The sequence below is a fragment of the Paramormyrops kingsleyae genome, chromosome 9 (genome assembly GCF_048594095.1).
Source record: "Paramormyrops kingsleyae isolate MSU_618 chromosome 9, PKINGS_0.4, whole genome shotgun sequence".
NCBI classification, from domain to species: domain Eukaryota; kingdom Metazoa; phylum Chordata; class Actinopteri; order Osteoglossiformes; family Mormyridae; genus Paramormyrops; species Paramormyrops kingsleyae.
In genome coordinates this window covers 24,113,254-24,401,611 of record NC_132805.1, presented here as the reverse complement: position 1 = coordinate 24,401,611, position 288,358 = coordinate 24,113,254, and the positions used below count along the sequence as shown (strand labels likewise).

At 41.9% G+C, this 288,358-nt stretch overlaps 14 protein-coding genes, 3 long non-coding RNA genes and 1 pseudogene across 45 annotated transcripts in view; 14 read left to right on the top strand and 4 right to left on the bottom strand.

The window, feature by feature from the left end:
* The window catches only part of LOC111838323 (uncharacterized), a 12,793-nt gene extending 1,877 nt beyond the window's left edge, over nt 1–10,916 (top strand). Inside the window, exon 2 of the long non-coding RNA XR_011993056.1 lies at nt 7,734–10,916. This is a non-coding gene — a long non-coding RNA (uncharacterized lncRNA). The remainder of the gene's footprint in view (nt 1–7,733) is intronic.
* A 29,675-nt stretch (nt 10,917–40,591) lies between these two features.
* On the top strand, nt 40,592–42,909 carry LOC140592671 (uncharacterized). The gene is made up of 3 exons (XR_011993057.1): nt 40,592–41,084; nt 41,187–41,341; nt 42,108–42,909. It is a non-coding gene; the product is annotated as an uncharacterized lncRNA (long non-coding RNA).
* Nucleotides 42,910–45,175: 2,266 nt separating this feature from the next.
* LOC111854852 (uncharacterized) lies at nt 45,176–50,849 on the bottom strand. 4 transcript variants are annotated; one of them, XM_023833306.2, is made up of 2 exons: nt 50,568–50,849; nt 45,176–49,526 (listed from the first exon to the last, which is right to left on the bottom strand). In XM_023833306.2, exon 2 carries the CDS (start codon nt 49,456–49,458, stop codon nt 46,489–46,491), a length of 2,970 nt encoding a protein of 989 aa, XP_023689074.1. In that variant the 5' UTR covers nt 49,459–49,526; nt 50,568–50,849; the 3' UTR covers nt 45,176–46,488. The 4 variants fall into 4 exon arrangements, with proteins under 4 accessions (XP_023689074.1, XP_023689073.1, XP_023689076.1 ...); XM_023833305.2 differs by having other exon boundaries at nt 45,176–49,519; XM_023833308.2 differs by having other exon boundaries at nt 50,684–50,849.
* Nucleotides 50,850–51,357: 508 nt separating this feature from the next.
* LOC111854857 (uncharacterized) lies at nt 51,358–56,900 on the top strand. 4 transcript variants are annotated; one of them, XM_023833319.2, is made up of 3 exons: nt 51,358–53,178; nt 53,933–54,880; nt 54,987–55,196. In XM_023833319.2, exons 2-3 carry the CDS (start codon nt 53,981–53,983, stop codon nt 55,059–55,061), a joined length of 975 nt encoding a protein of 324 aa, XP_023689087.1. In that variant the 5' UTR covers nt 51,358–53,178; nt 53,933–53,980; the 3' UTR covers nt 55,062–55,196. The 4 variants fall into 4 exon arrangements, with proteins under 4 accessions (XP_023689087.1, XP_023689084.1, XP_023689083.1 ...); XM_023833316.2 differs by having other exon boundaries at nt 51,361–53,103; nt 53,933–56,900; XM_023833315.2 differs by having other exon boundaries at nt 51,361–53,178; nt 53,933–56,900.
* Nucleotides 56,901–68,288: 11,388 nt separating this feature from the next.
* Nucleotides 68,289–107,333, top strand: LOC111854822 (uncharacterized). 6 transcript variants are annotated; one of them, XM_023833216.2, is made up of 5 exons: nt 68,289–68,561; nt 102,054–102,228; nt 102,403–103,065; nt 105,879–106,196; nt 106,655–107,333. In XM_023833216.2, exons 2-5 carry the CDS (start codon nt 102,060–102,062, stop codon nt 106,921–106,923), a joined length of 1,419 nt encoding a protein of 472 aa, XP_023688984.2. In that variant the 5' UTR covers nt 68,289–68,561; nt 102,054–102,059; the 3' UTR covers nt 106,924–107,333. The 6 variants fall into 6 exon arrangements, with proteins under 6 accessions (XP_023688984.2, XP_072572696.1, XP_023688983.2 ...); XM_072716595.1 differs by having other exon boundaries at nt 102,042–102,228; XM_023833215.2 differs by lacking the exon at nt 68,289–68,561 and adding an exon at nt 99,655–99,994.
* LOC111854820 (uncharacterized) lies at nt 68,643–98,611 on the top strand. The gene is made up of 2 exons (XM_023833213.2): nt 68,643–68,666; nt 90,359–98,611. The coding sequence occupies exon 2, from the start codon at nt 90,433–90,435 to the stop codon at nt 97,576–97,578; it is 7,146 nt and encodes a 2,381-aa protein (XP_023688981.2). The 5' UTR covers nt 68,643–68,666; nt 90,359–90,432; the 3' UTR covers nt 97,579–98,611.
* Nucleotides 107,334–115,731: 8,398 nt separating the features above from the next.
* prss1 (serine protease 1) lies at nt 115,732–128,086 on the bottom strand. Of its 2 annotated transcripts, none has more exons than XM_023833236.2 (5): nt 127,958–128,086; nt 117,330–117,492; nt 116,709–116,962; nt 116,209–116,345; nt 115,732–116,026 (listed from the first exon to the last, which is right to left on the bottom strand). In XM_023833236.2, exons 1-5 carry the CDS (start codon nt 127,992–127,994, stop codon nt 115,877–115,879), a joined length of 741 nt encoding a protein of 246 aa, XP_023689004.1. In that variant the 5' UTR covers nt 127,995–128,086; the 3' UTR covers nt 115,732–115,876. The 2 variants fall into 2 exon arrangements, with proteins under 2 accessions (XP_023689004.1, XP_023689003.1); XM_023833235.1 differs by lacking the exon at nt 127,958–128,086 and adding an exon at nt 117,704–117,780.
* LOC111854827 (uncharacterized) lies at nt 121,595–126,992 on the top strand. Of its 3 annotated transcripts, none has more exons than XM_072716594.1 (4): nt 121,595–123,911; nt 124,607–124,999; nt 125,111–125,536; nt 125,801–126,992. In XM_072716594.1, the coding sequence occupies exons 2-4, from the start codon at nt 124,741–124,743 to the stop codon at nt 126,466–126,468; spliced, it is 1,353 nt and encodes a 450-aa protein (XP_072572695.1). In that variant the 5' UTR covers nt 121,595–123,911; nt 124,607–124,740; the 3' UTR covers nt 126,469–126,992. The 3 variants fall into 3 exon arrangements, with proteins under 3 accessions (XP_072572695.1, XP_023689000.1, XP_023689002.1); XM_023833232.2 differs by having other exon boundaries at nt 121,596–123,911; nt 124,204–124,999; XM_023833234.2 differs by having other exon boundaries at nt 122,216–123,911; nt 124,204–124,999; nt 125,807–126,992.
* Nucleotides 128,087–128,212: 126 nt separating the features above from the next.
* On the top strand, nt 128,213–134,459 carry LOC111854826 (uncharacterized). Its single transcript, XM_023833228.2, has 2 exons — nt 128,213–128,685; nt 130,504–134,459. Exons 1-2 carry the CDS (start codon nt 128,289–128,291, stop codon nt 133,713–133,715), a joined length of 3,609 nt encoding a protein of 1,202 aa, XP_023688996.1. The 5' UTR covers nt 128,213–128,288; the 3' UTR covers nt 133,716–134,459.
* Nucleotides 134,460–142,392: 7,933 nt separating this feature from the next.
* LOC111854825 (uncharacterized) lies at nt 142,393–158,883 on the top strand. Of its 2 annotated transcripts, XR_002840766.2 has the most exons (3): nt 142,393–142,872; nt 150,004–155,208; nt 156,211–156,344. XR_002840766.2 is itself a non-coding variant. In XM_023833227.2 (2 exons), the coding sequence occupies exons 1-2, from the start codon at nt 142,530–142,532 to the stop codon at nt 157,356–157,358; spliced, it is 1,491 nt and encodes a 496-aa protein (XP_023688995.1). In that variant the 5' UTR covers nt 142,395–142,529; the 3' UTR covers nt 157,359–158,883. The 2 variants fall into 2 exon arrangements, 1 of the variants encoding a protein (XP_023688995.1); XM_023833227.2 differs by lacking the exon at nt 150,004–155,208 and having other exon boundaries at nt 142,395–142,872; nt 156,211–158,883.
* Nucleotides 158,884–167,000: 8,117 nt separating this feature from the next.
* Nucleotides 167,001–169,399, bottom strand: LOC140592516 (uncharacterized). The gene is made up of 3 exons (XR_011992824.1): nt 169,211–169,399; nt 167,729–167,773; nt 167,001–167,166 (listed from the first exon to the last, which is right to left on the bottom strand). It is a non-coding gene; the product is annotated as an uncharacterized lncRNA (long non-coding RNA).
* Nucleotides 169,400–171,189: 1,790 nt separating this feature from the next.
* On the top strand, nt 171,190–181,836 carry znf576.1 (zinc finger protein 576, tandem duplicate 1). 2 transcript variants are annotated; one of them, XM_023833249.2, is made up of 10 exons: nt 171,190–171,420; nt 172,478–172,628; nt 172,825–173,376; nt 173,542–177,545; nt 177,690–178,005; nt 178,157–178,462; nt 178,763–178,888; nt 179,109–179,298; nt 179,602–179,818; nt 180,005–181,836. In XM_023833249.2, exons 2-10 carry the CDS (start codon nt 172,505–172,507, stop codon nt 181,607–181,609), a joined length of 7,440 nt encoding a protein of 2,479 aa, XP_023689017.1. In that variant the 5' UTR covers nt 171,190–171,420; nt 172,478–172,504; the 3' UTR covers nt 181,610–181,836. The 2 variants fall into 2 exon arrangements, with proteins under 2 accessions (XP_023689017.1, XP_023689016.1); XM_023833248.2 differs by having other exon boundaries at nt 172,330–172,628.
* A 1,016-nt stretch (nt 181,837–182,852) lies between these two features.
* On the top strand, nt 182,853–197,910 carry znf576.2 (zinc finger protein 576, tandem duplicate 2). Of its 3 annotated transcripts, none has more exons than XM_023833265.2 (5): nt 182,853–183,176; nt 184,145–184,331; nt 192,686–192,801; nt 195,595–195,738; nt 195,908–197,910. In XM_023833265.2, the coding sequence occupies exons 2-5, from the start codon at nt 184,181–184,183 to the stop codon at nt 196,733–196,735; spliced, it is 1,239 nt and encodes a 412-aa protein (XP_023689033.1). In that variant the 5' UTR covers nt 182,853–183,176; nt 184,145–184,180; the 3' UTR covers nt 196,736–197,910. The 3 variants fall into 3 exon arrangements, with proteins under 3 accessions (XP_023689033.1, XP_023689036.1, XP_023689035.1); XM_023833268.1 differs by lacking the exon at nt 182,853–183,176 and adding an exon at nt 183,186–183,741; XM_023833267.2 differs by lacking the exon at nt 182,853–183,176 and having other exon boundaries at nt 183,186–184,331.
* An 863-nt stretch (nt 197,911–198,773) lies between these two features.
* LOC111854811 (uncharacterized) lies at nt 198,774–203,180 on the top strand. Of its 2 annotated transcripts, XM_023833194.2 has the most exons (4): nt 198,774–199,120; nt 199,536–200,138; nt 200,422–201,389; nt 201,501–203,180. In XM_023833194.2, the coding sequence occupies exons 1-4, from the start codon at nt 199,051–199,053 to the stop codon at nt 202,557–202,559; spliced, it is 2,700 nt and encodes an 899-aa protein (XP_023688962.2). In that variant the 5' UTR covers nt 198,774–199,050; the 3' UTR covers nt 202,560–203,180. The 2 variants fall into 2 exon arrangements, with proteins under 2 accessions (XP_023688962.2, XP_072572693.1); XM_072716592.1 differs by lacking the exons at nt 198,774–199,120; nt 199,536–200,138 and adding an exon at nt 200,145–200,335.
* A 7,203-nt stretch (nt 203,181–210,383) lies between these two features.
* Nucleotides 210,384–218,370, top strand: LOC111854849 (uncharacterized). Of its 8 annotated transcripts, none has more exons than XM_023833296.2 (4): nt 210,384–210,478; nt 210,604–210,698; nt 211,666–211,954; nt 214,029–218,370. In XM_023833296.2, exons 2-4 carry the CDS (start codon nt 210,657–210,659, stop codon nt 215,627–215,629), a joined length of 1,932 nt encoding a protein of 643 aa, XP_023689064.2. In that variant the 5' UTR covers nt 210,384–210,478; nt 210,604–210,656; the 3' UTR covers nt 215,630–218,370. The 8 variants fall into 8 exon arrangements, with proteins under 8 accessions (XP_023689064.2, XP_023689066.2, XP_023689065.2 ...); XM_023833298.2 differs by lacking the exon at nt 210,384–210,478 and having other exon boundaries at nt 210,485–210,698; nt 214,029–214,327; nt 214,478–218,370; XM_023833297.2 differs by lacking the exon at nt 210,384–210,478 and having other exon boundaries at nt 210,485–210,692.
* Nucleotides 218,371–220,930: 2,560 nt separating this feature from the next.
* LOC111854856 (cell surface glycoprotein MUC18) lies at nt 220,931–226,382 on the top strand. Its single transcript, XM_023833312.2, has 7 exons — nt 220,931–221,111; nt 222,169–222,287; nt 222,817–223,027; nt 223,375–223,529; nt 224,709–224,853; nt 225,201–225,342; nt 225,729–226,382. Exons 1-7 carry the CDS (start codon nt 221,054–221,056, stop codon nt 225,814–225,816), a joined length of 918 nt encoding a protein of 305 aa, XP_023689080.2. The 5' UTR covers nt 220,931–221,053; the 3' UTR covers nt 225,817–226,382.
* Nucleotides 226,383–232,989: 6,607 nt separating this feature from the next.
* cadm4 (cell adhesion molecule 4) lies at nt 232,990–285,917 on the top strand. 3 transcript variants are annotated; one of them, XM_023833238.2, is made up of 9 exons: nt 232,990–233,373; nt 273,305–273,451; nt 274,785–275,072; nt 275,686–275,847; nt 275,970–276,060; nt 277,203–277,375; nt 279,342–279,410; nt 282,296–282,424; nt 284,260–285,917. In XM_023833238.2, exons 1-9 carry the CDS (start codon nt 233,301–233,303, stop codon nt 284,367–284,369), a joined length of 1,242 nt encoding a protein of 413 aa, XP_023689006.1. In that variant the 5' UTR covers nt 232,990–233,300; the 3' UTR covers nt 284,370–285,917. The 3 variants fall into 3 exon arrangements, with proteins under 3 accessions (XP_023689006.1, XP_023689005.1, XP_023689007.1); XM_023833237.2 differs by lacking the exon at nt 232,990–233,373 and adding an exon at nt 267,694–268,503; XM_023833239.2 differs by lacking the exons at nt 232,990–233,373; nt 279,342–279,410 and adding an exon at nt 267,696–268,503.
* A 1,317-nt stretch (nt 285,918–287,234) lies between these two features.
* LOC111854842 (uncharacterized) lies at nt 287,235–287,870 on the bottom strand (annotated as a pseudogene).
* Between the last annotated feature and the right edge of the window lie 488 nt (nt 287,871–288,358).

The following is a 288,358-nucleotide window of genomic DNA, read 5'->3' as shown; positions in this document are numbered from 1 at the left end:
CCGGAGTTGGAGACCCTTGCTTTAGGCAGTGTGTGACTTAGTGGGCAAAGCCTTTGTGTTTGTGATTGGAAGGGCATTGGTTCAAGCCCAGCCTCATCATGCCTGTAGGAGCAAGGTCCTTAACCCCCAACTAAGGCTCAATTGGTTGTACACATGACCAAAAATATGTCGTAAGACAAATTTTTCTTCCTTGGTCACACTAGTGCACATAACATTTTGCAGATCTTTTTTTTTTTTATTTAATTTAAAGTCAGAGCCAATCAGTGGCAGGGATGGGGCAGTTGTTTGCCTCTGATTGGCTCTAACTCTGAGATTCTTCTACATGTATCTGTGTGTTTGATATTGTGACCTGTAGACTGCTCATACTGGAGTGACAAATGAATGCATATGCTAAGCAACACGTAACTGAAGATGACGAGAAGTATTGATAGTGACTTCATGAAGAAAAATGCTGTGCAGCCCATTTCACATATCCGTGACCCCAGCTCTGAAAGTTCCAGCCTAGACCTTACACCATCAGCATAGATAAGGCCCAATCCCATTTCTCCTCCTTTAGCCATACCACTAGATTTCGAGGGCCCTCCCTTCCGAAGTTGACTTCACAGATCGTAGCCACAAGGGGTAGGGCTTCAACTCTTTACCTAGGAATCGGGACACCACTCGCTTATGAGCTGCCTGGTTTGCTCGGGAGTCCCTGGAATAGTACAACGTGCTTATAACACGGACAAGTCACTTTAACATTACAACATGATTATACCACTGACGTGTGCCTAAAATATTACAAAATGATTATGACACTGTCGATTTGTGGATTAGCATTCCTTTGGCAATGGCACGCAGATTTAAAATTAAGCATATTGCATGCAATATTTCTATAAAACATGCACACGTTTTGCATAAACAATGTGTTTATGTTGCATAAGCAAAATGTCAGGAAAAATGTCTTTTATATATTGCACGATGTAGAATAATGCACTTAGAAGACTATTGCACGAAACACAGAAAACAATCGGGGGTGAGCTTCCCAAAAGTGTCGTAGCCAAAAAACTACATAAAAAGGACTTTGAATGCTCTCTCTCTGAATAAATACGTTCTTAATTCTTCAACGGTTTTGTGAAACTCACCCCTGCTCGGTTCTTTTTCTATAAATACTTGAGATACTGCTCTGTCTCTACGCATGTAATTAATGATTTTCAGAAAATTGTTTTTGAAAAATTCAACCTCATACTCTGTTTCACTTACATTAAACTAAGATATTCCGCTAACATTTGATTTTTTTGCAAGCGTATTTATAAAGATATGAGCTTCTTTCCCCACACTGCTAGCCATCTTTTCTTTTCTTGTTGTGTATTGCAACGTATTGTGGGAATTTTCTTCTTTCACTCGGTTTTGAGTCAGCATCTGAAAAATCTCCGTTTCGAGGGCTATCTTGAGGGCTGAACACCACTACCCCTCGCTGCTAAAAAGAAATGGGACAACACTACCCTATGCGGGTACGCGCAAAACGGAGGGGTAGGCCTAAGGGGTAGGGCTAAGTGGGGGTATTGGGATTGGGCCTAACAGTTCAACCATATGTCTCCTCTCCAGGGCCGGATTTAGCTTGTTTTGACTGGGGGAGCAGTGAAAAATATTTGGAGGACATAATGTTACAAAAAAACAAATTACATGTATTTTTTCAATTAGCTATATTTGTACCATTTGTATGTTTTAAATAAATATAAAATGGTAAATGAATTGCATTTATATAGCGCTTTTCTACTCCTACGAGCTCTCAAAGCGCTTTACAATTCATGTCTCACATTCACCCATCCACACACACATTCATAGACCGGCGGATGATGGAATGTAATTCCTGTTCATTCACCCCTTATAGTTTTCAGTATTAACTTTTGGGGTTTTATTTGGTTCTTTCATTGTGTTGAATTAATGTGTTCACTTTAGACCAGTATTTCTGAAATGTTTTGAAAAAGTATATTTTATTAATTATACATTTACATTTAGCTTTGTAGTATAATAGACATGTTTTATGAAATTATTAATGTACATTGTGCACAGCTCAATAGTGAAATGTTGTAGACGCTCCTCTACTCATGAATGAGTTACGTTCCGAATGATCGTTCGTCACTTGAAATGTTCATAAGTTGTTATTCAACATCATTTTAAGGGTATACGCAAGTACAAAGAACTAGGATGCTGGGAGTACGACGCTACGCTGCTGCGCACCGGGAGTAGTGGCCAGAAGTCGTACTAGGTGGAATTGGCGCGCAGAAAAAAAAATTGATATTGCGGACAGGAAACAGTAGCCCAAGGAACACAATTTGGACTTACAGTACTTGTTCATATGTCTGAAAGTTCGTAAGTAGAGGAGCGTCTGTATTTATTTTAACCGTATAATTAGTAGAGATGCACCGATACCGATATTCGGATCGGTATCGGCGCCGATCCAGACCTATTTGACGGATCGGGAATCGGCCATGCGTGACCGATCCACGTCCTATACTTACTTATTTAGTTTTTGGCAATCAATCGCACGACAGCTCTTTCCCATTTTACATGTGTGTTTTTGCGGAATTCAAATCGAACGCTATCACTGCCCCTAAGTCTTTTTTGCTACTCAGTGGGTGTGAGTACAGTGACTTCCGCCTGCTGTGAGGTCATGCGCATACCCTTCGCAGTACGAGGAGCGTAAGATAAGACGTGACGATCTGGGAGTATTTTAGGCTTTTAACAGAAACCGGAAGCACAGCGTTTTGCAATCTATGTAAAATAAGGTTTTGAGGTGGGAATAGCGTTTAATGGAAAATCCCAACTGCGAGACAAAACAAAGCAATGGATGATTTGGGAGTCGCTAACTTAATTGGACTGTTTTGCGAACTCGTTGCTTGAGATACAAGAGGGGCTGCCATCGCAACAAAAGTGTAACTGCGCTGATGCCAATGGGAGAAAAACTGTTAAAATTTTAAGCATTCGCCACTTGTGTATATTTGCTTTGAAGATATTCATATTGAACTGCAAATGCCTCAAAAACGCTTAAAACAAATGAGGTGGAACAGTACGTTATGTATGTTTGTAGTAGCCTAATTACATATTTTTTGTCATACATTTTTTCCATCTGTATTTACTAGCTTAAAAAAAATAATATGTAAAGTATAACAAAGTAAAAAGAGCTCTTGTATCGGAATCTGTATCGGTATCGGCAGTTGTGTATCGAAATCGGATCGGAACTGAAAAAACGTGGATCGCCCATCTCTAATAATTAGTTTGGTAGCACTATGTTTGCTTAATCTGCAGGATTATAGTTGTTATAATATTCAATGTTTCCCCTAGCTTTACAGCTTTGGGGGGGTGTCAGACGGACACCAGCAGGATACATGGTATTCATGTGTTTCTTTTAATGATAGCAGTGGCGATTCGACCCATAATACACTGCGATTATAGCGAGTGTGACGTCAGCTGACAAAGTCCGATTGCAGATGTTTGTCTTGACCTGCAAATACATTAACTGTTAGGCTTTAAAAGTGATAGCTGATAGCTTAAAATAGTGATAGTTTAAAGCAGAAATCCCACTGTGAAATGTATTTATTACCCGGCTATTCAGGTGGTTGACGTGACATATTTTCCGACACTCGCTCTCTGTCCGCTGGTGGGAGTGTGCTCACCTATGGCAAGCCGTTTTAACATTTAATCACTAGAGTGGATATGTATCGCAGATATCTCTAATTCAATTCTTCTCAGTCAAAAAGAGCATTTCAGATATCCACAATGACATTCTTCCTGTCCACAATTGTCATTTCAGATTTCCACATCGTCATTCTTCCTAGGAGAAATTACGCCACTTTTGCCATTCATGTCTATTGGGCTTTTAATTTCAAATATCCACAATTATATTTCAGATATCCAGAATGTTCATTCTGGATATCTGCAATTCAATTTTTATTAGAAAAAACTCCCATTTCAGATATATACAATCCAGTTGTTACTAGTCATAATTTTAATTTCAGATATCCGAAAGGGTACCACCATTTTAGATATTCATAATGTAATTTCGAATATCTGAAATACATTGTGACTAGCAAAAATGTCTTTACGGATATCCACAATTTATATTATGACTAGTAAAAATGCAATTTCAGGTATCTACAATTATAATTCTGACTAAGAATAATGCAATTGCAGATATCTACAAATGTATTGTGGATATCTGTTGAAGAGTAGGTAAGATGCCGTTTTCACATAAAAACGATCCATTGACTAAGTCCTGCGGTAACCCATGTACTTCTGGCTAGCTATCTGAGGCTAATGCTGCATGCACAGAAAACATGACAGGAAAAAGAAAGTCATTTTCTGTCAGTGACAAATATAGACTCATCAAAGCTTATGATAAACTGCCAAAAAATGAGCCAACGAGATGCAGCAGTGAAACTACAATGAGCTATATTTTATGTATGGTACTGTACTGTTTTATAGCATATTTGAATTATACAGTTCAGTAATTTAATTTGTACAGTACTCTCATTTGAAAAGCATTTCAAACAGTTGTAGTGTATTTTGAAAGTCAGTAAAATTTTGTAAACAGCAATGCTATCCATTTTATTACCATATATTCGTTTAATTACCATCTAATCAACATTTGTATATTTATCTGCCTGAGACATATAGAAAAAGAAAAAATTGGTTATGATGATCACTATAAGCGGTCTCCCCTGTATTAGTCTTATAATAAGGAACACCTTACCAATTTTAGGTCACACTTTAGATGCACTTCAGGTACACTTCAGGCTATTTTTATGAAGTAAAGAGTATTCTCTTCCCAATTAAGTTTTAAAAAAATTAACCCTCCCGTTCCTGAGGCTCAAAAATAGTATTGTACAATTTTAGGATGCTTATTTCTTGAAGGGGACCAAAAAACAGCTCAGTTATTTATATACAGTACTTTGCTACAGTCTTAGGCAGTCTAAGAAAATGATATTCAAATGAAATTCATGTTGATGTAAAACTGATATTATGTCTGTCAAAGTGTGTCAGCCACTTCAAAACCTCACCTAAAGTCACCCCACTATTCTCAACACCATCCAATACACACACGTTTTTTGACTAGACCAGTGTACCCCACCTTGTGTAGCTAATCAATACCTCACTGACTTTCCTATACTAATTAAATTAATGAATTAATTGAGGTTGATTTGAAATGCAACAAATACACGCAATGGGGTGTGCCTGGGAGGTTTGGGAACTGAAGCGGTATTCGGCTGTCACTACCCAATCCGTACCACCTACCCGATTTTTGAGCATGCACGCACCTCATTGCATTTCCTGGCACTGTCCGATTTATTCATCCCTCCATTTTCTACATTGTCTACATTTATAGTAGGGCTGCAACTAACGATTATTTTGATAATCGATTAATCTGTCGATTACTTTTTCGATTAATCGATTAATCGGATTGGGGGGGGGGGCAAAAAAACAATTTGATTTCCAGCAATTTTTAATAACCCAGTCTGTCTTTGTACAAAAGTTGTTTCCAGCAACTCACATAAAAAACAAATGTATGCTACATTAAGAGTATACAAAAAAAATTAATAATTTGTAGCAGCTGAATCAACGTAATGAAATACACAAAATCTTGTTTTATAAAGTGCAACCAGCATGGTGCTTTAGATAATGTATTCAGTACTCCAGTTTTTTAATGTAAAAGCACAGACTACCGCTGCTGCTACTAAGAATATTATTAAATAATTGTCTAATGTTATTTAATGTTGATACACATATATGACAGGGGGAGAGAGCACGCCAGCGAGTATGTCTGCATTTATTACGGACAAATAAAGTAAACATTTATTGCGAAGAAAAAGCCTTTTCCGCATCTTACGCTAAAAATTACTGAGCAACGCAAATAAGACGATTGGTGCCCGTGAAAGGCAGGCGGCAAATTTTGTTTTAAAACGTGTCCGGTTGTTTCAGCATACTACAGTGATGAACTGTAAATAAGATAAATAATATAAGGCTATTTAGTTTGTTTAATAAAAGGACAAGATATAAACCTGTTCTATCGGAAAGGTAGCCTTAAATGACTTCTGTTGCGATCTGGAGCTATATAGAAAATGAAATTAAATAAAATTAACTTGGGGCGCCCACCTAATAGAATGGTAGGGTAAACACGTTGTGGTATACTGTATGTAGCCGCATTTCTAGCCCCATAATAGCTGATTGTGTTGACAACCACGACTTCCCCTGCGTTCATTTAAACACATGTGCGTGTGTGAAGGGACGGGGCGGGTAACGCGGCCGGCAGTAACGCCATTGGTTGCAGTTATTAGTTATCCAATCCGACAGTAAACGGCTCATTAATAAGAATATTCTCAGAGTTATGGTCTCGAAATAAAATCCCGAGTCCTTGACAAGAACGAGTACAAATACGGCTGCTTCAAAGACAAGATCGAGACCTTCAAAAACTGGTCTTGAGTACTACAACATTTGATATTACTATAAATTTCTATCGTGAAGAAATGAAGCAGTGGTGTAGTGGTAACAAGAAATTTAAGGTGGGTAAACTATATGCACAGCAGTAAAAACGGTGGGTAACTATATCATTAACATTAGTGATCTTAAAAAAGGTGAGTAAAAGCTGTTTTGTAAATTTAAAAGGTGCGTAAATGGCGTTTATGTGCATTTACTTTTTTCTTTTATGGCGGTCGGCATCCAGCTTAATGGTACTTTACTGCCACCGCGGCTTTGGTTAGCGTACTGCTCCCAAATTAGGAGGTTGCCACTGTACTTATGTGTATAATAACGTAGACCCAACTAATCGATTATTAAATTAGTTGGCAACTATTTTAATAATCGATTTTAATCGATTAAATCGATTAGTTGTTGCAGCCCTAATTTATAGCAAACTATACTTCACTTTAGTGAGAACTGGTGTTAATGATTCGACTGAAAAAACAAGGAAAAAATGTGTTTTCTTTGCTTGTCATTTTAAGTGTTCACTCCAGTTATCTTTTTTCAGTTTTTGGAAACACTATATTACCTAAATATCCCATATCTATATTGTGACGCCCAAAAGTTAGTCTGTATAAATTCAGTGAATCCTTATGTTTATTAAATTTGGTTAGCAGAGCACGCCATAACGCTACTGTTTGGTGGTGAAGAAAGGTGCAGCTCAGCAGCCACATTATCTTTTGAAAGGGGAGATATTGATAAACAAGATAGAAAGATTTTGGCAGTACTTTTTTCAGTTTAAAGTCCAACACGTTTATTAAACATAAGGATACACTGAATTTTTAAATTTCTAACTTTTGGGTGTTTGGACAAATGTTTACAACCGTCATTTAAAGCCCTGGCAAGTATTGCACATGCGCCATATAATCACAATGTGATATTGTGCAGCTCTACTCTGAATTATCATTTTTTGCTACCTGCTGTGTCAAAAACGTGTTATATATCAGAGGCGATTAAAATAAAGCAATTAAAATATTAAAATCTGAGCTCTGGAAGGTATGTGTAATAAATGTGTCAAATTGCTTCAAAATCAAAAATGGTGATGCAAAGGACATTGGTTGAATTAAAATGGAATGGCCCTTAAAACACATGGCCAATGCTGTGCTAAAACTGGAGTGCAGTTAATGTTATGAAATGTTTTTTTCTAATTTTCAAATATTGTCTGCATGATTTTCATAGAATAAGATATGAACTAACCCAAAAGACTGTAATGTTTTTTCCCTCCTGTGTTTAAGGGTGAGTTTGAAACCAGCCACACAGAAGTTCCCCAGGATCTGTATTTCTCATCACATAAGATGCTGGGAATTCATGAAACAAGAGATAATGGCTCTCTGCCATTGAGGACCTATCGCTGTATGGCATGTTCAGCCACCTTTCCGGGACTGTCCTCTTTACTCGTGCACCAGGCAACTCATGCAAATAATACCAACTCATCAGATGGGAATCAGCCACCACTCGCACTCCAAGTTTCTTGCAACAATTGTAGAAGCACATATTCCAGCAAGGATCTTTTGGACAAGCATCATTGCAGTGCCCTGCCCATTTCTGCCTCTTCCTCCATTTACATCTGTGGGTGTGGGAATAAGTTCCAAGATTTCAGTGTCATGCTTGAACATAAACAGTTACACAAAACACAGATGGATGTACAGGAGCCCCTGGCAATAAAGGAGGAGAAAGCAGTAGGAGAGAGCATAAACAGCCCCAGCCATTCAGACCCTATGCATGCATCTTGTAGTGAGAGCTTTAATCTTACTTCTCATTCCATTCTATCCTCACATGTCCATCCACCTAGCCCCCAAATCTCACAGTCAGCCACTGAAGACTCTGAAGTAAGCAATAAGGAGATTTTTAGTCATGCTCCCTCACCTGTTGCAGAGTTAAACAACATGCCTTCTGTAAAGCAAGTTGCACGCATTCCTGTTTCCAACTCACCTGAATTACTTTTGTCACCAACCATTACAGCTCTAAAAGATGACTTTGAACACAGAAGTGTTGCGGATGTGAATTCTATCTCAGACTCAGTCAGTCCCATTCATAGCGATGCGGTTCTGCAAGATGATCAACAGGATGTAAAACCACTAAAAAAAACCTTAAAGAAAATGCTGGTGTCTGCTTTCATGGAAAGATTGCCACCAGCCCAGGCAGCCTGGAGGGCTAACAAAGAAAAAATGCCAAAACCGGTGGGAACACCATCAGTGACAGCCTCTGAATCTATAGAGGGATCATCAATTAGTCAGTTACGAAGATTACTATGTAAATCTGGGACTAAAAAGAAGCAGCAATTGGCTGGTAATACTGTTAGTTTGACTAAGGTTTTTCTACCTGTGGTGGCACTTGAGACGCGTCGAAAGTTAGTTGGGGTCAGTGAAAATGGCCAAGAAGGTAGACATCAGTGTGGACTCTGCCGGAGGATTTTCCATGACATAGATAGTCTCATATTTCATCATGCTACACACAAGAAAGAAAAAATTAGGGGCTGTCGTCATTGCAAACGACTTCTCATTAGCAAAACCTCTATACAGTTCCACCATCTGTGTTGCCCAGAGCCTGCGGGGATTCTGCAGGATCCATTCTCGGTAGGTGATTTAATGCCCCTCTCTTCAGGAAGTTTGGCAGTTCATGGCCAAAAGGGCACCCTGGATAGCAGTTCTGAGAGAGAACTGCAGAAAAGTCTTTTCTCTTGTCACATGTGCAAACATAGTTACACGCGCCTGTATAATCTAAAAAAGCACAAGTGTCATTTGTTTTCCCAACGGCATGTGGATGGCAGTCTCCCAAAGGACAAAGTCCATATGAAAGGAAATGTAAGAATAGATAATGAGATTGTGGGGGGAATGGGAGGGTCACCCATGCAAAAGAATGTTTCTGTAGGCACTGAAGCCACTAGTCTTATCAAAAGTGGGAGGAATAAGTCTAACTCCTCAAGAGGCCCAGAGGTTTCTCTCGGCATGCTAGCAAAGAACCCAGGAATAAACTTAGGTGTCTGGCCAGGCTCCCCTAAAAGTTTCATGCCTTTCACTTCAAAATCAGTTAGACGAAACTCAGCAGAACTGCAAGAAACAAAGTTGGAAGGCTGGGCTGCTTCCACACAGGAGTATTCAGCTTCAAAGCATATGAGACAAGTTGAAACAGAAGGCGAGGTGAAAAATATAGAGGCAGAGGAAGAGAAAAGACGCTGGACTATGCCAATTGATGAATCGGACAGTGATCTTCTATTTGAGGCAGAGCACAGTAATAATAAAGAGGAGTTCGTTTTCCGGAAGCCTGGTCTAGGAGATGGTCTTCCATTCACATCCAGTCAGCTGAATCATCCAATCCAGACATCTGAAGTTGACCAAAGTCATTTGCCCAGCAGAGGAATGCTGCAACATATTCAGAACCCACTGTCAATAAAAGCCAAGTCACATCTGGAAATCAAGAAAAGGTTTGAATGTCTCGGTTGTGGGAAGAGCTTCAGCCGCAGATATGTTCTCAATCTGCATAAGAAGAAATGTATTCCGATAAACAGAAGTACAGAAGATATTGACAGTCACAGTGATCAAAATACTGGAAAATCCAAGAGAATAATTTTGCCAAGACATCATCAAGGATCATTCCAGGAACCAACAAACCAGGAAAGGATGTTGATCCTCACACCATCTTTGGGGGATAAGGTCAGTAGAACAGGTGATAATCTTTCTTCGGGAGACTCTTGGGGAATTATGTCATTACCAGCAGTTTTGCCAAGAAAAGTGACTTGTGAATGTGGATCAGTTTTCACTAGCTCTCGTCAGCTGTTTGAGCACCTTCAGATACATGCCCAAGAGTCTTTCATTTGTCCTAAATGTGGGATGAACCTCCACTCTTGGATGAGTTATGAGGCCCACCTCCACACACACAAACGCTCAGTTTGTCCAAAGTGTCAGCAGTCTTTCAGCCAGCACAGCTCATTGGTCCGGCACTTGAATAAGAATCGATGCAAGGCTGATGGTATCATGGGGAATAAATTTCTATGCCCCAGGTGTGGTGTGGAATTTCTCACTTGTTCCAGGCTTAAGCTCCACATGCACTACTGTGCATCCAAGCCTTCCAGCAAACCAGTCGTCTGTCCAGTATGCACACACAGCTTCAGTAGTAACAAGGAGCTCCAGAAACATTTAATCACCCACAGTAACACCCAGGTTTTTCGGTGCCACATCTGCCAGCGCAGCTACCCTAGCCTGAAGTCTCTTAAGAATCACAAAAGAAAGGTTCACCGATTGATGTTTGCTGAAAATTCCGGAGGGGCTAATAAAATAGGTTTGTGAGTGGTTTATTTTCAAATTAGCAAAAAAGAAAAAATTAAGTTTATTCAAATTAGGAACAATTACTGTATGGTGCTGAAAAGACTGTATTGTATATAATGGTCTGAAATACAATATGTGATCATTGACATTTGACTTTTTATTGTGATTTGTACTGTTTTTTGTTTCAGTTTGGTCTCTCTGAGGTCTTGAAAAGCACTATATAAATAAAAAGTCTCATAATAATCTCGTAATAATAATAATAAGAAGAAGAATTGTGCTTGTGGTTGTTCTTTCTTGTGACTCCACAGAGTAGGACTAGGGCTAAGTGATATGGTTAAATTTCCTACAATAAATAATGCTAACTGGCTTAAGGATTCACTCAGCAGGGATAATAACATAAGAAATTTACAAACGAGAGAAGGCCATTCAGCCCCTCAAGTGTGTTTGGGGAGAACTCAACTAATAGCTCAGAGTAGAGGTGGGCGATAAATCGATTTTATCGATTAATTCGAATTTACAGTTCAGGATGATGTGTTTTTATGAAAATCGACTTTATTACTTATTTTACACGCGAGCGCCAAAAGCGGAACTAATGCGACGCACCGTTCTTCACGGGTACATTAGCGCGGCGCACCCAAACACTGTAGCGGATTCACAAACGACATGGCGATGGTTCGATTTTGCGCCGTTGGACACAGACCAAACAATTCCTCCTTGCAAATTCTATTTAAAAACTGTTGCAACCAAAGGAAGCTGCACGACAAATTTATTCCAGCACCTAAAGCAGAGGCACACTGCGGAGTGGGAGAAGTGCAGCTCCCAGCGAAATGAAAATACCCGCAACACTAGCACAACATCCAAAGTTAAGCAAGCAACCATTCCTGACACGTTTTTGAACTGTGTGCCATATGATAAGAATGGGGCACAGTGGAAGGTGATAAACGCTGTTGCGATGTATATTGCAAAAGACGTGGTGCCCATACATACTGTGGAAAAGCCAGGATTCATTAACATGCTAAAAGTTTTTAAAAGTTTCTAAAAGTGTTTACAATGGCGTGGTCTGCCATCTCACATCTTTTTTGGCTGGTCAGATTGCACTTTAACTGTAAAGTAAAAAAAACAAAATAAAGTTAAAACTTGTTTTGAACCATTGATTTGTCATCTGTAGTTTGATTTTAAGTAGAGGAAGGAAAATCGTTTAAAATTGAAAATCGGATTTATTGTGGAAAAAAAATCAGATGTTATTTTTAGGCTATATCGCCCAGCTCTAGCTCAAAGTTCTTAAAATCTTATCTAGCCCTGATTTAAAGGATCCCAGGGTTTTAGCTTGCACTAACAGATCGAGACTATTCCATACTCTAACTAGATGCGGTGTAAAGAAGTGCTTTCTCAAATGAAATTTTAAAATGTTCTCCCGCTAATTTCCACCTATGGCCACAAGTTCTGGTATTTAAACCAATATTGAAGTAGCCATTTGGCTGAACAGCATCCATTCTAACAGGTCTGGATGCTGTTCAACCGAATAGATACTTCAGTATTAGTACAAATACAAGAACTCGTGGCCATACTGTAGGTGGAAATGGATGGCAGAACACGTTAAACTGGATTTGAGAAAGCACTTCCTTACACAGCGTGTAGTTAGAGTATGAAATAGTCTTCCTGTTAGTGTAGTGCAAGCTAAAACCTTTGGGTTCCTTTAAATCGGAGCTAGATAAGATTTTATGGCCTCCTCTCATTTGTAAATTTCTTATGTTCTTATTCCAACCCTACTTATGTGCAGGGTAGATGAATTGTTGAATATAGATTTCCCTTATTGGTAATTAATGCATTCCCAATAACTCGGAACTTCCAACTTCCTACTTTAAAAAAGTACTATAGAACAGTGAATGGAATTGATTCGTAGTGTTTATCTACACAAGTGAATGCTAATTCCGCTAGTGGTCGATGCTGACATATCAGGGAAATTCTCACAGACGTGCTGGCAGAACTTAGCACATAATAAATATGTGCTATATGATGATGTACACTATGTGCACAGTAAATAAGCATCTCTTCGGGTTTACATCACTGTCACTCTGCAAACCCAGCAATGTGTTTACCAAGCTGACCCTTGGAACTGGAACTAGTCTCGGTTCGTATTTTTGATTGGATACGGCTTGGTTCCTAGTGGCAGTGGAAAATCACCATGTGATAGACTGGTAGTTTCCTGTACTAGGGATTACTGCAATCCAAATCGAAAAAGTGTTTCTTTTCCATTCTTACATTTACTATATGGTTTTTACTTAGAAATGAAAGTTGAACATCACGTGAAATTTTTACACACACACACACACACACATATATATATATTAAAAAAACACCCAGATTTCAGCTGTACGTCTAGACTTGTGTAGTGTGACAGCATTTGCCATGTCTGGTTTTGACAAAACTTCTCTGTTATGGAAGGACATTGCTGGCCATTTTACCAAGATTTAATGTTAGAAATTTAAAAAGGGAAATGCCAGTCAAAGGACTTTAGTAAATAAAACCATATCATAATTCTTTAATTGTGAATACAATGGAAACCGCTTCTAATGATCATGGTTGTAGAATCACACACACACAAGGCAATTCAGATTACAAGGCACAGGAAGGCCAGCTTGTATGGTTCAGAGATTTTGAACCCTAGGAATAACAACCTGGGCCTCGATTCAAGGTCTGGTCTAGAGCAGGCTGATACCCCTAGACTAAGGGGGGATGTGCACTTAGAGACCAATAAGGGTGAAACAAAGAGTGCACCCCCACCCCTTCCTCACACTCAGTATCTCGAAGGAGATTAGGACTTGTTTCAAGAATTCCCTGTTGTGTATTTTTTGTCTGTTTACTATTTGTTAGCATAAATATCTAAATATTATGTCTATGTTCCTTTAAATGATTTAAATAATTTTGTTACCCCTATAAAAGTGCCTCACATATTATGACCAATCATCTCCACATAATGAATTAAATATATAAATATATATAGTCATATAATAATCAATACTTTATTGATCCCCATGGAGAAATTGTCTTAAGAAAGAAAGAGAAAATGCCTCCCTCAACTTGCTCTTTTTTGTAGAGAAGGTTGTCTGTGAAGGACAGCCACTCATATATCCACATACTCTCACGTCTATCATGGAGGAATTAGGAAACATTTAAGGAAATGTAACTGTGTATCATAGTTATCACTTTGCCTCTTGTAATGCCTGTTATAGGAGCGCACTTTCTTTATTTAACCTAATTCACAGACCCCCACCTTCTCCCTACATTCCAGAGGAATGCACCATTTTGGTGCATTCCCTTTTGTTCTTACATTCATCCATCCCTTACATTGAATGAATTAATTAATATGTGTGTTGTTAAACATGGATATCAAATTATTGTAATAATCCCATGTTAAGAACAAATTGTAATCTACAAATGTTAAATTGAGACTGTTACTCTCGGAAACTATAATGACCACATAAACCAACCTGGAATTAAGATGTGCTGTTTATGATTTGGAATAGAACTTCTGTGAAACTTATCTAATGTGTCAATATCTGGTGATGTGTAACATAACCATGCGTACTATGTACCAATATGAATAATCAACATGTACAATGTATTTTAAGAATTAATTTATGCAGATCATATGATGTGTAAACCTCTGAATTGCGATGTCATGTTTGGTAGCAAATTGATGGAGAAATTGTCATAAACCCGAATTTGATCATGGATTTTGATGTATGACTTTAATCGAAATTAGCTCTAAAGTTGCTTCACTATACGGTAGTAATTCCATCGGAGTGCTATACATACCCCTAGTCCCAGATTATTGGCCTGAGAGATCAATGACTTCCTGTGCAGAACAGTATTTCCTTTAAGGGTACCCATTTAAATTAAGTTACTGCTTCCAATATTCCATCTTGCTCATTGATTTTATTGTTCTGTTAATTTGTCTTTGCGTCATGTTAAGAATAATGTCAGTCGTGTGTTAGTTGTAGTGTTAGGAATAAATACATGCCTTTTATACACTTTGAATCTCCAGCTGAATGACTGCCTCGTCATTAACTCACTTCACTGTTGCCGAATACTAAGCTTCTGAAGTCTCAAGCTTGTGCTAAAGTATTGAGAGACTCTCTCTATGGCCATGATCAGAGTTTTTCTATATAGCTGCTACAGACCTGGTGAGACTTATGAACATTGTAACCCAGGTTAAGTAGTTATATTGTAATTAATGAATTCCACTCATATCCTGGAACTAAGTCTTCCAACAACTGAACAATTTGGACTTCTGTAATATTGTTTATTGGAGAAACAAACCATTGTTTGAGTGATTGATTGACTGATAAATTAGTTAATTCTTAATTTCCCTATATATTGGTGGAGACAAATTATTTGAGCTAATTTTTCCTACACGGTTATAGTGATCACCTGCTTTGATGGATCAAAAAGCTTGGGACAGAATCATTCCTGTACAAATACTGTTGAAACAATTTGCTTATAGTAATCGAGCAGCCTGCTTACAGTGTTCATTTTGGGGGGGTTTTTTTAATCCGTGGGGAACCCACAGGGTCATATACGACCCTTCCTTTTATTTCTGCCTTACATTCAACCCACTCATCAAAGTTAAGAATTTATTTTTGCTTTACAGCCCATTGTACCATATATGACCCAGTAACTGACATTTAGTGATTACTGACTGAATTAACCAGATGTTTTTCCACAATAAATATGACCCCCAACGTGTTTTGAAGTTGTTGCTGTACATGATGCAAATATTCACCTGTCAAGCTGTGAATAGGTAAGTGGCAGAAATTTTGCATCATCAGTTATAATGTTTAGATGTTATAGAACATGTACAACTAGGTTTTGGATGTTTAGAAACTTTTCTGTCATCTGTGATGATCATGTTCCATGTGCTCAACATCAGCCTCAGACAACAACAGAGGGAATTCAGGTGGTGCACCAGACCTTACAACCCACCACAAGTAAACTTTCTGTGTGTAGTACACCTTTTTGCAGGTCTGTTCACTTGTCCTGTTTCTTGATGGGTTGGCATGTTTGAAGCATGTGTTTTATTGCCAGCACATGGTGAACGACGAAAAGGAAAACTCAATAAGTGTATTTTGAAAATAAGAATGTTGCAAAGATTTGGTTTTTCCTTCTTTTCTGTCCTTATTTCATAGGTGAAATTACGTTGGAACAGCATGAACAGTCCAGCGGGCCGTATATGGCACATTTCATAACATGGACTGGGAAAGGGTTAATTTTACAAAACACCTGTTTTTGAGTTCACTGGGTCTGTATGATCATTTTAGCCAATGGACATATTTTTCCTATAATGAAAAGGTGGTCTGGGTTCCCCAGGGTTAAACATGACAATGAGTCTGACTTACTGCTTGTAATGCAAACCAAACTCTCGCCTTCGGTATACCGGGACCTGATGGCATGTGACAACGAACCCGGCCCCAATACTCCCAAAAAACCCCCAAGGGACATGACCGTATGCCATTTCCAAGTCCACAAAACACATGTAGACTGGTTGGGCAAACTCCTATGAACCCTCCAGTATCCTTATGAGGGTGAAGAGCTGGTCCACTCTCCCATGAGCAGGACGGAAGTCCCATTGTTACCCACGATAAATTTCGTCACAATACATTTTGCCAACCAGCTACCGGACTGTTATATGGATAATATATGGATGGCATATTATTAAAATTTGACAACTAGGAAGGCTAGCAACCAAAAATCAATATAAGCTTTATTAAAGAATATTCATTTTATATATTCATTTTGCGTCCTACAGTTTTAGAGTAACTGACCTGGGGAATCTGCAAAAAGATCCACAGAATACACTTAAGGACCTATTAGGGATGGGCCAATCCACATATTTTTCAATTCCAATCAGATACCAATACACAACTGCCAATACCAATTCTGATTTAACAGGTTTTTTTCCTTATTTTAATATAATAAATGTATAAATATTATATAAATATTTATACATTATTAATATTTTTAATATTTAGTCTACTTAGACTAACCTTTACCTATTCTTCAGCAGTGTGTATAGCATGGTTGTCTAACAATTTGTCATGAACTGTGTTTTAAATTAGACTATGAGAATGAAATTTCCAGATTTGCATCCACTGATGACATTCAAATCTCCCACCAATATACTGTATATCCACTGTATTGTGCATAGATACGCTACATATATTGGCATGAAGTGGCCTATGCATGTAGACTTTCACTAGCAGTTAACTACAGCCATGGAAAAAATGAAGAGACCACTCTATAATTTTTTTTAAAATCCTGGTTTAATCATAATTCAGCTGCCAGAAGGCTATGCTTAGCAGCAGGTTGCTTTCAGGTTCAAGACTAAAGTGAAGCAGGAGACACTGGGAATGACCAGAAATCAGCCAGCTAAAAGGCGGAAGCGACATTCTAATGCCAGAGATGACTGTTATCTTTTCCAGCAGTTTCTTGGAAGATGACATCAAGTGACCTTCGAAAGGAATGGGAAATATTAAGTGCAGGTTTGAAGTGCACTGCTAGGATAGTTCATAACAGGCTTCTAGAAGCAGGACTGAAGTCCCATAAAGCAAAGAAGAGGCCCTTCATTAATAAGAAACGGAAGAGCCAGGCTGCGGTTTGCAATAAAAAATATATTATTCACAGTCACACACCCATAATTTGAGAAATGGGTGGAAAAAAAAATGTGCTGTGGTCTCATTTTTTTCCATGGCTGTACATGCATACTGTCATGCCCCGATCGTCCGCTCCTAATGTGTGCCACGCCCACCTCGTTACCTCGTGTTCATCCCTGGTTGTGATCACCTGTGTCCTGTTATATCTGGCTAGTCTTGTGTATTTAGTCCGCGTCTGAGTACGTCTCGTCAGATCCGTCATTGTATTGTCATGTGATGTTTGCTGTCGTGCTTCCCTGGTCCTGTTTAGCTGTAATAAATCCCCGTTTGACCCGACTTCCTCTCCTCTGCTTCCCTGCTCGCCTACTTGCCGATCGTGACACATACCTGTAGCTTGCAATTATATATATTAAATATACATTGACAAGGACAAAATGCTCCATGCCATTTAAAAAAGGTCCACAAATCTGAAACATTCTGATGTCGTTCATTTAGTTTTCTGACATCATTATACTGTTTTCGGCATTGTGCAGATGATCTGGTGATGCCAGAAAACGAGGACACAATTGCTGCTGCCTCATCCCACACCCACTTCACCTCCAGCCAATAACAGAGGGTCCCCAGGATTGGAATTGAAAACACTGTTTTATTATTGGCTGATTGAGCAGTCATCCAAAAGACCCGCACCCACAACAGCCCCCCAAGGAACAGGTCCCCCTCCCCTGAAATAGCAAAATTGATTTGGACACGTCCATAAAAGTTAGTTGCACCTTGTACTTTACAGTTTGCATTCCATTGTCAAAACAGGGCCTTTAGATGGCAGATATCCGTGTTCACAGGATGGCGGCTGCAGGCTTTATTCTCCCTCTCAGCTGCCCTCTGCTGTCAGTAGCCGGTCAGCAAAATGTACCGTGGGTTTCTCATGGGGGAATTTACGGTTTCTGGAGAGATGGGTAGTGTCTATAAGGTAGACTTGTAATAATATTTTCATTATAGTGTAGTATTGTCATTCAGCGAAATTCAACCTAATTGCATTAAGACAAGTTACACAAAGAGCTACATTGACACCAGATAAATAGACTGTTCTGTTCTCATCTATGTATATTTAAATTGTATATAATGTAAATAAGAATGCTCGGGTTTTTCAGTTATTTGTACATGATACAAAGGAACCTGTCAATGTAATCATGCAATTAAGTCTTTTGGGAAATGTAGGTATTATACCTGTCATGTATATTGTGCAAACGGCCTGTATTGTAGAACAACATGCTTTGTCCCATTTTCTTAATATAGGATTCACATTGTCTCGTACTTTCTGACCGCGTGATTGTGGGCACATGAAAATAAAGCATGATACACAGCTCTCTTGCAGCTCAACCGATTGAACGAACAATGCAGAGCTTGTGGGTTCTGAGATACAAATGCATTAAATGTACGTCTTGCACACAAAAAAAGAAAAATGGATGAAAAGGATGACTGCCCCTATACTGGCATCCCGGTTGTGAAACAGACCATCAGTGCTCTTTGTAGGACACTGATACAGTGGAGGCTCACACAAATGCCATGTAAATAGGAATTATTGAAGTTGTTGAAGACAGTGCTGTCCCATCAGGGCCACATCACATCAGCATTGAGTATGCTCAATGTTACTGTCATTCTAGAACATTGTTATGTATGGCTTTCCACTATCCTGCTTGGCCTGCTTAAGGCACTTCACTTTGAATACCCCAGGATTTAAGGTACACTTCTAAAGGTTATGGATTTACAATTGGATGTCATAAGAGTTCCTGTAGGTGTAATGGTCAGGTGTCCCAATACTTTTGTCCATATAGTATATATTTGGAAGATGTCTCCACTCTACATGCTGCTTTGTTTATGCTGCTTGAGCCATGCTCTACAAATTATCCATCCATCCATCCATCTATCCATTTTCTGTTGCTTATCCAGGGTTGGGTCGCTGGGGCAGTAATGAAAGCAGGGATGCCCAGACTCCCTTTTAGCTCCACCAAGAGAATACCAAGATGTGCCCAGGTCAGCTTAGATATTTAATCTCTCCAACATGCCTTGGGTCTGCGCTGGGGTCTCCTCCCAGTTGAACATGCCCTAAATACCTCCCCAGGAGGGTGTCCAAGAGGCATCCTACATAGATGCCCGAACCACTGACCAAATGACTCCTTTCGATGCAGAGGAGCAGTGGCTCTACATTGAGCTTGTCCTGAAAGTTCGAGCATAAGAACGCAAGAACATAAGAAATTTACAAATGAGTGGGGGCCATTCGGCCCATCAAGCTCGTTTGGGGAGAACTTAACTAATAGCTCAGATAAAATCTTATCTAGCCCTGATTTAAAGGAACCCAGGGTTTCAGCTTGCACTAACAGAGAGACTATTCCATATTCTAACTAGATGCTGTGTAAAGAAGTGCTTTCTCAAATGAAATTTTAAAATGTTCTCCTGCTAATTTCCACCTATGGCCACAAGTTCTGGTATTTTAATTAATATTGAAGTAGCCATTTGGCTGAACAGCATCCAGACCTGTTAATATCTTATATACCTAGATCATGTCCCCCCTTAGTCTCCTTTGCTCGAGGCTAAACAGATTCAGCTCAGCTAACCTGTCCTCATAATACATTCCTCTAAGACCAGTAATCATTCTTGTAGCCCTACGTTGCACCCTTTCCAAGGCAACAATGTCCTTTATAAGGTATGGTGACCAAATCTGCACACAATATTTTAGGTGGGGTCTTACCAAAGAATTGTACAATCGTAGCATCATCTCCCTTGACTTAAACTCCACACACCTAGAGATGTAACCCAACATCCTATTGACCTTTTTTATTGCTCCCCCCCACTGGCATCTCATGCTATCTCTAAGTCCAGACACCCTGCGAAGGAAACTCATTTCTGCCACATGTATCCTCGATCTCATTCTTTCGGTCACTAGCTGGAAGACTAACATCTTCAACCTCCCCCTGAGGCAGCATCCACCATCATTTCTGTCCCCAAGAAACCAGTTGTCACCTGTCTGAAGGACTACCGCCCTGTTGCACTGACATCAGTCATCATGAAGTGCTTCTAGTGGCTGGTCAAAAATCACTTCTGCTCCTCCCTACCTGACAGTTTAGATCTTTTCAGTTCACCTTCAGATCAAACAGGGCCAGGCGGTGACTTCCTCCTCGCTGATCCTGAACATGGGCGCACCACAGGGCTGTGTACTTGGTCCCCTCTTGTACTCCTTGTTCACTCACGTTAAAAATGACATTAAAGACCTACTTGACTTGACTTGAATGGGACAGTAGCTTCAAGTTCCTCAGTGAGAACATCACAGAGGACCTCTCCAGGACAACACATACAGACACTGTGGTCAGGAAAGCCGGTCATCCTGAGGAGGCTGAAGAAGTTTGGCATGAATGTCAAAATCATGTCAGTCTTCCACAGATGCACAGTTGAGAGCTTGCTGACAGGCTACATTACAGTATGGTATTGGAGCTCCTCTGCCTAGAACCAGAAATCACTACAGAAAGTAGTGGAGACAGCCTGGCACATCACTGGCAAAAGTCTCCCTGCCATTCATGACATCTACCTCAAGCTGCGGAAGGCATACAACATCATCAAACACCACAGCCACCCAGCACACCACCTGTTCTCTTTATTACTGTCTGGCAGGCGATATAATAGCATGGCTCCTCGGACTATCAGACTCAGGAGCAAATTTTACCACCAGACTATCAGACTCCTAAACTCTAACACTTAAAACTGTACAACCAACAACTGGTATTATATGCAATTATTCTCCAATGTGCAATTATTGATACTATGTCACTTTCCCAGTGTGCAATACTGACACATGCACTTCAGTTTTTAATTCTTAATTTTATTTCATCCTCTTATCTTCCAATTTTGAGAGACTTGTTTTCATGTTTATCCTCTTGTCCAATACATTTCCACATTTTGTTGTAATGTTGACCCTGTGTTAAGATATATATGACAAATGAATTGAAATTCAGAGCCTCTCGCAGTCAACACCCATCCTGTCCATCCTCTGGTATGAGCAGCATATATCTGAAGATGAGCTGACAAAAATTTGGCGTTTTTGCTGAGCTTGCCTCAGGAGTTATGATTTTTTTTTTTTAAGAATGGACTGTTACAGTCTAATTGCCATACAAATTCAACCAACACTCAAATATGACAGAGTTCAGGTCAGGTCAGGTCAGATTGGGGAGCATGCGCTGATGCAGCATGTTGCCACACCCACCACATAGTGAAACTCCTCAGGATCCCAGTTGGTGATCCCCCCGGCAGACACACGGTCCAGTCCCACCCTCCGGAAATGGCCATCCATCTGCTGCAACCAGGTGTTACGTGGGCATCCCCTTGGCCTGGTCCAGCCGCTTGGGTCTTCAGCAATAAGGATCCTGCAAGCTGGATCACCCTCAGGGAAATGCGCCATTTGGCCATAGTGCCATAATTGACTCTCCCTCACAATGCAGGTAATGTGCCTCAATCCTCTAGCAGCTGCTAATTCGACACAAAGTCAAACCAGCGGTACCCAAGGATTCACCGAAGAGACACAGTACCAAAGGAGTCCAGTCTTCATCTCAGCTCACTGGATAGCGTCCATGTCTCATAGCCAAACAGCAAGACACCTACTTTTCCTCCATGTAACATGCTGGGAGTCTCAAATTGTGTACTTCTGTACGTTTGAATATCTTATTGTCATTGTAATGGGTACAAAGAAATCAGGTGCAGTCCTTGCGGCATCAAAGAATTATACCAGAAATACATACATACTTAAATACACACTTACAAGAAATACATACTTTTACTTAAAACATATATACACATAAAGAACATAAAAACATATTGCACACGATTGTATCTATTGCACTATATTTTGCATTATATGAAGGTTATTAGGTGTCATTCACTGCCCTGATAGCGACAGGGTAGAAACTACTATTTAGTCTGTAGGTCCTTGTTTTGATGCTCCTGTATGTTTTGCCTGATGGCAGCAGTTGGAATAAATCATGAGTGGGGTGTGAGGGGTCTTTTAGGATGTTTTCCACTTTTCTGAGAAAGCGAGAGCTGTGCAGTTCATCCAGAGAGGGTAAAGGGCAGCCAATAATCTCCTGGGCAGTCTTTACAATCCGCTGAAGTGATTTCCTCTGCTGGAAAACCACACACACAGACAGTAACACGGGATGCTCTCAATGGAACAGCGATAGAAGGACATCAGTAGTTTTTGGGGGATGCTACTTTTCCTGAGGACTCTCAGGAAATAAAGCCTCTGCTTAGCCTTCTTTGTCAGCTCTGCTGTGTTCACACCCCAGGACAGGTCCTCTGTGATGTGAACTCCCACACTAAAAAATCAAACCTTCAAAAACTGAAATGAAGATTCTAAGTTGAAAAAGCAAATATACCTAATAAATGTGCAGGTAACATATACACATGATGATTTAGTTATTTTTCTTATTCTAATGTTCAAGGGAAATGATAAATAAAGTTGCGTTAAATCACGTTCTTCAGTTTTAGCCGACACGGTGAACACTCCGTGTACTTTGCGTCACTGCGCGTGCGCAGTTCCTCTCCCGTTTGGAAGGACAAAAGGTTCGGATGCCTGCAAGTTTTGGCGAGGATACGTTTTTCGCACGTTAGTAAAGCATAAGGTAAGTCTGACTTCTACTTCTACTTCTGTGCTATGCTCATTACTATTAAGTTTTGTTCAGACTGTTTGAAGTGAAAAGATTGGTATGTATATACCAAACGCAAGTTAAAGTTAGTCTTTCAGTAATCTCGTGGCAACATTTCTTTTTCCAATGTTAGGCAAATGATGCAACCAATATATGACAGGTTAACTACATGAAATTACAGAATAAATTTATTTTCTGGCATTATACATTGTTTTTTATACAATGTATAAAAATTTTTATAGAGGTGTTGTTGGAGTACGCCGTCTCCACCGGGTGAAGAGATTCACAGCTGACATGCGCAGTTGCAGGTCACCAGTTTATTCTCTGACAGATTGCAATCAGGGAGCGACTGTCCGACATACATTCTGTCATGATTGCGGGCGGCTCAGGCACGGGAGCGAGGCATCAGGCACAAAAGGGGCGGACGACCCACTGGCAGCTCCGAGAATTAAAAAAAAAAGGGGGTTTATTAAATAAAACAGAAAACACTACAAACACAAAACCAAAAGGACCACGAGGGGTCAAAACTAAAAGGGGATTAACAAACACTAAATAACAAAACCTAAACACAAATCTAAAACTGGGAATCTCTGACATAACAACCATCAAACGCAATCAATACCAACTAACAACAACACAATGAACCACTCAAGAACTAAACAGAAGCATGAACTGAAATACTAAAGGGGTAATGAGACTAACACAGGACAGGTGAGACTAATTAACAAAGTCCAGGGAAACAGGGCACAGGTGAAACTAATAAACTCAAAGGAACTAAAAACAGGGAAACTAAGAACTAACCAAGGACACAGGGAAACAGAAACCAACACTAGGGAATTTAAACAGGTAAAGACACAAGCAGGGGCACAAGGAACAAAACCAACTACAAAATCAGACACAAGAACTAAAGAAACTCAAATGACACACTAGGGAGCAAAATACAAAAACAGAGGAGGTGGGATTCAAACACAGTACAGAAGGGTACATAGACAACCACATGCTCAACACATTGAGCCACATGACCAGACAGGTAACAGGAGAGAACAAAGACTAACATAAAGAACGGGATGACCAACAATGCCTGCTGGCCAAACGGGGAAGGGACAGGGGCTGACCCTGACACATTCAGCATGTACAGCAAGAAGCTCAAACCATAGTTGTCGGCTCTGTCTCTTTATAGGCCCTCCGGGGTGTTCCCCCCCTTCTCGGTACTTTTCCATCTACGTGACTACAACACATTTTGGCATTTGCTCTAGTTAGTCAGTGAGTACATGTTCCCCCTTTATGTTAAGCAAAAGTTAAAATAAGTATCGCTTATAGGATGTGTTCCTGTTTTCCAGCTGTCTGAGACGAGGTCACCCTAACCTGCTCACACACTGTCAGTTCCTGTTTCTATTAGCTGTATTATTTTAGAATCAACCCCTCAATTTCATCATGCACTGCTTTAAGCTATATTCTCCTTTTCCTCTATTCATTGTATGTTCTTTATAATTCTATTGAATCCCACAATTCCCCCTTTTGATCTCCGCTAGGAGATCACCCTGATTATAGGCAATGATTTGTGGAATTTCTCTGCTTCCCCCTTTTGATCTCCGCAAGGAGATCACCTTAGCGGCGTGGAAGTACAATATCTGGAGGAGGGCCGTTGTGTCCCCCCCCTCCTGATGGGCAGGAGAGGCATCATCTGCGCATAGGTATTGTCCCGTTTCTCTATCACCGTGGTAATGAGACGAACTGACAATGCGCGCAGACAAGGAATACAGCAACACCCGCAAGTAACTAAGATTGCAGCAAAAGTAGCAATGGATAATAAAAGCGAGCTCATTAAGCCTTTCCACTGTCCAAACACCGAGGTCAGCCAAGCATCCCAGATGTTATTGATCCCGGAGTGCGCATGCATCGTTTTGGAGAGGGTCCGGAGACCCTCGAGTGCCCTGGTCACTGAGCCGTCTGGTGCTGTGTTATTAGGAATGCAAGTACAGCATACTTCCCCGAACATAGCGCACACTCCCCCCTTTAGGACTCCAAAGAGTTCCACACACAATCCTGTCCATCCCGCCTAGGAAGAAAGGCAAAAACCCTGAGCTTCAGGGAAATTCCACTCCCAGCCTGCCACAGGCGCGGCCCTTCTTCGGGGTCCATGGCTAGCATGGCTCACAAACTACTAACACTGAGAATCAACCAACAACAGCTCAGGGGGTACAGCAGGACTACAAAATCTACTACAAACTCAATATGAAAACAGTTACACTCACCTATTGGATTATTAGGAACACCTGTTCAATTTCTCATTAATGCACATGGCAGTTGCTTCAATGCATTTATGGGTGTGGTCCTGGTCAAGACAATCTCCTGAATTCCACTCTGAATGTCAGAATGGGAATGAAAGGTGATTTAAGCAATTTTGAGCGTGGCATGGTTGTTGGTGCCAGACGGGCCGGTCTGAGTATTTCACAATCTGCTCAGTTACTGGGATTTTCACGCACAACCATTTCTAGGGTTTACAAAGAATGGTGTGCAAAGGGAAAAACATCCAGTATGCTGCAGTCCTGTGGGCGAAAATGCCTTGTTGATGCTAGAGGTCAGAGGAGAATGGGCCGACTGAAGAGCAACTTTGACTGAAATAACCACTCGTTACAACCGAGGTATGCAGCAAAGCATTTGTGAAGCCACAACACGGACAACCTTGAGGCGGATGGGCTACAACAGCAGAAGACCCCACCGGGTATCACTCATCTCCACTACAAATAGGAAAAAGAGGCTACAATTTGCACGAGCTCACCAAAATTGGACAGTTCAAGACTGGAAAAATGTTGCCTGGTCTAATGAGTCTCGATTTCATTCAAATGGTAGAGTCAGAATTTGGCGTAAACAGAATGAGAACATGGATCCATCATGCCTTGTTACCACTGTGCAGGCTGGTGGTGGTGGTGTAATGGTGTGGGGGATGTTTTCTTGGCAAACTTTAGGCCCCTTAGTGCCAATTTGGCATCGTTTAAATGCCATGGCCTACCTGCATGAGCATTGTTTCTGACCATGTCCATCCCTTTATGACCACCATGTACCCATCCTCTGATGGCTACTTCCAGCAGGATGATGCAACATGTCACAAAGCTCGAATCATTTCAAATTGGTTTCTTGAACATGACAATGAGTTCACTGTACTAAAATGGCCCCCACAGTCACCAGATCTCAACCCAATAGAGCATCTTTGGGATGTGGTGGAACGGGAGCTTCGTGCCCTGGATGTGCATCCCACAAATCTCTATCAACTGCAAGATGCTATCCTATCAATATGGGCCAACATTTCTAAATAATGCTTTCAGCACCTTGTTGAATCAATGCCACGTAGAATTAAGGCAGTTCTGAAGGCGAAAGGGGGTCAAACAGCGTATTAGTATGGTGTTCCTAATAATCCTTTAGGTGAGTGTATGTACTACAACAATAACTAAAAGATTAACTAATGACATTGCAGGCTAGTATAACAAAGATTAACTAATAACATGGCACACTACTATAACAGAGACTCCGTCGTGAGCAGAAGAATCCCAGATGTCGTGGGAGGTAGCCATGCTGCAGGTCTCCCCTTTGGAGTATTCATGGGCAGTACGGCCGAACTTCAGCTATGGGCAGGACCGCATCCAAGGTGTCTGTGTCGCCTTGTTGGTCCAGGAGGATGCCGCTCCAAACGGTCCTCCCACCACCCTAGATATTGCAGCTATAGTCGTCTGCCGGGACAGTGCTCTCCCCACTAGGGAGAGAGCAACAAAAAAGACTACACAACAAAAAATTAGTAACAGAGCAGCTGCCCCACATTTTATACCACCAGTCAAACATTCCTGCATGTTGACCTGCATCTCTTGCCATCTCATCCTGTACCCCTGCAATTTACCACTTTGAAGTGTACCCTGTCTCCTGGGGAGATGAGTGGTTTGTCCTGTGTCTATGTCTTCTCTTGCCGTCTTGCTTTCCCCTCTTCCTGCTTGAAAATAACTTTGCATATTTGAGTTAGATACCCCATGTACAACTTCAACTCATAAACCTTGTTTTTTTTTTTTTTTCCCATTTCGCACTCCCCCCTTGCGCAATGGTCAAGACCCTACGCATGCATTATTAAGATGTCAACCACACGACAAAGACACAACCAAAAATCCATCCCAGTTGTGAAACAGACCATCAGTGTCCTTAGCATTCCTCTTTGTTTCCACACAGAGGCCTCATAAGGGCCCCTCCCGTGGCTTAACTCACACCCAAAGTATGCAGCCTGTTCTTATCGGTTTTCCCAGCTCAGCTTGGGCACCTTAAGCCCCCCTTTCACTAAGACCTTCAGCAACGGCAGCTTCAGTGCCTGTGTATATCACACAGAGCAGATCACCCACATACTGTAGCACCGTGCTTAACTTTCTCTAGGGTTAGTCTCTAGGGTCCTCTACCGTTACCATCTGTTTGGACAACACGTACCCTGTGACCCTCTTCACTTCCTCATCTGCGGCCTTCCCTTCGCTACCATTGTTCCTGATCCTTCATGTCCCCTGCACTTTACCACTGCCACTTTTTTGGGAAGCATCAAGGCTTCTGCCAGCCCTTTCACTTCTGCTTCATGTTTTATTGGCTTGTTTCCTACAGTCCAGAATCCTGCCCTCAGCCATTGGCTGAGTTCCACATGCACTGCGTCTACAGCATATGCTGAGTCTGAGTATATGGTAACTTCTTTTCCTTCTGCTAATTTTAGGGCCTCGATAACTGCTTTCACCTCGGCTCTCTGGGCTGACTGGGCTCCTTCCAGTCTTTCTGCCTTCAAAGTCACATAGTTCTGGCCTTGTCTGGCCACCACTGCATACCCTGCCTGCAAACCTCCTGTGTCTGTTCTAAAACAACACCCATCTGTGAACCAATCCTCTGTCCCCTCTATTTTTTCTGCTCCTAAGTCTGGTCTGACCTTCTCCTCTTTCTGAACTCGGTACTCACACTCGTGCGGTTCTCCCCCGCTCATGTGGTCTGCCATGTTGATCCCTTCGTGAGAAAAATTCAGGTTAGGTGCCTCTAGTATTATACTAAGTCTCTGCTGCCTGAGTGACGTCATGGTAAACGTCTGTGAATTCACATAAGCCACCACACTGTGCGAGGTCAGGATGTGCACTATGTGTGCTGTTTTCTGAATAATTTTGGCCACTCCCACCACGTGTCTTTTTTCTGTAGTATCGAGTTTTACACTGACGTACATCAGCACTCTCCTTTCTCCCCCTTTTTTCTGAAACAGGATGGCGTTAACAACGTCTCCTGTTTCAGAAACATCCAAATGAAACGGGAGAGAGTAATCTGGGAGGGCTAGGTCCGCGACCTGTGGTAGCCTCTGCTTTAAGGTGATAAAAGCCTCCTCTGATGCTTGATCCCAGTTAAGGGCCGCACTGAGGTTACGTAGGCCGTGTTCTCGGACAAGAGCCCTCAGGGGCTGTGTGAGCCCCGTGTAATCTGGAGTGTAGGTGCGACTGTAACCTGTGAGCCCTAGGAAAGATAACAACTTTTACCGTGATGGGCTTTGGGTAATGGAAGATAGCCGACCGATGAGCTGGGGAGAGGCCTGTTCCTGCCCCTGGCAGCACTCGTCCTAGGAAGGTCACTGCTGTCCTAGCAATCTGCAATTTGTCCTTACTGACCTTAAAACCTTTTTCTAACAGACGGATTAGACCTACATCTGTAGGGCTGGTAGACCACATGGAGACTGGCAGAGACGCCAGAAGGGCTGCCGCCCTTGGGTGGTCCATCTTTTCACGCCCATGGTCTCTGGCTATCTGCTTATGTTGCAGGAGGGCCGTGTCCTGTGCTGCGACCTGTATGCGATATGGACTGCAGGAGGGCAAGAAGGAGACCTGTGGGATCTGGGTCTGTACCCAGTCCTCAGTTTCTCTGGCCCGTTCCACCATCGGGCCCAAATCCTTGGCCTGGTGTTTGGGATGAAGGGTCAGAGAAACGTGTGGGACAGCTTCCTGTCCCATCATGTACCAGGGCAGCTGTTCTGAGGTCAGCAGCGTGGCTGAGGCTACCCCTTCGGGACCCACATATAAGTTCTCAGAGGCAACTTGCCACTGTCGGCCTTTTAGTTGCTCAACAAACAGTTCCTCATACCAATCAGTACTATCCCTTTTGTAGGAAAGGGTCACATGAGGAGGGTCAGGTGAGGGTACATAGGGCTCCAGGAGCGAGATCCAGGGCCACCATGCTGAGTAGGCCGCCAGGATGCCAGTCAGGCTGGGTTCCAGTAGACCCCAAGAGATGTTTGCCAGGGCCTGACTCTGGACTGGCTGCACCAGCCACTGTCCCGAGCCCGTAGTCCGGGCGTCACACCACAGACGAGTGCCTTCCGGCAAGATAACCACCAGTCCGTCTGCACAACACAGGATGGAGGCCCCCAGCCTCACCAGCATATCCCGTCCCAGGAGATTCACTGGAACGGAAGAAGACACCACGAAGGAGTTTCTTTTCCCCCACAAGAAGCCCACAACGGTCACTGTTGAGGTAGACAGATGGTGTTGTTCAGGGATCACGTTAAGAGTGGAACACGTGGCTCCCGTGTGTACCAGAAATGGCAGTTTTTTGTCCATAACCATGAGGGATAGCATGGGGTCTGCCTCCCCTGCGTCCTTGGCCGCTCGCGGGAACCATCACTGAGCAGAGTAGGGGTCCCAGTCCCACTCCCCTTCGCCCATCGCCGGATACGGTCCTTCCATGGGAGCCGCCTGTGGGTTGGGGTCATCACCTGGTTCCTAGGAGGGCCTCTCCTGCCGCGCCCCTTGCCCGGGACCGGTGCTGGGCAATCTCTGCTCCAGTGTCCTTCCGCCCCACACCTAAAACAGGCACCTGACGGCGGTCCCCTTTGCGGCACGCCCCTTCTCCAGCCCCGGCCCGTGTGACCCCATCCCAAACCGCCTCGGCCCCTTCTCCATCGTTGGCCCCACCTCCCCTGTTGGTAGGTGGGTGGCCCGTTCCAAGGGCCGGGCAGGTGTGTAGGTGGTCCCTCTGGGGACACCCCCGCCACCATCTGCTTTCCCTGCCCTTTCTTTTTAGCTTCATTAGCCTTTTGCCTTGCTTCGCCCACCTGCAGCTGAAGCCACTGTGTCTGCAGTGCCTTAAGGTCGCTCTCTTCCTTATTTGTTTTCTCTATTGCCCTCTGCAAATAGTGCACTACGTGCCGGTCCCACACTTGTGAGTCAGCTCCTGGGAGATCTGGGTTGCCCAGTATAGCTGCCCTCACTCCCTCTGGGACTCCCTCCATCACTGCCCGTCTAAACCATTCCCGCTGCACCCCTGCCTGCCCCAGAAGGCACCCAGTTCGACAGGTCCAATCCTCTTTACATTTATCCAGATATTCTCTAGGGTGAAGTTTAGGGTCCCATGTAAACTTTGGAACGGCTGCCCCACTAGGGGTGGGGAACATCTCCCTCATGGCGTCACCCAGGTCCATTATCACTGCCATCAGACGCACACTACCTGCACATGTAGTAACTTCTGCTCTGGCTTCTAGGTCTTGTAAGGAATGCTTAGTCATGCTCCGGGCTGCCATCGCCCGGAAATCTCCTAGGGTCAGTGTCATACCCTGAGTAAGTTGATCTAACTTATCCATCCACTGCCCCCCCCCATCTCTGCCAGGGGAGCCATTTTATCTGCCAGAGCCTGCACATCTCCTATGGAGAAAGGTTTGTATCTTTCCCTGTCACCTCCCGGTCCTGCCTTATTAGGGGCTTCCACACCGCATTTCCCGGGGGCGCCCATCCCCCGTCATCCAGCTCCCGATCAAACTCGCGGTCCATTTCCAAATTGCTCTGACTGCTTTGATCCCTCGTCTAACCACCCTTCTGCCTCCGGGTGTTGATTCACTCACCCACACTTAGTACACCTGTTTATTGTAGTGGAATGTCCTACTATCAAACACCACCAATACATAAAACCACAACTTTATAAACAAGAAGACTGCATTTAGACGTAACTTACGGTTGTTTCTCCCCTGAAAAGGGCATGTCTCACAAGCTCAATCCCAGCCAAACCGGCCCGCTCCCCGCCGACACCCCCCCTGGTCCCCAGCAATGCCAACTTGGAAGGGGGTGTTCTGATACACTGTAAGACCGCGAGCAGCGACAGCAGAGCCGCGGGCAAATTCAACCAACAGAGAGCGAATGGCGAGCACCCTGGACAGGAAGAACCCACAACCTTGCTCACACACAAATCAGCACACTCGCACACAAAGTGGTATTTTGAGACTCCTAGTCTCGGGACTCCAACCCGGTACTTTTGGGATTTTAACCCAGGGACTCCAACCCAGGATTTTGGGATTTTAACCCAGGGACTCCAACCCAGGATTTGAGGGTTCTATACCTCGGGACTCCAACCCGTTTTAGGGATTTCAACCCAGGGACTCCAACCCAGGATTTGAGGGCTCTATACCTCGGGACTCCAACCCGTTTTAGAGAGGGGGACCTTATTCCCTCTTGCCAAACTAGAATTCGGGGGTCCTGAATTCCCTGTGCCTCTAACCCAGTTCTCTACCGCTCGTCAGCAAGTAGTGGGGTTGCCACACCTAGGACAATGCGGGGGTCCCGTACCCTCCGCTCCTTAAGGTCCTATTTCCCTGCGGGGGTCCTGTACCCTCCGCTCCTTAAGGTCCTACTTCACTGCAGGGGTCCCGTACCCTCCGCTCCTTAAGGTTCTACTTCACTGCGGGGGTCCCGTGCCCTCCGCTCCTTAAGGTCCTATTTCCCTGCGGGGGTCCCGTACCCTCCGCTCCTTAAGGTTCTATTTCACTGCGGGGGTCCCGTACCCTCCGCTCCTTAAAGTTCTACTTCCTCACACACGATGCCTGAACACAATCCCTGGACACAATGCATGCACAACACATAGACACACTACATATACAACATATGAAGACGGTACATGCAACCTCTCCTTCGTGTTAATTTACTGACGGGCCACTGGACACTTCAAACTGCCCAATTTGACATAACCAATATGCAGATTTTTATATAACAGGCTCTGCTTACCTCTTCTAATTGGTGCCTCGCAGTTCTCTGTGTCCAAGTGGGTTGCGAATCTTGCGAATCTCCTGCTAATCCCGGACGAGCCCCCAAATTGTTGCAGTACGCCGTCTCCACCGGGTGAAGAGATTCACAGCTGACACGTGGAGAAGTTGCAGGTCACCAGTTTATTCTCTGACAGATTGCAATCAGGGAGCGACTGCCCAACATACATTCAGTATGTACAGCAAGAAGCTCAAACCATAGTTGTCGGCTCTGTCTCTTTATAGGCCCTCTGTTTCTATTAGCTGTATTATTTTAGAATCAACCCCTCAATTTCATCATGCCATGCATTAAGCTATATTCTCCTTTTCCTCTATTCATTGTATGTTCTTTATAATTCTATTGAATCCCACAGTGTGCAACCTTGCGAAGAAGATGTGTGTGTCAGTAACGTGCTCTGGCCCCATCCCTGCTAGACGTAGCGATGAAATGTACAGCAGATTATCGTCGCTACATCGCTGGCTGTCGGAATGGTGCCCGATAAATGGTGTGGGTTATATAGACAACTGGTGGATGTTTTGGGGTAGGCCTGGGCTTTTGAAGAGGGACGGTATTCACCCTTCGCGGGCTGGTGCTGACCTCTTGTCTAAAAGCATAGGTCATAGTCTCCAGGCAAATCGCTGACTAACTAGAGCCAAGCCCAGGCGGCAGGCAAACCGGCATAACCGACCGCTTGCTAGTCGCCTAGAGTCATCACCTAGGGTTCATTTTATTGAGACTGTGTCTGTTTAATCATGGAAGCCGATTCCACCGCAGTGTGTGCCATAATAACTTAATAAAAATTACAATGAATCCGTTACTAGAAAACAGCTGTGATGCAGGGCTTAAACTTAAACTTGGACTTCTGAATGTAAGATCACTGGCTCCTAAGGCACTATTAATAAATGAAATAATTACTGATTTTAGTCTTGGTGCCATATTCCTCACAGAGACCTGGCTTAAACCGAATGAATTTATGGCACTAAATGAATCTACTCCAGCTGAATACAGTTATAAGCATAACCCTCGACCAAATCGCAAAGGTGGTGGTGTTGCTGCAATTTTTCAATCCAGCCTAGGAGTGACTGAGAAATGTGGTCTGAGTTTCAGCACATTTGAAACTCTTGTTCTTTGTCTTGCTGGCTCATCTCTTTCTTGCTCTTCACCCCAAATCACCATTGTTATTGTTTATAGACCACCTGGGCCATACAGTAATTTTCTTAAGGAGTTTGCTGATTTTTTAACTAACCTGGTGGTCAGTACTGACAAAGCTGTTATTGTGGATGATTTTAACATTCATATGGAGAAAGATAGTGATCCTTTAAAAATAGCGTTTGCAGCTATTCTTGACTCTTTAGGTGTATGTCAGAATATAGTCGGGCCTACTCATGCCTGTAACCATACCCTTGATTTGATTATTAGTCATGGCATCTTGGTGAAACATGTATCTATTATGCCTCAGAGTCCTCTGCTCTCAGATCATTACTTGTTAACGTTTGAAATCCAGTATAGCCTCCCGTTGACCACAGCTCCAAAGTACAGAATCAGACGTTCCATTGCCTCACTAACTACAACAACATTTATGAAACAACTTCCACAGTCCTTCAGCCTTACATCTGAAGCAGCGTGTATAAATGAACTTGAACAGGTGACTGCAAACATGGATAAATCCCTTCGTAGCACACTAAATCTTGTAGCTCCACTTAAGAAGATAAAGCATAGAGATAAGAAACCTGCCCCCTGGTACTCTGATCATTCACGTGAACTCAAACAGGCATCACGCAAGCTAGAGCGCAAATGGCGCTCAACTAAACTAGAAGTTTTCAAATCTGCATGGAAAGAGAGCCTGTCTAAATACAGACAAGCACTAGTGACTGCTAGGTCTGTGTATCTCTCCAGATTAATAGACGGGAACAAAAACAATCCAAAATTCCTATTTGAATCCGTGGCTAGGTTAACACAGAATTCTCCATTAAACTCACAAGTCCCACAATCTCTTAAGAGTAATGACTTTATTACATTCTTTAATGGTAAAATAACTAAGATTAGACAGACCATCCAGTGCACGTCCTTAGCTACCTATGACTGCCAGACTCCTGCTAGTCTTATGTCTATCAATAATGAGACTTTCCTATAAAACACCCAGAACTCCTGAGCTTAATTTCCTCCTGTAAATCCTCTACAAGCCTCATAGACTCAATTCCTACAAAATTCTTCAAGGAAATTGCACCGCAGATTAGCAATACCCTGTTAAATGTGTTAAACTCATCTCTTAAGCTTGGATATGTTCCAAAACCTTATAAAATGGCTGTTATTAGACCCGTCCTAAAGAAACCAAATCTTGAACCTAGTGTTTTTTTTGGAAACTATAGACCGATCTCAAATCTTCCTTTCATTTCAAAGATCATGGAAAAGGTTGTAGTTCATCAGTTGTCTTCTTTCCTACAAAAAAATAATACTAATGAATTATATCAGTCTGGCTTTAGACCAAACCATAGCACAGAAACTGCTCTAGTCAAAGAAATGAATGATTTACTTATGGCTTCTGACCGTGGCTTTATATCACTGTTGGTATTACTAGATTTAATGGCAGCATTTGATACTGTGGACCATAATATCCTCTTGGACCGGTTAGAAGGGGTAGTTGGCATTACGGGGACAGCACTCTCTTGGTTCCGCTCATATTTAACTGATCGCTATCAGTATGCACATGTGAACACCGAATCATCCAAGGCCACCAAAGTCACATACGGTGTCCCACAGGGATCAGTACTGGGCCCACTACTGTTTACCCTATACATGCTACTGCTTGGTAACATTATTAGAAATCATGGTGTTGGGTTTCATTGTTATGCAGATGATACACAGTTATATATATATATCTGTTAAGCCTGATGATACATCACTTCTATCTCGGTTAGAAGATTGTCTGTTAGATATCCGGTGCTGGATAGCAAAAAAAACACAGAAAAAACAGAAGTACTGGTGATTGGTCCCAAGGCTGCAAGAAATAAGTTTCACCACCTCAGCATTAGTGGCCTTCCTACACAACCTAACACAGTGGTTAGAAATCTTGGTCTTCTTGTAGATTCAGATCTATGTTTTGATGCTCACATAAGAAGTATTACTAGAACTGCGTTTTATCATCTACAACACATAGCCAAGCTTCATAAGATGCTCTCACTTCGTGATGCAGAAAAATTAATACATGCTTTCTAAACTTCCAGACTGGACTACTGTAATGCCCTCCTTTCTGGTTGCCCGTCTGGTTCCTTACATAAACTTCAGCTGGTACAGAAGGCAGCAGCCAGAGTTCTCACAAACACTAAAAAATTTGATCACATCACACCAGTCTTATCCTCCCTTCATTGGTTACCAGTTAAGTCTCGGAATGACTATAAAATACTGCTATTAACCTATAAAGCACTGAATGGCCTTGCACCAGAATACCTTAGTGATCTGCTGACCACATACAATCCCCCACGCTTGCTTCGATCTCAAGGTGCGGGATATCTGTTAGTACCTAGGGTAGAAAGAGCTATGGCAGGCTGCAGAGCTTTCTCCTATTGAGCTCCTCAGCTGTGGAACGGTCTTCCACCGGATGTGCGGGTTTCAGGCTCACTCTCAATATTCAAGTCTAGACTAAAAACACACCTATTTAGTTTAGGTTATAGGGACACTAGTTCTAGCTCTAGCTAGCTTCTCACTCCCAGTTAAACCTATAGTGTGAGGTGTAGAGCTGGGTGGGGATTGGTGCCATTGGCTTTGGATAAACTGAATTGACAGTGCTGTCACTCTAGCTTCACAATTGCTTGTGGGATTGGAGTGCTGACATTTCAGGGACTCCCCATGCCTGCATTCCCACCTGCCTCTCCCTCCTACTTATGTTGCCATAGCCATATCTGCCGGAGCATTGCACTTCATATTGCACTCATTTACCTTTTAGCACTGCCTATAGTCTCCCTTACTTTGACTAATTGCATTTATTTCCCCTACTTCTCCTGGGGGGTGCTGCCTGGAAACCTCAATCTATCAAGATGTCCAGCACACACTGCTACATGTGACGTCGCCTCTAGCAATGACGTCCGTGCATCCAGCTCGCCGTTCTGCCTGTGTCATCTTCCTTGTATGACCTGCTCCCTGCCTTCTGGCTGCCTGGCGATTGGAGGGAGCGGTGGCACCGGCTTGCCATCTCCCCCCTGCTCTCCGTTTGTGTCTCAGATTTAACTGTATTTGACTTTCCCTGCTGGCCCCTGGAGGATGGGCTCCCCCTTTGAGTCTGGTCCCTCCCAAGGTTTCTTCCTTCTAGGGAGTTTTTCCTTGCCACTGTCGCCTATGGCTTACTCACTGGGGGCTTTGGATGCTGTAAAGCGCTTTGAGACAATGTAATGTTGTGATAATGCGCTATACAAAAATAAATTTGTTGTTGTTGTTGTTGTTTTTAATTAAAGTGGCCACGGTGATTTTGGCAGGAGATATGACACGGTAATGTTAGCATTAAGGTTAACTTCAGTCAATAACATTTAGCTATCGTATTTCTCAACATTTTATAACAGAAATATTCTGTTGTTAGCTGCTTGACGTGTAATAAGACAAGTATTTGAGATGTTGGGATGTACTTCTGATAAGGGATCATGATCTCAATAGCAGTATTTAACAATAATGGAAAGATAAAAAAAAGATGGCTCAGTAGCCTATTTTTACTGAAGTCGAGCATCGACATTTGCCTATTGTATATTATTTGTAATATTATTCCTCCATTGCATGTGTTGTTCTGTAGACTGACTTAAATATAAGTCCGTTACCACTAGTGAGCAATGCTACTCTGAGGATGGCGCCACAGCCACGCCTAAACATGTCCTATGGAGAGGACGTAGCAGTTGTGTTCCTTTAAAATTCATTGTTTCTATGCCTCTGATCTTGTCAGTAGAATTTTACGGGTAAGGTGTGAATACATATTCTTATGCTCCATACAATATTATTACAGCTACATACCATAGACCTAAAATATTAGACCTATAAAATAAGACCTAAAAAAAAAATATTTTTACAAAGATATGTCTTTATGATTATTGAAGCAGTGGTAGGCTATACGTTACTTTTGGACGAATTGAGTGTAAGAATTTCTCATTTTAAATGGTGTGCTTTCAGGTTTGGAATGCAATGCAAACTGTGCAAATTTGAGAATCCATCTCCTGATGTACTACTGAACCACTACAGGTTGTGTCACTATCGAGGATGCTTTTGGTCATTACCTTGTCTCTGTCCTGAGTGTGTTTGCACTTACAGAACTCCAGGTGCATTGAAGTCACATTTATCTCGCGCACATAGACAAATTTCACAACATCGCAGAAGGTTCATAAAATAACGGCTGTGTATTGGGTACTACTGAATTTGCTAGCAATGTTCCACTCCACACTTACATCAATACAACTTGCCTTGCTTGGGAAAAGCTGTGATGTGAAGAGATTTGGATATGACACATTTTTTAATCCACTGGTGAAAGACATAGGTTTTCTTGAATAGCAAGGTGTGTTTGTCAAACATCTCAATTCTAACCTCAAGGGAACTGTATATTGTGTATGTGCTGACAATCTTGGTGCCCACAGCCTTGCTGGCTTCCAAGAAAGCTTTCAGATAGAAAATATCTGTAGATTTTGTCTAGCCTGTAAAGATGAAATACAGAATAGGGATGCCGGTTCTTTTCCACTAAGAACTGTTGAACAGCACAATACCATCATAGAAGAGCTGAGAGATAATGATCAACTTGGCAGTAAGCTGGGTGTGAAAAAAGAGTGTGTCCTTGCAAAACACCTATCCTACTTCCATCCAGTAACAGGGTTTCCACCGGATCTGTTACATGACCTCTTTGAGGGAGTTGTACCTTATGAGTTGTCTGTTTGCTTGAAGGAGCCTATTAGAAAGGGATACTTCACACTTGATATTCTTAATAAGTGTATCAAGTCCTTCCCTTACAAGTACTCAGATAAGGTGAACCGACCCAAGGTCATTGCTCAGTCTAGCTTTGCAAAGAAAACCATAGGTGGAAACGGACACGAAAACTGGGCATTGCTTCGTCTTTTGCCATTAATGATTGGTAGCTATGTACCAGAGCAGAAGCCATCGTGGGAGATTTTAATGGACCTGAAAGAGATAGTTGAGCTGGTTGGTTCATCAGAGTTCTCATCTGCATCTCTAGCCTGTTTGCAGAGAAAAATTCTTGATCACAGGCAGTTAATTAAAGAAACATTCCTAGACTTCAAATTCAAACCAAAGCATCACTATATTGAGCACTATGCTTACTTGATTCAGTGCTTTGGCCCATTGATCGAACTATGGACCATGCGAGCTACTTCAAAAGGGTTGTAAGTGATGTGCACAATTTTAAAAATATTCTCCTCACCTTGGCGACTAAACACCAGCTCATGATGGCCCAAGTCTCTTTCCTCCTGTTCTATATGTGCAGAAGATAAAACACGTCACAACATGCACACTAGATGTGCAACAAAAGACTGCAGTGCTACAGAAATATCCTTACAGCGGAGTCGTGAGCCTCACTTCAGATGTGCATCTGAATGGCATTCACTATAGTGAGGGTATGATTTTATCCTCTGGAGAACTCAGTGGGTTGCCAGAGTTCTTCAGAATTCTCAGAATACATGTGAATGGTAATACAGTGTCTTTCATTTGTAGAAAGCTTGTCTCGTAGTATGTTGAACACTACAGGTGCTATGAGGTGTCTGAAATGTGCACAACTGAAATTCTTGAACCAGAGGACCTTAATGATCCTCACCCTCTGTTCTCATACACAGTTCAGGGAAAGGCTATGATCTCTTTAAAGAGGTTTCTTCTGCATTGTCTCTAATAATACTTGAACAATATTTGTTGAATATTTGGTGGAACAGTCAAGATCTAACCTAGTGCTGTTCATAGTTATTGTGATTTGTTATATTTTGGGTTAATTGTAGAGCATTGGCTTCAACATAATTGTATCTGTCATTTTGTTCTCACAGAGTATGTTGTTTTGTGTTGTGCTGGGTCCTGATAACATCAGAAGACTCAATGTCACTGAAGCCCTCAACTCAGTCAATCACTTGAAAAAGATTCTGCAGGACAGGCTCCAACTTGTGCAGGACTTTGTCATTCAGTTTGAGGATCCAGAATTTGGTAATGAATTATGTAATCTGACTGACATATCTGAGCTCCCGCCAGATAGAGCTGTATTGAAAATCATCACCAAGGTATCTGAGGAGTCAGATGATGTCTCCATATCGTCCCTGGACACTGCCAATATGGCATCCTCTTCATCATCCAGCTCAAACCCCAGTTCAGTTAGTGTTCCTCTTAGACAACATGAAAATTCAGAGCAGTGGCCTTCTCCTTTCCCTATACCTACATTTTCATATGATGTGGAATTGAGACTTCCTAAAGGGAATGAGATGTTCAGAGAACATGGGACACTGCTTGATGTTACTAGGGATATGAAAACAGACATCTTAAATTCCATTGCTCAGTCTATTTTTTCTTATAAAGCATATCCAACAAAGAAACAGTTAGAGTTTGTGGCTTCTGCATTAGTCAGTAAGCATCCCTGTCTGAAGGACTCAAGCATAGGTACGAGTTATGATAGCTGGACCACAAGCATCATGTCAGGGTCAGCCCCTGCTGTGGTCCTACCGTGTCCCTTCCCCGTTTGGCCAGCAGGCATTGTTGGTCATCCCGTTCTTTATGTTAGTCTTTGTTCTCCCCTGTTACCTGTCTGGTCATGTGGCTCAATGTGTTGAGCATGTGGTTGTCTGTGTACCCTTCTGTCCTGTGTTTGAATCCTGCCTCCTCTGTTTTTGTGTTTTGCTCCCTAGTGTTTCATTTGAGTTTCTTTAGTTCTCGTGTCTGATTTTGTAGTTGGTTTTGGTTTTGTTCCTTGTGCCCCTGCTTGTGTCTTTACCTGTTTTAATTCCCTAGTGTGGGTTTCTGTTTCCCTGTGTCCTTGGTTTGTTCTTAGTTTCCCTGTTTTTAGTTCCTTTGAGTTTATTAGTTTCACCTGTGCCCTGTTTCCCTGGTCTTTGTTAATTAGTCTCACCTGTCCTGTGTTAGTCTCGTTACCCCTTTAGTATTTTAGTTCCTGCTTCTGTGTAGTTCTTCAGTGGTTCATTGTAGTAGTAGTAGTAGTAGTAGTAGTAGTAGTAGTAGTAGTAGTAGTAGTAGTAGTAGTAGTAGTTGTTGTTGTTGTTGTTGTTGTTGTTGTTGTTGTTGTTGTTGTTGTTGTTGTTGTTGTTGTTGTTGTTCTTCTTGTTGTTCTTGTTGTTCTTGTTGTTCTTGTTCTTGTTGTTGTTCTTGTTCTTGTTGTTCTTGTTGTTGTTCTTGTTGTTGTTCTTGTTCTTGTTCTTGTTCTTGTTCTTGTTCTTGTTGTTCTTCTTGTTCTTGTTCTTGTTGTTCTTCTTCTTCTTCTTCCTTTTGGTTTTGTTGCGTTTCTAGTGTTTTCTGTTTTTTTTTTTTTAATAACCCCCTTCTGTTCCTGGAGCCGCTAGTGGGTCGTCCACCCCTTTTTGTGCCTGATGCCTCGCTCCCGTGCCCGAGCCGCCTGGAACCTTGACACATCTACTATAAAGTTGGAAATTACCGCCACAAACTAGGAGCAGCACGTTGCAGTGAAGTTTGTGTTAATCGGAAAAGAACTGGGGGAGACTGCAAGAATCGTTTGAAGAAGGTGTGAAGTGAACGTCCTCCCTGACATTCCAGCTGGGCAGACTGATGTAACTCTGCAAAATGAAAAAGCTTTTTTGCAGGAAGAAATGAAAGAGACATAACAACCTTGCACTCATTCATTCTAAAATGGAACTGACTTTTGCCTTACGAAGGAAAGAGATCGTGGAGGAAGCACCCCTAGTGGCTGACATTATGATACAGTGGCTGGCGTTATTTATGGAAGAGCAAGTAAGTGCATAGATTTGAAAAGGTTTGGCATACGTTCATTTTGAAGCATTTTACCTTCATATGATTTGAATGTGCCCAAATACTGTATGTGCTCTGTAATAGGTCAACAGTTTTATATACTCACTGGAGTTCCTCTCAAGCAGACATTCTTCTCTTCACTGGATGAGTATGCACCAAAGATCATTAAACTGTACAGATTTCAAAATAGATCATTTGGAGAGGAACTGAAGATTCTTCTGGACAAAATGGATAACAAGGTAAATATCTAACATTGGGTCTCTATTTTGACAATGTTTCTAAATGCTACTTTGCTTTATTTCTTGCTAATTATTAGTGTTACACACTTGAATTTGCTCTCCTGAGGAAAAAACTCTCAATTCAAGATGCTTTATTTGTCACATGCATGGCTATACAAGTACAGCATGCAGTGAAATGTATCCTGAATGTATACTCAATATTTTGTGTACAGCCCTAACATTACCTCACTTACAAATACAAAATCACACATGCGTAAGACTAAATCTGAATGTTCCATTCCTGAAGATATTTGTTCACTGCTTTGCTGCATGTTCCAGACAACCAATGTGATGTTGCACAGGAAAACAGCAGCCCTGCAAGGCCGACCATTGTTGTTCAGGGAGAACACAGATACCTTCTTCAAATCTTGCCTGATATGTAACACAGTTGTACTTGAATAGTTATGAAGTTAAAATATAGGCGGTATTGTGGTTTCAGTAAGCCAACCCCTTTGGTTATTGATAAACTGCTTATTCACGGATGGGTCAAATGCAGAGCTCACATTTCGTTGTGGTGCGCATTGTGCTGTGCTGTGCTGTATTCACAATGACAAATAATCACTCACTTTCTTAACTGTAATGATCATAGAGACTTTTTTTTAAACTTTGTACTCAAATTGGTTCCAGCATTGTGGTGGGAGGACATCCCTGAACATGTTGACTGTTGGAACTTGCCAAGTTTCTTTTATCCTAAGTGGTATTTGTTTGATGTGTTATTGCCCTGCAGGATACTGTGGATGTGAATGGCGGCACTACTCAGAGTCCAGATAGGGATTTTAACTGTCATTGAGGATGATGTTGCCACCATGGAGACAGACGCAAATGTACGGTGTTTTGCTTTGATTTTTGAGGATCAGATCATACTTGATGACCTGTGCTTGATGTTCCTCAGCACATGTCCAGGAATGCCATCAAAACCTGCTGCCTTCCTGGGACAGCCTGGAGCGAGCATCTTACCTCATGTTGTGGGCTGCAGATGTATATGTAACAGCTGCCTCTGGTAATTCCACCTCAAACCGTGCAAAGAAGTGGTTCAGCTCCTCTGCTATTGAGGCATCACCTTCAGCAGCTCCATGACTGGTCCTGTAGTTTATCTGATGGACTCCCTGCCTAATTATAGTTATTACTGTCCAGGTGCTCCTCAATCCTCCTCCTGTAATACCTCTTAGCCATTATGATGCCTCTCCTCAGATTAGTTCGTGCCACACTGTAGAGGGCCCTATCTCCTAACTTGAAGGCAGTGTTCCTCTCCTTTAGCAGTCGCTGAACATCTTGTCATCCAGGGCTTCTGGTTTGGATAGACTCCACTGTGAGTATCAATGCAAGTACTTGAACTTGAGTGCATAAATGAACACACACTCAAAATAGAATGTTTAAGTACTGAAGTATGCAATTTGAGACTCACGGCTTGCTTACTAGTCATAGTGATGTAGTAATGCCTTCAACAGAAAGGTGCTGTTCTGTTTTTTTTTTTAAATAAAGGTGTGATCGAGAACAACTTCATTTTTTAATTTTATTTGTTCTTTGTGTCTATCATTAATTAATCAGAAAAATGTAATTCATTATTTGATGTTACTGAAGTCACTGAAGTGTTGACACAATCAACAACACATACACACACCCCACAGTATAGACACAAGTTCTGAACTGAAGAAGCCTTTCGGATGAGAGGTGAAATGATGTTTGATTCAAACCCTTAAGATTACCATGTCCTGGACAGCTGAGAACCTACACAGACATGTCATAGGTCACAATAAAGGTGAGAGCTGTTTTGAAATTATTTATTGTGGTCTCACTTTTTTTGCATCATTTTAACAGGGGTGTACGTACACTTTTTATATGAACTATGTAAATAACCCCAAGGTTTAAAATGAAGCAAACTGATATTACAGATTACAGTGGTACCTCAGTACTCAAACTCATTAGAACTCGAATTTCTTAAAAGTCAAATCAACAAGTTCGAAAAAAAAAATACCAAGAACTCGATCTGAATCTCAGAAGTCGAACCGTGAACGCCGACCTAAGAACGCGGGGAAATGTCTCTCAGGGGGAACTAACGGTAAAAAATGTTACGCACAGCATTTGTTTTCTTACTTTACAAATCACTGTTTTGATAAATGTGCTTAGTACAGGGGTGATTCAAGAAGTTGAATCAGGTGTGTTAAACGAGCGGAAACCCAAAAATGTGCAGGGCTCCTGATACCTGTGGCTTAGTATATGCTCTTCTTGTTTTATCCTGTTCATATTGTGTTTAAATGCTAAATAAAAACCATATTTAGGTGTAATTTTTTGGGGCCAGAAACCAATTAATTGGCTTTCCATTATTTCTTATGGGGCAAATTCGATCAGGACTCGAACTTTTAAGGACTCGAACCCGAGTTCTGAATGGATTAAGTTCAAGTTCAAAGGTACCACTGTGTATAGATTTGTGTATTGTGTATATTTATATACATTTGTGTTCTATGTATATTTTGTATACATTAAGGCTTATGTATTTTTTGCTTCCCATGTGGGTGGTGGGAACTTTTGTCTTGTGAGGGACTTCCGAAATTCCAGTTATCGGAATATCGCCATCGTACAACATGCAAGCTAAGCTAAGCAGAGAACGTGTTTTTCTTTTGGCAGTTTAAGTTCATGTAAATGATTTAAGCACCCTCCGCTAAAGGGACAAGCTCTTACGTTGGTTTCGTTTTCTTGTAATTTCTTTTAAATAACCACCAATTAAGTCTTTCTGGAGGGGAATGCTACACACCATATCCTTGTGTATTATACCTTGATTCATGTATTTCAAAGCAATTAAACTGAACTTTCATGAGAATTACCTATTATAGTTAAGGTAGGTACTGTATATGGTGCTGTTAAAAAGTCAGAAAATAGAGGTATGCCATTATAAGGAAGTGAACAATGGGAGTGGGGCAGAAAAAAATTCGGTAGATAACTTTAGCTTTTGATTAAGATTCTCATATCATTATTCTGATGAGCAATGCATTAAGAATGCATGTGAAATATTTCACCAATGCAGTCAACTTGATGCTACAAATTCTTGTATAGGTCATCAATATGGTTGGGTATTGCCAAATAGCCCATGATACAATACTCATCATGATACCAGTGTCACCATTCAGTGCATCACAATATTACCATTATACCCTGATATGTAACACTCAAATAACGGAACTACTGAAATATAAAACCCAAATTTAGTTTAAGGCTGTTGAACACTTCATCTCCCAGTTGCAAAAACTATGCATTTCTTTGTAAGCACACATTACTATTCTTAAAACAGCAAATATGGGGGGAAAAAAAACATATAGAATGAACATTTAATTTATACCTTCAAAACAGTAGTAGACACTTCAGTGATTTAGTAGACTTTTTCATTGCAGTGCACTTAGCATAGGCTGCATTAAAATTGTGTTTATCAACACGTTGAAAAAATGTAAAAATAAAACATTTAATTCTATGGCTGGTGTTAAATGGTAAATTCATAAATTGATACAAAAATTGGGACAAACTGAATCTCGATTTCATGATTAATTACAGCACTTGATACAACTTTAGTCATTAACCTGTTGGTCTTCCTGATACACTGGGGATTTTACATTTTAATCAAACACAAACCACTAACACATATTTTCCTGTTTTCCATGGGAGGTTGTCTAGCATAATGGTTCTTTTAAAACTTTCAATTTCTGCTGCCCAATTACTAACGATAGTGCTCCAACGGTTGTGTTACATTCTTCCATATTTTAGGATACTTACTACTGTGAAATATGTAACACAATGTACTTAAAGGATGGTTGATTACGTTTAATTTGCAACAAGAGAGGCAAAATCACAATGACAAAGAAAATTACACTGAAATTACCCAATGAACATTTAAAATCCAGCTCAAAAAAGAAATAAAAGCACAATGTTTATTAATCTCCTATAGAGATGCCAAGTAATATGAGATGTACTTTTTCATTTATGGCTGAAGACAACAAAAAAACTGAAAAATTAAATGTATGGTAGCAAACACCTAGGCTAAAGCTATACAAACATGAGACAAATATCACATAACTATATGAATTTACAGAATTTGCATCTAGATTTAAACCCTAAATCCTAGTTAAGCAGTGGCACTATTTATGGATTAACTGGAATGAATATAAATGAAGCACTAGTAATTAATGAATTTCAGAATTTTCACATATCAGTATTCCTGAAACTGTACAATTTCCATGAGTACAAAAAAAGCACCTATATATTTTAAATTCATCATTACGATGTAAAATGTGATTGCTGAACTAGTTAAGTCAAGACATGCAATTTCAATTTCACTGAAAAATGTTAAAGAATGGTATAGGTTCACAACTACATGCTAGCTTCACAGCATTAAGGTGGCCACAAACTTCAAATTAAATTGACAGAATGAATGTCATTTTATCAATAGGCAAACATTTTTATTTGTTCTGATCTCACCCACTGTCCACGATCGGCTGACATAATGTGGGAGCGCAGGGTTAGACAACAGTTTTAATTATGCAGTTTCCAGCATGCTTTGCAGAACCATATACATAAATCATCTAAAGTAAAATTAAACCCTATAATGTTTGCAGTGGAATGCACATTTAGTTACTGTGTAACCGTGTGTTGTGTAAGTTGCTGGCTTTCCTGTCTGTGCTGGTAGTATTAGACCAATTTTTGTTAATGAAGACAGCAACTTCTATATTAAAAGAGAAATCATCTCCTTTATTAAAATGATTAATGTACTTGCCATAACACAGTTATTTGTACTCTGTATGTGGGTTTGCTGCATCAAAAACATTCTGTGCCCTCTAGGGTTATAACAAGACCAGGTGGCATTGACATTTTAAGTATTTAAGTAATAATATTGTTTTCACCAATGTTTGATTTTGTTTTGTCTGGATGTCGTTTGAACTGTGCAACCACTGCTCATGCATCATCATATTGGTAAAACAACATTGATTCTGTCGGCAGTATGCAGCCACCATTTACAAGTCACTACTGAGTCAAAAGTACAGATTCATCACAGCTTGAATGAACTTGATATTTTCTTGTTTGTAGTCTGAAACCTCCAGATGAACCACTCCTAACTTATTTTATTATACAGCCCCTCCTGAATTCTTGGTAAACATCAATCGGTGAACCTTTCTTTTGTGATTCTTAAGAGACTTCAGGCTAGGGTAGCTGCGCTGGCAGATGTGGCACCGAAAAGCCTGGGTGTGACTGTGGGTGATTAAATGTTTCTGGAGCTCCTTGTTACTACTGAAGCTGTGTGTGCATACTGGACAGACGACTGGTTTGCTGGAAGGCTTGGATGCACAGTAGTGCATGTGGAGCTTAAGCCTGGAACAAGTGAGAAATTCCACACCACAGCTGGGGCATAGAAATTTATTCCCCATGATACCATCAGCCTTGCATCGATTCTTATTCAGGTGCCGGACCAATGAGCTGTGCTGGCTGAAAGACTGCTGACACTTTGGACAAACTGAGCGTTTGTGTGTGTGGAGGTGGGCCTCATAACTCATCCAAGAGTGGAGGTTCTTCCCGCATGTAGGACAAATGTAAGACTCTTGGGCATGCATCTGAAGGTGCTCAAACAGCTGACGAGAGCTAGTGAAAACTGATCCACATTCACAAGTCACTTTTCTTGGCAAAACTGCTGGTAATGACATAATTCCCCAAGAGTCTCCCGAAGAAAGATTATCACCTGTTCTATTGACCTGAACCCCCAAAGATGGTGTGAGGATCAACATCCTTTCCTGGTTTGTTGGTTCCTGGAATGATCCTTGATGATGACTTGGCAAAATTATTCTCTTGGATTTTCCAGTATTTTGATCACTGTGACTGTCAATATCTTCTGTACTTCTGTTTATCGGAATACATTTCTTCTTATGTAGATTGAGAACATATCTGCGGCTGAAGCTCTTCCCACAACCGAGACATTCAAACCTTTTCTTGATTTCCAGATGTGACTTGGCTTTTATTGACAGTGGGTTCTGAATATGTTGCAGCATTCCTCTGCTGGGCAAATGACTTTGGTCAACTTCAGATGTCTGGATTGGATGATTCAGCTGACTGGATGTGAATGGAAGACCATCTCCTAGACCAGGCTTCCGGAAAACAAACTCCTCTTTATTATTACTGTGTTCTGCCTCAACTAGAACATCAATGTCCGATTCATCAATTGGCATAGTCCAGCGTCTTTTCTCTTCCTCTGCCTCTATATTTTTCACCTCGCCTTCTGTTTCAACTTGTCTCATATGCTTTGAAACTGAATACTCCTGTGTGGAAGCAGCCCAGCCTTCCAACTTTGTTTCTTGCAGTTCTGCTGAGTTGTGTCTAACTGATTTTGAAGTAAACGGCATGAAACTTTTAGGTGAGCCTGGCCAGATATCTAAGTTTATTCCTGGGTTCTTTGCAAGCATGCCGAGAGAAACCTCTGGGCCTCTTGAAGAGTTAGACTCAGTCATCTCCGTTTTGATTAGACTAGTGGCTTCAGTGCCTACAGAAACATTCTTTTGCATGGGCGACTCTCCTATTCCAACCACATTTTCAATGTCTATTCTTACATTTCCTTTCGCCATATGGACTTTGTCCTTTGGGAGACTGTTATCCACATGCTGATGGGAAAACAAATGACATTTGTGCTTTTTTAGATTATACAGGCGTGTGTAACTATGTTGGCACATGTGACATGAAAAAAGCCTTTTCTGCAGCTGTTTCTCAGAATTGCTCTCCATGGTGCCTTTTTGGCCATGAACTGCCACATTTCCTGAAGAGAGGGGCATTACATCACCTACAGAGAATGGATCCTGCAGAATCCCTGTAGGCTCCGGTTCACATAGATGGTGGATCTGCATACAGGTTTTGCTAATGAGAAGTCGTTTGCAATGACGACAGCCCCTAATTTTTTCTTTCTTGTGTGTAGCATGATGAAATATGAGACTATCTATGTCATGGAAAATCCTCCGGCAGAGTCCACACTGATGTCTACCTTCTTGGCCATTTTCACTGACCCCAACTAACTTTCGACGCGTCTCAAGTGCCACCACAGGTAGAAAAACCTTAGTCAAACTAACAGTATTACCAGCCAATTGCTGCTTCTTTTTAGTCCCAGATTTACATAGTAATCTTCGTAACTGACTAATTGATGATCCCTCTATAGATTCAGAGGCTGTCACTGATGGTGTTCCCACTGGTTTTGGTATTTCTTCTTTGTTAGCACTCAAGGCTGCCTGGGCTGGTGGCAATCTTTCCATGAAAGCAGACACCAGCATTTTCTTTAGTGGTTTTACATCCTGTTGATCATTTTGCAGCACCGCATCACTATGAATGGGACTGACTGAGTCTGAGACAGAAGTCACATCTGCAACACTTCTGTGTGTTAAGTCATCTTTTAGAGCTGTAATGGTTGGTGCCAAAAGTAATTCAGGTGAGTTGGAAACAGGAATGCGTGCAACTTGCTTTACAGAAGGCATGTTGTTTAACTCTGCAACAGGTGAGGGAGCATGACTAAAAATCTCCTTATTGCTTACTTCAGAGTCTTCAGTGGCTGACTGTGAGATTTGGGGGCTAGGTGGATGGACATGTGAGGATAGAATGGAATGAGAAGTAAGATTAAAGCTCTCACTACAAGATGCATGCATAGGGTCTGAATGGCTGGGGCTGTTTACGCTCTCTCCTACTGCTTTCTCCTCCTTTATTGCCAGGGGCTCCTGTACATCCATCTGTGTTTTGTGTAACTGTTTATGTTCAAGCATGACATTGAAATCTTGGAACTTATTCCCACACCCACAGATGTAAATGGAGGAAGAGGCAGAGATAGGCGGGGCACTGCAATGATGCTTGTCCAAAAGATCCTTGTTGGAAAACATGCTTCTACAATTGTTGCAGGAAACTTGGAGAGCAGGTGGTGCTTGATTCCCATCAGGTGAGTTGGTGTTATTTGCATGAGATGCCTGGTGCACGAGTAAAGAGGACAGTCCCGGAAAGGTGGCTGAACATGCCATACAGCGATATGTCCTTGACGGCAGAGAGCCATTATCTCCAGTTTCATGAATTCCCAGCATCTGAAGAGATCAGAAATACAGACTCTGGGGAACCTGATGTGCGGTGGGATTCAATCTCTCCCTATAAACTCCACAATTAAAGATCAACAGAGAAAAACATTAACATGTTAGCTTTAACCAGGAAGTATTAAAAACTAGTTACATAGATCTCAACACAATTTTTTTATATATTGTTCACCAACACATTTAACTTAACAGAGCAATATGTCAAGCTTGTTATATAAACCATCTAATACTTTGTTATTCAACAGAATTTAATATGGTCAGTTTATATTTTATCACGTCCATCTTCAATAACCACTTATCTTGCAAAGGATCAAAGTGAGTATATAGCCTATCCTAGGATGCACAGGGCAAAAAGAATATAAAACATCCTGGACAGAGTGCCAGTCCATCACAGGACACTTGGAGAAAAACAGGCTCTGAACAATTCATGCACATTTTTTTCACCTAGCTACATGTTATTGTACTGGAAATCTTACTCATTGTGGAACCAAAATATTACCGATTTAGGCAATGCACTGCTTTATGATCATTTTCTTAATATTATTGCATTAATGTATAGCATGATACAAGCTAGAAGCAGAATCGGGAATCACGTGAGTGACACCACAGCACAGGGTGCTAATACGCCGCCTTCAAAACCCCAATATAGTCACGCCCTACCTTTATAACATGACAATATTACGTACATTAAATGCCAGACGTGATAAAATATAAACTAACCATATTAAATTCTGTTGAAATGCGCAGGTCAAGACAATTATATTGCATATATGAATGAATGCAAATACATGTAACTACAAAACGAAAAAGGTATAGTGTATTTTCAGAGAATCCCGCATGCCTCTATGGAAGGTATTGGGTCTCATTAACATGCTAAAATTACTTAATGAGAAAACGAAACATTTAATGGTTTATCTGTATAAATCTCTGCCTTTCGTCAACAAGCGATATTGCACAGCCTTCGTTATGCTAGCTGGCTAGCGATCATATCTTTCTGTAATATATCGAGGTACTTCGTTCAAATTCATTTAAATTGCAACATCAACGACCTTAATAATAAACAATAACTTTTTATATTCAACCACGATTTTTAAATGACCAACCTTTTCTTATTAGTAGTCTTTATGCAAGTCTGATGCGTTCCGCTTTAAATCTACTACAATGGTATTTGAACGATGAATCCACAGGAGGGACAACAAGAAGAAGAAAAGCAACGTACGTTAACTACGTTTAAGAAGAGCTGCTGGTGTTTCTTTTTCGACTGAATTGGTAGTGGATCCAAAGAACCCTTCTAAGAATATAACCGGGTATAAACTGCAGTTCTGCATGAACTTAGGGAATTGCTCGTGCATCCTTTTCCCACGGAAGCACAACACACCCCCTACTGGTGGGAGGACTATTGACCTTTCCACGTGCGCTTTCGGTCCGTGTACAGGATGTAGCGTACATTTCGTCATTATAAAGGCTGGTTCATACTACTCCGCACAAGTGCAAGACTCGCGCATCCACTCTGCATATTCGGACACGGAAACGTTCATATTCCTCCGGTCAATCCACGTACTTTGCACATGCGCACAACGTGTTGTATTTATGTTTTTATTAAGAATAGGGTTGCTAACTTTGGTCAGCTGGATGGCGTGAGATTTTCAGTTCGAGACAAGTCTGCGCACACACACACATTTACGCATGAGTTTTGTCACCTTGTAAATATTCTGTAGGGTTTGCAAACTACCCCAACGCTCGTCAAAAGCTTCCATGTTGATATTTAAAGTTGACGCTAGCGAGAAGTGTGAACCAGCCTTTAAGCCATGCCACACAGTGAATAAAGGGTGGTTCAGACTTCTTCGCACGCGTACTAGCGTTTATGACGCGTTTGACGTCATCGCGCGGCTCCGTGGACGAACGCCTGCTGTACTCCAAATGGGCTCTTGGTCGTCAGTTTCCGCGTTCGTACATCGCCTTTGTAAATCCTTCTCCAAAACACCAACGAGTATATTAGGGAAGGGCTTTAAGATCTTACATCCACGGATACGAAGGGGAGTCTTTATTCTTTCAACTTTGTAGCTGGAGTTAGCTATAGCTTACGCTAATAAACTTTAATCCCGGAAAGTAATAGTGTATGCATGTGCTAATGAAGTATCTATGAATATCCGCAGTCATTCTAGTGGAGAATGTCTAACTTAATATGTTCAATATGTGCTTAGCATATTGTGTTAATCTATGTTTGCTATTCTTAGTGTCAAACAGAATCGTGGCAACAGGAGAGGTTGCTGTATGGGATTTTTGCTTCAGATTAAAGAAGAAGCACGACAAACCTCATAATATAAAAGTAGGGCAGCACTGGTGATTTGTCAGAGTTCGAGTTCAACTGTTCAATGTAACTGTTCAGATTTGTGTTACATTTGAAAACTATGGCCACGTTCATTGTATGTTCAAATGGGACCGTGATTACTGTTTTCATGTGATGAACCCATTTCTACTGAGCGATTGTTCAAACTTTATTACATTTGCGCAGAAATACATCGTGAAATGTTGCAGTAAATAATATGAAACGTGCATTGATAACTATTGTAAAATGTAACAATAAATTATGTGAAATGTTAGCATAAGTATGTTAAGAAAAAAATCTTCCTGTTTTAATTATTTTTTGCTGGTTTTAGTTAGTTATGTGTTTGTTTTAATGAAACTGCATATGGACGTGGTGGTGCAGTGGTTACAGCTATTGCCTCACACCTGTAGGACCTCTGTTCAAGTCAAGGTTCCATGTGTATGTAGTTCGTTTGTTCCTGTGTCGTAGTGAGGTTTGTGCCGGTGTTCCGGGCAATTTCCCCTGTCTATCAGGGAATAATGTTTCTCCTAATATTTAGGCAAATATGTATGTGAGATGTCTGAAAATCACTCGGGTACATTATTACATGTGAATACAGTAGATCGTCACGCATAATATAGTCTTATATAAGCAATACTATACCGTTTTCATCAAGAAATATCTCTATCCAGCGAATTAAATACTTTTATTTTATAAAAACGAAAAACATCGAAAAGGCATGTGATGTTTTAAAATGTATGGCTTCTTAAAAAGACATGAAAATAACAGCGAAAAGGCATGTGATGTTTTAAAATATATGGCTTGTTTACCTCAAGAGCTTCTTAAAAAGACATGAAAACAACAGCGAAACCGTGTACAAATCAGCGCGCGACAGGGGAAACATAGGGAAACTGAATTGCCCGGAACACCTGCACTCCGGTTTCCTGGCCAATCCAAAACCATGCTGCGGTCAATTGGATTTGCTGAATTGCCCATATGAGTGTGTTGACACTTAAAACTCGATTATATCTTGAAGATATTGTGCACTTAGCGATCAACAGTGTTGGTGGTATTGTTTTTATAACTTGTGAAACACAAGTTATTCATTCCTTGCGCTGATAGTTCCTCAAACAGGAAGCAAGTCAATCGTATTTCGCGCATGCGGATATGACGTCACCGCGTTATGTGCAAAGAGCCTATTTGTTTACGCACAGCTCTGGAGACACTGCGCATGATCGATTCATTAACGTCCACTTTAAATTTTGTAGCTAGCTTCCCGTCAGCCCTGGAAGCGGTTGCAAATTCAAATATAAACAAAGACTACAAGATCGGTAAGAGGAACTGTTTCTTGAACACCTAACAAATAACCTGAAAACCGTTTATGACTGTTCCTACATCCTTTTAAGGTAGGCGATGTGCGAGCAGGTACAGTAAGCGTATGTTGTACGTGGATATCTTTGTTTTTTTTTTTTTTGTTTGTTTTTTTTTTTTTTTTTTTTTTTACGTTGATCACCATTAGACGTACATGTAAAAACGCCTGGTGAAAGTCTTTCGAGGAAGGTTCTCCGCCCCCTGTCGTATTTTATGTTTACCTATGGTGTTAAATTTAGTTTGTTTTTATGTCTGTGTTAGTTCTTTGGATAGAAATAAATACTTGTGGCGTATTTTTTAACAGCGATTTGGACAGTTAGCCCGCCACGGAGATAACAAAGTTGATCATCTATTTATGTTCTGTTTGAAAAGGTGAAGCATTACAGTGACTGGTTGGTGGTTAGAAATTATTAGAGTGTGATCGTGTTTTTAAAACATAGATACTAAATGTGTTTAAAATATATATTCACACACAGGGAATTTGTCTCCAGTTGTCAGTGACTTGCATATATACAGTTCATACATACACAGATTAAAAAAAAGACTGTTCTCATACAGTCTGGTTGATATATGCAACGTGCATTTGTGGTTAATGAATGTACAAAACCTGCAAAGGTGCATGTCATTGCAAGAAATGTTGGAATAATATAATGTGTGAAATAAAATAAGTCCAAGATTAAAAACAGATGGGAAAACGTTTTTCAAAATTATACCAAAATTTATCATATGTTGACTAGAAAATATACATGTGTATTTATGCATTTTAACCAAAAATACTTGTATTCATAGACTGCCAGAAAGAAATCCAGCAAGCAGTAGGTTCAGAGACGTTCCGCAATGGAGCAACCAATTAAACATGTTGTGGAAGAAGTACAGGTGACTCTGCCCCATGAAATTCCCCAGACCCCCAAGCGGGGCCGGGGCAGACCATCAGGACCTGTTCACATGAAGCCTAAACAAGTTAATGCAGGAAAGCGTGGGAGGCCACGGAAAGAGGCAGGCCCTCCTCCTTCAGTAAAATCTCTTGACCAAAATCAAGATCAAACCCTTAAGGTGGGTAAAGAGTCAACCCCCAGAACTCCACGGAAGCAAGGTCGGCCTCCAAAAATTAACAAAGACCCAGTTCCTATTAAAACATCAGGAATAGTTCGGAAAAGAGGTAGACCTTCCAAGGTGAACAAAGATTTAGGATTGCTCCCAGGTCCTGGGTCAGAGAGTAAACAAGGTGTCTCCAGTAATTCTATTAGAAGAAGGGGGAGGCCAAGAAAAACACCACTCTCACCAGAAGGGGAGGAGAAGAGGAGAAAAATGAAAAACAAACCAAAGGGGCCCAGGGTATGGAAGCCGTTAGGACGACCGCGCATTTACCCTCGCGTGGAGCCCCCAGTGCCATCCTCTCCTGCAGAGCCGAAAGGCAGAGGTCGGCCTCGCAAGACAAAATCAAATAAAGGTGCACATTTCTGCAAGACCAGACAATTATGTAGTGCCGACGAGCCACCTGCCTTACCTGTCAGTAATCTTTCTCGTAAGAGAGGTCGACCATCAAACTCTAGCAAGGCCAAAACTAGCAAGGAAGAAGTTCTGTCCTCCACTAAACCTGAGAGGAAAGCAGAGCAAGACATGGGAAGCCCACCTGGTACTAAGCGCTCTCGTCGTTCTAGTGGCAAAGAGTCTACACAAGAACCTCCTCCAGCTCCTTCGCTCAACAAAAGAGAAAGGAGGGATAGAAAGACAGAGGTGACGAAAACTTTTGAGGCAGGGGGGAGCTTTTCTGCTGTCAGCCAGCACAGAAGTCCAACCAGATCTCAACATATAATAACCAGTACTGACACAACTGTTTCAGACCAAAAGGAAGATGATGATGAAGGGAGCCCAATGCTTGCCAATGAACGTTCAAGCGCACCCTGCCAGACGGTGAAGAAGACAACACAGGGAGTCTCCGTAGTGGAGGAAAGTGTTGGCAAGAAGGGGGATGCTGGACGGAAGGTGGCCGTGCCCAAAAAAGCAAAAGTGACAAAGGGAAGCAGAATTGTGAAGTCTGATCAGAAGACCCCACGGGGAAAACAGGCACAGAAAAACATAAGTAGTATTTTGTAGACAGTTCAATGAATATGTTTTAAGTTTTGACTAAATTCCATTTTATGTTTTTACAGTTTATTGATTAACCAGTTCATCCTTTTCTGCTATTGTCTGTGAAAGACTGCATTAAGTAGTCTTGATTTTTTTTTTTAAATATACATTTACAGAAAGTTCTCCATTTAAAAAAGATTTCATACAAGTCAAACGTAATGCATTTTTATTTACACTAGTAAAAATCTGGATCTGTTTAAATCCGTTTCAGAGTATTTTTAACTTTCGCATTGCAGATCTTTACTGGACCTGTCATTAATTATCCCATAATATTCAAAATTAAGTGATTTTCATGTTTTATTTCTGTATCTTTAAGGAAGACAGATGCTCACCAGGATCATGCAATGAAGGAACTGTAGTGTAAAATGGTTACACAATGTCCATCTTGAATGACTAGCTTGTTGGCTTAGCTGTTATTGACTAAGGCTTTTTTCTACTGCATATTAACTCCTTAGTTAGATGGTCTTTTACTAACCTATTAAAAGTCCTGTTGGTGTAAAGGTAAAGCATGTAACTAGAGAATACCAGTACCTGCTCACTAGGAAGTAATAGATATTTCAAAACTGGCAAGTGTTGTACTAAATGTACTTTTTTGTTACTTTTAAGTGTACTGAAACTGAATACTTTAAGAATACCCAAGACTAATGATGCACAAATGTTAAGTGAACATTTTTGCATACTAAGTAATTCAAATAAGAATGAAAATCTGATGCAGTTGCAATGGTGATGCCCTGTAACTTGACATCTCTGAAATTCAAATTCAGTGTTTAAAATTCTGCAGGTGTACATGGTTTTCTATTATTCACATTCTACATTCAATAACATGCTGGACCAAGGAGTTGGTGAAATACAGTCCCTTGCAGAAGTAATAGAATCCCTATGGTATTTATTCTTAGAAATTAGAATCTGTACATGCATTTGTAAAATTAGCTCATCTGAATACTACAAATCATCTATGAAGTTTTAACATTCTATTTTCAAAGTCTATTACCTTTGTTTAAATAATTTTGCAAAGCAAAATGGATTTTTCAATAGCAATTTCAAATATGGTGCACTATTAAACAAGTTCAACAGTTTCCTGTTTTAGTTTATATGTTTTGATGGGACTACAATTTGATGTTGGTCACATTTTTTCTCTTATGTTGACTAACATTTTTGCCAGTACTGAATTCTCTCTTTTCCAGTAAGGTAAAATGATTTATTTCAAATTGCCTTTCTCACTGAGCTGATATTAACATTTACATATGCTCCCATTGTTAAATTTGTATGTGAACTGCAACCTCAGCATTTTAGAATGACCCTTTAAAACCAAAGCATTAACAAAGGCTGTGGCATGCATAGCTTTCATAATGTCCTTACAAAGCACATGTTGTGAGAAAGTATATTGAGGAATTAGATATCTGTCATAATGCTGATTTAAGTGTACAATAAATTGGTTGCATCTGACTGTATTAGAGCTGTATAATGGATCCACATTTTTTAAATGTAAAGGTGAATCATCATTTGGCTGTAACATGGCCCTTTATGATACATTTTTACGCCTGTAAATGTTATGGATATGGCAATGTATAAGCATAATATACTGTAATATTTTAATAAAGGCAGATGGACGAAGAAAGAAACCGAAGTATTGCTTGTGGGAATGTTTTTGTCACTTTTTATGTAATAATCAGATATTTTGAAGAAATGCCAAGAGCGTGCATATGAATTTAGTCAATGTTGCTTAACCAGTTGCAAGATTAATTAAAAACGAGGGGAACATTTATAATTGTTTATTTAGTTCAGTACATAGTTATCCTAAGTTTTGGAAGAGATGATGTAGGATGATTTAAAATTTATTTGTATTATACTGCAACAAATAGACACCACCACATCAGAAAGCCATAAAAATATTTTGTATAATTGGAAAATCACTTTAGTTCTTTTAGTTAAAAAGAACCATATTAATTTAAATGTTAGCTGAAGTGGAGTATATTTATATAAAACTATATAGAAACAGATGATAAATTTGGTGGTATTATAGCTCATTAAATAATACTTAATTTCTCTTGAAAAGTGATTGAATTAAAAGCAATTGCCTAATGTATACCTGCATGTCTTTAGTATGTGACAGAGTAAACCAATAAAATTGTGAAAAGAAATGATTTGTTGTTTACTTTACAAATATATGCTAAAATATTATTGACAGATTTGTCAGCACCCCTTGCATGCTAGTCATGTTTCAAACTAAATGTTTAGTATCACAGGTGCCTTCAAGCTTTTCATCAGCTATTCAGCCTATTTAAAGGGGAAGAACATGCTACTGAGTTGTTTGGTATCATTGTGTGCACCACACTGAACATGGACTAGCAAAAGAAAAGGAGAGAGGGCTATCTGAAGAGAGCAGAAAGACTATAGATAGCCATGTTAAAGGTAAAAGCCATAAAACCATCTCCAAACAGCTTCATGTTCCTGTGACCACAGTTGCCAGTGTTATTAAAAAGCATAAGGTTGATCGGAAGGATTGTGCGGAGGGTAGAAAAAGATCCAAGCAAACCAACCAAAACTATTCAAGCTGAACTCCAAGGTCAAAGTATGTCACATTCTGATTCCACCATCTGTCGCATGTTGAACAATAATAGGCTCCATGGAAGAAGACCCATTATCCAATCGTTTAATGACCCAAAACATACAGTTAAAAGCACTCAAGAATGGCTGAGGAAAAAAACATTGGACTATTCTTAAATGACCCTCCATGAGCCCAGATCTTAATCCTATTGAACATCTATGGAAAGATCTGAAAATTGCAATGTGGAAATGCCACCCTTCCAACCTGTGATAGCTTGAACAGTTTGTTCAGGAGTACTGGGCCAAACTACCCATTGGCAAATACAGATGTTTCATTGTGAAGTACAGAGATCACTTGTTGGCAGTGATTGCTGCAAAAGGTGGTTCCACAAAATATAAAAATTGAGTGCCATCTTTTTTGTCTGTGCCATTTTCATTTGTTAAATTACAGTATATAAAATATTCAACTAAATTGATCATCAAAAGCAACGTCTGATTTGTGTTAAATATGGAATAAACAATAAGGGATGCCATTAAACTTTAGTTATTTCAGAGATGTGGTTTATTTTCCCATTGGCCACTTTACTAGGTACACATGTTGAATGCAACTGAACAATGAATTGAAACAAATATCTAATCAGCTGATCATATGTCAGCAGCACAATGTATGAAATCATACAGATAGAAGTTAGGAGCTTCAGTTAATGTTCACATCAAACACCAGAATGGGGAAGAAAGGTAATTTTAGTGACTTTGAACGTGGCATGGTTGCTGGTGCCAGACAGGCTGGAATGGGAATTTCAGAAACTGCTAATCTATTTGAATTTTCATGCACAACCATCTGTAGGGTTTATAGAGAATGGGACAGAAAAGTGCATAGCAGTGCTCTATCTGAAAATGCCTTGTTGATGGCAGAGATCAGAATAGAATGGCCATACTGGTTCAAGCTGTTAGAAAGGCAACAGTAACTCAAATAACCAGTCATTACAACCATGCTATGCAGAAGAGCATCTCTGAATGCACAAAATGTTGAACCTTGAAGCAGATGGGCTACTGCTGCAGCAGAAGACCACACCACGTGCCACTCCTGTCAGCTAAGAACAGGAAACTGGATACAGAGGGCACAGGCTCTCCAAAACAAGAAAATGGAAGATCGGATGACATTGCCTGGTCAGATGAGTCTTGATTTCTGCTGCGACATTTAGATGGTAGGGTCAGAATTTGGCATAAGCAACATGAAAGCATGGATCCATCCTGCCTTGTATCAACAATTCAGGCTGCTGGTGATGGTGTAATGGTGTGGGGGATATTTTCTTGCCACACTCTGGGCCCCGTAGTACCAATTCAACATCGTTTAAATGCCACAACCTACCTGAGTATTGTTGCCGACCATCCCTTTATGACCATAGTGTGCCCAGCTTCTAATGGCTACTTCCAGCAAAATAATACACCATGTTGCAAAACTCATAAGATCTCATGCTGGTTTCTTGAAAATAACAAAGAGTTGACTGTACTGAAATGGTCAACATAGTCAACAGATCTCAATCCAATAGAGCACCTATGGGATATGTGGTGGAATGGGCAATTCACATCATGAAGGTGCAACTGACAAATCTGCAGCAAGTGTGTGATGCTATCATGTCATCATGAACTGAAGTCTCTGCAGAATATTTCAAGCACCTTTCTGAATCTATACCACAAAGAATTAAGACAGTTCTGAAGGCAAAAGGGGGATCTAACCCAGAACTAGCAAGGTGGCCAGTGAATGTACACTCACCTAAAGGATTATTAGGAACACCATACTAATACGGTGTTTGACCCCCTTTCGCATTCAGAACTGCCTTAATTCTAGGTGGCATTGATTCAACAAGGTGCTGAAAGCATTCTTTAGAAATGTTGGCCCATATTGATAGGATAGCATCTTGCAGTTGATGGAGATTTGTGGGATGCACATCCAGGGCACGAAGCTCCCGTTCCACCACATCCCAAAGATGCTCTATTGGGTTGAAATCTGCTGACTGTGGGGGCCATTTTAGTACAGTGAACTCATTGTCATGTTCAAGAAACCAATTTGAAATGATTCGAGCTTTGTGACATGGTGCATTATCCTGCTGGAAGTAGCCATCAGAGGATGGGTACATGGTGGTCATAATGGGATGGACATGGTCAGAAACAATGCTCAGGTAGGCCGTGGCATTTAAACGATGCCCAATTGGCACTAAGGGGCCTAAAGTGTGCCAAGAAAACATCCCCCACACCATTACACCACCACCACCAGCCTGCACAGTGGTAACAAGGCATGATGGATCCATGTTCTCATTCTGTTTACGCCAAATTCTGACTCTACCATTTGAATGTCTCAACAGAAATCGAGACTCATCAGACCAGGCAACATTTTTCCAGTCTTCAACTGTCCAATTTTGGTGAGCTCGTGCAAATTGTAGCCTCTTTTTCCTATTTGTAGTGGAGATGAGTGGTACCCGGTGGGGTCTTCTGCTGTTGTAGCCCATCTGCCTCAAGGTTGTGCGTGTTGTGGCTTCACAAATGCTTTGCTGCATACCTCGGTTGTAACGAGTGGTTATTTCAGTCAAAGTTGCTCTTCTATCAGCTTGAATCAGTCAGCCCATTCTCCTCTGACCTCTAGCATCAACAAGGCATTTTCGCCCACAGGACTGCCGCATACTGGATGTTTTTCCCTTTGCACACCATTCTTTGTAAACCCTAGAAATGGTTGTGCGTGAAAATCCCAGTAACTGAGCAGATTGTGAAATACTCAGACCGGCCCGTCTGGCACCAACAACCATGCCACGCTCAAAATTGCTTAAATCACCTTTCTTTCCCATTCTGACATTCAGTTTGGAGATTGTCTTGACCAGGACCACACCCCTAAATGCATTGAAGCAACTGCCATGTGATTGGTTGATTAGATAATTGCATTAATGAGAAATTGAACAGGTGTTCCTAATAATCCTTTAGGTGAGTGTATATTAAAACAATATTTAATGTCTAGTGATTTAATTTGAAACAAAGTGTGGGAAAACATATTTAACTAGGCAAATTGGTTGGGGAAAGATTAAAATTATATTCTTTAATGTAACTATCTCATTCCAGTCGTTAAGCATTTTAATGTTATTTTAAGCAGTGGTTTAAAATGTGAAATAAAACAATTAATGAAATGTGTCATGAATTATTTAAAATGTGAAATAAAAACATTAATTTCAAAGTCAAAGTAAACTTTATTATCTCTATTATATACATGTATATAGAGAGATGCCATATATAATTATTTCACTGTTTATTTAAATTTGGCACTTTTGGCACATCGTGAATTAATTTAATCTGTCAGTCATCAAAATAAATTGGAGGGACTAACAGCAATCTATGCAAGGCTGGTTGGCTGTGTCTTTAGAAACACGCTGGTTCTGCCAATCAGCTTGAGCCGAACAGCGATAGTTTGATGGCTCAGACTGACAGAAAAAATTAATTCATGATGTGCCGAAAGTGCCAAAATTAAATAAATAGTGAAATAATTATAGGACACTAAATTAATAAATAATGTTTTTATTTCACATTTTAAACAATTCATGACAATTTAATTAATGATGTTTTTATTTCCCATTTTAAATATTTTATTCATTTATTTAATTTTGGCACTCTTTGCCTTCCATAATATGGAGGCGAAAGAAATTTAATTTTTCAAAACCAATTCAAACTGCAGCTCAATTCAGGGGGCTGGTCCACAAAGCGAGCTAACCTCAAAAGCCAGGCTTATTTCGACAATCCCGGCTTAATTTTTCCAAATTCGGTTCCACAAACGAGGCTAACCTGAAGCTCCGCTTAGTTACTATGTCAACATATGCTCTTGGACAAGCCTGCTCCGTGGCAGGTTAGCTGTGAAGCTTATCTTAGCTTGATGAACATGATTGGACAAGCCATGTGATGTCACACATCACGACATTCTGCTGGCCTGGGATAATTCTGCTGCTATTCTCTCCCTCTCTCACTCTCTCTCTCCCTCTCTCACACACATCAAGCCTCCAATATAAAATTGTTACAGATTACATGCAGGCGATTGTAATTACTCAGAAAGTATAAAATGACAAGGAGTGCATTGAAGGCTTTTACATGAATAACCATGGCATGCCCGTTTATTCATAATCCAGTTGATGAGGGAGCGCGGCTCATTCATAGAGCTTTAAGGCAACAGGTTCCATAAGTACTTCGGCCCAGGATATATCTGTTGCATTTTCCGGATTATTTATACGAGGACTATAGATTTAGTAGACGCAGTATTACATATTTGTGTCAGTTATTGGAACCTTATATTTCCAAGAACACACGTCACTCTAAAGCCCTTACGGTTGCACAGTCTTTGTGTATCGCTTTGCATTACTTTGCCAGTGGTTCATTTCTGTACAGTGTGGGGGATGCTGAACATTTAAGCAAAGCTACAGTGTGCCATGAAATCAGGAAGGTTTATGTTGCATTAAAGTCCTTTTTAAATATATTCATTACCTTTCCTGGCCACCGAGGCATTCTTGGCATTAAGGAAACTTTCTTTGGAATTAATGGTGCTGAATCTTTAAACATCTAGTCATTTACAACACATAAATCATTACCTGATCAGTAACTGAATTTGTCAGGCTTTCCTAACGTCATTGGAGCCATTGACTGTACACACATGAGGATAAAGGCTCCAGCAGGTCCAACAGAGCCTGATTGCATAAACCGCAAATCATATCACAGTATTAATGTACAGGTAAGTACTGATAATACCTCACATTTTTATATAAGAGGTGAAAGTGTAGTCATCCAACAATATCAATGTATGTCATTACCATTTCCTAAAATGTTTCAGATGGTATGTACTGCTGAACATTTCATTTCAAACATTGTGGCAAAATGGCCAGGGTCGGTATATGATGCCAGAGCCTCAGACAAGGCAAGTCAACTAAAATTCACAAATATACTATAGTTTATTATACTACAGTCTAATGTGTCTATGTTCATTCTATTATAGGAATTTTTCCTGGTGTGCTGCTTTTACTTTAATTATAGGAATAACTGAAACATGGATGAGTGACAATGATGGTGATGAATATAATATGGATGGTTATACGTTGTGCCGTAGAGACCGGATAGGCAAGAAGGGAGGTGGTGTTGCAGTATACGCAAAAGAAAACTTGCAGGCAAGGGAACTTACTGATAAAAATAAAAATTCAGAAGCTGTATGGATAAAACTTGATGCTAAAGATTCAGATGACCTAATTGTCGGGGTTTGTTATACAGCACCTAATGTAGCTGTAGAGGAAAGCAGAATGTTATATGATGATATCAGGATTATGAGTAATAAAAATTATGTGGTGGTTATGGGTGATTTTAATTTACCTGGGATACAGTGGGACACAGTATCTGGCTCTTCTGTAAATGAACTTGAGATGGTGGAATTAGTACAGGATTGTTTTTTTACTCAGTTTGTTAATACACCTACCAGGGGAGAAGCCCTTCTTGATCTTGTTTTCTCTAATAACCAGGATAGGATTGGAAAATTAGAGGTTTTAGACCCATTGTACGGTAGTGATCATAACATGGTTAAATTTGAGGTTAATTTCAGTGTCCGAAGAGCAAAGTCGAAATTAAAAGTATACAATGTTAGGAAGGCTAACTTTAATGGAATGAGACGGAAATTAGAAACTGCAAACTGGACAGAGTTAAATAGCAAAACAGTTGAAGAGGCATGGGAATTTTTAAAAGCACATTGTTGCAAGTGCAAGAGGACTTCATACCTGTTTCCAGCAAAACTAAATCTAGGAAACGACAACCATGGTGGTTTACTAAGGAAATTAAGAATAAAGTCAGGAGGAAAAGGGCTCTGTTCCACAATTGGAAAATAACTAATGATTTCAAAATTAAGCAGGAGTATCTAAGTCTACAGGCAGAGTTAAAAAGTAACATTAGGCTATCCAAGAGGGATGTAGAAAGAAAAATTGCATTGGAGGCTAAGGATGACAGTAAAGGTTTCTTCCAATATTTTAACTCCAAGAGAGCTCTAAAAGCTGAAATCACTAATTTGCAGGATAGTAAGGGCCATATAATTGATAATGAAATTGATATAGTAAATGAGTTTAATGATTATTTTTCACGGGTGTTCACAGTAGAGAACACAAGTAACTTACCACCAATTAATACGAATACAGCATCGTCTATGACCAATATATGTATAACTGAGGTTGATGTGATACTAAGCCTAGCTAAACTCAAAATAAATAAATCGCAGGGCCCTGATGGCATCTTACCTATAGTCTTAAAAGAGATGAGGGATATTATTAGCCAACCTTTAACTTTAATATTCCAGAAATCGTTATCTGCGGGTGTGGTATCATCAGATTGGAAGCATGCTAATATAACACCCATATTCAAAAAAGGGGATAGAAGTAATCCAGCAAACTATAGGCCAATCAGTTTAACTAGCATTACTGGAAAAATAATGGAAGCTATAATTCAAGTGAAAATGGTAGATTACCAAGATGCAAATAACATTATAAAGGATAGCCAACATGGATTTAGGAGAGGTAGATCCTGCTTAACGAATCTACTTGAGTTCTTTGAGGAAGCTACAAGTGAAATTGATCACAAAAAGGCCTATGATGTGATTTACTTAGATTTCCAGAAGGCCTTTGATGTTGTCCCCCACAAACGGCTCTTGCTAAAGCTTAAAGTTGCAGGGATTTTAGGAACTGTGGCAGCTTGGATCGAAAACTGGCTAACTGACAGGAAGCAGCGAGTAGTGGGCCTCCGTTCATAGTGGGGTACCGCAGGGTTCAATTTTAGGACCACTATTGTTCCTAATTTACATTAATGATATTGACACAAATACATACAGTAAACTGGTTAAATTTGCAGACGACACCAAGGTGGGTGGTGTAGCAGATACTGATCTAGCAGCAGAGAGGCTTCAATGGGATCTGGATTTAATTAGCGAATGGGCTGATACTTGGCAGATGAAATTTAACACAGATAAATGTAAGGTAATCCATGCAGGGAACAGAAATATAAAGTACAGATATTTTATGGGTTCCACTGAAATAAAGGTCGCTGATTACGAGAAAGATCTCGGTATGTATGTTGATGCTTCCATGTCCCACTCTCGCCAGTGTGGGGAAGCAATAAAAAAGGCCAATAGAATGTTGGGTTATATCTCTAGGTGTGTGGAGTTTAAGTCAAGGGAGGTGATGTTACACTTATATAATTCCTTGGTAAGACCCCACCTAGAATACTGTGTGCAGGTTTGGTCACCATACCTCAAGAAGGACATTGCTGCCTTAGAAAAGGTGCAACGAAGAGCTACGAGAATGATTCCTGGTCTTAGAGGAATGTCTTATGAGGAGAGGTTAGCGAAACTGAACCTGTTTAGCCTTGAGCAAAGGAGACTAAGGGGGGATATGATTCAGGTCTATAAGATTCTAACGGGTCTGGATGCTGTTCAGCCAAATGACTATTTCAATATTAGTCTAAATACTAGAACTCGTGGCCATAAGTGGAAATTAGCGGGAGAACATTTTAAAACAAATTTGAGGAAGCACTTCTTTACACAGCGTGTAGTTAGAGTATGGAATAGTCTTCCTGCTAGTGTAGCGGAAGCTAAAACCACGGGTTCCTTTAAATCAGAGCTAGATAAGATTTTAACAACTCTGAGCTATTAGTTAAGTTCTCCCCAAACGAGCTTGATGGGCCGAATGGCCTCCTCTCGTTTGTAAATTTCTTATGTTCTTATGGTGACAGAGGGTACCCATGTCTACCCTTTCTTCTCACACCATATACAGATCCTGCAACACAAGCAAAGACATTTCAACCATGCCCATTGTAAGACAAGGGCGCGCATTGAAATGACATTTGGACAGTTAAAATCCAGGTTTAACTGCCTGCGGCATCTCAGAGTTACACCAGACAGAGCGTGTGACATTGTAGTAGCCTGTGCAGTTTTGTGGCAATACTGCAGCAGGAGCGTATGCCAATAATGATGCAGGATGAGCAATGGGAAGAGAGTCTAGCAGTGGAAGACCATATGGATGGTAGAGCTGAGAGAGATGTGTACACAAACATTTTGGTTGGTTCTGTTGTAAATTTCATTTATGTATTTTTTTTCCCCAAGAAAGGACAATTAGAGGCATTTCTTCATTTTTATTTAATCTTTCATATCCTGTTGGGGGAAGCATTTACGACAGTGAACACTGAATGTAGACATTAAAGTGATGTTAACCACTTACATCTCTCCAATTTATTAATTTCAAGCTTCAGTGTTTTTTTATTTTCAGTTGTGTATATTTGAGGTCTGCTTTTCGGACTTCTATTTCCTGGATCAAATACCTCTTGTAAATAGCACGGATATCTGTCTCATTAGAAGGAACAAATAAGAATTATTCATTCATTCTTATTAATTACATTAAACAGTTTATTACTTACCTTCTTCCTTTGACGGTCTTTGAGTACATGTGGGCTATGCTGATGAGGGCTGAGAGCATTGCCCACCTGGTTCTTCAGACTCCTGTACACAGCAAATACTGCATAGGTTTATAAGGAAGAGACAAATGTTATTCACTGCAAAACAGTTTCAAGTTCATACGGCTAGCATTCCTGAGCAAACAGAAACCGTTTCCTCATCCTCCTGTGGATGGCCCTGTGATCTGCAAAAAGGGAACATTTGTTGGTTATATTTACCATGGCCACAATGCAATCAAATTCAACTTTTTGTCACATACAAAGTACGACATGCAGTGGTACACTAACTGCTGTACAATGCCTGACCATAAGTATTAACGGTACAACTAAAAAGTAAAGCTATATCCATTAGAAGCAGGACTTAACTTACAGAATTAACTTAAGTGAACAAAAACCACAATACATGACAGAATTAGCAGCAGATGAAGGCATTGGACTTTAACATTAAATATAAAACCCACAGTTACTGCAGTGTATTAAAGTATGATTAAATACTCACAACAGATTCTAATGACCGTGGTTCAGGATCCAAGAGGGTCAAGACACCATCCACTACTGTAATGCATTAGAATATTTGTTTAAGACATTTAACAGAAGGCAAGGCAGAAAGGGGGAAACAGTAATGACCTACCTTTAACATAAGATTGCACATGACTGGAAGGAACAACGTCTGATGATGTTCCTCCCTCAATAATAGGCCGTGCACAGTTCTGTGCGAGGGCCATCACCTCGGCTGGGGTACAGGCTGCTGGAGGTGGGCCCCCACCGGTTGCAGCAGCCACAGCTCTTTTTGGTGGCTAAATTATACAATGCAATGTGGGCTTTAAATTAATTCTTTAAAAATGTAGTTCTAATTAGATTTACTTTGCCATTCTAAAGAATATTTTTGTATTTAATCTTCAATTGCTGCCAGGACCTTTTCATTCCACTCATGTTGCTCCTGAAACCAAGCATTATTAATAATTACAATTATATTTATCACTTTATCCAAGATGGACCCAAATAATTAACATGCTGTCCTGTTTATAAATGTGTTAAAATAACCTTAAAGTACCTTACAACTGGTAACAAAATACATACGTAAAAGGAAATATTAATGACTATATTTTGAAGGCTTGAAACTGTTCCCATTTAGTTGTTAAAATTTTTTACATCCTTAACAGAAAGATTACTTAAATCATGTTCTAACGCATTTAACCTGTCAGCTATTTTCTGACATGCAACCTCAAGAGCTTTGATGATACAGCTCATGTTCCCCTTTCTGGTTATTATATCTTTGTAGTCTTGCAGTAATAATTCGTGCATTCATTCTTACTTATCCATCATCGTTTAACAAGGCTGCCTTTTATATCGCGTGGACGCGCACGAGCCTCGCTTGTCAAGCTTGGCTTGAATTAGCGGAAATTAAATACACCTGATTTTGTTCGTGTAACTCAATGAGCTTGAAGTCAACTGTTAGGCTAACTCAAGCGAGGCTATTACAATTAATCCTGGATTTTATAATCTCGCTTCGTGGAACAGCCCCCAAATCCATTAAAATCTCCTTAAAATCAAGCCTGATGTTAATATTGCTGGGGGTATGGTATTTGTTTTCAAACGCCATTTTTACATTTTTCATTTGAAATGTGTGATTCTAGAAATGATGTATTTATTTGCATTAGTTAAAACTTGTGAGTGATGCACGATAAGTTTTAAACTAACCATCTGACAGTAAATCTGGTTCTGTTCTCATTTTGGTTATTGACTCGATGATGATGATGATGCTGCTGCTGCTGATGATTATTATTATTATTATTATTATTATTCCTACAGCTCTGAACAAGAGTTGAGAAAGAATTGCGATATAATAACACGACGCTTGGGTTCACCGTCATTTATATTTCATGATTTCATCAGTTCTCCCTGTCTATCTCGCGCTGTCGGTCACCAGTGAGACAGCCACAAACTTCCGGCATGTCACCGCTGGCCATCAAATCAGATGCTTGCTGCAGAGCAGCGACTTCCGGTTGTTCGCGGATATTTCATCTAGAAACAATAGAAAATCGTATGCAACTGGGTGGAAAAAACTAGCTAGATACAGCTGTGCGTACTCTGTTGAGGTTACATATTGATAATGAAAACATGACATGGCGGAATTAGTTGTGGTTTTATTCTTGGGTAACTCAGACAAAGCAGGAAAACAGAAACCGAGGCCGACAGCTTGGTGTGCTGCAGCTAGCTGGCTAATAGGAATGATGTGCTGGTAAGTGGCTGTGATTTTGACAGAAGATAATCAATACGAAAAACAAACGTAGTCACTCATGAGTAAATGTGATGAAACGCTGCAGCAAAATTAAAAATCTAGCAGGTGAGGGATCAGCTCGCGAGCTTCTTGCAGTTATCTAACGTGGTTAAATCATGCCCTTGTAAAATTAGTAATACGATGGAAACCCCACGAGACATGCACATTATCTTACAATAAACTCAGTATGGCTTTTGTAGTATTTATCACATGCGTTTGAACTGGGTCCGATTTTGATGATTTCCGTGTCTGACAGTGCTAGTTCGCTCTTGCTTGGGGTGTTTCTTACAGGAAGCTGTCGGGTTTCTATCGTATTATTATTTTGTTAAAACATGCATTTAAAACCTTCTTTAGAATGTCTTTGAAGTGCGATTAAAAAAATGAATTTACTTTACTCCTGTTATGTTACATGCTATCTTATCCACTTTTAGTTAATGTTATATGCATTACATTTTTGCTATTTGCGAATGTATATCGGTTACAGTTAGCTTTATTTTTGCTGTTGGTTGTTTGGGATCTGTTACGTTTCTGAAACGTTTCTCGGGAATTTACATTTAGAATTAAACAATGACATTGATCAAAGTAATTTCTGATTCTTTTCACCTTGAGCAGAAATTATATGGACTGGTCGGACTGAAATTATGTCCGAGTGGTGAATTTTCTTATTTTAACAATATATTGCATAATTTGTACCACCGTGAATTTACGTTACCAAAATATTAAATGTTAACCAAAATTATTGGAAAAATCTCATTCCAAATTCTAGGTCAAATTCAGAATTTTTATTTGTCTCACACACAATTATGTGTACTCTGTACTGTGTCCAATGAAATTCACTACTACCTTGCTCCAGATTGTGAACTGGGGGCATAACTATAAAGAGACATGAAATTAAACTATGCTGTAGTGTGCAATTGCAGTTGGCAGTAAAGTGGCAGGTATTGTAAGAAAGAAAATAAGAATTTACATATATACACTGTATATGTGTATTCTGGGTAGCATGGAACTTTGGATGTGCGAGTCTTAAACACTGTCTTCATTAAGGATCCATGTTGCCTGAGGGCAGAAGCTTTTCCGCATCCTCTTTGTGCTCCCCAGGCAGCTATAATGTTTCCTCAACCTCAGCACAGAGAAGTGGCCATTGTTGTAGTGACTGGGATCCCTAATGATCTTTGTGGCCTTGAACCTGCATCATCTGATGTATATGTTCTGAATGTTAGGGAGTGCAGTTGTGATTGTGCATTCAGCTGACCACACAACTCTGTAAAGCCTTGTGGTCATGGTGTATGCTATTACTGAATCAAGGTGGTGATGATCCCTGTCAGGATGCTTTTGATGGTAGCTTTGTAGAAGTTCTTTAGTATTTGAAGGGGCAGCATTGGTGACCCTTCCTCACTAAGGAATCAGTAACATACTTGAAGGTCTCTGCCCTATCTCCCAAAGCATCCTTTATTCTGATGTGCTGGTAGATCCTCTGCTGTTTCCTCACAAAGTCCACAATCAGGTCCTTTGTATTGTTATTAGGAGCAGACTGTTTTCCTGGCACCAAAAGAAGCTCTTCACCTCCCCCAGGTTGGCCTGCTCCTTGTTATTGGTTACCAGGCCTACCACAGCTATATTGTCTGCAAACTTGACAGTGATGTTGGAGTCGATTGTATCCAGCAGTCATAGATATACAGGGAATACAGCAGGTGGCTCAGCAAATAGCCTTGGGAGGGGTGATGTTCAGAGTCAATGAGGTGTTTAAAACTTTGGTATGATTTCTTGTGTACTGATGTTTTTTTGTTGTGAGTAGTGAACTTGAGTTAACCACTAATGCCATACGTTGGGAATTTCTTGCATGCACTCAAATTTCATCAATTATCCCATTGTACTGCACAAACCAAGAAGACTAAAATTCTACTTTGTAATTAAGCTTGTATTATATTGGAAATTGCTAAAGAGAAATTACAGCATTCATAGATGTTCTATTAGAGATACAACTATGAGTCACAGGACTGTGGTCAGTCAGTCAGTTTCTGTTGCTTACAGTATCTATGTTACTGTCCTTTTAATGAATTAATATTACCATTGATAATTGAACTAGGGCTGTGCCATGTCTACGATAACACCTGTAGAAATTAAGTGATTTAAAAAATGTCATATTGCGATATCAATGATACAGACATGTAATGTATTTAGGGTTGCTACTAACGACTATTTTTTCTATAGATTAATCTATCAACTATTTTACCATTGGATATATTAATGTAAATGATTAATTGTCCTCCATAAAATCAAACTGACCATCTCATTTAAGTTGTAGGGCTTTAGATAAGACACTGGATTTTCAGCGGGATACGGACATTTCCTTACACCCACAATTTGATAAGCCTAAAATATTAATGACAGATATATTGTGATGCCCATAAATTAGTAAGCTGTATAAATTCAGCGTATCCTTATACTTATTAAATTTGGTCAGCAGAACATGCCACATGTGACTGTTTTGGTAAATAAAAGCAATAAGCACTGAAGTGCCGATGGAAAAAAGGGATAGATCAACAGCCATAGCATCTTTTCAAAGAGGAGGTATCATAGATAAACAACATGACGACAAAGGTGGTGTGGCTGTACTTTTTGCAATTTGAACATAAGAACATAAGAAATTTACAAACGAGAGGAGGCCATTCGGCCCATCAAGCTTGTTTGGGGAGAACTTAGCTAATAGCTCAGAGTTGTTAAAATCTTATCTAGCTCTGATTTAAAGGAACCCATGGTTTTAGCTTCCACTACAATAGCAGGAAGACTATTCCATACTCTGACTACACGCTGTGTAAAGAAGTGCTTCCTCAAATTTGTTTTAAAATGTTCTCCCGCTAATTTCCACTTATGGCCACGAGTTCTAGTATTTAGACTAATATTGAAATAGTCATTTGGCTGAACAGCATCCAGACCCGTTAGAATCTTATAGACCTGAATCATATCCCCCCTTAGTCTCCTTTGCTCAAGGCTGAACAGATTCAGTTCCGCTAACCTCTCCTCGTAAGACATTCCTCTAAGACCAGGAATCATTCTCGTAGCTCTTCGTTGCACCTTTTCTAAGGCAGCAATGTCCTTCTTGAGGTATGGTGACCAAACCTGCACACAGTATTCTAGGTGGGGTCTTACCAAGGAATTATATAAGTGTAACATCACCTCCCTTGACTTAAACTCCACACATCTAGAGATATAACCCAACATTCTGTTCGCCTTTTTTATTGCTTCCCCACATTGGCGAGAGTGGGACATGGAAGCATCAACATACATACCGAGATCTTTCTCGTAATCAGCTACCTTTATTTCAGTTGAACCCATAAAATATCTGTACTGTATATTTCTGCTCCCTGCATGGATTACCTTACATTTATCTGTGTTAAATTTCATCTGCCAAGTATCAGCCCATTCGCTAATTAAATCCAGATCCCGTTGAAGCCTCTCTGCTGCTAGATTAGTATCTGCTACCCCGCCCACCTTAGTGTCGTCTGCAAATTTAACCAGTTTACTGTATGTATTCGTGTCAATATCATTAATGTAAATTAGGAACAATAGTGGTCCTAAAATTGAACCCTGCGGTACCCCACTATAAACGGAGGCCCACTGTGACATAGTGCCTCTAATAACTACTCGCTGCTTCCTATCAGTTAGCCAGTTTAAGTCAGACATGTTTATTAAACATAAGGATAAACCGAATTTACACAGAGTACTAACTTCTGGGTATCGCAAAATGCCTCTCAATAATACTACTAAACTGCTTACCAAATGTGGGGGTAAATAAACGTCCATATAGTACTGAAAAACCGGCGTCTGTGGACAAATGTTTCACCTGTCATCTGAAGTTCTGGTGACTATGCGCCGTATAATCACATAGAATAGTTTTGTGGGGCTGGGTTATACTGACATGCACATTTAATCTTTCACTATGCTTTAGATGAGGTGCTGACCGTTTTACGAAGTGCATTCTGGAAGCGAATTATTTCCACAGCTCAGCAGCCGCAACATCTTTTAAAAGAGGTGATTATTGTGGATAAATAAGGTAAAAAGACGTTGGTGATTTGGCGGTACTTTTTGAAGTTTAAAGTCTGTGTTTTTTTAGGTAAATATAGTTTTCATTTTTATTTCAGTTAACGAATATATTTTTAAATTAGTTGTCATTTCAGTTTTAGCTTACGGTAACAACACTGATCCCAACAAGCCCAGTGTTAAAAACACGCACACTGGCATATCAGTCAATGTCATTAACAGACAGCGTGACGCGATATATAGCGAAAGAAATGCTGCCATTCAATATTGTGGAAAAGAAAGCATTCAAAGAAATGCTTCAAAACTTTGACAAGCAATATGAATTACCAGGCAAAACTTATATGTCCAAAACTGCAATCTCCAATTTATACAACCAACTAAAGGATGAGGATCTCAAGGATTTAAAAGAAATTGGAATCTGCCTAGCCAGTAATGAGCATGATCGGTTATGAAAAGGATATTGACTGTTGTATTGTCATGATTAGTTTGTTAATTATTACTGGTTTGTACGGATTGTTATTTATGTCACAGACTCTCTCCTGCCCTGTACATTTTTGTTAACAAAACAAAGGCAAACATTTTTTTTTTTTACATTAATTTAAAAGTTTCTGCCTTTTTATATGTTGTGTATATAAGGTTCAAAGTGAATAAACGGGGTTTCTTCATAAGGTGTATGTGTATTATTAAACTATGAATATGTTAACTATACAAAGAACAGGAAAAAGACAAATCGTTATTCGCAATTATTTTCATTACAATTAATCGTCAGTTAAAATTTCATGATCGTGACAGCCCTAGATCCAAGAGTTAAAAATACTTTGATTTGTTAATTTCTTGCTGATTGTAGTGAATATTTTCTGTGTACTGTAAATACAAACATTAATTTTTGTTCAGTTTTTTTGTGCAAAAAGCATATCAATGTAGTTGTGCAGTTAATTATTTTGAGAAATGTGTGGATTAGATATTGCATCAGTCCTGTATATTGTGTGATAGCACTATATAAATAAAATGCTATGTCTAGTTATGAACTAATATGGGATGGAATTCGTCTCGCAGTCCCTCCCAGAAAATTTTATCATCATGTACCTGGGGATGTGGTTGATGACGTCCCTTATTGCTTAAGATTGAAATTGGACTGATAATTTGATTGTGTGTCTCCATTCAGGCAAACACAATTATATGGGTGAGGAAAAACCATGAGATTGTAAAAAGGCTGATTGATGCTATTTAATTCTTTGGTCGACAGGAGCTGGAATTTAGGGAACTCTGACAGCAAAGAGAGCAAAACAGTAATCTAAAGCTGTGTAGCCTACTCAAAAGGCAAATCTATATTTAAAAAAATCTAACTTTATGGCCAAATGTGTACATGGTAACTAAATGTAGTTTTTATTTGTTAAAAACAAGTACAAGAGAAGAAGTTTGGAATGGGAGACATGAGTTTATTATAATTAGGTTCACCACACATGCATTATTATTATTGGCTTTCGCTGGTTTGGACTTGACGCAGTTTGTTTGGTGCTAACGTGTAAGCTTGAATAACATAAATAGCTAAATAGCTGTAATTTATATAATCCGTGTATAACAAGTTGTTAGTGCGCTGTCAACTTTCAAGGACTTTACTTTCCAAGCCCAGTGTTTTCCCAGATTCACGTAAGTATATTTCAAAGGTTCCTGTTCTGTGTTCTGAATGTAATATGTTTAATTATACTTCTCTCGTCATTAGCGGTATGTTTATTTCTGACAAATGTCAGCTAGTTGCTAGGCTGATGGAGAAGATTGCATTTGAGGGATGTATTCAGACATTACAGGAGATTCAGGAGTGAGATGATTATAGATTCAGTGTTGGCGGCTCCAGATATGTCCGCAATAGGTAGTCAGTCTCCCTCAGCTCCGGCAGCACAGCCTTCACAGCAGGGCAAGTAGGTAACGACCCAGCAGCATAGTCGTAAATCCAAATCTAAATCACACCAGCACCATTTACCCATTCTTGTTTCCAACATGTTCTCCCCACTCAATGAAACACCCACTGAGATGCCTGTTGAGAGCGCTCTGGTAATTAGAGATTCTATTTTAGGAAACGTCAGAGTAGTGACTCCAGCAACCATAGTAAATTGTCTCCCTGGTGCCAGAGCAACCAACATCTCTGCAAATTTAAAAGTGCTAGTTAACTGTAAGCATAAATATTCTCAGATTGTTATCCACGTCAGCACTAATGATGTCTGATTAAAGCAATCAGAGATCAGGTCAGGTTGGGGAGCATGCGCTGATGCAGCACGTTGCTGCACCCACCACACCTTGGGATAACCCTCCAGCCAGACACACGGTCCAGTCCCACCCCCTGGAAATGGTCATCTATCTCTCACAGCAACGAGGATCCTGCAGACCGGATCACCCTCACAGAAATGCGCCACACGCCGCAGTGCTGTAAGTGACACTCCCTCACGATGCAGGTAATGTGCCTCATTTGGGACTTCTCTGGCAACCACTCGTTCAACACAAAGTCAAACCAGCAGTATCCAAGGATTCTCTAAAGAGACACAGTACCGAAGGATTCTAGTCTTCATCTCAGGTCGCTGGATAGTAATCTCTTGAGCTGTTATGTCCTGGCTATGACGTTAAACTGCATTCGGCCCTGCCAGCAGTCCTCCAACTTGCAAGGAAAAGTTTTTGGGGTTGGTGGCAGGATTGGCACTCCAGCTACCATAAAACACTTCATGACGGCTAGGTCCAAACAGGCATGACACCCTTCTGCTCTCCATGGGAGTAGCTCTGCTGCAGCCACCCACTGGAAGGCTGCACACATCATGAAAGGGATGGGGGAAAGCCTTCCGGAGCCTCATCCCCGGGAAGAGTCAAAACCATCTGAGAGCTAATCGGGTCAGACATGTTGGGGATCAGGGACTGGTGAGGTTCTGAAGTGTCGTCTGCTGTATGGCACAGCACAAGGCTGAGATGGACTCCATCACCATAGGAATGAACAAGCACTGGGTGGACCCCCTGCCTGACACCGACGGACAGCAGATAGCAGCCAACATGAGGGGCATCAGCATGATCTCCAACAATATCCCAGAGTGGAAGAAGCATACCTTCGGCGGCAACAAGACTTCCTATGAGAAGATGATGCAACTGTCCATTGTGGAGCAGAGGGAGAGTCTTCTCATCTACAAGCTGAAGGAGCAGCTCATCCAGGCCATCCACAACAACCAGATTCTGATAATGATTGGGGAGAGTGGCTCTGGAAAGACCACAGAGATCATGCAGTACTTAGCCGAAGCGGGGTACACCACCCGTGGCAAGCCATGTCCATGGCCAAGAGGGTGTCCGAGGAGTATGGCTGCTGCCTGGGCCGAGAAGTAGGCTACCCCATCCGATTTGAGCACTACACCAGCCCAGAGACGGTGATCAAGTACATGACGGACAGCAAGCTGCTCAGGAAGTGCCTGATTAACCTGGACCTGGGCCAATACACCATTGCAGAAATGGCCAGACATGAAGTTGATTGTGATGTAGGCCACACTGGATACCATCAAGTTCTCCCAGTACTTCTACGAGGCTCCCTTCTTCAACATTCTGGGCCTCATGTACCCTGTGGAGGTGCTGTACACCATGGAGACTGAGACGGACTACCTGGATGCCAGTCTATTAACTGTGATGCAGATCTACCTCACCGAGCCCCCAGGTGACCTCCTAGTGTTCCTGACTGGTCCAGAGAGGAGATCGACATGACCTATGAGATCCTGTACAACCTCATCATCCTCCCTGTATACTCTGCCCTGTTCAGCAAAATGCAAACCCGGATCTTTGACCCAACACTGTCTGATATTAGAAAGGTTCAGTTGGAGATCACTAAGACCAATTTCATAGAGGTGTGCAACCTTGCAAAGATGATGTCCATGTAAAGTGCTCTGGCCCCATCTCTACTAGCTGTGGCCACAAAATGAGGCGCAGATTATTGTCGCTGCATCACTGGCTGTCAGAATGGTGCCCGATAAATGGTGTGGGTTATATAGACAGTTGGCAGACGTTTTGGGGTAGGCCTGGGCTTTTGAAGAGGGACAGTATTCACCCCTTGCAGGCTGGTGCTGATCTCCAGTCCAAAAGCATAGCTCATAGGCTTGAGGCAAATCGCTGATTAGCTAGAGCCTAGTCCACGCGGCAGGCAAACTGGCATAATCGACTGCCTGCTAGTTGCTTAGAGTCGTCACCTAGTGTTCATGATATTGGGACTGTGCTTGTTCCCCACACTTTTTATCATGGATGTCTATTCTATCATAGTGTATGTCATAATAACTTGATAAATAAATAAACCAAATCCATTGTTAGATAGGTGCAATGCTAGGCTAAAACTCGGACTGCCAAATGTAAGATCACTGGCTCCTAAGGCGTTACTAATAAATGAAATGATTACAGATTTTAGTCTTGGTGCCCTATGCCTTACTGAGACCTGACTTAAACCTAATGAATGGCATTGAATGAATCTACTACAGCTGAATATAGTTATGAGTAAAACCCTCAACCAAATGCAAAGGTGGTGGCATTGCTGCAGTATTTTAATCAAACCTAGGAGTGTCTGAGAAAAGTGGTTATAGCTTTAGCACATCTAGTTCTTAGTTTTGCTTAAATATGGTGTCCCACAGGAATCAGTGCTGGGCCTGCTACTATTCACTTTATAAATGCTACCACTTGGTAACATTATTAGAAATCATGGTGTTGGGTTCCATTGTTATGCTGATGATACACAGTTATATATATCTGTTAAACCAGATGATGCAGTGCAGCTCTCTGTTAGAATACTACTAGACATCTGGTGTTGGATGGCACAAAATTCGGTTTTCTTATGTTAAATCCAGAAAAAGCAGAAGTACTGCTAGTTGGACCCTAGGTAGCTTGATAACCACAGTCTTGGTGGTCTTCCTACTCAGTTGAACACAGTGATCAGGGATCTTGGTGTCCTGGTTAATTCAGATCTATGTCTCGATTAGGGCTGCACGGTATTGGGGGAAAAAATCACATTTGCAATATTTATTCTTTTTGCGATATATACTCAGCAAAAAAAGAAACGTCCCTTTTTCAGGACTGTGTATTTCAACAATAATGTTGTAAAAATCCAAATAACTTTACAGATCTTCATTGTAAAGGGTCTAAACAATGTTTTCCATGCATGTTCAATTAACCATAATCAATTAATTAACATGCACATCCGAATATCACACCTATGTGACAGGTACAGGATGGCCACAACAACTGCCCGAGTCACACCAGGAACACACAAGCCCTCAGTCCAGCCTCTCTCAGCCTATTGCGGACAGTCTGAGCACTGATGGAGGGATTGTGTGTTCCTGGTGTGACTCGGGCAGTTGTTGTGGCCATGCTGTACCTGTCACGCAGGTGTGATATTCGGATGTATCGATCCTGTGCAGGTGTTGTTACACGTGGTCTTCCACTGCGAGGATGATCAGCTGTCCTTCCTGTCTCCCTGTAGCGCTGTCTTAGGCGTCTGACAGTGCAGACATGGCAATTTATTGCCCTAGCCACATCAGTAGTCCTCATGCGATCCCTGCAACATGCCTAATGCACGTTCACGCAGATGAGCAGGGACCCTGGGCATCTTTCTTTGGGTGTTTTTCACAGTCGGTAGACAAGTCTCTTTAGTGTCCTGCGTTTTTAGAACTGTGACCTTAAATGCCTACTTTCTGTAAGCTGTTATGGTCTTAACGACCATTCCACAGGTGCATGTTAATTAATTGATTATGGTTAATTGAACATGCATGGAAAACATTGTTTTTAAGCCCTTTACAATGAAGATCTGTAAAGTTATTTGGATTTTTACAACATTATTGTTGAAATACACAGTCCTCAAAAAGGGACGTTTCTTTTTTTGCTGAGTATATATTGCGATATTGGGATTTTTAAAAATCTAATTAGTTTAATAGCTGTATTGCAGGGAAATTCAGCTAAAATTTAAAGAGGTCCAGTTACAGAAAATTTCTTGAAGCAAAGTTCTGGAAGATCATAATGTCTAACTCTTTAGTGTAGATGTATATTTAAGTAGCCTATCGGTTGTATCAACATTGCATGTAATCAGTATCTCACTCTCAAGTTAATTCAGTACAATTCAATTCAAGATTTCTGCATAGATATGTAATAATTCTTACCTTGTAAATAGTCTGCTTTTGTATGTAACCGTGTAAATATACTTTTGACGTAGCTTATTTTAGGTTTATAATGGAATAATGTAGATTTGCCGTAAGATTTCCTGTGCGAGTCTGAAATCGTGAGTGGCATGCCAAATGCTGAAAATGTACAATTTTTGTTTCACCTGAGTTGATTTATATAACAGATAACATTACTTTATACAGTTGTTAAAAAGTGGAAACTTCCACGAACATGAAATCACCAATAAACTATGTCTATTTATCCAACATGTTATATAATACATACTGTGTTTTGGAAACTTTTCAGCTGTATGATATCAGAACAGGTCAGCTACTCTGTTAGGAACATTACGGCTTTTTGGTAGCTTTGCTGCTGATATCAACACTAATGGCATATTAGGACGGACAAAGGGCTGCATACGCCAAACTACGCGGTTAAAAGTGTTTGCTAAACCACTACCGAAAAGACTACAAATGCTGTGCTGGTTAAAATAGAAGCGTCCTATCAGGTTTTAAATCATAACTTTCTGTTTTGGCTATTGGTCCGGCTCTGTATGGGACAGCTTCTGGGTCTGGACCCCGACCGCGGTCCGCCTGTTAGTGACCTCTGCTCTATTGGTATAATTAATGATTCTAGAAAGATTGAGCTGATTTTGCCCAAATATAATGGTAATGATTACTTAATTGGTACTAAACAATGCATGAGCATTAAACTAAGAAAGCTTATCGCATATGGGAGTTAACATGAGTGACAAAATAGCGCTGGGTTAAATGGTTAGCGCTGGGATCGAGAATGTTTGTGATTGGTGGTTCGTTCTGTGATCGACGTTTGTTAGCTGCCGGTGCAAAGTTGCGTGTTGGCCTTGCATCCAAAAACCTTTAAATTAGCCTAAATTATATGACAGACTTTTGTGGATTGTTTAAGAATAAGAACAGCGTGACATTTGTTAGTTTAGCAAAAACTCCAACAGCGCAGTCCACGACGCTTAATTTAATTTGCGTTACTTAACATTGCACGTTCTGCGATGTCACTATTGCACATGCGTACATCGCGATGACGATGCTGAAACGATATATCCTGCAGCCCTAGTCTCGATCCTCACAAAGAAGATTTTAGACAAGATTTTAACAACTCAGCTATTAGTTAAGTTCTCCCCAAACAAGCTTGATGGGCCAAATGGCCCCCTCTCGTTTGTAAATTTCTTATGTTCTTATGTACTAATAGATCTGCGTTCTACCATCTACAGAACATAGCCAAGCTTAGGAAGATGCTCTCGTTTCATGATGCAGAAAAACCGATACATGCCTTTATAACTTCCAGACTGGCCTACTGCAGTGCCCTCCTTTCTGGTTGTCCACCTGGATCCTTGCATAAACATCTAGTACGAAATGCAGCAGCAAGAGTTATTGCAAACTCAAATTTTTTTTTATCATATTAGCCCTTTTCTATGCTCCCTTCACTGGCTTCCAGTTAAGTCTTGGATTGCCTACTGCAATTGCTACTGCTATTAACTTATAAAGCACTGAATGGCCTTGCACCAGAACACCTTAGATATCTCCTTGCTTGCTTTGATTTCAAGGAACAGGATATCTATTAGTACCTAGAGTAGAAAGCTACGGCAGACTGCAGAGCATTCTCTTTTAGAGCTATGCAGATGTGGAATAGTCTTCCAGCAGATGTGCAAGATTCAGACTCACTTTCAGTATTCAAATCTAGACTAAAAACACACTTGTTTAGTCTAGCTTTTAGGGACTCTAGCTCTAGCTAGACATGTAGTGTGAGATGTAGAGCTGAGTGGCGATCAGTGCCATTGGCATTGGATGAAACTAACTATCAGTGCTGTCACTCTAGCTTCACACTTCCTCATGGTATTGAAGTGCTGACATTCAGGGACTCCCCATGCCTGCATTCCTAAATGTTTCTCCCTCCTACTTATGCTGCCATAGCCATATCTGCCGGAACTTATATATTACACTCACCAAACTCTTTGCACTGCCTCTAGTCTCCCCTACTTTGGCTAATTGCACATTTTATTTCCACTACCCCTCCTGGGTTGTACTGCCTGGAGACCACAAAATATCAAAATATTCTGCTACCCAGCTGCCTGCGACGCCTCCACTACCTGTGGCGTCTTTCTGGCCTGCTCACCCTTCTGCCTGTGACGTCTCTCCTGTATGCCCTGTTGCTATACTGCTGTTCGTACTGCCATCAGAAGCAGCACATGCATCTACCGGCCTGCTCCCTGCTTTGCAACTCAAATCTTTAGATTTGAATAATGTGAATTTGGACTTCTGCCATCTTGCCCACTTAACTTTGACTTCCTCTGCCGGCTCCTGGAGGGTGGGCTCCCCCTTTGAGTCTGACTCCTCCCAAGGTTTCTTCCTTTTAGGGCAGGGGTGCCCAAAGTGGGGCCCGGTGGGCCAAGGTTGGCCCGCCGTACTATTTAGATTGGCCCGCCAATGAATATCTAAAATTTTAAATTATACTGTACTAAAATTTGTTTAAAAAATTCTTAAAGCAAGAATCCCAGTGTAGCTATCAGTGCGTTTACTTTTTAGTGTACGTTGGCCTAACTAATATACAGTCGAACCCGGTTATGTCGCCGGCCTAGGGGGTTGCCAAAAAGCGTCGAGATAACCGAAAACCAATATGGCGGCAATATACTGTATTAAGATAAGATATGCTTGAAATGTATTTATGTGCGTTAATAAATTAGAATGTACATGCACGGGTTTTTGGCGTTGCCGTGATTTGTTTGATGACGCGATCGGCATGCTAATAAAATGCACATACATGTCGGCTAACAACAAAAGGCATATGTGCACCAACTAAAAGCGGAGATTTACCAGTATACAATAAAAATCACCGTCGATTCTCGATACAAACCTTTAATTATATTATCCAACATTGCAAACACAAAGATCGCTCACAAAATCACAAAAAAACCTGCGGGGTGTAGTCCGTTGTTACAAAAAGCAAATCTGCAGTGTCAAAATTACATTCACAAGTCATTTCGCTCTGACAGCTCTGAAATGTATCGTACACGCAGTTAATATGGTTTCTTTACAAAGTCTAAAATGCTTTGTTGCTTTTTGCCTTTAACAGTCTGCTTGAAAACAAATGCTTCGATATTATTTATGCTGTCTAAAACAGTCCATCCCCTACAAAACAACCATACTGTCGAATTTTTTGTAGCATTTCTATCACCTCACCGGCAGAGGGAATTGGTTCCAAATCTTCGTCCGCATCTTCTTCATCTTCGTTGTCATTGCCGCATGCAGATATGCTTGGCTTTGGTTTTGATGGGGATTTACCTAGATCGCGTTTCACCTGCGTTGTTCAGCGAATTACCATGCGAATGCGATTTGAATACGCGCTGTTTAGCACTTGTGATACATTTTAAAAAGCCGGCGATTAGTCACGGGGATCGAGATAACCGATGTTAAGTGGCGATTTTGGCCCTCTTTCGTGCTCAAGATATTAGGGTTCGGCGACATAAAAGAATCGACATAACCGATGAGAAATGCTATTGCAATAAGGGAATTTGGCGGTTCCACTTCAAAAACGTCGACTTAATAGGGTTGACGAGTTAGCCGAGGTCGAGATAAGTGGGTTCGACTGTATATTATACAGTCCTCACTCATGGTGCTTTGATTACATTTTGGCCCACTAAGGGAAAATGTTTGGGCACCCCTGTTCTAGGGAGTTTTTCCTTGCCACTGTCGCCTCTGGCTTGCGCACTGGGGGTTTTGGGCAGGGATAATGTAAAGCACTTTGAGACAATATGATATTGTGAAAATGTACTATAAAAGTATAATTTAACTGAACTGAATTGAATTGAATTGAGATATGGGGCTCTATTTTGACTATCTAACGCAAAGCGCAACTAACATTTATGGGCATGTCCAAATCCATGATGGCAGGAAAAAACACAGACTTTGCACTAGCGCACACTGCAAAAAGGGTGTCCTAATTCTCTTACTTATTAGAGGCATATTGTGGCCATGACAATGAACCAATACGAATGGCATGTCACCTCACCTTTAAAAGGCAGCAGCGCATGATCTACAGCAGATTGCTATTACAGTGGAGTGTTTGCCTGACAAGCCAGATCGCTTTTCACCTGAGGAAATGGATGTGCTTGTGCACATCATATACAGGAGCAACACTGTTCCACCTAAGCCCTTTGAGGTAAAACAGGCATGGGATGAGGTGGCAGCGAGTGTGTCCTCCTTTTCTGGCATCATTAGATCACCCACTCAGTGCCGAAAGTAGTATAATCATGTCAGAAACTGGAGAAAAGATGGGGAAGCTCGCTGCTGAAGGAGCACAGTGGCTGGGAACGTGGATTTAATTATACTTCTGTGTTTATTTTAATGTTGGGTTTGCAGAAATATAAATAAAAGTGCACTCTTTGTTCTAACAAAACACAGCCAACAGTTTTTAAGGTTTCTTAAAATTTTCAAATAAAAGGCAACAAAGGGGTTACAGGCAATTCATCTCTTCTGCCATTTGATCCCTCCTTGCCTGTGCTTCTGCTGATGTGCACTTCGTTCTTTGCATTGGCACATACAGTTCAGCATCACGCCTTCTAAAGTCCTCTAATGTGTCTCATTTATGTCCAACAGACATCCATCACGCATGGCAATGTTATGCAACATTCAACATGTCACAAAGACTGCTGTATTGTAATGTTCCACCTGACTTATCTAAATATCTGAAATGCATTTTCAGCAGTCCAAATGTCCTTTCAATTACAGTCGTGGCCAAAAGTTTTCAGAATGACATGAGTATTGGTTTTTGCAAAGTTTGCTGCTTCAATGTTTTTAGATCTTTTTTCTCAGATGCTTCTATGGTATACTGAAGTATAATGATAAGCATTTCATAAGCGACAAAGGCTTTTATTGACAATTACATTAAGTTTATGCAAGGAGTCAATATTTGGAGTGTTGGCCCTTCTTTTTCAATACCTCTGCAATTCACCCTGACATGCTGTCAATCAACTTCTGGGCCAAATCCTGACTGATGGCTGCCCACTCTTGCATAATCAGTGCTTGGAGTTTGCCAGAAATTTGTGGGTTTTTGTTTGTCCACCCACCTCATAAGCATTGACCACAAGTTCTCAATGGGATTAAGGTCTGGGGAGTTTCCTGGCCATGGACCCAAAATGTCGATGTTTTGTTCCCTGAGCCACTTGGTTATCACTTTTGCCTTATGGCACAGTGCTCCATCATGCTGGAAAAGGCAATGTTTGTCACCAGACTGTTCTTTGGTGGTTGGGAGAAGATGCTCTCGGAGGATGTTTTGGTACCATTCTTTAGTCATGACTGCGTTCTTAGGCAAAACTGAGTGAGCCCACTCCCTTGGCTGAGAAGCAACCCTACACATGAATGGTCTTAAGATGCTTCACTGTTGGCATGACACAGGACTGATGGTAGCGCTCACCTTTTCTTCTCCGGACAATCTTTTTTTTTTTTTCCGGATGCTCCAAACAATTGGAAATGGGATTCACCAGAGAAAATGACTTTATCCCAATCCTCAGCAGTCCAATCCCTGTACCTTCTGCAGAATATCAGTCTGTCCCTGATGTTTTTCTTGGAGAGAAGTGGCTTCTTTGCTGCCCTTCTTGACACCAGGCCATCCTCCAAAAGTCTTCACCTCATTATGTTTACAGATGCACTCACACCTGCCTGCTGTCATTCCTGAGCAAGCTCTGCACTGGTGGTGCCCCGATCGCACGATCGCACAGCTGAATCAACTATTGGAGATGGTCCTGGCACTTGCTGGACTTTCTTGGGTGCCCTGAAGCATTCTTCACAACAATTGAATCTCAGTCCTTGAAGATTTTGATGATCCAATGAATAGTTGATTTAGGTGCAATCTTAATAGCAGCAATATTCTTGCCTGTGAAGCCATTTTTGTGCAAAGCAATGATGACTGCATGTGTTTCCTTGCAGGTAACCATGGTTACCAGATGAAGAATAATGATTTCAAGTACCACCCTCCTTTTAAAGCAGCCAGCCTGCTATTCTATTCCAGCCTTGTCTTCGTTAACACTCTCACCTGTGTTAACGAGAGAATCACTGAAATGATGTCAGCAGGTCCTTTTGTGGCAGGGATGAAATGCAGTGGAAATGGGTTTTTTGGGATTAATATGGCGTTAAATTAGTGCCAAAACTCGCGCGCATAAAAACCACGCACGTGTATGCGCTCGCGAGCAGAAAATCCATGCTCTCTACGCGCTTGCGTTTGCACAGCACTCCCTCGGCGTTAAATTAGTGCCAAAAGTCAAACCACGCGTGCGTGTGCGCTTGCGAGCTGAAAACCCATCCTCTCTATGCGCTCGCGTTCACAGGACCCTATCTACGCGCTCGCGTCGCTTGACAGGATGAATTTTGACACTTTGGAGGCGGGAACAGTGGCTAATATCTCCGCTCCTTTGATTGGTTTTTTAAATTATTGAGTACGATTGGCCATTTGCTTTGGTAGAAGATGAAGATAAGTGGTCACTGACCGCAGTTAAGTTAGCCTTATATTCGGTATTCAGTTTTATGGCTTTAATAACTTTTAACGGAAGGTTGGGCGTTTTTAATGACAGAATCGTGATGTCCAGTAACAATGCACACCGATTATTTTTGCACTTCAAACCATTTCGTGATTTGTGCATAATCGTGTTAATAGCTAATATATGTTCTTTCAGCTGTAATGACATGGTGGTTTAGCATTTTAGGCTCATGGCGACTGTTGCACACCCCTATGTTTCCCATATTACATTAAATACGAATTTTAATTCATTTCTTAATTTTCGAATGTATCCGTATGATGTGCAATGGGACAATACATGAATGGGTTAGTAACTTTCAAACTATACAAGACAGGCACATCTAGTGGAGTGTGCTTTGATCAGTGGACTACAGGGAACAATGCACACCCCTTGAATTTTCAGAATAACTTTCTCTCTAACAGTTAACACATTAAATGCATATTACATGCCATTGCTCCATTTCATCCATATTGACAGTTAATTGATAACACAAATTAATACATAAATAATTTGTAAAAGTGTGATTTAGGCAGTGCACCGTGGGACAAAGCAAATGCACCGCAGTTGAATTATTTGATTACGTGTTTCGTCACATTTAAAGTGATCTTGAAAATCCAAGGGGTGTGCATTATCACTCCATCATGCTTTCATCCACTGATGAAAGGACATGGCTGTCCCATTTTGTTTTAGAGCTATAAACCCCTTAGTTGTTGCTCCATTGCACTTTAAGTGTATGCAATATAATAACTATTACAGACAAAAATAATCTGAAAATCCATATGAGGCTAACTTAACCACGGTCAGTGACAATTTATCTTCATCTTCTACCAAAGCAAATTGCCAATCATAGTCAAAATTTAAAAAAACCAATCAAAGGAGCAGAGATATTAGCCACTGTTTCCGCCTCCAAAGTGTCAAAATTCATCCTGTCGAGCGAGCGAGTGCTGTCCAGACGCAAGCGCGTAGATAGGGTCCAGCGAACGCGAGCGCGTAGAGAGGATGGGTTTTCAGCTCGCGAGCGCAGATGCGCGTGGTTCGACTTTTGGCACTAATTTAACGCCATAGATTAAGTTCATTTTCATGGCAAAGAAGGACTTAGTAATTAATTGCAATTAATCTGATCACTCTTCATAACATTCTGGAGTACATGCAAAATGCCATCATAAAAACTGAGGCAGCAGACTTTGTGAAAATTAATATTTGTGTCATTCTTAACTTTTGGCCACAGCTGTACAGTATGTGCTTAATTCCAAAGGTGGGGATTTCAGGGCCAGAGAGTACAAATCCAGACCAGGATTTTGTTTCAACCAACCAGTTGAGTACTCTGTGACTGTGACTCTTTATACTCAACTGCTTGGTTGAAACAAAATCCTGGTCTGAGTTTGTACTCTCTGGACCTGAACTCTCGACCTCTACTTAATTCTGATTAAGACCTCGAAAGCATTTTTCATGATAGTTCTTTACTTAATGTTTTTTTTGTGTTGGCTATGATTACACTAAAGGATCAGATGTATTCTATAATAAAACATATATAAATGAAATTAAAATAAAAAATCATTAGTGCACTTTGAGCACGCATCTGTGTCTGTACTGCACCTGCACGTTTCTACAGTGCGCCACTTAAATACCGTTTAACAGTGCGCCACTGACTTTAAATGTGGTTTTTGTTGGTCAAAAGCACAATGTCATTTTGCAATGCCGACAATGCACCCAGCTACACGTCATTTAAAAAAAAAAAAAAACACCACTCCTACGAGAGGAAAAGAGTTGCTCACGGGGAGAGGCGCCGAGCTGGGGTGGGCATACTTATTGCTCCCTGGCTGGGTGCCTGTACATTGGGGTTTACCGCGGTGGACGAGAGGGTAGCCTCCCTTCGCCTTCGAGTGGGGGGACGGGTACTGACTGTTGTTTGCGCTTATGCGCCAAACGGAAGTTCAGAATACCCACCCTTTTTGGAGTCCTTGGAAGGGGTGTTGGAGAGCGCTCCCCCCGGGGACTCTCTTGTTCTGCTGGGGGACTTCAATGCCCACGTGGGCAATGACAGTGAGACCTGGAGTGGCGTGATTGGGAGGAACGGCCCCCCCGATCTGAACCCGAGTGGTGTTCTGTTGTTGGACTTCTGTGCTCGTCACGGATTGTCCATAGTGAACACCATGTTCAGGCATAAGGATGTTCATATGTGCACTTGGCACCAGGACACCCTAGGCCGCAGTTCGATGATCAACTTTGTAGTCGTGTCATCGGACTTGCGGTCGCATGTCTTGAACACTCGGGTGAAGAGAGGGGCGGAGCTGTCAACTGATCACTACCTGGTGGTGGGTTGGCTCCGCTGGTGGGGGAGGAAGCCGGCCAGGTCTGGCAGACCCAAGCGTATAGTGAGGGTCTGTTGGGAACATCTGGCGGAATCCCCTGTCAGAGGGAGTTTCAACTCCTACCTCCGGCAGAACTTCTCCCATGTTCCGGGGGAGGCGGGGGACATCGAGTCCGAATGGGCCATGTTCCGCGCCTCCATTGTGGAGGCGGCTGACCGGAGCTGTGGCCGTAAGGTGGTCGGTGCTTGTCGCGGCGGCAATCCCCGAACCCGCTGGTGGACACCGGTGGTGAGGGATGCCGTCAAGCTGAAGAAGGAGTCCTATCGGGCCTTTTTGGCCTGTGGGACTCCGGAAGCAGCTGATGAGTACCGGCAGGCTAAGCGGAATGCGGCTTCGGCGGTCGCTGAGCCAAAGACTCGGGTATGGGAGGAGTTTGGCGAGGCCATGGAGAATGACTTCCGGACGGCTTCGAGGAGATTCTGGTCCACCATCCGGCGTCTCAGCGCGGGAAAGCGGTGCAGCATCAACACTGTTTATGGTGGGGATGGTGCGCTGCTGACCTCAGCTCGGGACGTTGTGGGTCGGTGGAAGGAATACTTCGAAGACCTCCTCAATCCCACCGACACGCCTTCCAATGAGGAAGCAGAGTCTGGGGACTTGGGGGTGGACTTACCTATCTCTGGGGCAGAGGTTGCTGAGGTGGTTAAAAAGCTCCTTGGTGGCCGGGCCCCGGGGGTGGATGAGATCCGCCCGGAGTTCCTCAAGGCTCTGGATGTTGCGGGGCTGTCTTGGTTGACACGCATCTGCGGCATTGCGTGGACATCGGGGGCGGTGCCTCTGGATTGGCAGACAGGGGTGGTGGTCCCCATCTTTAAGAAGGGAGACCGGAGGGTGTGTTCCAACTATAGGGGGATTACACTCCTCAGCCTCCCTGGTAAGGTCTATTCGGGGGTGCTGGAGAGGAGGGTCCGTCGGATAGTCGAACCTCGGATTCAGGAGGAGCAGTGGTTTTCGCCCTGGCCGTGGAACAGTGGACCAGCTCTATACTCTCGGCAGGGTCCTGGAGGGTGCGTGGGAGTTTGCCCAACAAGTCTACATGTGCTTTGTGGACTTGGAGAAGGCATTCGACCGCGTCCCTCGGGGAGTCCTGTGGAGAGTGCTCCGGGAGTACGGGGTGCCGGACTGCCTTATGAGGGCTGTTCGGTCCCTGTACGACCGGTGTCAGAGCTTGGTCCGCATTGCCGGCAGTAAGTCGGACTCGTTCCCGGTGAGGGTTGGACTCCGCCAGGGCTGCCCTTTATCACCGATTCTGTTCATAACCTTTATGGACAGAATTTCTAGGCGCAGCCAGGGCGTTGAGGGTGTCCGGTTTGGTGACCTCAGGATTAGGTCTCTGCTTTTTGCAGATGATGTGGTTCTGTTGGCCTCATCAGACCGTGACCTTCGGCTCTCACTGGAACAGTTCGCAGCCGAGTGTGAAGCGGCTGGAATGAAAATCAGCACCTCCAAATCCGAGACCATGGTCCTCAGCCGGAAAAGGGTGGAGTGCTCTCTCCAGATCGGGGAGGAGGTCCTTCCCCAAGTGGAGGAGTTTAAGTATCTCGGGGTCTTGTTCACGAGTGAGGGAAGGATGGAGCGGGAAATCGACAGGCGGATCGGTGCGGCGTCAGCAGTGATGCGGACGCTGCATCTGTCTGTCCTGGTGAAGAAGGCGCTGAGCCAAAAGGCAAAGCTTTCAATTTACCAGTCGATCTACGTTCCTACCCTCACCTATGGTCATGAGCTGTGGGTAGTGACCGAAAGAACGAGATCGCGAGTGCAAGCAGCCGAAATGAGTTTTCTCCGCAGGGTGGCTGGGCTCTCCCTTAGAGATAGGGTCTGGAGCTCGGTCACTCGGGAGGAACTCAGAGTAGAGCCGCTGCTCCTGCGCATTGTGAGGAGCCAGATGAGGTGGCTCGGGCATCTGATTAGGATGCCTCCTGGACGCCTCCCTGGTGAGGTGTTCCGGGCATGTCCCACTGGGAGGAGACCCCAGGGAAGACCCAGGACACGCTGGAGGTACTGTGTCTCTTGGCTGGCCTGGGAACGCCTCGGGATTCCCCCATAGGAGCTGGATGAAGTGGCTGGGGAGAGGGAAGTCTGGGTTTCCCTGCTGAGACTGCTGCCCCCGCGACCCGACCTCGGATTCAGCGGGAGATAATGGATGGATGGATGGATGAAATACATGGAATGGCTGAGGTGTTCTTTGGAAACCGAAGTTTTAACTATCCAACAAGATGGCAGTAACTTTTAGGAAAACAAAAAAATGTTGCTTATCTTTTATTGTGTTGCTGTTAATTTGCTTAATTTATTTGTAAATTGTTAGGTTTATATTTGCTTAAAAAAACAACTATCCAGAAAAATAGCCTTAAATGTTTTCTACGACTAAGACTTTTGCATAGTATTGCATATTTTTGCCAGTGGTACTTGCTGGTTAGTGGGAACCCTCAGAATGTTTGATTTCTCTTTTCCTCTACATCCTGGGATAGGATCATTTATTTTTAATTTATGGTTTTATGTGTTACAGTTTTTTATAAGGTCTTTGATTGAGTGCAATGAAACTGGCTTTTAGCTGCATTTAAAATGTATCTGAAGAGTGTTTTAAATGGTTTAGATACTCCATAATAAGCTTAATAAAAGTAACTTATTTTTTTTTGTCTTTTAAGCTAACAACTGGCAGCTGGGTTGTCTTTAGAAGATCTTGAAAACAACATAAGAGAGGAATAGTGCAGTCTTGAAAATGCTCGAAGAGGAAGAGGACTTCAGTTTTACTAGTTCTGAAATGGGACAAAAAACAGTAGATGAAGGAGACAGAACAGGAAAAGAATTTGAAGAGCAAACTACAGATGCTTTAACTTCAGCTAGTATGACAGCAGCAGCAGATTCCTCTGATGGACACCCAAATACAGACCAGCAAAGTCCAAGACACAGACGAGGACGTCCCAAAAAAATTCACGACATCAAGAATCAACAATTTATGAGGGGGGAATTTAGTATTGTTAATGTGTCCTTGACTAACTCTCCACAGAGGCAACACACAGATTCTGAAAGGACATTAGCAAATGAAAGGTCTTCTGAACAACCTTTGAAAGGAACTGCTGACCAAGATCAAAAACATAGGAATACGTTTTCATCCTCATTTACCTCTGCAAATGAGCAGCCGGTAACTTCACAGAGTAGAGAAATTGCAGTTCTCATTCAAAATAATTCTTCTCCTGTTTCAGATATGATTCATCATGTTCCTGTGTCAGACACTGAACGTCAGTATGAATTAAGTCTAGAAGAGCAGTTGAACAAAGATGGCCACTCTGAAGGGGAAGAACAAGGCACAGCCCAGTCTTTATCCAGTATGTCTGATCTGACTTGGAGAGAAATGGTAAAATGCAAGAACTCACCTGCACTTTATCATTATACAGTGGCATTTGACAAATCTAGGACAACCTTGGACAAAGGAGATGAAAAAGATAAACGGGACACCCAAATTGCAGAGCTGACACAAGTAGGGAATTCTGTTTGTGTTTTCTCAACTGATGCTAAATCTACTGAACTGACAGATCAAGAAGAACTGAAATTGGACACACTTCAGGAAGTTCCTAAAGAGGAAAACACTGGTGGTTGCTCTCTGCCAGATGAGCTGAAATGCCTTGATCCTAATTTTACCATACCGAAGTCAGTATATGAGAAAACGTTCCAACCTGTAGAGGAAGTAGTAAAAGAACAAATGAATAGAGGAATGTCACCTGAACCTGAGGTTAAACATAGACGAAAAGTTGGTCGCCCACCAAAGAGAAAAAGACTAATGAAAACACAAGATTTGCAAAAAGTTGATCAGTCTCTTCAGCTTGACCCTGTGCAGTGTTTCCAGGGAAACAGTGATATGGACACTTTTGACAAATCCAAAATGAATGTTAAGCCCCTTGAAATGATCAAAAGCGAAGCTGCTCTCAAGCCAAAGCCAAGTGGAGTATCATATTTTGATGCTTGTCAAATTCAAACCTATAAAACGTCTGTTAAAAATGAAGGCTCTCAACAAATTATTTCTATGAATATAAAGCCACAAAGGAAGGTTGGGCGACCAAGAAAGAAATGCATTATTCCTTCAGTGGAAAGAACAGGGGTTGTTGAACATAATGGGTGTAATGCCCTTGTTGAAGAATCCATAAATTATTCTCCCCAATCTTTACTTGGCAGAAAATTTTTAGGTAAAGTTGGCATTTGCAGTGAAGAGCAAAATAAAAGCAAAGAACAACAAACACAAAAAACCCCTTTAGAAGTCTCTTCTCAGGAACAATCTGTGAGGAGGATAAGTGAAAAAAATGCAATGCATAAGGAAAAGTTTAATACTTTAATGATGAATCCAGGTGAAATTCAAGAAGACATGCAAGTAACTGGTAAAGAGAAGAAGGCAAGCACTCAAGGTTTGCGGGGTCTAAAGGACACAGATGAATTGAACCCAAATGGACCCCTATTTCAAAAACCAACACAATGCAGTCATCAGAAAAACACATTAACAGAAATGAAAAAAGGAAGGAAAGTGGTCCAGAAATGTTTACCATCACCTCAAAATGTTTTTGAGCTGCAAACCCAAAGTGCATCAGAACAAGGAACTAAAATTGTTCATGTGGACAGATCAAAACAGTTTTCAGATCAAGGCAGACAAAGTAAAGATATGAAGATTCAAGATCTAACAGACAATCTTGAAATTCCACAACAATGTCTGATGTTGAGCCAATCCACTGATTTAATTCAAGAAACACACAGCAATATGAAGGAGGGAGTGAAAGAAGTGAACACAGCATGTGAAGAGCTGGGGAAGGCGGGGAAAATACTTACTGGATTCAAGGACAGTAGTGAAGCAGTAAAATTTAAACGCAAAATCGGTAGGCCATTAAAGAAGAAAACACTGATTAAAATGGCAAGACAGCTGGTCATGGCACAAGAAGGGAGGGTAAATAAAATGAATCTAATTGGGCACCCAGATATTCAAAATTCCTCCCAGAATATTGCTTTGTATCATCCCAAAAAAAATAAAGGTAAGAAAGAAAAGCAAAAAGCCTCATGGCTCACCAGCCTCCCTGAAACTCATTTGCGAAGGTACACTCGAGCATGCAAAGTAGTTACAGATTACACAATCGAAAAACATGAAAGTCATCTTGGACACCGCACTAATAAACCCATTTTGACGCCTGATCCACTTCTGATTCCAGGCAGAACATCAAAACTGCGGAAAACAGTCACCACTGAAACCAAGACTAAACAACTGGCAAAATGCAAATTCCTGGGAAGGAAAAGAAAGCCTCCTAAAATAGACATCAAAATTGAAGAAACTTACCATCCAGACTTGTCAGATTTTTCTTTAGAGAATCCTGTTGCCTTCCAGCAGTCTCTTTCAAAAACGACAAAGTCTAATTCAATTATTTCCACTGGGGAGAATCCACTAAATATTTGGAATAAGCAAAGGAAAGCAAGAAAAATTAAACCAGTAATGGTTCAAATGGAAAGTGTACATCCACACGGCACAGACGGTATTTGTAAAATTAACAGATGTCTTTCTGTTCCACAGAACTTAACAACTCCTGAACACAAGCCAAAGTGTATACCATGTAGCCCAGATGTGACTTCAGACATGATTGAAAGAACTCATAATATTGTAAATATGAAAGGCCAGGGGGAAACTGAAATGTCACAGACATCACATTCTTCAGTTAACAGTATGCCTCAATTACATCAAGTTGATACACCCAACAAATATATTCTTTCATCTCAGGATACAGCAAAGACTTTTAATGTTTCTCCTGTCCAAGTGCCTAGAAAACGGGGAAGACCTCGCAAAAATCTCATCATTCTGGACCAGGAATCTGAGAAAGAGGCAAAAACAGAAACTGATCCCAATAGTTCAGTAGCAGATCAAAGTCCCCCTCTGTCAAAAGCATCCTATTCAAAATCACCAGAAATGGGAGTCTCTTATTTGGATCTTTCAAAATTGAGTCCAAAAAAAACTTGTAAAGTAGACAGACGACGGAAGAGGTTCAGGAATCAGAAAGCACTTCCAGGGCTGGAAAGCACACTGGATAAGCTTTTTGAAACCGTTACACAAACTGCAGACACTGAAATAGAAGGTGTTCCCCAGAAACATTCCAAAGGGTTAAATGTGGAATCAGTTCTGCAAAATGCAAGAGAAACAAAAGCTTGGCAATTGTGCCAAGTTGATACTAACTTAGTTTCCATGGTTCAACAGCACATCAAATTTAACAGTGCTCATGAATTCAGAAAACAACCAAGAAAAGGAGTGGGCTCTCGGAAGAGACGCAAGAGGAAAAGGTCTTGGTGGGATGATCGGGGAAAAACTAAGTGTGAGCCTTTGGAAACAAACTTTGAGCTAATGTTGAAAACTGATGAAGATAAAACAGCAATTGAGAAAATGAAGGAAAGTGTTACCATTGAAAAAATATCATCTAAACCACTTGATGAGTGTGTTAATATGAATCACCCTGAATTTCATGCAGCAAGTGATTCAATAACACAAACTCAGTTTGTGACTGAAGAACCTAAAACTGATGGGGAAATATTAGCTGTGGTTCAATCTGATGGAAGGACCAATATAAATGCTCAACAAGAGACAGATGCTGGAAACATATTGCATGAAAACCAAGACAATTTCAACATCCATAAAAAGTTCACAGAGAATCAAGTAACAAATGACAGTACTTTAGGAAATCAAATACAAATCAGCTCTTCAGGAAATGATATAGGAAAATCATTGGAAGTCATGTCCCCAGAATCATGCAAAAAAACAATGGACAAACTGTCAGCTGAAATTACCCAAGGCAAAACCTCTTCAGACTCACAAAGTGAAACTGAGGCATCTGATATGGATGCAAAGACAATGCAGTGTGAAGAAATAGGGACATCTGAGGTAACCATACCTGAGCCTAGAGAAATATCGGAGAATAGTAGGAAAGAAGCTGAGCAGATACCAATTCATGGAATAGAACCGAAAGAAGGAGGTGCCCTGACCTTGACATCCATAAAAAAATTTAAGGGTGACGAATCAGATATTCTTCATTTAGTGTCTACAGAGTCTACCATCCAAATTCCCTTTGACTCAAAATCTCTGGAAGCTGTTAATGGGAAGAACACTTCACATGAACATGTGTTGTCTAATCCTTCTGATGAGAAGGCAGCAAGAGAAGATTTATCATCTCAAACCTTATTTTCCAATTTGTTCCAAAATCAAAACACTGTAGAAGAAAATGTAAATGAACTTCAACAGAGTGATCAATATCTTGAAGATAAAAGAAGCAGAACTATCACTGAAGATAATTTAGCAGAAAAAATATTGGAGGAAGCGTCTCCAACTTCTAATTCTTCAAAACCCCGTGGACCAGGACGTCCACCCAAGTATCAGGGAAAGAAAGCAATAGAGTGCCATTATTGTGGACGGTTCTTTCATTATATCTCATCTTACATTATCCATCGTCGTATCCATACAGGTGAAAGGCCATATAACTGCCAGGAGTGTGGAAAGACATTTGCTCAGCGTTCTAACCTCAATACTCATAGAAAGATACATAACATGTCAGAATCTTTGCAGTGTCCATATTGTGACAACAGGTTTACTGATAGGGATAAACTCCTTGAGCATTGCAAGACACACACAAAGGGCTTAGACAAAACTGATTTTATTGAGAAATTGGAGCAAGAAGGCATACGTATTAAAACACAGCATAAAAGCAATTCTGCAAGCTCTACCATAACTCCGACAGATGCCAAACCCCATGTATGTGAATTCTGTGGAAAAAGATTTTGCTTTATTTCAATGCTGAAGATCCACTTGCGTGTTCATAGCGGAGAAAAACCATACACTTGCAAAGTTTGTGGCAAGGCCTTCAGCCAGGCTTGTAGTTTATATGCGCATGAGAAGATTCATTGGTCAGTAAAGCCATATGTTTGTACTATGTGTGGAAAGGGATTTGCACAGCTTGGAACACTGAAAACCCATCTTTGCCAACACAAAATAGAAAACCATTTAGAGAAGGTAAAGACCCCAATAACTTTCCAGTGCCACATTTGTGAGAAAAGATTTGGTCTCCGGCATCAGTATAACCTTCACATGCGTACACATACTGATGTTCAGTCTTATACCTGTCTTGCTTGTGGCGAGAAAGTCTCTGACCTCAATGTTCATCACCAGTCTTGCATCGAATTAGGTGGAGAGCAGGCATTAGCAGAGGATGGAGGAACTAATTCACCAGTTTGTCAAGTTTCAGAAAAATCTCAATATCAGTATAGTCAACATTTTCAATCCCAGCCCCTACAGCATTCAGAGGTCAAAAGCTACCAGTATCAGCCACAACCCCTTCAACCACAGTATGAAGACTATCAGAAAACTCGGGCTGACATATCTTACCCTCAAGTACAAAACTATAAACCGTTCCATATGAAAAAGGGGAACCATTCTTCACAAACTTACCCCATAGTTATAGATTCATCCACACGACAGACTGAAATTTCAAACTTAGAATACCTTCAACAGTACTCTCTTTCAAGGTACTGTTGCTTTCAATTGCAACGTTACAATCATAAATCTAATCCCAGGAAATATTTATGCCCACACTGTGGCAGACTCTTTAGACATTTGGGGCGACTTCGAGCTCACATGCTAACCCATATTCGGGGACAGACCTACACATGTGGACACTGTGGCAGGGTCTTGGAAAACTGGAACAAATTCTGGTTGCATCAGCGAGTTCATAAACAACAGCAAGGACGTTTCTTTTGCTCCACATGCGGTCAGGGTTTTCGCTTCACTGGATTGTATAAGCAGCATTTGGAGGAACATACAAAGCAACAAGCATATGGATGTCCTCTCAGTCCTTGTACATCTTCCCATGAAGAAAGTTTAAAAACCCACCAGCGAGAGTGGCACAATTCTTATAAACCATGTAGATGTAGTATTTGTGGAAAAGGCTTCCTCCATCAGAGAAACTTAGAAAGACACCTTTTAATTAAACATAGCGCTCACTCATGTTCCTGTTCTCTTTGCAATATCTCCTTTTCTTACCCCGATGAGTTACAAATACACCTAAAGACTCATGCAACCCCAAATAACCATGTTCCTGCAGTTTCATCACAACCTGTCTTGCTGCCCTACAGATGCGCGGAATGCAAAACAAGCTTCAGAACCCTAAACCTGCTATTTTCCCATCAGCTGTGTCACTCCTCTTCTAACAGTACGAAGGCATGGCACACTAGGAAAATTGTTGGCCAACAGCACCAAAAGCAGCTAAGTTATAGATGTAAACATACAACAGCACCTTTTGTTCACCCTGAAATTTCGTCTTTGAACTCACTTCATACCAGGAGACAAAACTTCTATTCCTGCAAAGATACAATTTCAGTCCCAATCACTCATCACATTTCCAGTACAATTTGCCAAGACAGTTCTAATGTCAGCCACTCCATTCCACCTTTAGATCTTCTTTCTCAAGAAGGAGGCACTAAGATAGGCAGCCCTCCCAATATTCATCCCTTGGCAGATGACACATGTCTAACTCAGACTGTGCCGTCCCCCATGGTGCCATTTTCTGAAACTCAAACTGAGAACTTCCATTTTCATACCCAAACTAGTACATCCATCCGACCATCTACTCTTCAACAAATATCACAGACCCAGAGGGATCCCCAGAAAAAGCAAATTTCTCACACCTCAAAACCCCTTCATACTTCTGAGATGTCCACCAGAATTATTCGTAGAGTCTTATCTTCATCTGATGAGAATCAAGAGGATGAAGATAGTTTTGACTGTGCAGAATGTGGGGCGCAGTTTGGTGACGTTCCAGGATTATATGAACATTACTTACAGCATGCCAGAGGAGAGGTGTAAAGAACCAAATTGTTTAAAGAAAAAGGTTTAACAGAGGCCATTATATTTAACTTTTGCTTATTTTACTCATTTTTTCCTCTGTCCATTGAGTTCTATTAATATTTATGTACTTGGTACGTGTAAATATTCAGTTTATTCTAATGAGGGTGGAAGATTACACGTATACCTCAATGAGTGTGAGGAAAGATTGGTCTTAAAACTATAATTGGTAATGACAAGGCTGAACAGCTGATTTTGATGGTTGCTCAAATCCCAAAATATTACAAGTAAACATAGTCTGTAATATTGTAATATTCTGGTCAGATTTAGTTTCCTGCCTTTGAGCACTAGTATCTATAAAATGTTTCTCCATTGTTTTGAATGAGAACCTAATGTTAAATGGTTTGGATACCTTTTCACATTTTATCGCACTATTTTCTTAATGTAATGTTCATTTGTGGATTATGGACACTAAAAATTTCCAAGCTGTTACAAACTTGGAAGGCAATTATTATAAGTTTTGCCCTGAAAATGGTAAACATGATTTTACATTTATTAAAATTGTTTAAACTGTGAAGTTAATGTGAATTTCAGTAGTGCACTGTACAAATTACATTCATTGTGTTACAGGATTTTTTTCACTTTTGAAATGTGAACTAAAAATATGTATTGATTTCCTGTTGTTGAGATTTAAAAGAAAACAAAAAAAATAATTGTAATATAATTGTAAATATTCTGTTTTTGTTTCACTGTTAGTTTCCTAAAAAAGAAACAACCAAATCTCTTGTAACTGGCATTAAAATATAAAATGTTTGTTTTTCCCCTGATTTCAGTTTGTTACAGGTTTTACTTTTAAATTTGCTATGAAAAAAACAACCAAATTAACCAGTTTTCTTTTGTTTGATCTTTTTTGTGTTATTTTTATGTGTGTGTTATAAAGCAGAGATTAATGCAATAGAGGTTAAAAGGTTTCTACAAAATTTTCAAAAAGGTTATTTTTTTGTAATTCCTTGTAAATGTCATGTTCAAACAAATCAATAAAAATAAACTTTTATATTGTGTTTCCTTTCATTAATCGACTTTTGATATTTTAACTCATTTTAGAATAGGAAGATTTACTAAATATGCACATGAGCCTACTTTTTTGGTAATAACTTTAGCAGACACATTTGTCCGAAGCAACATGGAGATTAGAGAACAGGCTCAGCCAGTGTCCCTGGTGCAACTGGCTTTAAGGGCGTTATATAAGGGTCCAATTCTGATGTCATTACCCTGCTGGCAATGGGATTTGAACCCGTGACTTTATGTCCCACTCCAGTCTAAAAAAGTGCAATAAAACTTAAAATTTTTTAATCTGAAGTTAAATGGCCTATCAAAATCACCAATTGTCATCTTCCCCATGTGGCGACAGTAGGTAGCCCCATGGCCTCACTCCTCTAACATTTTGGGTTTGATTCCTTCCTCCGTATTCTATAAAGGTTTTCAAGTTTTCTCCTGTAGTCTAAAAACCAGAGGTTAGGTGAACCGATGTTTTATAAACTGCCCTTAGTCCAGGGGTGGGGAACCTGATCCATGGAGGGCTGGTGTGGGTGCAGGCTCTGTCAATCAGCCAATAATTAAGCAGTGGTTCTCAACTCCAGTCCTGGGGACCCACTGTTATTGGCTGATTGAGAGGCCATCCCAAAAACCTGCACCCACACCGGCCCTCCATGGGTCAGGTTCCCCACCCCTGCCTTTGTGTATGATCTTGCATGTTGCATATATATATATATATATATATATATATATATATATATATATATATATATATATATATAGACACACACACACATACACATGCATGCACAAACATATTTGTGGATTACTTCACCCTAATTGTCAGTGCCTGCTGACACTTATGAGAAAAATAATGTCTAAGTGTAGTCTGCATGACGGTACGGGCATGAGATGACATGCATCCATTCCTTTTTAAATCGCTTAAATAAGTAGCGTTGACAAGATCCAGAGCATATCCTATTAAAATAGGGCGTGATTTTTCCTAAGGTAGCACAATACTTATCGTGAAACACTCAGTCAGCTAGTTTCATAATACGCATATCCACGCTTAGTGCTGACCTGAACATACAGAGCTTATGAATTATAAAGAAAAACGTACAACTGCGGGATATTCAGAGTATCCACACACCGTGTACCAAAAAACGCTGGCTGCGTGCAGATGAGCCGCGGTGCTGCCCGGAAGAAAATAGGGCCACCTTAAAAGGGCACAGAAAGCGTCGATTTTCCGGTGCCTATTGGGTAAGAGGGCAATGGCTTTATTGTATGTTGATGCAGATGAACAGATCCCGAATATTCATCTCGTCCACCCTTCCGCCAATTCCACCCTTCGGATGAAGTATATATTCAACCAGAGGAGCGCATCAAGACCAGCAATTGTTTTGTAAGAAATTAGTTAAAACGGCTATTGCTAAAATATCGTCCGCCTGTTTGTATTACATGAATCACGAATGCAAACACGTTTACACGCAATGGATTGTTTTTATTATATATTTTTATTAATCATAACAATTGTGGAGACAGACCATTTTAATGGTATATACTGTACGTGTGTTTTATGTAGAAGTACAAGTAAAATGCTTATTTATGACTACAAGCCATGTGGTCATATTTATACAGCGGTGCTGGCCCACCGATAAAGGACGACAGAAAACGGAAATTTCCACCGTATTTCTCTGCATTATATCAATTAATATTTAATAAACGCCAATGAGTAATTCCTCCACTTTTTAATGGTGGGTTTTAAGGATGAATTGACGTAAAAAATAAATTAATTAAAAAAAAACTGGAGAATGTGAGCAGACTGGCGTTTTCACGAAAATTACCCAAAATATCCTTCATAATTTATCCTTTCGCTGAAGATTGTGTTAAATGGGATTTGACAGCATGCTGATATATAAAATGATCTATAGGCCTATTACTCAGGTTATCTTGGTTTTTACAAAATTGAAAGGTAAATGTTTTCTGTGGAAAAAAGAAGTATACTTTAACCAGAACATACCGCTGGCAATGGGCGATGGGAAGCGCAAAGGGTACACCCGTTTGTTGTTTGCCTTCTGTTTAATTGACGGTCGCGGTATCTTGGTTTTGCATGAGGTCTTAGTAGGCTATATCATTTTAAAGACGCAAATAAATCCCTTATTTGATTTAAAATCAGGGTAGTTTCATGAACATTTGGGGATTTATTTTGGCGGAGGTGTAAGTTATTGTCAAATCTTGAACTGACTGTCACCAGTGCTTGAAAAGAACGTTGTTGTAATGTCTGAATATTCTATATAATAAAATACTTTAACTGTAAAGTAAGGTTTTATTTTTATGGTTATAAATAAAAATGCAATTGTGAATATTAATATTAATAATAAGTTTACAATAGACCTTGTTCTTGTGTTTTTCACATTTTTGTCCTGAGGGCATCTGTTTTACTATGGTTTTCTAAAAAAAAAAGGCTATTGCTGTTCTGATCTAATGATTAACAGGAGACCTGTTGTAAGTGCTTTCGTGGAAAGAACTTAATTTCATCTATATTTTTCCTGGCTGCTTATTAATTTCAGTTAATTTCCCAAGTAAAGTGTGCACTTATTAAATATGACAATTCAGGTATTTTTAAAGTTTAATTAATTATGCAGAATAAAAGAGCTATCCCATTTTGTTTAGCTCCAAAAATGTATTTGTTTAACTTAAATTTCCCTTCATCAACTCTTTGATAATTTTTATAGCAGAGTATAACTTAGCTGTGTTCTATAGCCTTATCAACATACTTGAGTTTGTTTACATTTTACTTCTGTGCACAAGGCTATTACTTGTTACATTCTGCCATGAAACAGTGTTGTTAAACTACAAGGTCAACCGCATGCAAGGCTGAAGTGAAGTGATCACAACCAAAACAGTTCTTGTGGAGAAAAGTTGCCCTATGAAATTATGTGGTTGGTATGAAATGTAGAACATAGAATCAGAAACTAGCTCAATTTGCAAAAAGTGAATAAATGATAGAGGACCACATAATTCAGGATACTTTCATTAGACTACAAGGAAGCCTTCCAATTTGCCTGTCTCCTGATTCTATGCACTTTGCCTTCATTATCATCCATAAGCAGCTGGATTTGATTAAGTCAGATGGAAGCTCACATGGCTCATTCTCAAACACTCCAGCGAAATGAAAATCACTAATGCTTTGATATGCTTGCTCACGATAAGGAGTAATCAGTTGGTTCTAAAACACTCTAATCTTATACATTTCAAGACACACAATTAGAATCAATGCATATAATAGACATAATGCATAAATTACTTTTTTGATATATTGTATGTTCACATGCATCCTATATTATAAATATAATGTAAACATTTTAACAACTTTTGTCATTTTTAAAATTGTTTTATAAAAACGAATTTAGTTCATATGTTCTTAATCTTTACATTGAAACTTCTAGTCTCTATCACAGACTGTAATGGAGCCTCTTTCTGGGAAAGGAGGACCTTCCCATCTTGATGGTATAGACATCGTCATCAAGAAAGAAGAGGAGGAGCGTGAAGATTTGCTGGAAGATTTTCAAGAGTCTCCACTATTCGTCACCAAGCAGGAGAAGGAGGAGCACGCAGGAGAGAGGAAGTGTTATGGTTTGTACCCAATACAATGGGCACAGGTGCACTTAGGATGTGTCTGTGTTTCCTTCTGGTCAAGTAATTGTGTTTAGTATAACCCTGTTCATTGAACACTGCAGTAATTCAGTCCCATACTGGATTTTTATGAATCATGACTTCATCTTGCATATTGTCACTTCCCTTTTCCAGGATGTGCCCAGCCCCATATCACAAACTTTCAACCTACAAATGATAATCCAAGCACTCTGGAAGATGTGAACAAAGCAAAAAAGGTAAAGAAGAGGAAGAGGGTTTGTGAAGAGGAGGAGTGGGCTCCTGAGACAGTGGAAGATGACCGAGGTCCTGAGACAGTGGAAGATGACCGAGGTCCTGAGACAGTGGAAGATGACCGAGGTACTGACTCGAGGCATTGTCGCCTGTGCCAGCGCTGCTTTAGCTCCTCCTGGGAGCTCACTGGCCACTGCTGTACTGGCATAATAGGTACAGAGGACGGAGATGGCACAAAGTTGGAGTTTTGCTGCCCCGTGTGTGGTGATCGATTTTTGAGGCCCACTGCCTTCATAATGCACAAGCAGAGTCATGTCGGACAATCGCAGTACGTCTGCGGGGTGTGTGGCCGGACTTTAAAGACGCTCCGAAAGCTGGCCACCCACCGGCGGTCCCATACGCGCAGCCCCCTACTACACTTGCAATGTCGAGAATGTTGCCGATCCTTCCATGGCCTGGAAGCTCTGAGGGACCACAGGATGAGCCAACATGGTAAGGAAGCAGATAAGCAGGAGGAAGCAAAAGACATAGAGCACCGTGAGGCAAACACAAGGCCCCTGAGCAGTGATACAGAGGGCATGGTAGGTGAGTGCTTTTCCATCACTTCCGGTACCTTTGACATTGGAGCTACTAGTTCACCAAACCTGCATTTTGGATAGTCGCTGGAATACTGTAAGTAAAACAGCTGAACATTGTAGTCTGTGTGTGTGTTTTTGAGTTTCCAGTTCCATTTTTGTTATTTTAGACTTCCTCTGCCAACCCGTGGAGGATGGGTTTCCCCCTTTGACTCTCGTTTCTTTCTTCTAGGAAGTTTTTCTTGCTACTGTTACTTGTGGCTTGATCACTGGGGGCTTAGGGCAGGAGTAATGTAAAGCACTTTGAGACTATGTAATGTGAAAATGCATTATATAAATGAAAAGAATTTCAAGTGATAATGTAGAAGTATTGATAACATAACTGATTTGGTATAGTGTTCGTAATTTAGGATTTATAAATAATATTAAAATTGAATATATTTCATTAACCTGTTTATTCATTTGTTACTCTCATTGGGGCATCTATTGTATAAGTGTCATGAAAATGTCTTTGTATTGTATTGTATTTGTGATTTGATTTTATTTAATAATGGGCACAACATATTGGTTATGAGTGTCTTTAAGTTAAAAAAAGTGCATAGCTGCACACATTCTGCCATTGACTTAAGTATGGAGTTTTAGGAGATTTGCATGCTTTGGGTGGAGAAACACCAAAATATGGGCGTATTGCATGTAAATGACCCTTAATGACCCTTCTGCCACTGACTTAAGTGCGCTTAATTGCATTTTTTCCCCATGCGCTCTGGAGGGCTGTATTAAGTTACTCACCTCTACACGGCCAAATGCAATATGCCAGTTGTCAGAAAGCTTTCTAACCTGTATCATACATTTAGAAACAAATGTCACAATGTCACAATCCAAAATGGATGGATAATTCATAAAATTATATAATGCAATAGTATATAGAAATATATAAGTATATATACACTCACCTAAAGGATTATTAGGAACACCATACTAATACGGTGTTTGACCCCCTTTCGCCTTCAGAACTGCCTTAATTCTACGTGGCATTGATTCAACAAGATGCTGAAAGCATTCTTTAGAAATGTTGGCCCATATTGATAGGATAGCATCCTGCAGTTGATGGAGATTTGTGGGATGCACATCCAGGGCATGAAGCTCCCGTTCCACCACATCCCAAAGATGCTCTATTGGGTTGAGATCTGGTGACTGTGGGGGCCATTGTAGTACAGTAAACTCATTGTCATGTTCAAGAAACCAATTTGAAATGATTCGAGCTTTGTGACATGGTGCATTATCCTGCTGGAAGTAGCCATCAGAGGATGGGTACATGGTGGTCATAAAGGGATGGACATGGTCAGAAACAATGCTCAGGTAGGCCGTGGCATTTAAACGATGCCCAATTGGCACTAAGGGGCCTAAAGTGTGCCAAGAAAACATCCCCCACACCATTACACCACCACCACCAGCCTGCACAGTGGTAACAAGGCATGATGGATCCATGTTCTCATTCTGTTTACGCCAAATTCTGACTCTACCATTTGAATGTCTCAACAGAAATCGAGACTCATCAGACCAGGCAACATTTATCCAGTCTTCAACTGTCCAATTTTGGTGAGCTTGTGCAAATTGTAGCCTCTTTTTCCTATTTGTAGTGGAGATGAGTGGTACCCGGTGGGGTCTTCTGCTGTTGTAGCCCATCCGCCTCAAGGTTGTGCATGTTGTGGCTTCACAAATGCTTTGCTGCATACCTTGGTTGTAACGAGTGGTTATTTCAGTCAAAGTTGCTCTTCTATCAGCTTCAATCAGTCGGCCCATTCTCCTCTGACCTCTAGCATCAACAAGGCATTTTCGCCCACAGGACTGCCGCATACTGGATGTTTTTCACTTTGCACACCATTCTTTGTAAACCCTAGAAATGGTTGTGCGTGAAAATCCCAGTAACTGAGCAGATTGTGAAATACTCAGACCGGCCCGTCTGGCACCAACAACCATGCTACGCTCAAAATTGCTTAAATCACCTTTCTTTCCCATTCTGACATTCAGTTTGGAGTTCAGGAGATTGTCTTGACCAGGACCACACCCCTAAATGCATTGAAGCAACTGCCATGTGATTGGTTGATTAGATAATTGCATTAATGAGAAATTGAACAGGTGTTCCTAATAATCCTTTAGGTGAGTGTACAAAGCACATTACCATTAGGCTGGATGCAAGTGACATCTGCCTTGTCAACATGTCTAGCAGGCGTATCAATTAGACTAAACAACGTTCCTCGTTTTGCTTGTTGCCAAAATCATCAAGGATGTGATCCACTTTTCTTGCTTGAGGAATTAATTATACTTCTTGCATGACCGTACCTCCTTCTAAGGGTTAAGTGCCGGGGGCGTGTCCACGCTGATGAGGGGAGAATACACTTAACTCAAACGAGCATAACTTTTTAAGCATTTGACTTAAGTGCTTCATGGATCCCTTTGTAATCAGTGGTGGCTGATCCACAGAATTAGAGGAGATAGTACCTCCTCTATTTTTGAGATAAAATTACAAAACAAGTAACTTTCATAACTCACTGCTATAATTTTTTTGTAACAATCACTGGTTTGATTTTTTTTTTCCTCTAGAAACTCCATGCGGACCAATTGATTTCTTTTAGCATGCATATTAATGAGTGCTTTGTGCCTAATCATATCTCTAACCTTCAATATTTCAAGGTTTCTGTTCCTGTATTCTCCCATTTTAATGTAGAAGCAGATAGCCGTGCAGCTCACTGGCCATGACCCTCTGATGTTATTTGCCCCGCCCCTTTTCTCACATGTCCCGTGTTCCTCTCTGGGCCCCAGCCCACTCTCTCCAGTCTCCTCAGCCTCCCCAATGCTTGCGCTGCTTCATGACATTCCGTGATGCGGAGACGGCAGAGAGGCACCTGCGCTTTAAGCATCCGGCTGATTATGAGCAAAAGCTCCAAGGCCACACGGTGTTTGCCTGCTGCGTCTGCGACCGCACCTTCCCATCCTCACGCCTTCTTTCTGCACACCAGCGCACACACAGCAAATGGAGCCTGATCCCTGCTGGACTAGATGAATCACTGCAGGAAAGCAGAGACGAGAGAGGAATAAAGAGGAATGCTGAGATTTTAGAGAGAAAACAGATAGTTGACAGTAAGTTGAATGATTTTTCCAAAATATTACATTAGTATTCATAGATTTTAGACATTATTACATTTTCAGGTACAAAATGCATTTAGGCGCTCCTCTACTTATGAATGAGATACGTTCTGAATGGCTGTTCGTAACTTGAAAGGTTCTTAAGTCGTTGTTCGACATCATTTTAAGGGTATACGCAAGTACAAAGAACTAAGATGCTGGGAGTACGCACACTACACTGCTGCGCGGCAGGAGTAGTTGCCAGAAGTCATACTAGGCAGAATTGGCACGCAGAAAAAAAAAATTGATATTGCGGACAGGAAATGAGAGCCCAACAAACACAATTTGGACTTACAGTCCTCTTCCTTCATATGTCTGATATTTCATAAGTAGAGGAGCGTCAGTATAAGCAATATAATATTTCACAGATAAGTTAGCAAAATTCCTGCCCTGTAGTTTTCTATGACTTTCAGATAGTAGGAGCAGACCAAGTGGATCTAGTTCAATGTGTTGCTTTCAATGCCACATCATCTTCACCGATCTTCAAACCTGGGAACGTCACATGATCTCCAAGCACCCTCCTTCCATAGCAGCGCATTCACCTGGTGAGAGTGGTCGGGGATACCTGTCCCCGCGGCCGCCCCGGGGCCAGCCAAGGCCCTACCGCTGCTCCACATGTGGAGAGAAGTTCATCCAGGAGAGCTCCCTGATAAAACACAGCACCGAGTCTCACGTGGGCTGAGGGGGAGCGGCTGCCAACAATAAAAGGCATATTAGCGATAATGTTTATTAGATAAAAATTACAGGATGACTGGTAGGTTACTTACCCTGTTTTACAGATACAACTGTTATACTATATACAGTATATAATAAAGACTCAAACTAAATTTTAACCATCTACATCCAACAGATGGAAAATATAGGTTAGTTCAGAATTTAGTTCAGAATTTATCTTCGTAGAAAAGAAAACACTGACTTCTTGATATAGGTTAATGATCTGTCATTCTAGCCTATGCAACAAAAAAAACTCATGTAACTTTGTTGTCTTGTTTACCTTGTTATTGAACTAGGAACAGAGAACAGGATAGAGAATGGAATTTCAGGGGAAAAGAAGTGTGCTGTATGTGTTCATTAAACTATGAACAAAAAACATGTTCAGTTTGTACAGATTCATGTTGTGCACAGGAAATGGTTTGTGCCTGCCGCTTTTATTTTTGCACTCAGTGCAATTAAAGCTCAACGCACTATCCAGATGATTCTTAGCTCACACCTTACACATGGGATCAGGCACATACCCACGTTTCGAGTTTGAAATCTGGCAGGTATTTATGTATGGCTATGGGCCTGTGTGGAATAGGGCTTGGTTTAAAAAATTGATTTTCTGAATCAAATTAATCTTTATTTGCATAATCCAATAATGATTCATAAAATCCTAAAATTTACTTTTTTAATATATGCCTTTTACAGCCTATGGCATTTTCTCGTAGATGTGTGAGGCATTAATCCCGTCGCACAATGTGATTTGGCAGACATAAACAGGTAAAAACATAGTGGTAGCTGCTCCACTGAAGGTACAGTCAAGCTTAAAGGCAGATATCTAGTGTCATGAACAGCATGTCAGGCATAATCCAGATATAGCAGCTCTTTGAGCCAAAACTTTACTGGGAGGCACACCAGACTTTACACAGTGACAGTAGCCAAGCTGGGGAACATAGTGAGGGCAGACACATATACACATGGAACAGAATTTGCAGATGAGAAACTGGTGAACAGGTAGGACATGAGGGCTGGGAACAAAGTGACTGTTCTAGCCAATCAGGGACAAGGCGGAGGCGGACCATGACAATACCCTCCCCCAACTCTGGGCATGAGAGGCAACGCCATAACCAGGGCAGAACACACAAGACAAGGGTCGAGGGAGACCAGACATGACAGCCTATAATATACATAGGACCAGTGAAGCAAGACAAGACCAAACAAGATGAAAAGAGAAAACAGACCGGCAACTGCTGATGGACCAAGGAAAGTGACAGTGCCGGATGGGTGAGGGTCCAGCACTTGCATTTCTGAGTATGGTGTAGCTGAACTAAAGACTAAGCATAGCTAGTTTGAAACTGCCACCCACTGCGGTTTATTTTATCCAACTACTCTCATTAAATCAGTTTCCTATTTTAGTGCTGTAGCGGTTCAGAGCATATCTCAAGAAGGAAAGTGTTTTGTTGAGAAGCTGTTTAAGCAGTTAGATGTCGATTCTACCATCAAACACAGTAAAAAAAAAGCACTTAAAAAGTGCATTTAGTTAAGTGTATCCTCCTCTCATCAGCGTGGACACGCCCACCTCACATAGCCTGAAAAAGAAGGCGCGGTCATGCAAGAAGCATAATTAATTCCTCAAGCAAGAAAAGAAGGTCACACCCTCGATGATTTTGGCAACAAGCAAAACAAGGAACAGGGACTATTTCATTTACATTGTGAACCTTATTGAAATCTATATAGAAACCCTTTTATTTTGAAAATGAAGGCAGCGCAGTACCCTAGTATGCTTATGTTTGGTCATTCGCACAAACATGAGAATTCTTCGACTTTTTTGTGTAGAGCAATTTACATTACCTTTACTTATTACATATAATAAAAATATGTAATCTATAGCTCTGATTTAATGATTCCTCAACCATTTTCCCAAAATAGGCACTACCATTGCAAATAATAATAAAATTAAGCCTAATGTTTTTAATCTTTCAACTTCACTGCATCTAACCCACGATAGACACTCAGTATATAGTATAATAAGATGTTCCTCCATTCCTTCAGTTGTTCTGAAATGTAGTGTCAATTGTTTCACTCCACCACTGATCAAATTGACATTTTAGACAATAATAAAATGTGAGTCTGTCTTCAAACTAATTTTAAAAGTTAGAGAAAATTAGATAATTATTTTCTGAGAATAACCCATATTGTGTGTAAGAATGAACCCTTTCCACCGTCTTCATTCAGAACAATTCTGTAAACAAGCAAATATGCCTAACCAATAAATATGGGGTAAATATACCACTGGGCATACCAACCAGGCAGTGTGGCGGCATGTTGGACTATTGCCAAGTGTGAAGAGTGTAAGTAGCTCTGTGTAGTTAGTGTCCATCGTGCTGTTATTGTGCTGTACAGTAATGTCATGCATAGTAGGGCCTGTTTAATGTCATATGTTGTAAATACAGTGGTACCTCAGTTCTCGAACTCATTAGAACTCGAACCAACCAGTTAAAAAAAAAATTACCTAAAGCTTGATCTGAATCTCAGAAGCCGACCTAAGATAACTTGTACGCTCGGGGAAATGAGTCACGTGGCACGTCTCTCAGCGGAAACAAAGAGTAAAGCTTCAGTCTCAGCCTCGCATTCGCTGTGATAGCACCGTGCATGTTTACACTAACTGAACACATATATTTAGATAGTAAAAATACATTTAGACAATGATAGACAGTAACAGTAATTATTATTATATAATAAAATACATTTTAAAATAAAGATTTCTTATTCATTATTTTAATATTAATCATAAGCCATTCATACAACAATAATATTGTTGTGCCGAGCAGGGCCGGAACGGAGACAAAGGTGCAGACATCAGGGTATCGGCGAATACGGGGTTTAATTACAGGTAAGGCAGGCAAAACGCAGACAAACAATACAATGACCGGACTGGGGAAACAAACTGAAACGTGGACGAAATACAGAGGACTAATGACAACAACCAGAAACAGCTGATCTGGAGTTCTGAACGGATTAAATTTGAGTTCTGAGGTACTACTGTAATGTGTGTGTGCATGTGTGTGCCTACCGTGTGGCTTGTAGGTCTGGGCAACTAACATGGTGGGCAGTGTGTGTGTGTTGTGAGTGACTAAGAAGGGTGTGGCTGCAGAACAGTGGGCGACCTCCACTAGCAAGACTTTGTCGCTACCTCATCTGTATCAATCTGTTCAGACCGGGTAGCGACAGACTTCCACTGTAGGCTGGAAATCACATGACCTTCAATATGAGACCAGAAATCACATGACTTCCACTGTGGGGCCAGAAAACACATGATCTCCACTGTGGGCCGGAAATCACATGATCTCCATCTGGCCCAGACATGATGCGACTGAAGAGAACTCTGAAGGCTGAACATGCGTTTCCTTTAAAATTATGACTTTATGATATTTTAGTCTTAAATTATGATATTTGTAATAATATATAGTTACATAGAGATGTGAATTTCAGACTAAAACAGCCAATTTAAAATGACTTATTAACTTTCCCCTTGATTTAATTAAAGTAAATTCCCAATGTTGCACAGATATCCACAGGGGCGTAGATTTAGGGTGGACGGAGGGGATGTGTCCCCACCAATATCCTCCGACCATTGAAATGTCTCCACCAATAATTTAATCCACTTAAAAAAAAAAAACAATCGTGCTGTCAACATTAACTTAGACACGCAGAAAGGGATAAATCACGTTCTCTCCTTGAGTCCTCCCGCCCCCAAAACACATATGAACATTTTGATTGGCTGTGCATTTCCCTGCTATCATGTGAGAGGCTGTGGCTGCGTTCAGATACAAGCAGCGCCAAATGCAGTGGATTTTTTTCCCCGTGCAAGAAGGTGTGTTGGGTGACATGTGAGGCTGGCGGCAGCAAAAAAAAAGAAGCTGGACATAAGGAGCTTTTTTTCAAAGAAAAGTGTAAGTCACTTCAAGTTCGCTAGTGAATCCATCAAAGTCCATCAAAGTAACGACAACAGTTAACGTTAATGCTAGTGGGGTTTTTTTTTTTACCGCTTTGACGCACATTCATTATAGCAGGGCAGGCTATAGTCTGTGAATACGGACTTAAAACTAACAGCAGATTAAACAGCTAAATGTAAAAGTATAAATATGATCCCTGTCAGTTCTCCTAATCTAATGACGACTATTTGTCAGAAATCAGTCTTGTGAAAGAAATTGATATGCTACATACTAATATTGCCATGGCTAGAGTAGAATTTTATTGACAGTTCACCAATAGACAATCCACTTCGCACAAATAGTTTTTAAAATGCATTCACTGACTTGGCAAACATTAATAATTTGATTCGAGACTCAGAAAAAGTGAAATAAAATGATTGCTGTTTAAATGGCATGTGTTTATCCTGTTTTGTCAAGTGACAGAACCTAAACAACTGTGCTGTGTATCAGACAGTGATGGAGAGAAGGGGTCACAGGTGATGTTGAACAATGACTTGATATTATTATACCTAGTCTTCCTGAGATTTAACATTGTTACCAATAATAGGCTGAGGCATTCTCTGTCAATGCTCATAAGGAATCCCTCAATGTTTTTTTATTAGGGGACAGAAGCAGATCAGCCATGTTGTAGTTTGAATCTGAATCTGAATGTTGATTATATATAACATATAATATGTGTGTGTGTATTATACATGTTGATTATACTAATATTTAACATTATGAGGAGTGATAGGCTGAGGATGTAAGTGATTCATTAGTGTTTTTGGCAAAAGTTTTGAACTGACATGTCTCACTTTTTTGTCACGCTATTTCATCAGGTGGCAATCCTGTCAGGTACTAGTGCAGTCAGAGGGGAAGAGTTAGAGTCAAAGGTGAGGCCTATTAAAGGCATTGTCCAGCCCCCAAAAAAACTTTACTCACTATTTACTCCTTAAGTGGTTCCATTCCTTTGACATTACACTATTCCTTAATTTAACTTAATGAATTGCATTTCAAGTGGATTAATATCAATCGAAGCATTGCTAGTATTAATGTAAAGTGATTTTGCATTTTGCAGCATATTAAAAAAACATGCATTCCGTGGACGGAGTTGGGGTGGCGGGGTTGGTGTGTGGGGCAGGGGATGGGGGGGGGGTGGAGTCATAGGTCCCCACCAATGTCCAGAGCAAATCTACGCCCTTGGATATCCAGCACTATTGTGGAGGTCATGTGATTTCGAGCCTCCTAGAGGAGGTATATCCTCCGTTATTAAGAGGAATAGGATATAATACTAGTGGAGATAATAATAATATCCTATGATATTATACTAATAAATTATTATCAATATACTTGATAATAATTAGTATCTATACTTATTATTATACTATAATAATTAATAATAATATCCAATATCCTATAATAATTTCACACTTTTTCCTGCCATTTCTGTACCTTTGGCACACTTTTTCGACTTGGAGTGCATGGGAGAATTGACCCCTTAATGTCTTTTGCATTTCTAGCTAAAGCATAGCATTCCCTGCAGCCATTTTAGTTACAGATTTGTGACTTATTTGTTGACGCTTGTGTTTCTTGCCACAGTTTGTCACTTGTCACTTTTTAAGTTAAAATAAATCAGACATCCTCCTCGTTTTTTTTTTTTTAATCTGTTTAGGCATCAGTATCCAAATAAACAGAAGGTTTTGAACTAGGGATGCAAATTATCGAGTAATTCATTAATCAATAGTTGTTTCATCTTATCGATCGATGATCGATTAATTGCTAAGCGGCAATTTTTCTGAGAAGTTGAATTTCCCTCTGAATAGGTTCCATCTACTGTATACGTAACATAGAATGCTATCTTCTATATGATATGAAGAAAAAATGCAAATCATATTCCTTAATCAAAGGTTTATTCTGAGCTCACTTGAGGGCAGGGAATAACATTTGGTAGCATTTCAAACATATTTTGAATAGAAAATATCAAAATATAAGAAAGACTACTTAAAACGAAAACAAATTCTCGCTGCTCATCTGCTACATTGGAAACATAAATAGCAGCACCATAAAATATACATTCCTGAATAGAAAAAACTTCCACATATTGTGCATTTGGCGTCGTTGTCGTCATTGACCAACTTGAAGTGGCTCCATACTGCACTCCGTTTTGCCCTCTTCATCCTCTGTGTACCGTTTCTCTTTTATCTGTTGTTTTATCTGTTGTTTGCTTGTGTTCCCGCGTGTGCGTCAAGTACGTCTGGCGTCAAGTGCGTCCCACGAGGACTGGCAAGGAATTATGGGTTCAAAATACAATTAATTGCAATTAATTAATTTTAATCGAGTAATTTCTTATCGACAATTAATTGATAATCGATTAATTGCTTACATCCCTATTTTGAACACTGACTTTTCTCCTTGAATTAATATTGTTCGCTTTCAGCAAAACTGCAGTATTTAGCATGAATGATTCAGTTTTTAGCCTGAATCTGTATGTAGAGGATATTCAGTTAATGCAGTGGACTAGCATTAGCATGAGTACAGGGAGACCCACAGGCTCTGCTGCCGTTGCTGGACTAATTGCCTTGCCAGGGTTCTAAATGTGGCTGGCTGGGTTAGTTGGACAGAATTATACTTAAGAACATAAGAACTATACAAACGAGAGGAGGCCATTCGGCCCATCGAGCTTGCTTGGGGAGAACTTAACTAATAGCTCAGAGTTGTTAAAATCTTATCTAGCTCTGATTTAAAGGAACCCAAGGATTCAGCTTGCACTATGTTATCAGGAAGACTATTCCATACTCTGACTACACACTGTGTAAAGAAGTGCAAAAGTCTTAGGCAGGTCTTTCTCATAACCAGCTACCTTTATTTCAGTAGGTCCCATAAAATACCTGTACTTTATATTTCTGCTCCCTACATGGAGTACCTTACATTTGTCTATGTTAAATTTCATCTGCCAGGTATCGGCCCAGTCACTAATTAAATCAAGATCCCGCTGTAGCTGCTGAGCCGCTAGTTCAGTATCTGCTACACCACCCACCTTGGTGTCATCTGCAGTTTTCACCAGTTTACTGTATACACTCACCTAAAGGATTATTAGGAACACCTGTTCAATTTCTCATTAATGCAATTATCTAATCAATCAATCACATGGCAGTTGCTTCAATGCATTTAGGGGTGTGGTCCTGGTCAAGACAATCTCCTGAACTCCAAACTGAATGTCAGAATGGGAAAGAAAGGTGATTTAAGCAATTTTGAGCGTGGCATGGTTGTTGGTGCCAGACGGGCCGGTCTGAGTATTTCACAATCTGCTCAGTTACTGGGATTTTCACGCACAACCATTTCTAGGGTTTACAAAGAATGGTGTGCAAAGGGAAAAACATCCAGTATGCGGCAGTCCTGTGGGCGAAAATGCCTTGTTGATGCTAGAGGTCAGAGGAGAATGGGCCGACTGATTCAAGCTGATAGAAGAGCAACTTTGACTGAAATAACCACTCGTTGCAACCGAGGTATGCAGCAAAGCATTTGTGAAGCCACAACACGCACAACCTTGAGGCAGATGGGCTACAACAGCAGAAGACCCCACCGGGTACCACTCATCTCCACTACAAATAGGAAAAAGAGGCTACAATTTGCACGAGCTCACCAAAATTGGACAGTTGAAGACTGGAAAAATGTTGCCTGGTCTGATGAGTCTCGATTTCTGTTGAGACATTCAAATGGTAGAGTCAGAATTTGGCGTAAACAGAATGAGAACATGGATCCATCATGCCTTGTTACCACTGTGCAGGCTGGTGGTGGTGGCCTGCCTGAGCATTGTTTCTGACCATGTCCATCCCTTTATGACCACCATGTACCCATCCTCTGATGGCTACTTCCAGCAGGATAATGCACCATGTCACAAAGCTCGAATCATTTCAAATTGGTTTCTTGAACATGACAATGAGTTCACTGTACTAAAATGGCCCCCACAGTCACCAGATCTCAACCCAATAGAGCATCTTTGGGATGTGGTGGAACGGGAGCTTCATGCCCTGGATGTGCATCCCACAAATCTCCATCAACTGCAAGATGCTATCCTATCAATATGGGCCAACATTTCTAAAGAATGCTTTCAGCACCTTGTTGAATCAATGCCACGTAGAATTAAGACAGTTCTGAAGGCGAAAGGGGGTCAAACACCGTATTAGTATGGTGTTCCTAATAATCCTTTAGGTGAGTGTATATTGGTGTCTATATCATTTATGTAAATTAGGAACAATAGTGGTCCTAAAATTGAACCCTGTGGTACTCCACTATGACCGCAGGCCTACTGTGACATTGTGCCTCTTAAAAATGTTGGGGTGACGTGGTGACCCAATGTGTGGCTTTCTGCCCTCAGGGCTGATATTTGGATCTCAGCACCAGTTTATGTGTGCAGGGTATGCATGTTGTCCCTACGTTTTGTTGCTTTCCCCTGGGTACTCCAGTATCTCCCTCCAAATGAGTGAAATACACATACAGCCCGAGTACAAATGTACAAATTTTCACCAACCTTGGTTGTGTGGCAATAAAGATTCTGATTAGTGGACTAGGTGGTCTGGTTTATCTAAATAGCCCATTGTACCTATGCTGCCTAGATCCCAGATACCTCCTACAGGGGTGCACATAGAAAATTGGGGACACCTGACAAAACATTGGGCCCTGATCCAATTTTACATATTATTTTACATATTCAAGGGCCCCTGTCAATTGCCAGTGCCCCTGCAATGGATGTATTTCACAAAATTGTCAGTGCCAAAACATTCATCATGGTCTTGAAATAATATAAAAACAGCAGGTACAGCATAACTACAGACCTCTTTATTTGTGAAAACTACACTGTTCCCATAGTGAGGTTGCTATTAAAATCATGGCATTCTTTGCCATGTAACTTGTTAGCTTTTCCATATCTTTGCTGTCAGTCTAGGAAAGCAGATGGTTGGTTTAGTTGGATGCAATAGTATTTTGAATCCAGCTGTTGTAGTTGCAGACTTTGGTGTAGACACCAGGTTTGTTCTTCTGAGCACAGCCATATCCCCAAGACACTATGCCCTGGAGCTGGCCGTTGCATACCACAGGCCCGCCGGAGTCACCCTGGCAGTGAAGGGGTAAGGGAAAGATATAAGTGGAGGAAAAAAGTGCCATCCAGTTTGTTACTATTTCAATTTTACTGTTGTTTCAAATGTTATTGATGTTGTAGGAGACTACTAATTCACTATAAATACCAGTAATAATGCATGCTATTGTGCAAATATGAGAAACTAAGTGCTTGTTACCTGGCAGGAGTCCTTGCCTCCCTCCAGGTAGCCGGCACAGAACATGTTGGTAGTGATTTGACCAGGATAGGCATTTTTGCAGCTGGTGTCACTAAGGATGGGAGCATCCAGGCACCTCAGAGTATCGGGGTAGTTTGCTAGAGAGGGAAGCATGGAAATAGAGTGAATAATGTCGTAAAGCTTTTCCAGTCGAGCATTGATAAGATATTTTTGGTATTATGCCTAAATATACTTGTATATAATCTATGTTGCTGGTTGGCTAGTTCTTTGCATTAATATTCCATGTTATGTTATTTTTGTAATTTACTTCATTGTACTTTAATGTGACCAATTACATCATAACAAGTTCCTTGTACTCAGGCTCTATATAGAAAATTAAGTTGATTCTGATTCTGATTCTTTTTGCTGTTCAACAATTACGATGACAGAATGCCATGAAACAAGAGAGCAATATAGATCTCTGACTCATGCTCCCAGACAGAGCCTGTGCTGTTACTCACAGCCGCTGCTCAGGGTGTTTCCCCAGCCGGAGATGAGGCACATGGTGCCAGCAGGAGCACAGCTGCTGGGCAGGGCCACGGTCTTCACGTAGCTGGTCAGAGTGGCAGGTTTGCTCAGCTTGATCAGCATAATGTCATTATTCAGAGTAGAGCTGCTGTAATTCGGGTTTCTGATGATCTTCTGAGAGCTGATGAACTGCTCATTGCCCTCGTTGACTGCGATGTCGTGTTCGCCAAGGCGCACCTCAATGCGGCTGGAATGACAGTCATTTTGTGGTTGTTCACAATAACTATACACTTAATTACACAATTAATAGCTCTTCAGGTTATCACATGAATAATTCTGTACCTACACATTTTAGAATTTCAATAATGATACATCCATTAGCAACAATTGTTTATCCTGTTATGGAAACATTAATCCAGATATACTACACATATACCATGCATATATTACCATACAATAAAGGACTTGTATCTATTTATTTAAACACATACTACTTGGAAAATCCAAAGGAAAGGGCATACAAGTTCATTTGAAACCACAACAATACCCTATTAATCATTAAGATTAACTAATCTGAATGCTTCAATGGATGCTAGCAATGATTCACAACTTACGACTGGTAGCAGTGAGCTGCAGAAACAACCCATTGGCTGGTGATCAGGGATCCTCCACAGAAATGGTAGCCGATGTTCAGAGATACCTGGTACGGCACAGAATTCTTTTTGCACACATACCCTCCGACAATCTTGTCATCATCATCCTCCAACGGGGCAGCAACTGTGAAAAACAGTGGAAGAAAGATTGAAAGATGTAGTTCAGACAACTCAAAAGCAGAAAATAGAAAATGGCTGGAATATTATTGCCAGAAAGCAAATCATGAATTCAGAAATCTTCAGAAAGTATTTCTTTGACATATTTTAGAAAAAAAAATAACAAAAAGAACAAAATCTATGCTTTTCATGCCAGACGTTTTCTGAGCCCTGCTTACATGCAGTTGCTAACAGTGTGAGAAGAACGTAGTACTTCATGGTGGGATAGTCTGCACCGGAATGCTGAAGGACTCTAAAAACGGGATCACATATATATATTGCTCTCCCTTCCCCTCTTTCCTTTTATGGAATATTTTACACCATCCTCTATTATTTAAACAGTAACTTCCACGGGAAGAAAACAGATGGTTTTCTGATTGCAGTACAAACTTGTGTAATTTGGCTCATTTGATTCTAAAAACTTAAGGTTGGTTTAGAAAATAGACATTACTCGTGCACTTATATCTTTACTATATAGATAATTTATGTAATGAATTCACTGAAATCCAATATTTGTTATAATGTTTAGAGTTATTTCCTTACATACAGTATATTGATAATGGGTTGGTTTATTACTCTTGGTGGATAATTAAGTTGTTTGCTTCCCTCAAGACCAAATAAAAGACATATTCTCCATTGCAGGATCCTTGCAGTAACTGAATTAGTTACTGTGATGGAATACACATACACAGGTTTGTAATTATGTCTTTCTGGGGCTCCCCATTACACACACACACACACACGCATATACACTCACCTAAAGGATTATTAGGAACACCTGTTCAATTTCTCATTAATGCAATTATCTAATCAACCAATCACATGGCAGTTGCTTCAATGCATTTAGGGGTGTGGTCCTGGTCAAGACAATCTCCTGAACTCCAAACTGAATGTCAGAATGGGAAAGAAAGGTGATTTAAGCAATTTTGAGCGTGGCATGGTTGTTGGTGCCAGACGGGCCAGTCTGAGTATTTCACAATCTGCTCAGTTACTGGGATTTTCACGCACAACCATTTCTAGGGTTTACAGAGAATGGTGTGCAAAGGGAAAAACATCCAGTATGCGGCAGTCCTGTGGGCGAAAATGCCTTGTTGATGCTAGAGGTCAGAGGAGAATGGGCCGACTGATTCAAGCTGATAGAAGAGCAACTTTGACTGAAATAACCACTCGTTACAACCGAGGTATGCAGCAAAGCATTTGTGAAGCCACAACATGCACAACCTTGAGGCGGATGGTCTACAACAGCAGAAGACCCCACCGGGTACCACTCATCTCCACTACAAATAGGAAAAAGAGGCTACAATTTGCACGAGCTCACCAAAATTGGACAGTTGAAGACTGGTCTGATGAGTCTCGATTTCTGTTGAGACATTCAAATGGTAGAGTCAGAATTTGGCGTAAACAGAATGAGAACATGGATCCATCATGCCTTGTTACCACTGTGCAGGCTGGTGGTGGTGGTGTAATGGTGTGGGGGATGTTTTCTTGGCACACTTTAGGCCCCTTAGTGCCAATTGGGCATCGTTTAAATGCCACGGCCTACCTGAGCATTGTTTCTGACCATGTCCATCCCTTTATAACCACCATGTACCCATCCTCTGATGGCTACTTCCAGCAGGATAATGCACCATGTCACAAAGCTCGAATCATTTCAAATTGGTTTCTTGAACATGACAATGAGTTCACTGTACTAAAATGGCCCCCACAGTCATCAGATCTCAACCCAATAGAGCATCTTTGGGATGTGGTGGAACGGGAGCTTCGTGCCCTGGATGTGCATCCCACAAATCTCCATCAACTGCAAGATGCTATCCTATCAATATGGGCCAACATTTCTAAAGAATGCTTTCAGCACCTTGTTGAATCAATGCCACGTAGAATTAAGGCAGTTCTGAAGGCGAAAGGGGGTCAAACACCGTATTAGTATGGTGTTCCTAATAATCCTTTAGGTGAGTGTATATATATATATATATACACAGTACTGTGCAAAAGTCTTAGGCAGGCAAAGAAAATGATGTTTAGATTATCCTTGTGTTGGTGTACAACTATGATATTATACCTGTCAAAGTGTGTCAGCTTAGACATTTCAGAACCTCTGCTAAAATCATCCCAGTATTTGCAGTGCCCATCCAGTGCAGCCATGTATTTTTGACTTGACCACTAGCCCACCTCATACAGCTAGTCAATCTGTCACTGACTTTTTAAACCAATTTATTTCATTATTTAATTGAGCTGTTGGTGAAATTTGACAAAATCATGGAACGGCTGAGGTGCGTTTGGGAACTGAAGCGGTGTTCATCTAGCAATCCAACTAGATATCAGTAATTTTTTAGAAAACAGAAGAAATTATTACTAGTTTTTATTGTGTTACTTTTAATTTGCACATGTTCTAATGTTAAATTGTGTTTTTTGTTCTAAACCAAAGTACACTTGCTACCCATATAAACAGCTTTAAACATTTCTTTGGACTGCCATACTTTTGCACAATACTGTTTATATAGTATATATATATATATAGTCTGTGTGTGTTTTGTGTAGTAAATGTTCTCACAGGTGCAATGTATGTGAGTTTAGGAAAATTAAAAAGGTCCGTTTGCTTCTTTTTGGACATCTTACATAATAGTTTATATATTGAATTATTGTGGAAGGAGCTCAGACTTAAAACTACTTTTAGTTTTTAAGACATTAATGATAATTTTTACTGTCATTTAGACTTGCCTAAAACATTTTGTTAAATTGGATTCAGTTATGTGAATTGATGAAATTACAAAAAATCTGAAGTTCAAGCTTAATTTCAAAGGACCTAATTGCATAATCTTTTTATTTTTTAAGGAAATAGTCTAACGTGTTATGTCCAACTAAAATGCTATGCATGGTAAGTTTTTTTTTTTCCTTTTCCTTCAAGGACAGCAACTTGAAAATTGATATGCATGGGAATCGACACCTGGGACTGGAAATGTACATTTGGTGCAGACAGATCAGTGATATAAGCAGCTTTTTGCGACAAAGACTGACGTTGTATCTACTAGTAACATTTGTTAGCAGAAGGTGAATGTAAGGTATTCAATATTAACTTCACATATCTTGAGTTGTTGCAGTGAAACAGTGACTGGTTATATGGGGGGAGGGGGGTGGCATGAGCAAAATTAGGCATGTTTACAGGAAACTGTTCAAATACACAAAAGTGAGATTCATATAAAGGCTGAGTTCCAGAAAAACTTCATTCGAATTTAAAAATGAAAAGATCAGGCAGGTCATTTATGTCAGAATCACTCCCTACACTGTCCTGTCTGTTGTTTCCCTGCTTGGCCAGCAGATGTCGCTGGCCATCCCATTCCTAGTGTTTGAGTTCTTATGGTGTTTTACTGATTATGACCCTCATCTATGTCCTGTTACTCCTGCTCCCAAGAGACGGTTAATCTGAACAAGAAACAATGTAGATAGTAGAAAAAAACAAAATTATGGTTATCCTTATAAGTTAGTGGATTATTTCCCTTTTAAAAGGTACTGACATCTGGCTATGTCTTACTATAGTCAAAAAATTATTAATCCATTTATGCAAGTCATAATCTACTTTTCTGTTGCTAGAATTGGTAATTAATTGGAGATTGTAGTCACCTATTTATGTCTAAGAGCATGTTTATACATGTAGCTAAAAGATTATTTAGTTTTAAGGTGTTTTCAATATAACTGATTGATCTGTTTAATGAACAGTTTTAAAAGACTACTGTAATTTCAGGAAACAGCAGTCTTCCAATATGACTTATTTTCCACTTACTGCCAATTACATAACTATCTCCAATGGAAAACTTCTCCACACCACTCAACATCAGCAAAAATTATTAGCTGCTTTCCTCACCATCGAAGCAGATTAGTTTCACATGCTTCTGTCCAGTTTTAATAATCTGTGACAACTCAACCAGGCTGCATTTCTCATGCGCAAAAGGACTTATTTGGAAAGTGCCTTCTAAGGTTTTTACACATCTGCTCAAACTGTGTACTGAATCAGTATATTTACAAATGCGGCAGTATTACAATAAAAGTAGCCTATGCTTTGAAATGAATGTTGGTGGTGAAAATGGACAGGAAGTCCTGAGCTGCCACAAAGTGGTTTTACTTTGGCATAAATTCGTCATTCCTGTAATATGGTGAATTTCTGTCCATACGATTTACTTACTCATATTTTCTCTAAAATGAATCACATTTACAAGAAATTGCTTAAAATATATATTTAGGTCTTCTTTAACATTCAAATATGCATAATAGATATAAAAATTACAATTTTGTATTTTACACGCCTTTTATTGATATATGCATTTAGTTTTATAATATCTTCACTCCAAAGTATGAACTTCCACAAGAACCTCCAACCAGCAAATGATAAAAATCTCAAAATATTCTGTAAGTTATAGACTAGGCTAAACTCTTTCTAATCATGCACACAAATCAAATGGAACTATAGTTATTTTTTACAATTTTTTTAAATTGTCCCTGAAGTCATCTTCCACCCTGTTAGCATGTACTTTCTCACTTTCCAAAAATGGCTACAGTTCCTTTGAGACCATTTTCCTGAAGTGACATCTTTTTTCGGTGGGAATTCAACTGTGCAAACTGATGTACGCTACGCTTCAACTATCACTCCTACCTTTTTCTTTTTAATTTATAAAATGTTATCCTGCTTGACACATTCTTAAAGTTTCATCTGTTAGGCTACGTTATGGTGAAAGTTTGTCCAATCAAAAAAATCAAGGGTGGACAGTAACAAAGTACATTTACTTGAGTACTGGACCTAAGTACATTTTTTGAGTATCTGTACTGTACTTGAGTATCAGCTTTTTTAGAGACTTATTACTTTTGACTCCACTACATTTCTATGAAGGTTTTCGTTGCTCATTACAAATGATCTTTTCTATATACAGTATATTTTTTGTATATTGAATAGTTTTTCTTTATTGCTATAGTCACTTATTTCTTTTTATTACTCCATCTGCTGCTGTAACAATGCAAATATCCCAAATGTGGGATTAATAAAAGTTATCTTATCTTATCTTGTCTTACACACTATATTGTATAGGTACAGACAGAGGCAATTCTAGGGAATTTGAGAGCCCCAGGCAAAAAACTCCATGGGCAACTCCCCCTCCCCTGGCATGATACAATTTGTTACCTTTTTTCAGTAAAGTGTACATTAATAATATCAACAAAGACAATTTAATAAACACAAAACCTTTATTTTCACTTTTGTGAAAAACAGAGTACACAAATAAAGCAGATTTGACATTGCAATGTACTATGTGTAATTGGCCACCCTTGGGAGCCCCCTCCCAGCTCGGGGCCCCAGGCCCTTGCCTGCCCTGCCTGTCCTGTCCTGTCACTCCACCTCTGAGTGCAGGTCACACACCATAGGTGGCAAAGCATGCAGGGCAATAAGGGAACTCATCTACTGTTAGAACCTGTTAATATTGTTGTTCCATTCCACCTTGATATACTCCATTCCACCCTGTTATGCTCCATTCCACCCTGATATACTCTATTACACCCTGTTATACTCCATTCCACCCTGTTATACTCCATTCCACCCTATTATACTCCATTCCACCCTGATATACTCCATTACACTCTGCTAGACAAGTCATTTTTAAATAATAATTTGATAGGATCACGAAATGTTTTTTTGTGTTATTTTGGAAGGTGAGGAAAATTAACAGCATATATGTGTTTTGTACAAAATTTTGGTATTATTTGCCATCCTGTCAGTGAAAATGGGCACAAAAAAGTAGTGGTTCTTAATAATCAAGACATATTCTTGTCATCAATAATTGTTTTGTTATTATTTCAAGAATAAAAATACGATGGTGGCATAAGGTACTATCAAAGAAAAGCTCATTATTGTTTAACATTTACACTATTAACATTTTGTGATCATTTATGCCCCGTATAATGTACTCATAATTAATACAGAGCACGTTTTTACTTCATAATTACGTTTCTGTTGGTTTGTTATATTTTGTGGTTCCCTGTCAAAGGAGAGAAAACGAACTATTATTGCAATTTTTATACCCCTCCCTACCCAATACAAACAATACATATCATAAATCTTTTTTTAAATAAACTGAAACAAATACCCTGTGGTTAAGCACGTTGAGCTTTAGGCAGATTTAGTACATTTCGTAAATATAACACTGTTATAAGACAGTTTTGAAGCACGTGGATCATACAGTAATACAGTAAACGCATTACAGAATTATTGTGGATGACGTCTATATGCTGCGACGGGCTAAAATGTGTGTACATTTAAGACGCTGGGAAGAGGTGGAGGTTTCATGCGTAGTAAAGGGATGTTGAATTAAACCATAAATTGAACCGTTTTTGTTGCCAAACTATAAGGTGAGCAGTCATTCTCAGTGATTAAATATTTGTACCCCTTGCGTTTCCAATGTGCAGTTTTTCAATACGAGCTGGGTTACTTGCTAGCTAGCTAGCCTAATTTATGCGGAATGCGCAACCGTTGCGGATGTGGTGCAGAAAAATGCGCATTAATGCGACAGCATGTATTTTTATGACAGTTTTACAGTCGCAGTATAATGCACCCATACTATCGTAATTTTCACGATTAAATGCTGAGATGCAACTTTGATGACTTTGTAGTAATTATTCTGTTATTCCTTTTTTTCTGTAGGTGTGCCTCCCCGTCGATATTTTCAGCGGGGTGTTTGGCGTCAGTGATCATGTCTGTGCTATTTTTTTATTTTTACAAATCAGTCTGATAGAACTGTGCGTGTGCTTGCTTATATATATTGTTTTTGCATATCAGTGTGCATCATTGCATTCTGTCCTTGTTTATGAATGCTTGGATTTTCTTGTATAGCTGTTATTTTTATATATATATATTGTATTTACATATTAACAGCTACAGGTATCCATTAACTAGTATATCTGTCTAAGTGCATGACTAATAATATAGGCAAGTAAATTGTTTTATATTATATATATATATTGATTATAGTGCCTTTTGCATGTTAGATATCAGCTTGATAACTAATAAGTGAATGTACCACTCGTGTGATTGTGTGCCTTTGCAGTTTGCTGGCCAGGTGAGTCAGACAGTAAATGTTCAACAATGTGTTCAGGAAGTGGTTGGTCAGCTGGCGTGTGACTGTGACTGTGCGTCTGTCCATCTGGACCGGTCATTGTGCCTACGATTCAGGCCTGATCCATGACAGAGTACTATGAGGAAGGGGGGCTGCTGTATGAGCATTCACCCCCAATGCACATCAAAGTAGAGTCTCCTGAAGGACCCATCGAAGCTGGGGTCTCAGAGGATGGCCTCACGAGGGAGGATGACGATTCCGAGGGCAGCTGTGACCATGAAGGAGCCCTGCCTGGTGGGCTCCCTTTCAATGTGGTGGTTGTGCACCCCAATATCGTGGTTCCAGTGATGCCGACAGATGATGATATCATATCTCTTGAACAAAGTAAGCGAATCATTTTCAATAAGATTACAAGCCTTTAAGGATATCAGTTTTAAAGAGCTGCTCTCTTCTCGTAGATTCTGACTAGGTATTTCATTCATTTTTCTTCTGTAGATAGCAGTGTCTCTGCTGCAATTGCAGCTGGAGGTGGGGGGAAGCGAAAAAGCCGCTTCAGTGGGGCAGAGCTAGAAGTGCTAGTATCAGAAGTGACCCGGTGTGAGGGGGAGCTCTTTGGGCCGGCAGGACGACTCCGACGTAGGGAAAGGGAACAGATCTGGGGCAGCATCCTTGATCGGGTCAACGCTGTCTCCCGTGTTCCCCGCACACTTCGTGAGGTCAAGAAGCGCTGGGATGATCTCAAAAGACGCAACGGGGGCAGGTTGGCCGATGCCCGTCATCGCAGTTATTGCTTGCCACCTGGTAGAGGATTGTCTAGCCTGAACAGATCCAGACAGACAAGCCCCAAGCTTCATCAGGCTCAGAAGAGAATAGCAAACAGGGCAAAATCCACTTATCCCTGCTTCACAGATGCTGATGCAGGTAATTTCAAGTTACTTATTGTTTAATGTGTAATGTGTAGATATTGTGTCTGAAACTATACTGAATCTATTGAATTTGTATTTTCAATAAAACTTGCTGATAGACAAAAAGTTTTTTTTTTCTTTTACTTCTCTACTTATTTTACATACCTGTTGATTTTTATTTGGTCACTTTGTAGTTACCTGATTTGCTGAACTGGGGTTATATGAGGTTACCCTTGTAACCTAAAATACCTCTTCTTATATCTTCTATTTGTAATGGGAGGAACAGGGAATGGATCCGAAAGAGATGGCTTTGAGAACGAGGATGAGGCAGGAGGGAGAGGCGTGGATGAAGGAGAGGGAGAAGGCGATGGAGGCGAGAGCAGCATAGAGGACAAACTCGGATTGGGATTGAGTCTAGGACTGGGGCTGCCTACGACATCTGAACGCTGGTTGCCTCCCTCTCCACTATATAGTGCTCCGTTTCTTAATGGGACCCCACAGCCCAGCCCTCAACCGTCCGTTGGGACACAGCACGAGCCCCTGGAGGCTCCAACACGCACCTCCTGGCTAGAGGATGAACTCAGGGGGTTGGGTGAAGCGGCAGTTCAGCTTGGGAACAGGGTGGAACAGAGTCTGCGGGACTTTGGGGAAGGTTTTAGACATGATGTGCGAACACTGGTGGCCTCACAAGAAAGCCTCTGTGTCAGCCTCCAGCAAAATAATGTGCTTCTACAAAGGCTTTTGGGTATTCTTGAGATGCAACAGCAGCAACAAGCATCTAACATTCATCCTCCCCCTACAGTATCACCAGTAATGCCACCTGTACCACCCCAAGCTGAAAACTTAGATGGTAACATCCAACCCAGTCCATCACTAGAAATATCTGGGACAGTACAACAGCCGCGGCGGGGGCGGTCAAGTGAACAGAGAAGGCGACGACGGCGTTAGCAACAGTACATTTTTAAAAATGCTATAATTTATTTTTGTTTAGTATTTAAATATAACAGAACCATCACAATGTTACCCCAGTGTTACCAAAGTCATCTTCTCAGTCCAGCAATGCCTTTTACTCTGTAGAAAACATTTTGATTTAAATCGAATGTCAGTGTTGAGAAAGGTCTAATTTAGGTAACAGATGTTTTATTGTGAATAGACAATCAGAATTATATTGATTTAAAATATTGATATATTTAAAGTATTTTGCCCCATTTTGATGCACTTATTCACTTTGGCAAATTATATTTCATTGTCTATTTTCTTCTGATTTCTGATTCATGCATATTAATTGTGTTGTATGCACTGCTGTCCTGCATGCAGTCTCCAGCCGGAGAGAATAAAATGCAAAGGACCTCCAAATAAATTTCACACTAATGTACTATTTTGCACAATTTGTATTGTCTTGTAAATAAAAAAGAGCATTTGATTTCTTAAGATGTATATGATTATGTAAGTGTAAATAAACACAGCCCTGACATAGCATTACTCTTGTTGGGATTATGTTTGTATGCTGTTAAAATGTAGCCAAACTGATTTTCAATAGACTACAAACTTATTAGATTTAGTGTTGCTAAATGCATTAAGTAATACTTTAAAACAAATCATCTGAAGGTATAGAAAACAGTATAACTTATTGCGTAACTTGATGCGTCCCGTGCCATGTCTTTAAATACAGCATTTGTTGGAAAACAATTTCTCTACTCACTCAATTTACCACTGTCCCCATTTCATCATTTTCGGGTTTCGTCTTTGCCAAGTTATAGTTGTTTGCATATGGGGTGGGCCAAAAGTAGGTATACAGTTTTAATTTTACAGTACTGAGTGGGTCATGTTTAGTCTCTCAGCTGTTCGAAATGTCCTCCGTCAACGTTGATACATTCCTGGAGCCTGTCCCTGACACTGTCACACACTTTAGCACACAAATCCCGGTTATCATCAATGATAACTCATCCACTGTGTGGGGCTTCCTCTCAAAAACCTTCTCCTTTACTGCGTCGTCGTCCCCCCCCCCCCCCCCCCAAAAAAAAAAAAAAAGTTCATGGGTGTCAGGTCTGGGAACCAAAGTTCATGGGTGGTTCCCAGTCAGTGCTGTCACTTCACCCGATTCAACGCTGTGGAAAGGTGTTGTCAAGAGAGCTGATCGAAGTGTGCCACAGTGTCAGGGACAGGCTCCAGGAATGTATCAACATTGGTGGAGGGCATTTCAAACGCCTAAGACACTAAACATGACCCGGTCAGTACTGTAAAATAAAAACTGTATACCTACATTTTAAAATAACTTTGTGAAATAGAAGCTTTACTTTGTGAAATAAAAACTGTATACCTACTTTTGGCCCACCTTGTATTTCTTCGTAGGTTTCTCTACATGCTCCAGCGTTGCCCCTCATTTCCAAAACACACCCCGGTCTTCTACAGTCATTCGTGTCGCGATTGCACATACCTGATAAAGAAAATGACATTTCACCCCACACATCCATGTCCCCGACCGCTGCACGCCACTGTACACATGGAGTGGGTTGGCTGCCGTCCCTTCATGCCATTTTAATTTAATCTTGATTCAGAGGATCAATACAATTATAAATGTAAACAAGGTGTGATGTTGTAATACTTTTATTTTATTTTTTGATAAGAGAAGAATTTAACCCTTCCATGTGTCCCGGTTCTGTTCCGGCGGCGACACAAATGAGAAATAAACGTCACGTCCGACGTCGGCGCACAGACCGCCCGGTGAGCGGCTTGGCTTATACGAGCAGGGGGAGTGCGACCTAAACATGGCCGCTCGGCATTCACCGGAGTCCCGGACACAGCAGAAGCAGTCTTCCGCTGCACCCGATGAGGAGACGGGGCGTTCGCTGGATGGGGACGGCGACTGCCGGCCGTGCTCGCCGAGTCTTCCCGATGCTTTCCAGCGGCTCGATGGAGAAGGCGGCGATGGACGCCTGTGCTCCGGCGCTGGGATGCACGGCTGGAGTAACAATCAAACCGATAACAGTACCGAGCACCGGGGAAGCGAAACGCCGGCGCGATCCACCGTGGTGATAGATTTAACCGGGTCCGAAGCTGAGGCCCATGCGCACCCCATGTTTGATTGCGACAGTCCCCGAGATTTTGACGGGTCGGAGGCGGGCGACGAGTTTAAAGTCTACAGGGTAGCAAAGGGGAACGATGGTGAGTGGGAAGAGTAATTTAAATAAAGATCGCACGGTGCATGTCGGACGACATCTGATGGAACTAGTTGCACTGATTAATACCTGACGCGTAAAAGTGGCAGTTTCGGTTGTCTAAGTAGCTATTTGGTAAGGAATTTTGAGTACTGATGAATATCATCTAGAAAGTAGACAGTAGTCATCATGGGGGCAGCTGTGGGCAAGGCTTGTTGTTGTTCTGCTACCCTCTGGTAGGCGCTACAGGTCCATTAAAACACGCACCTTCAGACTCAAGGGCCATAAGATCACTAATTAACAATAAATCTGTGTGCAATATTAGTCTTTAGTGCTTACAAAAACCAGTGCAATAATAGTAATCCTTTTTATTTATCTTATTCATCCATAGTATTTATATTTACTAGCTGCCTCCTATGGCTGGCTCTTTTTACGAATTAATCTAAATACAGATATCTATATGACTTTATTTTCTGTAATTTTTAAATTCTTTATTTCTTTTTCTCTTTTTATTACACTTATAAGGAGCAGCACTCCATTGTGTATTTAGAATACAATGACAATAAAGCTTATATTATATTCTATTCCTCATCAATTAAGTTTGATGAAAGTTTTGAGGGAGGGTAACCCTGTTTCTGCAACACTTCAGCATAGTGGGTTCACATCCCGCACCAGGATGTGTGTCTGGAATTTGCATAATGTTAATGTCAGATGAGTTTCCTCCAGTTTCCTGCCATAGTCCCTTCCAGTGGTGTACCCAGGGTTTTAAATATAGATAGAGCCCAGCTCCGCCTCCTTGTGTCCTAATCGTACCTTGCTGGTACACAGCTCCACCTCCTAAAACATTAACCTTTTAAACTTAGTAAAACATTCAAAGTGAGCAGTTTAATAAGTTTTGCAATAAAAATCGTTTTTTCATCAGCTTTAATTTCAAGCTTCATTAGTCACTGATTTTTAGAGTGGATGAGGTATCACTACATGATGCCTCGATTTCTGTCCTGTGTTTTTGTATTTGGACTTATTTTCCTTACCGTACAGAATTCAGAATTAGAATTTGGTGATCAGTAGCCAAAACTTAACATACTAGCATTTTTATGAGGACATTACAAATGAATAAACAGGAGTATTACTCATTATGGAATTATAAGCCATTTTAATGCACTTTCAAATTTTATGTTCAATAGGTGGGCTTATGTTATGTTTTTTTAAAAATCAAGTATTATTGAACCACATGAAATGTTCAATAGTCATATTAAATAAAAATCACTCTTTGACCACATTGTTTAGTTTATTTTATTTTACTCTTAAATGGTAACACAGCAGGTTGATAAATGAACATATGGTATCTTTAAGATAACCCCCCCCCCCCCATATTCTGATTTAACCATTGTCTTGTGCCTTATGCTGCCTGCCATAGGCTACAGAACCATCATTCACAACCCTGTACTGGATAAATGATTGAAAGATTGATGGATGGAATTTTTGATTGATTACTAAACACTTCTGGTATTGTTATGATGGACTGTGTTTAGGAGGGTGTTTTGGTTAAAGTCTCAAAAAATCTACCAATCATATTTAGCCATTTGCTTCAAACTTTGCACAATAATATTGCTAATGATTTTATATCTTTTATGTTTGTCCCTGAAACAATTCAAACATTTTGCATTCTTGTTTGCTTAGTTTTAAAGTACCTGTTGCTTTTCTTAATATTAGAAGGTAGATTTAAATTTTGACATGGCTCAGTCAAAACACCAGCTGTGTGTTGTGACATAACAGCCTTTCAGATGCACTGTTGTCATTGTTCATATTTATTGTCCCTGAACAGTGCCTGCGATTGATCTGACAGACAGAGGAGCAGAAGAGCCAATGTCTGGCATGGACCAGACATTGGCACAAGAAGGGGGAAGGTTAAAAAAAAGCGAAAGCAAGCAGCTTCATGTGAAGGAAGGCCACAAAATGGATGGGAAGATATATGCAAAGCAGCGCAAGAGTAGACTGGTATGCCGTGAGTGTGGAAAGCGGTTTACTCGTCGGGAGACTTACAACCTTCATCGGCACTTTCACACACACCAGGACGAGTTGGCTTCCTTGACCTGCAAAGAATGCGGCGACACCTTCCGACACCGTAGCAGTCTAATCAAACACCGCAGTGAGCATAAGAAAAAGGGTGCGGTGGTAAGGCTGGTGAGGAGACCCCACAGTAGGGAAGGGAGGTGTTTGCAGTGTGAGCACTGTGCCGAAACATTCCTCACGCTGGGGAAGCTGAGGTGCCATCGATGCCAGCAGGCCCCCGAGAAACCATACCGCTGTCCGCTGTGCCGCCGGGATTTCCAGTATAGGGTGTCCATCAATGCCCACATGCAGACTCACTCTCTGGAAAATCCCTTCCGTTGCCTTGAGTGCAACAAGGGCTTCTCATGTGGCTATATGCTCCGCATCCACCAGCGCTCACATGCTGCCCTAAAGCCCTTCGAGTGCCCTGAATGCGGTATGGTATTCCGGCACCACTCCGTCATGGAGGACCACCGGCGCAGACACAAAGTAGACCGGCCCCGACAGTGTCGCATCTGCGGCAAGCGTTTCAAATGTGTTAGCCTGTTCCACCAGCACCAGTTCCTGCACACTGGAAAGAAACCATTTCGCTGTCCCATGTGCGGAAAGGCCTTTGCCTTCACTCAGAACTGGAGGGCACACTGGAGGCAGCACTGGAAGCACACGCACGATTGTCCTCGCTGTCCACTCACATTCCCTGATTTGGCTGGCCTGCAGACACATATAATGAGCCACGACAGAGAGCAGAGGTCCAGAGTGGGACTCAGAACAAGTATCAGCAGTACAAACAGTAGTGGTGTCTCGCAACATTCCCTCGCCTGTCCCCTCTGTCCTCTTAGTTTTTCAGAATCAGCCAGCCTGAAAACACATTTATTGACCCATGAGGCAAGGGAAGAACATGGTGGGCGGAGCATCAACAACAACACCGAGCGCCAAGACCTTGCCCACAGCTGCCATCAATGTCCCCTCACCTTTCCCAGTCTGTCAAGCCTACAGATGCACTTGGTGAGTCATGGGACAGCATCAAAACAGGGATTGGCTGTGTTGGAGAGGGTGAGCACAAACAATGGGGAGGATATGTCATTGCTGGGCTGGCCAGATCTGTTGAATCGAAAGATGCTGAAGTGCACTGAATGTGGCAAGACCTTCCGCCACAGATCGGTGCTGGAACTCCACATGCGCATCCACTCCAAGGATAAACCTTTCCAGTGTAGGGTGTGTGGCAAGGGTTTTAAGTTCAGCAGCTACCTGCAGCAGCATCTAATCATCCACACCGGGCAGAAGCCTTTTAAATGTCCTGATTGTGGCAAGGACTTTGCCTTCCTCCAGAACATGAAAACTCACCAAAGGCTGCATCAGCAGAAGCCGTACCGCTGCACTCAGTGCCGCAAGGGCTACAGCGAAGAGGCTGAGCTACAGCGGCACATGCTCTCCCACACTGGCGACAAACCTCACAAGTGCCAGCTCTGTGACAAGAGCTTTGGGTTAGCATATTTGCTGCGGGACCACTTGAACACCCACACTGGGGAGAGGCCCCATCGCTGTACAGAATGCCACAAGTCTTTTCCCTGGTTAAGCAGCTTACTGGTGCACCAAAAGATCCATGCTCGCAAACGTCAAGGACTCAACCAGTCGCTTTCTATGTCCTTGGCACCTCAGAGAGGAAGAGGGAGGGGCAGAGGGACTAGGGGCAGAAGAGGGAGCAGGTGGACTTCAGGCTGGCCCCGGTGGGCAGGAGGGGAGGGCACTGAAATGCCTGATCACCTGGCAACATATCCAGGTCGGCTGCCTGTAGGACAGGAATGGCTAGAAAAAGCATCCCATCACACTTCGCCAACATTTTTTGAACCCCAGTGGCAGCAGCAGCCGCAATGGCAGTCAGAAGTGGGAGGGAGGCCAGTTGTCACCCAACAGCTGCCGTCAGGCTGGATCAGTTCACCTCCATCAAGCCAAGGCAATCAAGTTGCAGTTCAGTACAGTGAGACCCATTCCCATCAGCCAGATGGAGCTTCTGTATGGGGAACCCAGGCACTTCCATCACAGAAGCCAGTTCCCCTGGACCAACCTGGGGAGGAACTGAAGCAACAGAAAGAGTTGCAGCAGCAGCAACAGGCTTTGAGTTGGACTAGTCAACCACCATCTACACCAGGCCAAACCACAGTCCAGTATGAGGAAGCCCATCCTCGATGCAGTGAAGGAACTACTGTGTGGGAATTCAGCACTCCTCCTACAGTACCAGAGAATTCATCAGAAAAACCTGGGCAAAGCCAGCAACAACTCATGGGCTGGTCAGTTAGTTCCACTCCCACAGCTGTGAGCCAGCCTGCAGTTCAGCGTGAGGACCCCCATAAGGTTAAAGACATGTCTACATGGAGCTTACAGGCAAAGTCTGCTCAACTCCAAACTCTTAGCTCGTCAGACAGTTCGGAGGTTAGCCAAAAGCAGCAACAGCCTTTCAGTTGGATTGGTACACCAATGTCAGCATCAGGGAGCAAAACTGCAGCGTGTTATCAGGATTGTCAGCCTCACTGTGGGGATGGCATTGCAACCTGGGGGCTCCAAACATCACCAGTTGTGTCCTGTGCCCAAAGTCTACTGGAAAAATCTGCAAACAAAGGGCAGCAGCAGCATCTAGTAGCAAAAGACTACCAAGTTACTCCTAAACCAGCCACCCCCTTCCCCTCTGCCCCCCCTCAGATTGCCTTCTCCCTCCAGTCTTGTTATTCGGATGCGTTCAGCTCGTGCATGCAGCCTCAAAATAGCTACCTCACCCAGAAGACTGCGCTCTCTGAGAAGCATGCAGGTCCCCGGACTTTACCTACAGTGCAGCGATCTGAACTCCATGATCCTCATGGAATCCACCCTCCCAACTCTTTGCCATTTTCCCCAAACCGCCTTCTCCAGTGCATGATCTGTGGACGTACTTTACCACGGGAATTAGACTTGCACATCCACTATATGCAACATGCACAGGGAGAGTTTTGACAGCATATACAGAGAAGACCTAAACTCTACTGAATGATACATAAGCTGGGTTGCCACATAGGCTGCACTTGCCAATAATTTGTTCAAGGCATTTTTTTAACCTAAAAAGTAATTTACAGGTATTTAAAAAATACTGCAAAGATATCAGTCATGTCCAGTGTTCATTTAACTTTTCATTGCTGAATAGAAGATGCGTCTTAATCTGACACACAGATAATTAAATGACTACCTGGGACAGAAGCTGTCTGATAAACTAAACTGTTTCAGAATCTCATACAGTACATGCTGAACTTTTGGCACACAAACCTTTTTGATATGGTGGTATATGAATGGTTTCAGTTATGGACATACAAGTAGAAATTGAGATGCATTTGTATAATTCAGTGTTGATTTATGATAAATGCTTAAAATAAAAGCTTTGTTTTACGTTCTCAAATATAGCTGAAAGTCCTTTCTGTCAGTGTGTCAGTTGTGTTTTATAAAGCAATGTTTCTCAAACCAGTCTCTGGGAACCCCCAGATGGTCCATGTTTTTGCTGTCTCCCAATTCCCTTGAGGTTGGAAGGAAGCAAAAATGTAGACCATCTGGGGTTTCCCGTGGGCTGGTTTGGGATACACTGTTATGAAGTGTTTGACACCACAGGTATTAGTGTTTTCCTTAATACCATGTTTGGATGTCTTGATCTTTCTGTTGAACATTGTTTTTGGTCTAATGATCTATTTAAAATTCTTTACTTTTATGTGAGCTATTGTGGGTTTTTTTTTTCCTTCAAAAAATTGCATGGTAAATTTCATTTGTATTTATTTGTGGCAAAATGGTTGCAGGCAGAGTGCGAATTACCCCTCCATAATTGGGGGGTACTGCCTTCATAACACTTCTATGACCATTATGGTCCATCACCGCATCAATACGAATAGCCACCAGGATCAATGTTAAGAGTGCAAGATGCGCTAGGGGTGTTTACTAACATGTATGCAACACACGGTCATGGTCTGGACATGCGACAAAATGAGAATCAATGCAGAAGATCTCATTATCCTTATCCCTATCCAAAAGAACTTGGTTTTGATAACTCCCAGGAATTATCCTAGAAGAAGTATACTAGTAAAAGTAATAAGCCTATACATTTACAAACAGCCTGGTCTGGTCCAGCAGTCTGGTGTTATTCCTGCCCTCTCAGTCCCCCCAGCTCCAACAGCCTTCAGAAATAAATATTTGCCTATTAGGCTAATATCTGTCTTGATGATACAGTAGATCTTAAAGTACAGCCTAATTTCTAACTCACCTCTTGGTCCTGCGCGCTGTCCTCATCCTGCCATCTTCCTACTGACTGCACACTGTCCTCATCCTGCCATCTTCCTGCTGCCTGCACACTGTCCTCATCCTGCCATCTCCCTGCTGCCTGCACACTGTCCTGCACACTGTCCTCATCCTACCATCTCCCTGCTGCCTGCACACTGTCCTGCACACTGTCCTCATCCTGCCATCTTCCTGCTGCCTGCACACTGTCCTCATCCTGCCATCTCCCTGCTGCCTGCACACTGTCCTCATCCTGCCATCTCCCTGCTGCCTGCACACTGTCCTGATCTTGCCATCTTCCTGCTGCCTGCACACTGTCCTCATCCTGCCATCTCCCTGCTGCCTGCACACTGTCCTCATCCTGCCATCTCCCTGCTGCCTGCACACTGTCCTCATCCTGCCATCTCCCTGCTGCCTGCACACTGTCCTCATCCTGCCATCTTCCTGCTGCCTGCACACTGTCCTCATCCTGCCATCTTCCTGCTGCCTGCACACTGTCCTCATCCTGCCATCTTCCTGCTGCCTGCACACTGTCCTCATCCTGCCATCTTCCTGCTGCCTGCACACTGTCCTCATCCTGCCATCTCCCTGCTGCCTGCTCCTGTGCCTCTCCTGCCTTCTGCTGATCACCACTTTCCTTCATACACATTGTTTGCAAAACTGCACCTATACTTTTAGTGTAATGTTCTGTAGCTCTTAATACTAATATTTCGTACTTACTCTTCTTTTACCACCCAAAAAGTGTCTGATGTCTCCATCTTTCTTTTTCCTCATAGTGTATCTGTGAATAAAATCTAATCTATATTTAACAAAACAGTTAAATATCTTTGGGGGGGTTTGGGTCTTGATCGGGGGGTACAGTACCACCAGTACCCCCTGTAATTCGAACCATGGTTGCAGGGAGAAAATTAGGGCTTTTTCCAATGAAACCTTCCCCACTCCCACTCCACCAAGGAGTGCACTCCATTTGTAGTCTCACTCACAGCTGAATGGAGTAACCTTCCTTATGGTGTAGGGTATGAATATAGCAGCAGGCTTTAGGACAAACTTCCCTTTTTCTGGTGAAAATAGGAACTATCCTAACTGTCGTTACCATGGTTTCTTATGAACATATTTTGGAATTGGCAATAATTGCCATGATCCATGAGCTATTAGAAATTGAGAGATCTTGCAGAAGGTGCAGACATTACAAGTGCATCTTAAAAAATAGAATATCGTGGAAAAAGTGCAATATATTCCGTCAGTCATTTAAGAAAGTGAAAATGTATTATAATGTAGACTCATTACACGCAAACTAAAATGTTTCAAGCATTTTTCCATTTTCATGATTATGGCCTACAGCTCACACAATGTAAATAAAAACACCTCATTATTAGAATCCCTCATTTTGAGTGAAATTACTATTCAAACAGTATAAATATTGTGTACCTCTTAGTCTAGTTCAGTACACACAGTCACAGTCATGGAGAAGACTAACAGTTGTCCAGTAGATGATCATCGAGATCCTCTGTGAAGAGAGTAAGCCACAGAAGGTCACTGCTGAAAAGGCTGGCTGTTCACAGAGTGCTGAATCAAAGCATATTAATGGAAAGCTGACTGGAAGGGAACAGTATGATAGGAAAAGGTGCACAAGCAACAGGAATGAGCCTTGAGAGGACAGTCAAGAAAAGTCAATTCAAGAACTTGGGAGAGCTTGGGATAATTGGACTGAAGCTGGTGCATGCAGAGCCACCACGCATGGCCGTCTTCATGAAAGGGGCTACAACTGTCATTCCTAATAGCAAGCCACTCCTGAACCAGAGACGACGTCAGAAACGTCTTATCTGGGCTAAGGAGAAAAAGAACTGGACTATTGCTTAGTGGTTTGGTCTTTTCAGATGAAAGTAAATTTTGCATTTCATTTTGACATCATTTGGTCTTAGAGTCTGGAGGAAGAGTGGAGAGGCAGAGAATCAAAGGTATTTGAAGTCTAGTGTGAAGTTTTCATAGTCTATGATGATTTGGGGCACCATGTCATCTGCTGGTCTTAGTCCTCTGTGTTTTATCAAGTCCAAAGTCAAGCTGCTATCAAAGCAACCTTGGCTTCACTAACATCTCAGCACCAAGTGAGGTGCCACAAGCTGATCGACTCCATGCCACGCCACATTGATGAAGTAATTTGTGGTAAATGAGCCCAACCAAGTATTGTCTGTATAAATTAACATATTTTTCAGAAGTTGGACATTTCTGTATTGTAAATCCTTTTTTGGTTGATCGTAAGTAATATCCTAATAATTTAAGATACTGGATTTCTGATTTTCAAGAACTATCAGCTATAATCATCAATATTAAAACAAAAAAGGCTTGAAATATTTCACTTTAGTGTAATGAATATAGCATAGGCTATATGAAGATTTTTCTCTTTTGAATTAAATTATGAAAATAAATTACCTTTTTCATGATATTCAAATTTTTTAGGATGCACCTGTGGATTATGTGGCAGTTCTATATAGTCATTTTTCATTCTGATGTTTATGAATCATTTCGTTTTTCCCACAATCCCTGTAAATGTAACACTACAATCAAATGAACACGACTATTGTTTTCTAAACCAGAGAAAGGTATATTTCTATATTTCTTAATGTCTATATAACAGTATTAAATGTCTAATCTTAGTTTGAGCCATTTAGGAGGAACTTACATTTGTACGGAACACCTTGCATGACAAACAAATCACTCTACACGTTGTAAGTCAGCATTGATGCTGACTCAGTGTTGGGGGGCTCTATAGCTCACTTTCACTCCGCCCTTATTGGTTTGGAATGGCACTTGATGTAGCAGACCCTCCCCACAAATGTGCGAACAAAGTGGAAGTGGGTTGGGAGAGGATGTAGAAGATAGTTTGGTAAAGGTTATCAGGAGGCAGATGTTATCAAGAGGCTTCAAAGTTGCAGACACTCAGTTTCATTGGTCCAATGAAGTGATGTCAATGAAGTTTTTCTTTTTTGTAGCCATTTCCTTTGTGTTCATAAGGTTTTGGTTTTTCTTTCTTTTTTCCCTTTTTTCCAAATTATGGATTCAATTAGCATACAGTGTTAACAGTTTTATTGTTTGGCTTCAGTTAAAGTATGTTTGGCAAATATTCAGTCTATCAATGGTATTATTGCAAGGAATTACTGGAATCTCCACAGATTCCGGTGCCTTCTATGCTACATATTAGAGAAAATAAGAAAATACTTCTGTGAAACATATGTATGTTGTATTTTTAGTTAACAGATTTCAGTTCCGGGATTTAGCACTTGCCACTATATCATTACATGCAACTTGGCCTGATTGGTTAAGGTTAGGGGAGCCTTTTACTATTGGCTGAGCAGGCGGTTGCTTAGGGCCCCTGAATTACCTGTGTTGGGTAGGAAGTGAAATAGTCACCAGTTTTTCAGTAGGGCTTCCCCCAAATTAAGCTGTGCCTGAGGCCCATGGCACTTGCCCTGACTAATCTATCAGATCGAGCATTGCAGTGTCGAATAATTTGGGCTCCCAACTTTACTCCTTGATGGGCACTTATAAAGTGCCCATTTAAAAATGCTCTTTACCATCATTTATGTCATTTTTACACTTTTTAAAGGTAAAAAAGTGTATCAGCTGACAATATTTTTGAGATGGCTTTTATTTGCATTTAGATTTAAATTGCATATCAAAATGTACCTCTAATAAGAAATATTTTGTGTAATGTATAATGTAAACCCCATTTTTGTTGTTGAGCATCAGTTCCCTCCAGAGAAAATTTTGTTAATTTGGTTTTCAAGATAACATAAAACAAAATTTAAGACACAACACATTTAAAGTCTGTATTGCAAAGATCTGCAGAAATTTGCCATTACACACACATTTTAAATTTTTGTAGTTTTAATTAATTTGGTCATAATCCTAGAAAGTCCTTCACATCTTATGAATGCAATGAAATGCAATTTTATGGATCCTTTGAAATACTGTATGTTTCTTTGATAACATTTTATAGTGATTTATATGGTTTTCTAGCATCATGAAATGCACAGTTAGTCTGAACAATTCAGTTAATAGTTCAGTCAGAGTTTTGCTACTGTTTATTTTAATTGTGTTATGTATCTTTATTTTAGTCATTCTGAAATGGCTGGAGATTCAGTTGGCCAAGTGTGGAGGGCTAGGTCAGGGTGCATTTTCTCTGTATATATAGGTTACCTGCTACGATGGGATATACATGGTATAGATGTGAACTGGATGGGTACCTTTCCTTACTTATGCTTTGTATGTGTGAGAGCCCTGTAATGTGATAACTCTCCATTCAGTCTGCATTAATTCTGTTCAATGTTCCATTTATTTCTTACCCCTTGTCTTATGAGTGAACAGTATAGAAATAAACACAAAGATCATCCCAGTATTCAGAATCAGAAAAAAACTTTTTTGATCCCATGAGGAAACTGCTTATGCTACAACTGCACAGACAGTCAGACAACATTAGACACGACGAACACTATAAAGCAGGCAGGCAAGTTAAACAGAAATTAAATGAGAATAACAAAACATAACAGGTATCAAATAAAGTACAGTATACCTCTGACACACCTAGTTAATCACCTAGTATTATAATGTGGTATTATTAATATTGCACGTGCTGTAGTATTGCACAATCAGCAAGACTGCAGAAGTTACTACACGAATTACCAGCAGCAGGCCTGTTATTGCGCAAACTTAGAAGTATATAGGAACTAGGGCTGCGCATGATTTGGGGAAAATATCGAATCGCGATTTTTCTGACAGAAATTGCGACAATTTATGACAAGAGGTGTTTGGGGAAGGAGCAGTGAGCATGGGAGGCGAGGCTGATGGTGGGACCCAACGGAGCATTTTTAGCCACAGAGGTATGGCTACTGGGCAGGTTGGGATGAGGCCAGATATCAAACCTGTTAAAGAACTGGTTAGATTTGTTGGCCCTCTCCCTATCACCCTCAAACCCCCAGCCTCAATTCAGCTATTAATTGCAATGCTAGTATGACTTAAAGCACACTATTTGAGATCTTATTTAGTGCAATCTCCATGTGTGCACACGTGTTGAAAATGTGCACATTTTTGCATTTACTGATTTTTATTGTCATTTTTTGCAGTTATGCACATCAGAAGTAGCTATAGTACATTATTAATGTCACTTGTGTTCTGATACGTTCTTCCTAAACTTCCTAAGGCATGACCAGCTCCACAAAAAACAGATCATATCAGATGAAACCTGCTGCCTGCAGTCTCTAGCAGAACTTATGATCATTAACCTACAAATTTCTACTCTGGTAAGACACCTGCCTGGTGCTTTTCTTCCAGCAAAATTGTGGAATTGCTGTCAAGTTGATGCTTCACCACACTACCAGGATAAACTCCATTGGTGAAATCGACTATATGTGACCAGAACACATTTTACAATTTTTTCTTAATCGCTTAAATTATAGATTGGCTTGATTGGTTAGTTTGGCCCTTACAAAACACATGTGCTGCTAAATCTTTTATGCAATTTAAAACCCTAAAAGTCTCCCTTATGTTACACCTAACTCTTGATTATAAAAATTGAACTCCTTGCTGGAACAAATGTAAAATGCACCAGTCCCTCCTACTACAATAAGGGGCACACATATACTAATTACTATCGTTTTTTTTTTTTTTTCGAGGGAGGGGGTGTGATTTCAGGAGTATGTTCAATCACATTTTTCATGTTTGCAATTACATTTTTATTCATAAGTGAGTAGACTTACCCATCATTACCATCCATCCATCATTTTCTATAACCACTTGTCCTATTCAGGGTCAGAAGCCAATTGCAGAGGCAAGACAGTTATGAACAATTTACCCAAGATGGGGCTCCAATTGCCATCGCAAGGCATACTCAAACAACATTCTGCATAATTATCAATCAGGGAAAAAATATTTCAAACCAGAGACTGGCCCTAGTAAATAGTTTTTAAAAATCATTTTTTGCGCAATTAAATAGGTTAATAATAAATTTGTGTTAGCAGCGATGAATCCATAATGTAACTGTAACATGTATGATTAGCTTAATTCAGTTTTTTTACGTTTTAAGTAATTGCTTTAGACGTTTATGCTTGTTCTTGTCTAAATACGTGCAATACATGAATAAAAGAAACATTCTATTCTAACTGAACTGCCTCTGTAGCCATTTTAATATTAAATGTGTGTGTAATATAAAATCCATTATAGACACGCAAATATAAATTTAGCACAAATAACACAACCAAGCTACGAAGTTTCAACTTCGCAATGTATCTTACTATCTTAATATCAACATGAGAAACGTATTATAGTACTTCTCACAGGGTAATAATGACAGTGTTGAAATCAAGAATCACAGACGCCATTTTGAAAACAAGTCGGTGACCCTATTCAGTAATAAATCTGTATCAATTTTGAAAATAAATCTCTGATATTATCAATTGGGAATTGAATGTATATGCAAACTTAATAGTGAAAACTACATTAAGTAAGCGAGAAAATTAATTGTTATTGATTGAGGATTAAAATGTATAATAATCTAATAATACTGCGGTGTTCCATATACGCGTGTTCAAATAGCTTGAGTAGTTTAAAGCATTGAGATCTTGTTTAATAAATATGCGGGGGGCTAATGAGTTAATCCAAAGATTATTACAAAGAAAAGGTTTAGATCGCGAACTAATTTCATTTGTGTGACGTCATTCAACGCTACTTATCGAAAGCTTTTATGATACAGGGCCTTCCTATACAAATATAAATTGCGAATTCAATGATAATTTTTCCTAAATAAACATCCATAAGTTTCTAAATCTTAAAGTAGGCCTATTTTTTTTTACCAAAGTAATTCTATTCCGGATACAAGACAGTACTGCAGCTTAATCTAAATATTCATTGTGTAATATTAGGGTAAATGATACTGAAAAGTGTCTGAGCTCTTCAGACTTTAATCTTTTTAATTCGGAGAAGCAATGTGCAGAAATTCAGAGAAATCTAATGCCAAATTGGGGTTATGTTCCATTGGACAGAATGAATGAAAAAAATATTAAACAAAATATCTAAATATTTGTTTTTTATGATAATACGATTTTACCATTTCACAAAGATACACGTTAGGACATTATATAACCGCGCTAAATTTATTTAATAACATACCTGTATCATCGTAATACATTTGCATAATATGTAAAACTATATTTTAAAATATAAAAGTTTAAGAAATATTTTAAATAGTTTTTGGATATTTCAATTTTATTTTTCGTAACAAACCCAGGTATCTAAATTCATTAATCAGAGACAAGTTTTCAAATTACTGACGGCTACTTTCAGCAAATTTGATCACATCACATCAAAATCCTCACGGCAGCCTCGTTCCACCCCAGGTAACGGAAGTTGTCGAGGGTGTTTGCGCCACTTCCTGGCTCTGACCATTCGCGCATTTGCTCGGTTAGGCACTTCTATGTCTGCGAGTCGGACGCGCTTACTACAGACTCCAGAAAGTGAACCACCATGGCTGTTGTTTACACAGTAAATGGAGGCCGTTTGCAGGCTGACGATGACGGATTGCCTTCGGAAGATCGGCCCGTAAGCGTTACATCTGTTGTTTGGCCCTTGCTAGACAGCACCAAAACGATTAAAGTGGAAGACACAAGTGGGCACGAAGATCCTGTTCCCACCGACTCATTATCCTCGGGAGACCATGCTGCAGCGACGCATGTTGCTCCACTGATTACAATCAAAGAGGAGCGTATCGAGGACGAAGAGTATTTTCAGATAAAGTTAGGTGATATTGGAGGGAGTTTGGACGACAAGATCGAAAACAAGGACGGATCAGACAAGGACAGCGTTAATGGTATGTTATTCCACCACTCATTAAAACAAGGTAGCTAGCTCGTTGTAATGAAAACACATTTGATGTAATGCATTTCCGAAGGTTATTACTGAAAGGCGTAGTTTAATTGCTAAACCAGGATGTGTTTTCTCAGGGTCGATGTTTGGTTATGATATGATGAATCTAGGTAACTAGGTCGCTAGTTAGCGTTAGTTTTTGCAAGGTAAGCAGCGAGCTGCCTTTCAGGTTCGGTTACAGCACAAAACGTAAATACTCTTATTGCAGAGTCTAAAGGGTTGGGTGCTTCTTACGATTATATCTAGCTGATTTATACAACTGTTTTACTGTGATAAGTCCCGTTGTTTCTAGAAAAATAACTTTGGTTAACTACATAAATATTTCTTATTTTATTACGGTTCAGTTGTTTTCCGTATTAATTTTCCTATTGTGGCATTTTATCGCGAGAACAGGAAAGGGCGCTCGCCCGACGGTCAGCGCTGGTGACGTCACTTGGTGACGTGCAATCAGCATTGGCTCATTGATTTGAGCGAAGTGACATCTCCTGAACTCCCAGCAATGAACTGTAAAGGGTATGCGGTCTACCCATAATCATGAAACGTTTCCTTCTGTTTGTGCTGTGGATTTTATTTCAATATCCGTAATTCCAACTGAATCTGTACTATTCCCCTGGCTCGCTACACTACTGATTAATGCAGTTGTGGAAATTAAATTTGCGCAGTTTACTGCTTAATTCTTACACCAGAGCGTCAACCTAAACAAGCTTAAAATACATGATACTCTGACTATTACTTTGAACTGGTAGTTGCAGTTAATGACTATCAATTTGTAGGGGTTTTTTGGCAAGCATTTCCATCCAAAGCAACATAACTTCTGAGAAAGCAGGGTCGGGCGATATATGGAACTATTGCAGGGTTGCCTAGTCTCATGCATCTGGCATGACACTCCCTTTCAGAATCTCTGGGTCATGCAAGAAATCTTACGGCAAATCTATTTTACTACATTATAAATGTAAAATTTTCTACATCAAAAGCATTGGTGTAGTTTGCAAACCCTATGAACTATTTACAAGGTAATAAAAGCGTTACATACATGTTTTGAATTGAAAATCTCACTCCAACCAGCTGAACAAAGTTTGCAGCACTACCTATTCACAGTTAAGGGCCTTGCACAGGGCCCCACTGTAAAATCCCTGCCATGTCTGGGCTTTGAACTGGTGACCTGATCACAGATACAGCATCCTAACCCACTGAGCCACACACTATTGTTATGCTTTAGTGTTGTACCGGTGTACACTGTACTAACACAATCTTTATTTGTATTAAGATTGCAAACATTTTTATGGTAATCTGAAAATGGCTTTTGTTTGTTTAATAATAAAGCTATGTTTTAATAAGAATTTTAATGTAAAGTTCAGTGAGTCTCATTATTAAACTAATGAATTATGACAAGTATGCTGCTGGTGTAGTACCATAAAGATCTGGATGCGATACATGGTAGTGTCAAACAGTTGGTTAGTGTAATCTGAAATTCACTTTAAAGTAGTTATTTTGAATTGCTAGGCTTAAGCGGGAAAACACTAATTTGATACATAGTAAATATGCTTGGGCTATAATGGTACATGCATTTTTTTGTGGTGTTATTTTGTGGAATGCATATTGAATCGAAGTAAATGCATTTCTTTAGACAGACGGAACCTAAATTCACAAGTAGGTGTTCGACACGGAAAAACACTATGCCTTTGCCGTTTCGTTTATGATCATGATGCAGTCAAATTTGTGATTTTATTTTGCATATTTTTTACAATGTGTGTCTCAGCTTTTGTTATACAGGCATATTAATAGACATTGCTTTTTGTTTGGTTTACAACTTTCTAATTATTTGCAGTTTTCAAAAAAGATCGGAATAGAAGTGTGTCATGAAGTGTCTCATTCGCTAATAGTAGCTAAAAAAAAAAAGGTCGGAAAACAGTGGAGAAAACCCATTGCTTAAATAGATAAAGAAGCCAAAACTCTGAAGCTCAGGATTCAGGACAATGGCTCCGATGTCGCAAGTGCTGCGAGAGGTTATGCTCCATTAAAAATGAATAAATAACAGCAGTTTTGAAGTCAGTTTTCTTGGTGTTAACAGAGGAATGGCAGTGGGAAGCTGCTCTAAATTTCCCGTATTTTGGGTCGGGATCTTGGGGTTTTACAGTCTGCTTTAAAATGAGTTTATATTTGTAAACATAGGCTATATACACTCACCTAAAGGATTATTAGGAACACCATACTAATACGGTGTTTGACCCCCTTTCACCTTCAGAACTGCCTTAATTCTACGTGGCATTGATTCAACAAGGTGCTGAAAGCATTCTTTAGAAATGTTGGCCCATATTGATAGGATAGCATCTTGCAGTTGATGGAGATTTGTGGGATGCACATCCAGGGCACGAAGCTCCCGTTCCACCACATCCGAAAGATGCTCTATTGGGTTGAGATCTGGTGACTGGGGGCCATTTTAGTACAGTGAACTCATTGTCATGTTCAAGAAACCAATTTGAAATGATTCGAGCTTTGTGACATGGTGCATTATCCTGCTGGAAGTAGCCATCAGAGGATGGGTACATGGTGGTCATAAAGGGATGGACATGGTGAGAAACAATTCTCAGGTAGGCCGTGGCATTTAAACGATGCCCAATTGGCACTAAGGGGCCTAAAGTGTGCCAAGAAAACATCCCCCACACCATTACACCACCACCAGTGGTAACAAGGCATGATGGATCCATGTTCTCATTCTGTTTACGCCAAATTCTGACTCTACCATTTGAATGTCGAGACTCATCAGACCAGGCAACATTTTTCCAGTCTTCAACTGTCCAATTTTGGTGAGCTCGTGCAAATTGTAGCCTCTTTTTCCTATTTGTAGTGGAGATGAGTGGTACCCGGTGGGGTCTTCTGCTGTTGTAGCCCATCCGCCTCAAGGTTGTGCGTGTTGTGGCTTCACAAATGCTTTGCTGCATACCTCGGTTGTAACGAGTGGTTATTTCAGTCAAAGTTGCTCTTCTATCAGCTTGAATCAGTCGGCCCATTCTCCTCTGACCTCTAGCATCAACGAGGCATTTTCGCCCACAGGACTGCCGCATACTGGATGTTTTTCCCTTTGCACACCATTCTTTGTAAACCCTAGAAATGGTTGTGCGTGAAAATCCCAGTAACTGAGCAGATTGTGAAATACTCAGACCGGCCCGTCTGGCACCAACAACCATGCCACACTCAAAATTGCTTAAATCACCTTTCTTTCCCATTCTGACATTCAGTTTGGAGTTCAGGAGATTGTCTTGACCAGGACCACACCCCTAAATGCATTGAAGCAACTGCCATGTGATTGGTTGATTAGATAGTTGCATTAATGAGAAATTTAACAGGTGTTCCTAATAATCCTTTAGGTGAGTGTAAATAGCTGATATGACAAGAAATTACCATGCATTTTTACCTCTATACCGGTAATTAGCATATACAGGTTAAAATGCATGATTATTTCTTGTCATATCAGTGCAAATGCACATGTATGTACGCATTTGCACTGTCACAGCAATGGATTGCCGCACATATCGCATTTAAAGGTGAATGCATACTTGTGTGCCAGTTATATGCAGCCCTGATTATAACAAAGATTGTATCAGAAATTCGGATCGGTATCGGTGCTGATCCAAACCTATTTGACGGATCAGGTATCAGCCATGTGTGACCAATCCACGTCCTGTACTTACTTATTTAGTTTTTGGCAATCTCTAAAAAGATATCTCCTATTTCGTGTTAAATCTATTTGCACAATCCTTCGCACGACAGCTCTTTCCCATTTTACATGTGTTTTTTTGTGGCATTCAAGTCGAACAATAACCTCATGCTGAATGTAAAAGCTGGTAGCTAAATAGGAGCCATTTTATAATTATGCAATTTATAATCCGATTAGTCGACTAATCGTTTTAATAGTCGATGACTAGTCGACTATCAAAATAGTCGTTAGTTGCAGCCCTAGTCTAGCCTCCACTTAATAGCATGTGACTATGTTTAAGAAAAAGGTGTCTGTTCCTATAACACTTAATAGAAGGTGAGCTTATTGTTTAACAAACAAAGATTTACAACAGGACAAGACAGAAGCACATGTGTAGTGTGAAAATGATTAGAGTCCTGTCACCGCGGTTAAGTTAGCCTCATATTCGATATTCAGTTTTCTGGCTTCAATAACTTTTAACGGAAGTAAGGTGGGGCGTTTTTAATGAGATTAAAAAGATGTCCAGTACACATCGATGCACACCGATTATTTTTGCGCTTCAAACCATTTCGTGATTTGTGCCACATTTTTGAATGTTCGAATGTATCCATATAATGTGCAATGGGACAATATATGACTGGGTTAATAACTTTAAAACTAGACAAGACAGGCACATCTAGTGAAGTGTACTTTGATCAGTGGACAACAGGGAACAATGCACACCCCTTCGGTTTTCAGAATAACTTTCTCTGTAACAGTTATTCATTGTATTAAATTGCAAATTATATGCCATTGCTCCATTTCATACATATTGACAGAGAGAGCCCCTCACAATTTGCGCGCTAATGTCGTATGGATCATCCAGGTACTCTGGCATTGTCTCGGAGCAGGTTTGAGACTTCGCATAAATTTCCATAGCAGCATGCCTTGAGTAAAACCTACCCACCTTTCGTAGTACATGTTAATCGCGAAGTTACACCACACGTCATCAAGTTACTTGCAAAGTTACCCCGATAAGCCAGTAACCCCGCTTTGTAGTACAGGCCACTGGTGGCTTGAGGTTTAGTCCAGCTTGTTATGCTTGAATGTGTACATCACATGATTCACTGAGAACTGATTGATCGGTATTGTACAATTTCTTGCAGTTCTGGGTGAGTGATATGGCCAAAATGTTGTATATTTTTTAGATTTGTGGTCCACAATATACATAGTTTTTTTTGTCTGTTTACAATCAGTTTAGAATGTATAATTAAGCATCTAACCCCTCACCCAGGGTTTTTTTTTTGTTTTGTTGAACTGTTGTGGCGTCCATACCCCCGTGATTAGTATGACTTATCTGCTTATCAAACTGGCGTAAATAGGGGTGTTTTCCATCGCACCAGGTACCAAACTTTTGGTACTTTGAAAAAGTACAGAAAGTATGTTACCTGAATCTGGTGGTTTTCCACTGGCATAAAAACTGGTACCGGTGTTGTGCTCTAAACTGCCCCCCTGTCACAGATTGCCTCCCCTGATGTAATCGCTACAGTGAATAGGGAAAATTTGCTGACTTCTGATTACTTTTGGTGTTTGGTGTGATGTCATATCATTTCCAGCAGTGATGGTGCCAAGTATGAAGCTAATCGCCATATTATAAGTATGAAAAGACAGAATAGGAAAAATATTGAAGCAGAATGACTTCAACAAAGTGTCAATATTATAGGTAAACTTTAAGGAGGGCAATTAAATTGTCATATCAGCCAGGTACATTTAAAGGTACGTTATTCAAGTAAATTAATCTCTTCTTGTCACTGAAGGTGACTGCATTTGCACAAATGAGCATTGTTGAATAGGAAAGCATTACTGTTGCGTTTGAATGAAAATGTAGTTACTGTGACATTTGCAACATTTTACAGGAGATTATCAATCTTAATTTGAAGTTTGATTGTAACATACCATAATAAGTAATGTGAGTTTTTCTTAGTCTGCTTAAGGCAAGAAAAATGAAGTTACAGTGAGCAGTCTCTTCTGCCATGCAGGGGAAGAGAAGTGACTTTACCTTTAAAAGGAGTGATTACGTTAGCGGAGGCAATCTGTGGCAGGGGGGAAGTTTATAGCACAACACCAAAAACTTGGCATGCGTTGCAATTTTAATCATTCCTTTTATATATTCTATGTTTATAAATCAGTTTAAAATTTTACCTTTGCTGCTTTTGCATGAGTGCTGCATATGTTCTTAGACAATCATAATCATTTTCATCCTCACCATTTAAGTCACTTGAAGATGGGTTTGTGAGAAATTTATTAACTTTTTTGTACCCCAATATTTATTACAACAAAATCATATCACTTTATAACAATCACCGTATGCATGCTGTATTAGTATATTCAACAAAATACATTTTAATTTCTTGTCATGCCATCTGGATCTTTTTGTTGTGTATATATTCTTACGACCTTTTTTTTTTTTTATTTAAAAAAAAAAAACATTTTCTGTTTTCAAGGTGCCGTTTGTATTGTGTTTCAGTGGCAGGCTATTTGCATAAAAAATTGATAAAGAAAGAAAGCATTTCACGTTCCACCCCAAAGTGCCAAAGAAGTACCCCAGCTGGTTTGGCACTTTCAATACTGGAACTTTTGGTACTGGTACTCAACCGGAAGTCAGTGGAAAAGCGCCCCAAAAAGTACCATACTTGGTGCAGTGAAAAAGCGTCCCATTCATCCATGTAGTACCGAAAGCTGGCATCCGGGCAAATGTTTCACCTGTTATCTAAAGCCCTGGTGATTTTGATGCTTGCATGTCTAGTGGAATTGAACAACCTCAACAGTATTGATTTAAATTTAAATATTGTTTGAGAAACCCGGCTTTAAATAATGAAAAAATTTCTTACCCATTGAATATTTGAGGCAGGGACAAGCTCCATTAGTACAGAGGCATAGTTCTTGGGGTTGCCTTGAATATACCCTGCCCAGTTTTACCACCATTTGCAGATGTAACATTCAAATGAGAAAATTGAGTTGAATAGCCTGTAGTATAATATTTTAAGTTATATGTTTTGCTACTTGCGTGCTTAGGCACACACCTGATTTGGCTGTCTGTTTTCTCAGACTTAATAATGCTGTTTTTCTGTGTTTCATTGATACATGTAAACAAAGTGTTGTCGCTTGGAAATGCCTGTACTGTGTACATGGTGTAAGCCTGTTCAAATGCCATTTGTGTTTTGTACTTCTGTGCTGCATGAAATAAAATGTATGTTTCTCATGTTTAAATGATGTAAATGTTGAGAATGTTTTAAAGGATGTTGGTTCTGACAATAAAACAATTGTTGTCTGCTTTTTTTCTTTCTTTTTGAGAACAGGAGCCCCCCTGACCTCCCATTTTCCCCTTTCTATTTTTAGGGGATTGGCTTTTCCGCTGTGTGGATTGTGGTGAAGCCTTTGAGCAGAGGGAGGCCTACCAGGAGCACCAACATGAACACATCCATGATGGTCCCATAGTCTGCCTAGATTCAGACTCACAGTGGCATGACCTTCTTGTTTCTGAGGATGGAGGTCGCCGAACACTCTGCTGTGCTCTTTGTGGTCGTAAATTCTCAAATTCTAGAGGTTTTTTCGCCCATCAACTCAAGCACCGGACTCAACCCCTCAAGCAGGAACCTGTGACTGAAGTTGGCGTACCGGTCAATAAGCCTCGCATTTTTGAGTGCGAAGACTGTGGTAAAACCTTTTCCACTGTAGGCCTCTACCTCAACCATCAACGTTCACATAAGCAAGCATCAAAGTCTGTTTTTCACCAGCTGGCCCATCTGAAGAAAAAGTCCTTCCAGTGCCCTACCTGTGGCCGATGTTACTCACGGGCCTCAGCTCTTGATGCTCACCGTCGTTGTCATGAGGTCAAACTGATCAAATCTCGCAGCTCAGGAACAGAGAAGCTTTCAGTTGCACTGGAAGGTGGAGAAGAAAATGGAGATGATGCTGGGGATGACAAAAAAACAAGACCTGTTTGTAAGTGTCCTGAATGTGGAAAGACATTCCGCTCTTTGTCTGGCTTGAACATCCACCAACGTTCCTGCTGCAATTCTAAATGTCCTGAAGAAAAGCCTAAAGAGGAATTTAACTGTCCTGATTGTGATAAGTGTTTCTTGAGTAGTGCTTCTTTAGTGTGTCATCAACGTTGGCATGTTCGGCGGGCTAAAATAAGCAGCATTGGCCAGTCTCTTTCATGTGAGGAATGTGGGAAGGTCTTCTCTTCACTTACCTTCTATGAGAAGCATCAGAGACTTGTGCACAGTGAAGAAACTCCAGCTAAGTCATTTCTACATCAAGTCTGCCAACTACAGAAGAAGGCCTTTGAATGTCAAGATTGTGGCCGTCGTTTCTCACGTGCCTCAGCACTTCAGTCCCATCAATTATGTCATACTGATGTTTTTGGAGATGTAATTGACAAGGTGTACCAGAAACCAGTTGTCACCCCAACATCCCTGACACCACCTCAAAAACTATACTTGTGTGATAAAGAAAAGCCAGAAAACTTTGCAATAGGAACGTTGGCATATTCCCAGGGAGCTCCTCAGTCATCAGAGATGGATGACCTTACTTGTAAGGATACTAAAAAGGATGAGGTGGAGGGTAACAACAGCATTTCCAATACTGAAATTATTGGAATAACTGAATCTGATGACTTGAGAGAAAAAAATAATCACCTTTTGGTTACAGTACCAGAACCAGCATTTGATTGTGAATCAAACAAGGAAGTCCATACCGATTTCAGTGCTCCTATAATCAAAATAAAGAAGTCAGAAAGTCCATTAAAATCAAAGACAGAGGTTGATGTTAAGCTTGAATTCGAATCTGTAGAAAATGAAGAAATTGCAGATAATCCATGTAAAATAAAGAATTTTGAGTGTCCTGAATGTGGTCGCAAATTTGCTAGTGCCAATGCTATACGCTGTCACAGAATGTGGCACAAGGGTCCTATGGGACGGGCTGCAGGTCATAAAAGCTGGACTCACAAAATTCCAAGCCAGACTTGCCTGAAAAAGTTTTTCAAATGCAATGATTGTGGAAAGGAAAGCCACTCACTTGCCTCACATCGCCATCACCTGCAACAACATGGAGATCCGAAACCTTACAAGTCGCTTTTGTTCCAACTTGCTGGGTTACAGAAGAACTCCTTTGTGTGTGAGGAATGTGGAATGCGTTTTTCTCGAGCTTCTGCTTTGCAGTCCCACCAGCAACACCATACAAAGCCTAAAAGAACCCATAAGTGTCCGCATTGTGACAAAGCCTACTCGAGTCATGGTGGACTGTATAATCATCGCAAAACATGTCATGGTGAATGGTCTAATGAGGGTGCTTCCACTGACCTCAAAAAAGATGTTTTCAATCCAAGGAAGACTCTTCTTGGCCCTAAGGTGTACCACTGTGAACAATGTGGAAAGGGCTTTTGGTCGCTGGGGGCATTTTCTCAGCATAAGCAGTGTCAGTGTGTTGAGGTCAAGGAGAAAAATGATTTGCCTGAGCCTCTAACTTCTATTAGTAACCATCCACGTACAGATGATAAATGTGCAGTTTGTCCTGTTTGTGGAAAGAAGTTTCGTCACAAGGGTTACCTGAAGTCTCACATGAAAATGCACTGTACCACTCCACAGAAGAAACATAAATGTGAGATATGTGGTAAGTCTTACCACATGCTTGCCTGTTTCCTCAAGCACCAGATAGTGCATGACTCTCAAAAAAACCCACCCCCAATCAAGTCTTTTCAGTATCAAGTGGAGCAGGTGAAAAAGAATATGTATAGCTGCCCTGATTGTGGTAAACGGTTCTCCAGAGCCATGGCACTTCAGTTCCACATGAGAAGCCATGGCTATGAAACTGGATATCCCTTTTCTTGGACAAAATCTGTTGCCAAGCTGAAGATGTTTCAGTGTCCAAGTTGTTCTGACCGTTTCTCAGATGAAGTACTTCTAAAAGATCACTTGAACCAGAAACATTCTGAGAACCAGAATGAGTTCAATGAAAGTAGGGAACATAATCAGGAACACGAAGAAACAGTGAGCACTATTGAATCAACCCAAAAAGGGAAAGATTTGCTGAGCGAGTCAGAGAATTCAGTGAAAGAGGTACCTCTAGTCAAGGTCAACTCTGGAAAGTATAAATGCAGTGAATGTGGAAGAGGATTCTCAGTTGTTGGAGCTCTAAATTTTCATAAGAGAATTCATCTCAAGCAACACACTGCTTCAGATAATTTAGGAACTCCTGCTGGTCTTGAGGAAGCCCAAAGTGTAGAGGTCAATGATAAAGATCTCTACATTTGTCCAGAATGTGGAAGGAGCTTCAATACCAATTCTGCCCTGGGGACACACAGACGATGGCATGTCGACAGGAACTTCGCTCTGACTTTGTCAACAGCTGATGTACTGTGTTCAGATAAGAACAACAGTGTAGCTGATGGACCATTTCACTGCAGCCGTTGTGGCAAAGGATTCTCATACTTCTGTGTTCTTAGACGCCACCAAATGAATTACTGTGGATATGAAGGCCAGACTCAGACAGAAGCTCCAACTGATCTTGATCAGGGGCCTAATAATAAACCATCAACAAGTAGTGAATTGACCTGCCCAAAATGTGACTTGACCTTTAATCGTTCTTCACTGTTAGCCTCTCACTATCAGACTCACCATGCCAAAAATTTCATGTGTAATCAGTGCAATGTGTGTTTCTTTTCAGGTGAGGCTCTCCAGAAACATGAGTCACAGTTCCATAGTGGTACAGAGATCCCAGAGAAATCTGTTGCTCCAACCCTTAAGAAACCCAAGTTTCTAGTGTCAAGAAAACGTTATGAATGCCTTGAGTGTGGCAAGCGTTTCTTTAAGATAAGGGGCCTTCGGGCACATAGATGGCAGATGCATCATGGGAGCCGAAAGTCAGTGGGCTCCTTTAGAACATCGCTGAAACCCTTTCCTTGCACTGGCTGCGAAAAGCGGTATAGTTCTCAGGGTGCACTGTATAACCACAGGAAGATCTGTTTAGTGGCTAAAAGGAAACTGAAACAAAAGAAGGCTGTGATGATTGACCCAATATTGCCTCACTGCTTTTCTCAGCCATATGGAAAATGCCTTTTTAAGTGTCATAAGTGTGGCAAAGCCTTTCCCAGTGTAGATCGACTAGAGGCCCATAACAATGTTGCTAAGAGCCGGCCACATTGTTGTGCCCTCTGTTGCCGTGGTTACTGGACAGAAACCCAACTGCAGCAGCACTTGGCCTGGCATGACGAGGTGCGCCTCCGCTTGCCAGCTGAACTGCGGTATCGACTCAGCACCTGTGCTCAAGCCGCCAGAGTCCTCTCCCTTTCCAACCAGAAACAGAGTGCAAATCTGCTTCCATCAAAACCTCTGGCATCCCCTGTTGATTCTCATTTACTGGAAGACCACAAGTGCTTGCATTGTGGAGATATTTTCCCGACAGCTGATGCCCTAAAACAACACCAGACTTCACACAATGATTTCTACCCTTGTTCTTTATGTCCACGAACCTTTAGTCAAATCCAGGAACTTGTTGATCATCACCAGGAGTGTATGAGTGAGGACAGAATGCGAACTGCTGAAGAAAAAGAACCAGTGCTTAAGGATCCCCGTAGAGCAAGCAACGAGTTATCCTGCATTGAGTGTGGGATCACTTTTAGTCAGGAGGTGGAGCTCCATCAGCATTACATTGAACATGCTCGAGGAGAATACTAAATGATGTGTGGGGGTAGGGGATTCTCAGAAAGTGGCGTTAAAACAGTATTGACCCTTCGAGCTGTACAAACTGAAGAGGGCCAGAACAATAGACAATAGAGCATTTTCTCTGATTACGATGATGATGACAACCCCCCACGCATTTTATTGAATCCCAGAACATGGTTGATTCTGTCTTTTCTGTTTCTAGTATTTTGCAGTTGGTGTACTTTTATTGTAGTACTTCAATAAAATATAGGTACCTTTTTATGTTGGAAGGATTTTCTTTTTTCTCAGGCTCTATTGCTCATCTCTTGTGCATGAGCTTAGTTAAATGTTTACAAGTGCCCTCAAATGTAGCTGCAAATTGAAGAATGTGTTTTAACAATTAAATATTTAATATGAATTTGGTGCTCTAACTTTTTGATGTTTGCTTTATTCATCTGGCGCTTTATCTGTAAATTGATAATCAGCTAAGCATACATGAGACAATAACCATGCCATATAATGTCATTTGGTTATGCAACTTTTAACTAAATCTTAGCATATTTGATTTTTCCCCCCCTCTTTATTTTCCCCCTCAATAAGAACTTAAATATGGGGCCATCTTGTGGAAGTACTTGTGTTTCTTTGAGTCTCACACAGAGACTACTACCATGTATGTTTTGTGTAAATCAGAGAAACTTGAAATGTTTAGTAAATGTTATACCAAAGTTTATAGAATAGTTTACACCTTGTTCTTATGTTTTGTGTATAGATGTGTATATGTAGTGATTAAATGTATTTAAATGTAACATTTCTTTTAACATTTCTGATCATAAAACTTTGCCCAACTCAAACCATCTATAAGCTGAAATCCCAACCTGGTGGATTTAACATCAAACACGTATGTAAATGTACTAGTTTTCTCGTTGTACTATATATTCATAGTTAAATACTGCTCACTAACGTAGTGTGATCTACTATACGGCTAACTTTTAGCCTGAATCCTCGAAATCATATAGCACTTGTACAGAATGCTCTGGAAATGTTATATAGTCAGAGAGTTCTCTGAATGTTGATAATTGCATTTTCAACAACAAAATCATTTAATGGGTGCTGAAACGCATATTATAAAAAGATTAAAGGATCAATGATGTTTGCTGGAATGATTGCAGTTTATTGTTTGATTTCCTGGAAATTTGAATTTGTTCTGATTTACCATTTTGCGGCAAGTCACTTAACCGATATTACTTACCATTGTTTGATTCAAAACATAAATGTAAAATGTTCGACTTTGTGTATAATTTTATTAAAATGTGCCTGACTTGAAACTGACATTCAAAACATGTCCTTGACTATGTATATTTACGGTTACATTTACAAAATGAACACTAAGCATAGCTGTGCAGTGTCATAATCGCAACAGATATAATCTTCTACCACTTCATTTAAAAGTATGCTCTACTGACGTGATTAGTCAGCAGATATATGCGGTGTATATGTTTACAAATTGTCTTTTGAAGACGCCCCAGTTTTGAAAACTTTAATTTCCACTCGTGTATGATTAGTATGTACATGTGGTATTTCTGAGCTGAGTTTAAAGGCAGGTAGATATATTTCGTGAAGGCTAAAAAAAAAAAAAAACTTTCAATTGTTAGATATTTTTCTTTGATTTATAAGTGAACGTACTTCATTGGGTTGTTTGCAGATGTCTAAATAAATATTCTGAATATCCATTATTCCACATTGGCTTTCTTCCTTTTAATATTCAAGCATAACTGACCTACCCTAGCTTTACTCCCTGGCTGTTTTTTGTTCTGACGGAGTTTGTAAGGACACGTTTGCTTATTTGCCATGACCTGAAACGTTTTAATGTTTTTTTTTTCGCTCTGTTACTGTCTTCTAGTGGAGCTACCAAGCCTGATGTGTCCAGATTGTGAGGAATCATTCAGTAATTGGGAAGCCTTCAACATCCATTTACGCCAACATGGACATAGTGAGGAAGCGAAAAAGCAGATGTTAGTTTTGAACAAAGAAAAGAAAAACACTAAACTAGCAGAGAAAGGAAAGGACCTGAATCTGAAATACCAAGAGGAGGAGGTCTGTTTACCTGGCTCCTCAGAAGCTAAATCCTCAAAAGTTTTCAAGCTTCGTTCTTCAGTGTCTGTGCGCTCGAGGACTAAGAAGCCCTTCTATGGCAGCTCGCCCAAAGTGTATGCATGTGGCACCTGTGGAAAGGTCTATTCTTACTTGGAGTCCTTCAGAAATCACCAAAGGATGCATCAAGATAATCCAGAAAAGCCCAGTAGTTTCAACTGCTCTGAATGTGGGAAAATCTTTCATCGTGCATCAAGTTTAGCTTCTCACATGAAGGTGCACAGGACTCTTGATGACCCAGATAATTTCAGTTGTGATCAGTGTAATAAGACCTTCAATTCTCACCTCACCTGGATGTCACACCAAGAGATCCACAAACGGAAACCTTTTTGGTGTGTGTTATGTGCCAAGGGGTTTAAGGACTCTAAAGGACTTGACAGACATCAACTTGGCCATGACCTCAAGCGGCACAAATGTAACGTTTGTTCCAAGACCTTCCGCGTACCTGCAGAGCTCCGTTACCACTACAATACTCACACTGGCGCAAAGCCGTACAGTTGTGGCCTGTGCTGGAAAACCTTCTCGCAGCTTGGCAATCTAATTACCCATCGTAAAAAGCATGTTGGGGTCTATAAAGAAGGCAGTGAGACTCCCCTTGGGTTCCAAACCAAGCAGTTTGCTGGCAAAAGAAAGGTGACTGTCATGAAGAAGCTGATAGTTGTGGTTAAAGGAGAAGATGAGGAGGCCACAGGTGCAGAAGTGAGACTGCCAGACCAAGAAGTGCAGGATGAGGAGTATGACAGTGAAACTTCAGCCGACAGTGAGGAAGAATCAGGAGGTGATGGGAATGCTGACGAGCAAGAGGGGGACCTACAGTGTTATGAATGTGGCACCCTTTTCAGGGAAGAGTCAGAGTTGCACCAGCATTATATGAAACATGCCAGTGGAGAATTGTGAGTAGCATTAATAAAAAGATGTCTTTCTGTCCGTCTTGTCAGTAACTATTGCTTGGCAACAACAGGGGAACGGTAAACAATTGTTCAACTAACTGATGAAAGTTTTATTGTGTCCCGTCACCAATTTACTTTTAACTATAAAATTTATAGGAACAAAAACACTATAAAATGTAGCATTTTAATCACATTTAAAATAGGTTTTCTTTTGTCAGATTGTTCTGTTATTGGCAGAAAGCTCATTGTCGTTAAAACCATTATCAACATGGATTAAAGCGACAGCGAGCTGAGCAGACTTTCTTCAACATTACTACAGCTTTTCTGTTTAAAACTGGGTTAAGGTTTTAAATACCATCATCATTAAAGAATAACCTTCCAGCACTCAACATTAATTTTCAGTTTAGATGCCATAATCAAAATAATATACTGCACCTGTTCTGTATGATGCAGTGTCATTTTTAAATCTACCAGCCACCTGTACTTATTTTTAAATGCTTTTTTTTTTTTATCCAAATCACTTACTAACCAAACGTAATATTACTGGATTATTTTTTCCCCCCACATACATAGGCTAGTTTGTGTGCTTTCACTTTAAATCATCTCTCTAAAAATTTTAATTTTATTTTTTTTTTAGATTGAATAATCTAGGTGGGGTGCTTTATCTTCAATTAAATTACACCATGGAGTCTTACGTGCAGTTTTCATAGTTGCTAATTTTGAAAAGAAATAACCATTATTCTGCTTTTTAGACGGTCTCTGATTTGACTGAATAATGTAAGAAAATATGGACTGTTTATTCTGATGAGCTGAGGCCCCTCCCCTTTTGGACTCCATGTCTAGTACTGTTTGGAACTGTTGCAGATATGAAATATCTAAAACATACCAGGTAATTTGATCACTGTCACGCAGCATTATTTTAGGTGTTGGAAGGTAAACTCATTGACTGGAGGAATGTGTAAGAACTGGCCCAAAATGCTGATTCAGCATAATGTTTATCTGTCCATAAGTGTCACATTTAAATACTTGTTTCCATGAAAATAAAGAATATTTCTTGTTCATTGCCATATTTCTTTAAAAAAAAAAATGCACTGAGTAATCCATTGAAATGGAAATGAAAGTTAGGTGCCCATTCATCACCACAGGAGGTACCAAATAGTAATATCTTACAAACCTAATTGTTTAATTAAAAATAAAAGTATAAAATCGGAATAAGTCTTCAGGAAATAGATTTTTTACCTTTTTGTCATTTATGATTAATATTTCGATAAAATCCTCCAATCTTCCAATCATTTCTCTTGGTCACACTCGTGGGGGGGGTCTGGAACCTGTCCCCAGCAGCACAGGGCGCAAAGTGGGGGAACACCCAAGGTGGGGTGATGTAAAGACAATCCTTAATGTAAATCATTGGAATTTTTAATTTTAAATTACCATACATTTGTTATGTGACAAGTTTACCTGAACTGTATGACACTCTCAGCTGCTTTATGGGATTCTGGCAATACAAATATGAATAAAATGACCTATAACTGGTTTGTCTTTTTTTATACTTTGCATGGATTCATACTACAGTTTTTTTTTTTGGGGGGGGGCAACCAAGATTGTAACAGTACCATGTAAGCCTGGGAAGTTGTGGGCAATGTATGGGGGTCTGTAAGGAGGTACCCCCTCTATGTACACATGCCGTTCTGTTGCTACCAATCTGCCATGTACATTTCTTTATATTCAAAGTCACGTACCATTGAGAAAAGGAGTCAGTGTCCCTGGAGCGTCTGGGGTCTAGGGGCCAGCTCAGGGGGCCAGTGGTGACATCGCACTGTGAACCTGTGACCTTCCAGTCACAGACACTGTGCTAACCTGCCCTGATATGGTGGCTTTACACAGATGGAGACTTTCCCAAGATCCCCCCCCCCCCCCAAACATCAAATATTGCCCAGGGGTGGGACATGTGTGTCTGTATATATGCAGTTTGTCTTCTCTTTGCCATATTTTGATGTTCTTCAGCAAATGGGAATTATAGTTTTCTGGGAAGTCCTTCCATGTTGAATAATAATGATGCTGCTTTATCGATCTGTGGGGACATTCTCTTTGTTTATCCCGTCTTGCTCTCCGTGATGCATGTAGGTGAGGGCAGCCACCTGCCGTGGTAGCCCATGGAGCTGGGGGATCCATGTGACTCTTCTACCATGGCTGGGCTCACCCCACCAAACTTCTGATTACAGGCACACTTAACCTGCTGAGCCACACACTACCCCCGGATGAAATTAGGCATGTTTTGATAAATAAAAACAATCTGCACAAGTAGATTTTAAAAGAATTACTGGGATCTTCTCTGATATTTGTGTTGCTCCAGTCATACCACATTTCTTCATGTCCTTGTGTCGTTTGGTGTATTCCAAACATGGTTTGGTTTGCTAGGCAGTGGTATGGTTAGTTACTTCAGTGCTGTGCTACATGAATGGTGATGGCAATAAGGTTGTTGGATGCTGAGAGTTCCGCCCTCACTCTCAGCCATGGCGAGTGTTCCTCGCCTGCATTGACTGGGAGCACTGGTGCGGGGATCTCTGATCAGCCAGTGGCGGGTGCTGTCTGCCACACTGCTTTGTTCCGTGAGTATCTAACGGTGTGTCTCCGCCCTCAGTTTTCTCTACCTGCTTGCCTTCCTTCAGTCCTCCACACTTATACCACACCCTGATTTTGATTCTTCCACCACTGACAATGACTTAATGCTCATTAAGCTGGCAAATCCAGCCTTCATACAGCTGCTGGACAGGTATGCCTGGGAACCACGATCAATACATCAGGTAAGATGAGAAAGGAACATGGCAGATCAGAATTTGCTGTGCACCCATTTTATACCCAAATCCATACCTATGCACAATGAAACATACAGACAGTAATGGGCTTTTTCTCATTTGATTAATGCAACATCTCTAGAGTCCCGCTTACATCCAATATGCCATTAGAGATGAAGGACATGAGTTGATCCATGGTTTATGAGCGGTGGTCTGCCGCCATGTTTTTCAGGGAATTGTGCAACAGCACTACAATGCCTGGATCTGCCCATTCTTACTAAGAGTGTCAGAATGCATATGAAGGCCTTATCACAGACCGCATGTTCTGTGCTGGCTTCCTTGGAGGATGGAAGGATTTCTGCCAGGTTTGTTTTTGAGTTTCCCTTGTTTCTCCACGTGTAACTGAATTTTAAAATTGCTCTCCTTTTATCCTTCTGAGCTGCAATTTAACTGTAGTTGTTCCAGAACAGTGATGGTCAATGTGGCCACCTGGTTAATGAGCAGTATCTCCTGATTCCTCTCAGGGTGTCTGGAGGAGCTGTGATATGCTGGGGTCACCTTCAAGTCATCGTGTCATAGGGTCACAGCTGTGTATTCAATGGCTACCCCATGGTTTACACCAAAGTTTGCTATTGTGTTCATTGGCTCAATGACATTATACCAAAGAAGTGAGACTGTAGGATGAAAAGTTTTATATAAATGAACTGGCTCTGTATTTCTCTCTCTAAATCTGTTCTTCGGCTTTGCAGTGCCCACTGCATGTGCAGAGCCTGTTTTATCACCTAGTCGCTGTGATCTTTTATTCTTTACACCTTCTAAAGGGGTCTTGGCTATGAGATTAAAGTTTTATAGAGGAATGAATTCATTGTGTTCCCCAGACTCAGCAAAAGCCAAAGGGGCTGTTTCAGGTCCCAGAGCTCATTGAAAGGCAGGTGGTGCCCTTGTGTTCTTCAGCTCTTGTATGGTCAGTGTCAGGCACACGGAACGCTAACACTTTTCCCTTCAGTAGTGCAGATCATGGTTCTGGCTTCCTTCAGTGCAAAACTGAACCATGCAAGGAAAAGTTCAAACTCTATATTAATTACGCTGCTGTACACGTATTGTATATATGTGTCCCTGTGTTTCCTGGCAGTTTTCAGACTCACCAGCACCCTGTAAATGATAATCAGTTACAGAAGATGAATGAATGTGTGTCCTATTCCCTCTTTTTCCATATTGACTGCAGGAATTAAAGTTGAGAACGGTTATTTGAGATTGACTCCTAAATTAATGCATTTAATTACATGAATTTGCTTGTAACATTGGCCCACCTTGGGCAAAGCAAGTCTCAGCAAACTGGTATTTAGCGAGTTTTAATACCCTTTTGGAAACTATTTTAAAAAAGTAATTTTCCTGAGTTTGAGTTGCTATCAAAAGCTCATATACTCCCATTTTCTCTGCAATCTGACAGTTCGCACCCAGCCCCCCAAGATAATCCTGTGCCCCGCCCCCAGCATTTCTAATCTGTGGTTGCTAGGCATTGCTGCAGAAGATCTTAAAGACATGTCAGATCCTGTTGAAAGTGGCTAACTGAATGCCTCATATTGTTGAAAATGGCGATGCATTGGCTTGTACTGAGCTCATATATTTATCTTCTAACCTTGTAGTTCTCGTTAAATCGGAATCAGAGAAACCGCATTGATCCCAGAGGGAAGTTGATTCTGTTACAACTGCAGAGATAGAGACGCAGTAGACAGGATGAACACTTGACAAAAATGAAAAGGCAATGTATCACAAACCAAAAAATCACGTAAAACAACATTTATATAAAATATAAAATAATACATATAAACTGAAAGTCACATAATCTACAATATCAACTCTCCAGGAGAAAAGATAAATACTGTGTTTGACATAGTGATAGGATATAATTATTGCACAAAGTCTTAGCAGCAGACCGAATATTCTGCATTATGGTTGCATGTAACAGATGAGCTAGTTATTAGTTACTGCACCAATTTTCTGCCACAGACAAGATATTGCTGATCATAGCGGTATATAACAATCACACTGAAATGCTTACTAACGGAGGGAGGGAAAACAGCTTATTGTGTGGATGAGTGACTTTGGGCATGTTATCAAGATAGTAACGTGCCTACATAGGCACGTACACAGAGCACATACACTGTTTGTATAGCATTTATCAGAGAGCTTTGGTGCAATCCCACTGTTGCTGTAGATGGTCGTCTCACCCACTTTCACTTCCACACCAGCAGATCTGTTTTCTCTGCATAGATGCGCTCTTTTCTACTGCCTGGCATAATCAGTTTTAGTAGGAATCCGCCAAGATGCTAGGACACCTGGCTTTGGTTTATAACATGTTACGCCCCAAACACACTGCCTGGCGCTGTGACCATTTTTCTGCCATTAAACTAGCAAAAGTGGATTTGGCCATGCCCTATATGAACTTGCACCATGCGCTTCAGATTGTTATAATAAGAACCAAAGTGTTCTTAAATTCTATAGCCAAGGACACCGTCTTCGCTTAGATCAAATGGATCTGATGAGACCATATGAAAAACAACCAATCAGTTCATGTCAAAGGTCAAAAAGCACTTTTCTTCTTGTACTGGAAGTTTAAGGAAAAGTGCTGAGAATGCCAGTGATGCTCATTTCCAAGCATATCACGCAGTAAAGCTGGTAGCCCACCGAGTGAAGAGATGCAGATGGTGATGTGAAGTACACCAAAGGATGAATGAAGAACTGCATGATTGTGGGTGTCTAAACAGTGTCTGTACCTGGTACATATGTCTAGTTATGATTGTTTTTTTTGTGTGCCTCTGTTTGAAAAACTAATTTTGATCAACCACCTCTGGAGGTGCGAGGCAACAATGCTAACCACTGTGCAACCATGCTAACCAGCTTTACAATTCCTTTCTTGGAAGTTTACAGATAAGTACTAAGGATGCCTCAATGTTTCAATGCAAAGACAGATAATGTACGTATATTATACTTATGGGGAAAGCCAGAAATGGTGTGAGTTTTATCTGGCACCGCCAAGGTGAGGAGGGAATGACTGAAACAGCATTATGTGTGACAGCTGGTCTATGGCTTTCACACTCTGTGATGAGCATCATCATCATCATCATCCTGCCCCTCTCAGGGCCCTCCCCACCCAGGGAAATTCACAGCACCTTGTTCGGAAGGGTCTTACGATATATCAGGGCTGTTAATTGTTTCTAATTTGTATTTGAGCTGCCATTCAGTACGCATTACTGGTATCACTGTTATTTTGATGTGTAATAAATTATTTTTATGCAGGAACTTGGTGAGAGATTCTAGTAGCTGATTACTTCAAAGCTCTCTTCACATAGGTCCTGATATCTTCATTTATTCTTCAGAAAAAAACTGCAGGTTATTCGGTATGAAATTTTATCTTATTTATAATCAGCAATGGTTAATTTTGTTTCATGTGTGTTTATATATATATATATATATATATATATATATATATATATATATATATATATATATATATATATATAATATAAAATCTGTGTGTGTGTAAATGAGAAATATGGTGTGTGGTGTCGCTGTATTGTGTCATGAACTGTTGCTTTCATTTTGGGGGAATATTTCTCCGATCACCACCAGGTGGCAATCACATCTCAATCCTACGAGGAAACTAAGTTGGTATTTCTACCTGGAGTAGCTGTGCACATTTGGGGTCATTGTGTTCACATAGTATAACATTTGTATTTATTACCATCAAACAGGCCACAGAGATGCAAAGTAGCTAGGAACTACACTCACCTAAAGGATTATTAGGAACACCTGTTCAATTTCTCATTAATGCAATTATCTAATCAACCAATCACATGGCAGTTGCTTCAATGCATTTAGGGGTGTGGTCCTGGTCAAGACAATCTCCTGAACTCCAAACTGAATGTCAGAATGGGAAAGAAAGGTGATTTAAGCAATTTTGAGCGTGGCATGGTTGTTGGTGCCAGACGGGCCGGTCTGAGTATTTCACAATCTGCTCAGTTACTGGGATTTTCACGCACAACCATTTCTAGGGTTTACAAAGAATGGTGTGCAAAGGGAAAAACATCCAGTATGCGGCAGTCCTGTGGGCAAAAATGCCTTGTTGATGCTAGAGGTCAGAGGAGAATGGGCCGACTGATTCAAGCTGATAGAAGAGCAACTTTGACTGAAATAACCACTCGTTACAACTGAGGTATGCAGCAAAGCATTTGTGAAGCCACAACACGCACAACCTTGAGGCGGATGGGCTACAACAGCAGAAGACCCCACCGGGTACCACTCATCTCCACTACAAATAGGAAAAAGAGGCTACAATTTGCACAAGTTCACCAAAATTGGACAGTTGAAGACTGGAAAAATGTTGCCTGGTCTGATGAGTCTCGATTTCTGTTGAGACATTCAAATGGTAGATTCAGAATTTGGCGTAAACAGAATGAGAACATGGATCCATCATGCCTTGTTACCACTGTGCAGGCTGGTGGTGGTGGTGTAATGGTGTGGGGGATGTTTTCTTGCCACACTTTAGGCCCCTTAGTGCCAATTGGGCATCGTTTAAATGCCACGGCCTACCTGAGCATTGTTTCTGACCATGTCCATCCCTTTATGACCACCATGTACCCATCCTCTGATGGCTACTTCCAGCAGGATAATGCACCATGTCACAAAGCTCGAATCATTTCAAATTGGTTTCTTGAACATGACAATGAGTTCACTGTACTACAATGGCCCCCACAGTCACCAGATCTCAACCCAATAGAGCATCTTTGGGATGTGGTGGAACGGGAGCTTCGTGCCCTGGATGTGCATCCCACAAATCTCCATCAACTGCAAGATGCTATCCTATCAATATGGACCAACATTTCTAAAGAATGCTTTCAGCACCTTGTTGAATCAATGCCACGTAGAATTAAGGCAGTTCTGAAGGCGAAAGGGGGTCAAACACCGTATTAGTATGGTGTTCCTAATAATCCTTTAGGTGAGTGTACATGTTTATGGAGTCTAGCTTTTCTGCCTTGGTGACGTACAAATCAGCAGATCCTTGGATTTAATTGGATACAATTGATGGTTAAGGTCAATGTATGGATTTTCATTGACATTGGTAGAGTTGCCACATACACAGTTTCTAGATGCTTTACTTCCACCCAAATTCCAATTATTTATTCTAGTTGGTGTCATAGCATAGGGAGCAGAACAGGGTACTCACTTCATGGGAGGCAAGTCCGTCTCAGAGCACAGACACACTCGGTCTGGGAAATTCACCAAGCTACATGTCTTTGGACAAGGGCAGGAAACACACACAGCTCCACACACCTGGGACAGTATTCAAGTGCTAAAAAAAACTCAGTTTCACAAATTCTTTATGCATTGTTGTCCAGTGAGTTTTGCAGTTCTTAAGTATAAATCGATTCTTTTTAAGCAGTATGCTAAATGAGATCTAGATTTACAACAAGCTCTCATGACATACATCCAATGCACTTATGGAAATTGTTGCTGTAGACTTATTTAATTAGGTTTATAGATTATTTTTATGTTTATAGCAAGGAAGTCTTGGTTTAGAAATCAGTTTCAGCACTAACACTAAATACACGGTCCAAACCCTCTTGTGTCAACCCTAATTTTATGCATTCTGAAAATGCATTAATTCCGTTTAAATTTCCTCTTTTCTCGATTAATGTTTTGTGCATAAAATCTTTAATCTATTTTCTATACCCACTTGTCCTGTGCAAGGTAAGGGGGGTCCAGAGCCTATCCTGTAAGCTATGGGTGCAAGGCAGGGAATAACCCAGGATGGGGCACCAACCCATCCCTGGTACATAAATTCAAATCAGTTATATTTGAATATTTTGCATATATTTATAATGGGGTGTGGGTAGCACTGTTGCTTCTCCTGCTTCTGCTCCTCCTCCGGAGAGTTGAATCCCACCTCTGCATTGTGTATAGAATCTGCAAGTTCTTCCCATTTTCACAGGTTTCCTCCAGGCACTCGGATTCACTACTGTAGTCCAATCGATGTCGTTAGTCTAATGCCTGAAACACAACAAACTGATTTTCAGCTATCGCAAACCATTGGGCTGTCGGTGAGAATCAGTGAGAGTTGGGGACTGCCCATTGGGACACATAGCTGGTCCTCATTAGTGTTGTTTTGGCCAGTTTGGTGTGTTGATTCAACGTTGGAGCTAGTTGCTGAAACTGACCTCTCTGATTGGGCTGTAGGTCAGCCAGCACCTTTAGTCATACTGGTGTGTTCCATCACAAATTTTCACAATTGATGGGAGCCTACCTTCCATCGGTCTTCGTTGGGGCTAGTCTTTTGCTGCTGGCTTGGCGTGTACCAAGTATAATTTGCATTGCATGTATGTGCCCTGTGTTTGGTATCCTGTTCGGTAGCCTGATGATGTAATGATGACAGTATAAAATAAACGGGTACAGTAGTCAAAAACAACTAAAATGGAAAACATATAATGCAATACATGGTATTCTGTACTAGGGGCTGCACAACTATAGCAAAGAAAAATCCAAAAATACTATTGGACAAAATGGCCATGAAAATGAAACAGAGAGCAGTGAGCTGGAGACTGGAGATGTTGACCCTGAGGAAACGTAATATTTAATTTCTTTGTTGTGTTGCAAATCTTACAGATACACTTCAAAAAGAAAAACACTTACTTCCTGACACATTTCCAAAAGAATATTTTTGTCAAATTCCTCCAGTTCATTGAAAAAAAACATGCCACCATTTTACCTTCTAAAGTTTGTGATTCTGTATGAATATGCTTACATGTAACATGCACAACACATTTACCTTTTGTGGCAAGTTGGTCCATGGAAGTATCCCGCCTTCCTTTTGTTCTGTCCATGATGAATTTTATTTTATCTCCAGAGAAGGGTGGGCATGTACTGTATTGTGCAGGTCTGAGTTGAGGTACTGGTACAAGCTATGTATTTATTCATCATCCTCAAGGTACACAGGCATTTGGATTTTGCTTCCAGCATACCCTGTTTTGAGCCACACAGATGAAACATGTGTTCCAATGATGTCCTAAATTTGTAGAATGTTATTTCATTATTTATAGCAAAAGATAAAGAGGTCATCGGCCAAAAAAGATAATTGCAAATACAAAATTATGGCCAACCAAAATATTACACAACGTATAAGAAGATTGAGCCTCTGCTCCTCATTGGGAATTTATGTGATGTAGCAGGTTTTCACTGCCCTGTATCCAGGAATACCCAGCAAGTTCAACCTCTCTGCTGGTCTTCACCCTGCATTCTACATCTGACCGAAACCTCATCACAAAGAAAGTATACCTAATTCTATAATACCTCTCAGTGTAAAGCACTGTGCTTGATACTGTTCCAGACCACTGGATGATGGTGAGGCACCACCATCTCCTGAACTTTGGCATGTCAAACTGAATATAATAAGACAAACGCCACATTGTGAAAATGACATGGACTCAATTTGGAAAAAGGACACTTTTTGTCTTATAGAAGACAATGCATCATTCTACAGCATTGCAAAAAATATTTTTGAAGTAGTTTGAAGTGAAATACTTACAGCAGTAAAATGGAACGTCTCCCCCAAGGCCATGTAGAGTGAATACTGATAAAAGGGAGGCAAGGGGAGGGGGGCAAAACTTCAATACCATCAACATGAACACACCACAGTTCACAAGCTTATTCAGTTTGCCAGCTTGCTGCAAATAAAAATTTGAAATTGCTGGGGGGATTATAACTACATCTTTTCATGTAAGTCTGATTAAAACTTTATGTAGGTATTAATGGATACACAGAACACCATTTGTCACATTTGCACATGTTTCACTGTGCATCTCTCAGAATGACAGTGGTAATGATCAGCATGCATGCAGTCAAGGCTGCACCTATTTATTATGAATTCTGTTGAGGAAATTTTCAATGTATAAACATTTATATTAATTCATCAATTTGAAACACTGTTATACAAAGCAACTTACAAAATGCATGTAGTTGCACTTATTCAAGAGATTAAAACATACAGACAATACATAACATGGTACAACAAATAAGCACTGTTATGAGAACATCAAATCAACTTCATTCACCAGAGTTTAGGAAATTACAAGAAAATCTAATTTGGTTAATACAATTACACAAACCAGATAATTCCACAATTGACTTGAAATGAAACTCCATTTTTGCGTGCAATCTATATGTCTCTGGGCTCGTAGTATGTTGTTGGCTTAAACATTGTTACTGGGCATAACAGGCAATGGAAATGATTGCAACAAATAGCACACCTTGATAACTGAAGTACAGTATTCCTTTTCCAAATTGACCTGTGCATCTGTTAGTCAAAATCAAATAAGAAACACCCTAAAAATGACTCTGCATCCATTTAGGATTTTTTGAATGAGGGAGATTAACAGCTGGCAATTTGAGTCAGCCTAATTTACACTTGTATATATGTATGTGAGAGTGATATGACAACACTATTCAATAGACTCATAATACAGATTTAAACGATCAACTGAAAGGAGTAACAACCTAAGCACGAATTGTGTTTTGTAGCAGCCAAACAATAGCAAACAAAAACCATTCCCAAACTTGAAAACAAAGTGAATAAAAACCATTGCACTTCTAAACATAGCAAAAATGTTCCCATGCTTCTTGAAGAACTATCAATTAAATGGATTTACACAATTAACACTAAACTGTACTTATCATTCCAACTTCCCTGGTGGTCTAGTGGTTAGGATTCTGTGCTTTCACCTCTGTGGCCCAAGTTTGATTCCCTGTCAGGGAATAGGGTTTATGGGCAGTGGTTTGAATCCCCGACCAGTAAGGTACCACTCCCCGGGTACTGAATTAGCTGCCCCCTGCTATGTCACATATGGGTTAAATGTAGAGGACACATTTTGTTGTTGTGCGGTTTGACCACTGAACACTAAATTCTAATTCCTTCTGCAATGTCTTGCCCGACATCACAGAAATCATGATTAAACACTGGATATATGCCACTACAGCTTCTCTCTCTTTACAGCTCTGAATGAATCCTCACCTGGGCTCGTGATGGTATTCTCTGAGGTGTTCATGTCCTTGTGTCTTAATCACATGACCAGCGATTAGTCAGTGCCAAGCTTAAAGCAACATCACAGAGCAGTAGTTGATTTGTTGACTAGTCTGTGCAACCCCTATTCCAGGGGTCTCCAATTCTGATCCTGGAGAGCTTCTCCAGGCTGCACTGCTCCTGCTACATGAACTCGAGAGCTGCTTCTCGTCTGCTCTTGCCGGTCTACTAGCTGACTGTGCTCCTGGTTAACTGGATCTCCAAACCGCGACACGCCTCCTCGTGGCCGTGTAGCACCGCCTTGTGGCTGAGTAACACCTCCTCCACTGCCTCAGCATGACACTTCTGACTGTCCTGCTCTCACTCCCAAATGGCCAGCTCCTTGTGGAAGCCGCTCCCATTCCTGCTGGCTTTGCTGCTGCTGCCCGTTCAGCTTGTGGCACACCTGAGCCAGCTAAGCCTCCTGCATGCATCACACCTCCACGTGGCTGGCAAGCTGAGAGCCACTGCAGGCTGGAAAATGGTCAGAGTCCCCAGAAGCTCCTGCATTCCTCATTTGCTGACATCATCTTGGATGGAGGTTCAGTGAGCTGGCAGAGGCAGCTTGAGGACACACTGCATGGGTCTGGGCCACTTCGGAAGGTCGAGGCACTACTTCCCTCACTGTGTCACACCTAGTTGGTCTCCTGGCAGCTTTGGAATGGGCTTTTGGACAAAAGCATTCCGGGTGTACCCTCTTGCTGCAGCAATAGCAAATGAGCTTTTTCTCCTGGATTTCTGGACTAGGCTGTAGATTGATGTTATGGAGAGCTCACTCTTGTAACAGCAGCTCACTTTCTATGCACTTATACTGCTCACTGTATTGGTCACCCCAACTACTCACACCACAAATGGTGGACACACACACACACACACACACACACACACACAGACAGACAGACAGAGCTATTTACAACACAACACAATAAGCACTATACATGAGATCACAACACAATAACAGCACAGCAGATGCCAATTAAACACAACTATTTCCATTGGCAAAGACGAGGGCTAAATATTTACAAGATTCACAGAGCATGCTGGGAAATGTTAATGAACTTCCTTGTGCGGAGCCATCTGTTACATTCATAAAACTGATGTGGCTTCTGCGTATGATCTTTAAACTGTATTTTATAATACCGTTGTGATTTTCATTAGAGAGTCACTATTATAAAATATTGTAATGAACACGCGACAGACCACATGCTTTTTGGCCACTTTGCACCATCCCACTAGACGCTCACTATGCGTTCTAGGTGGCTGGGGTGGAGAGGTATGTAGGGCCCGCCCGCCCCCTCATAGCGATTGACAGCACACCTTCATTGTGAAAAGCTGCATTATGGAATAAAAAGCTGGTCCGGAAAACCGTCATTCGGAAATATTTTGACGTGAAAAGTTGAACTTTATTGTGCAATATCATTTGAATTATTGATGATCACTTGAATTCTGCTTAATAATATTCACAAATAATGACTAAAGAAAATCACAACGTTATTACGAAATATAAAGATCATAGGTAGACGAAACGTTGTTATGAAATACAATATGTTTTTTTGAATTAAAAATGAAAAGGACACAATTATTTAAATATATATTAATTTATTTTAATATTCAATTAAAATTTATCCGTGTAGCACAATATTCACAACATTTACAGTGTCTAAAAAAGCTTTACATTATCCCTGCCCAAAAGCCCCTGGGCAATAAGCCTGAGGCGATAGTGGTAAGGAAAAAGAAAAACACTCTAGTAGGAAGAAACCTTGGGAGGAACCTGACTCAAAAGGGGAGCCCATCTTCCATGGGTCGTAGAGGAAGTCAAATTAGCAAGATGGCAAAATCCTCATTTACACTCTCCAAATATTAACATACGAGTCTAAATGCGGAGGGCAGGCAGCTGTTGGCAGACAGGTGCTGGTGCTGCGTCTGACGGCAGGATGAACAGTGGCACGGCAGCAGGGCAGGCAGGTGATATGCATATATTTTTATTTTGAGTACTATAGCGTTCCATACCTACAACTCCCACCGTGCACGGCGGTCTAATGCATCAGCGGATGGACAGTAAAAACATAGGACGTCATCAGCGCTGTCCCTAGCTTCGGACTTCCTTTGTGTGTACTAATACGCTGAGAAGACGATTCGGTGGAACTACCCGATACAAGCAGGTAAATATGCAACGTATATCTTGCAAATTGAAAAAATACGGATATATCTATCGCACTCGCTAAAGTGGTGGTTTTGATGTAATTAAGACAACCTTAAATGACAGTAAACGAGCAACGGAAATACGGCCAGCTATAACTGAACACATCCGTTACACAAATGTATTTATACTCTATTTTAACATTGTATCTATTTATCTATGAAAAAATATAAGCGCAGATCGATTTTAGGCCGGGTGCTTAGCTAGGTGGCACCCGCCTACTGATGATCTAACTCAATCACAGCGTTTATTGCATATCAGATTGAAAACACAATGAAATATTGTCATTTTCATTGTGTTACACAGGGTGTAGTTATTAGACGATCTTTTTTTTATTGTAGCAAACAGCGCTTGAAGATAATAGTTTTTAATATGTTTTGTTGACTAGACAAAATGTTTGATCGACCGGTTGCTCCGTATGTTTGAGTGATTGATCCATCAAAATCAAAGTGCAGCTTAAACGAAAAACTCGTATTATTGTGGATGTATACGGAAATTTAATTGATTATACCTACGGTTACTGGATTTTACGGCGTCCTAGGCCTTAAAGTCACTTCTGGTTAACGGCCAATCCCAGTGACGAATATGAGTTCTGAATCGACTGTATAAGACATGTAAAGGTTTCGGAGTATTCTTTTAAGTGATGTATACATGATGCCAGTTGCATTGACTGCGTGCACCCTGTACAGGTTACTAAACTAGGTTTACCATACGATTTAAAGTAGTAGACACTTTTACCAAAGAAGCCTATGTATGTATGATATACCATAGTATTTAATATAATACAATCTAATTCTGTGAGAGATGGATTAAATTTAAAATTAGTATTTTTGTTTATCTGCTTATTTTTTGTATTATGCATGAAAATAAGTTTTGTCAAGGCATGGAAGTTTGATCCAGGGTCCTGGTGAATGAAGCACTTGAAGATGGATTCAGTGGCTAGCCCAATCAGTGAGCAAATGCCACCAGAGGGAGGTGTGGTCATTGAAAGAAATGAACATATTAAGGATCTCAAACAGGCAGCACCCAACTCCAAGGACAGAGGTATGCAGAAACAGGCAGTGTCGGGACATATTGCCCCACTTGCCAGAAAGGACATTCCGCAAAAGAAAGACCGCATGGACCCATTGAAGATAGACATGTCCAAGACTATTGTTGCACCACCTACTTGTAAGTACCACTTGTTTAATTACTTATTTGGACTACAAACTGATTTTGATTAGTTGTTTTTTAACTGCTATTTAATACAGTTACTGCAACTAAAAACACATAAGACTGTACTTTAGTTAAAGCATGTTACCTAGTAATGTGGTGTTTTTAGAGTCTTGCTATCCCTCATCTGCCAACTTATTTCCTTTGTCTACAGCGGCACAGTTGTCGTTACAGTGCATAGAGTGCCATATTATTTTCAGTGACATGAAGAGTAAAGAGCGGCATCTTAAACACAGCCACCCAGCAGAGTATGAGCAGTGCATGCTGGGGGATGCCCTTTTCGCCTGCTATGTCTGCGATCGCCACTTTACATGCTCCAGTGAGCTCATGGCCCACCAGCGTACCCACACGGAAAAGCACCCCTTCAAATGTCCCATTTGTGGTGATTCGTTTGGGAGGTCCTCGGAGCTGACCCTTCACAAGAAGATCCACTTTGGCACACATGGGTACACCTGCTCAGAATGTGGCAAGCCCTGCAAGACGCTGACCCTGCTGAAGTATCATCAGCGCACACACACTGGAGAGAGGCCCTATGTGTGCAAGGATTGTGGCAAAAGGTTCAGCATGTCAAAAACTCTCCAAAAGCATCGTGTCATACACTCACAGGGTGAAATGGAAGGAGTTAACGATGGGACTATTCTTTCGAACCCTGCCACTTCTAAAGCATGCATAAGGAGGATTTCTGTTCCAGCAGCCATGGCACAGAGTGAGTGTACCTGTGCTTTGTGTGACTTTATGCATGTATAGATTTTTTCTTTTTATTGAAGTTTTCCACATCATGACATGGAAATTATTTGGAATGAAGCAGAGGTGGAAATTGCCGTTGTGTGTGATGCTTAATTGTGAATCTCATTATCTTTTACTGTTTTAGGCAAACCCTTTGCATGCTCATTGTGTAATGCGACCTTCAAGAGTGCTAAAACTCGACTGCAACATATGAAACACAAACACCCCCATAGTGGAGAGAGAATGCATAATAGTACCATACCTGATGGGGAACCACTAAAGGAAGGCTCCCTAACAGAATCTCAAATAAAGACATGTGAAACAACGGAGGCTCTAGAAAACATGGTCATGTTTGAACAAGGCCAGACATTACAGGTGATGGAAACACTTGGACAAGAACAAATGCAACAGCTAGCTGCATTTATAGAGACTTTGGGACATGATGAGTCTGTGAGACAAGTTCAGATAGTGGTGCCAGAACAGTTACAAGGAGAGCCTGAACAGTCACAAGAACAGAATTGTAGTGCAGGACCGGAACTTGCACAGCAACAGATGGTGACAGTGGACAGTGGACAATTGGAACATTTGAAAGAAACTGAACTGGAGCAGCTGCAAGGATCAGCAAAGGAAACTGAACTGGAGCAAGCAGAACTGCAAATGGAGACATTGGAAATTCAGTTCACACAGGCCCATGTGGAGACAATGATAGAGGCACCAGTGGAAGGACACAAAGAAGGGCTTCAGCTGGAGCAAATAAAACTCATGGAATCCAAACAGGTGGATGTACAAGCCAATCAAATGGAAGAGACCCAAAGACAAGAGCAAAATGAACGACTGGAACAGGAAGTAATGGGGGAACTGGAACTGAGACACACTGTTCAGTGTGATGAGTCTCATGGGGAGATGGACTTGGCGATTGTGGGTCCAGATCAAGGACAGGTACGTGAACAAGCTGGGACACAACAAAAAAAGAGCAATCAACAGGCAGAGGCACAGCAACAAAAGGAAGATGAACTACCATCTCAGTCTAGCGATGAGGTACAGAAATTATCAGAAAAGACTCAATTTATACAAGAAGAAACATCAGCAAAAATAGGACAGCAAAACCAGAAAAGTAAGTGTTTGTCTAAAGTGATAAAAGAAACAGAGCAGAACAAGTGTGACAATTCAGAAGAGTACCCAGTTATTCTGCTGTGCAATGAGAATATACATTCATCACCTTTTCCCACGGTGAACCATGATGTGCCCCTAGAGGAGCAGGTGGTGGAGTCTGTAAATGAAGAGCAAGAAGCACAACTGAAAAACCCATTGCTCATTAGTCAGCCAGTTAATCATTCCCAGTCTTTACAACCAGAGACAGCAAAACCCAAACGTACTCTGCAAGAGAAAGAACTGACCCACCATGTGGAAAAGCAGTCAAAAGAAAAATATATAAAGCGGTCCAAGAGAGGACACCTTGTTGTGAGGTTTGTGGCTCCAGAGAGAGGAAGAAAGTCAAAACCAAAGCCTCTGGAGTTGTCTAAAAGGCAACAAAAAGATGACAAAGAGGAGGTTGTGCCAGTGGCTGTTAAAAAAATTCAGCTTAAAGGAAAACGTGGCAAAGAAAAAATTATTAAAAAACGGGAAAGTAATAAAAAGCATTCTCAGCCTTTACTGCAGGAGATTGATCTGCAGGTGCAAAATGGAGTGGTAAAGACATCGGAGCAAGTGCGACAAGTGCAGTCAAGACGAGAACTCAGACAAAGTCAGAAAACTGTAGCTAAAAAAGAGCTCAGACAAATTCAGAAAGATGTGGGTGAAAAAGGGACAAAGCGAAAGAGAAGACAGGAACAGTTTGAAGAAACACATAAGAAAAGAAGGGAAGAAATTTCACACATGCAGCTAAAATACCAGGAACAAATGGGTGCTGGAAAAAAACTGAAGATACCACAGAAAAAGAAGGAACAGAAGGGGAAAAGTGGTAGTTCACAAAATCAAGAACAATTAAAGAAATCTCTTCTTCTCCTAAAAGGGCATAAGCAGCCCCAGCTAAAGGTTCACAAATTAGATCCCCAAAAGAGTCCGACAGGAGCACTGAAGCCACCATGTCAGTCTCAAACTACTAGCACCCGGCAGAATCATCTAAAAAGGAGCACGAAGACTGAGCCACAACAAAGAACAAAAAAGATAATGCCCCAAAGGAAGCAACAAAGGCAAACCACAAAGCCAAAACAGGACCAGCAAGAAGATATGCTGGTAACACCTCTTCCAGACCAATCGTTATCATCCTCCTCCTCGCTGAAAAAATCAAGGGCCCCTCGAAAGCGCAAGCCATCTGCATTGGGGATACCTCAAGGAGCATTTAGATCTCAACCTCAACTGGCCCTCAGGTGTGAGTATTGTGGGGAGACATTCTCTGAGGTGGTAGCTTTAGAGGAACACATGGCTGCTCTATGTTCTTCGGTGACTGGACCTTGTCAAGGTAATGCGACCATCAGCAGTCTTAGTGACATTCCACAGGCTGGAGAGGAAAGGTCAGTTACTTTGATTTCAAAGAAGATTAGTAGACGAACATCTGGTGCAGGACAGGATGTGACAGCCATGAATGGAAATGAAATGAGAATGAAAACTCTGTCTAATCACAGAGGGGATGGGGTGAAGCTGGTAGGTATAGCTCCTTCAGGTGCAGACCTTTGTCTTACCTTAGATCTAGTTGAGAATCTCAAGTCAGACAAAGAAGTGCTTGGAGTACACAGTAACAATTATGGAATCCAGACTTCAACAGATTGGGATATGGAGGTTGAAATGGGGGAAATTGGATTAGGAGAGAGAGTCTCTTTCCCAGCACTGAATCCATCTCCTTCTTTGCCTCATGCCCCAACTTGCCTTGAAGGTGAAGTTCAAAGAGGAGGAGAGGAAAATGGACAACTCAATGTAGACAGCAATATTGTTACTGAGGCAGAAGTTTCCTTAAGTTTAGGTGCAAGTGAGAATGGACATTCACATGAATTAATGCAGCAGGGAGAGGAGACTGTTAAAAACCAGAATGACTTTAAGGACTCTGTGGATCAGTCACGACAAGTAAGAGAACTAAACAGAATACAGCAAATGGAGCATCAACTGCAAACAGGTGATGTTCAGCTACCTATTCCTCATTCACATATTATTCCTCCACATCTCTCAAATGCAAGCCAAGTCAAAATTCAAGTAACACATGATCAACATACAGTAACTACTGACAAAGCACAAATGGAAGGTGAGGAACAGAAGCCTGAATTCCAGAAAAGCAACAAAGAGGCATCAGATTGCATCTACCTTGTAGACTCTGGTACAGTGTGCCAGAGGGTTGAGGAAATAAAAGAGGAATTGCTCCTGGAAGTGGATATGGTCACTGTTGGAGATGAAAGTATGGAAAATCACCTTGATACACAGGATGATAATAGTCTGGAGTTAGTGAGCAGTTCTCAAACCACCAAAGTTTCTACCAAATCAACTAGCCCACGTCAAGCAACTGATGACTCCAGACTTCCTGAACATGCCACAAACATCAACGCTGCAGCCATAACCTCAAATACAAGTACAGTTTCTTGTGCCCCAGACTGCTCAGAAGTCAAGCAAGAGGAGGAAGAAATAGAAGTGCAGAGGAAGGAGAATTGTGGAAAAAGAATTAATAGTGAAAGGCGAAAATTGACTGTTACCCAAAAATGTGGCCAACGGAGCAAGGTACAAGATGATAGCACAAAGGAAACTGAAACAGAGATGGGAAAGGATGGATGCCAGGTTATTCTTGAGGTGCACTCCATCACTGATGGTTGTCATATTAAGGAAGAAGACCAAGTGGAGTTTTTAAACCAGTCCCATAAATTATGTGCTGATCAGAAGCAAATGGGACCGATGTGTGACGGTGTGGGGCGTGCAAGTACATTGGAGTCTCATCTCCCAGCCTCTCTGGAAGAGTCTTCTGATGAACAGTTAGTTTTTGAGCTGGATTCTGTTACCACCAGTGTAGAAGTTTTGAAAGCAGAGCACAGTTTGGAAGAAGAACCGGAAAAGGGGCCTAGCAGTTGTCAGTCTCCATGTGTGTTGCTTGAGCGGATTTTCAGAGGAAGAGAGAGGGATGGGGAAGATTTGGAGCATTGCCAAGTTGAAATCAGAAACGGCAAAAGAATGGTAAGTCCTATTTTCTCCAAATTTTTTGGTACGAGTTTGAGAAATCAAGACGTTATTTTTACATTAGGTTTTACGTAGTTTAGTAAGTTTGTAACGTTAGCTTGTTTTTTGAGACTACAACAATGACACCTGTTTTTCAAACAGATGGATAGCACCATGGGATTTGAGGTGGAAGGCAATCAGGACATTGACACCAGTGGGATAATACTGATGGAGTCTCTGAGGGGTCAGGTTATTAAGGTAGAGGAGTACTCCACAGAGTCCTGCACAACTGCTTCTGTCAGGAGGAAAAAGCCAGTGGTTGATCAGCTGAATCCATGTGAGAAGCAAAGGGGGGTCCGTATGTTTTTAGTTAAAGAGGAAGACTCTCTTGTTGCGAATGAACATCAGGGTTTCCCTCAACATGGGCACACAGAGTTGATGATGGGGGATGTGCAGCATGCCAGCAGAGAATGTCTTGGTAGGTACATCGTTTTGGTATTGTCCCTCTGTTTGCACTGATGGTTAAATTATCTTTGTCAGATTGTCATAGTAGTTGTGCGACTGTGGCTTGGACTATGGGCCATTAACAACCAATTTGCATATAATTAAATGTTTTCTCACCAATTCAGGGACAGATACCATGCCACAGGGTATCAGAGACCAGACTGTGGATATAGAGCAGGAAGGAGTAAGCAGTGTATCCCCTTTGATCCTTAATGATGGAGATGGTGGTGAGCAATGCATATTCCTTCAAGTAAAAGAAGAGGAGAGAGAGGTGGAGTTGGCCCCCTCCCAGAGAGAACATGAAATATCAGTGTTGGTGGTGTCTGGGACAACAGCACTGGATGACCAGATGGAGACACGTGAGATTGAAGCGGAAGACCAGCTTGTGTCTGGTCTCCACTCAGGACCATTTTCAAGTAGTGGAGGTTTCTGTAAGTCAAGACTTTACCATACAATTATAAATAAATACAACTTACCCTACTTGTTCAAAACAGAGTACACACTGAGCATAGATTCTGTCCTAGCAAGTAAAAGGCACAAAAAATACACTGAAACAAACTGTGGGTAGTTCTGGAACATGAGTACACTTACATCACATGGCAAGCACAGAGAGAACTTGCAAATTGCACACAAACACAGATACAGGGATATAATAAATCCCACTGAGCTACTGTATACCCCAGCTCAACCAGAATTTTCTTTGAGAACATTTTCTTCTTACTTTTCTGTAGGGGTATCTGTGCCTCCAGCGTGTGTGACGGAACAAGGTTTAGCAGGAACGGAGAACTGTGAGGTGGACAGTCAACAAATAAAGCAGACCAAAACGCAACCAACTGTGTATGTCTCCAATGAACAAGGTGAATACTTAGTTGTATGCACCTGAACCTAATCTCACAGTAATGGTATTGATTTCTACAGAATAATAATTTCATGTACACGCAAAACTATGTCATGCTTGGTAATGTATGACACATTTGTAGTAACTACAGGATAATATTGTTTTTGTTTTTCAAAGTTAGGAATGTTAGTGCCATTGCAAGGAAAACTGACATTAACTGAAACTCTCTCTGATTGAAGAGCTGAAGAACGCTCAGGAAATTACCGATTTCCTGCTGCAGAACTCCGATGCAGAAGACTCTGATCCCAGTATTTCTGATTCTGAGCTAGAAGAGGAAGCCTTTGTGATGGCTTGTTACCATGAGAACCAAAAATGTGTACTCAACTCCGACAAAAGCCCAAGCAAATGGCATGACCACAAGACACACAGGTATGTCGGTCATAACTTCTCAATATTTTGTGTGTTGTTTTTCCTCTTTAAGGTCAATTCTATTATTATTACTATTATTATTATTATTATTATTTAACACAAGTATCATTCTATCCATGTATATTTTGCTTACATTTTTTCCCCTTTGAATTGAATGATAATTGTCTCCAGCTTACAAGAATTCCTTAGGAGCTGCTATATAATTCTATTCAGTAGTATCTATTTATAATGGAGGGCTCTCAAATTGTAATATATATTAAAAAATCTATACCTACCTGTCCACTTTTTTTTTTTCCCACAAAGTTTCTCAGCCCAAACAGAAGACACTGAAGAATCAGTGGGAAATGAACAAGAGAGAAGGGAACAGACCCCTATAGATTATTTCAGACAGTATTTGGACTGGGATACATGGGAAGAAATTGTCACTTGCAACACGGGTTGGCCAGATTTCCCAACCACAGTCACTGCCAAAGAGGTGGCTCAGTTTGTTGGCATTCACATTGCAATGGGAACTTTGAAGGTTAGTAATTTGCAGTACTGTTACATTATAAATTAATTTTTGAGTAAAAAAGATTTTTCTGTTAGCTCTAATTTTGCCAGTGCTCCTTATATGTAATATAATATGTGCTTCTGTGGCAAATAATCCATCTTGTCATCTCTCTCCAAACATCTCCCCACCCATGTTTCCCCCTTATTTACTGACAAGTTCCCCGACATGCGGCTGTACTGGCAGGACCTTACCCGAGTGCCCTTGGTTGCCGATTCCATGCCTGCGTCCCGATTCTTCCAGTTGGCTTGCAAGCTCAGGCTGGGACACCGAACTAGAGATTCTGATACCCCTACCGATGCAGACCTCGTGGGCACCCGTGGGAACAGAGCCCGATCTGATGAAAACAGGGACATTCATGTAGAAAGACTTGCGTGCACATCTGCGTTGGCTTTCCATGCAGGTGTACCAGAGATCGTTTGCAATCTTAGCAATTCCAACACACTTACTCATACACTTACATCCACAGGCAGACCTGACCACAGTGAAAACAGTGAGAAACCCAGGAGTGGGAAAGCTTTAGAATCTCCTTCATTGCATCATCCTGGCACAATGAAAATTCATATCCACGGAACACACGATTATGCACATAATATACCACGAGAAACAGGTCTCAGTGATATTGCTTTACAACACCAAAGCGAGACGGGCAGCTCAAGTTCGCATCACGGTACAACACATAAAACAAATACAACTGAAAACATCCCTGAAATCAAGAAATGTAATGGTAGCACTGACCCGTTGTGGAGGGTAAGAGTATTGCTTGAGAGAGTTCGAGCAGGTTGTCTGGCACTGAATCGGGAAGGAAACTATGGAATTGACGAATACCCTATTCATTTGGGTCGGTCAATAAGAAGGAAGTCCTTTAGCAACTGTCCTCCCACGTTAAACTGTGCTGTCCTTGTTGGGGCTGGTGGTTTCATTCTAGATTTTAATTTGAATGTGGATGACTCCAGAAAGGAGGATATGGTAGAGAAAATGGTCCCCAGGAATAAAGAGAATAGGGAGGGAGCAGTATTCCTCTGCAAAGAAGAACTTGCTACCCCTGTTGTGGTGGAGCACCTTCTTTCAGCTGGTGTCAGAAGTGCAGCCAGGGTAGGAGAAGTAAGTGGAGGGATGGGGAATGAATTTGTCAGTTCTGATGGAAAGCTGACATTATTCCGCTGTGCACAGGGTTTTGTTCTTTCTACTTTAAGGAAAAGGCCATCATCAAAGTTGTCAATTGTGGAGGAGTTTGAGAGAGCTCAGAAGGTTGTGCAACTGAACAGAGAACTCTTAGGTCTGTATCGTACCCCTCTGTCGGCTTCCTCCCCAACCTGCTGGCCGCAGTCTGTGCTCTGGCACCTCACTGACATGGCTCTAGTGAACTCATGGCTACAGTACAGAGTAGATCACCAACAGCTAAAGGAGCCAATGAAGCTTATGACATTTCGCTTAGAGGTGGCCAAAGCGTTAATTCTGTCAAATGCTTCCGACAGCCCCAGTTCAACACCACCTCCCCCACCTGCTCCACTCCCCAATCAAGACTCTATCCTGTCTCCTTCACCTACCCCATATCCAACAGCCCACACTCCAGATGACATTTTCCGGTATGATGGTCTTGGACACTGGCCAGAGCAGGTGTCCCAGGGTGAGGGGGGTAAGTGCAGGTTTGGAGGGTGCGACCGAACATCCCAGGTCCGCTGCCTCAAATGCTGTGTATTCCTCTGCATCTCGCAGAATAACAACTGCTTCCTTAAATTCCACAGCAAGGAGAAAGAATGAAGTTTAACCATGTAAGTGTCATGTGCAATTAGGCCTGTTTTAAAATTAGGTGCCCAAATGTTATGTGTAGCTCTTTATATGTCATGCTGTTAAAACCCATATTATTGATGTACCTGCTGCAACATAAGTGAATGGTCAATTACATTGTATGTATTCATCAATTAATGTGATGTTCTGATGGGTATAATGTATTTTCCTTTTTATAATAAAATGTTTAATTTTAAAAAGTTTCTGTTAGATATTAAGACCATAAACCTGTTGAACCACACATGCCTAGTATTGTACTGTTACATTATTGGATTTGGATTTTCCTTCAGTCAAAAAAGACGCTCCTCAACTTACAAACGAGTTACGTCCCGAACGGCTGTTCGGAACTTGAAATGTTTGTGAGTTGTTATTCAACATCATTTTAAGGGTATGTGCAAGTTCAAAGAACTAGGATGCTGGGAGTATGCACACTACACTGCTGCGAAGCGGGAGTAGCGGCTAGAAGTCGTACTTGGCGGGATTGGCGTGCGAAAAAAAAAAACGAAGTTGCGGACAGGAAACGGGAGCCCAATGAACACAATTTGGACTTGTAGTCCTCTTTGTTCGTATGTCTGAAAGTTCGCAAGTAGAGGAGCGTCTGTAGTTTTATTTGAAATGGAAAAAGAAGGCAGAAGTTTAACATTTCAGGTTCAGCTCCCCAGTGTGTGGCCAGATAATATCTGGTCTACCCATGGATGATTTTCACAGTCTCCACAGTCAGACATTCAGGTCATCTAGTGACTCTGATTTACACCCATCTACTCTGCCTTTTGCTTTGACCCCTGTTGGGCTTCTGGTGATGATTTTTTTAATCCATTACACATGTTGCTGTTCATTCCACAGTATTACTTGCATGGAAAAACTTGCAATTTTACTGGTTTATTGATATATATTCCAGTTAAGCTATTTTAAACAGGGCCCTGATGACAAGTACAATTCCATAAACTTTAACACCATCACTGCAGATTACTAGTGTACAATACTGCAGCATTCTACATTGATTTAGACCAGGGGTGGCCAATCTTATCCGCAAAGGGCCGGTGTGTATGCAGGTTTTTGGGATAGCCTGTAGGTCAGCTCTTCAAACTCAGGTGTGAGGACTCTTCAGCTTATCAGTCCTCTAATTAGGGAGTTGCAGCAAAAACCCACTGACCCTTTGCGGATAAGATTGGCCACCCCTGATTTAGACTTTTGGTTTACAGGCAATCAGCTGGTTGATATGCTGACGGCCTGGTCATGTGACTGGGGTCATATCACTAAGTTAGCGGTGTTACTCATCGGCACTTGCTTTTTGTGGTTTTAAAAAAAGTGTACTGGCTGGTTTGTGCTCACTCTGTCGCCTAGGAATTATCTCTGGTCATATGACAGATTAAATCATTAGGGTTAGTAATGTTATTCATTGGTATAGGCTTTCGGTTTACAAACGATGCAGCTCGGGTTGATGCTCGCGCTGCCGCGCAAGAATTTACCCTGGTCATGTGACGGGGTTCGGGGGCCAGATTAGCAGGTTGACTTCAGCGCGCCGTGTTTTCTGTGTAAGGTAAGTGGCGCCCGTGAGCCTAGTTTTGCCCTATCTTTGTTAAGTTTTTAAGAAATAATTAGGCGTGAAACTCATGGTATGGGCTATGATATTCATCAGTGTGTGTGTATGATTTAAAAAGCAGTAGGCGGCTGTTCCCAACAAACCCTAGCCGACTTCCCGTTTTCTGAATCACCCTGCCTTGAAGTTTCACTTGGAACTTGACAAGGAGCTAGTTGGTTGACATTAGCTAGCTAAGCGTAACCGTCGGCGCGCGGTTTAAAGGACTAACAGCCGTGCACGGAATACGCACGGGCAATGCCAGCGAAGACGCGACATTGCGGGCGAAGTGTATGTGTATAGGAGCTGAACCGTCTCGCGTCTCCGCTGGAAGAGGCCTAGCCGCAGTCGGGGCCTGCGGAAACATCGAGCCGTCCTGGTGTGCGGGCGTTGTGGGTCTTTCTTGCTGTTAGCTAGCTAGTGCTAACTAAAACCACACTCCCACCCAGTGCGATTCACCGACGCGTCCTCTGCCAAACGAGTCTTTTTGGCAATAATATCTACCGTATGATTACAGGAACTACTGGTAAATAGTGGATTTGATCGGAAAAATAACTTTATATATTAGGTGGGTTTTTGAGTAGGCTTAGCACCCAGACACAAGGACTCCTTTCCAGAATAATTTATTTCTCATGTATGCTAGTAAAATGCAGAATGGCGAGATCATTTTGGGTGGGTTAAGTTATTTGTCTCCTCGCCGAATAGCAGAAACGTCATATGACAGTAAAAACGTTTCGGAGAAAACGCCGTTTGTAGGGTGAAAACACAGCAACTCATTGGTAGCACTATTTAATACATTTACGGCAAGTGCAAGAAAGTTATAGATGGCTGGTAGGGTCGTAGTCAGTGCCTTTTATTGTTAAAAGTGGAAAGTTTGGTTTTGATGTTGATGTTTACATAAAGCTTTTGTTTACCTTTCACCCCATTAGAAGTTGTCTCTGAATTTAATTCATCCTTTGCTGAAGATGGACCCAGATGTGATTAAAATAGAGGAGGTTGTGGTTGGTGAAGCGACCGCTGAGAAACCTGGGGAGATGGCATCAAATGAACAGGCACAGCCCTATACAACCACGCTTATCCTCCAGGAACCTGCTGCCACCCCAGTCGCCCAGCCATGTGAGTGAACGTGCATGCCTTTGGTACATTCTGGTGAGAGTGGATAAGTTCTGCAGCCAAGTAGTTTTGTTAATGTCTATGAAAGTAAACCCTGTTTTCTGCTTCTCGTCATTCAGGCAGTTAGAAACTCAGGTTAGTTTCTTCTGTAAGAAAACCATTGTCTTGGAGCATCTGGTGTGTTTTTTTTTTTTTTTTTTTTTACACATTTTGTTTTGACGCATGAATGATTTTTTCCCCCATACTTGCCTCTGCTCCAAAAGCTATGTTGATTTTAGTTAGTGGTCATTTTATTGCAAGAGGGCTATTGCATGACATATACTTATGTGACATTTTCAGCTCAGTACTCAATAAATTTTAATTCTTGATATAAAATATGCTTTATTGATCCATGTGGGAAATACGTTTACATACACCAGTGAGGTTACATAACGTGCATAGATACCAGCTTATAGTACTGGCAAGTGAACAGTGCAGTCAATGCACAGTAGGTAACCAGAACATTGTGCAGGAAATAAACAGGTGGCGTATGTCCATTTTAATGTAGTAAAACTTAGGTTCTCTCTGCTTTAAAGATGACAAGCTGTCCTGCTGTGTTCTGGCTGTGGCTCAGGGACTGCACATTGAGACGATGCTCCTTAGTGCCCTTATGCATACATAGTTTGATCTTTGAGTACCTAGAAGTTCTTTTCCCTTGTCTAATTTCATGTTATTAGTCATTTGAATTGTATAAATGAATAACATTTTATTATACCCATCTGTGCATTAAATGATGGGAAATTATGGATTTTATGATTTTATATGGGTTTTACTTTCAGTGCATATTGCTCAGAATAATTTGAGTCACGTGGCAAAATTTCAAAATTTTCACTATACTTTGCATTGTGATATTTTTAGTTTATAATTTAGAGTTCCTCCTATGTATTTTATGAGAGCAATCACCTCCTGTCATTGTGGCAAAAATGCTAAAGAAATCTCAATGTCCCTAAAAACCGTGATCCAAGGGGCAAAAATATGCACACAATTTCAAGGGAGGAAGCAAATGTACAGTTACATTAAGCCATTTTACTTTTATTCATTTAATTTCCATTTCCATCTCCAACATATATTCATACAAACAGTGCTGTTCATACTATTTACATTCATAACTTTATGTAACATGTGCCTGTAACTACATACTACTATGTAACACTGTTACGATACCTAGCAGTTCATTTGAACGATCGTAATGAACTTTTCAATTTATCCATAAACTAATGCCGGATACATATACAAAGGCTATTAAAACCTAAATAAAAGCCTCAATAGTTAGAACTGTCTTCTGATTTCTCTCACATACATATAGTATTCTATACACATAAATCTCTTTGGGACAGCAGTAGTATCCTTTTTATTTACTCAGGTTGACACAAGGTGGTGATTGCCATTTGCATTTCAATCTGGAGGCAGTTTACATTAAAAACAAAAACTTATGGATTAGTTATTGTCTTTAAAAAGTGCTCCCATTTTTTTGTTGAGGGCAAAAGGAGATCAGGAGGGTTGCGTACGCACTATGCGCGCTGATGACAGGTGTTGGTATTTTTGATAAACCTCTCGGTATTGGTCATTGTCCTTTTAGCCAAACATCGGTATGGATTAATGACCCCATGCAGTGGCCGGAGATGTCGTATCCTACATCATTGAGTCTCTGGGTAATATTGAGTTGTCGTCTGACTTTTTTTTTTCAGTCTAGAGAGTTAAATGTAGCTGCCTTTGTAGTCTGTCCACACTGTTTACTTGCACAGCTGTTACTGTGCAGATCCAGTTCAGGATTTTCTTTACTGTATAGCCTATTGTGTGCAATAATTTGCAATTAAAAATTGTAAGTTATTTAATGTAGGTTAGACATATTGCTTACCAATGAGGAAGTGTTGCTGCAGACACATTTGCTATTGGGGTCCCATAGTTTTCCCTCAGGGTCTTCAATCCGAGTAGCCTGAATCCCTAATTTTTTTGCCCTCCCCTATCCTATTAAGTAGCTAGGAGAACCGAATGTCAGGGTGCATTTTTACTATTGACAGTGCAGTACACAACACAGCAACTTGTAGGCATGGTCAAAACCTCTATCTCTTATTTGCCTACAGTCGATTTTACCATTTGGTTTTCCCCCAGAAAGGGGTTTGTCCAGTAAAACTACTGATGTCACGTTACTCTGGTCTGAAACAGTTGGAGCATGCGCGGTATACTTGAAACCTAGTGCACATGCGGCCACAGATCGAGCAGTGATGTTGGTGTCAGCAAATGAAGGGTGGTTTTTTTCACTCTAACAAAGATTTGTCTCCTCGTTTCCCTAGCATTCGACTTCCACACTGATGAGCCCTTTTAAGCTCTCTAGGCGTTTTTCCACCGCACCAGGTACCGTACTTTCGGTACTTTCGGTACTTCCATAAAGTGCCGAAAGTTTGGTACTTCTTTCATGTCGGTTTTCCACTGGCATAAAAAATGGTACCAGCTCCAAATGACATCATCAGTGACCGCTCCTGACTGACAGCCCAAAATGAAAACTAATAGTTGAGGCTGGAAAATGCGGTTCTATCACAGTATTAAGATTCAGTAAAATCCAAATCATGCTGCCATCAATTACGTTTACGTAGGTACACTTACTTTGGCTAAGCCGATCAAAGCAGTAAGAATTAGCTTACTGCTAATTCAGTCTTTTGAAAGCAAACATATTATTTAATTATGTTTTTTGATTTTCAAGTGGCATTGTTCGGTGTTTCGCGTGTGCCCCATTTCTTCCAAGCGGCTTGGTATTAGTGTTCCGGGCAATTAAGTTTCCCTATATTTCTCCTGTCTATCAGGAAATAATGTTTCCCCTAATATTAAAGCAAAGAGGTATGTGAAATGTCTGAAAATCACTCAGGTACATTATTACATGTGAATACAGTAGATCGTCACGCATAATATAGTCTTATAAGCAATACTATACTGTTCATCAAGAAATACCTCTATCCAGCAAATTAAGTAATTTCATTTATCTGTAAAAACAAAAAACATACAAAAGGAATGTGATGTTTTAAAATTAATATATGGCTTGTTTACCTCGTAAAAAGACATGAAAACAACAGCGAAACCGTGTACAAATCAGCACGCGACAAGGGAAACACAGGGAAACTTAACTGCTTGGAACGGCAAAAACTTTATTTCACGTAGTGCCATCCAAATCCCACTGGATCTGTTCATCCGACCATATGGCAATTAAAGCCTGTGTTTCCTCGTTTGTCCATCCTTCCATTTTACTTTTTTATATTTTTGTTTCTACTGCTTTTTGTTTCGTTTCTCGCTGTGTATTTCAAAAGATGGCGGTTGAATTTTGTGTTTCAGCGGCAGGCTATTTGCATAACCAATCGACAGCAAATACGTTTGCAAGTCCCACCCCAAAGTACCGAAGTACCAAAGAAGTACCCCAACTGGTTTGGCACTTTCGGTACTCGAGATTTCGGTACTGGTACTCGACCGGAAGTCAATGGAAAAGTGAAAGTACCGTACCGTACCGAAAGTACCGTACTTTGTGCGGTGGAAAAGCGCCCTCTGTCTCGAGACTTTACAATACCCTATGTCAGTAGTTCTCGAATCTTTTTTGCACCCCAAACCAATTTTTACCATGCCAACTTGGTTGTGACCCTATATCAAGTATGGGTTTAAATTGATCAAGCATGCAGTGCATTAATGCCAATCAATGTTTATCGCACAAATCTGACTGGATGTCCCACTGAATTTTAAATGAAACATCTGTGTTTTGGCTTCTTGGTTGAGTGTTCATTGGTTTTGAGCTAAGCATTTGCAGACTCAAGACACACTTATATAGGTTAATTTATGGATTGGGGCTGGGAAATCTGATTGTGGATCAGCATAGGACCATGCCGGTTTAAAAATGTTTACGTTTCCAACTATACCCAAATTTGGGTTGTGACCCATGTGTTGCTGACCTACGTGGTTTTTTTTTTTTAATACTGTCATACTGATGTGAAATGTCTAGAAGGTATGATGGTATGAAAAAATAGATACTGCCCAGGCCTAACCATATGGTGATTTGATTACTTCAGTGCATCAGAAATTTGTAATTTCTACCATGATTTGATTCTGTTAACTGATTATTCTATTAACTGATAATTTTGATAACCTAAATTCACCTTTAACTTCTCTGGGGGGAAAAAAATATGAACATGACCATGGGACCTTAATTACACACTTAATGGAATGTTCAGAGAACATACATTTTTGTTATTTAACAGGGAGAAAATGCCAGTGTCAATTGTCAAAAAGGCCAACTGCTGAATTATACAGGGGGAAAAAAAAACATGATGGAAGCACTGCCTGATTGGCTGCTTTCATCTAGGCTAACTAGTGGTGTAGTAATGTGGAAATTTAACCAAATATATTTTGGTTTATTGTTGCTGATACCGATAAATGGCTAACCTCTGAGTCACTTGCCAAGCGGGGAGGGAGGGCTTCCGGTGCAGTTTAATGGAATGATGTAACATTGTGTTGTATTCTATGAAAAACGAATGATCGTCGAAACGCCTGATTTAATGGTGAATTATAAACGTCATGGGCCGGTACTTTGAGGCCTCTTAAGTGTGAATGAGCTGACGAAATCCCTCTACTATTGCAATGCAGTCATTTCCATTATTTTAGTACTTGTCTTTAGCTCTAGTGCTATTTACTTTAAATTAGGGTTGCAGCTATCGATTATTTTTGTAATCGAGTATTCTATCGATTATTCCGTTGATTAATTGAGTAATCAGATAAATACTTTTGTCTTATTAAAGAGCAATAGTAACTATTCAAAAAAGAAAAAAATAGGCAAATTAACAACTCATGGGTTTTCTTTCTAGGAACATTTTTAATGATTGAACTCCATACAACTACTGACAAAAGAGCTAAACCCTTATAGTGCATTTATGTACTATAAGTGTGTGTTTTTTTGTTTTTTTTTTTTTTTAAAGAAAACACTTTCTTAAATGCAAAAATAAATAATGTGAAATAAAATTACTGAAAAAAGGTATACATATATCTTAAACTAAGGCATAAATTACTGTAAAATGGCCTTTACTCTCTGTATTCTTGTACATTTATGACAGGATTATATCTCCTGGATGAGGTAGGAATAGTGTGTGTGTGTGTGTGTGTGTGTGTGTGTGTGTGTGTGTGTGTGTGTGTGTGTGTGTGTGTGTGTGTGTGTGTGTGTGTGTGTGTGTGTGTGTGTGTGTGTGTGTGTGTGTGTGTGTGTGTGTAAGTAAATGTGAGTGAGAGTTTACTCAGTGCTGTTGGTCAACTCGGCAGCTTGCTGAACTGAACATGGTGCAGCTGCCCGAACAAAACTGTCCATAAGACACTGATTTACTGAAAAATAGAGGAAATAATAATAATTCAGTGTCTGAGTTTTACAGGCCCAAGGCTGTTGGGGCAGGGGGGGTTGGGTAACTTTTATATTATATTTATATTATGTAATATTATTCATATTAATCTAAATCTGCTAAATAATATTACTAAAGCCTTGAAATAGATCTAGTTGAGTACACCCCATGCTCCCCTTTAGACTTACCCCCGCTCACTGTGACAAACAGCGGTGGATGGGAGCAGCTGAAAACATCGCTTTTCTTCACCTTTCAGTTTGTTGAACAGCTGGTTTGATTAAGGACTCTCGCCAGCTCTTTACCAGTAAAGGTTTAGTAGTGATTACAAGCACTGCTGTTTTCCTTCATTCCACCTGAGTTCATCTCTGTAACGGAACCGTCTCTTTGCTCTTTGCTGTTAGTGTATAGACAGACTCCAGCTCCATGTTAAACTATGACAGCATCATTTTCACTGCTGCTGTGTTATCAGTGTTTTTGTTGAAGAAAAATAGGCACTGCTTGGGCTGAATCTTGCTATACTTTTTTTATTCATACATATGCCCATAAAAACGTTTCTATCGCAAAAAAACGTTTCTATTTTTAGCCACAAATGTGAGTGAAACACTTGCGCTTACTTTGTATTGGTTCCGCTCTATGGACTGGATGCATAGACTGGGTGCTTTCTGTTGAGATGTTGAATCATTCACGTTGTGCTATTGTGGTAAGCTAATTCGGTTTTACAATAGACATACTGTACAGTATTTTCGCTTTTTTGTTTGAAATGGTCCCAAACTTAACATTTTTCATCTTTTTCTCTGACTTTCCTCACTATTTTCCCTGTCTTCCTCCATTGCACCATCAAATCTAACCTGCTGCATGTAATGCAGCGTGTACACTGTGCGACAATTAGGGCTGCACGATATATCGTTTCAGCATCGTCATTGCGATGTACGCACGTGCAATAGTCACATCGCAGGATGTGTGATGTTAAGTAACGCAAATTAAATTAACGCTTTTGGTGTTTTTGCTGAACTAACAAATGTCACACTGTTCTTATTCTTAAACAATCCACAAAAGTCTGTCTAATATAATTTAGATCAATTTAAAGGTTTTTGGATACGGAGCCAACACGCAGCTTTGCACGGGCAGCTAACAAACATGTCGATCACAGAACGAACCACCAAGCACAAACATTCTAACCATTTAACCCAGCATTATTTTGTCACTCATGTTAACTCTCATATGCGATAAGCTTCCATAGTTTAATGCTCATGCTCTGTTTAGTACTGATTTAAGTTATCATCATTATATTTGGTCAATTATAATCAGGTCATATTTTATATTTTATCATATATTATAATCAGGTCAATCTTTCTAGAATGATTAATTATACCAATACAGCAGCGGTCACTAACAGGTGGACTGCGCCGGACCCAGAAGCTGTCCCATACGGACCTGGACCGATAGCCCTTTGTCTGCGCTAATGTGCCATTAGTGTTAATAACAGCAGCAAAGCGACCAAAAAGCCGTAATGTTCCTAACAGAGTGACTGCTTAATAACAGCAGTGAAGCGAACACACGCAACCAAAAATCCGTAATGTTTCTAAGAGAGTGGCTGGTCTGTCCTGAAATCATATAGCTGAAAAGTTTTCAAATACAGTATGTATTATAGTTTACTGGTGATTTCATGTTCATGGAAGTTTCCGCTTTTTAACATATGTATAAAGTAATATTATCTGTTATTGATCAACTCAGGTGAAATAAAAATTGTACGTTTTCAGCATCTGGCACGCCACTCATGATTTCAGACTTGCGCAGGAAATCTTACGGCAAATCTATATTATTCCATTATAAACCTAAAATGAGCTACGTCAAAAGTGTGTTTACATAGTTAAATACAAAAGCATACTATTTACAAGGTAAGAACTGTTACATGTGTGTGCAAACATCTCAAATTGAATTGCACTGAATTAATTTGATTTGACAGTCAGGTACTGATTACATGCAATGTTGATACAACTGATATGCTACTTAAATATACATCACACTAAATAGTTAGACATTATGATCTTCCGGACCTTTGCTTCAAGAAATTTTCTCTAACTGGACCTCTTTAAATTTTAGTTGAATACCCCGGCAATAGAGCTATTGAACTAATTAGAATTTTTTAAATCCCAGTATCGCAATATATATCGCAGAAAGAATAAATATTGCAATGTGATTTATTCCCAATATCGTGCAGCCCTAGCGACAATAATAATCCTCAAAGTGAAACAGTGATCACTAAGCAGTACATAGTCATGCGGATTACACGAAGCATCGAAGCAAAGAATTTGCATGGAGAATTTTTTGTAATTGAGTTATTAAAGTTACTCGATGAATCGTTGCAGCCCTACTTTGAATATTGATATTGTTTAAATATTGGCTGGCAATACTGACCAAGATTGATACATCAGACCGATATGGATATCTTGATTTTTATTGGGTTAGCCAATACTGATATGTTAACTAGTTAGCTAGCTTCAGTCTTGCTTGAGTAGCTAGCAAAAAGACTGATTTTATTTTTTTTCCTCTACAAAATGGGCAAGTTTCCCATAAGTGTCATAGCATAAAGAAAATCAAGTGCTACTTCTATGCATATTAATGAGCCTCCCCCTGCCATCCTACATTTTAAAAAATTGCGTTCCAGAACTGCTACATTGCACATCTTCCGAGAACGAGTTACCTAGCATAAGTGTGTTATTAGAATAAGATTTTGCTAAAAATCGATGAGAATCTAATGTTGCAGATTGATGCATTTAACTAAACATCTTAATATATTCATCACGATGCATCTTTACACCCCTACTGAAGAGTGACATTTTAAACCAAAAATAGCAATTACTGGTAGATAAATATGTGGATAACCTGCAGACACTTTGGCCTTTTCTTGACTGGCTGCTTGTGTGACCCAGTGTCTCCCTGCCTTGTCTGTTGCAGACCAGCATGAGAACCTGCAGTGTTTCCAGTGTTTTATTACCTTCTGCAACTCTAAAGCCAAGGAAAGGCACATGAAGAAGAGCCACCGTGAGGAATACAAGCAACAGCTTCAGCAGGTACAGGTCATTGGGTCAAGGGTGAGGCGGACTGGTCTTTTAATGATAAAAAGTTACCATAGGTCAGGGGCTGATCGCCCAAATTACGCGTGGAGTGGTACGAGTCAGGTCACTTGGGTTGGCAGCTGGGCGACGCTGGTTGCACGGATTAGGGGAGTGGTCAGATTAGGGGCGGGGCTGATCAGCCAGCCTGGTCACCTGCTTTAGGTGGTGGGAGGGATGGGACTGGTTGTCAGGGGGTGGGCAGCTGTCACCTGGGTCAGAGCTGCAGGTACTGGATCGCTTTCATCTGAGTCTTCCGTCTTTTGAAGTGTGTACATTTCGCTTTTTTGCTTTATGGGTCTCATAAGGTTAGTTATCAATATGGTTATAAAAACTTTTATTTCCTCTGCCGTATTGAAATATTATGTATTTCAGTTAGTTATTTGTAAGGATACACTGATTTTATACGAATTACTAACTTAGGGATCTCACAATGCACATCGCACTAGTATTTTAGGAGCACTACTAATCTGTTTACCAAATTGTTGGTTTAAGTAAATGTTCATGTAGTACCAAAAAAGCCGGCGTCCGGATAAATGTTTTATCTAAAGTCCTGGTGTTTATTGCATATGCGGCATATAATTGTGAGGAAATCACCATTTGATATTGTGCAGCCATAGTTAATGTCCTTATTTTGTAATGTCGTTTTGGGCACGAAGATACACACAGATTTAATTATGCAACACCGCAATTTTTATTTATTTGTGCGTTTGCATAAGTTTTTGTGTGTTGCATACAGTTGTTCCTCGATACTCTCATCAGCCTCCATTTCCAGCAAACACTGCACCTCTGCCCTAGACCAAAGTTTCCCCTTTGCCACCATGTTTGTCAATTGGCCACATAACTGATGTCTGAGTTTTTGCTTGGTCATGGTTGGCGACCATACTAGCGTTTTGCACTTGGGCCCACCTCTCCAAGTGAGCCTGGGCATGTTACACAGGGTTCCCACGGGGTCTTAAAAAGTCTAAAATTCAGAAAGTTAAATTTAAGGCCTTAAAATGTCTTACAAATGCCAAGATTTTCATTCTAGGTCTTAAATTTAATTTACCCAAGTCTTAAAATTCTTACCTCCGTTCATTCCCAAAAAGCGTTGTCTGCAGAAAATAAAATAGCAAAACGCTGTAAAACTAATCCGTTGGTTGTGTTTTCTTGTCTGCACCGGTGTCTGCGTGGTAATAAACAGTTTGAGAACGGTCTGGCTGCAGAACGTGCACTTTCAGCCACTGACGTCAGGTGCACGCTCAGCCACAACAGGAAGTGCAGGGGAATCAAGCACTAACTTAGTTCTTGAGGCCAATGTGAACAGTATGTTGTTATTTGTATTACTGAATGACATAGTTACAAGTTTATTTCATGCCATACATTTTTGCAATGTAAATGGTTTGTTGTAGTGCGTTAGTAACTTTTTTTCTCTGACTGGAGTGAATTTTTTCGGTTAAAAGGCAACTACTAGCCAGTTGGCTCACGTTATCTTATCATAAAATAAGCACATTTCTACTTTTACAGAGCTTTTCATGGAGTTACCTTGTGAATGTCTTAGTTTCCAGCATATAGTTTTTTGGTTGTATGTGTGGTCTTGAGGAGAACGTTTCTCGGTCTCCTTATGGCAGGGGTACCCAATCTTATTCGCAAAGGGAGCGGTGTGTATGCAGGTTTTTGGGATAACCTGTAGGTCAGCTGTTCAAACCCAGGTGTGAGGACTCTTTCAGCCAATCAGTCCTCTAATTAGTAATCTAATCAGGGAGTTGCAGCGAAAACCCGCATAGACACCGGCCCTTTGCGGATAAGATTGGGTACCCCTGCCTTAAGGCAAGGCAAGTTTTTATTATCATACACAGGGGTTATTTAATGTGCTTTATAAAAACCAAGATTTTAAAAAGTTAAACCAAGACAAAAAAGCAAAACAGATGAAAAAACTTATTTGAATAAAAATTGCTTGGGAAAATCTAAGTGCAGTATGTCCTGCCCCGCTCGTCCTCTCCTCCCGTGTGCCACGCCCCCTCGTTAACCCCGTGTGGATTCCCTGTGTGATCAGCTGTTTCCAGTTTTCATTATCGCTGATGGGTCTGGAACGTAACTTCTACGATAGGCGGGGGATCACTATATATTTTAAGGCTTAAACTATAAAAAAGTTTGTGTATGGTCTTTCTATATCATGGATTTTCAACTATCGCTGATGGGTCTGGATCCCCCCCCTATCGCGGAAGTTACGTTCCAGAACCATCAGCGATAGGTGAAAATCCACGATATAGAAAGACCATATACATAATTTTTTTTTATTATAGTTTAAGCCTTAAAATACCACTCCCCTATGTGAACTTCTTAAAACGCACTTTGTAAACACATATGATATGTGGATGTTAGGCTAAGGATATGATCGAGTGACACAAAATATGAGAATTTCTGGTATCATTCGAATGTTTCTAGTAATGCATCGTGTTGCTCTTAAATTTTACTCATAATGGTCTTAAAAGTCTTAAAAAGGTCTTAAATTTAACTTACTGAAACCTGCCAGAACCCTGGTTACAGAGTGATCACATTAGTCAAACAGACTAGACTTTGGGGGTCAAATATGCATTAGGCAATCTGGACCGTGCCCAAGCAAGTACATCTTAAGTCGCAGCAAGGAAATGCGCTTTGATAAATGAAAATGCATGGGCTTTCTGGTGGTGATTTTCTTTTTCCTTTGATTTACTGTTGAATGTGGTCTTTCAGTGAATGATTCTGTCTGCTCACTCTGTTTCCCACCAGTGTGACACACTTTTCACCTGCTATGTGTGTGACCGCACCTTCCCATCCTCTGAGGAGCTCACACAGCACCAGGGGACCCACAACAAGGAGGACAAACCTTTTAAGTGCCCCCACTGTCCAGAGAGTTTCCGTACCTTCTCTGAGGTGAGTATTGCTTTGTGCTTGACTGGAGGGGGGCTTTATATTAGGACTTTATTTTCTTATAACAAGACAATGTGCAGGGTATGGCTCTCAAACAAGTGAAATTAGTCTGTGAAGTTTATCCAAATCAGTCTCCTCTTGTATTTAATGTCTGTTTTGTGGAATCCCCTAGCTGACATCACATCGAAGGCAAGTTTGTCCAGAAAGGCAGTTTTCATGCCGGGACTGTGGGGAGTCTTTCCGGGGTCCTGCCCTGCTGCGGAGTCACCGCCTAGCCCAACACCCGCCCCGCTCCGAGGCTGACCAGGACGGCGACGACACTACCAAGACCCACCGGTGTGGGAAGTGTGGCCGAGGGTTTGAGACAGAGGCTGAGCTGCTGCAGCACCAGGAAAACCATGCCGGGGACCAGCACTGCAATGGCAGAGCCCCCGCCAAGAGGAAGGGGCGTCCCCCTAAGACCGAGGAAGCAGCCAATGGAGAGAAGAAAGGGAAACGGAGAAAGAAGGCAGGGGAGGGTGAGGAAGGAGATGAGTCTGGTGTGAGCAACCATGCAGAAGCAGAGCCGGCCGTGCCGGTGGCAGCCGCACTAGCGGCCGAGGTGAAGGGGAAGACAGGCGCCCGACGCGGGAGGCCTCCCAAGGTCATCCAGGGGGCTGAGGCCAAAGTGGGCCAAGCCCAGGCCGACAACAAGAAAGCGGCCCGTCAGCACCCCTGCCCCGACTGCAAGCTTTCTTTTCCAGGCCTGGCCCAGCTGCGGCTTCACAAGAAGGAGAAGCACAGCCGGCCGCCGCCTCCACGCAAGGCCCACCCATGCGGGGAGTGTGAGGAGAGTTTCGCGCGGCCAGAGCAGCTGAAGGCACACATGGCACGGGCCCACTGCGCTGGCCGTCACGCCTGCCCCACCTGCGGCAAGAGCTTTGGCAGGGAGAGCAACCTGAAGGCACATCGGCAAGCACACACCGAGGAGGATGTGGCTGCCGAAGGAGGGAAGAGATAATTCTGGAAGAGTCGCTATTTCTGTAAGGGGGGGGGGGTGGCTGATTTAGAAGTGGACGGGGTTTGTAAAATGTACCACAGGAAATGGGATTTTAATAAATTTGTGTGAGGGTGGGACTCGTTGGGTTTTGGAAGACAATTCAGTAAGTGGAAAGCTTTCATAGGTTTTTATTATTTGTAATCGTCCTACTCCAAAAGGAGTTGTTTGGTTAGCGTACCCTAATGTAGTTATTTTTAAGAGTGTCTGTCGGGGGCGGTTTGCTTTTTTATAGAGAAGGCGAAGTTTGAGGATAACCTTTTGAAGGAATGACTATGTAGTTGGAACTGTAAATAAACTCAATTATGTACCTATGTTTAGCTGCATTAAAAGTGGGCAGGCCCCTACATCAGAGCCTGTGGGGGGGAGTTTAATGGTGTTTCATATTTTAAGTGATTTTTATTTTTTATCATTGTGTGTTTTTTGTATTCTTTTTAGAAATGTGTGTGAGTAAATAGCTTCCAGGTTGTCTGATTAATGGAGCATTTAATTTCTGGATTTAACTTAAAGTGTTAAAGTAGCACTTGTAGGCATCTGTTTATTTTGAATATGTTGACTTAAATTGAGGTTTAAATTTCTTGCAGGGAGGCTACATAAAACAGGATTGTATTGGTTTTAAGCTTTTATGTAATGTATAATGAATGCAGATCTATTTTGGTGTTTGGTTTATTACATGTGGGTATTGGGTAAATTTAGTTCATTTATCAAGCATATTGCAAGTCAGATTAAAGGCTGCAAAATGTTTTATATTCATCAAGGGAAATTTTACCTCCTGCATGTTTAGCCTGAATTTCCATAATACCCCTGAAAGTGAGTTTTATTTGAGAACTATATTGTTTATTTCAGACACGTTTTCTCCACTCTTACTTGAGGCCCCCGTCTGTGCAGCGCCTCCTGCATAGTTCTCCTCAGTACAATTCTCATCCCTGCACTTGAAGCCTTCATTTTAACCACATCAGTAATTTAATATTTTAATATCCCTGTGAAATGATGAGAAAAAAGGCCTGAGCAGAAACCTGCGAGGAACTGTAATATCTGTAATGTTTTCTTTGTAACAGCTGACTGTATGCAGATGTGGTCCTTAACCACTATGCTGACAAGTTGTAATTAAACTGACCCAAGGGTCTGATATGAAAGTTGTCATTCTTCTGTTTCATTTGTTCTGTCAAGGAATAATGGTTGGCATGTAAGAACGGCTTTCTGAAACATAGATTGTGGGTGTGTTGAACATATTTGTACACGTGTATATAATAATATTCAGCTGTATGATTTTGGCAGAGCTCATGAATAGCTTCACCAGAGTAAATGTCTGGATTCTACCTTACCAGCAGGCACAGCTGATTAACGGGTAGCGCACTTGCCTCAATTCCAAGGATGTGGCATGAAATCCTACAATTGCTGGATGCGTGTTCCCAAAGTTTCCTCTATGTATTCCAGCTTCCTGTTTTGATGTAAAAACTGTATACTTAGCTTAACTGGTATGCTGAAATTGCCCAAAGTGTGTGTGTGCCCTGTGATGACTGGCATCCCTACTGGGGCATCCGATGCTTTGCACAAGGTGCTCCCTTTTAGATGCTCCAAGCTGGCTATGACATTGCAGTGGATGAGCAGTTGGATGAAAGCAGGAAGGATGAATGGGCACTTTAAGGGTACTTCCTTGAAATGGTTCTTCAGTGACCCTAGACATCAAACCCCAGCTGTCTCCGCTGTCTTGTTAAAGGACATCGTGCCTATCACTGTTTGTACGCAATGTCTTCCTTTTATGGATTGTGGAACCCTGATATATATTTTAAGGGTTTAAAAAGTACTGTGAATTATTTCCTTTTCAAAATTGCATTAAAAGCAAGTTTCTTATTAGACATAAATTATAAGTATACTGTTAATTTAAAATATAGTTACTGTCGCCGATAGACTTGATGCTTCCACTGGCGGTGCATCACACTGCTGCCTACTGTAGGGGGCAGCAGTGAATGAAGCGGCTGTAATTGGTGTTTCCGTCGTGCCTTGCTTTTTTTCCGGAAGACGGATGCGGGATCCGTTACAGGGAGGGAAGTGAAAGGTTTAATTAACATAACAAAATGCTGTGTTTCTGTATAGGTTAAAAATTAAAAACAAAGACATTGAAAAGAAGAATGAAAGTGATACCTTTATTGCCATTTATTCATGCTATAACATATGGTTCATCAACCAGTTATTTGTGTATTGTCTGCTATATTTAGTAGGCAGCTAGTTATCAATGGGGTTATAGTGTCAGTGTGCGGGAAAGCAGTATGTGATTTATGAGTGCTTGTTTTCTTTTAACTGAAACATTACGGAGGTTGTGCTTTGAAATGGACGGAGCTTTAACAGGTAAATACGTTGCCGGTTTATACTGTGTGAGTAAGTGGGTCTGCGTAGCTACTTCATACACTTAAGTGGTGTCATTTTTGTGCACCACATATTCGCTTTGTGTAAAATGTGGTGTTGTTTATTATTATTTAGTAGTAGTAGTAGTTATTTTATTTAGGCTAACCGAATCTCCCTCTGAAGTGAATTTTGATAGTTTTTCAAACATTAAATTCTATGGTTCCTCAGTCATTATGTCCGTACCTACCATCGAGGACGCCGAGGTCAAGTCCTCAGTATTTTTTCTGCAACTAAAATAACCACGATCCATTACTGGGCACACCTAGGAAGGGCAAACAGTTTTGACCTCAGTATTTCAAAAATCTTGGCTACAGCCCTATTTATCATGCAAATGTCTTTCCCTTTTCTCTCATTTTAGACCCTATGTCTGGCTTTACCATTGATATCCAGCTGACGGAGCTAGGCTTTCCAGATCTCTTCCAAAATGGAGACACGCAGAATAAAACTTCATCAGCAACTGCTTCAGATAATTCCTCCTGCACTCTTAAAACTCATCCAAACTCTCAGACCTCCTCTCCTTCTTTCCTCTGTATACATAACAGTTTAACAAATAGCAGTCCTTCTCCCATTACCTGCAATTACACAAATGCACTGCCAGCTAATAACTTTCCTTTAAAGCCTGTGCAGGGCAATGACAGTTTACCTGATCCCGGTTCCAACACAGACCATGATTCTCATCCGCATGAAAGATTGCAGATCATTGATCCAAAGGATGTCACTGGTCATAAATCTAAACCCAGTCAATCTAGCAGTATGGCCCCTAAATTGGTCTCTAAACCAAAAACTGTCTTTGTGAAAAGAAAAGGTCCACATAAACCCCATAACGGTGATAAAAAGCAAAATGGAAAGGGGCATAAGAAGGATGCTGGTGCAATTGAAATGGAGATGGACTCTGCAGAGACTGATAACAGTGACGCTTCAGAGGAGGATGAAGATGAGGAAGCGGAGATGGCTGTCTCAGGTGTGGTGTTTTGTGCTTCAAGCTGGAAATTCTACTTTTGTTTATTCCTGTTTTTACACAGGTTCACAACAGATTCACTACTTTAGGCTCTTTCGTGTCCCATGTTTGTCCTTCCATTCGTCCATCTATTTTCTGAACACTTGCTCGAGGTCTTAGGGGAGCCTGGAGACTATCCCAGGCTGGGCTACACCACAGAGGTGATACCATATATTTGATGAAATATGTGATATTTCCCAGCAATAGAACCTTGATGTTGAATCTCTTCCTCTCCCTCTTGCATTAGATATCCCAATTGACAGCATGGGGGAGCATTTCTGCAAGGTGTGTAACCTCACCCTGCCCTCTGCATTTCGCCTTCAAGAACACATGCGCCTCCACAGTGGAGCGCGGCCCTATCACTGTGCTGAGTGTGGCAAACAGTTCTGCCACCTTGCCAACTATCGCACTCATCTCCGAAAGCATGCGCAAGCTGCAGGCATCCGCTGCAGGATCTGCAACACCGGCTTTGACATGCTGGAAAGCCTGCAGGTCCACATGGAGTGTGTCCACCTGAGAAAGAGGATCTACCAGTGTGACATCTGTAATCTCATCTTTGGCTGCCTGGAAGAGTGCCAGCAGCACGCAGACCAGCACCAGAATGAGTGCACGCGGCATCAGTGCCCTCAATGTGGCCGCCAGTTCCGCCGGTGCAAATCCCTTCTCCGCCATTTGGAACGACATGAGCGCAGGCCCTCCTATGTTTGCACTGAGTGTGGTCAAGTCTTCCCCAAGAAGACTGCTTTGCTTCGCCACAGCTTCTCACACCTGGGATTGCTGCCGTACACCTGCATCCGCTGCCAGCGCCACTTTCGCTTGGCATCACTCTACCACAAGCACGTGTGTGTGCCGGAGCGGATTCAGTGCATGGCCTGCCTGGCTTTCTTCGACAGCCAAAGGGACTTTGTGAGACACAAGGAGGAGACAGGCTGTTGGGGACACCTAGGTGCCGGGGGGGATGGACTCCGCTGCATGGAGTGCGGGCAGGCCTTTGAGAGCGTGGAAGAGTTGAAGAAGCATGCGGGAGCCCACCAGAGGGTGCTGACATGTTCTGAGTGTGGGAAGGGCTTTCGGTCGTCCCTGCTCCTCATGTCTCATATGGGGGGTCATGCTGGCACTAGACCATGCCTCTGTCAGCACTGCGGATTAGGCTTCCCCCACCAGCAGGCCTACGAGAGCCATCAGAAGCACTGCGGTCGTGTTCTTTCAGGCTCAGTAAGTGGCACCGTGCCTTGGGTTACTCTTCTGAGTGCAACAGTAGGTCTTGCTTTGATTGGGTTTCTCTGGGCACTATTCTTATGTGACCTTATTGTTATCTTTTTACAGGGGCCATCAGGTGCCAATGTGGATCAGTCCAAAAAGAGGTCTATAAGGTCTGATAAGTCATCAGCATTCCAAGATAAGGTGTTGCAACTTAAACTAAATGAAAGTCACCCTCCTGTAGCCACTCTCATTATGATCGTCCCTCTCCAAGCAAGATCCTCTGCTCAGTTGGGTACCACACTGAGCAAGATGGTTCCTCCTGAGGATGGTGTTCTTTGCAAGAAGGAAAAGCTTTCCCCATTAGTGCTCCATGGTCCCTTGGAAGAGGTCATGCAGATGGAGCCAAACGTGGCACCAGAAGTCATGATGGCAGATTGGAGTGTGCTGAAAGCATCCGGTGGGGACAAGAACCGGGTCGATTCCCAGAGTGGGGAAGGACTTGAACTGGAGGTGGATGTTGGAATTAATCTGAAAAGAGAGAGAGAGCAGATGCAGGATGAGGAAAAGACTGATACAAGTGGTCCGCAGCAGGCAAGTGTTCTAATGAGACATAAAACCAAGGATATAGCAAGGGAGGGTACAGCTTATGAGCCGATGGAGATTGTGTTGCCTTCAAAATTGGTAAAAGGAATGAGCCATATGGTTAAACAGGAACATGTATGTGCTAGTAATGTGCAATCTGAAATTGTCTTCTCCCCATTAAGAGCAAAAGAGGAGGCCAATTCCATTATCAATGGGGGCCTTGGGTCGGGTGACCTGATTCAGGCCAGGTGTGAAATAATGTCAGATGAGAGGATTAATGTGAAGCAGGTGGAAGACAGTCATGACAGCAATGATGTGGGGGCAAATGTGGAAGACCGTAACAGTGGAAATATGGAGGATTTTTATTTTGTGGAGGTGGAGGTTTGGGATGAGATGGACAACTCTGGAGATGAACCACATGAATGTGTGAACTGTGGTCAGATCCTGCTGGATGGGAACCTCCTGGAGCACTATATGCAGCATGCTAGCGAGTCAGACTTGCCCTTCCCAGAATCCTCTGCTCCGACCCAGTCTCGGCCTCTGTCGTCCTTATTTCCTTACCCCCCAAGGAGGAAACCGAGACGTCGTGAGCGTCGCTGAAACTCCCACATGCAGTGATGTTAAAGGATGTTCTTCCCGATCATGCCAAGAACTCAAGCTGTACAAGACCATAGTCAGGAAGACAGCGTTATTGTAGTTTACAAATAGCTAATTTTATTTTGAAAGTGATTGGAAGTGATCAGAGTGGAACTCTCCTAAAGTTAAGAATATTCTTTAGAGTAAAAATGTATTGTAACCAAATTGCGACAATAAAATAATGGTTACCTTATTTAATCTCAGACATGTTGTATCACTTATCTGCAGTTTGATTTTGTCCAGAATATGATGTTTGTTCAATATGATAATATAATGTGTTTCCACTGAAGTTTCCTTCAGTGAGCAGTACAGGAAATACCCCTTTCATCAGGGTGGTGCTGTTCGTTTTAGTAAAATGGTTTTTATGCTCTAATCTGAAATGTTCTTCATGCTATTTTAATGTATTTTTGTCTTTTTGGATTTTATTTGTGGATGAGATATATTAAAAGATATCTTTGTGCTGAACCCAAAAGTAGGCAGCATTTTGTCAATCCACTGTAAATGGATTGTTTTAGCTTTTAGAACATCATTGTATGGATGTTGCACCCTATTAAAATGAAGAAAAAAAAAAGATTCCAGTGTTAATTTGGCTGGAAGGCTTTATTACTTTTGCTTGCACTTCTCAATTGCTTTCAGATACAAATACCCCCTTTTTCTCAGTTCACATATTCTATGAAATACACTGATTTAATGAGACTTGTACTTCTAAAGAAATAGTCACTTTTCTAGTCTGTAAGATAACGTGGGATAAATAACTTAAATGATAATCATATTAGTCAGTCAATTTCAGTTAAAAAAAAACAAAACACTGTTCTGTTTTCTCAGTACAAACACTAATGAATATTGTTTTGTTGTCTTTTTTTAAAATATTTTTACTGATTGTTGTCATAATGAAATTCATATTAATGCACAATTTCTCAGGAGTAGATGTTCATGTTGTATATTTTGCTGTCCTATTTAATGCTTTGATGTATTGCAGGGTTCCTGAAATCCAGTCACATAGGGCCAAATTTCAACACAGTTTGCAGATTTCCCTGTTCCAATGCACCTACTAAACGTGGTAATTAGCTAAGATGTGTCTGAGCAGGGAAATCTGCAAACTGTGCTGCATTCTGGCAGCACAGTTTGCAGGGTTCCCCACCACCGGAACTGGGGAACCCTGATGTATTGGACAAATGGTTCTATGATGGATGGATTTCATAATTAATTACCCTGTAATTATAATGAAAATACAGGCAAAATAGGATGTGGATACATTATGACATATAACTACCTCTACTTAGGCTAAATGGGCCTATCAATGCACCTCTGTTTATTTGTGAAGAATTTGCTACATTTTTTAATACAAAAATGACTGATATTCGATCTAGTATATCCAAGACATTAGTTCCAATTCAGGATTCTGCACCTTTTAGTCCTCAATATACAATGAACTCTTTTAATAAAATAAACAAAGTTGAGTTACATAAAATATTAAGTTGTTTAGGTAATGCCACATAATAATAATTGATACTTTATTGATCCCCGTGGGGAAATTGTTTTTACGCCTCCCTCAACTTGCTCTTTGTAGAGCAAGCTGTCCGTGAACGGCAGCCACCTGCAGCGGCGCCCAGGGAGCTGGGGATTGAGAGTCTTGCTCAAGGAGCCGCAGATGTGCTGAGGCTGGGCTTGAACCGGCGACCTTGTGATTACAGGCACACGGCTTAGCCCACTGAGCCACACGCTGCCCCATGTGTTCTTGATCCTATTCCTACTTCTTTTTTTAAATAAGTTATTGAAAATATACTTTTAACGGTTCTCGATATTGTAAATCACTCATTAGCAACAGGCGTTTTCCCCCGAAACACTTAAAACAGCAGTTGTTAAGCCCCAACTTAAGAAGCATAACTTGGATAGTTCTATACTCAGTAACTATAGACCCATCTCCAATCTACCTCTCATGAGCAAAATTTTAGAAAAAGCAGTTTTTAAACAGATGAATGACTTCCTCATGGGAAACAATATCTATGAAAAGTTTCAGTCAGGTTTTAGACAAGGGCATAGCACTGAAACTGCTTTAGTGAAAGTTCTAAACGATCTGAGAATCTCTATGGACATGAATAATATTTCTATACTTGTCCTCCTTGATTTGAGTTCTGCGTTTGACACAGTTGACCATGATATACTTTTAAATCGTCTTAAGGAATGTATTGGTTTAACTGCGACTGTTTTAAATTGGTTTAAGACATATTTAAAGGGAAGGCAGTATTTTATTAGCTTAGGCGACCATGTATCAGGAGTATATGATATTCATTTTGGTGTACCACAAGGTTCTGTGCTTGGCCCTCTGTTGTTCTCTATATATATGTTGCCATTGGGTTAAATTATTGCAGAGCACGGAGTCAGCTTCCATAGCTATGCTGATGATACCCAGTTATACATATCTGTAGGACCAGAGGATCCCAGTGCGGTAAATAAACTGGTGAATTGTCTAGCGAGCATTGTTAGCTGGATGAATAGAAATGTTCTGAAATTGAATGAGGACAAGAGTGAAATTCTCCTTGTTGGTAATGAAATGTAGAGAAAAAAGGTTCTTAATAGTCTGGGAAATCTGGCACTACAGACTAAAACTGAGGTAAAAAATCTAGGAGTTATTTTTGATTCTGAGCTTACATTTAAGGCACACATTGACAATGTTGTGAAAACTGCCTTCTTCCACCTTAGAAACAGCTCATATAAGACCATTTCTTAATCTGGAAGATGCTAAGAAGCTGACTCATGCGTTTATCTTCTCACGTTTAGATTACTGTAATGCACTCCTTATAGGACTGCCTAAAAAAACAACTGAAAGACTACAGCTTGTTCAAAACGCAGCTGCAAGAGTTGTGACTCATGCCAGAAGATTTGAACATATAACGCCCAGTTTAGCAGACCTACACTGGTTACCAGTCTCTTTTAGAATTGATTATAAGATACTTGTATTAGTTTTAAAAGCTTTAAATGGACAAGAGTGTCCATTTAGAGTGTCTGACCAAGTATATTCCAAATAGATCCTTAAGATCATCAGGCTGCACCTTGTTAAACATTCCAATGGCAAAATATAAGAAATACGGAGAAGCAGCTTCTGTTTTTATGCTCCTAAGACTTGGAACAAGCTGCCCATAAATATTCGTCAGGCCTCTTCCCTCAATATCTTTAAAAAGCATCTAAAAACACACTTTTATACTCTGGCTTTTAGTTAGAACTCACTGGGGTTCAGCTGGTCCTCTGGTGGGGGGTGGGGGTCTGTCCTATCTGGCGTCGTTCTATCTCATCGATCCCCGCAGGTCCGTGTCTTTGGGGCTGGGCTGCCGGCCGGGCGTGGATTCTACGCGCTGCCACATTGATTGGTGTGGTGTGTGGCGGGATGGGGGTCGGGTTGGGTTCTGATCGATTTAGGGGGCTGTTTTGGCCGTGCGGGGTTGGCTGTGCCAGGTGTTCTGATCTCGTGGCGTGCTGTACCGGTTGGTGTGGTGGCGTGTGGGGTCTGGGCCTGCTCGGTGGCTTGGTTTTGTGGGCTATGGGCTTGTGAGACTTGAAGGGGGCGGGGGGCTGGATGGGGTTGACACCCCTCTCCCCTCGGTGGGCTGGTTGTGTTTTGGGCAGGGCTGATTTTGCATCGGAGGGGTTTGCGGGGTACCTCCTGGCTGGCATGGTGCATTTAGTGGTTGGCTGATTTGTCATTGCTAGACCTTCTCATTATTTTTATTATTTTCTATTACTATTGATTTTTAAATTGCTGTCATTTTTAGATTAGTATTATTATGTCTTTATTGCTAGTTTTTACTGTTCTTTTTTATTTGTTTGTCTACTCCCTGTAAAGCACTTTGAGTTACAAAGAAATGTATGAAAAGTGCTATATAAATAAAATTTATTATGATTATTATTATTATTACTTGCAGAGGTGTAAAGTATAAATCCAGACCAAGATTTTGTCTCAGCTACGGCTGGGACGATTATAAAAATGCGTCGACATGGAATTTTAGTTTCAACGCGTTGTGTAAAGCTACGTAAATGTTTAAGTGATAAGCTAAACATATTATCGTTTACGACTATTCTTACCCAATGTAGCTTAAATCGTTCCTTGCTTAACTACAAGCTACCTTTGCTAGTGTTTGTTAAATATGTTTCTCTAGTTATGAAATCATTCCATGTTTTAGCATCTATTTCAACATTAAAGTCAAATTGGTGTACTGAAATAATTAAGTAAAAACTATTGCAGTGATTATTAACTTAAGTCTAACATATAAATCCTATTGAATCTCTTAAGATTTGCCTTTTTTGTTAATAATGCTCTAATGTTTAAGAAATATTTTAATAAATTGAAATGTTAATGAGAATTTCAGATTTGTGTGTGGGGGGAGGGGTGAATTGTATTAAATGACTAACTTGAAAATGATTGTTTAAAGAGTCACTGGTTGGTTGAAACAAAAACTTTATCTGAATTTTCACTTTCTGGATCTGAAATTTCCACCTCTGGTGACTTCTGTTTCTTCGACGTTACCCATCTAATACTGTATGCACAGCCTGGAAACCTGTACATGTAAATGATTCTTTTATAGCTCTCTCTCTCTCTCTCTCTCTCTTTCTCTCTCTCTCTCTCTCTCTCTATATATATATATATGTATATATATATATACACACACACACACACACTCACCTAAAGAATTGTTAGGAATACCTGTTCACCTGTTCCTGGTCAAGACAATTTCCTGAACTCCAAACTGAATGTCAGAATGGGAAAGAAAGGTGATTTAAGCAATTTTGAGCGTGGCATGGTTGTTGGTGCCAGACGGGCCGGTCTGAGTATTTCACAATCTGCTCAGTTACTGGGATTTTCGCGCACAACCATTTCTAGGGTTTACAAAGAATGGTGTGCAAAGGGAAAAACATCCAGTATGTGGCAGTCCTGTGGGCAAAAATGCCTTGTTGATGCTAGAGGTCAGAGGAGAATGGGTCAACTGCTGATAGAAGAGCAACTTTGACTGAAATAACCACTCGTTACAACCGAGGTATGCAGCAAAGCATTTGTGAAGCCACACCACGCACAACCTTGAGGCAGATGGGCTACAACAGCAGAAGACCCCACCGGGTACCACTCATCTCCACTACAAATAGGAAAAAGAGGCTACAATTTGCACGAGCTCACCAAAATTGGACAGTTGAAGACTGGAAAAATGTTGCCTGGTCTGATGAGTCTCGATTTCTGTTGAGACATTCAAATGGTAGAGTCAGAATTTGGCGTAAACAGAATGAGAACATGGATCCATCATGCCTTGTTACCACTGTGCAGGCTGGTGGTGGTGGTGTAATGGTGTGGGGGATGTTTTCTTGGCACACTTTAGGCCCCTTAGTGCCAATTGGGCATCGTTTAAATGCCACGGCCTACCTGAGCATTGTTTCTGACCATGTCCATCCCTTTATGACCACCATGTACCCATCCTCTGATGGCTACTTCCAGCAGGATAATGCACCATGTCACAAAGCTCGAATCATTTCAAATTGGTTTCTTGAACTTGACAATGAGTTCACTGTACTAGAATGGCCCCCACAGTCACCAGATCTCAACCCAATAGAGCATCTTTGGGATGTGGTGGAACGGGAGCTTCGTGCCCTGGATGTGCATCCCACAAATCTCCATCAACTGCAAGATGCTATCCTATCAATATGGGCCAACATTTCTAAAGAATGCTTTCAGCACCTTGTTGAATCAATGCCACGTAGAATTAAGGCAGTTCTGAAGGCGAAAGGGGGTCAAACACCGTATTAGTATGGTGTTCCTAATAATCCTTTAGGTGAGTGTATCTTGGCTGTCCAGTAGGGGGCGACACATCCTGCTCGTTTTTGTGTTTATTTTTAAACTCGTAAATACAGTATGATTTGTGTAATATCTTATGAAGACTGGTGAATACTGTTGCAGGCTGCAATTAGCTGCTCCAGAGTTTTTAGATAATAGGTATATTTGCTCCATTCATGTGGCAAACAGTGGGTTCAGATGCATTCAAGGGTTGTGGTTGATGATATATAAACAAAATAACACATAAGCTTTCATCTATTTAATTGCAGGCACAATACAGTTCTAAAAAATTCTGTAATTTGCTATATACAGCACCCTCCACAATTATTGGCAGCTCTTGTAAAGATTTGTAAAAATTCCACCTTTTGGTGAAGTAGCTTCATGTCACACTGAAAAATTGAGAAAAATCCAACCTTTCATTAAAATAAATTTATTCCAAGAAAAAAAACAATCTTTCATCAAGAAATAATTACCTATAACAAAAACACATGTGCTATGATTATTAGCACCCCTGGAAATTATAGTGAACACAATGTAACTGAAGCGTGTTTCCCCTGTAAATTGTACATCTTTGAATTGAGTGGAGTGAGTAGGATCCTTCAATCTGTAATCCATCATGTGGATATCCAGGTGCGTGTGCATTGTTTACTTGCAGAAGAGATGGCACCAGGATGCACTACGGGTAGAAGGCAAGCCGGCAGAAGCAGTGTGATGCTCTGGGCAATGTTCTCCTGGGAAACCTTGGGTACTGACCTTCATATGGATGTTACTTTGACAGGTACCACCTACCTAAACATTGTAGCAGACCAAGTACACCCCTTCATGACAATAGTATTCCCTGATGGCAGTGACCTCTTTCAGCAAAATAATGTGCCCTGCTACACTGAAAAAAATGTTCAGGAATGCCTTGAGGAACATGAAAAAGAGTTCAGGGTGTTGACTTGGCTGCCAAATTCCCCAGATATCAATCCGATCAAGCATCTGAGATGTGCTTGAGAAACATCTGATCCATGTAGGCCCCACCTCACAACTTACAGGACTTAAAGTATCTGTTGCTAATCTCTTGCTACCAAGTACCACTGGACAGCTTCAGAGGTTTTCTGGAGTCCAGGCCTTAAGGGGTCTGAGCTGTAATGGCAGCACAAGTGGGACCTACATAATAATAGGCAGGTGGTTTTAATGTTATGGCAGATTAATTGGTCTATGCGTGCGTGCGTGTGTGTGTGCGTGTGGATTATGTTTATATTGCATTGTGGGGACCAAATGATCCCCACAATGTAATAAAAACCTGCTATTTTGACATTGTGAGGACCATTTTTCAGGTCTCTATAAACATCTGTGAATACACTGAAAAACTAAAAATAAGTCTCGTATTTTGTTTGGTTACTTATGGTTAAGTTTAGGGCTGGGTAGGGGTTAAGGTCGTCATGTTGGGATTAGAGTTTTCCCCATAGAAAAGAATGGAGAGTCCCCACAATAATATATTTAAACATGTTTAACGCTATTTATTTGGGTAGTAGACGTATTTCATATATATATATATATATATATTAAACGTGTTTAAATGCACATACATGTATAAATAAATATGCAAATATAAAGCCTCATATATATATATATGTGTGTGTGTGTATATATGTATGAGTGTATATATATATGTGTGTGTGTGTGTATATATATATGTATATATATGTGTGTGTGTATATATGTATGAGTGTATATATATATATGTGTGTGTATATATATATATGTATATATATATGTGTGTGTGTATATATATATATACACACACACACACATATATATATGTGTGTGTGTGTGTACATATATGCTTAAGAGTTATATATATGTACACACACACACACACACACACACACACACTAGTGATCGCTACAATTCAAAAGACATGAAAATATGAATTTATGGAGATATACGGCAGGACTACAAGCGGCGTCATGTGACCCGACGGGGCCCGGAAATAGACTGTCGGCAAGCAAAAGAATCAGGGGGTCATAATAATAGTAGTGAGTGAAATATGGGGGGCGGAGCGCTGAGCCCTGTATTCACAGTAAGTTTTAAAAGGAAACCAAGAGCCGTTCTAAAAATATATAATAACCCGCAGCTTTGTTCGGGCCTTGCTGTTTCTAACCATCTCTGTACGCGATTCTGTATTTATTCTGTATTTTTTCGGAGGTGGAGCCTTTGGCGAAACACCGTAGAAAAACTCCGGCAGACAAATTGCACATATGTACTCATTTCAGATGGACAAAGACAGATTCGCCGTAAGCGTGAGTAAATACAACAAAACTGTCGACCACACGCTGAAGTGGCAGATCTACCGGTGGCAGATGTAAAATGTATTGCATGATCCGTAAAGCGTGTTAAGGTTTATTTTTTGAGCTGGTAAAATAACGTAACAAAATCGCAACATACGGCCGAGTTCAGGTAAAACAAATATGGATAACTTAAAAGGCCATCATGACTTGTAATTGTTCAGCTATTTGGATCGTAACAATTAGAAAGACAGGCTATTGACTTTTTCATGTATTTATTTTCCACGTACAGTATGTGGTGTGACAAATTTAACGATGTGACTGAAACCTAGCTAATTCAGTTCTCACGCCTGACGTGCTTATATGTATACTGTCGTTATAGATTCATAAAATATTACATTAATCCATGAACGATCTACCATTTTTGTAATGTGGATTTTTCAGGTAGCCTTAAAGGTTGTAGATGTCATGATATACCTTTACTGACAGTTCCTAGTAACACTTGTCCCACTTTCTCCATCCATGAATCCTTCGTAAAAGATTTGGAGAAACCTTTCAATTTTTTACATAGGTTGTAATTAGTTGTTGTTTCAAACTCGTACTCCTTGTGACCAGCCTAAGTGGAGTGCGGCCGTCATGTTCTGTTTTTGGGTTATCCCATTTTACGGGCTTATCAGGGTGGTGACTGCCGTGTCATTCACATCATGCTTTGTAGAATATTAGTAGCATCTAACTCTTCCTTTTTCGGCCGTGTGTGTAGGGGGATGAAGATTAATGTCCGTATAAGGATTTTTAAAATTATATAGTATTAATACGGAACTGATTTCTTCATTATACGTTCTGGCTACCTCATTTGCTGATCCCTGGGATTGTATAATAATAATAATAATAATTATTATTATTTTTTTTTTACTAAATGCAGTTTTCTCGCCCATGTTTTTTACTGCCCACTTCTCCTTCTTCACTATATGTTTGTTTTTAGCGTGGACCATGTTCATGGCTGGAGATGCACCAGTTCATTGGCGATCTCATGGCCTCAAGCTCGAGTCAGCCAGTGAAGGACTCTAGCCAGCAGGAGGCGCTCCGCAGTGCCTGGGAGGCAGCAGGACACGAGGCACTGGGCCTGAAGGCCGCTCTGCCTGCTCCGGCAGCCCAAGGCAGAGCTCCTCATGGCAAAGTGCCTCCTGGGTATGGTCTGCAGACCCTGACGGGGACAGCAACAGCAGAAAGGAATAGAGAGGCGGGAAGTCATGGCAGCAGTGGACAGCAGTGTGAGTGTGCATGTGGGATGGGTGGTGGTGTTGGTGAGCATTGCACTTCCAGGCTGGGGGTTTCAAATCCCATCTTTGCTCTGTGTCTCATAAGGCTTTCTTCCACATATTCTGATTTCCCTGACATCTCTGAATCACCAGCCCTGGATGTACTCCTGCCCATATGAGGAGTAGGCTCTTGATGGTTTTATGGTTGCAATCATGTGAAAAAGAAACTACACCCTCTTTCAGTTCCATTGTTTTACATATCAGGACATAATTTTAAAAATCATCTGGTCCTTACCAGGTTCTGAAATTATTTAAATCTGTCCTCAGGTGTAAAACAATACACAACAGATTCCACAGTGTCATTAACAAAAATGAAGCCGAAATGGAGAAGCCACGTGTCAAAAACTAAGTACACAATTCATGATTCAAAAACTAAGTACATGATTCAAAAGCTTGTAGAACCACCGTTAGCAGCCATAATTTGAAGTAATTGTTTTCTGTATGACTTTATCAGTCTCTCACATTATTGTGCAGGAATCTTGGCCCACTTTTCTTTACAGCATTGCTTCAGTTCATTGAGGATTGTGGGCATTTGTTTATAGAAAGCTCTCTTAAGGTCCTGCCACAGCGTTTCTATCAGGTTGAGGTCTGGACTTTGGGCCATTGCAACACCTTGATTCCTTTCCTTTTCAGCCATTCTGTTGCAGATTTGCTGGTGTGCTTGGAATCATTGTCCTGTTGTATGACCCAGTTTCAGCCAATCTTTAGCTGTCAGACAGATGGCCTCGCATTTCACTCTACAATACTTTGGTAACTCAGTCAACTCAATGACTGCAAGATGCCCAGGTCCTGTGGCTGCAAAGCAAGCCCAAATCATCACCCCTCCACCACTGTGCTTGACAGTTGGTATGAGGTGTTTTTGCTGATATGCTGTGTTTGATTTTCACCAAATGTGGCGCTGTACATTATGGCCAAACATCTCCACTTTGGTCTTGTCTGTCCAAAAGACATTGTTCCGGAAGTCTTGTGGTTTGTTCAAATGCAACTTTGCAAACCCTAGCTATGCTGCCATGTTCTTTTTCAGAGAAAAGAGGCTTTCTCCTGGTAACCCTTCCAAGCAAGCCATACTTGTTCAGTCTTTTTCTAAGTGTACTGTCATGAACTTTAACATTTAACATGCTAACTGAGGCCTTTAGAGTCTGAGATGTTTTTTTTTTTTTTGCCATTTCGCTGACCTTGTGGTGAATTTGCTGGGATGTGAACTCCTAGGGAGATTGGAAACTGTCTTGAATGTTTGCCACTTGTGAATAATATTTCTCACTGCAGAATGGTGGACTTCAAATTGTTTGGACATGGTCTTATAACCTTTCCCTGATTGATGGACAACCACAATTGCTTCTCTAAGATTATGTCTGATGTCTTTCCTCCTCGGCATTATGGTAACGCATACCTGAATGCTCCATTGAATCAAGTACATTTGATTAGCAGCACCTGGCAGCTACTTACCATTTTAATACCTTCAGTATGGAAGCAGTAAGGATGTGCTTAATTTTTCACATACTGCTTCTGCATTTTGGCTTAGTTTTTGTTAAATTAATAATGGCATGGTGTAATATGCCATGTGTTGTTGTTCGTGTGCGGTTGTTTTTACCTAATTTTAAGACCTGCTAAGGACCAGATGATTTTTTAATTATGTCCTGAGATGTAAATACATACACACATACACACACACACACACAAACACACACACAGACATATAGATAGATAGATAGATCTTTATTGTCACTATTACAAAAACAGTGAAAAACTCCCTGTTTAGCAGCATGAGTGTCTGAGTACAATATGTCAGTCCACAGTAGTGTATATATGTGTACTTTCTTTTTCACATGACTGTGTATATATATAACACATACACATTTATATACACATCTATATATATATATATATATATTACAGCAATTTACCCACCTATTATACACACTTATTAGATTTTTTTTATATTTATCTTTTCCACCATGTCCCTTTTTATGTTCTCTCTCTCTCTCTCTCTCCCTCCCTCTCCCATTCCCACTTTTTGTTTTTATAGTACAGCATCATTCCTGCACTTGCCCCGGCTGCCCCTTCTCTTCCCCTTCCACATCCTCCCCCACCTTCCAAACCCTAAAGCCCAGGCACACCTCTAATGTGCGGACCCAGCCATCACAGTCTGAGAGGAGCCAGCAGCCCAAAGAGAGCAGCGGTGGACCTGTCAGCCTGGGCCTTTGCCTAGGGCTGGGCCTGTCCATAGAAGAAGAGACCAGCGCCTGTAACGCGGATGGCAGCCAGCGACAGCAGCAGGAGAAAAGCCCTGAGCCCCATGACCGCAGCACCAGCAGCCCTCCCCAGGTGCCCACCTTTCCCTGTCTCTGCTGCCATCGGGGTTTCCAGACCTGTGCCCAGCTTCTGAGCCACCAGCAGGGCACTGATTTCCCCCAGTCTCACCCCCACTATCATCACCACCACTGTCCTCTCGCCTCCTGCTTGCACTGCCCCCAGCTCCCCCAATCCACCCAGGCTCCTGCCCCTTTTCCTTGCCTCTCCTGCCAGCGCACGTTCCAGACTTGTGCCCAGCTCCTGAGGCACCAGCAAGGCCACGCCCAGCAGGATGGGATCCCGCAGCACCCCTGCATGCACTGCTCTGCCTCCTTCCCCCGCCCCTCCCAGCTCCTTCAGCACCAGCGCTCCCAACATGCCTCCAAGACAGGCGGCTTCCTGTGTGCCGAGTGCGGCCGGGCGTTCAACTCACACAGCAACCTGCGCATCCACCTCAACGTGCACACGGGTGCTCGGCCGTACCCCTGCTCCGACTGCGGCAAGAGCTTCAGCCAATCGGGGGCGCTCAAGATCCACCGACGGATCCACACCGGCGAACGTCCGTACACCTGCACCTTCTGTGGGCGCGGCTTCCCTCACCTGGCGGGAATCCGGGCACACCAGCGTATCCACACGGGCGAGAAGCCCTACCGCTGCCCCCAGTGTGGAAAATGCTTTACCCAGTCAGGGGCGCTAAAGATTCACATGCGCATTCACACTGGTGAGCGGCCTTTTGTCTGTGGCCTTTGTGGAAAGGGCTTCTCCAACCGTTCTGGGATCCGCTTCCACTATCGGACCGTGCACGGCATCCTCTCCGAGACCAGCCTTACTTTAGACACACATTCGGGCCTCCTAGCCTCCACATCTGTCGCTACCATTGGTCCCCGGGGAAATTCTAGCTTTGGACTGACAGCCAATCGTAGTGTGAGTCCTGCCATCAGCCTCAGCTCTAGCTCTAACACTTGTGAGAGTCCCGGTACCAATCCCGATGCCGATTTGAGTGATCCCCCCTCCACTGTTTCCAGCTCCCTTCTGTCCCCAGGATCAGGGTTCCCCCTCGATTCGGGCAGCGAGCTGGAGCCCACATCGGCTAAGGGCACGCGGAAGCAGAGGGTTTCTGGGGAAACGGCACGCGAGTCACGTCAGTATTCCTGCGAGGACTGTGGCCGGTGTTTTCGGGACGCCCCTTCCAGAAACCGGCACCAGGCACTGGAGCACTATTCTGGTCTGGAGGATGAAGAGGAGGGTGGAGGAGAGGGGAATGGCGTGAACGCGGGGACAGCGCAACCTCAAGAGGGGCCAGAAGGGGAGGCAGTAGACAGTCTGATGCAGTGAGTGGCTGATTGGCGTCAAAGGCGCAGATGTTAGGGGGGGCGGGGTACTTCCTCCCCAGTTTTAAGCCCCATCAAGCATGGCTCGGTATACTTAAAGGTTGAGAGCTTTTGCTCATTGTTTAGTCCTCCCCACTTCAAAAATCTGTCCTGCGCTCCTGCTTGGTGTAATGAAAAGCAGATAAAGAAAGCCATGCTGTGAGAAAGGGGGAAACAGCCAGGACAGTTGAAGGAGGGGAGGGGATAGATGCTGAGGTTAAAGAATGATAAAGGGGGAAAAGAGAAGAAAGAGGCGTGTCTGTGAGCTACAGTACAGGTTGAAAATACTGTCCTTTTCAGATTGATTCAAATAGATCATTAATGTTTCCACAAAGCACTTTAAAAACAAGACTGATACTGTAACTAAATATCTGCAAGTCTAGTATTATGCAAATTATGAATAAAGTATTAGTCCTGGCACCGAGTAACCACACTATTGCCTATCTATAAAGAACATGCTGCAGCATTGCCTCTTCTTACCCACTCTGAAGATATAACATTTCTCAGATTTGTCAAAGTACAAACTTTGCACGGCCGTTTTAATTCTGCTCGATTCTTGACTACCAGAGACCCGGTTTAGCTTTGTATTTAATCACTTAGTCAGTAGTATAATTGGTTTTTTCCCCCCCATAAATATCAAGTAGTGCGCAGATTCACATTCTTTGTAAGACGTTTTCTACACTTTTGCAGGAGGAATATATTTATTTTTGTAAGAACTGATTGGGCAGCATCAGTTCTAAATCCTGGATGATATGTACTTTTTGTTAATAATACCCAGACGTTTTGTTAACTTTCAATATTTTGACTACGTGTCCTCCCAATGATCATTTTCTAGCTCTGTTGGTGGCAGTACTGTATGTGTAGGCATATGTAAATTACTTTATAACACTGACTGTAATAATCTACTCATACTTCTTTTTAAAAGTAAGCTTTGGATCTCCAATGCAAGGCTGATCTAGCTGATCTCAGTACAAGGGTTCTGATCAACGGCGAAGCAGCTATAAAATAGCACTCGATTAATTCTGCCACCATTCTGGAAAGTGCATCTGTCAGCTTTTTCTTGTCAATTTGTAAAGCGTGGGATACATGCAGCCCTGCTCAGACATGCTTAAATGTCTTTATGCAGCTTGCTTATACTTTCTGTTGTAAACCGCGGTAACGCCTCTGATTGCCTCGCCAGCAGCTGCCGCACTCTTCATGATGCCTAACAGTAGCGCAGACTTCCAGTGAAGCGTGGAGAGCGACGCCGCAGAGCGCAGTGGCTATGGTCATGAGTGCCGTAGTGATGATAAACAGAAAACAAATTATCCATTTCAAAGATGTGCTAAAACCAGGATTCCCAGCGGGCTCCCTGGCATGCTAAACACATCATTGGTGAGGGTGAGTTACCTGTTTAACTCACAATGGCTTAGCAGGAAGTCTAGTGCCTTCTTCATACGCTGGGTGCCTTGCCAGAAATCAGTGTTTTGACTGTTATACTGCACCCCCAGCCCCCCCCCCCCCCAGACAGACATATGTTCGCATTCAATCAAACTGGCAGGCCATCACTCACATGCTGCTACCATAGAAACCCTATGATATATTACTAATTCTGAAAAGTACTCCCCCCCCCCTCCCCCGTAGCTTTCGTGATTATAAACGTATGGTGACATAAAAAATTCTCTGTTTAGAATGGTGTGACTGAAAAATTGTGCAATATTTCAAACATAAGTCCACATTTTTTATGGACTCATTGTGGGATAGGTTCTCCTGTTACACCCTTTTCCAAAGCACTTAGATTGAATTGTATTAATATAATTGAGCAATATATCTGTTTTTTTCCCAATAAAGCAATGTGTACATTTAAGTTGCTTGGAAAACTAATCTAAAAAAGGGATAAAGTTGATGGTGACTTCTGCTAGATTTTAAAACGAACAAAAACTTCTCCCTGATTATTTCTAAAATCAATAATATACTGAAATTATCACAAGCACGGGGATAGCAATACAGTATATGAACTGACAATGTTCACAATGAGAAAAATATATGTTTTTCTTCCAAAAGATGTCAACATTTTCTTCTAATAGATAAAAATTAAATTTCAAACCGCAGGATATTTTAATTTGCCTAAAATATTAAACAGATACGTAATCTTTAAAAATTTCAGCCTTGGTGAAACAGCAGACATTTTTGCACTTGGTGATTCATAATTAAAATTAGATCTCTGCCTATACTTTGTTATACGTTTGTCAATTTCAAAAGAGCAAATGCAGATACATGTCATATAAAAAGCATATTGCTTACTGTAATAATAAAAAGGTCAATGTGAAAATTTAACGGAGATATTTTCGTTTCACAGTTTTTTCAGCCTTTGGTTGAGATATTCTTAGCTCCATGGCGGCATCTAGTGGACGTCTGGTACTTCACATCCTTTTATTATTTCACAGCATGCTGAGTGTGATATTTGATCTCATTGTACAGTGAGTTTTATCCATATGCAATACAACCATATAATTTAACAGTATGTTAATTTGCTAAACTACAGATGTTTTTTTCCCAGACTTTCTTTAAGTTTAATCAGTGAGTAGACAGCAGTTTTGCCTTTTCAGATATAGCTCTGTTCTCTTACTCTTGAATTGCCGTTAGGCCTAATTTGTATGGAGTTTTGTACATTGTTTTCTGGCTGTCATTGTAGAATAATAAACATATTTTTGGTTGTTTGGCAAATTTTGGATTCTGGTTATTATTCATTGTCAGAAGAGTAGGCCTAATCTCATAAGCGATTGAAAGAGCCATAGCATATCGGTAGTGTGTGTGGTCTACAGTAGGTGTACCTTACTTTGTGTGGACCAAATGTCCCCACAATGTTATTTTGACATTGCAGGGACCATTTTTTTGGCCGCCATAAAGATAATCTCAATTTTATAAAATTCTGTGACTGCAATCAAAAAACTAAAAATGCCAAAACACTTGTATTTTGTTTTGTTACTTATGGTTGAGGTTAGGGCTGGGTAGGGGTTAATGTCGTCATTTTTGGATTTCAGTTTTTCCCATATAAATGAATGGGTTGTTCTCACAAAGATTTAAGTACAGGTCTGGATGTGTGTGTGTGATGTGTGTGTATGTTTTTTACATACACACACATCAAACACATTGTTATTACAGAAAGGTACTGTGCTGTAACAGTGGTTGAAAAATGGAAACTTGGTCTCTTGTCAAAGCTGTGGAGAAAAAATAATGTTAGGAATGAACTCATCCATTTCCCATAACCAAAAGCACCATGGTCCTCAGCCCATGCCAGGAAGCATAGGGTCCAAGGCAGGGTAGGCTTTGCATGGAATTCCCTTCTGACAGGGCAATGTTATGGATCTGAAATGTGATGAATTTACTATAAATATCCATCCATTTTCATAACCACTTATCCAGTACAGGGTCATGGCCAAGTCTTTCAAAAATGATTTTGTAGGCTACACAACTCCCATCACAAAACTTTTAACTAATGTTTTAGGTGGAACTGCAACATCTCTACTGATTATAGTAATACACTGTAGCTCGGGTACCAGACATGATGATCACTATCAAATGAATGACAAAATGCAAGAAAATACGCAATGGCTTTATAGCACGTATGCCACTCCTATCTCCCAACACACACAGTCCACTGACACACACAATATTTGCAACAGATAAGATTAGATACTATGCATGACTGAATATGTTTTGAGGAATGCATTATTAGGCAATTTTGACATTGTGGGAACATCCTATAGTGTACTTACATAAACCTGGATGGTATAGCCTACTACATACGTAGGTTACAGTTGGCCTACACTTATACGTAGGGTAGCGGCTGGAGGACTAGGAGTGTCCTGCATGGTGTTTATTGTAGGGCAGTCCTCCCCACCTTTTCAGCCAATGTCTGGAGGTTTCAGTGATAGCAGGGATGGGGGTACCTGTGTATTGAGCTGAAGGAGAAGTGGCGGGCTCCACATGACCCTATATACACTGGGGAAGAATTAGGTCGAAAAGCACTGCGTCAGTTTGATGTACTCAAATTTTGCTGGAGTTTGGCATGGGCTCTGGCCGTACAGGGTCCACTGAAGTTCTTTTTTGTGGTATGCCCTGTAGCATGTTCATTACAACAATTGAGCTAATATATAGATTAACGATAAAATGTACACTACAGTAAATAGGCCTACATAAACCAGTAACACGTAATGCGTTGAGCTATGACGTCACTAGGCATTTCATTTACCGAAACGTGCTTAAGCGGTGCATGACTAAAATATTAACTTCTGACTTAACCAAATCACTGGGCTTGCCCTGACACATAAGGGTCAACTAAATAACACGATTAAACTGGCCAAAATTAATATAGTATGTACTGAAATTTTAGAGGGTTAGCCAGAAATCATGCATGCTATTTAAACAATTTCGCTTTTAGTTTGAAGATAAACCTTACAGGCGTCCTTCCACGCATCACTGCAACTCAAACAAAAGCGGAAAACCTGCTGATCCTCGGCAACTCTAATACTTTACAGATATTATTTAACAGGATTTCATTTTCTCCTTCTTTCTGTCATATCAATCCAATATTTTTTTCATTCCTTTTATCAAACGCCATCTATCGATTACATTAGCCCAAATTAGCATTTAATGTCGAGATATTTAAACGAAATCGCAAATATCAAATTAAATGTACAAAGGAAAAATACCACAACAGTTCCAAACACCTATCAGTTACATTACTGTTAACGTTTGAAGGACCTGAAGGCCACTTAGCACAAACTTCAGGATACTTTTCCTGCGTAGATACAAATGACGTCGAGAGACAATTTGGTGATTGGCGCTGGCTTTTCGATTACAGTATTGTAGGTGAACATCGCATGTTGTAATAAGTACAACTTGTTCCAATTCATTATTATAATTCAGTATTGGAGGCATTCTCGCAATATATTCAGATTTTCAAATGTCAGTATCCTAAGACACACACTTTTAACATTTCCGTAATATCATTTATCTCCCATTTTAGGCAGAACTTAAAACGTAACTGTTTATTCATTGTTACAATTCCCATACTAGTTCTTGTCGGTGTTGCAGGTTTTCAGTGTTTTAGTTGATGGTAGGCCTGTACGTACAGTGTCCTTTACGTGTCCTTGTATGTCCTTTTTTTGTAATACTGTATTGCACTACTGCTTTTGTAAAGCGACTTGAATTTCAGAAACGAACTATATAAAGCAGACGTATTATTATCATCATCAAACATGGAGGTTTGTTCTAACGTAGCCCCGCCTCAGTCGTTACTCATAAATAGGATATCAAACTTTCGCTTCTGCAGAATACAAGCGCAGGTTCTTTACCTTCTCGGCTTTTAAGAAGTTTAATTTGGTACCTTTATAGACTTACGGAAATGAAGGGATATATAATGTTGGCGTATTTGGCGCTCGTAATGCTTCACTGGACGCAGGGTAAATATAACTTTCTTCACAATTTACTTATTGTGTATTTCGTGTATATTGTGTATATTATGTCCTACTTTTAAACGTCAAAAGTCAGCCTACAATTTCAATAGTCCTTTTTTTCCTACTTACTCTGAAATTTCCCTGTTTTGTTTTAAATTTACTTTTAGGTAAACTGATTCGATTTACAGTAAAATGTTTACATTCTTCTTCCAGGAAGTAGACCACAGTCTATTGTAAACGGGGCAAACAGGAAAAACAAACAAACAAAAATCAAACTTGTATTGAGGTACTTTAAAATGTTTGTGCTAAAATGAAGTGTACTTGAAAAACTTATCTGAGGAAAAAGTTATCTGGGAATGTTCCATGATCATTTGTGTTTTCATGGTATTTTCAAGAGGGTGTTTACTTATTCAAATGTATTTGTTAGAATGTATTTAAAAGTTTTATTTTGAATATTATATTATTTTATTATATTTTATTATATTATATTATTATATTTTGAATGTCTTGTTCTTATTTGTTTGTTCAAATTAGATATATTTAGTCTTATCAATATTTAAACAAAACATTTTGGAGGGAAAAGCTTTGTATGGTCTTGTTTCATATTTTTCACATAAAATGCACGTGGGTCTGTTAGACAAAATATTAATTAATATACATAATGACTCTTCATTAAACGTCTCAATCTATTGTTGATTGCCATAATATTTTCAACAATGCCTCTTTTGTTCAACACATGAAAGCCTTAAATAGACCAGTAATGTAATGCCAGTTTACTAGTGTAGTTTTGATACGGTGTGCTGATCATGTAGTGTAATACATATAATAAAGCAAACAACAATCCATTCATGTTAATATGTTAGTCTGAAATGTAGTAAGCTTAAAGGCATGCTAGAATTTACTAAGTGATCTTTCTTTCATCAAGATCTGTCTCAACTTGCTTACCAAAAGTCCCTGCTTCTGTGATATAGTGTTTCCCAGAAACTTCTTGCCATGTCACAAATTCATTTTAAAATTTCATTTGCCAGATCCATGACCATGGTTAATTTTCTCTGTGTCTCAGGTGCCCTGATTCTGAAAGGTCCAGAGGGCCCAGTTCTGGAAGGGGACTATGTTACTCTGGAGTGCCTGGCAGACGTGGAGTCAAACATGAGCCAAGTCCACTTTGAGAAGTTTTCCAAGGTGAGTATCTCTTCAACAGTGACCTGCTGGGAAGTATCGTGTACTGTAGCTAATTCTGTTCTAAGCTACTCCTAAGTTCTAAAGGTTCCTTATTTTGTCCTTAAATAAGTTATTGAACACTGGCAGCTCTTTTAACAGTTTGCACTTTGACAGTGGTGTTTATTTTCTCTACTGGTTGTATGCCGGTAGTCCCAGAGTTAAGAACGTCTGACTTACGTACAACTCATACTTACAAACTGACTGCCATAAAACCTATTGTATTCCGATTAAATACAATGGTTAGTAATAACTAATGCATGTACTACTTTATGATGCTCCTGAAAACTTCATTGGTTCTCACGCTCGAGGTATAGTACCATATGCAGTAATGTTTATTATTATTATTTACTTATTACATTTATTATTATTTTTCCAATGTACCTACAAATTCTACTTAAAGACTCTGGGAATGAATCACCTTCTTAAGCTGGTGGCTGCCTGTATCACATAAGGCACATTCTTCAGTCATACATCTGATCTCCCCCTATAGCGAATGCAGAAATGGTTCCGCCTGGAGCCATATGAGATGTCATTCTACCGACGCTGCTTCTCCTATGACCTGGACTTGAACCGAGAGCCGGGCCGTATTGTTCTGTCAATCTTCGCCATCCAGAGCTGGACAAATGGGCCCTATCGCTGCGTTTCTGATAACTCTTCTGAGCTGTACAACTCTTCTGATTCACTCTCCATACCTGTGCACTGTGAGTAAAACATACTTATTTAATCTAGTTTTCTATTTGGTCATATGTACAGAGACAGGATGAAGAAATACAGAATAAATACCACTCATACAAACATGGGTTTGTTACCTATTTTATATGTCCTTCCCTAGCAACAGCAAGCCACATTATCACCCATTCACACACCAAATTGGCAATAAAAATATGAATATGGCTGCACCAATGTGTAAATTAGCCTTGTAATGTTGCAATGCTGTGCTTGTGCATGTTAGCATCTCAGCCTTTCCACACCTATGTTGTTTTGATTCTTTGCATATCTGAACTTTTGTCACCACTTCCTTTCTGCCTCCCCTCCCCCCCACACTCAGATATGCGTGACCTTTCGGTCTACAGAGATGGAGGAAGCTACTATAATCGCTACTTCAGCTCTCTGCAGGACTTGCGTGTGCCACTAGGGGACAATGTGGAGGTGGAATGTTCAACTTCTGCTTCTGAGACGCCAGAGTATTCATGGAAGAAAGAGGTAAGTAGGTGGACAGGAGACTCGCTTGATTATGTAGTAGTTCTCACTTGACACCAAGCAAATATTCAGAGACTAAAAATAATTTTTAGTTTGAAACCCATTTCTCCACCATATCAGACCCTAACCTCCTGTTCAACGATGATTTTGTGTTTGTGTGCTATGAACTGACAAATTTTAATTTACCAGAGTCCAGTGTTAAAGGCCTATATTTCTCCATTGGAAGTACATTTGGCTTGATGATTTTTTTCCATTGACCCTATGCTGAGGAATTTGTGCTTTTCCTTTTGGTTTGATCAGCCATTTCCACATTTCTTGTGACACTGGTAATCCATATATAGTAGAGTGATCAAATGCAAAGAGTTTCTGAATCCACTTGGTTCCTGTTTAATGTTCAGTGTCACATTTCCAAAATTCAAAATGCTCCAACACTATATACTCGCATAAAAATTCATTTTCAACCCCGACAAAATTTCCCAATGAATTTAGAATAAAAGAATGAATGCCAAAGAATTTTCCGTGGGATCAATTAAGTCTAAGCTATCTGAAAATGGTTGATGTTCTTTTTGAAGAAATTCCTTCAGGTGCTACCACAAGATGGCAGCAGAGCACGGATATTTATTCACGATTGCCAATTTGCATAGATTCTGCAGTCCTGGCCAAAACTTGGCGTTACTGAAAATCCTTTTAATTCAATTCAGTTCAAATTGAAATGAATTTTATTGGCAGGAAAATGATATCTTCATGCCAAAACAATTGCATGGCAACAGTTTCCTTTGTCATTTTCAGGCTCTGTGTTCTTCCTGTGCTGAATTTCCTTACTGCCTTGCTCTTTCTGTTTGCACCAGTTTTCCATCTCTTCTTAAATCATAATATGCATTTCAAGATAGCAGTGGCTGTCTACTCAACACCCATTCTTGTTTTAAAATGTCAAAAGTTATTCATGTATACAGTATGGATTGGAAGCAAGGGCACCCCTTCAAGAGCAGAAAGTTAACGTCTGTCAGACATGCTTAAATTATGACTCGATCCGAGACACTATAGGACATTCTGTATGTCAAACCATATGTCACTGCCGAATGTCAATAAGCCCTCCCTCCCGACCCCCCACTCCATCCCACCCAAATACTCCTAACCATTCTCTTTCTACCCCAATCCCAATTCCCCTTCCTGCATTTCCAGGATGAGGACTGGGTAGTGCTATCTAGCAAACTGAAGCTCAAGAAGGTGAGGATTGAGGACAGTGGCAAGTACACCTGCATTGCCCAACACCCGTCTATCTCCCGGCTGTCCAAGACACGCACCATCAGCATCACTGTGCTGCCAGGTGAGAGACGGCAGTGCCTCAATACCAGGTTGGATCTGATGCAAAATAGAATGGGATTGGGTAGAATGGGGAGGATACAGTCTCATACGGCAGCCACGGGGTTCATGACATCCTCTGCATTAAATAAACTTTAACACAAATGATAATAGATTATATTCTTTTGTAATGTTTAAACATTACTAGTAATGGCAACTTCATTAAATTTCATTCACCTATCTATCTATCTATCTATCAGTTAATGTGTTATTCAGTATACTAATAAACGTGAGAATATTACTGGCACTATGTGATATCACTACTGATGAGTATGTCAATGAAATTCCAATTCATGACTTCGTGGTCTCCAGAGGACGCCCCCTGGTATGAGTCCACCCAGGGCCGGATCATACTGATGACATCAGCTGCAGGGGCGGGGCTTCTGCTGCTGGCTATGTCAGTGTCCATATGTCTGTGTCGCAGAGCGTCTAAGAGAAAGACCAAGGGGCCCATGTAAGTGGAATTGAGTCTGTCTGCCCTCAGATGTGTCCCTGCCATACGTGGTCTGTCCATTACATGCTCATTATGGCACTGCAAAGGGAACTCAGATTAGCAGAATTAAAGCAGTTTTACAGCGTTTGACTTGTTCCCAACATCTAATCCTTGGAAAAGCTCAGCTTTGATATAATGAAGCATTTTCTCAGAGCTACATTCTCCTTTACACCCCCATTGGGTTTAAACACCCCCATTTGCCACATGCACTGCCAGATCTAAGTGTCTGTTCATTCCAGTCACTTGTAGCGTGCAACAGCGAGAATTTTTTTCCCTCTTTGGCAATCCCTGCACACTGCTGTGCTGAAGATGGGGCACTGATGGCTCTCCTGTCTTTCCTCCTTCAGTGATGACCATTCCCAGAAGAAACCCATCTACACGGCCAGCGTGGAGTCTCTGCCGTCCACCAGCGGAGACAAACAGCCCCTGGTGTGAGCCAACAGACGTAAAGGAGGGAGGGGGAGAAGGAGAAGGAGGATCACAATCATTGTGTATAGGATTTACGAATGAAACATATTATATCATACATAAATTCATGACATCATACATAATACAGCGCGATAGTTTCTGCTCCTGCAAGCTCGACTTCATGTCAGTAAGCTTTTCTCTATATTGATTTCATTCCTCCTTTGAATTCCTCTTCAGAATTATATGCACTTTTTTTCAGATTTTTATGCACTTTTTTCAAGTTGAATTTTTCAGTAGAAAGGACAGTTCCATAAGCCATTCCCATGCAGGTCACATGACAGTACTTTGTGTCATAGTGATGTTATTTTAGGACTGTAAGACATTGAATAGCTATTATTATATAGGCCTATCATACTATTTTAATGTGTAAAATTCTTTAATGTGCAAAATTTTTAGGGCAGGGCAAAAAATCTTGATTTATAATGACAAATGCACTAATGACAAATTTATAATGACAAATGCACTTTCATATTTTACAAAGGAAATCTTTTCTGTGACTTTCACCTGTCATAATAAAACCTCTGAAATACAAATACGCCATTTGTCTGACATAGAATAGAATGTATTTGTATTCCTGTGATTCCAGCAGTAAGGTAGAAACTTGTAGATCTTTACAGTTGGTTTCGACTGGTATTGACTAGTCCAGTAGGAGATATGGCAGTGGAGATACTGGAAGAACACATCCAGCATGTCGCTATATATATATGAGCAGTTGCTCCCATTCTGCAGACATGCGAAATACTGCAGAACAGATCGATGCATTTAGAAAGCGACTCGCGCTGCCATAATCACAGCCCAGCTTAGAGAGAACAGTGCTGTTATGCTTAATCAGACTAATACAATTACCCTCCTTGGCAGTGTTAAGGAGACATATTATACAGATACTTTCACTAGTGCAAGTACTGAGGTATTAGCATTAAAACCATGCAAGCATCTGAACAAACATGAACTGTGTTTTTTTACTCCATTGTAATGTTCTTGTGGCCTTTATTTCACCACCATTAACTTTTTCTTCATGTCCGCTGTGCCTTTTCCTGCATCTGCATTGACCTTCAGGTCTTGTTCGAGAGCTTCCCTGTCTATGGAATACAAAACGTAGATGACAGTCCTTCGGCAATTTTAAAAAGGACAGCCTCTGCTTTTTAAGTAAAACTGACTTTGCTCTTTTTTCACTATCACAGTGTTCAGGTGTTTAACTTTGTAGGAACACTCTAAAATGTATTCTTAGTGTATTTATTTTGCATTTATAATGGCATATTTTTACCACCAAGTACCCTATCTTTAGATCTGCAACTCATTACGCTAATGTTATTAATAACTATACTTCCCATTACTACCGTCTTCTGCATTTAGATTCGGTTTTATGTAGTTGATTATCTGGTTTCATCTGACTGAAGACTGCTGTTAATAACAGGACCAGAAAGAACGCAGACTGAGGTCGCCACACATCACTAGATTTAAGCTATTAAACGGATTACTGTTACCTTTCTTTTTCTAGCCTCTAAAATGCCTTTTACTGGTTATGTAAGATAACAGAGGTGTATGTTTCCAGCAGGCCTAGAACCAATCAGACGTGCTCCTATTTGAAGCGAATATTCAAATGGATGCATAGAGATATGATTAAAACAGCATAATTTAATTTAGGCCTGTGTCTATCGTTCTGATAGCTAAAGGTAGAATGAAAACATATTATTTTACGTATTATGTGGTAGGGAATGAGAAGCTGGTGGTTTCACTCATTTCACCCTTATATTTAAATACACTATATAGACAAAAGTATTGGGACAATTCGTCTTAATCAATGAATTCAGGTGTTTCATTCAGACCCATTACCACAGGTGTATAAAATCAAATACAGTGGTACCTCGGTTCTCAAACTCACTAAAACTCGAATTTCTTGAAAGTCGAACAAACCAGTTCGACCTAGAACTCTATCTGAATATCAGAAGTCGAACCGTGAACGCCGACCTAATATAAATTGTATGCGCCAGGAAATGAGTCATACTACAATGCAACTCTTACTTGAATGCTTTCTTCACAGACTGGACGATTAACCAAATAAAGCAGTGCAAAATTACAGTAACTAACAATAAATAAACCACTAACTCACGTGTACTATTAGAGCATTTATGTCATTTATTTAAACTTAATTTTACCAGGTAAATTAACTGAAAACCAGTTCTCACTGCTTTACGTGATATTCGTTAGAAATAGCAGATTACGCATCGGAACTGCCTGGGATACAAACGTCATGCGTGTACCTAAACGCTTCGGCCAATAATGGTGCATTCGATTATTTCTCTCCAAGTCGGAACTCGGATGAAAACGTCACGAAACATCACAAAAAACGTCACTTCCCGTCGGAAACATGCCTCTTTTATGACGTTGAAGTCGGACAAGATTTTGTTGTCTGAGTTGCCCCTGTGACGTAATTTCAACATGGCGACTTGGTTTGTTTGTAGTTTGTTTACCGATCGAAAAAAGAATATCGCTATGAATGTACTAAAATATTTTATAAAGCTTTTAATGTGGTTTGACTAGTTCGTGTTTCTTGTTTGTCTCTTGGAAAAATCTCAATTTCTCCATTTGGAAAAATCTGCTAAAATATAAAGCAACAACACACAGCAACGTGTTCATGGAGGCAGCCATGTTTGTTCCGAGATGTGGGTAGCTCGAACGGGAGATTGTCGGACGTGATGTCACTCAACTCGGAATTTCCGACTTCCGAGAGAAAAACGAACGCACCATAAGGGCAAAGGTGTGTCGTCACGGAGGCGGTTCCAGTTTGTGCAGCCGGATGAGAGGTCGCAATGCATCTAACCGTAATGCATTGCGTCAGGATCAGAATGCGTTGCTTTAAGCCAGCGCTGTAAGCAAGTCGAACGCACCCAACGCACACCGGACTGGGGAAACAAACTGAAACGCGGACTTATGGTGCGTACGATTATTTCTTTTTTTTTTTTTATTGCTTTTTTAACAGTATACAAACAATGTAAAACATAACAAATACAAATTGCATTTTAAAGAAAAAGGGGTACATATTCTTTCTCATTTACAAAAGATTCTTCAGGGCCTTATATAAACTGATAGTTTTTACAGCTTTTCGGTTTTTTTTAAGTCCATCCAACGTGTTAAAATAAAATTTCAATTCCAACTTAAACTGGCATATATTAGGCTTCTTTGAGGACCATTTGCATTTGTGAACATAAAATTTACCATATAAAATAAACAGATTTAAAATAAAAACATAATTACCATTTACCGTATTTGCCGGCGTATAAGACGACTTTTTCCCCCTGAAAAACATGCCTCCAAGTGGGGGGGTCATCTTATACGCCGGGTGCACTTCAGTTGGGATAGACATAGCTGCCCATAGTGGCCTCCCGATGCCCGCCCGGTGCCCATAGTGGTCTCCCGATGCCCGCCCGGTGCCCATAGTGGCCTCCCGATGCCCGCCCGGTGCCCATAGTGGCCTCCTGATGACAGGGGTGTCAGCCTTTTCGGCGTGACCGGCCCGTTCTGCTCGGCGGGAAGCAGCGGCGCTCCGGCCCGCCGCTTGTCTACGCAGAGCTCGCACATGCGCACTAGTGCCGGTCACAAGGAGATGCAGGGGCGGGCCGGAGGTGCTGCGGTCGCGCTGCGGCCGTACAATGGTGACAATGACAGGTACTGTAATGGCACTAATACTAATACTAATGGCACTCATGTAATACCGGTATAATACCGGTAACAATAATAGCACACAGGGGTGTGCAGAAGAGGAGGTAGTCTTATACGGCGACTATATAACAAACTCTATATTTTGAGTGGAAATGTTGGGGGGTCGTCTTATACGCCCAGTCGTCTTATACGTCGGCAAATACAATAAGTTGTTTTTCCCATAATACAATAGGATATCTTTCCTATCTAAAAAATTTTTACAACCAGACAATGTTTCAAACGGATGTTCTATCTCAATCCAAAAGTATCTGACATGTAAACAATCATAAAACAAGTGCGGGATGGTTTCTGTACAGATACCACAAAAGGAACAAAGATCAGATATTTCATTTCTGTATTTCTTTAACTGTGTGTTTGTTCGATTATTTCAATTAATTGGTTTTCCATTATTTCTTATGGGAAAAATTCGATCAGAACTCGAACTTTTTAGGATTCGATCTGGAGGCCGGAACGGATTAAGTTCGAGAACCGAGGTACCACTGTACTCAGCCATATAGTCAGGTATAGAGACATTTGTGAAAGAATGGCTCGTTCTGAAGAGCTCAGTGAATTCAAACATGGTACTGTCATAGAATGCCACCTTTCCAATAAGCCAGTTTGTGAAATTTCTACCTGGCTAGATATTTCACGGCCAACTGTAAGTGGTGTTATTGAACAGTGGAAGCACTGAGGAACAACAGAAACTCAGAACATATAATGTAACAGAGTGGGGTCACTGAGTGCTGAGCTGCATAGTGCGTAAAAGTCACGAACGCTCTGTTGACTAAATAACTGCAGAGTTCCAGACTTCCTCTGGTATTACCACCAGCACAAAAACTGGCCGAGCAGCTTCATCCAAGCCTCACATCACCAAACGCAATGTCAAGCGTCGGATGGAGTTGTGTAAAGCACTCCGCCACTGAACTCTGGAACAGCAGAACCATGTTCTGTGGAGTGACGAATCACGTTTCTCTGTTTGGCAATCTGATGGATGAGTCTAGGTTTGGTAGGTGCCAGGAGAACATTACCTGCCTGACTGTATTATGCCAACTGTAAAGTTTGGTGGAGGAGGGATAATGGTATGGGGTTGTTTTTTAGGGGTTCAGCTAGGCCCTTTGTTCCAGTGAAGGGGACTCAATGTTTCAGAATAGCAAGACATTTTGGACAATTATATGCGTCCAACTTTGTGGGCAAGGCCCTCTTCTGTTCCAGCATAACTGTGCCCCGGTGCACAAAGCAAGGTCCAAAAGACATGGTTGGGTTAGTTTGGTGTGGAAGAACTTCAACCCCATCGAACACCTTTGGGACAAACTAGAGCAGAGATTGTGAGCCAACATCAGTGCCAGACCTCACAAATGCTCTTCTGGATGAATGGGCAAAAATTCCCACAGATATACTCCAAAATCTTGTGGAAAGCCTTCCAGAAGAGTGGCAGCTGTTATAGCTGCAAATGGGAGACCAACTCCATATTGGTACTTTTTGATTTAGAGTGCCATTCATGTCATAAAACTTCCTGTAAATGTAACCTAATGGTCAGGTGTCCCAATACTTTTGTCCTTACAGTATACGAGAAATAAGAAATGTTTGTTTCATTCGTAGCTGCTGTTAAAAGTCACATCACCCTTCTTGGGTTTACAATTTACCATGGGACCACTGAAGCCCACTTCAGTGATACAAAAAAGATAGGAAGAGGCATGCAGGTGGTTTCTCACTATTAATCCCAAACGACCGTCCATCTGGAGAAGAGGGAGACACTGCTGATTTACTACTGATGGAGAAACAAATCAAGGGACAAAAAAAAAAACGTAGGCACTAAATGGTTATAAAATACACAATAAGGCTGCATGACGCTATACATGACAGTATATACAGTAGGCCTGCAAAACAAGCAGATAACATGCGAAAAAGGACAAACCAGCTCTCAAAATTAACCGCCCACATTAGAATATATTTTAAATACTATTAGCACTTAAATTACTTCAGTCATATGTTGATTCCTCTATCATTAATTCTACTACGCCATATTAACTTATCGAAAAGCTAAAATACTCACCAGCACTGCAACTGGCATATAATACCGATTTTTTTTCTCATTCACTTCAGGTCAGTTCATTTGAAAGTAGCTGGGTATTCTCCGGGAATTTCTACCTCCATGTTAAACCCCGTATAATAACCCACATACGTCATGCTTTGCGATGCGTCAGGCTTTCTCGTTCCTGTAACTGTAGATGTCGCCAAATGCGTGTAGCAAAATAAAATGGGTTCAGCTACAATAAATCAGATTGTGGGAGCAGAACACCAAGGCTGAGTAAATATAGTACTGAGGAAAGTTACTTTTTAACTCTGTAATGTTACGAATGAATGAATGAATGAATGAATGAATTCATCCACCCACCCACCCACCAATCACACAGGACTGATGTATTTAACAAGTGTAGGATTATGGGCATAATGTAAAATGGAATTTTCATATGTTTTTCAATGTTTTTTTCAGACAATAGCCTTCTATTGTAGTGGCCTTCAATTTTTGCATTTATTATATTTTTGCGTTCCCTGACATTACATTTAAACAGCCAACTTTGTGTAAAAGTGTCATGTTAAATGTATTGAGTTCAGACAAAAAGTATACTTTTGAGTATTTTACACAAATGAATAGAATAAATACATGACATGGATAAAATGACGAAGGAGCAACACTAATACATGTCATAATAAACGGGCTTAATAATCGTGCTGTAAGGACTGTAGCTGCAGGTCGGAGGGGGCGACCCAGTAACCCGCAGAGGACCTTCATATGTTGTGAACGTCCATTGTACTCTTAACCGGTACGTGGAGGTCTGGAGGAAAATCGGCCACGATCGAGAGGAACACTGAGTTGTCATATCATGCTGAGTTATCAGGGATGCTCTGTCACACACTTGGCATGCAGGTACACAGCAATCACCGCGTTAGGATCCCTATCCTTAGCCAAGCCAATCGAGGCCATTTAATTACATTTGCCGCAGCCTTTGTAACTTAAGCGAGGTGCGCAGGCACTTCGGCGTGTTTTTGTTCACACCGTAACCTCCATGAGATCTGCCCATTGATATTCTTTACTTAGCTGAAATGTCCCTGTATGTAAATATATTTGAAAATATATAACTGTCATGTACAATGAAAAGGAAAGATATTTATAATAAGGGTTAAAATCGGTCCCTTATTTGCGGATATTGAGCAAGTTGTTCTTATGCAGTGAGCGTGTGTTTTGTTTTTCATTACAGAGGTCTACCAGGAAATCTGTTGATTTAAAACAATACGGCCAAATATCTATTAGAAGCCTACAGTTTCTTGTCTGCTTATTGGGGGTAGCGGTCAATTTAAATAATAATGAAGAAAATTCATTAAACGTGCGCTTCGCTCTGGGCATTTCCCTTTAAGCTGTCATTGAAATCCCGCCCTCATCTGGCTCTCCCACGCCTCCGACCTGCTTGTGGCAAACAGCATACGACAGATTTGAACACCTCCCTTTTCGCCACTGTTCAGCTTAATTATCATTTTAAAGTTACGGAGGAAAAACCTGCCGAACGACAGTGTTCTTTCTCAGTTGGTCACGCTCTGTAGGTGTGATAGCGTTTTTTAGTATGTGATTGACAACGACTGCAGAGTGTTGGATTTCAAGGCAACACAGATTTATAGTGGTTCACAGTTATTGTGAATTTAGGTTTCACAAGAAATCAAAGAAGAAAGGAGAGGACAACAGTAATTAGCCTACAATGGCATTATCCGCCGTTTGGAACTACTGCGTCCCATTGTCCGTCATTCTGCTCTTGTCATTTTTACGCACAGGTAAGCGATTTTGTGGCAATACAGGACCGATGTCTAGTGTTTGGGGGTTTGCAGGGTCGGACAACTTTCCATTTAGGCATAATCAAGGCTTTGCCAGAGCGACGCGACATGTTTAAAGTAAGGATTTTTCGGCAATAATAACGACTGCGGTTCGACAACAATTGCTGATACAATGAACATAAACATGGCAATCAAGACAAATGTATTTTTATCTGTGAACAAGTGTCTCCGTATACACTGCGAAAGCTGACCGGTCACTCGTTTTCAACGGAAAATGTTCTTTTTTTGTACAGCGGGTTGTGATGTAGCTACCGTACTGTTGTCTTTACGCCTTTACTAGGCTAAATAGATAAATTAACCCTTTCCATAAGAGCAATTCTCGTAATTAAAAAGATATATTATTTGTATGCATTTCTTAAAAATGACCTTCACAAAAACTAAAGGCATTGTTTCTTGCTCATGCATTATATTTTGCGACCCTCGCATCGCAAATACCCTTCGGTTTCATTGGTTGAACTTGGCCAGTATGTATTTGGTCGTATGAAATTGATTTACGAAAAAATCTATACTCTAAGTATGAACTTACATATTCGTTTCGCCATAGTTACTGAATAGGTTACCCGTTTTTTTTTCCTTAATTGAGTAATTATTGCCGTCGCAATGACACTTTTAGTTTTGTGTCTGTGTGTCTTTTGTCATTGTGTTCATTCTCATCACTCTCCTTCCTGAATAAGTATTAAGCATGTGCTGTGTGTTTCCGCTGTGATCTCATGAAGTAAAACATGCTTATTTCCCGTGTAAATAAGTAGAAGAAATGCATAAGGAAAGGCACATTCATATAGCTACCTAGTGCCAAGTAATCGCTGAAGAGCAGATCTGTTTCTGAGGCTGGCGTACAATTTCCCACTTGGAGTAGCATCAACCTCCCCCCCCATTTTAAGTGCAGCTACGGATGAGGGAGCTGAATTAATTTTATATCATCTAGAGTAGATCTGTCCTTTCACTGCATAGCTTCAATGGTGTGATGTTTTAACCCCAAAAGGCTTACTTTTTATTGTTCTTAAAGAAAGCAGCACCCGCATGTAATTAGAAAAACCTAAGGGGTTGTATCTAAGCTAGTTATTGATACTGTTCGTTTGAACAGCGTTTCATGGTGTTAAGAGGCGAAAGGGATCTAAAAAAGAGCAAATGCTCGTTTCCACCACGGCACTGGGGCAGCGTGGTTGGATGAACAACGCTATCACATGAGATGTGAAGCCAGTGGAGCGAATTGGATCGTAGCTACGTCCCGACGCCCGTGCGCGTTAAGTGGCGGACACGTTGAACACACGGGGCTGCGTGCTCCGTTCGTTGCTCCGTATCGTGTTGGAGAGGCACCCGGGGTTGCGTGTTCCGTTCGTTGCTCCGTGTCGTGTTGGAGAGGCAGGCTGCGCCCCCCCCCACCCCCCTTTACAAGGCTCGTTGTGTTCAGCCTGAGCCCTCGCACAGCCCACAGTGCACCGCTGTGTTCGCCACTCGAGCCGCTGCAGCTGGAGGTAGTGCGCTGATCACTGTCATTAATCTCGCTTGTGACGGTGGAGGTGGCTGCAAGGAGTGGGGGAGGGGACAGAGGGGATGCAGAAGGGGGAGGAGAGATGGCGCGAGGGAGCAGGCGACACGGAGGGCCACGTCAGACGTCCCTTCATCTAATAAGCCAAGACAAATGCATGTGGCTTTGAAACACATGAAAAATACGACCAGAGAAATTAGCACGGGTCATGTTTACTATGCAGGAGAAAAAGTGAGGCGTTCAGTGACCCCACACAGGGCAAGCACCCTCAAACTCTGACTGATAGGTCAAACTCCCTGCTCTGCTGCTGCCCTTCTCCACAGGGAGCCATGATGAAGATGTGCTAGCATCCCTCTGGCGGCCCGGCAGATGGGAAAGTAAGACGGAAAGAAATAAAGAGGCTCACCTCGGTGGCAACCTGGGGAGGCATTGCTACGGGTTGGGGTGGGGGCTGACATGCAGAACCTGCTGGGCTCACACTGCCCCTGCTGCTAAAAGTGCAGGACATCATTCCACCTATACTAAGCGCTGAAGTTGCTACTATATTGGTCCTTGTTTCTGTACCACAGCTGGTGTCCGTTTTGCTCCTGCTAGAGCGTCTCTAATGCTGACATGAATGCTATTGGCACTAATGCTTCTCCTTCTTCAAATCCTCCAGGTCTTTTTTTTTTCACCAGCTTTGTTTCTGTGCCATTTTTACATCTGCTATCCTCGCCTCTGCGTCTTTGACGACATCTTTGTTGATTTGGCTTCACGCGTTGTTTCTTGCATCCATTTTCCACTCTCTGCGCACCTGACGTGCCAAGCCGTCACGGCGACAAAGCCTTTCTCGGTTGGAAAAACGGACAAATGGATTGGAATTGGAACGAGCAACAGGAATATTACACAGGTCACAGGATTAATCCCTCCTTTCTCTCTGTCCCAGAAACACATATATGCTATGTGGCGTGTACGAAGAAACGGGAGAATGCTGAGCATTCAGGGCAGAGGCTTGGTCACAAAGTCCCTGAGCAAACATGCTCCTCTTTGGGCTTCGCATCTGGAATGCGGGCTCGGTGGATAGCACTGCAGCTTCAAGCCCCCAGGAGTATGGGGTCAGTTTAAGGGGATTGGTGTCTCTAAGTTGTGTGACTGTGTGTGAGTCTCTGCCCTTTGTTGCCTAAAATAAGCACTAGGTTCCCCATGACCCTGTATTGCCTAACCCATTATGGAAAAGGGATGGATGGATAGATCTTGAGTGCAGTACAGTGGATTCTTGCTCATTAAAGCCTCTTTAATTATGAATGATCAGCCGCCGTTAAGTCTTCCAGAGCTTGATTAGTGGGAGGTGTCACAGAGACGGCTTACTTTAATTGGATGGCTGTAATCCAGGCCTTTTGTGACTCGTAATGTAATGTTGCCATTTTGTCAAGGCTTTGGATTAGATTGTAACGGAGGTTCTAGTAGGAATAGAGCAGCGGAAGGCTGTGACTGGCACAGGTGACAGAGGCGGGCGGGGACACAGGATCAGCACACAGGGAGCATGAACTGCGGTGGGGGGGCCGCTGGTGTACACGGAGGATGAAAGGGTTGGAGACAGCAGGCCTTGGCATGCAGAGCGGCGCCATGGGACATGGTACACCTGTGATACGGCTCACTGGCCCGAGAAAGAGGTGCTGGGGAGTGGGGGGGGGGCGGAAGGGAAGGAGCAGTCACAGTGTTCACATCAGAGGTCACTGGACCATGTGGGGGTGGGCAGGCTTGGAGGGAGGGGGAAGAGAGAAGAGGGACAAAATCAGATGAATGATTGCAGTCCGGAGGAGGATGGGGGTGAGAGGAAAGGGCAAATGCTATGGTGCATACCTGGATGAGGCCTCCTAAGAGGGGGGGAGCACAGGTAGGGTCCTTGCTGAAGTACCTCTGAGGAACAAAGAGAAGCTCATTCAGGAAATCAAACCTGGACAATGAATGGCCATAGAGGGCGGAAAGTCCGGGATCAGTCACAGGGGCACCGACCAATGAGCAGCACAGTAAACCCTTGAGGAGCACGGCTGCTGCTTGCCACCATCAATAAAGGGATGGTGGCGCTTTGACGCCTTGCCATAGAGCACACCGCCCACACAGCGGCAAGTCGACATTTCCAGCTTCCCAGCTTGTGACGACCCATGCCCTCAGCTCTGTCATATAGCACATATTTTTATGCGCTTCTGGTTACCTCAGCTCATTTTGAGATTTTTCACTTTTTTCAATCCAGTGCCACTGAATTCACAATAACTGCAACAGCGACTTAGTGACCTTATGCCTGATTTCAATTTGTTATGGCATTTTATCTGTAATTGTAGTAAAAAAAATTGGCTTCTCAATCAGTATTGAATTTTGGATGCAATGTTTTATTAGTATATTAAAGTCATTCATTATGGATTTGCATCAATATGAGTAATATGAAAAAAATAGTCGATTCAAGAGAATCCATTAGTTTCTTTTCCCTTGTTTTTCCCAATTAGTTGCCGGAAGGTAGCCATTAAAACCATCTGGCACACACAGCACCCGGATTTCTGTGACATATAGTTGCTTCATTACTCGAATCCGAAATTGTAGCAGTAGATTGGCAATGGGAAAATAAGATTTGTTTTGGTTTTTAATGAAAGTAATTTTGTCCTGGGGTGTTAGGGGTGTGTGTGCTTAGCCATCATTAATTTTACCCGCTGGCCCACTCTTTCCTGTACTGGGCGATCTCAATCCGCAGGAGTGAGAGGGACAGCAATAGCGGAGATCTCTGTAGCATGAAAAATGGTCCAATCTGTTGACCTTAAAGCTCAGTTATCACAGACAGTTGTCCCTAAGGAGTCCTTAGTGGGGAAGGAAAGATAATGACTTTATGAATCTTCTGCTGTAGTATGTGTGTTGTTGCCTGTTTTTCTTTTTAAGGCTCACATTGCTTTGCTTTCTGCGAATCAGCAGGGAATGCTATAAACAGGTTTTCTTGTTCGATCTGGTATGGACACCATAAAACTCAGGGAAGAAACTCAGGCAATATGGAGCAATGTTATCATATGAAGTGGATTTAGATGAAAAGAAAACCAATTTGTCTTCCGGGCTCCATGTCATTGTTGACCTGCCACTTGATCTATATGTCAGCTGTGTGAATACCTGTGCCCAGCTAATTTCTGATACTAAAAAGTGAGACGAAGGTGTTGGATCACATTTAACTTTCAAGGTCGTCAGCTTCAGTGTTTGACAAGACTGCGTTGAAGCAACTAACAAAGCCAGCACAATAGTGCATAGGCAGGGGCGTAGGTACCTGGGGACTTGTACCCCCAATTCTTAATTAGGCCTCATTTATTCCCCCAATAAATTGACTTTGCATTTAAATTATTAAGCTGTGTCCCTACAATATCAATTTCTCTCCTAATAAGTTTTGTGGGATGAAAATGGCAGAATACATGGACAAAATAAGGCAGAACCGATTAAAATCTGTTCTGACCCCAGACAGCTGTGAGTGTGCAGTAATCGGATTACGAGCCCCTAACGCATAGAGACATGCATGAAACTCCCTGTCTTAATAATTCAGCAGTATTTCAGTGGCACGAATATATTTATTTCTGTATTTTTATTCCTTTTCTTTTTGCACATTCGGTTGTCAGCTCATCCTTTTGTGCAATCCCGTAGGATGTCAATGTCAGATGGAGGGAAAAATTTATTTTCAGTGTAGCGTGATTAGCTCTTTTTAGCATTGCGCTCCGTCCCTCTGTGCCTCCAGTCTCCTTCTTTTATACTCCCCGTATTACCATAGTTCTTCTCATTAGCTCTGTTTACGTGCTGCCTTTTCCTTCTGCGTCTCCCTGTTTATTTTACCTTAACATCTCCCACGATCGTCGGAGGGTCTCAGATGTAATTTCAGCCTTTGCATTTAAATCACTGTGAGATTATTCTAAAAGTTTCTTTTTGCTTTTTCGAGTAAAATTGCACAGAAGTAGTAATAAAGCATTTTCATTTCAATCCATGCCAACGAAACGGAGAACAGAGGAAGACTAGAGAAAGCTGATTGTTTTTTTTTTTCCAGGTTATCTTTAAGATAACCCCGAGGGAGAAATGATAAAAAGAAACCCAGTAATTCCCCAGTGGGATGAAAGCAAACTTCCATGCTTGTTTATCCAGCTTTCCTCACACCTTTGATAGATGGTTTACTTTCCGGCAGAAAATGTGGTAGTAGGTACGTAACCGTTTTACTTAAGTGATGTAGAATTATTAGACAGTTTATACTGGGATAAGCGACTTGATTTCAGCATTTGCATTCGTTTCGCTCTCTAACAAAAAGAGGAGTAGACGTTTGAAATAACATTACAGATAGAAATTAAAATAGTATTCTTAATTTATTTACACCCCTGCTCTTTCAGCTTGTACGACTCTGTAGTAGCATTTCACAGGTCATTGAATTAAAACACTGGCATTTGTTCTGTATGTGTCAAATTGGGAAACTAAGCATATTATATCAAATGAAAAGGATACACAGTGGGACATGTTCCTGTTTCGCACCTTCGATGCTGTGAGCTGGGCCTCAGTTTTGCGGGTTTGCGCATTTGCACGGTCTGCGCCCGTTTGCAGGGGCTCCTAACGCTTGGAGTTTGTTTTTTGTGCCATTTCCCACAACGGATTAGTGTCTTGGGATGAGTAGTCCCTACAAATGTCTGCATAACGTCTGCTGGTGTTTTAGGAGTAAGGCAGCATATACTATTTTTAAGTTCTGAATGAAGGTATATTTTAAGAATTATAATAAAATTTAAGTTAATTTGGTCTATATAGTTATTTAGGTGAATAATCCATTTTTAAATTCAGGGTTGAATATGAATTCGTTAGGCCTATATTGCATTGTTCACCTATTGTTCAAACAGAAAACATGTAGGCTAATTGCTGGTGATTCAGAAACAGATCACTTGCAACACTGGATATGCTGGTCTTCTGTGTTCTCATTTTCCTTGTTACTTTATTAGTAATTTTATATAGTTGCAATCATTGATGTAGTGCAAGGCACTATATGTTTTGAATTAAAACTGCGTCGGTTCATTTTTTCTCCTTTCTTTATAAAGTTCTTTATCTGAGTTTATATGTCTGCCTGGTCACTGATGTGCTGTTATGTTTCCTTCCTCCTTGTTCGGTTTCTTTAAATCCGCTACTTCCCTCTAATTCTGCTCTCCTCTGGCGTTCCTGAGACCTTAATCTGACCCGGAGGCGCCCGCAGCTTTATCTGACCTCCGTTTTCTTCAATGTTTCTATATTTTGCAAAATTGCAAAGCCGACCTAGAAGCCGCCAGACGCTGTCTTGGTTTTGACGCTCTGTCGCTTGCGGCTGGAGTCGATTTTTGTCACTGAGAGTCTCTTTCGTTTACGGTTCATTCCTGTCCTGCGATGACACCTGTCAAACGCGCACCCCCTGTCCTGTGTGTAGTTCTGTGTCGGGTACCTGTGTGATGGCAAGCATGCTCAACAATGTCAAACGGGGGAGGGGGCTTCTGGTTATATCATTATTTCAGAAGTACCCCCCCCCCCCCTTTTCCCCATAAGCCACTTATGCCCCTCCCTCTATAATCTCCATATTTCTCTGAGGCAGTGTTCCTGGTTTCATTCCTATGGCCATTTTGTTTTAATGTCCCCTCAGAATCCACACCCCCACTCATTTCCCCCTCCCCTGACCTTTGCAGCTCGCTTTTTCTTTTCTAGCCGTTTTCCCACTTACGGTCCATCCCAGCCTTTTGCCCCGCCCCTTGGAACCCCCCTACACACCTCTGATTCTCCCATAGCCATCACCAATCTGTTTCTTCTCTCTCTCTTTCACCCTTCCTATTAAACTCAACGCACAGAGAGATGTAGGCAGTGCAGCTCTCCGTTTATCACATGGGGAAGTTTAGTGCTGTTTACAAACATTCATTTTTAATTATCTGCTCCTGATCTGGACGCATATATGTGACAGTTTGCAAAAAGAAGGCCATTCTCCTCTCTCCTCCTCTCTCTCTCTCTCTCTCTCTCTCTTTCCCCAGTCTTCCAGTTTATTTATCTATTATATATTAGTCTGTTTCCCTCTGTAGAAATACAAGTGCCAAATCTGTGTCAGTAAAACTGCTTATCTGTGTGTTTCAAAATTTTTCTAACCAAAGATTTAATATATAGCTGTATGTAAATGGAAGAACCTTATGAATCAGAGAGGAGATATTTAATCAATATGATGATTCTGTACTAATGTGTATGTACCAATTAACTCAGGCTTATATATTTAATTTCATGCATCCATTTTTCATAGCTCCTCATCTGGAGTGGGGTCTTGGTGAGCCTGCAGCCTGCCCCGGTGATCACAGACTGCCGGGCGCGGTATCCCTGGACACGGTGCCAGCCGGCTTAATTTCAGTAGTCATGCAGATGCATTGCATTTCATTTTAAACAAAGCCTGCAATGCATATTATTACATTTGTAATTGGAAATTGCTAATACTCTTTTCAGTCTTGTAAAAATATAGTATTTTCTGGAAGAGTTCCTTTGTGAAGTAAGCACAAGTGAAATGCTTAACTTCAACAAGAAAAACAGCAAATTCAAAAAGGAAATTACGAAAATTGTGAGAATATTATTAATAAGTTGTAATATAAACTTGTAGTATAACAATATTAGCCTAGACAAAATTAGTAATGTTGTCATGAGCATAGGGAGGTAATAAATGAATAGTAAGATGAAATGGAAACAGTATTTTCAAAGGAGTGCATTTATACACTCCTTCCATCTTCGTATAACTGCTTACCCAGTACTGGGTCACATAGTATTTAGAACCAGGAATCTCTTATTGGTAAAATTTTGAACCTCCTGTTTTGCAAGTGATCTGCTATGCAGTTATCATATTAATTATGGCCTTTAATCAGTTGACTTTTCTGTAACTGTGGTGTTTCAGCCTTTGATGTTTGCACTGATAAGCTAAATATTTACTGATTTAGCTAAGCAGATGACGATTACTAGAGAAATGTACACGTTTTTGTGTATTTAGTTGTAATTAAACCTGAAGTGCAGACAGTTTTGCGGCGTGTTTTTTGCTTGGTTTCCTAGCATGTGACACGAGTGTCATACTTGCTGAGTGGAGGCCTTGCCGGGATTCTGTTCACGCCCCACAGAGACACACACTCACCGTTGTCCCCTACGTCGTTGTCATGCGAAACACGGCCGGCGGACCCTGGCGCGTGCCTCAGCCAGGCCCCGCATGCAGATCAGTTTGCCACCAAGCGACCCACCGTTTCCGTTTCCAGGGGCGAGATGGCGCCACGGGAGAGGACGAGTGACACGCGCGGGCAGTCAGAAGCAGGCCGCCAGAAGCAGGCCGCCAGGCGAGCAGACCTCAGATCCCGCTGCCCTGCAGCCGGGAGTCACATGGTCGGCGAGTCGTTAAATATTAAGCATTTCCACACCAGAGTTCAGGGCTGTAATCGAACATTTCTGTCAGTTACAAGCCAAACCATTGTAATTGTGCAATTGTGCGTGTCTTCGATCAAGCTGCAAGGAGCCACCTGCTCTCTCTTTCTCTCTCCTTCCCTCTCTCTCTCCGCCTCTCCCACGCGCGGTCACTCCCGGACCATGGCGGAGCTGCTTCATTAACGGGCGGATGCGAGCGAGGCTTGCACGCCGACGCAGACATCCCGGCTGGCGTGCGATTTGGCAGAGGGATGGATATGGAGAAACAAGCGGCCCACGCGGACACACGCGCCGGGCTGCCCGTGTGAGCGAGCGTGCAGGGGTGGCTTCCTCGACGGGAAAATGTATCTGGATCGCCTGAGAGTCTCTCTAGGCTGCAGCAGAGACAGGCCCTAGGCAGATGTGTAGGATGTCATGCATGTTTCCCAGTTTGGGAGAATCCAATTTGTACAGGTGCTCGTCAGCACTTCTCTGTCCCTTCAAGTAGCTTGCTTGCCGTCTTTCTTCTCTCGTCTTTCTCTCCATCCATCTCTTTCTCCTTTTCCATGCCCTTGCTCTCTCTGAAGCCACCACCAATGCTGGGCGTTTGGCACAGCTTCATCCCTCCCATTGTCTCTCTTTTATCTGTTTCAGGCATGTCCTGTTCTTTTCACTTCGCCATCGTGAGTGAATCCTGCACTTACACTTTTCTGCCAAAGTTGCCCCCCCCCAAAAAAAAAAAACCACAATGCAGCCGAAGGTGGGGGATCACAATTGGAGTCTGATTGCACTACTGAGCAAAAGGAGGAAATGTTTAGTGAGCAGGAAGTTACACCTCCGAATTTCAGGTTGCGACACGCTTTGTGTTGTTAATACAAGGGAATGTGGGGAAAAAGAGAGGGATGAGGCGAAGGAGGGAGGGAATTGATGCACAGGCTTGCAAGGAAATTAAAATGGCTCGTGATTGGGACCGTGCTGGACATCATTATTAATTACCCCTCACATAATTACTACAGTTTCACACTTGCAATTGTATGGGCTTTGGTGATAGAATGTTTCTTCAGGCAGTGGTGTTTTCTTAGCCAAAAATGTCATTGTGAGATATGAATATTGGAAAAAACATATATATTTTTGAAATCCAAATGGGAGATGGTTGCTCTTAGCATGCGGCTATTATCTCCCACCCGCCCTCCCAGAAGAGAGACAGGGCTATGGCCCCCCGCGTATGACGCACATTTGCTGCATTGCATCAGGGCGTCCCTCTCAGCAAGCGTCCCGCCGTACCGCTCGATCGACCCCCACACCGGCGATGTCACACAATATTAGATTGATGCTCTGCACCTGAAACCAGCAAGAAGAACGGTCATCACCCTGCGTGTGAGTGCATTACGGTCTCCCATAATGCACCACAGGTGCATTACAGTTACCTCATCCTCAGGAAAATTAATTACATTTGTAGTAGCAATTAAAAAAGCAGGGCTGTTTGTTTACTGCTGTAAAACCTAACATGTCCCATAATTTTGCTATTGCGTGTTTTCTCAATTATTCCTCCATGGTTTTTTTTTCCCTTTCCTGTTCAATAATGAATCCATTCTGAAATTAGACCCTGCCATTTTTCATTTGCACCACCCCCCCCCCCCCCACAATCTCATCCTCATTGTCATGTCTCCATAATTCTAGCAGGTTCCTTAGTGTCGTAACCTGATTTGATGGTTGTAAATGGCACAATGGCAAGGTAGAAAATTTTATAAAATAAAGACACCTGGGGAAGGTGGAGGCCATAACCCCCCACCCCCCCTCCCCCCAACGTTGTGAGTGTGGTGAGGGGTGTCGTTTGCACCCTGGCCGTGAAAATTCACTTGTGTGCCGTGAGAAACTACCCACTTTCTGGAAAGTGAGTTGCTTCAGCCTTTGGCCAGATTTACCGCTGTCAGCTTTGCGTGCAAGCCTCGTGACGTTTCACACCAGTATCATCAAAACACCGTACCCATCATTCCCTGAGGCCGAGCCAGGAAACAAGAGAGAAAGGTCCAGGAAGAGAGAGTCTCCCAGTAATGAACACGCCAGCTAACCAGTGGGTGATTATTAAGGGTGAATCACACGTGTGATTGAACTCTGGCGGAAGTTTGTCCTGGGTGAGGGGGGAATAGAGGAAGAGGGATGAGGGGGTTTCTTGAAAAAACCCCGGCAAGACGTGAAGAGGGCATATAGGAAAGGTCAGAGGAGGCATTAGAGGCAGTGGGTGATGGGACCGTGACTGTGCGACCCGGCAGAGTGCAGCAAGGCAGAGAAGTTGGATATTTTTAATGGATATTTGCTCTTGAGTTTGAAAAACTGAGCCAAGTATAGCAAACAAAAAGCCTCCGATTATGATGGGAATAAGCGAACATATGTTGTTAAAGTTAAAATCCATTTTTTGGGGGTGGCAAAAAATGCGCTACTTGTTAGACATTTTTTGATGAAAATAGGTTCATTTGCTTTTGATGAAGGGAATAGGAAATTAGTCAAAGTAAATTAATGAAATTGTAGCCAATAGTGATAATTAGGATGGAAAAGCAGAGATGATGAAGGGCGAAGAGAAGAGGGGATGGTGATAAAGAACAGAGAAAGGGCAGATTGCCATGATAATCGAAAACGAGGAAAGGGGAGGGACATCTACAGGAAATGAATGCCATAGTGCTGGAGATGAGGGGATGTGACACCGAGGGGGTTCGGGGCGGGGGTGTTGTGAGTCACGGCTGTTTGGAAGAGGAGCATATTAATATGAGTGTCCTGCTGATAACATCATGACCTGCTGGTTCAGCTCTGTAGCCACACCGCCTCCCTGCCTGTCTGGTTCATCTGCATCGGTGTGCAGAGACTTGTGCTGGCTGGGGGTGGCAAGCTGAGCCGAGGCTCACGCAGGCATGCATATGAACACACGTGCAGTGGCGTGTTACACACCGCCACGGAGAGCGCCACTGTGACAGTCATGTGAAAACAGAGCCCAGGTGCAATTCCTGCACAGAGTTGCTGCAAATATATGCAGTGCAGAGATTTGTTAAATACACATGCCATATCCAGCACAGCACAAGGTATGTATACTCAGTGCACGTGCTCACAAGCTAATGAGTCTCTGATTCATGGACAAATGCACAAATAAATGCACAAGAGTTTCAGAGGCACAGGTGAACTGGGTAACATTTTACTTAAAGCTGTCAGTGCACTATAGATACCTTCATAATGCATTATAATGGTCAGTATAAGAATTAATAAAGCATTACAGCATCTTCTCTTGACAGTCATAAGACAATATAGCGTTGCTTATAACACTTCGTAAGCTCCAATGAAGCTCTTATCTAAAATCCATCATAGATACCTTCATAATGCATTATAATGGTTGGTATAAGCATTAAGGATGATTTGTACTGCATTATGAAGGTTTCTATAGTGTATTATAGATGGGAATGTCACAAAACATTCAGAATGCCTATAATGGCTATAATGTGTTATGCCTTTTATAAATATGTGTTCCTAGGTTCCTATACATATGGCATTCATAAAAAGGGTTACTGAGAACTTTATGGTAATCCTTCTATATAAAGAAATGTAAAATTCAGTAAAGCTGAGGTATGTATGCATCTTCAGGTGAATGTCCTTCCTTCTGAACTTTACCATAGTACTTTTGTGTTGTTGTTTTGATGTGCCAGTTTATTTGGGGAATGAAATATTGCTCATGAAATAGTGTTCTAAGGGGGAAAATAAAATTCCCGAATCTGTTGGCTGGTGTTTCTGAGAATTTGCAAGCAGCCACTTTCACTTTCACTTTGATCCTGCGAAAATCCCCCAACATACCACTGAGCGGAAAAATACCCTTAGAGTGTGACTGTTTAATTTCCTTCCTACACGCAACCCACCCGGTGTGGGTCTTTCCAGTGTGCGCCTATGATGCAACGTAAGGCAAACGCTTGTTTTGGAGCTTGAAGAAAGAGGCTGCCAATTAGCTCATCCAATCATCATCTGCTGCGCGGGTTTGCCTCCTTCTTTGTTCCCATCAGCGGTGCCATATTCACATGGCAAGCCCAAGCGGGGTTTCCAGTTTTCATGCTGGGGGATGTCATTGTTTTGCCCCTGTCCACCCACACTGGGGCCAGCTCGAAATCTCTCCACCCCCCTCAACCGTGCCGTGCGGACTAACGTAATCAATCATTTAATTAGGAAGGATGACAAAAAACAGTGACGAGACAGGAAAAAAAATGACAGCAATAAAAAAGCCTTGTAGTGCGGTGACTGGTGAAGAGATATTGGGAGGGAATCTGGAGAGGCTGGATTTGTGACACAGCACCTCACTTCGCTCTGGCATGACCTCTGCGGTACCTTTAGGCACTGTGCTCTTGCTCCCTCTCCTTGGCCTCCTCTGCCTCTTCTTCTGTTTCCAGATTTGGTGTTTTCTTTGGCCTCGCTCTTCGTTCCCCTTTATTCTAGACTTCTCCTTTTCTGTCTCGATTCCAGCACTGGAGTTTGCTGATCTGCGTTAATGAGGGTGTAATTGCTGCCACTACCTCTAAACAGATGCCACTGTAAAGTCGCTTCTTCCTCTGGCTACACTTTCTCACTTTAATGTTTCATTTGCTTCCCTCTGCTTTCCCTTTTCTCCTTATGTTCCTGCCTTAGTCTGTTCTCTGCCGGCTCGGTGGCTGGCTTTTCAGAGGGGAGATACCTAACGGTGCGGATATCTGCTGATTTTACAGTGAATTTGGCATGTTAATCGCCCCTTTTTGCAAAATCCCCCAGCAATGGGCCGGAGTCCCAGGCAGGGCATGGCTTGGCTGCAGTGAGAGCATGTGTGCAGGGTGGCTGGCCACAGGCAGACTGTCGAAGGGGCTTCTGTATCGAGGACCCCGATCAGCGGTAAGCCTGTGTGTTAGACTCCTGGCGGCCTGAGCCTTAGGGCTGGATCATACTTCCTGCAGATGCAGACGTGTCACAGCACGCCATAGTGCCAGACCATCTACATTCCTGGCCGTTCTTACTTCTTGCGCACCAGGTCAGGCATCTGTGTACTTTGACAGTAGGCTTGGGGTGGCGCTGTAGAGCAGCTGCTTAATTACAGCTTAATTATGAAGTGTGGTATGGATGTTTTATGAAATATAATTACTAAAACAAACCATGCATTATGTACTTACAGTACACAAGGACATAGACAGGTATATGGCCTTGTAGTTATAAACGTATTTTAGTTTACTTAGCAGCCATCTGGCAGTCTTTATAATCCCATAGCGAGGAAATACATAAATGTTGATATTTCCAGACTTCCTCAGGCTGCCTTTCTTCAAATCTGCTCTTCATGATTGTCTTCAGTCTGATCAGAGGGGTAGAAAAGGTGTTTGCATCTTTGGTCCGTTCTGCTGCTGTTCCCCTGACGCGAGGCGTGATTGCGTCACAGAACGGTCCATGCGCGTTGTTCTGTTTTTTTGGGTGGCTTGTGCCTTCGTGTGTGGCCCCTAAACGAGGTGTCTGTAGCTGAACTCTGTCACGAAAATTATGTCACACCCACCATGTGAAGCCGTGGTGCATCCGCAGTAAGTGTGAGTGAGTGTGAACCGACCCTCACAGGACGGAGGCCAAGGCCATTGCTCTCTCGCAGATCAACCATCATGTTCGACATCCTCCTGCTGAAAGGGTTGCTCACGCCTTCTCGGGGGGAGGTAGGGGAAACACATCCAGATGGTTCTTATCAGTTCCAGTTACCTGGCAACTCGAAAATGAGCCTCCTGGCTTTTCTTGTTAGCGGCTGAACACTTGAGATGTCTTCCGGAGGCAAAAAGTCAATCTGCCGCCTTCCAGCCGTTAATTTCTTCAGCGGGAAGCTGACGTTTGCCAGTGGACGACAAGATCCAGTCTCACTAGCAGTGACGGTTGGTTACACCTTACATGTTGCTGACCTCAGAATTAAAACCTTGAGATAAGGAGATTACAAGAATTACTCCTTTCATTTCTTCTTAGTAATGGGGCAGTTTCTGCAGTAATAAAACAGCATCCGCCATGACTTTGGGGCCGTCTCTCATGGAGTCTTTTACAGCCATGCGGATGGCCCGAGAAAGATGACTAACCATTGTTTTTTGAGCCCTGTGCTGAAATCGTAGTTCACAACACTAGCTCACAAACCGCAGCTAAAAACACATTTATGCAGACGTGCGGCAAGATGAAGGGACCTGAGCAGGAGTGGACGACTGGGGCACCCCGGCCATTCAGCAGATTGTCCCGAGAGTCCGCTATGACGGTCCGGCCAGCTCCAGCACCTGCCAGCAACAACCAGTGTATCAGACTTAACAGACACGTGGAAAATTGGAGAGCCTGCTGGCACCAAGCAGAATCGACTCCATCGGACTCTTGGGGAGATGAATCGGCACATGGAGGCACATAGATATCTATGCAATACACCGAGTGAGGGAGGTGTGAGTGAGGCCAAGGGGGAGGGGAATGGTGTAAAGGTGGCAGTAACCTGTATGAATGTTCTGGCCTCGTCAGGCATCGTACACGTGTTTTTTGCATGTCAGTGGGCTGCCTGTCTGCATGTGCATGTGTGTCACTCTACATTGGCCTTCTGTCCCCACCGCTCATCCCCAGGACCACCCTACTCTGTTCATTACACCTTCACTCCTTTGTTTTTATCTTCTTCAGTATTAAACTTTCTTATTTTTCATCCTAATTCTATCTTCAATTCAGGGCTTTTTACAAATAACCAAGCTACAGCAATTCTTAAGGTACATTAAAAGAAATTTGCAATTACGTGCATGTTAAACTAAAATGCACTTTGTCCCAGTTCCCTAGGCTTTCCCAGTCAGTTTTGTTCGATGTGGAATAGATAATCAGAATAATAGCACTAGTATGGGATTTTTATTGCATATTATAAAATTTTGCATAGCTGGAAATAAGCTATGAAGTCAGGAGTAAGCGTTTCTGCCTGTGGCTCCTGATTGGATGACAAGACAGCAGGTGTGAGACTTGGTATTAATCCATGAGAGAAGCAGCTGCACGTTCTGTGTCTTGTTGTTTTTCTGATCCTGGCGCCCCCTACAGGAGTGCCATACATACAGCGAGCACTACATGTTATCACACCTGCATGTTCCGTCACTAACCCTCTCAGCAGAGGTGTGTCCTGTGACCAAATAAAGCGGTGCAGCTCTGTGCACGCTTGCAGGTGATCTGCATGTGGCCATGCCTCGTCTCCTCGGTGACACGCCAAGCCGGCGGTGGGAGGTGGATCTTGTCAGACGACGGGCTGTTGGGATGGGTTGGCGTCGCATAGCGTCGCTGTCAAAAGCTGGAAGGTGTTCAAAACCATTAGGCCCCTGTTTGGTTCCTGCTTAATTTTTCATGTAACCGTGTAGTCTAATAGCTTCTTGTAATTACTGCTCTCCTTCAAACCATTATTCTGACAAGTAAACGCGTGTGGTGTCTGGTATTATTTTTAGTTAATATTAATTATTGCATCCTTTAACATGAATGGTCCTATCCGCTGGCATTACTGCTTCCCTCAGCAAGTCCTCACTCTCCCACCGCTTCCTTCCTTCAGCGAGTCCTCACTCTCCCTCCACCTTCTCCTTCCCTCAGTGAGTCCTCACTCTCCCACCACCTTCTCCTTCCCTCAGTGAGTCCTCACTCTCCCACCACCTTCTCCTTCCCTCAGTGAGTCCTCACTCTCCCATCACCTCCTCTGTCTGTCAATGAGTCTGTACTCTCCCACCGCTTCCTCCTTCCTTCAGCGAGTCTTCACTCTTCCACCATCTCCTCCATCCTCCAGTGAGTGCTCACTCTCCCACTGTCCTACCGCTGAGGGAAGGAGTCTCTCGCTCACCCCCTCTTGCATAATGAAAATGTGCCATCAACTGCTTCCCCTTCTCCATCTCTTCCTCTTTTTAGTGAAAAGGAGTGCAGGTCCTGTTTTCTCTGAGGAGTAGTTTTGAAGAATCAGGGCGATTAGGCTGATGTATTGTTTGACAGGCCGCCTAATACCATACTGCTCAACCTTTGTGTCCCATGTTGCTTTTACCTCCTCTGCCTGCGATGTTTTCCGCTGTCCATGTCCTGCCTAGCCTCCATCTTCCCTCCCCCTTTCTTTCCTCCTTCTCTTTCCCCCGCTCCTCACCTCCTTTTTATGCCCCCTTCCCCGGTGCTGCACTTGTAGCCAACATGAAATAAGAGGATCCCACCATTATATGGAGGGACAGAAACGGGAGTGCCTCTTCCTCTTTTCTTTTTTTCCTCTCCCTTGCTCTTTCTTTGTGTCCCTTGCTTTCTTCTTCTCCTCAGGGACACGGTTGGGAGCTGTGAGAAAACCACTCGCCCTCTCTTTTTTCCTCACAACCTGCTCATCTCTGTCCCCATCTTTTCCTCATCACTTCACTCTCTCATGTTTCAGCCTCTCCTTTCTTTTCAGATCAAATTAAGTCTTAGTTACTGCAGAACCTCTCTGGGCAAGATCGCAGGAAATGCACCAGTTCTGTATTTACTGTTGTTGATCCCCCGCAGACCTTTATCAATACAGGTATAAACAAATTCAAACAAACAAATGATTTAACAAAAAGAAGATTTTGGTGCCAACCCATACATAGTGACCCCTGCCACAGATAGACTCCATCCCCCACTCTTACACTGGCTCAGGGGTTGGAAGATGTATGGAGAATCAAGTTGGAAGCTAGGGATGCAGGAAGAAGGTTGAAGTAGGACTGTGAATTTAGCCAGGAAGCCAGATCAGTACCTGATACATTGAGCATATTTCCAAGATGAGTCTGTTCACCATGGGCATCTAATTGACCATCATCTCCCAGCATTAGCTGAAACTTCAAGACTTTAAAGGTGACATGTAGGGTTAAGGCTGGTTCATAGTTTCTGTGGGCGTGTCACAACATGTCGCTGTTGTGACATAATTTTTGCCACAGAAACTGTGTTTGAGGGCCACCAGAGATTGCGTTTGTGGACCACGCGCCACTTGAAAACTGAAACAAGGCGAATGCTTTGTACTGTGGCGCAAATGCAACTCCATCGCTCATTGGCCAGATGAACATCTGCAGGAAGTCATAAAGCAGGTCAGACCAAAGACTGTATATAAGCAAGATTGATACCTGTCTGATCAGACTGAAAACAAACGTGGCCAGTGGATTCAAAGAAAAATTGGCTTATGAGGTCCGGAAATGTTATCATTTATATGATTAAAGACTCCCAGGTGTCTGCAAATTAAAATAAAATATATGTTTGTAACTGCAACCTCACATGCATGTTTATGTGCCTTTATACTGTAAGTACATAATGGAAGGCTAACTGTAGTAAAATACTTGTTTTTAATATAACACTGATACCACACTTCATAAGTATGAGTTAAGAGCAGCTTTGATCTACAGCACTATCCCAGACCTGGTATCAAAGCACACAGTCGCATTGATGCAAGCAGTGTGAGCATCTAGGAGCGCAGACGTCTGGCACTACAGTGCGTGCTATATCCGCAGAAAGTATCAAGCAGCCCTTAGGTTCATCACTCAGCTTAGCGCTAAGGTTAGCGTTAGCGCAGGCGGCTACCGCCTGCTCCTTACTTTGGATTTGCCGCTAAGATAGTTCTCCCTCATTTTTGGAGAGGCATGTCAGAGGCCGTAACGGAGCTCTCCAAAGATCTTGGCTTTAGCTCCTTTCTTTCCGTTTATCTTCTCTGGTGTCGGCAGCTGCCCCCCTGGCTCTTAGCGTCTCGTATCCCCGGGAGGCCATGCTGGAGTGTTCCTCTGGGAGGCATCTTTCATTAGAGCCCTCAGTCAGTGCGCCTCACTGCCCCGCTCTGTCTCTCTCTTGCTCTGTTTTTTGATCATCTCTTCCCCTTCTTCAGCAAGTAATTTCCTGTTGGTTCCCATTTCCCTTTTCTGACATTTCTGATTCTGTTTTTTTTCCGTTCATATTTATTTCTGTCTTCCATTTCCCTCCGCTTCTCCTAGGCATTTCCCCAGCCGAGGGAGACAACCCCCCTTCCTCTGTCCCACTTCTCAGTGGAGGCCCCTAGGGGACAGATTTGTAATGAATGCAGGGCCCTGTTAATATTTCACAGTTTGCCTTATTTCTGTTTACTTAATGACACTGTTAATTCAAAGTCTGTTGATAAAATTTTAAGTTTATTTGTTAGATCTTTTTGTTTTTGGTTTATTTGTTTTAAGTCTAGGCCTGTTTGCACATGTTAATTGTTTTCTGTCTGTATCCTTATGGTTGTGTCTCTTTTGTGTGTACCTGTAAGCATTTACATGTCATATCTGTGCCTGTTGGTTTGTGACAGTAGGGGGCTTCTTACATGTTTTACAGTGTGTGTAATTGGCCAGATGTCTTCTTTTTTATCATGTTTGGGGAGATAGCAGAGACTGTTTTCTGTGCTGCTGTATGATGCTATACCTGAATCTGATCTGATCCCTGCTTCCGTAAATGTCTGTGTGTGTGTGCGTGTGCTTGCATCTCGTGTGTCTCACCATGTCCTAATTTTGGTGCTGTTTAGCTCTTCTGTCTTATTTTCCATTTCCTCCGGCGGTTTTGAATAATGGTAGGAACATTTTCAGAGAAGCAGGTGAAGGTGGGGAGAGGGAAAGGTGGACAGAGGGGCAGAGTGTATGTAAAGGGTTGCAGTGCGCACACCTTGCTGTTTTTCAGCATCATTTGGTGCTTTTCTTTCTGCACGCCTCGCCACCTCACTGATTCAGCGCTGCTTTGTGTGTGCAGACTGGTCAGTGTTTAAAAACAGCTGCGTCTTTGACAGCTCATTTTGGAGACGCCACGACGTCGCACACATAAAAGCTCTGGGACAGTAGGAGAGTATTCTGCAATGTGTTGCATCTCCCGGCTGTCCTCCTCGCTCCGCTCTCCCTCTTGATCTCCGTAGCTGGCCTGTCGTTCCCTGTGATCCTGTTTTTGCTGGTTTTTATCTACTGTATCTCCCCCCCCCCCCCATTCCCCTCCTCCAAACACTTCAAAATCTTTCATTCTCCTTTCCCCCTCTGTCTATCCCGTCAAGCCCCGGGAAGTGAGGGAAAGAGAGAAAAAGAGCAATTCATTCCTTTTTATTTTTTTTGCTCTTTTCTGCTTGTAGCCGGAAGGGCACATTTACCACATTTCTGAAGTCAAAAATGAGGGTAAAAGAGTGGCAAAGAATTAAGAGAGTGACAGTTTGGGCTTTTTTTGGGGGGGGGGGGGCTACATTCAGTTAGAGGTCCTTACTGGATAATGTTAACATATAAGCATAAAACCAGGGAGCTCTGTGTACTCCCCATTCCAGTAAAAATTAAGAGAGTGACAGTTTGGGTTTTGGTGGGGGGCTGTGTATTCCCCATTCCATTGCCCCCCTTCCTATCCTTGTTGTTTACACTCCTAGTCCTGTCAGTCATCAGTTCTCTGGTCCTAATCCAGTAAATGCAGTGCAATTCCATTACTCTGCTCTCCTTACATAAAAATAAAATTGGTTATTATTATTGTTCTCCTTATAAAAATACAACTGGCATGCATTGGGTTCTTTATATACCAGAAGAGTCCATTGAACATAATTTATTTTGTAATAATAGTCATACCAGCCCTGTATTCTTAATATATGCAAATGACAGACAACCGTAATGAAATAATAATAAAAATGGCAAATTATTGGGCAGTATAAGCTACAATTAATGTTAGCAGCACAAACGGTAGGGCTTAAAAAGCTGGATTTTCTTGCGGAATGATTTGCCTCGTTTCAGGCACTTAAAAGTCTCACTTCTCTGTATCTCTGTCTCTCAGGGCTGCTTCATTTATACAGCTGTATTCAGGTCTCCCCCCCCAACTCCCAGCACCCCCCTCTTCTTTCACTCTCCATTCTTCTCCCTGGAAATGAGATATCAAAATTGTACTCTGTAGGAAGCTGAATTTCTCTGTACTGTGCATTAGCAAAATATGTTGCCTCTTGTAATGGAGTGTGTGTTCTGTAAGATACAGGATGGAGAGTATGTGTGTGTGTGTGTGTGTGTGTGTGTCAGTGTGTGTGTCTGTGTCTATGTGTGTCTGTGTCTGTTGTACAGTCATTCAAACTAGGGAGTGCATTCCAACATTTCAGCATGCTCTCTCGCAGTGTCTTTGTGTGTGTGTGGTGTCTATCTGTATGGATTATGTTTACATTTTTCAAGTCCCCACAAAAAATATAATTACAAACCTATATGTGTGTGTATAAGCAGTGTATTAGATGGCACTTAAGTGAGCTAGCGGATCCTTTGGGGGGGGGGGGGGGGCTTTCAGTGGAGTCCTCCCCACCGAGTGCTAACTTGGAGAGGAAACAACTTTTACTTAGGAAACAAAATGTGCCATCGATACAAGCAGCAGGTGGTATCTGGGGTAAGTGTGAGAGTGTGTGTGTGCGTGTGTTTCTGTGCGTGTGACAGATTGTTGTGCTTACTCTGTAACTTATTCTATAGGGCCTTGTGTAAATCTTTCAGATTAGGGCTGCGGCCAAGTAGATAGATCAGAAGTGTCTTTGCCAAGAGGGTTTAGGATCCCCAGGGACATTTGTTTCATGGCGGTTTGGGAGACAGAGTGGGGGGGGGAGTGGGCACCGGGGGCCCCATTTGGTTCTCTGGCTAATCGGGGCCTTTGTTCATCAGATTATCTGCATTCTCCCTGCAGACTCATTGTCAAGCAACTCTTGTACGGCTCTTTTCTTATCCACTGCTGAAATTTTGCACTGTTCTTCAGGGTCCAAGCGTGTTTTAGATAAACAGTGTTCTGCATTAATGTGTATGGGTTTGGGGGATTTGATCAAAATCTCATGAGTAAGCGCCACAAGCCGTCTGAGTGTGTGGCCTCATCCGCATCTCTTCTGCTGGCCTGGAATATTGTAGCGGGTCTCCTGGGTTAATCCCCTGTGGAAATGAATTAGCACAGTGTGAGTGGAATGGAATTAATAGCAGGCTGAGCAGTGTGTGACTAAACACCAGCTGAGCACAGTGTGATTAACCCCTCTCTGGGCCGTGCGTGACGAAGCACAGCTTAGGGTTAATCCCAGTCAGAGCAATATGTGACTAAACACTGTCTGAGCACAGTGTGATTAACCCCAGTCTGGCCATGTGTGAGACTAAGCACTGCTTGAGAAGAATAGGGTTAGTCCCATCTGGGCAGCATCTGACTAAACACAGTCTGACCCCCTGCCTGAGTAGAGTGTGATGAAACTCAGTTTGAAAAGGATTTTCCCATTCTGTGTATCAAGAACAGGGTTAATTACAGCCTGGACATTGTGTGAGTAAACACAGTCTGAGCACAGTGTGACTACCCCTATCTGAGCAAAGCTGAATTAAATGCAGTCTGAGCACAGTGTGACTAACCCCTATCTGAGCAAAATGGAATAAACACAAACTGAGCACAGTGTGATTAACGGATATCTGAGCAGAGTGGAACTAAACACAGTCTGAGCACATTGTGGCTAACTCCTGTCTGAATAAAGTGTAGATAAACACAGTGTGAAAAATAAGACTAATCCCAGGCTGGACAGAGTGTGAGTGAGCACAGTTTAAAAAGAATGGGGTTAATCCCAGTCCTGGATGTGTGACTAAACACAGTCCAAATTGAATATGACTGAACTGAAGCTGACGTTTTCCAGCCAGATCATCACCGCTCCCCCATCCGCCCACCTCCACCCCCCTTCACACATGCAAACAGGCAGAGGGCTCCCATCTCTTCATCTGGGCCCCCATGCCCAGCCACTGTACAGCCGCAGATAGAGATCTTTAATTAATCAGTGTGCCCCCCCCCCGCTCCCTCTCCCTCCGTATCAGTGTCGCTGCTTCCTCTGCCAGCCCCATTCTCCATCTCATTTTTATGTGTCTCCTTTCCTGTCTTTGTCCCTCATCTTAGTTCCTTGTTAAGATAACAAACCACAGGCACAGAAACGTGCACCCCCACACCATCTATCTGCTCTCCCTGCTTCTTGATTGTCTATCTTAGACAGTAACTCCAGTGTCCCCCCCCCCCCCTGCCCCAGTGCACTCCCTCCAACATGCTTTTGTTTCTTGAGTCAACTTTCTCCTGTTCTCTGTCTCTCGCCTCGCCCCGCCCCCCCCCCCCCTCCATTTTCCAGCACCAGGTGTGAATGGGACTCCAGCGGAAGGGAGCGGGGAGTGCGACGTGCAATTTAAAGATTATTGCGCGTTGCTGCTCTGCAGAGACCACCGCTTCTGGGGCACTCAGACAGAACAAGCGAAAATGAAGGCTTGGGCTGGGGCAGTGTGCAGTTAGGCACCTGAAAATGGATGCTGGGGCGGGGGCTCGGGGAGAAGGTGTGTGTGAGGGTGGGGGTAGACGTGGGGCTGGGGGTGCGTGCAGTCAGGCATCTAAAAATGAAATGTTGGGCCATAGTAATACCCTCCCACCTTAGGAGTAATGAGGCTGCTGAGAAGCTGCCTGACTGCGCCCACCAAGTTGTAGGTTCAAGTCCCGCTGTTGTACCCTTGTGTGGGGTACCTAATCTGACTTCTGAAGTCAAAATATATAAATATATATATGGATAAATGGTTGAAGATTAGCATGGAGGCTGGTGTGTCACCCAGTGGATTTGGATCAATCGGGGAATGTGTCGATATCGCCACCAAATGCAGCCTCCGAAAACGGGTGACACTTCTGGTTGTTTTGCACAATTCAGATGAGGGCATCATTCTCACTGGAGCAAATCGGCTCGTCTGCAGCCCAGTTATGGCTCCCTTCTTCCATGTCGGCGGCTAATTTAAAGAGACGGTGCCGCAAAGTCATCATCGCTTCAATTATCACCTTTTAAACAGCTGGAAGGCGCAGAACTCAGAGCCAGGGCCCTTGCACGGGCACCGTTGGTCTATTGTGGTGTGTGTGGGGTGTGGTGCCCTGTGCGGGAATGACAGACTGGGATCTTTCATACGTCCTTGCATAGAATCTTGTGGCTCCTGCTTTCAGCTGGTGTCTTTGCCTCAAAACAGAGCCATGAAATTGTATCTGAAATGATCCCTGTCTTGAGAAGGAAAGAAGGATCATCCGTAACATGGACTTAGTGGGGTGGGTAGAATGGGCCTTGGTACCTGAAAACTGAGTGCCATCCTTTTCTGAGGGCTGAGAGAGCAGTGTGGAGGGCATGGGGGGGTTGTGAATGGGAGGACAGGGTATGCTGTTATGAATGTATCATAATGCATCATAATGAGAACAAGTCATTGTCAAGAAGTGAGGGACAGTGGAGGATAAAATTACAAAACTGTTTACAAGGAAAAACAATAATAGCCCCTTGCATCTAAGGTATGGGGGCCATGACATCATTCGTTTGGTCGGAATAGCGTTCTGCTGTCATGGCAACCACTCTCCTCCAGCTGTTGCCAGGCACCGGTCTCCATGGAGATGGGGGTAATGTTGGTTGAGTAGGGGGCTGGGGTTTAGAAGTGGGGATGGCGAGAGGGGGTGGGGTGGGGTTAGTCAGCAGAAGGTCATCTGATGTCATTAACAATGGTGGCGGTGCTAATATCCCTACACATGATAACAGGGCCAGTGGTATTTGGGATAGTGATTATGATAATGTCTTTTGTGCATCTTTAATTATGTCAAAGCTGATCCTGGTCAGGAAGAAGGAGTAGGGAGATGGTCTGTCTGAAAATAAGAAGGCAAAGGTCATTGGGAGTGGGGAGTGCTGATGATGGCACTCTCACTTCCTCGGACCATCAGGCTACTGTCTGCCAGTGAAGCTGCCCCTTTGCTGCAGCAAAGTGACTTTCTTCGTCCCTCTTTGTTTGATATTTGCCGCTCTAACGCCTCTCCAAGGGCTGTACTACCTTTGCTCTAAATGAAAAGCGCTAAGCATTTTGTTCTCACAGATCGTTTACCTGTCCTTCCAGATCTACATACTCCAGGATATTATACATCAGCGGCTCAGTGCGTGCACAATATCTGCACTGTACTCGGGTGTAACCGGAGCCTCTCCGCACCCCTAACCGAAGAGAAATGTACCACTGCAGTGTGGGGATTGCCACTAACTGCACTCACCTCCCCCATGTACCACCTCACAAATTTACATTTATTTATTTATTTGAATCCCTTATTTATTTATTCGGCCAAGTTTTTAAGCTAATTAGCTTGTGTCCAGGGGAAACGATAATTGAGTCCAGAGGGAGGGCAGGAGAGCCAGGGAGGAGGAAAAATGAAAATGAGAGGTCGATACGAAAGGAAGAGTGTACTGTATAGGTGTGTGTGTATTTTTGGAAGAAGAGGCCAAGTATAAAGAGTAAAAGGGAGGCTGGAACTGCCTCTGAATCGAAGCTGAGGATTGCTGGAAAAATGGATTGCTGGTAGCAATACAACCTTACGTGCGTGTGTGTGTGCGAAGTTCGGTTAATTGGTGTCTCTAAATCATCATTGTGTATATCTTGTGATCAAGGTGGGACTTATGCACAAACTAGTCTGTGCCCCCCAAATGTTTTTTTTCTGGTCGTTACAGCAACATTTGACTAAGCCCATGACTTTAGCACAGGGGCCTCCACCCTGGTGCTTCCTGCCTCGCATCCTGGCCTTCCTGGGATTGCAGCGACCCTGCATCGAATAAGCACTTATGGAAGATAGACTAAGGGATGGGCATATCATTCCAGGGAAATAAACGCACAAGATCCTAGAATGGTGACCCAGTCTTGCGAACATGTAACTGAATGTGTCGATGCATTGCTGCCAAGATGCTGCTTTAGAATGTAGCCCGGTCACATGGCCACAATACTGGCCTGTGGAGTAGGAGAAGTATACAGTACTGCTGTGTGAAGACATGGAGGAGAATGAGTATGGAGGGATGGCTGCAGAAGAGATGAAGAGAATGAGTATGGAGGGATGGCTGCAGAAGAGATGAGGAGAATGAGTATGGAGGCTGCGAGTAGAGATGAGGAGGGGCAATTTGGATGGAGTCTGTGCGGCCGGGGGGAAGGATAGAACTAGAACAGGGAAAATGATGAAAAGATAGAGAGAGGATAGAGGGAGGATAGAGAGAGGCATGAAATTGAACCAGTGAATAGAGAAGTGGTGATAAACATTATTCTTCCTTGGGGGGCTTTAGCACTTCTAGTCAATCATTCTTTTAACCCCCCCTCTATCTCTGTCTCTTACACACATGCGCTCACGTGCACACACACACTCGCTGACACGTATGCACACACACAAGCACACACACACACACACACACTCACACATGCAAACACACAAATACTCACACAGACACAGACACACACATGTGCACACACATGTGCACACAGACACACAACACACAGTCCCTCTCCTTCAGTGTGTCTCTGTGTCTTATAGTAGCCACAGTGTTTGAGCTCATCTCTCTCTCTCCCTCCCTCTCTCTCACCCTCTCCTCCTTTCCTCCCTCTGCTCACTCCTCTATTTTAAATCAATGAATCAGAATGCCCTCCCCCCATCTTTTCCCCCATCTCTTACAGATGGTTTGTCCATTTTCATAAAGCTCGCTCTGTCTTGCCGTTTTTGGCTATTGAATTGTTACACAAGAGTGCTGGAGAGGGAAAATGCACGCTCTGTTGTGACAACCACAATAACCCTCAAAAAAACACAGTGACCCACACGCACACAAACACGTACAGGGACACTGCGAACACACACACACACACACACACACACACAGGTTTGTAATTATATCTTTGTGGGGACTCTCCAATTCACTTATATGGGGAAAACTCTAATCCCAACATGACGACCTTAACCCCTACCCAGCCTTAAGCTTAACCATAAGTAACCAAACAACATACAAGACTTTTGGCATTTTTAGTTTTTTGATTGCATTCACAGATCTTTGTGGGGACCTGAAAAATGGTGAAAAAAACAGACTTTTATTACATTGTGGGGAACATTTGGTCCCTTCAATGCAATATAAACCTAATACACACACACACACACACACACTACTTTTTATGTGCACACTGTGATTATGCAACAATAGGTAGCAGTATTTAATTATTCTAATGTCATTTATGCTACTAGCAAACTGCTTTTCAGTTTAGTGCATAATAAAACAGGAAGGCCCCAACTCGAAAAAAAGATGAATTAGAACTGGTAATCCTGTTTGTTGTATTTAACTGAATCCTTGCTGAAAAGCCTTTGCAGTTTGCTAAAGGAATATGGTCCAAAATGAGGCAGAAATTTAAAATATGTCAAATATGTAGGTTTCAATTCACAGCCCCTTGAATAATGCTTGTAAGGCAGGTATACTGCTATGGTGAAGGAATTCAAATTAGTGCTTCTGCTGGGTTTACCTATGGTGGGGCCATTGTAACAGCAGCAGCTGTGTTTGCAGTGATAGAGGAGAGGAAAAGTGTGTGAAACTGGAAGAGACATTCCTTTATTTCTGGACAAACAGAAAGGAGAGTCTGAGCCTGGCACACAGCAAGGATGCTAGTGGATGGGAGGAAAGTGACAGCAGGTCAGAACAATGGGAAGGACAAACTGGGAAGAAATTTAAAAGTACAGGCCGAGAGGAGTACCACAGGAAAATTTAAAAATGAAATGAATTAGTGCAAACATTCAGAAATATGTCAAGAGAGGAGGGGCAGAGTGGGTGGAAGACGGACAGTCACAGATGGAAATGGGGGAATGGATAGAGAAGGTGACAGGAAGAGAAATGGAAAGCCATTGGGGTCATGTAAAAATCACAGGGATGAAGTGGAGAGAAATAAAATGGGGGTTATACCAGCTCCTTTTCTGTCAAAGTCAAATGCCGCCGGTCGCTGTGACAACATGCAAATGAGATGCAAATAAGTGGAACCCTAGGAGGAGGGCTTGTTGTCAAGGTGACGTTGTCATGACGACCCCCAGTGATGCGCAGCACAGGAACACAACTGAGATGGGGGGTTTTGAACACTGGACAGTAAAGTAAGCAACTAGGAAAAAGAGAGGTCAACTGGGGGGGGGGGGGGGGTGTAGCGGGAGAAGAAGGGGTTGTTTATACTAGAAAGAGCGAAGGAAAAGACTGTACTGGAGGGATTTAGTAGGAAGAAAACAAGGGACTGAATAGGAACAAATAATCATAAAAGCACCGGGGGAGGGGACTTCACAAAGAATAAGATAGGCTGGGGGTCTATATTTGTAAGGGGGGGAGCTCAAAAAGAAATTATTAAAAGGAGAGAAAATGAGATTAAACAGATGAAATAGGGAGACGGCACCTGACAAATGGCGGAATGAAGGTTGAGAGCCGAGAAGTGACAGCACTGCCACTTCCATCTTGGCCGTAAACGGATGACGAAAGAGGCAAGACGAGGCAGAGAGACGAAAGAAGTGCGACAGGTAAAAAGCAAGGGGAGGGAGGTAATGCAGGGGAGAGATAAGGGGTCCTGAAAATGGGTATGTGTGTGGAGATGGGGAGTGAAGGAGAGGAGGGGGGCAAAAAGCGGGTTGGGGGAAGAGAGAGGGCCAAGCCAGGGCATGCTTTACAGACTGCTAAGGGGGTGGGGGATGCAAGAGCAGGAGTGCAGGCTACAGATTGCTCACAGCGAGAGATGTTCTCTTCCCCATCCAAGCGCCGCGTCGCACACAAGCTTGCATATGCCGTTGTTGCCGTCCTCCCCAGGCCCATTCTGGCCAACATGCACCCCCCCCCCCACCCCCATCTACCTGCACATCCGAGTAGAAGTTAGACAAAATTCATGGAAGGCATTTGCTGGACAATTTTAGGAGCACTTCGGTTTCATTTGAAAAATTTAAAATTATCTGTACTCCGCAGTACACTTATGGTAGCCGTGTATGCATAATTGGAAAAATAATTAGGATTTGAAAGTGCAAACGATGAGAAGTGACCGAACGTGCCAAGCCGGAGCAGAGCCCCAGCAGGGCGGATAATTACTCGCTTCCCGGAATCAAAAGCCCCCCCTGTCCCTAAAGCGAGTGAGGAAGCTTCTAGAACCTTTTGGCAAGTTGGCACATGGCCGCCGACTCTTTTTGCCACTGTCCTCCCATGTTCCCATGTTTTCTCCCTTTTAACTTTATTAATTTGTTACCACGAGGTCGTCCACCAAGGGCCTGATATGAGTGCTAGCAGGGATCAGCCGTGATGGCGGTAGTGTTAAGTATGTCTGTAACCACAAACCTGGCCACGGGTTGTTGCTGCAAACCATGGGGTCGGGTCCTTTTTCAACCGCTGATCTATACGGCTCCACTGCTGGGTGGGACATTGCTGTCTATGCTGCCAGATGATGGCTGCGGGCTCCCAGAGATCGGGGTATGTAGCTGAAATGGAGGGGGACGGAATCAGGAGGTTCGGATGCGTAAGTGTGGTGACGGGGCTGAATTCCTCATCAGCAGTTTCGGGGAGAATTCTACATTGAACTATCAGGCACTACACCACATTGGGCCCACTGACTAACAGCAAGTGGCGCTCTTCCCATTGCATCCCCTTCCTTTTATCCACTGAGCAGAAAAATGATGCGGAAGCAAGAGACAATAGGAAGATGTGAGAGAAGGCTTTTGTCTGGAGCAGCCAAACTGAGGACAACAGACCAAGTGTTTTTAGGTTTTGGTGGGCGGGGCGCCACAGAGGGCGTGACTCTGAGCAGACGGGCCGTCTGACTGCATGGACGGCGCAGGGAGCCACCGGGCTGCTGAGAAATGGATAGATGTAAGGATGGACTGAGTGGGCAGACAAAGAATGTAAAGAATGGACATTGAGGATTTGGGAAAGAGAAATGATGCGCGTTGGCCTCTGAATTATGTGGAATTTTAGCCTCTGGCTAACATCAGCACTGACAGACTGATCTAGTGACACATTTATCCCACTGTGGTTATAGAACCCCCATCCACAGCCAGACACAAGCTCTCCTATGTTCTGCCTTCTTTTTCCTTTGTTGTGAATGAACAATAACTGTCCTGTACAACAAAATAACACCACCCCCCCCCCCCCACACCCTATTTTCTGTGTGCTTCGTCAATTCAGCACCGTTCCACCCCTGTAAATGGTTGTGAGCACATAACCCCAAAGGGGTGTCCCCGTAAACCCCGTAAATGCAAGTAAAAAAGCCATGCCTGGGGCCACCAGGCCTCTCATAACCAGGGGATCTCCTGCAGGGAGTCTTCTTTAGACATTCCGCTTGGCAAATTGTAAGCGGAGGTGTGCCCTCCATCTTTAACCCCCCCTCCCGTCCTTTCTCTGAACCCTGCCTGGCTGCACAGTCTGTGCCAGACAACTCCACCATACTAATGAATAGGAAGGCAGTTGGGAGGCTGATGGAACAGGAAGGAGTAAATTGCTCAGTGTTCACCTGAGGCAGTCACTGAAGATGGAGACTCCAGGGAGACAGGGGACAGAGCCCAGCGTGAATCTGTGTGGAGTTGCGGGGACAGATTAAATGTTACTGCTCAAAGGTCTCTCCCCCCGTGTCTTCAATCACTGTGGAATCTTCCAAGAGAACAACATCTCCAGTTGGTTAAGAGTTAGGAGGTGTGTCGGCAGTCGCAAAGATGATAGGTAGAAAATGATGGAATGTGGACTAGGAATGTAAGGAAGACAAATACCAACAAAATTACTTGTAAAATGGCACTAGAACGAACTAAAAGAGCCTATTGTATTCCTCTAGGGCTGGGGAAAAAAGGGTAATCTCTAGTAATAGGCTGCTGTTAACAGAATCTCATTTTATTTAAAAAATTAAGGGGAACCGATGGTGCCACCCACACTGAAGAAGCCTCTTTGAATAGCGAGTTAGATAATCCTGAATATCCAGTTCTGTTGTGAAGTACAGATGCATTTGTTGGCCAAGGAACAATTTGTAAATATCCTAGTAAAGCTGATCTGGTAACAGTGTGTCAAGTGAATGCAAAAAATGCGGCAGTGGGTCATGATGGGGAGGGGGGGCAGTAAGTTGGAAATTAACAAAAGGATGAGAGAATTAGAGAGGCAGAAAAAAGATGAGAAAATAGATAATGCAGTGACAGATTGTAATTAGATCAGGACAGCTGTCTTTCTCAGTGGTGATTCCTATAATCCATACGCGTGTAAACCATCATGCGCACGCACACATGCTGTCTGCTGGACAGTAATAACTGGGCAGATAAACCTGCAATATATTAGCACCGCTGTTAATTTAGAAACAGTGGAGGGAAAATAGAGCGGGGAAGTCGGGGTGGGGGGCGGTGGATAGTAGGGGATTGGTGCAGGGAAGAGAAGCAGGGAAAAATTAAACAGATTTGCATTTTAAAATGAATGCCACAAGTAGACCTTCTAATTATTTCAGCTCAATCCACCTTCTAATTCTCATTTATTTTCTCTCATTCCCCATTTTCCTGCCGGCGTGAGTTAAAGCATAATGATGTTTGGTCTGTGAAATTGTACGTGCCGTGTGTGCGGCTCCCCGGCTCTCTCCCTGGCTTCCAGGCCGTCTCTGAGGCCAGCGTCCAGCTCCTGTGCATGCACCAGTGTGCGACGCCATCGAATTAACCCTCTTTTTCTGCATGGCACGCCTCATGTAGAGCCCAGTCAAGCAGTTTGACTGTGCTGCATTAATCTCTCTCTCTCACCTTCCTCATCCCTCTGTCTCCGAGGTTTTCTCTCTCTCTCTCTCTCTCTCTTGCTCTCTTCTATATTTCTGTGATTTCACATTAACCCCTCTGCGCAACACTACTCTCTTCTCCCTCGCTTCCTTTGCCCGTTGCATTGCTCACGCTAAAAAAAGAAAAAACGGTTATGTGAGCTACGTGTTAATTGGCCATGGAACTTCGTTAATATTCTCCTTGCGAATCTCTTCGTCAAGAGCCAGGCCCAGAAACTGATGAGTGTGTGACTTTTCTCTCTCTCTCTCTCACGGGAGAATGAGAACTGAAAATAGAGTGAGTGAATGAGTGAATGAGTGAATGAGTGAGTGAGTGAGTGAGTGAGCAATTTGAGGACAAAAACACAAGGTATAGAGACCGGCTTGGGGTTACTGGGGAAGAAAGATGATGATTGAAAACCTGTGAAAGGAGGGTTATTGAGCGAAAGAGAAAGGGAGGATTGTATTGTCATTTTAGAGAGTAATCATATTGTTAACTGTCAGTGAATTGGCGTAAAAAAGGCCAGGCTTTTGCCAGTGTGCTGTCGGAACACAATAGCACAATGCTGCACTCGGCACTGCGTTATCATGGTTACTGTCCTAATGATCGATCCTTTCGTCATCGTTTCCACCATTATTAGGGGAAAATAGCCACGATACATATGGATTGTTAAAGTCATTCTAAACAAGAATGGACAGGGGCTTTCATAACAGCCAGCAAGCTGGAGTGCTGCAGGCAGGCAGGCTGGACTGATTGGCAAGTACCTGTGGTCAGAACAGGATGGTACAGAGAGTAACAGAGCTCAACCTGTAGATGGGAGGGAGGGGAAGGCCACTAAAAAAGACCCCCTCAGGCAGTTCTCTGCACCTGCTGGGCTATGAGTCAGGCAGCAGCACCAACCGCAGCTACACCTGCAATGCCTCGTCGGGAGTGAGGGGATGACAGGGAAGAGTCATTCATCTCTGCCAGGCGGTGTTTACATGCAGCAGGCCAGCATATAGCCTGTTTCATGAAAACAAACATGAGGTCTATGATGGGGACTCATCGTCACCGTATGGCGTATGCAAAATAACAGAATAATCACACGAATAACGGTGAAGGCTCAAAACTAAGAAAAGCCACTGAATAATTTATTGGCATTTTAAAATTTGACTCCTCATCCATGTGGCCCAGGCGGGAGACGACATTGCAGTTTGACGGTCAGTGCTGGCGGCTAGCCCACAGGTCCCCAGAGCTCTTCCCGATTCACGGCACACGTATGCGGATCTAAGCCACTTTTCTCCATGACAGTAAATGAGGGGTGGGGCTCTGGAAGGAGGGGTAGGACTCTTAATGGGGCCGCACTGCCAGACCCGGGAGGCTCGTTTAGGAGGAACAGAGGCTCGAGCTAGATGGGCTGCGACGTTTTGGGGACTCCAGCAGGGCCGGAAAGTAGTGAGTACAGCTGACAGGACGTGGTCGAACAAACCCCAGGAAAATGAGTGGGGATGTGGAAACGGAAGATGTGGCATGTGGGAGGGAGTGGCTTTGGGATAAGCTTAGGCCAGGCGCATGACGATCAGTTCATTCATTTGAAATGTGGCAAAAATACTCCAGTGCATGCAGGGGCCCCTGCACTCCTCCACACACTTTAACTTGCCTGCCTTCATCATCTTACAGGAGACAGATGAAATTCCATTATCAGAACCATCAAGACTATTCCTCCATCCCATATCTTTTCATACTAAAATTGTATTGAGGAATACATTTTTAATCTCTGATAAATAGTCAATGAGATCTAGCATTTGAAATGCCATCACTTCTACTGATGCAGAGATAGTGATTAAGGAACAGCTCACACGTGGTGTCCAGAATGTCTTGTAGCCATGTTCATGGTTTTAAGAGTATTTATAATTCTGACATCTTTGATATTAAATGTGCTGAAGACGTTGCTGGCACACCTGAACAAGCTAAGGTCCTTTTAAGGGGTGTAATAATATTTAATATTTCCATCACAGCCCAACTTAAGCCCCTTAAGTGCTTTGGCAACACTTATTCCATTGTAGTGCCAATGAAGCCCATTAAAATTCTGATTTCAGTGCGAATTGGGAATGAGAGAAAGACGGATGGAGTCATGGCTCCTTTTTCATAAATGTAGCTCGACAAAAGCAGCAAACAGATTACAGAGCTGCAGCGGAAGAGAGCTGCATGGAGGAAATGCTGCATTCACGGCGGGGGGGAATGTGTGACACAGGACAGCATTTACGTGCCTGCTCATTGGCGCCGGTGCAACATGCATAGCTGATGGAGCTGGGTTTGCAGAGACAGGTGAACAAACCCGGGATCGATGAGACGGGGAGATCGCTGGTCCCGAGTCATGTTTGAGTTCAGGTTACCTGTAGCAAAGGAGTCTGCTAACAAATGCACATTATTAAGAATGGGGGGTAGGTGGAACAAATCAGTACAAACAAACTCAGTGACCTCCCCCCGTTCCCACAATGCACCCAGTTTAAAAAAGGCACATAGTGTACACATGTTTATATGGTCTCACATATACACACATTCAGTCACAGGGGCACAGTCAGCACTGGACTCTCAATGGACTTCTCATAAATCCTCATAAATGATAAGAAAGGATTCCCAGAACTCTATGAGCTCGGTGTCTTACCGTGGCAAGCAGAAGACTGGCCGATTTGTGATCTGAAGTGAAAGGGTCAAACAAAAGTCTTCGCCAAACAGATACAACTATATTCCCTTAGTAAATAGATAGAGGCAGTCGCTGGGCGTGTGACTGTCTGTCAATGGCTGCCCTTGTTGCCTCCCCATCCCAACCCTTGCAAAGAAAACAAATATGTTAAGTATGCCATCTACAGTGCCACAGCCTACACAAACAATGCGGGCAGAGTGGGACAAACAGGAAAGCTGGGCATACATAAAGGCGGAGCGAAGAGACGGATTCACATTAAACTGAGCAGAAAATCGGAATTACAGATCAGCACAGGAGGGACAGCGAGAGAGGACCTGGTCCAGGGGCAATGTGGGCTGCTGTTTTTCCAGTCAAGCGGGACAAATAGTGGGACTGGAGTCACGGCGAAAGGAAGACAGTTGGAGAAAGAAAAAGCTAAATGGGATCGATTTGATTCCGGACACAGTGATGGATTCTGTATTGGTCTAGGAGTGGCCTGTTATGGTTTGAGGCAGTGCAGGACATTGTTGGACAGGACAACAGTGAGCATTCCAGGAAGCTTTTTTCAATAATTATGGTAGCGACATAAAACAAGAGATTCGACCAACAATCCGGCGGGTTGTAGCCTAATAGATCGGACAGCTGTGTGGGAATAGGGCCATCCACTTTGCCACGATCCAGCCTGCAAGTGGAATCTGTGGAACTACTTCTGCTCCCTGTCACTGGGTGTAGCCGGCTGCAGGTGTGACGTTAAGGCAGGCCGGCCCCGGCACGGAACGGCGACACCCAGCACAGGGTGCTTTGTGGAGGCAGAGCCACGCTCCTGATTCCATCCAAGGCTGCACACGCTCCTCTTGTCGCCTGGCCTGTACAGAGGGGGCATTCACAGCCCAGACTCAATACACAATGAGGCCCGGTCTGCAACCTTTCCTCCTGGGTGTTCCCCTGGCTCTTTGGGCCGCTGTCTTGCTCTCCTTGGACCGTAAGTCCATTCACCTTTCCTCCTCATTGCTCAGTAAAGAGAGGGAGAGACAGAGGGATGGATAGGGTGAGAGAGGAGCGGAAAGATAGGGACAAGACTACAGGCACTGATGTACCTCCAAAGACAGAAAAAGAAGAGAAGCAGACTGTGGGGTTGGAAGGGTGTCAGGTTGAGGAGCAAAGGATTATCTGAGATTAATTGCTGTGGTTTTGTTGTTAGTCATAATGCTATTACCACTCATTCCGTGCATTAGTTTGACCAGTAATTACAATACTAATGTATGAGTACTGCCCTGGAAACAGACACCTTGTGTGTTGTGTGCAGGGAGCGACTGATTGCTTACCATTAGAAAAGAACAAAGACCCTGTAAACAGTATTCAGAGCTATAATTGTGATTTTTACCAATATTTTTTTTTTTTATTGGAAATTTAGAGGGCTACTCAGGTTAAAGTTTCTGAGGTCTAATGCCGTGTTCTGGCTATAAATTGACCCTGAGGGGCAGATGATGTGTAATTGCTGAGTAAATATCGGCTATTGTGGCATGTGACAGTAATGCAGCACTGGGGATAGACGTCTGTCTGTAACCTCTGGCACAGTCTGCTGGAGGCCTAAAACCTGGATTAGCATTGGAGAACAGAGATAGCGAGAGTCGTGGGGTTTAAAGCGGGCCTGGGGCGGGTGGAGAGAAACTGAGAGACAGAATGACTTTGATGGGAAAACACAGAGGATGCAGTGAAGGTCAGGGGAAAGGGGGCACGGTGACGAGGAGGGCTGAGAGGAAGGCCTGGCTCAACAAGGGGGTGGTAGAGGGGGGCGACTTTTTGGCTGTAATGATGGAAGTTAAGTAGAGAGAACTGGGGGGGGGGAGGACTGAGGGTGGAGGAGAGAGATGATGGGAGCCAGGCAAATGAGACCCACTAGAGAGGACCAATTATTGTAAAGTGGTGATGTGAGGTGAGGGCTGCAGCGAGAGGCAGGACTGGGGGAACTTTTAGTCCTTTCTCTCCCAGAGCTGCTGGGTCTCCCCATCCCTGCTGCTCTCCTCTCCGTCGGATAAAAATAGGGTGATTATACTGCAGTCTTGAACTGCAGAACAAATCGCATTTACTGACTGAGGGAAATAAACAGGCAAAGGGGAGAGAGAGAGAGAGAGATGGAGAGATGAAGACAGGGGCATCGCAGAGACCAAAGGGAACAGCAAGAACAGCCAGAGATCAGCAACGGATAGCGAGAGCGGGAGAATGGAGGGAGAGCTTCATCAGCACAAGGAGACAGGAGGAAGGAGGGAAGCCGAACAGAAAGAAGACAGAGGGAGAGACAGAGATGGAGGCTGAAAGTGAGGGGGTGTGGATGGAGGGAAGGATTAACGAGGAGAGAACATGGAGTGGTAGTGTGTAGGAGTATAGGAGGGAGAAAATAAGATCAGAGAAACGAAGGCGAGTGGGGAGGAATCACGAGGCTAATAAAAGTACGGATGGAGCGAGCAAGATGGAAAGAGGTAGAAAAAGTAGGAAAGGGTGGAATAGCTGGAGACAGATGATGACAGTAAAAAGATGTCAGACAGAAGGGTAAGGGGAGGGGGTGACAGAATGAGGTAATGCGAAAGACGGGCACAACGTTGTGTTTGCAGGAGATTATCTTTTATTTATAGTTGGAATTTTTCATAGCAGTCGATTGGCAATGTGAAAGATTCCTGGGAGAGGCTATTAATTTTAGATGTGAAAATGGGGTGCAGAATTCTCAGTGAGGACATCATTGCATTGTCACAGGTCCCACCCATTTTCAAATCCAGCTGCTTCTAATGACCTAAAGTTAAAACTCGCGCTTGTTTATCTATGAAAAGAAGGAGAGGGTGAGAAAAAGTTGAGCGAGCAGTAGCAAATTCACAGGGGGAAAGAGGGGAAGGGGTGAGGGAAGGGGGCAGTGAGGGGAAGCTGAGGTGAAAGTGGACAGGAAGAAGAGGAAGGACAAAAAGCTAAAGCTGAAAGGGTGCGTCAAGAAAAGGCTAGAGGGGAATGGAGGAAACACAAACATGGAAGAAAAACAAACATAAACGGAGTACCCAAAAAAGCAGGAGCGGACACGTGGCTGCTGCATTATCAGCAGGCCGCTGCATGGCTGCTGCATCATCAGCGGGCGGTCGCCGCATGACTGCTTATGTGCACTGGGGTCTGAGTCTCCCCTCAGGGTATCGTCTCCCGGCTGTAACTCAGGCCACTAATCCCACACGCTATGGCAGCCCCTGCGATTTACTACCGCCTGGGAGTTGCGGTGCACCTGGCTCCCCTCCCCCCCCACCTCATCTCCCTCTGCTAACCATAACTCACCACTTCTGCAGGACCATTAGATGGCGTTGATATGGCCTTGTTTATTTATTTGTATATGCATGTAGTTTATTTATTTATGCATCTGGAATTATCACCCATTGCCGGGGATGTCATATCCCGTAAATAAGGCCCTGGTTTTAGGAGCTCCATGCAATCCATTATTATTAATATCATTATTATTTTTGTAGCTATATACTGCCCCCAGCTGGAGGTTTGGTGCACTGCAGCTAATTTGAGAGGTTTTATGTATTTATCATCAATACAATGGCTGCCTATTGATCGCAAGGCCTCCTCCACTAAAATATTGAGGTATTTGTTGTGTATTTGATTTCAGGCTCTGTTTGACTGGGCCTGATAAATGCTGCAGGTCTTTTGTTTTCTGCAGTTACTCAGAGTGACTGCAGCGTGGCCCATTGCCGGGCGATGAGGGGTTGGGGCGACATGTCGGCTCTGATCGTGGAGCAGCCACCCCGCATTTGCCCAGCTGCAGCGGCATTGTGGGGACTTCCTGCCAGTCGGGGGCCTCCAGTCGCTCTGGCAGGAGGCGTAGGCGTCCGATGCGCGTCATGCCACCCACTGCCGCTTTGTGTGTGCCTCAGTGCGCTTGGTGTGGAGGGCTGGCAGCTGTGCGCTACTGAAGTGATTAAACCGCTGCTCAGTTAGTCCTGTTTTCACCTCTCAGACCGAATCACTCTGCAGCTTTACAGTATTTAATGGTGCTGATTTATCTGTAATTAGCAACGGCCATACCTATGCTTTTTCGATATAGCATTGCTAAAACAATGGCTGTCTTTAAAACAATAGCTACCAAAAGTGGCTGCTAATACAGGGACTAATAAGTCATTAGAATAATAATTAGGAGGGTGGGGACATTGCCGCTTCCCTAAGATATGAATCACAATATTGACGAAAGGAAAAAGATTAATAATGGACACAATTACGATAATAATTGTCTGGGATTTAAGGATTTACTCTGTCCCTTCCCGACTTTCCCCCTGCTTCTCTCATTATGGCTCAATATCCAGACTGTCAATATTTTATTAGCCCCCCATCCCCACTCCGTTCATGCCCTCACACACTTGGTATTGTATCAAGTTGAATAAAGTCAGAATTAAATTTAAATGAGGTTAGATTGGAAGCCTTTGCCGTGATGAACTGCCGATCTTCCTCTGGCTCTTGGTGTGGAGTTTGTTTTCTTGGACATTCAGGTCATCATCTCTGTCCAAGGGCTCTCGCTGACTCGGCTCAGAACGCTGTTCAGGTTGAAGAACTATTCCATTTTCTCAGCTACCACGCTTCCCGTCGTCCTCCCCACTGGAAGAATTCACAGTTGAAAGCTGTCTTTTTTTTATTTCTTGGGAGAAACACTAATATCTAATTTTTAATTCGATGAAGTATCTTTGTTATCTAAATTATTTTTCCAGAAATGTCTAGTGGAGCAGTAAACAGCCGATAAACATAACTGTAAATGAGTGAGTCACGAGAGAAATAACTGGTATTTTAGACTGCGATATGTTATGAATGAGAGAGAGCGGGAGAAGGGTTGATATCCTCTAGCAATCTCATTTTAACATGTCCTAAGATCACTGGAGGCATGAGAAGATCTAACTACTCTTCTGAAGCTAAGACGGGTCATTAGAGACAGGAGAGTCAAAGTGGTAGGGCTCCTCTTACATCACCATCATGGTGATAGCATCAAGAATAATTTGAATGGAAAATCCAGAGATATCCACCATTTCACTCCTTTCCTCTGGCACTACCTCCCTGCTTCTCCATCCTTCTTGATGTGATCACCCTTGTAAAACATTTATATTTTCTCAAGTGTTTCCCCCCTGCCCCCATGGCAGGCGAGGGCTGAAGCAGCCAGGCTCTGCGTGAAGGTTGGCCAAAAGAAACAAGTGCAATAACTTTTCCGTCACTAAATATTGGGGAGGAGTCAGAGGTAAAATTGATTTTAAAATTCTGAAGCGAGGCACTTTCCCGATGTCTCAGTGCAGGGATATACACAGTGATTGAAGGGCAACTTAATTTCACAAATATGTTCTTCAATACTCAGAAAAAGGACGTGTCATTTTCATTTTCTGTGACTTCAAGACTTCAAGACTTTTTATTGTCATTGTACAGCTGCCTGGGCAACGAAATTAGCTGGAAAGACCACAAAGATGCAAGAAAGTGTCAGGACAAGATATAAGAACAATATAAAAACACAGTATACACAATGTATACAAGAGACATTGGGGGGTATATGCAAGGGTGTCATAAATATAATAAATAAGGGGGAAGGGCTTTAGTCATAGATAAGTGACACTATCTGTGGGTGACTGGGAAGAGAATGTTTTCAAAAGCGTTCCAATTTTCTTGTGCTTTCTCTTATATAATCTTTCTGCTTGTGTTTAAAAAAGCAGTTAAATTGCTGCTTCCCTCCATCCCTCTCTCCCTTTCCTCATGCCCCCTCTCCCCCTTCTCTTGCTTAGTGCGATGCCAAGCGGTGCAGGCTGAGAACGTGACTGTACTGGAGGGAGGAACAGCCGAGATTTCCTGTCGACTCCAGAACTATGACGGCTCCATCGTGGTCATCCAGAACCCGCGCAGGCAAACCCTCTTCTTCAACGGAACCAGGGGTGAGCATCTCAGGTGGCGGGGTGCCATGGATGGGGAAGGGGTGACATGGGGGGGGCAGAATTGGGCCAAGTCTCCATTCCGGCACCACAGATCCTAATGTGAAACGTGCCGGCAGGCCTTTGAGCCGAGCCTCAGCGGGTCAGGGTCGTGGAGAGAGCCTCCCGCAGAAGCTTGAACACTCTTCACCACACGCCTGAGATGGACTCCTGGAAGCGCCACTCCTTGCCAGCTTCGACCTATTAATCCGTTCTCCACTTGTCTTGAGGGCTTTCCCCTCTTTTGCTGTTGCCGGAAGCAACACATAATCGTTATTCTTCCCTGTCTTAGTTCCACAGGTAGGAGTGACCCCTGAGTAGTGTGATAACACCTGATTGTTTATTAGCCATAGATGGTGGGTATTGGGGCTATAGAGAGTACCACGAAAAGGAGCTGAATCCTAAAGCGTGGCTTTTGAGGTTTTTTTAACATGGTGCCCCTTTGATGTTGGTAGCACTGTCCACACAAAACTAATACGTGCAACGAAAGCTGTGGCATTTCATCAAGGTCTGGTGGCGAATGCCATCCAGAATTTCGTCAGGGCGCTGTTGGGGGAGCATTTTCCCTGCTTTTCTGATGCCCGTGGCATTGTGGGCGCGTGCAGATGCATGTGCACACGCATGCTTGCGAATACGTGACCTCCAAATCTCTGGATCGTGATGAGCGATGTTAAACAGACGTCGAGCTGTTTCACACCCGCGAGGCTTGGTGGGAAAAAAAAAAAGAGACGGGGATCTAAACAAGGCTGACGCAGCTGATATGAAGCAAATGTGAGGATTTTTATCACACAATACACATTGAGTTTCTGTCAGAAAATGACTGTCATTATCATTATCTGTTATTATTACCCCCGTTTTGCCATTGATTTCTCTTTTTCTCTAACAACAAAAGAGATTTTTTTTCTACTCCATATTCTTCTCTGTCCTCCTTGCTTTTTATCTAGGCAGAGTTAACAAGCACAAGGGTTACCGGAGAGTAAGTCGGCTGAAATATTTTGCATTAACTTGCTTCTTCTTTCTTGTTTCCTCACCTCGTCCTTTTCCACCGATTCCTTCACTCTGTTTCCTTTCTCCACACCCCTGCCCACCCCCCGTTTTGCCATCTTCCAAATTAACTTTCCAACCCATTTGTATCATATCTGTTTCTCTCTCCTGCATCTTCTCTCTTCTGTACTCATTTCTTATTTGCCTATTTCTCTCTTCATCTGTTCTCTCTGCTCCCTTTCCCCCTCAAACTGGCCCCCGTCCATCCTCCCCTCGCTCTTCTTCTGCCTCTCCTGCCTCTCTCCTCCCTCAGCCCTGAAGGATGACCGCTTCCAGATGGTGCTCTTCACCCCCCGGCTGGTACGCATCGCCCTAAGTAATGTCAGTGTGTTGGACGAAGGCGGCTACTTCTGCCAGCTCTACACGGATGACACCCACCACCAAGTGGCCACGCTCACCGTCATAGTGCCGCCAGAGACGCCAACTGTCGAGGTCAAGACACAGGCTGTGGAGGGTGGCGAGGTGGAGCTGACCTGCCACTCACCACGTAGCAAGCCCCCGGCCACCCTCCGCTGGATGAGGGACCGCCGCGAGATACCAGGTGTCTGTCATAGCCTTGCCCGTCCCTTTGATTCTCTCAGTGTCCACCTCTCACCTACCTGTCTGACTCCCACTCTTCACCCATGTGTTTCTGTTCCTCAGTCCTCCTGTCTCTGTCTCCCTCTTCCCCTTGTCACGCTACATGAATCCATGCAAGCGTTCCATGACGTGACAAGGTTACATGGACCCAATCAGGGCTGTGCCAGCAGGTTGATTAAATCCTGCCCGATATTAAAGGTTGCTCACCGAGATCCCAACAGACAGAACCATAGTTTAATTAAGACACTATCTCTCCCTTTTGCTTTCTTTCTGTGACCTCTTCAGGTCTTTGATTTAGGGAGTAGAAGCAATTGAGAACCAAGTAATAAAACTTACATTTAAATGAACCATCTGAGTCCAAGAAATCTCTCTCCCATCACAGCCCCCATCTCTCCTTTCCATCTGTCTCATTTGTTGTGTTGTAGAGAACCGGCAGGCCCTTTAAATCGAACACCCATCGCATGACTCACGGAGCGATTAGAGCGGCATTAAGGAAGCAAAGCTTGTGATCACACAAGAAAGATGATGGTGGATGGACGGCCATAATGGATTCTGCTTGTCTGTTCCTGGGGCAGGGGTCGTGTCCCAGCAGGACAACAGTAAGACGGTCAGCGTGTCAAACACCATTCGCATCCCTGTGGAGCGCCGGGATAACGGCGCAGCTCTCAGCTGTGAGGCCACGCACCCATCCCTGGGGGGGCAGAAGAAAGTGCGCCACTACCGGCTGGACGTGCACTGTGAGTGAGGCCATTACCACCGGTACCCTTACGAGGGTCACTGGACATCCCTGAGGAATGCGGGTTTCCCTCTGGTTGCTCTTCCCTTTTGATAAGTGTTCCTTTGCTCACAATTTCTCCAGTTGCCCCTACGGTGAGAATCATGCCTCCCCCTGGGATCCTGCGAGAGGGCGATTCGCTGAGCCTCGTCTGCTCGGTGACGGGGAACCCGCTGTAAGTGGCTGCATGTTCTCTGCCTGTCTGCGTTGGCATATGAGGGGTAAAGTAGCAGAAACTGTGTGAATTGCAGTCCATCTGCACTTGAGTGTGTGTGGGCACGTTCGCATGGATCATCCTCCATCTGCCTGCCAGCGACACTGTCCCTTGGCCAGCCCCTGATGCGGCTTCCAAAGCTCTGTTCCAGTGCCCCCCCCCCCCCGAGCCTGTATTTGGGCCTCATCCTATCTGTAGCGGCAGGCAGCAGTGATTGAGTGGCCCTTGATACACTCGCATCCCCTGGCATGGTGGCCATGTCTGGCTGCTGCGGACGGGCACGGTCCCTTGGGCTACCATAAGATAATGATCCCCGCAGCGGTGCTTTGGTCAGCCATTAATCTCCCATTAAACACCGCCCGCTTTGTTTGCCCGAGCCCATCTATTGGTGCCTCTGTTTGTCTTGTGCTGACGTCGGGCTACGCTCGGCTGGGATTCAATTAAAAGTTTCTCCTTGGATTAACGGTCCCGATGCTCCCAGATTGTAATTTGCCTGGCGAGGAGGAGCAAATTAATCTGGTTTTCCTGCCTGCAGGGGAGCTTGCAGTTGGCTCAAGTCACAGGTCTCCTACAGGCTGCACTCCTTTTGTGACGTTTAGATGACTTAATGCTCTCATCCAGGGCTGGTCAACCCATTACGCAACACAGGCAGCAGCCTAGGGCACCATCCTCAGAGGGGGCACAGACTTCAAATTTCACTTTGTCTCAGACTGGGGGTGCCAGCGGTCAGGGGCGCCGCTAAGGGGGGGAAAGTTGGGACAATTCTAAGGGCCCACGCCCTTTAGGGCCCCCCAGAGATCTGCTTTATTAATAATAAGTTACCGTAGGGGGGCCCAACCTCATATTTTGTCATAGGGCCCAAAATTGCTAGCGGCGCCCCTGCCAGCGGTGACGCTTGCTTATGGAGCCGCATAGATTTCCACGGATACTGGTTTCATCTCGCACCCCCTCTTTTTCATGCTTTGACTCCCTTCCTTCCTCTCTCTGATTTATTCCTTCCATTTTTCTCTCCATGGTCCCCTAACTCTTTCTCTCTCTACCTGTATTCACCTTGCTCACCTCTCTGCTTCCTCTTGCCTCCCTCATTCCCTTTCTCTGTCCAGCCCGCGTAATCCTCTGTGGTCCCGGGTGAATGACACGCTGCCGGAGAGGACGGAGATCTCCGGAACCACCCTCAGCATCGCACGGCTCAGCCAATCGCACAACGGCACGTACCTATGCCAGGCGCAGAACGACTATGGCCGTGCCGCCGACCACTACGCTCTCCTGGTGTATGGTAAGCAGCGCCACAGTCACATGGGTGCTGTGTGGGAGGGGTCTTCCTCTCAGCACCTTGCTGTTTCAGGGGGATGGCCCATCAGCGGGCTCATCAGCATGCTGAACAATGTCCACAAGCACTTTCCCTTCAGTGTTCACACATGAAACCTGAGCGGGCCTGCAGGCAGGCCCGCGGGGCAGCATGCAAGGGTAAAGTTTCCGGGGACACATGGAGTGTCCGAGAGCACACTTTCGGGGACTGGTCCATGGTGACACCAAACACCCAGAGCTATTTGCCCAAAGCAGCACCTCCTCCCCCCACCTTAATCTAGTTTCTTAAGCTTAGCTGTAAGAAGCCACAGCGGGAGACTCCATATCAGCTCTGAGAGTGCCCCCCCCCCCGCAATGGATTCCCTGGGCCTGTGGCAGTCAGTCAGGTAGGGGCCCAGTGGTAACGCACGGCTGTGAACAGCAGATTAACCGTACCCATACACTGCGGAGCCAGGGGGGGTGAAATCCGTCCGTTGCGGAGATGAACCTCCCAAATCACAAGGGGGATGAGTCAGCCAAACGATGTGGCATGACATCATCCCCCCGCCCCATGGAATTTTCTTTCATGATTTTTTTTCTTCTTTGCATCTGATGTGCCCGTGAAGCGAAAAATCTGCTGGAAAACGGGGCCAATTTGTAGCCGGCGCTTTTGCTGTGTCAGTCCGATGTAGTCAGATATCTACCAACTAGAATGCGTTTAAAGGGCACCTATCTTTCTTCAGGGAGCCCATCTTCAACGGCCCGTGATGTATTGATGGGATTTTTTTCTCTATGGTGGGGGTAACATAGAGAGAGCGAGAGAGAGAGAGAAAGGAGCAGAGATAGGGAGAGCAGGACCTTGGTGTGTGCACTGGATCCTATGCGCGGTTTGGAGAATCTAATCAAGGGTGTAGGCAGTCGAAACAAAGGGCTGGATCACTTTGAATCTGAGTGGGTGGCCGAGGGTGGGAGTGGGGGGGCAGGCAGGAGTGAGGCACTAAGTCACAGCCAGGCAGAGTGGGGGGTGCTTGTTCTCCTGGGAAGGGAAGTCATGCCTTTGTGTTAATGAACTGGGGTTTTAATTGGATGGAAAAGCAAGGGGCCCCTTGATTTAATGAAGTGTGACTAGCAATGGAGGAAAGTGAAGTTAGTGGGAGAGGAAATTAAGGGTGGTAGTGGTTCATTTTAAGAGACATATTCCATTTGATGCACTACTACTTGAATTCTCTCATACAAAAGCAGAGGTTTGCCTGTTATGGTTGCCATGGATCATGAGTTTTTTTTATTAAAAGCAACGAAAACAAGACAGATTTAGTGTGGAGAGCATCTGAGCAGGGTTGTACTTCCCATTTTTCATAATCCGCGTCTAGCTGATGGTCAGCTAACTCGTGATCGTTTGAACACACACAGGATGCGTTGGCGGGTGAAAAGACAGCCCACGGGGATTCAGGTATGAAAGGCTGGGAGATGGGGGTGTGGAAGAAGAAGCATGGATGGAGGGAGATAAGGGAGAGGTGTAGAGTAATGGCAACAGAAAATAAGAATAAACAAGAGAGGAGCGTGAAGCGAAGAGAAGGACGACGTGATGGAAAAGGATTTCGAGGGCGAGGGGAGAGGTGCTGTCCAGGCAGCCAGGAGAATGATGAACGGCCTTGCCTGGGGATTTATCAGACCCGTGGAGAAAAGGCTGTGGATTGTTACTTCCCCCTGGTGGTCAAAACACACCTTTCCATTCATCTGTTTGCAAACAGGTGACAGATTACAAATGTGCCCCCAAGATTGGCATGAATATATGTTTATATGCGCCCGTTTGCTAAATTTTCCTGTGTGGTAATACATGCATTGCGGAGCAATTACTTGTTGCATGCCTGTGCTGTTACCCATCCTACACTTCATACCATTGTCTCCATATGTAACGTCACCATTGCCATTGTCTCTATATGTGTCTTTGGTAGAGAATGTGTCTGTCACCCCTACGGCCCTTCACACCCCAAATCCCAGCGACTTTCCCGCCATTCCCAAAGGTAACGTACCCTGCCCTGCCTCCTCTCACCCCAGCTTCAGTGACGGCTCTCCCTCCGCTATTGGCGTCTGTCTCGCAGGTGACACGTTACAAATGTGCCACCAAATGAATGTGTGTTTATATGTAGCCCCTGCGCCTGTTCGCTAAATTTTCCTGTGCGGTAATACATGCATTGTGGAACGATTACTTCTCGCATGCTTGTGCTGTTACAGTTACCCCATTACCCCATCTGTCACTGTTACCCATACAACCCTTCATACCATTGCCTCCATATGTAACCTATCCCTTGTCGTTGTGTCTGAGGGTACGTTTATACTCGATGCTCACAACACTTATGCTTACGCATCATGGCCGCCGCGCATACCCTGCGTTCATTCCGCACGCTGCTTGTGCAGCTACGGATGGAATTAACGCTACACGTACACGAGATGAATTGCTGCCAACAATCTTGGGGGCAGTATGGTCACCTTTTGTCGTGAGACTGTGTTTTATACAGTATGGTATAACAGTTGTTATTAAAGTAGCATCTGATTTTATTTTTTTTTTAGAATGAGTGGCCAGAAGATATTCAAAATGCGATACTATCAGAGGCAAGAGAAAAAAACATTCTGAACACTATTGTGTGCCTCTGTGTGCAGCGTCTTCAAAATTTAATGGCAGTTTCTTCTGCTTCTAAAATTCAATCTCAGCTAAGAATGCAGTGCTATATGTACAAAGTACAATGCAATTCTTACTTGAATTCCTTCTCCACAGACTACAGACAATTTAAAAGACAAAAAGTGCAACATTTAAAGTGCAACATTACAATACAAAAATGATTACGTAGGGCTGGGCGATGTGCAATTTTAATATCGACATTGCATGTCACGCACATGCAATTTTCACTGCATGGATCACGATAGTCTGCTGGGTTGTGGCTTTTGCATACCTTCTTACTATACAGAGATTATACCGCTGTGTAAGGTATTTTCATAAACATTATTTTTGAATATATTATCCAGTATTTAAAAAAAATCTTGTTGATAAAATTTGCTTGGGGGGGAGGTGGGTTAAGTTGCACTAAAACATTGCTACTCTGTCATACAAAAAAAGCCTAAGAAGCCTTGCAATTTTAATGATTTTTCCTTTTCAAAATTGTCTAGTATCTATTAATTTTGCATGGACTCTGCATGCGCTCTTCAAGCCAATCATAATCATTGTCATCCCTGCTGCAGCTATAATACTAAGTACAAAATACTATTACAAGATATTTAACTAAATATAATACAACATTCGACATGTAAATAATAAAGTGACATATGGCAGAGTAGTGTAGCAGTATGAAGTGGCACGTTGGGTAGAATATGGAGAATACTGCAGCAGTATTACAGAATCAGCAATTATATATATGATTGCTAATATAATTGCTTGTCTTCTTGCAAATACGATAAGCGTCATTGACTCTGATCTTTGGTAGTGTGTGGAGGCAGCGAGCGTAAAACATTTTAGGCGAGAACCTCATATAAACAAGACCGGAAACAAAGGAACTGACCAAGATGGTTTTCTTACGCTGCACCCTGGTGGACATAACTTTTAATTCTCCAGATTGACATAAATTACGCAAACAAGTATGAACAGCAACACCGCTTGCATAGCAAGAGCGCAAGTAAGCATACATATTGCAAGTGTCAAGTGTAAACTGCCCTTATGTGTGTCTCGGGTAAAGAATATGTCTGGCACCCCTCTGGTCCCTTTCACCTCAACCTCAGCCTCCCTAAACCCCAGCGACTTTCCTGTGTTTACCAAAGGTAAAGAACCCTCCCTTGTCTCCTCTCGCCCCAACTACAGTGAGGCCTCTGCCTCCACTCTTGCTTTTGGTGTCCATCTCACCGTTTCCTGTCTGCACGGCTTTCACCTTACCTACTTGATTTTCTGTGGGACTGGGGGAGGAGATGGACTGTTTGGTCAGCTGTGATGTTGCCCTCCCCCTCAGCTGCCCTGTTTCAGCCCAAATCCAGCTTGGCGCTCACCCTGTCCTCTGTCCCAGATGCCCTGTGGGCTCCTTATATGAGGGATGCTGGGATATGTGACCCATGGAAGACTGCTAGAAGATCTACCAGATATTGCCTCGGGGACAAAAAAAAAAAAGAAAAATCTTTGTGACTTATGAAAATCCGTAGAATGAGTATAGAAAATAGGAACGTGAGCAGCATGAAGCTGAGGTGCCGAAGGCTCCTGCCGCCTCCCTGAGACAGGAGATGGACGGACCCGCACCCCTCCCTGGGCGGACGAGCACCCTGCTATACTCCCTGATGCAGGCAGTCACAAAAATGTCAAGAGGAAACATCTGGAGTTGTTGCCCCTTTTGTGCAATTAATCATCACAGGGGCAGATTCTGACATATTGGAAATTTGAAAAAAAATCCCCAGGCCACCATGTTAATTCCCCCTCTCTCATGTAATGTTACTCAGTAGACCTTTAATCTCCCCATGTGCAGATGTCAGAATCCTGCTAATGCGGCTGTTCGCTTTGTGATCTCTCCTGGCATTTAGTCTGTCCCCTTTGCCGTCTGCCATCCTCTCGTCCCTCCGTCCTCCTTCTGCAGTTGCTGGTCATGCTGTGGACGTCTCTGTTACTGAGAGCAAATGGAGCGCTTTTATTTTCCCAGCCTGTCACAGTGTAACACATTGTTTTCACCCCTTCAGAAAGCCGATTTAATAGGATATTTCTTTCTTCATCCCAGTGCTGGGAAAGATCAGTTTTCCTGCATCTCTATGCTGTGTTGACGCTTACTTCATGCCCTGCCGGCTGTTCTCCAACATGTGGCATACATAAGCTTCATCACTGTGCTGTTCTCTCCCTCGTCATCAGTGTCTGGCCGTTAAAACCTTTTCTTCTCCATCTCAGATCCCGGGGCTGTGGTGGAGACCCACAGTGCAGTACCGTATGCCGTGATAGGGGGCGTGTTGGCCCTGCTGGTCTTCGCTGTCATCTGTGTGCTCATCGTGACAGTCTGGTGCTCCGTCAGGCAGAAAGGTGACCAAGCAAGATGGCGTACCTTTGTGTCCATCCTCCAGCGTTGTGCTTGATTTTTGACTTACGTGATTTTCTCATGATGTTGAACAAATATTGAAGAATGTTTGTATGGGGAAGTACTGTATGGGATTTTAAAAACTGCATGGAGAATGTGGAAGGGAAAAATAGAGGGAGGACAGGAGAGAGAGTGAAATGGAGAGCAGCGTTACATTTAAAGGTGCCATACAATGTATTCATTTTTTTTTACCAAATTGTTCTCTGGTGTTTACATAGAAGGTATGTGAACTTGGTTTTGTCGGAAATTATTCAGAAGTTGTTTTACAGGCCCATTTCTAGCCGTATAATTTGGCCCTAGAATAAAACAAGCTGTTTTCACTTATTTCGTGGGCTCATTAATATGTTCATAAGCTCTGCTCTGATTGGCTGGTTTACAGTGAGGTGCTGCAGTGGTTCACTGAACCAATTTGTCACACGTAACTGTGAAGGCGGATTTATAGTTCTGCGTGGAGCCTCCACTGTGATATTTTATACTTGTACACTGGTGTGTCTGCACCACTAAAGCGATAGCTGATACATAGTTTTGGATGCTGCATTTATTGTCTTCCCACCCTGCAATATATTCAGTTGTTGAATCACGCATATAAAAGAAAAAACAAGCTTTTAACAGGTACCCATTTATCAAGTCCTGGTTTTATTTGTGCTGCTCCAAATTTCCCGTAGTCGAATCTGGAAAAATGTATTTTCCTTTTTAAAGTTTTTGTCTATAATTCCTTTTTAGCCTTGTAAAGTACAAATAAACTTAATGGAGGTAAGTGACTGCTTTGTATTGTATTTGCTAGATACAAATAGCGCTTCTGTTTCAATCAGCAATGTATACGTACACCTGGGATGCATGCTGTCTTTGCGCTCATAAAAACACTAAAGTTACATTTCTGGGGAGGTGCGTGTTAGGCTGCAGCCAGGGCTTTAGTGTAAGGTACACGGTTTCACCGTACCTAAGACATCAATTTGACGCAGAAGTATATATCAGCCGTAACAGTTTTACTTCAGTCGAGGCACAACGTTAGGATAATCAGAACTTTCTTTTCAGCATTGTAACAAAAACATTTAAATGATTTTTCATCTCAGGCAACAAATGATTTCATGATGCTAGCTTCATCATGCAAGTTTTATCAAGAACAAGATTTTTTTATCAAGACATATTTGTTTAGCTAACCAAAAGTAGGCTACAGGAAATATCTGTTATCTGTTAGAGATGGGCTGACATGTTATGTTTGGGGGCATGGTTATAACAATCTAGGAACTTCAAAACTGCCCATTTCACTACCTTCTTTTACATATTCAATAATTACATTTGAAAGACTGAACGACAGCGTTTGAGATTGACGGTATGTCATCTTCATGTACCCAACTCTCCTTTCTTAGTTATGCCGAGGTAAAGTCAGAATTTCGTTCTGTGGCACCTTTAAACTTAAACTGCAAACTTCAAAAGTGGAGACCTTAGTTGTGAAGGAGAATGAGCTTAGAGAGAAAAGGATGTGGGTTTACTTTATAGTCTTTCATTTAATTGTGTTATGTTTTGTCTATAAAAAGTCAATTTCTAGTCTGATATCCTTTAAAAGGCACTTTGAGTGATTTTATTGTGCTAACAAAAAATATTGGGTTAGTAATGGCAGCTTTACAAGGAGACAGTGGGTGGAGTCAAGAACTAGAACACGACTAAAGAACAATTTTTCAGTGATTTGTCCATCAAAGTTACAACTTCAGCTAATCAATAACCCTGAATAGTACATTCAATCTCTCTCCCCTATGTCTAACTTTCAATGGTTCCACAGGTTCCTATCTGACCCATGAGGCAAGTGGTCTGGATGAGCATGGGGATGTCCAAGAAGCCTTTCTAAATGGCAGCGATTCCAGGGAGGGCAAGAAGGAGTATTTACTGTAGCGCACTCTACTGGCGGCCTCCAGAACTGCGATTGTACAACAGCATACTGCACACCACACACTGCAAGACTGTCACAATGAACAAGAGGGAAAGATGAGCCACCAATCACAATTGTGCCATACACTGGAAAGGGGATGGTGGGAGGGGGGGGGGGGGTAGCAGAAGCTGACCTGCATATTTGGGGGAAAGAGAGGGGGAAGGAGAGAGAGACACTAATTTGCATTATGGTGTCAGAAAAAGTTACCTGATACTCCCAATGCACTGTGAGAGAGAGAGGGAGATGAATATTTTCACTCTAAATAAGAAGCTTCTCTTTGTTCCAAACACAATAATTTTGCACAGACAGCAAACCCCAATGAAACCCCATGAACTGCTGAACAATTAACATGTGGCAAGCTGGAATATCACAACTGCCAAAGCACCTTAGCTACAAAGTAAATATATGTATATATACACACACACACACATTACTTTGGTCAGCATCACAGCACAACATTGGCACTTTTTATAAAATACCACATATACATGAATTTAATGATACATTTCGTCTGGACATACAGCACATTTTTATATCAAAACTTTATGTTACTATTTTATTCGCTAGGAGGTTTTATGTTCTTGCACTAGATTTTGTTTGGTAGTATTACCGAATGAACCTCTCATTCTCCTCTCTGTCTCTCTCTCTTTCTCCTTGAACTCTCTGGTACTGTTTTGTTAATAATTATGGGAAACTATGCTGTGTCCCGTCCTGTGTGAAAGGATATAAAAGAGTGTAAAGTTTCCAGTGAAGAGAGAAATGAAAATTTAGGAAAGCTGGATAAACATGAAGTGGGATGTACAGTGGACGCAAAAATACTTTTTTTTTAATGCTATAGTACAGACGACTACAGTATACAAGTACAGTTTCACAATAATACATATCTTTGAATTCAAATGTTATTTGTATAGAAAAGACAGCAAGAAAAGTAAAGCAAAACAAGTCATCAAAAAAAGATTTATTATGGAACGTATTATGAAGTGGTTACTATACTAACACAAAAAATATTAGCCTAGTGGTACAAAACTGAACAAAATACTGTTAAGTGATCTTAAAAAAAAAAAGGAAATTATGAAAAAAGTCTTTTCAGTTTGTCTTTAGGAGATACCTGATGTCTTATTGATTTTTACTCATTATTATTATTATTATTATTATTGTTATTTTTTGGATTATTACAGTTGTTGTTATTGCTATTATAATTCTTACTGTTATTATTATAATTGTTATTATTAATTGTACACCTTGCCAGGTTGTTTTTTTTTTTTTTTTTTGGTAGAAGCCGGTATCCTCTCTCCCTCCTTTTCTCTTTCTGCCTCACCCTACTCCGTCGTCTTCTTCTGGCTGTTTTCTCAGCCTTTGTGCGTCTCTTGTGCCCCCTTTTCTCTGTCTTCTGCTTCCTTTCAACTCCCCTTTATTTTGTAGTCCACGCGTCCCTGTTGATGTAGCTAACTGTATTTCTTTATAGGGGAAAGATACAAAGCACGACAAAATAAAAGTACTTTAAAAATCCACACGGCATAGAGCGCATTTCTTAAAGTCGATTGAGGTAAAGAAAAAAGTGCTTCAGATACCTTTATTAAAGCTGAAACAGAAAAAGCAAAGGACACAAAACCAGATGGAGTGGTAGAAAAAATGTCTGAATAAATGATTTAAGGAAAAATAAATGCCTCAAAGATTGTGAAAGTTACAGATTGTGTTAAAATGATATGCCTCCATTATTTTTGTGAAATCAATCATTCAGGACAGGGGATTAAAAGGGTTTCACATTTATCGTTTCTGTGTGGGAAGAATTTAAAGGCAGTTGGAAAGACAGCTTTAGGTATGTTGGACGTGAGGTATGGTTGTCACCTGTCATAAAAAATACATGCTGGGTAGCATCAGCTCTGGTTGAGGACTGAGGATAGGTCAACAGAACTGGCCATCATGCCGTACCTCAAACACTTCCTTTACAAAGAAAACTCTCGCTTGAGAATCCCTGCTATTCTTTCTATGGCTGCACTTTCCATGGTGGATTTGTTCATATCTTGTGCCATTTTTACAACCAGAGTAGAAATTGATCAAACAATTATTGTTGACATAAGTGGAGGCTGGATATTCTTGTCGATAATCTTAGCCTATTACTCTGAAGGGAACATTTTCCCTTTTTATTTTTTTTACAAACTTTGCATGTGAAAATCAATACCTGATGATTTTGTTGTTGAATAGTCTGTCTGGGGCTGGCAGCCACTGGTATGGGGACCCCTGTGTACCTGTATATCCCAGTACGTTGCCATGGTGGCATGAGCCTTACTGAAAAAAAGCATGAAGAATGACAAAGCACCCATTGTTTGTAGGAGAGAAAAGGAATTCCACAGTTAATCCAATCTGGGGCAAAACTGTCTGACACAGAAAATAATTATATTCCAGCACAATATAGGTTCCCCTGTCTCAAGAATAAGACTTGTACAATACATTTAATTAAAGTCATTAAAAAAAAAAAAAAAGTCATTGAACTGGGTAGTATTATCAGGGTTTAATATGATAAAGTGGGTTACAGTAAAATTAGACAATTGATTTTGATTGAGACTCAACTCAGGTAAAAAATTGTATTGGCAATATTTTATTTTCCCCCACCAAGGAGACTTTTTTCATTGTATGCAAACCACAGAACTGAGATTCATTATTGACATCATTACAGGGAAAAAAACCGCAAACTCTCTCTGTGGGTGTGGCTTGCTTGGTATAAAACACTGCAACCCCGCCCAGCTGAGCAGAGCCCAGCACCACCACTTTTTGATGGTTCACGGAGAGGGCAATGCATGGAAGCATCAGCGTAACAGATGGGTGGGTTATGGAGTGGGGGGACCACGCCATAGCCCTGAAGGAGAGGGAAGCCAGGAGAGATGACTAGGGGGCTGTAAGCTGCCCGGGTCAAAAAGGATACGGCCTTGCAAGGTGTGGAGGGGGAAGCAGACTAGCACCAGGAGGGAAATGGACAGGTCAGCTGGTGGTCTTTGGCAGCCTGTCGCTTGGCAGAGCCTGCAGACATGGGGAGCCACATGGGAGACACACCGATATAGATCCAGGTGGATTCCCACCGGGGCCAGCAGGGGGAGTAAGAGGACAGTGACAACATAGATGTACATAAGGACACTGTCAGGGGCACACACCCTACAGTGGCTCCCGTGGATCTCAGCGTGGGTTCAGTTCCCCCAGTCTTTAACACAGAACTTAGACAGGAAGCCACCATAAGGGAAATACTGGTTAATAACTAGGCGGTCATCAGGCTGGGGGTCTTTGGGGGGGTTGGGGGGTATGGGGTTGAGAGATGTGGTTGTCTGGTTGCCCAGTTCCCGCTTGTCCTGCCCCAGTCCTGCTGCTCTGTCCCAATCACTTCCCAAGGTGTCTAGAATGTTCCAGACTATGAACCGTGCAAAGGCAATCAGAACAGATCCCACCCAACTGAGAAGCACCACAGCAAACATCCTGCATCTGGGAAGCGACAAAAGTGTATCTGAGGAACAGAAAGAGAGAGTCATGCTGCTCAGACACAACAAAACCATTAAGAGATCATCTGACCTAGACACCGTGTCAGATTATTAGTTTATCAATACATCTATTCCTGTTCTCCATCCTAGACATCTGATCATCTTTTCTACACTTGCTCTGAGTCTATGGCAGGTGTGTAAACTGAGGGCTGGCAGGAGTAGCAGGCATATAATTAACTGAATGACCAGCAGAGGGCAGTATGCCAGGGTTTAAGCATGTGTAGAGGCACTGTGAGTGCCTGGGGTTGAGTGACACTGACCCTGGAAACTCCACTGCTCCACCCACCACCCCTACCCACCAGGGGAAGAGTCACAGACCCCTGGAGACTGCCCACCCCTTTCCCTGCTGCAGAATGTCAGGGGGCCAACACCATCACATCCTCGCATTGATGCGGGTCAATGCCACTGACAGGATGCACTAACGT

Excerpts from the sequence above, each read along its gene's own strand:
- LOC111854827 (XM_072716594.1), top strand. The coding sequence starts at position 124,741 with ATGACAGAGTACTATGAGGAAGGGGGGCTGCTGTATGAGCATTCACCC. Across the intron at positions 125,000-125,110 it reads TATCATATCTCTTGAACAAA|ATAGCAGTGTCTCTGCTGCA; the intron begins GTAAGCGAATCA and ends TTTCTTCTGTAG. Across the intron at positions 125,537-125,800 it reads CTTCACAGATGCTGATGCAG|GAACAGGGAATGGATCCGAA; the intron begins GTAATTTCAAGT and ends TTGTAATGGGAG.
- LOC111854852 (XM_023833306.2), bottom strand. The coding sequence starts at position 49,458 with ATGCTGGGAATTCATGAAACTGGAGATAATGGCTCTCTGCCGTCAAGG.
- znf576.2 (XM_023833265.2), top strand. The coding sequence starts at position 184,181 with ATGGACCCAGATGTGATTAAAATAGAGGAGGTTGTGGTTGGTGAAGCG. Across the intron at positions 192,802-195,594 it reads ACAAGCAACAGCTTCAGCAG|TGTGACACACTTTTCACCTG; the intron begins GTACAGGTCATT and ends GTTTCCCACCAG. Across the intron at positions 195,739-195,907 it reads GTTTCCGTACCTTCTCTGAG|CTGACATCACATCGAAGGCA; the intron begins GTGAGTATTGCT and ends GGAATCCCCTAG.
- LOC111854825 (XM_023833227.2), top strand. The coding sequence starts at position 142,530 with ATGGCTGTTGTTTACACAGTAAATGGAGGCCGTTTGCAGGCTGACGAT. Across the intron at positions 142,873-156,210 it reads AGACAAGGACAGCGTTAATG|TGGAGCTACCAAGCCTGATG; the intron begins GTATGTTATTCC and ends ACTGTCTTCTAG.
- LOC111854849 (XM_023833296.2), top strand. The coding sequence starts at position 210,657 with ATGTACTCATTTCAGATGGACAAAGACAGATTCGCCGTAAGC. Across the intron at positions 210,699-211,665 it reads AAGACAGATTCGCCGTAAGC|CGTGGACCATGTTCATGGCT; the intron begins GTGAGTAAATAC and ends GTTTGTTTTTAG. Across the intron at positions 211,955-214,028 it reads TGGCAGCAGTGGACAGCAGT|TACAGCATCATTCCTGCACT; the intron begins GTGAGTGTGCAT and ends TTGTTTTTATAG.
- LOC111854856 (XM_023833312.2), top strand. The coding sequence starts at position 221,054 with ATGAAGGGATATATAATGTTGGCGTATTTGGCGCTCGTAATGCTTCAC. Across the intron at positions 223,028-223,374 it reads ACTCTCCATACCTGTGCACT|ATATGCGTGACCTTTCGGTC; the intron begins GTGAGTAAAACA and ends CCCCACACTCAG. Across the intron at positions 225,343-225,728 it reads AGAAAGACCAAGGGGCCCAT|TGATGACCATTCCCAGAAGA; the intron begins GTAAGTGGAATT and ends TTCCTCCTTCAG.
- znf576.1 (XM_023833248.2), top strand. The coding sequence starts at position 172,370 with ATGAAGCACTTGAAGATGGATTCAGTGGCTAGCCCAATCAGTGAGCAA. Across the intron at positions 172,629-172,824 it reads TATTGTTGCACCACCTACTT|CGGCACAGTTGTCGTTACAG; the intron begins GTAAGTACCACT and ends CTTTGTCTACAG. Across the intron at positions 178,463-178,762 it reads TTCAAGTAGTGGAGGTTTCT|GGGTATCTGTGCCTCCAGCG; the intron begins GTAAGTCAAGAC and ends ACTTTTCTGTAG.
- LOC111854820 (XM_023833213.2), top strand. The coding sequence starts at position 90,433 with ATGCTCGAAGAGGAAGAGGACTTCAGTTTTACTAGTTCTGAAATGGGA.
- prss1 (XM_023833235.1), bottom strand. The coding sequence starts at position 117,743 with ATGAAGTACTACGTTCTTCTCACACTGTTAGCAACTGCAT. Across the intron at positions 116,346-116,708 it reads AAACACCCTGAGCAGCGGCT|CAAACTACCCCGATACTCTG; the intron begins GTGAGTAACAGC and ends TTCCCTCTCTAG. Across the intron at positions 116,027-116,208 it reads GAGGCAAGGACTCCTGCCAG|GGTGACTCCGGCGGGCCTGT; the intron begins GTAACAAGCACT and ends CTTCACTGCCAG.
- LOC111854811 (XM_023833194.2), top strand. The coding sequence starts at position 199,051 with ATGAGTGCTTGTTTTCTTTTAACTGAAACATTACGGAGGTTGTGCTTT. Across the intron at positions 199,121-199,535 it reads AATGGACGGAGCTTTAACAG|ACCCTATGTCTGGCTTTACC; the intron begins GTAAATACGTTG and ends CTCTCATTTTAG. Across the intron at positions 200,139-200,421 it reads AGCGGAGATGGCTGTCTCAG|ATATCCCAATTGACAGCATG; the intron begins GTGTGGTGTTTT and ends CTCTTGCATTAG.
- LOC111854826 (XM_023833228.2), top strand. The coding sequence starts at position 128,289 with ATGGCCGCTCGGCATTCACCGGAGTCCCGGACACAGCAGAAGCAGTCT. Across the intron at positions 128,686-130,503 it reads GGTAGCAAAGGGGAACGATG|TGCCTGCGATTGATCTGACA; the intron begins GTGAGTGGGAAG and ends GTCCCTGAACAG.
- LOC111854822 (XM_023833216.2), top strand. The coding sequence starts at position 102,060 with ATGGAGCCTCTTTCTGGGAAAGGAGGACCTTCCCATCTTGATGGTATA. Across the intron at positions 103,066-105,878 it reads TGATACAGAGGGCATGGTAG|CCCACTCTCTCCAGTCTCCT; the intron begins GTGAGTGCTTTT and ends TCTGGGCCCCAG. Across the intron at positions 106,197-106,654 it reads GAGAAAACAGATAGTTGACA|ATAGTAGGAGCAGACCAAGT; the intron begins GTAAGTTGAATG and ends TATGACTTTCAG.
- LOC111854857 (XM_023833316.2), top strand. The coding sequence starts at position 53,981 with ATGGAGCAACCAATTAAACATGTTGTGGAAGAAGTACAGGTGACTCTG.
- cadm4 (XM_023833237.2), top strand. The coding sequence starts at position 268,428 with ATGAGGCCCGGTCTGCAACCTTTCCTCCTGGGTGTTCCCCTGGCTCTT. Across the intron at positions 275,848-275,969 it reads CTACCGGCTGGACGTGCACT|TTGCCCCTACGGTGAGAATC; the intron begins GTGAGTGAGGCC and ends CAATTTCTCCAG. Across the intron at positions 282,425-284,259 it reads GTGCTCCGTCAGGCAGAAAG|GTTCCTATCTGACCCATGAG; the intron begins GTGACCAAGCAA and ends ATGGTTCCACAG.